This window comes from Sturnus vulgaris, chromosome 11 (assembly GCF_052056855.1).
Source record: "Sturnus vulgaris isolate bStuVul1 chromosome 11, bStuVul1.hap1, whole genome shotgun sequence".
Classification (NCBI taxonomy): Eukaryota; Metazoa; Chordata; class Aves; order Passeriformes; family Sturnidae; genus Sturnus; species Sturnus vulgaris.
Window position 1 is genome coordinate 10,593,312 of NC_142253.1, and position 243,793 is coordinate 10,837,104.

General features: G+C 49.2%; 1 protein-coding gene and 1 non-coding gene across 2 annotated transcripts; both read right to left on the reverse strand.

Annotated features, from left to right (window-relative positions):
- Positions 1–61,056: 61,056 nt before the first annotated feature.
- On the reverse strand, positions 61,057–61,139 carry TRNAL-UAA (transfer RNA leucine (anticodon UAA)). Its single transcript has one exon. It is a non-coding gene; the product is annotated as a tRNA-Leu (tRNA).
- A 66,883-nt stretch (positions 61,140–128,022) lies between these two features.
- Positions 128,023–243,366, reverse strand: PLXNA1 (plexin A1). The gene is made up of 32 exons (XM_014871995.2): positions 243,251–243,366; positions 228,152–229,498; positions 221,929–222,111; positions 194,024–194,164; positions 191,871–191,971; positions 191,289–191,412; positions 189,039–189,192; positions 188,270–188,369; positions 179,192–179,306; positions 174,510–174,710; positions 166,284–166,380; positions 165,806–165,996; positions 162,142–162,293; positions 161,707–161,827; positions 161,228–161,364; positions 160,518–160,685; positions 159,555–159,648; positions 158,816–159,055; positions 158,518–158,661; positions 157,318–157,552; positions 155,833–155,975; positions 153,103–153,359; positions 149,221–149,287; positions 144,576–144,722; positions 143,574–143,733; positions 142,920–143,023; positions 142,390–142,486; positions 141,535–141,725; positions 140,701–140,870; positions 138,832–139,044; positions 135,687–135,837; positions 128,023–132,351 (listed from the first exon to the last, which is right to left on the reverse strand). The coding sequence occupies exons 2-32, from the start codon at positions 229,352–229,354 to the stop codon at positions 132,256–132,258; spliced, it is 5,697 nt and encodes a 1,898-aa protein (XP_014727481.1). The 5' UTR covers positions 229,355–229,498; positions 243,251–243,366; the 3' UTR covers positions 128,023–132,255.
- Positions 243,367–243,793: the final 427 nt, after the last annotated feature.

Below are 243,793 nucleotides of genomic sequence, written 5' to 3' on the forward strand. Positions count from 1 at the left end.
AACAAACCATATCCCAGCTAACAGAAGAGAGAAACACACTTTTCTCCCACCAGCCAATGACTTAAATTGATCTAATGTAGGAAGTCATCCTGACTAATCCTAATTTTATAGAGTCTAATGGCTATCACTTAGCTGTGATCACACTTTACCCAGTGTGTGAAAAGGATACAGGTCAGTTAGGGTGGATGTGAAGGCAAGTGAGAGATTATCTGCTTTACAGCTGTTGAAAATGAGGCAGGAAAGGAAGGTGGAGAGGAATAAAGCACCCTGATTGAGCAAGGCAGTTCCTTAGCACGTCACAAACTGCATGAACAGATCCTGAGCAACTGCAGAGATCTCCACTCTGCATTGGCTTTTAAAGATTATCCTCTGTAATCTGCCTTTTGGGATCTAAATGGGCTATGACAAAAGACCTCTGATTAAACACTTATTTTGCTTTGTTACACTTCTGGGTGAAATTGGTGTTCCTGAAAATAAAATAACTGAATTAAAATGAAAAGAGAGAGGAGTGATTGCTGGCTCTCAGTGCTGGAGGCTTTTCGCTGTCTGGTCCAAAGTTGTTGGAATTTTGGCCATAACTCATTCTGGGTCAAAGGCAACATTTTACTCAACTAGAAACAAATCATTTAATTTTAGGTTTTGGGAAACTTATTGTAGGTCTATGAAACATTCATATTGAAAAAATAAAAAACTTCGGTTTGTTTTTTTTCTACTTTGAAGAAAACTTTTTAAGTATTTTAAAACAGAACCCATTCACCAAAACAGACAAAGCTGCAAAATTATTTGGCTATTCCATGCCTGTAATTCAATAAAACGATTATGAGCTAGTCCATCTAGCTTTACTATCAAAGGAAAGTAAGCTTCTCATTTAAGTTTCTTTTTCCAGAGCTTAGAAGAGACTTTTTTTCTAATTTTCTTTAAAAATTATCCAAGAATTAGCTTTATAAGGACCATGGTGGCTGCAGGGGGAACAAGCAAATTAAACTAACTAAAACCAAAACCAACAAACACAGCAACATTTCCCCAATGTTTTCCCTGTGCTTGGGGAAAGGAAAGATAAAATTGAACACCACAGTGCACAGTGAGCCCATCTCCTCTCCCTTCAGCAATCCAAGAGCTCGTTGTTCAGCAGTGCTTCCCAGCCATCACAGCTTGTACCAACCCACAGCCATTTAGCAATCCAGGGCACACACACGATTTCACCTCAAAGCTCTGGTTTTTTGCTTTCCCTCAGGACAAGTGAAATGTTGCATTACACAAATGTAGTACAAGCAAGTGGCACCTCTGCTGAACAGTGCAGATGATGCTTGCAGGACACATGCATGGCTGGAAGTTCTGAAGTGACAAAGTGAGGAAGGATGGGGAGAGGAGCCCCTCTTTCCTCTGTGATGTCCATTGTGCCCTGGTAGGGAGGAGAGGCATATTTTTACTCATGGAATCCAAACTGCATACAAAATAGCATACTAAAGGGTGGGAGATAACACATCTGAACACATCTCAGAATTCTGCTCTTAGGAAGGATTGTTGGCATGTCAGCAGTGGAGGGGGAGGAGCAGAGGGAGTTCAGTCCCAGAAACCACATCTGCAGTGCCAGGCACAAACACCTGAGCCAGTAAGGGGGTAAATGTCCCCAGGGCTTGCCAAGATAAAATCCTCAGGTTGGTAAGTAAGGCAGTGCCTGTCACATACTGCAGAATGAGTTAGTCTTTTGAACTCTTTCCCTCTGAAAAAGTGATTCCATAACTCCCAGGTCACCAAGCAGAGAGAACCTGGACTGCAGAGCGTTGCTGGTACAGCTGAGGTAAATCCTCTTTAGAGGTCTTTCACTGCCTGGGAGAATTGGCTCTCCTTCATCTCAGAGGGAATTTTTCACAAATCCTGGATCCCCTAGTCCAAACACACATCTATTTTTTATGGATCCATCCAGTTCTCATCCAGAAAACTGAACAAAAATTCTGGTTAATGAAGAGTTCAAAGTCTGTTTGTTCCAACTGGTTCCTGAATTAAACAGCCAGACTGGGAGTCAGAAGCATCTCTGAGCAACTGGCCAAGCCCCTGTACCTGCAGATCTGATGGGCTGAATTCTGCTCTTCTTTGCCCTCCTGCACACACAACTGAAAAGGTCAGGGAAATCACTCCATCCTGAAAACTCTGGAGTAGGAGGCAAAAGCAGAGGAATATCTGAAAGATATATATACCCTGTGTTTTTCAGGTTTATACACTACTGTTCCAAGGGAGAAAAGAAGTGAATTTCCTCTCAGCCCCAGAGACCTGAAGATTCAACAATGTCCATACAGATGTCAGAACAACTCTTTCCTTCATCTCTCTTTGAGATCTCAAGCACCTGCTACAATATTCGTTTAAATGAAAGGGAAGTTGGTATTCCAGATGTTTTACTTTGCAACTGAATGATTTTTTTTGTCCTTTTAGCATCCATCTCCATGTTTCTTTTTGCAATTCTGTTTCCTAATTTGCAAGAGCAAACTGTATGACAGCACAATCTTTTGCCTTTCACCTCTGCCCCATTACTCATTCGGTGTACAATTTTCAAAGTAAATATTCCAGAGACAGAAGTAGGAGGTAGCTGAAGATTTTGGTTTTGGGGGTGGGCTCTGCAGATAATTCTTGAATGGGGGAGATTAGTAAAGTTGTAGGAGACCTGAAGTTTTAGTGATTCAGCTCATTTCCTATCAAACCTCAAAAAAACAGTGAAAGAGAACCATTATTTGCCCAGAGAAGAAGGTAATTAGATAAAGCAGCATGCATGTGTGTTTGATAAACTCTTCCCTCAAACCCTCAGTGGTTGCTCCAAAATGTGCATAGAAGCTTGGTGTTCCCAAAACAAAGAAGCATTTCCAAAGCTCCCCATCAGGACAGGGGGAAGGAAGGTGGGAGGCAAGAACAAGGAGCTGAGTTGTCCAGACGGAGCCTGCAGAGCCACAGGTCACGGGTTGCCCCCTCCGAGATGTCCAAGTCCTGCTTGCCCTGGGCAGATGAAGCTTGCCCTTCAGATGTAGCTGTCACCAGAGCCCTGGAGCATCACAGCCCCTTGATCCCAGCTCCGCTGCAGCAAACGTTTGGCAAGGGCTGATTCCACACTCCTTCCAATGCACAAATATCCACGACCACACCTCTGGGGAGAGAAGAAATTGTCAGCCAAGCAAATTGCTTTTTGGATTGCTTTTTGTCCCCTTGTGAGAGCTTAACTTTAGGAGCTATCATGGGAAGGGGTGACATGATCAGGTGAAAACCCCACATCCCAGAGGCTGCTGCAGGGCCACAATATATGTTAATAAACTAATTCACTGCAGCTGAGGAAGAAGCACAGCGCAGCTACTGCTTCTTCAGAAGACTATAGATTTTTGATGAAGCAGTGTGGAGAAAAAGACCTATTTTATACCTAAATAATAAAAATAATAAAGGGAGACAAATAAATAAATAAGTAAATTCTGCTTGATAAATGCATTATTAGCTGTAGTAGGAGCAATTACAAGAAGAATGGGAAGTGACAGCTGCAGGTCCCAGATAGCCAAAGCACAAAAGGGGAATTTTAGACAAATGTCCTTCAGATAATGGGTTTGTTTCTCATCTAGTTTGGGGAGGGAGGTGGGAGGTATGGGAAGCATTAACAGGCTGTGCTTCACATAGGGAGCAGAGATGCTGCAGGAATAATTTAGCTTTTCTTTTCTTCCCTGGTGCATCCGACTTCATATTTGTTTAAAGCAATGTGAGTTTCTCTGTCCTCACCCTCCTTGCTCAGAGCTATTCCCATAAAGAGAAAGAAAAGAGGGTCCTGGGATTACCTTCTCCATATGTACGTCTGTTGCAGGACTGGAAGCTCAGATTAATAAGGGAGTGAGGTGACCTCTGGCAATGGGATCACTGGCTTTGGGAGTGCCCATGCTGGGGGGGCAATGGAAACCTGATGGCAGCATCCCAACACAAACAATCCAGAGGCTGTTCTTAGGGGGCCACTTCCTCCAGATGCCTCAGGGGCTTGCAGAAGTAAGGTCTGCCCATGGGTGTCTCATTCACCAGACTCTTTGCTTTGCCTGATCAGCCTCCCCAGTACATGAAATCCTCTCTCCCCTTAGCATAGCCCAAGTCCATTGCCCAGAGCAATGCTTTTCAACACAGCAGCCCTACAGCCCTGGTGGACCAAACCAGCATCTTTTCCACTGTGATGCCTTCTCTATTTGTGAGCCTGTGTCACCTGAACTCAAGTCTGTGTAATCCCCTCTGCTGACTGATGCTTGGTGGGACATGGAGGAGTAGCAGCTTGATGGAGCCATAGGAGATCATTCTGCTCCAGACCTTCTGCCAAATATCCAAGGTAAAGTTACTGGGATCTTGCTGTAAGATCTTGCCTCAATGCTTTTCCCAATAAAGACGAGCAGTGAAAAAAGTGAAACAAATTCCTCCATTTTTTTCTACTGACCACTTCTGTCCATGCCCCCGCCTGGACATACCTGTTGTCCTTTTCGTGTGGAGCACACACCTTTTGCTGCCTTAACCCACAGCACTTTTTCAGCCACACAGTAATGAAAGCTTTCAGCCTTTTCAGGAGCAGGGGAAGGCATAGGTAATGGAAGGTGAGGGAGAATGACTCCCCTGGATTGCAGTGCATTCCATAATAACAGTGTGAGAACCAGTTGCAATTTTCTGGGGATGATGACACTGAGGTCAGACAAGTTGTATTATAATTTACATCCAGAAAAATGTAACCAGACATGACCAGACAATGAAGGACCACTCTTTCAGTTATTATGAACAAAGAACATGCAGTAGAAAATCATAGAGGCCTCTCTACAAGACCCCTTTGCCTTCAGCTTAGCTCCATCCCAGCATAATTGCACTCCCTGGTTTGCATTAGCATTTTCTCCTGCGTCTCCCATGTCCTCTTCTCCCTGTGTCATTCAGAGCCATTAGCAAAGATTGCACATCCCTACAAGGGATCCCCCGAAGGCATATATAAACTTTCCTCACAAAATATGATCAGTCCAGCCTGAGGCAACACCCAGGAGGGAAGATTTCAGCCTGAGTGGTTACAATTTGGGAAAGGTGCAACAGAAAGTGGCATGTAATAATAGGAAATGTGAGGCAGGCCTAATAGAAAGCGCATTACAGTCCTGTGCTCTGCATATAATGTCTTGTCTCCAAGTTAATTGCTCATCAGTTCAGTGCATAAACAAAGACTGATGCTGTGACTGTGCAAGAGGCCGGGCTCATTCCACCATGAGCTTCTTGCTGCTAAAAAAAGGCTCTCCTTGTGTGCTGTCCCCTGCCCGCTCAGGATGGAAAAGTGTCTGGGAGAACAGCTCCCCACAAAACCAGATGGCCCCCCCGGACCCGAGGAGCTGAGGGTCTGTCCCTGCAGTGGCTGCACTCGCTCCTGTCAATGGATGTGTCGAGCTGGAGCAGGGTTACTGCAGTATGTGCTCATCTCAAATGCAATCCTTTCTCCAGCCCCAGGAAGGCTTACAGGCACATCTTTGGTAATTGCAGCTCATGGTTGGTGTTTTGAAACTCTGCCAGCGGTGCTTTTGTAAAAACAGGCACTTACAGGCACTGGGACAGCAGCACTGGCACTGCTGATGCAAAGTTATTAAAACAAAGTCTGAGACTGGGATCAGGGAGCATCCTGTGGTTAGGATATGCCAGAGGACTGGAGCAGTGCCTCTGCTGAGGTGTAGGAGTATGCATAGGTCTGAAGCTGGAGGTCTGAAGGAATCTGAGGGAAGGGAATTTATCAGGTGACATGGGTAAGGGTTGGAGGACAATAAAACAGGATTGTGGAGGGGTTACAGAAATGACAGGTTAACCACAGATAAACTTGGTTATTCTTTTCTTACAGGGATCTAGATTCAGTCCCCATGAAGACGGGTAGGACAAGCTCATCCTACCCAATCCTCTGAAGGTATCACCTGGAAATACATTGGCACGAACAGCTGAGAACTCAGATGACATTTATAGACCACTGAAAGGAGGAGAGGAATCCTGTACATGACATCATGATTTGTTTTGGTGGATTTTGCTTCTCCATGCCATTTGCCACTCCTGTGTGCACAGGACTCTGCTTATTGCTCTTGAAATGTTACCACAGTTCCTGCTCTGGCTCCTCGCTGCCATCATTCCCCTCTGAGCCTAGAAAGGGAAGGGGAGAAAAGGGGAAGCAGTATTGTGAAATGGACTCTGTGGTCCTTCACATCCAGGAGAGGTCAGTCCACACCACCAAGTGAAGCATCACTTCTTAAACATCGCTTACTCTCTCAGGAGTGGTTGTTCCTATGGTGGCAGCTGAAACTCCTGGATGGTTGTGGCACAGATGGAAATGAGATCACTTCTCTCCCAGGCAGTGCAGAATTTAGCCTATTTCCACTCCTGTGCACAAACAACAGGAGAGGGCAGCTCAGTCCCAGGGCTCAGTGCTCACCTGCAGGGATAGAGGCACGAAGGAGAGAATGTTGCAGGGAGATGCCCAGCGACGAGAATTAATCCCTACATCACCCATAAAGTTATAGATCCAGAGATCCAAACCATCCTATCCATGATCCACGGGTACCCTTGGGAGCCATGGTATCTCACAGGGGACTGTTTCGAGAGCTATTTTCTCCTTTACCACAAAGATATACTTTTCCTGTGCTGAGTGTAAAGACAACAACCTGGGAGCCCAGAAAGGCTGTCTCTATCACATGGAAGACTGCACAGCCATCCCAGGCAGGACAAACATCCCTTCTGCAACAGTTTCTGCTTTGTCCCTGGGGCTGCCCAGAATATTTCTGCTGCTTAGAAGGGTGTACACACACATCTAAATATGTGTGCACAGACTGAGGTGGGCATGAGCAGGAGCTCCATGTTCACTATTCAATAAAGTCAGCACCTCACAACTAATCTGATGGGTCTTTAAGTCTGCACCAAGCCTGTGGCCACCACATGGCATTGAAGACTGAATCTGCATGACTTCCTAAGAATTGCATTAGCATCCCTGTCTGACCCTGCTGGGACAGAGCTCCTTGGCACCTGGCTTGGCAAGGCTTTCTAAGTAGACCTAAGGGCTATCTATCACAAAAGCCAAAAATCAGGTATTCCTGATTGCATAAACAACTGGTCTCACCTGGAATCATACAACAGATTCACAGGAGGTGAAGTGTTGGTGTTTGAGAGCAAATAGGTCTAGACAGATCACCAGGCTGTTTCTAAATGGCAGAGAATGAATGGCCAGAGGTGAAAATTGTCTCTTCTCAGGAGTGTGCTGTTTGCAATAGTCTCACTGCCCACGAGGATACTGTAACTTATCCCATGGCAAAAGATATTCTAATTTGTCTTCAGCTCAGCCTACAAGTGTGTAATCAGAGCTGCTAATCTTTAATAAAAGGGGTTCACAGGAGCCTTTGTTTTTAATGACATGGTGGGTGATAGCTCTTTCTTGTTATAATCCCCTCTCAGAAGGCATCTGATGGGGAAAATGTCTCCCTTGACAGTTTGCTTAAATTTTCATTTGCCAAAACACTGAATAAACTTCTTGTTTGTCTAATGGAACTAGAAGGAATTGTGACACTTTTATTGTTTGTTTACTTCCTCAGTGGGGCACCAGCTAAATTGAAGATGTCATCACACAGCAATGAGAATCAAGCTTCTTAATTTAACTGACTGGTTTGCAAACAAGGGTCTCCAATGCACTGCTGAGCCACACAGACTTTACAGTGACCACGGGCTGAAACACATCAGTGAACTACAAGCAGAAGAAGCAATGCAATGGGGACATAATCCCAGAAAAGCTGCTTCTTTTGCAGGGTATCTCACAGAGGCACTGGTCAGATCATATCTGTAAAACCAGCAACGGGAAGACAAAGAGAGCAAATTTTCCTACAAATCCTACATAATTAGCAGCTGCTGCTGGATTAATGCTAGCTCTAATTCTGAATGGGTAGAGGGGGGTCTGCATTTCTTGCATGAATTCCCTCTATTATTCACTCTTTTTATACCCTTAAAACCAGGAGTAGAAATACTCTCATTTTACACAGCACTAAGCAAGGAGAGAAGGCAGCAGTTGAGATGCAGACAGAGGAGCAGTCCCCCACGGATCTGTGAGATTTTCAGACAGATCAAATGTTGAGCTTCAGGTAATTGGCAGAGATCCTTTAATGTCTGAGTTTAACACTCACCTACTAGAAGAGAACGCAATTAGGCAATGAGATTTGGAAGAGTCTGAAGTGCCAGGTATAATAATTCAGCTGTAGTGAGCTGTTCAGAGGAAAGCTGAAGGCTGAGAGCTGTCAATTACACCAGAGGTGAATTAATACAACCAAATTCATGCACTGAAGCGTCTTATTATTGCTATGATCACATTTTATTATGAAGCAGTTTGGGTGAGGTTATTTTTTTTTAATTTATTTATCTATGTTAATTTTGTATAGAGGAAAATAAGTTATGAGTTGGGAATTGTATTAATTTCACTGCTTGGAAATATTTTAATAGCCGATTAGGTTGTTTGTTAGTTGATGCTTTTTCCCTCTCTTCTTTGTGCTCATTAGAAAATTAGTCTTTTTTACAAGAAACACCACAGGCTAGCAAACCGTAACCCATCCTTGTTTTCATCACCTACAAAATTTACTGGTTGCCCCAAAACTCAGCTTCCTTATCATACATTTCCTTGCCTTCCCTGTGTGCATTTTAAGGGCTTACCTCTCCAGTGCAAACAGAAGGAGATTTTACTGTCTGGAGGGAAGTCTCCCCATCCTCCCCAAGGCAAAATACTGCATTTCACTCATACAGCAAGCATAAGGGGCTCAGCAATCAGAATCCACAATCAAGGAAAATCATCATAGAATCATAGAATGGTTAGGGCTGGAAGGGACTTCAAACATTATTTAGTTTCAACTCCCCCTCCATAGTCAAGATCACTTTCCACTAGACCAGGTGGCTCAGGGCCCCACTCAGCCTGGCCTTGAACACTTCCAGGGATGGAGAGTCACCATTCAGCCACATCCAGCAAATAATGTCACATTTTGAGGGCAAGGTTGCACTGCACCCTCCCAGCCTGCCATGAGCAGCACTGCTCTTCACAGACCAGGCAGGCTGGGGGGGACCCACACAGTTCAGGGAAGATGCTCAGGTGCCTTCTGGTTCTAGGTCATCATATATCACCCAGACAAAATCACGGGTGCGTGGTGCACATTTGGGATTGTCAGGAAGCTGTCTCTTTACAGGACATGGCACAGAGGTCACCAGTGATGCCAAGGACATGTACACAGACTGGACACAGCACAGGAGACTGCAGGCTGGAGGCTGATGTTGCATTCTTGCTGTGAACAATGCTCCTGGGGTCTCCAGCCAGCACCTTGTAACTGCACAGACCTGATTTTCTGGGAAGAAGAAAGGAAAAAGCAGAGTTGGGAGAAGAATAAATAAATTCTGTGATCTCTCTTGTTTCCTTAAAAAACTATGTGACATAGAATCAACAATGTTTGAAAACCCTGAGATGATGCTGGGAGTATTGCCCATCCCATTCAAAGAAACAGAGATGTCTGAATATTTGACACTTGTACACTCTAGACCTCTCAAGCAGTTTAGAGAAGTTAATTAGTTTTTCACCTTGAAAGGACAGAGTTCCAGGATTTTCCTCCTCCACACGTGTGGCACAGGTGACGTGAGGTTTGTGGTCTGCTAGCATTTGTCTATGGTGGAGAGGAGTTTCTGCAGGTGCCAACCACAGCTCCTACCTCTGGCAGGTCACTCAGTCCCTGGGCTGTCTCTGCCTTTCCATGACCTGCTCTGAATGGGAAGAGTCTTTAAGTACCTCAGAGTGAGGGAAGAGACCACTTCATTGCCTTGGCTGCAGATATATCAGCACAGCCTCAACAACTCTAGCTGCTGGAAGCTGAGAAAGTTAGAGGAATCCTACAGTAACATTTTTCTTTGCCTTAATTACCGAAATAGACAAATGGGAAATTGGCCCATCATGAAGATAAATAGCAATAAAAAAATGCAGTTGAGAAAAGTGTTCCTGCTAAATTATAATTAACCACCCACCAGCAGCTACCTGACAGAGGTGAGAGGGGAGGCTGTGAGCAGCCCCTCTCATTGGCCATCAGCACTCCTGCAATGCTCCTGTTACTGCACCTCTGGGGCACTTAAAAGCACCATTTTGCTTTCAGTGCAATTATAAAAGGCCACTTACATTTGCCACCCCCCCTCTTTGTCTCCCCACCCCAAGATCTCTAATAGTCTAAATTATCAGCAAATTGCCTATTTGATAAGGGCAAGCCATTTTGCGTTGAGAGCTGAACTATTTCCCACTTCTGGGGGATAATATTAGGCAAATAACAAGCATCATTCTTTTGACATGTACAATTATTTGGCAAGTGTATGTTTGAATAGCCTGCTCCTTTGTGTGACAGGGTCCGTTCCCCATTAGCATACTTGACAGATGAATATGCTTGGTCCTTGTGGAAAAACCTGGCAGTAACCATGGTGATTGGGAGACAATGTTTTGAGTGAGGGATGTATTATCAATTTCAACTGGAAGTGGAAAAAAAAGAAGTGTACCACTAACGAGCTGATCAGCAATACAGGAGATATACATTGTTCCCAAGTAATTAAACCAATCTTGGTACTACTTTTAAACTCACATAAATTAGAGTCAGAGGTGTCTACCTGTTTTGCTGTTTTGCTGGTTCCCGATGGAGGTTTTTCTTCTTGAGTTTTAATTAACTTTCCATTTGAAGGAACTGAAATATGGTTTTCTATATCCTCCAAAGTTTTGGGGACCACAGGGCAAAGTGGATCACAAGGACTCAGCCTGTCCCTGAGTGCATCAGGGCTAAGGTGAGTACCCAGCCTTAGTAGTCCCCACCACCTTTTGGGTTACTCTGTCTGTATTTGGAGCTGTCCCTTTAGAGATGTGGGGGAGATGTTGCCCTCATGTCACCCATCAGAGCAAGTAGCTCAGCAGGGGCTGTAGAGATCCTTCCTGACCTGGCTGAACCAAAGCCAAAATGCAGAAACTAATTCCCACCTTGTGGATCTGATTTCATGTCAGGGTAGCTCTGATATTTGTACTGGGTCCCAGTTTGATCAGAGTGGCTGTTCTTGTGCCTTTCTTCCTTGGGAAAGAGACCAAACAACCCATGCTTAGCAATGCTTTGCATTGAATCTTGTCCATTTAAATCTTTACAGAACAGATATAAAAGCATCTCCATTTTGTCCTGGTAGTTATTTTGCATTAGCTTTGCTGGGAATAGATTGACAAAACACCCAGGCAAGGGGGATCAGGACCAGGTTTTCCTTCGTGTTATGTTAATAATAAAACAAGCAAACTGAAAGCATTGCCTAGTCCCTCTCCAAAGTCCCTAAATCTCTGTCACACATAACCCCACTTGACAGAAAAAAGGCAAATTATAGAAACAAGGTTATTATTAGCAGTTTGATTAGGAACATATTCTCTAAAGTCCTTCATTAGAAGAAATGTCCCTGCCTTTTTAGACACAAATTTGCCACCATTTCCCACACACCTGGTGCCCTCTCCCTTTTATTACTGTAAAATATCGACTTAGAAAATGCTGAGTCAGGTGCCTGAGGTCAGAGAAGGCAATTTTTTTACTGGCGTAATGAAGCCCTCTGCCTTTTTTTTTTCCTTTCCTTTTCCTTGTTACTGAGTCTAATTTAGGCAAATGTTTGATTTTATTTCCCCCCCCTCCACACACACCCCCAGCTCTGTCCCCCATTACTCTCCCTGTTTTGCACTTTGGCAGGTTGAGAGCTACAATTAGAGCCCGTGTTTATGGTGTTGGCCATATGGCTCACAATGCACAACACCAGCTGCATGGGAATCTCAGCACGAGCCCTGTCCAAGGCAGGGTGGGACACGCAGCCTGTCCCCCGTGGGCTGTGACCCCACCACTGCCTTGCCATGCCTCTGCTGCAAAGTGACCCCGGGGCAGCCAGAGCTTGGAATGGCTGAGGTTTCTGGCCCCTCTTTGGGAAACCAGCTGCAAATTCCTTCAAGACTGCAGCAGCACAGAGCAATTTCTTTCATTGCAGCACCTGTGTGGCTCCCAAAGCTTCCAGCCAGCCTTGGTGAACGTGGCTCTTGGGAGTTGCATGTGCTCGTATTTTTTTTTTTCCATGGGGGAAAAAAGGGAAAATAAGGTAGGAGACAGACTGAATACACCCTTATTCAGGAGTGTATAGTGCCTTAATTGTAAGGTCTAGGCCAGCAAGGGGACAGAGGTTTCCCTTTCATCAGAGGGTCTTTTGGAGGGATTTTGGCTCTCTGGAAGATCAGAGAGCCTGAGTGGAGAACCACTGGTAGACAGCCACACAGACAGGGGCTCTCAGGGCACAAAGCACCTCACTCTCCTGAATCATGCAGATTTCTGCCCGTTTTATTGCAGCAGTGAGCCTCTACTTCCCACCCCAAAGATAACTGACAAGGTGGCAAGAACTGTGATTCTTTATTTGATCCATAGTCTCAACTGTGCCAGTGACAAAAATATGGCAAAAAATCCATTGCTGCAGTCACAAATGCATTACACCCGTGTCTAAAGAGCAGAGCTTTGTCCCAGATGGTGCAGTTTTGGGGTTTTTTTTTTAGTGGAGAAGGCTGTTTAAGTCGCTTATTTTCTGTACAAATAGTCCTGTAAACCTGAGCATCTTTTGCATCCAGCTGCTTTTCAGGAAACTTAGCTCCAAGCTGAGCAAGCTGGGATTTCCTCTGGGTCTCTCGTGACATTAGCAGATATGCCTTTAAAGATGCCACATTCATAAAAGAGCAAGGATGTGCCCTGACTGAGGCAGGCATTTCCCATGCTGTTTATCACCCTCCAATAAATGAATGAGAGCATTTGATGCTCACAGGCTCTAACTAGACCAGAAAGGCACTCCCTGGGACTGCAGCAGCTGCCCTGCTCTTCTCAGAGACCACAAAATTACATGTCCCAGGGACTAACACAGGCCACTGAGCAGCTCTTCATCCTGAAGGAAGCTGGGGAGCTTTTCATACCCCATGGTGTGGCCTGACTCTGAAATGTGTCCACTGCTGCATTTCCAGTGTGCTGCTCTTTAACACTATGTGGCAACACCATGCAGCAATTCAACACAGGGAGGGAGGAAGGCTGCCACAGATACCTCCAACTGCCTGAAGGAATTAGCCCAACACTAACCTTTCCACAGCCCACCCAGCCCTCACCAGTCTGAATGTCATGGTTGATTTAGGACCTAAGGCTCTAATACTCACCTAAAAACCAGCAAGCAAGATCTTGTCTGCCTGTGTTAAAGATTGCCATCCTGCCCCAAACTAAATCTGTATGAGAAGGGATCCGAGAGGCTTCCCAGCTAAGCACTTAATTCCCAGTGCTGTTATCTGCAGTAACAAGTTCAGTCCTCATAAGGTGCCCACAAAAAGTAACAGAAAGGAAAAGAAGATGGAACATATAAAATTTCTCAGAACATGTAAAAAGTTTTATCAATAGGTGTTCAGATTTCTAAAAGAGAAGAGCCTGAAACTAGAACAGTTTAAGTATTTAATAGAAGGGTTAAGTGAGTGTCCTAGGGTGATGTTATGGTGTTTCTATCTCCAATCGTGTGTCCTGATTATGTTTGGTATTATGTCCTGTGCTTCCAGGACTGAGTCTGAGAGTGAAGCTTTGTTTTGTCTTGTTATCAGCCGGCTCACCTCCCCCATGGTCTATGTTTAGGAGAGGTTTTAGCTCGGCTTGCTTGCTTGCTTGCTTGCCTGCTTGCTTGCCTGCTTGCTCGCTTCTGCCTTTTTCTTTCCTTCGCTTTGCCCTTGCTTTCTGCTTATTAGTTAGTTCAGCTAGGCAGTCCAACTTTTTCCCTGGACTGTTTTCTCTTCCACCCCGTCCCCTCCCTCTCCTGGATACCATCTGAACGGACGGGGACCTGGGAACCCCAAGAAACACCGGGAGGCTACACTTTGTCACCTGCAGCAGTCATCCCCAGCGCCAGAGACTGATAACTGAGCGACCACTCGCCAGAGAGACTGAGTTTGTCATCCCTTCAGAACGGTGAAAGAGTTTTTTTTGTCAGCTGGTGTTGTCTTTTTTCCCTGTGCTGGGGAGTGTCTTGCTTGTTAAATAAACAGGTTTTTTCTCCCACTCTTCTCCAAGGAAATTCTTCCCGAACCCGGTGGGGTGGGGGGGGAGGAGTCGTGGGGTTTGCTGTCTGGGGGCTCCTTCTGGAGGTTTTCCCCCAAATTTGCCCAAACCCAGGACAGTGAGAGAACAAGAAGAATGAAAATAACTTAACTCCCATTACCTTGTGACAGCCCAAAGCCCAGTCACACAAAAGAGGCACTGGGTGGCAGTGAAAGGGCAAAGGACACGAGGTGATGGGGCAGAAGTTTTTTCTGGGATCAGACCATGTTCCCTCTCATATAGATAGAATGTTTAAAGCATGGACATCTTCCTGTGAGTCTTTCACACTGCCTAATTTAGGTTTTACACAATTCATTGCTATGCACGTGGCTACAGAGAGCAATTGAAAACATCTTAATGAGGTGCTTGGGCTCCTTACACAGTCCATGAAGAGAGTTGGTGACTGACAAACAGCTGAGGATGCCTGGGAGCGATCAGAGCTGCTCTGCTCTGTAGAAAACACAAAGCATAGCACAGTATGAACTTTCTCCCTTCAGGCAGGAAATAATTGCCTGCCTTCTCAAACCAGGGCGCTTCTGTGCCTACTTGCCACTGAATGAAGTTTTCAGCTGAGCAAGGCACAAAATAGGAATTAGCCACCTTCAGGGTTTATCAGTGTGGGATGGAGGGCTTCTGGGTTGCAATTTGGGATTCAAATACAAGTACTCCCTTGCACTTTGCTGAACCGGCTTCACCACGTCAGGCTCTGAGAAACTGCTTGTTAGAGAGAAAATCCAAATCTGGTGGTAAACTCAAGTTTTGGCAGCCAGGGCTGATAGGGACCTTGCTGTTGCCTGCAAACCTGTGCTCCAAGGTGGACAAACTGGGTGGTGAGGGGAAGAAATGAACAACATAATCTCCTCCTGTGAGCCCCACAGCTGGCTGATGTACTGACCTGGACTGTCTCCAGCAGTGGACACCCATTCTGGGATTCCTGGAGTTCCCCACCATGAGGCAGGGGCCACTGGTGTGGTGCTGAGCCAGAGTCATACCCCACGTGCAGGCTTTTCTGGGCTTCAACAGCCTGCTAATTCCAGGGAGATCCAGAATGAGCATTACTGTTAGACATAGGCCTAAAGACACATTAAAACATAATGAAGTGTCTTAATCACCCTTTACAAGCTAAATTTATCACAGGGAACCCTGCAAAATGAAAGTGAAAGAACAATTCCACAATGACGCTTACCCAAGACGGATTGAGAGATATTATTTGTTGTTAATGAATGGCAAATTCATTGCTGTCTCATCTGCAGGAATGAAATTTGTGGGCACGTGGAGCAAGGGCCCTGGGCTGCTTTGAGAACATTCTGTAATCAGCTCACGGCACCTGTTAAAACTGCCTGGGAGCTTGGTTACACTGATGCTCTAAAGCCCAGGCACGGGCACGTCTGCCTCAAAATCCTCTGCTAACCTGGGGCTCAACAGCTCTGTGGCCCCTCAAGATTCAATTGACTCCATCAGCAGGATTTTCCTTCACAGAGCCCAGGGGGAGAGCACAATGATTTCTGCAGCTTCTTTAATGAAGCCAAGACATCTCTGCCTAAGTGGTAAGTTTCCCTGCATAATTAAATATTTGGCAGTGGATAAATATTCCAGGCAAATACCCCAGGTTCCCAGTGTCTGCTGGGCACCTGCAAAGTTGCTGTCCCTGTGCCTGTGCATCCCCACCAGATGATGCAAAGCACTGGGAAGTGCTGGTCTTTCCCTTCCCTGTCTCCCTGTGTCCCACACAGAGCTCCCACCCCCCAAAGCATGCACAGTTCACTGCAGGCAAAGGGCACTGCAGGCAGACATCCCTCAGGATCAGTCTCTCCCACGGGCTGCCACTTGGGCAAAGCCCCAGCCAGCCTTCAGTGCTGCCCTGAAGAGCAAGGGTTTGATGAACATGCTGAGAGGCCAGATGGACCACATCCCACTGGGCTTCATTACAGACCTTTGCTCTGTTCAGCACAAGTGGTCAACACTCTCTGTCCTCTAGATGTGCCCTGATGTGCTGTTTTCCTGTAGCCTTAATGACAGCCTCACTGTGTGTTGTGAATGCAGAAAAATGCAGAGACATGGCAGAAAGGCTCTTTGCTCACATCTGCTTGAAGCCTCCAAGGACCTTGGGGCCAGGGGAGCACCCAGCTGCCTCTCCAGCTGAGCAGGAGCCCCTGTCACCAAGGGCATATCCACTGGGCAAGACAATGCAACCTCCTCTAAACACTGCAGGAGGGAATTTGAATAAGTGGCTTTCCATCACAGATGCACCAGACATCTCATGCTCCCCTTTGCCATTTCATGAGTGCCCTTTCTATGTCTTTTCTACCTTTTTGACCATGAGTTTACATCTATATGTTTTAAGACACCAGAACTCTCTCTGCTGTTTTCCTGCTCTAGCCCAGGCCACTGTAAAGCTGAACTTTTCTTCACAGAGCTGATTTCTGCACAAAGCAGCAGGGGCAAGATGCACTCATGAAGGATAAATGCTTTAGGACATTATAGGAAGCCTCAAAGCACAGCTGGAGAGGTCCAGCTCACTGCTTTACCACCAATTCACTGCATGAATGTGGATAAATAAATCATTTCACCTCTTTCTGCCCCCACATAAAAAGAAGTGATGGTGCCTTTCCTTTGTCAAGCACTGAGAGATCTAGGGATAAAACACACTCAGAGTTTTATTAATTCTTCTTTTGGGCTCTTGTTATTAAAGTGATCTGTGTGGTCATGCACCTTTGAAGTAAATATCAGCAGGAAATAGAAAAAGAGAGCTCCCCAGCATCCAGGGATCAGACAGTCCCATCGATTGCAAACACACATCCTCATTTAAACGAGTGGGTGCCGTGCACACACAGCAACCAGGACTGTCTGCTCCCAGCCAGTTCCAGCTAGATGTCCTGAGTAGCCTCCTGGACACACATCCAATCAAACTGATGGTGCAGGGAAAAAATCCTTCTTTATACATTTGCAGTTCTGCCATTGTCAGAAGCCAGTGGCGTCGCATGACCTTCCTGCCAGCAGACGATGGCTGAGCTGTGTATTTTCCTTGAGGGTCTCATATATCGTCCTCCTGAAACGTGGCTGAGGCAGGTAACTGTTTGTTAGGCTGTGTGCTGGAGGATTGTACAAATACAGCTTCTTCTTGTCCTTGAAGAGCCTATAAATAAATGGGCTCTTACCTTGACTGCAGGCTGCAGCATTAGTCAACACTCAAGCAGTTCATTTGGAAATTTGTACACAATAGAATCTAAGACACTTGAAAAAGCAGTAGAATGTTCCCTTTTTGTGTGGAACTGGATTTAGTGCTTAAGCAAACTGCTGGACTAATAAGCAGAGAGACCAAAGGTTTGTGTCTGTCCACAGCAATGTGGCTCAGACAGCCATGGTGCTCACGCTCCCTCCTTTGCTGCCCCAGCAACGGCTCCAGAGCCTTCCAGGGGGAATAAAGAATCCAAACCAGCCCTCTGCCTTCAAAGGTGGATATATTGCACAGTGACTACCTATCCCTGGAACACGGTTTTTACCTGGCCTTGCAACCTGAGAAATACCAGGATCAATTCTCCTCCCACCATGTATTCCCTTCCTACTTACCTGATCTGAGTTTAAAAAAAAATTACTGTCTGTGTTGTCCAGGTCTGGATATGCAGCATACCTGAAAGGCAGGTCCAAAGCAGTGCACAGGAGCTGGATGTCAGAGCACAATATTTCTCTGCTGGTCATTTATTAAAATACATAATGGTTATAGTAATTTTTTTCTAGTTCTTATGAGCCTTATAGCTGAATGGCTTAAATTATTACTCATTACCACACTACCACTTCCATAATTCATATTGTTTATGGTCTTGCCACTTTAATTATTTAATTTTGCAAAGTATTTTGGAGGCTTGTTTGTCCAGTGCAACACACCGTGTCAGTCTGCCACGTCTTGTACTGCTGTGATTTCTGGCAGTCCCACTGCACAGGAAAGCAAAGGGAAAAACAAAGAGAGTCCTCAGCCTTGTCACCTGCATGAAACGAGCCCAGACTGATGGGTCTCGTTTCATGAGTTATCATCTCTCACCTCAGTTGCATTGGTGGGATCCTGTGTTATTACTGAGGACCAAGAACAGGCTCCACACAAATGCCTCTGAAGGAAGAATTAAAAACCACCACACGCTTAGTGAGGCTAAATGAGTATTCAAATTGGCTAATAAAAAAGTAATGAGGAATGCCTGCAGCCCTGAGCCACCTAAAGAAAATCAACAAATGCCAGCTACAATGCAAACACTTTCCATGGTCGGAAGTGGGGATTTCAAAACAAGGCACAGAGGGTTGGGGGGATGACAGGGGAAAGCAACACAGGAATTGCATCTGCTGGAAGATGTACAAGGGAAAATCATAGGAGAATTTCTCACTGAAGGCAAAGACAGAGCTAATCCACAGAGCTCCCATCTGAAACAGGGCACATAGGCAGACTCCTGTTCCATCCTCCCAAGGTATTGTATGATCCACCCTCTCCTGGGTATTGTATGATCTCCTTTAGAGCTGGGCAGGGGACTGACAGGCTTCAGTCCCTTCTTCAGCTTTGAAGCTCAAGGAGTATCTCTCAAGGACATCTTCATGTTTGGGTTCAGGTTCCTCTGAGCCATCCCCAGGTTGCTGGAGGGATGTTCTTCCACCACACATGATTTCATAAAGCAAAAGGCCATGCTCCTATTGCATCAAAGTGGTTCCATAGCATGGTCCAACTTGAGATGCTTATCCCTGGGCTCACCCCCAATAAACACATGGGAATTTACCCACTTGAGGATCCCTGCCTTCAAATGAGCATAATTGACCTCTGGTGCTTTCTACCTCCTTCCATCAATGGTGGGGTCTTAAATTCCATGTCCTAAGCTGGGCTAGATAAAGTTGGTGAGATGAGTCCTGTTCCAGGGGAAGCACTACAGTGCACAGAATTGGAATGGGCTGCCAACCACCACATCCTTCAGTCATCCCAGAGGGGATGAAGGAGAGGAGGAGGTGGTGGTGGAGACGTGTCTCTCAGAAGCATGTGAAGAGAACTATATAAAAGATTGTGAAATGCTCAGGTACCCTGGAGACCATATAAGACCAAGGCAGTGAGAATAATTAGCTCAACAGCTGTGGGTACTGATCAGGAGCATTTTTAACAATATCCTGTCATGTTTGGGTCTATTACTACTGTCCAATGAGGTGTGATGACATTTTTCCTGGTGATGGCTTTCTTTCTAGGGAAGCATTGAGGTGAGCTTACATTTCAGTAGGTATCTTGAGGGTCTTTGGCATATTTTGTCCCTCATTTAAAACTCAAAGCACCTTTTAAAAATGACAAGCCAGAAAACTTGATTCTAACAGACCTGTGGGAATAAAGGCTGGGTCTGCAGGTCCACGGTGTTAGAGTGCAAATGAGCTCAGAAGCAGTTCAAGCAAGATTTAGAACATATCCTTAAATGGATAACAGGATTTCCTGGCCTTCCAGGCTCAAAATATTTCCCTCAGCAGGAGAGTTGTTACTATATCTCCAGCGTTATTTATCTCTTCTGCTCAAGAATAGTGACTTTGCAGAGCAGCCAAACTTCAAAATGTGAAGGAGCAAGGATGGAGAAGTTGCACCAAGTGTCATCCTCAGAATGCCCCGAGTCCAAGCTGGGGTGACAGCCTGTGGTGTCTTCACAGCAGGCATCCCTCACACTCTCCAGAATGACACCTTCTCCATGAAGTAGGCCACCAGAGGAGGGACAAGCAACATAGACTTCCATACCACAGCTAGAAATGACAGGAGTATGAAATAAGAAAATCCTGGAAGACAGCCAGGGAATGTGTTTTCCAGAAGCATATAATCTGCAATTGGGCTAATTCTGATGTATTTGTGTCTCCAATTCTTTGTTTCCTTGTTGCCTGTATAACTCTTGATTGGAACATTTGACGTCGCTTTTGTGAGTTCCTAAATCCAATCCTCTCTGATGATGTACATGAATGTGCATCTGATGGATGTTTTCCAGCACCTTTTTGTTGCCTCAATTAAGGGATAATGAACAAGAATTGTTCCTATTTGTAAAACATCTCCTGCTATTTCCTGCTTCCCAATTGGTTGGACAATATGTCTTAATTAAACACAAAGCCTTGCAACTTCTTTCAGGGGAGAGAGACCGGAACTGGGAAGGGAGGAAGAAAAGGAGGAGGAAGGGAGAGGTGGGAGCCTGTTGTGCTTCCAGTGACTTGCTTGCAGAGGCATTTTTGATTGTTTCACTAATGGTCACACCTTGCAGTTTTCTCTGAGTCTGCTACTGGGGGAATGGATAAGGACATCAGAGCAATCTCCACTCAAATCCGTAACTTTATAGAATACCAAAATCAATGCCTCAGGGAATAAGAAATGAGATGTAGAGCCTTTCATTTTTAGTTATCAGATAAAATCTAGTTCATCTCCCAAGGTGCAAAGAGAAATAGCCATCACCCGCTAGGTCCTGTGTAACATAAGCTTATAGATAAAATAAAATAAAATAAAATAAAATAAAATAAAATAAAATAAAATAAAATAAAATAAAATAAAATAAAATAAAATAAAATAAAATAAAATAAAATAAAATAAAATAAAATAAAACCAGAAGACATTGCACTGTATCTGCATCAACAGAGATCACAGGGAAGATGAAGTAATGAATTTTTAGCAAGCTCATAAGTGTGGGTTGATAGCTACCAGGGTGGAGGGTGGAGGTCCCTTTGCACTGCCTCTGCTGCTGTGTGAATGGAGAGCAGGCATGTTATGCCATATTTCACCAACACACTGTGCATTTGATTACATGATTCTAAATCACATCCCTCCAGATGTGAACATGAGCATATAACATGCAATTTCATGTTGTAGTCCAATTAAAGGTATTACAGAGTGTCATCTACTCTACCCATGAAAAAGCAGCTTTAGCCTGATCTTTGGCCTCTAAGATCTCTGACTCCTGACTAAACGTCTGTTTTGTCATCTTTGGATAAAGCCCAGAATGGGTGATGGTGTCAGCCCTGGGTCTGCTGGATCGGCTGCTCCCCCTGCCTCTGCCTCCCTCCCAGCCAGCGCAGGGTGTGACATTAGTGGGGAGGATGGGATTAGGCGCTCCGGTGCCATCGCTGAGTAATGGAATTCCATCCTCCCTCCCTGCTCCTGTCTGTGCCAAAAGTCCCCATCCGCAGAGGACGAGGGGCGAGCGCAGCCCCTCGCAGGGAGCCTGGCCCCTGGTTTAAGTGGAGCCATATGTTTAATGCATAACACACAACGCTGGCAAGGGAGGGAGGCGATAGAAGTCTTTGGAGCCTGTGTTACACATGCAAATATCGCCTGTGAAAGGCAAGCCTGTCTCCTTTGACACTGCTTGTAATCCTGATGTCATCCTCTTCACTCCCTCTCGCACACACAGTGTTTATTTTGTCACGGTGCATCTGAACACAAGACTAAAACCCTGTGGGGCAGCAGAATTTTGCACATTTTCCGAAGCCAAGTCTTCATCCCCACAGAATATGTACATTTAAATATAGAAAAGGAGAGGCATGGCAGAGGGATGAGGGAATTGCATCTGGTGTTTGTCATCGTAACGTAGCTCTGTAGTGGCATCTGTGAGCCTCGAGTAGCTCCAGCTGAAATAACTGGACAACCCTTTCTGTCTGCTGGGATATCCCAAGCAAACCCACGCCCTGAGCTATGCTTTTTCTTTATATTTGCTCCAAGAAATCTGGAAGCAAATATTGGATCTGTGCAGCAAAAATACTCCATTTTCTCTAGTGTATCTAACCCATCTGTAGCTGAAAATGAGGAGATATTGATAGATGTTACACTCCATGACTTTGTGTGGACAAAAGGGGCTTCAACCTATCTGAATCCTGGCATCATCTTCTGCTTCACAAAATCAAGAGCAGCAGCACTGCTCTGCCTCACAGTCCCAATCTGAAAGCACCTTGCCAGATAAGGAAGAAGACGTGAACCTCCACGGTCCCCTCAAACCCGAGCTTCTCTGAAGCTGCCAGGGAAAGGACGAGCTACTTTGTTCTCTGTGTTGATACCATGCAAAATGTGCTTAGGTACTCTAGAGATGGAGGCTCCTGTAACAAAGAGATAAGCTGGAGGTAGCGGTGGCTCTGGTGTAGGGACAGGGATGTTTGAGTGCTGGACACAATGCTGAAACTCTCAGGAAGACATCAAATGGGCTGATAAGAATATTCCCCATCCAGGCAGAGCAGAGACCCGGTGGCCAGGCCTTTATCTTTCCCCCCACATGGGCTCCCTCCTCTCCTTTGTGATAAAAAGCCTTGTGCTTGGACCAAGGGAAATAAAAAGCACCAAACATCCCTGGGGCTCTCCTTCCTCAGGAGGGGACTGTGCCAGCTTGGCACTCTTTTCTCTAATCCTTTCCTTCTGAACACCTCATCTTTTCCTGGCTCCTCCAGTCTCATCCCTGTCCCTCCTGCCTGTGCCTTGCCCCAAGAGCTGGCAAAGCCAAGGACACCCCAGTGGGAGAATTGCTGCTCTGTGCACAGGAGATACCATAAGGTTTATTCTTTTTTCCACTACAACTTAAAAAAAAATTATTCTGCTAGCCACTCAATAATTAATGCTTCTGAGCACTGATTCAGCATGTCAGGAAGAGAATTTTGCACTCTTATTGTAGTCTTTTGTAATTGAATCTTATGCTGTTATATTAGTGTGGCCCCAGGTGAGTATGCAATAGCTGAGGGGGAAAAAAGGTAAGATAAAGGAATTACAATAGAGCCAAGCTAATGTGAGAACAAGGCAATGTCTTCTGTGCCTCAAGGTGTTAAGTTAATCTCTGATAAGTTATTAACTTATTAATGGGCTGAGAAGGGATGAACTACTTTTCATCCAAAGTCCCAAGTGCTCCTTGTTTTCTTTCACATGCTTCTCCTTGTCAACTAATTCTCCTTGGGCGCTGCTCCCCCATTGCCCTGCCTCCCTTTCTCCACATATCCAGTTTCAGCCGAAATGAAATCTGCTCAGAGAGCCGCTCTGTGCAGTGATCACATCGTGCTCAATGCCGGGGATGTGGGGACTTCAGGAGAGATTCAGGGACAGAAATCTGAAAGGATGAAAGATAAAGAAGTCATTACAGAAGTTTCTAATTAATCTCTCCTCTTGTTGTTGACTAATCACTGATGTGGAAAAACAAAAAGAGGGTACAGGGGTCTTCAGATAAGAAAAAAGCACTTGGAGCTATGCACCTCCATCCCAGCTCTCAGTTCAGCACTAGGTTCACAAGTGAATGTTTTCATCCACCTAGTGTATGGTGCATCATCTGAAGTCATGGCCTTTGATCCCAGTTTCTCCAAACGCAGAGCAGAAATTTCAAACTGATGAAATGGGGTGAAATTCTGAAAAACTTTAGTTGAGGGAAGAGGGAAATCACATCCCTCCTTCTTGTGGGATGTGATTTCTCCTCTTAGCCTGGATTGCCTTTGCCACAGAACTGTCTCATTAATCCTTCCTTTTGAAGCCACTGCTGTGCTCGAGGGAGGATTTTCCCTCACTGTCCCTGTCGCAAGTCTCAGAGCACAAATTGGAAACCACAGCTTGTACCCTCCTCCAGGTCTCTTCTGCCAAGGAGGGGCATCTCCCAGTGGTGCAATGAGGATGCATTAAGCTGGTGATCACAAGGTTCAAAGCTCCCCTTTCAGTGTGGTTCAACAAGGGATGGGTCCAAAGTTTCCGCTCAGAGCTGTTCCTTTCATCAAAATGAAGAAATGAAAAGGGAAATGGTTTAAGCGTGCTGGGTTGACCAGCCATTCCCTTGGCCCAGAGAAGCAGAGTTAGAGAGGGTCAGCACATCAACACAACCGATTTCTGACTTCTGTACCAGACCAGAGACCTCCCTGCAACACCTCACCAGAGCATGACACTGTTTCTCCAGTGTTAAAAACAAACTGTGTTTTTAAGCTTCTCTTCCAAGCTCAGACACCAGTGCTGAGATTTCAGGAAGCAGAAAAAGGATACTGTTCATTATAATCTGCAGAAGACGATGAACCTGATAATTCCTCCATGTGAAAAATCAATGACCTTTTAGCTGGAGAAAGGCACAGGCCATCACATACCTTAGCACAAAGTAGGGGGGGAATAAAAAATAGCCAGCAGCCAACTCTGGAAAAACACACAAGGGGTCTTCTTTGAATTAGGTAAGGATTCAGCCCAAGTCTTTCTGTTTGCTCAGAGACAGGTTGGCATCTCTGTCTGTGCTGCTGCTGCTGCTCTTGCACGGGGTAGAGAGCTCATCAGAGCATGAAAGAGATTGTGATAAAGATACACTGACTGCCAGCCTCCTTCCATTGGAAGCAGGCTCAACTTCATATCCGAGTGACATCTCAAACACCAGCACCAGAGAGGGGGAGGGAGCTGCTCTTTCTTTGCCCTTTCTGGTTTTGATATTATGATTATTATTTGCAATTATTCATTGCTAGGGTAGCTTCTCAGGTATATAAATAGAGGCAAAAGAAGTCCCCTTTCCCCTCCCTGCTTCAGTGCACACAGCTCTTTCATGCTGCACCCAAGCTGATTGAATTGTTTGATAGATAAAAGCCTTAGTTGAAGATTCCCCTGCATGCCCACTTTGTGAGCTATTCCCATGCCAGTTCTGCTTTCCAGCAATATCAGCTGTGCATATAAATTTTCAGACTCATCTGGATGAATTCTCTTCTGCCAGCCAGCTGTTTGAAAGCATTCCCTGACACCACATGCCATTTGCTCTGCGGAGGTTGGCTGGCACTGGGATGTTGCTGTTCTGCCAGGATGTGATGCACTTCTCACTATGATGGGGAAGGGGGAAAAACTGCATTCATCTCCAGGGCTTGCCCACAGTGAGTGGGCTAGTCCATATAAAGGCTTTTCTAAGCTTTGCCAGCTGAAAGCAGCCTTAAAATTATTTTCTGTCAGCTGAAGCTCATAATTCATGCCAGGTCCATGGTAGGATACCAAGGAACCATCACCAAAACACTTTGTTGTGTCATAGAACCAGTTATACTCTGGAAAGTGAGATGCCTTGCAGGCATCTAGCCAGCAAAATACATTGACCTACAGGTAACCAGGTTAAATCTTCACTGCCCCAAGTGCCTCATGAAACCATTGGTGTGCTGTCCTCCCTCTGTAAATAGGGGGAAATAATAGCATTGCACCACCTCACAAAGGCACTGTCAGAATGAATACCCCAGTGACTAAGATTCTCACATCCTCCAGCATCAAAGGCCACCAAAACTTAAGAGAAACAGTCTTGCTTCAACAAGGCAGTATAAATATAGCCAGGGATGGAAAAAAGGGTTTTCATGTCTCAAAGAGTAACATTGGGGAAGGACAAGGGAGGCATTGCACATCCTTACCAACCCAAATAATCCAAATTGTCATTCCCATTCATGTTTATGAAGTGTCAAGATCTGTAAGCATTTTCACTAAGACCTAACACTTGGCCAAATATTAAGGAGTCAAAAAGAAATTGTGAAAAATTTCATGGTTATGACCATAGTGTAAATACAGGGAAGCAATCCCAGACCACAGCCAATATCTCATTGTCAGGAGATAATCATCCAAGCAGACTCCCAAGTGGTGAATTCGAGTGACAAATGGGAAGCAGACCTCCTCACAGACATGGGAATGCAGGCATTCTGTGTGTTTTTCTGCATGAAACCATAAATCATCCACAGCATTAAAATGGCTGGAGAACAGATAAAGGGTGTCTGTGTAGCTGAGCAGGAAACTGAGGCCTCCTTTAAATGCAGGAGTTGGCATCAAGCAGTTCACACTCAGCTGATGCCCATGATCACACTGACTCCTTGTGTGAAGAGTTGTTGTTTGAGGAATACCAACCACAGCACTGGTTTATCATCTTCCTCAACCCTAAGGGTATTCATAGTCCCCCAGCCAAAGAAAGCAGTGAAAGGACTCCAAACGAAGCCAGCACAAACTTACATGTGAAAGCAAACCTGATCACACAGCTTTCAGTCTGAAGCTTGATCATGTCTGGCTGGTTCCTCTGAGCAGACCAGCTCCCAGAGGTGTTAAGCTGGTGCAATGAATGGAGCCCAGCACATGGGAGCAATTCAAACACAGGTTTGACTTCCCTTGGTTATCAATAGCTGTTGCTAGGCAGGGGAATGTCACTTATCTCCTCCATGCCCTACCTGCCTTTGGACATGTACAAAACAGAGAGGATGACTAATATGTGACTCTCCCAAGGGAGAAGCGAAAGTCACTGCACTTGCACTGTTTTCTATGTCCCTTAACCTGCACTTACAACACCTTTTGTGTCCCCAGAATTATTGCCCTCTGATGCAGCATTATCCCATGTTTGCTTGTTGTCATATTCATGGCAGCATTGCATTCCCTGGGGAAAAAGGGCTCCTGGCAGTACTGCTTTGAGAGACCCTTTATTATATTGATGCCAACAGAGATTGCCTCTTTGATAAATGAGCATGTACCTATGAATAAATACAGGAGTACATTTTATATGTATTGAATGTCTGCAGTGACAAGGGTAGAGGTTTGTGCAGGCGTGTGCTTTAAATATGCATGGAGGACACAAGGCAGCAGGAACTGGCAACCGTGGGCTGCTGCCTGTATATTCCAATGCCAAACAGAGGATCCCCGACTGTCATCTAGACAAGATGTTTCCATTGCATCCCTCACTTGGAGCAGCTGGGAGATACCCACTCTGCACACTGGGTAGGATATTCTCTGGATGCAACAGGACCTCTCTGTGAACCAGCAAATTCAGCAATGCTGGGCCTGTCTTCTGGTCCCTCCTGAGGCAAGGAAGTGAAGGGAGCTGGAGTTACACATGTATTCCCAGACTGACACAACAAAGTAATCACACATGAAAATTATTGTCCTCCTGGGAGGTCTTCCTGGAGGTGTTGAGTGCGGGATTGTGCTGCAATGCTTTGGTGCACAGCAACAACTGGGAATAAACTGATCCAAAGTGTTTCAAGGAGCAGTGCCAGACTTCAAAGGCTATTTTGGTTTCCCAAGCTTCCCAATGAATGGCACCACTTCTCCCACAATGCCAGGGCTGGGAGCCCACCCTAGTGTGTGTGTGTGTGTGTGTGCTGCCCTGAGTGGAGAGCAGGGGAGTGACGCCACGAGGAATGAGCCCCAGCAAGAAGCCACTGCAGAGACAGAGAACATCACTCAAAGGGTAAAGCTTTCCCCAGAGTGCTCAACTGAGAGATGCCAGGGAGCTGACCCAAACCAGATTTCATCCTCTCAGCCAGGTCTGCAAGAGGGGTATCGAGAGGGAAAGCAGAAAGCACCCTAGCTGGTCTCATACCTCTCCAAAATCAGCTCACAGTCGCTGGAGGAGGGAATAGCAGCCTGCCCCTTACCAGTCACATCCCTGCCTGACACCTTGCCTCTTGCCAGGGAGCAAAGGAAACACATTTCCCAGTTCCTGCTGACCCTGCCTGAACAGCTCCTTGTTATATTCTCTGAAAAGTTAAGAAGTTGTCTTTGAATACCACAACGTCAAGGTGATGGTTACCAAGGGAACTGAAAGGAACTGGCCAGAAGAAGGTCAGACTTTTCTGGGTATTTTTTTGTGCTTTATCTTGGCTGAATGCTTTTCCAGACAAATCAGATGGGTGTCTTTCTATCCTGCCGAAATAAAGCCATCATATACTTGAAACAGGACTGATAAAAGCCAAAAGGTGTAGCAAAGATTTTCCACAACTGCACACCATGTTCTGGGGGAGTTACCCTCCAAATCACCTATGATGGGTAAACCCTGTAGCACCATCAGCAATTGTGGTTTCAATCAAGGGACATAACTAGGGGAGTCCTGCAGTGAGGAGTTTAAAACCGGATTTGCTTGGAGGCCGCAGTAAAGTAGAGTAAAAATATCTCCAGAGCATAAAATATAAAACTGAACCAGCAACTTGCCTGAAGTAAATCAGCACAGCCCTTGGAGCATTTGCATTTCCATGGAGCTATGGCACTTTCACCAAGAGGAAATTCAGCTCTCCAGGAAAGACAGCGAAGCTGAGATCTAAACATAAGATCCCACACACCAAATCATCATCTGACCATGCAGTGACAGAGATGTGGAATGATTTCTGCTACAATAAGAATCCCCAGCTGTGAAATTAAAATTAGTTAGCTAAACAAAAAACAGAGCCTGCTGCTGGCCCTCATATGCCAGTTGCTCAGCATGGTTCCCCCGGCCACAGAGGACAGGATTTCTGCTCCTTTAGGAGATTGGTTATCCAATGAGCAGGTTCATTTTTCATGCTGCACATGGCAACTATTGTGCTACAGCTGCCAGTCATATCCTTGATTTGCAGCACTCCTGGTATCCCCAACAGCTGCCTGAATTAAATGAGATACCAAGGAATTAAATGAGGAACCAAGGAATGGCCAGTTTAAGCTCTTGGTGTGTGTTGAATACCAGCTGCTGCCAGTTTTTCTCCTCTAAGAGCCCTGCCAAGTATCCTTACCTTCTGCACTTCAGTTTGGATCTCTATCAAAGTCCTTCATTAACACTCTTGCTAATGAAAACCTATAACTTTGCTGGCCCCAATTGTGAGTACTGCTAATGGCAGGGGGGCCTCAGGAGACCCCATTCTGTACAGCAGAGCCACTTGACATTAGTCAATATTAGTTGCCCTTCCAATCCCTGATAGGGTCAGACAAACAAGCTCTCTCTACTGTAAACAAAGAGTTGGCTCTACTAAACAACTAAATGTCAAGGCAGGTCAGCCAAGGTGTAATCAGCTCTCATGGCATAGCTGTGAGCTGCAAGGCTTTGTACAGGTGGCCAAGCAGACTACTGCTGGGAAAGAAACTCTTCTCCAGCTCAAAAAGGCAATCAAAACTCTTACCTCCAGCTTGGTCTTCACAAAAGAAACCCCAGCAAATCAGGCTGATCAGTCAACGACACATGGTTCTGAAAGGTTTTGATTTTGCAGACAAATATGTGTTCCCAGCACCGAGGTGCTTGTGGTTTGTGCTGAAAGAGATGTTTTAGTGTTAAATTTCTGGAACTGAGGGCTTTTCTCTACTCTTTCTCAAAGAAAATGTCAGTGTAAGTAGCCTTCATGATCTGTTCCTGTGCCTCCTTCATGCTGCGTGTGTGTGAGTGGCAGGGGAGGCTGAGCTGCCAGTGCAGGTGGCCCTGAGCACAGCTCTCACCAGCACACATTCATCAGGCCTGGGATGGGCACACTTCCAGATGATTTATTGGTATTTACTATTTAAATGCCAGCAGAATGTTTAGTCCTGGTGAGTAGCTGTCCAGTAACAGCAGAGGAGCCATCTCCTGCCAGCTCACCCTGCCTCCTCCATCATTTAATGCCAAGCATGGAGCCCTCTCCTTGCTCCCTGGGCTTACTGTGGGAGCTGTGTCACACACAGCTCAGCTCCCCCAGTCCTTGCTGCCCTTCCCACCCATCCATCACACTTTGCTGGTGTCAGAGGCCTCTTAGGATTCACAGCATCAGGACCCAGCAAGGAGATGCACTCGAGGTATCTCCTAAATGGGACAGACAAAGCTCTGCTCCCCTCTCATCACCCTGTGGGGATAACAACCTCTGCACTGCTGGTGTCCAGATCTGTTTCTCAGTGTCAGTTTTTGCACAGCTCTTTAGCCTCTGGCTTAAAACTGCCCTTTCTTAGCAAGCAAGGACCCTGCCCAGCATATAACAAAGTGCATGAGTGACCTTGCAATAATAATTCGCTGTCCTGACACAGGCAGCTGGAGCACAGGGGACCTTGGCCACTTAAAAACCACCACCACACTTCTGGGACTCTGCATCCAGCAGTACCTGAGATGACTGAAACAGGAAGAGTTTTTGAAAACCAATTTGCTCTCCACTCTTTCTACCTCTTTGTTTGCATTTTCCATTTCTCTCAGCGTGGGGGATGAGGCTCAGTACCAGGCTCATGTTTATCAGTGTTTGACTCTTCAATTGTCACTTTACAGCCCTGTCTGCAGGCCCTGCAGGTGGCACTTGCTTTCCCCTAAAGAAATAGCACCCCCACAATTTTTCTTCCAACTTCTGTCCAAAAAATAAGTAGTACAAGAATGTTTCTGATGGTGTCAGGCTTTGTAATAGTTCATTCATTTCAACCCTAAATTTGAGACTAAATTTGAGTTGGCAGTAGCTCTTTAATATACAGGACCTGTCTTATTACATCTCTGTCTAATGCATATTTGGGAGCTTTCCCTGAAAGCTCTTGTATAAAGGAGTATTATGACATCAGGAAGTCTAAAAGTACCTGAACTGCAGATGTGATAAATTCAGCAGGATGATACGTGCCTGGAATTAGTAGTTACCTTTTTCCATTGGCAAATGGTCGCCTGGGCTCCATCCCCTGGGATAGCTGTAGAGAACAGCCAGTTTGATGAGCCTAACCAGCCATTGGATGTCACTTTGGCTCCACACTAATTCAAGGGAAACAGCATTTATCTGGCAGCCAGGCAGCCAGCTCTTCGGCAGCTGAGAATTTAATTATCAAAGGTTCAGGCGAATCTTGCTATCTCCAACCAGCTGCTGCAGAAAAAGAGACCTTCTGGCCCCATCCAGAAGTTTGTGAATCTCTTGCAAGTTCCCTTTTGCTGTTAAAATGAGTCCCAGCCCATTTGCCCTTTCCTGTGAAAGCTCTGGGCTTGATGCCACTAGAAAAAGGAGAGTGTGAAAATAATACAGTGGGGAAGGGCTCAGGGTGGATGGGGCTGAGCGAGTCAGGAATGGGAGCACTGGGCAGGCTCCAGCTGGTGCTTTGATCCAGCCGTGGAGGCTTGCACTGATAGATGGATGTGGGCACAGCTTCCTCAAACTGCAGGATGTTGTTCTTTCACAGCTTCATTCTGCAGGGCTGGAGCAGAGCTGCTGTCTGGCCTCTGTTCAGGCCAGGAGAGCTGTTTCTGCTGGTGGACCTCAGCCTGAGTGGTCTCAAGGCAAAACACAAGGGCTACACCCACCACACCCCATCCTGCTCTTCAGCAATCCAGTGGGAAGGGTGGGGATTGGGGCAGGCTGAAGGCAAAACAAGAAGAGAACAGTCTCTGCAAAGGCAGCTGTTTGCTCAGTATTTCTGCAGGAGTAAAGGCCAGAAGATGCACCAGGAAAATAAGTGGAGTAAAAGGTGACACCAAATGAAGCCAACTTGCCCTCCAAGAAAACAAGAGACCAGTGAGTGAAGAATGTGGCAGAGGTGTTGGGCTCATAGGGACTGTCCTGCTCTTCGCTCACTGTGCCCCAGTGCCTCAGACATTTGACAGGATTCCCCCACATCTGGGTCCAGGGATCCCTCCATTCCTCTCTCAGCCTTGCTATCAACCACAGTCAGTCCAAAACCAAAGGCTGTTGGTACTCTCCCATATTCTGCTCAATATCCAACTCTAAGTGGGACACTCTAAACCTGAATGAGGTGCCATTTCCTATAGATCCTTTGCACTTCTGTGTCAGGGATGTCCCTGCCCTTCCAGCCCTGCAGTGGCTGGTTAATAATGGGGCCACTTAAGTGCCTATCAGGGAAGTTGGTAACTAATGTGCAAGTGATGCACCTGCTTTTCGTTATTCTCAGGCTCTCTGCAGACACAATCAGACACAATTGGCCATTCTCAAGGCACATTTATCTTTTCAATATGAAGGCAAGAGACTCAATTATCTTGTTCAAAGGCTAAGATTCTGGTGAGCAAATTAGTTATCCTCCCCATTCTTCTTCAAAGTGCCATCAGGAGCCATCATAAGCAAATACTATCAATCATTATCTGTTTTGCCCAGTCTGCCTGAGCTATCAGTAGGGATCCACATAGGGAAATACAGTGTCTCCTCTCCTCTCCCAAGAAAAGTCCCTCCAAAGCTTGGGCATGACTTTTGTAGTTGAGACTCCAATAGAAGGGCTAGACATAATAGAACAAGAGAGCTCAGGGCATATATGAACCTGAAAGAGTTGGAAGGAGCAGAAACCCATAAATACCTATTTTACTCTTTGGAAACATAGTGCCCTCCCTGCCTCTTTCCCATCAACTCAAATAAACTTGGAACCCACTCAGCCAAATGCTTCAGATGGAAGAGAAACATGCCCTGGTAGCAAGTTCCTGCTAGAAATTTAATCTTGGGCTCCTCCTTGTAGTCCAGGAGCACTGTCACTAAGGGCAGGTTGCCTTGGGTGTCTCATTTTTCCATCCTGCATGAACAAAAGTATTTATTTAGCACCACCTCTCCAGGGTTCCCTCAGTTCCCTGGTCTCCAGACCTTTTAGTTTACTTACAGCACTGCTAACTGCAAACTGATTAGTCCAGTCCCCCTTCCCTTCTCCCCCATGGTTATCACTTTTATTAACAGCAAGGGAGTGATAATGGGGAAAGATGATCAAAGCTGCTGGTATTAACGCAGAGGATTAGCAGTATTTATATTCCTGATCAGTGCAGTCTCAGTGTGAAGAGGGAGCTGCCACAAATCAGCTTTTTCCAACTGAGAGTTGCTGCAGTGCCACTGCCTAAATAGCTCCTGGCTAATGAGTCCTTTGCAGCTGGCTGGGGGAAGAGCTGTCTCACTTGGCTACTGCCCTTGGGATATATAATGTGCCCAGGCTGGCACCCACAGCGACATGAGGGTCCCTGACCTCAGGTTCCAAAGTGTTCTTGAGGTCTCAGGGAAAAGGACCCCCACTGCTGAGATCAAAACAACTAAAGCTGAGCAAACAACTAAACTGGTGTGGCCAGTTCATGGTGGGATTGCATCATTATCACAGGAAGGGAAAACACAATTTCCAGCCCAGTCTGGGAACTGTGGGAAGTTCAATGAGCACCATGCTGGGGGAGGGAGGGGAGCAAAAAAAATCTGTGCCAGGTTTTACACATAGGGCAGGAGACTGAAATCCTCTGCAACCATCCAAGGAGAAGAGATGTGGTTTTGCATATTGATTCCAGTGAGATTCCAGCAGCAGTGGCAGGCAGGGATGCAGGGACAGGTAGGTTGGCAGCCACCACCAGCAAATCAAGGGAAGAGGCTTCACCTGGCAGGGCTGGAGATCAATGCAATGAGCAAAAAACAAACAGAGGATGCTGAGAACAGGGACACAGGAGATGCAGAATTTCACTTCACATGGAAGAATGAGAACCCACTTCTCTTCTGCATCCCCTGAGGACATTTTCAGGGACTCCATGACCTCATCCCCAGAATGTCACAGAAAGGCCCCATTGCAGCAATTCCTTCCAACCACAGAGCAATATATAAATGTTCAGAGATAAACTGAGGAACAAAGACAACTCCTTCCCACACCACCCAGTCTGTGTAAGGTGATCAATACTGAGCCAAAGACACTCATCCAAACCCAGGGCATTCTATAAACAAATTTTCACAAAAGGCGGGAGAAGAGACATCTTGTCCACCAGCTTCAGGCAGATTTTGCTGTTAGCCCATTAAGAAAAGAGAAAACTGGGTTTGATGTCCAAGTTTGAGCACTGTTATTTGGGCCATAACGGGCTTCCTCAGGAGAGCTAACTGGAGATTGAATGGGAGCTTTTCTTAATTATTGCTAGTAAGAAACAAGGATCTTGAAAATGCCATTTTTTTGCATGTAATTTAGGGTCATTAGTACCTTCATGACCAGCTAGAGTTATCTTTTACTATCTACAAAACTATTTCTTCCCCCCAGCTCCAACCTGTTGTTCACCATTTTCCATCTCTCTTCAATGCAGTGCAATAATATTGTAGAGGGTTTATTTATATCATCATAATTGGTTGCTGTGGAGACAATCATTATGTCACAAGTGTAGGCCAGGGAGCTCTGGCTGCAGAATGAATTGCAAAGGGGCCATGAAGGTGAGCCCTGTGGTTTTCGTGCACACTCCCATCCTCCCACTCACACCGTGGACCATCTGCATTGGGACAAAAGCCCAGCTCCACCTGCAGATGTTGGTCCCACATGTGGCCATGAGCAAACATAAGCTGATGTGCTCTGGCAAAATCTCAAAGCAGTTTTTATTCACAGAACAGGCAGTGACAACTGAGGGGACAGGAGACACAGTGGTGAACTATAGGAGAAGGTTGGAATAAGGGCAAGACTGAGGCCAACAGTGATGCTCCTAAGCCTCTTCCACTCCCACCCCACCAATTCTTGAGCCCCTCTCCACATATGTGCCAGTAAAAATGACTCTGAAGGTGTTGCAAAACCATGTCTGACCCATGGGGACTAATGAACATTTTATACAACCCCATTACTGTTTCTCACTCATCAAAGCTGTTGTGGATTACCCTGCTGTCTCAGCATCACAGCACAGTTCAACCAAGATAGAATTTTCTGTAGAAAACCGTTTTTTCCCCACTGGCTGCTTCCAAGCTCTTGATACCTAGTCCAGTGTAACAGCAGACTGTCATATAGGATGATGTGGACTTCTTATATTCTCTATCTCCAGGATGTGTTTGTCAGCAGGTCATGCTCTGCTTGGGTTGTGTGTATAAACAGAAGGACCAAGAGATGGAGGCAAGAATTTACTCCATGTGCTGCATCCATCCAAGATCAACAAAACCACTCACAGATTGCCCTCCTCATCAGATCCAATTGAAGGTGAATGTAGAAAAGCTGATTGGCAGTAGTGGGCTCTGGATAAATGGAGCTGTTCACCTTGGGATCAGGAGTTCAGAGGAAGGTCAGTTCACTGTTGACCACCATTCATTAGCCTCTGGCAGCAGCTCAGCCTCAGTGAAATAAGGGGCCAGTATTGGCTTGGGTCCCAGTGGAGAGAAAGTCTGTGTCACTGCAGTTGCTGTGCTTGCTGGACTCTTGGCTGGCCCCACAGGGAAATAACAAAGCAGTTCAGGGAGCCCATCTTCATGGCTTAGCACCTTCCTGGGGGATCAGCTGGAATAACACAACAGTTTCTGCAGTGTCCCAGTGTTGGTCGGTGCAGACACAACTGCTGAGCTCCAGCTCTGGCTCACAGCTGAAGACCAGGTGCTGCCACCAGAGAATTACAGCCAGGAAAAGCTCAGACTCAGATGGGGGAGGTAGGAGAAAGGTTGAAACTGCCTGTGGAAGAAGCCCAGAGAAATGCAAATCAAATGACTGCAGAGCAGCTCACAGGGGAGGACAGGAGGCAGAAGGTGAGGTCAGAGCCTCATGTGAGGACCCTGCTCTCACCCATCACTGTTGCACAGCTTTGGTGTTGTGGGGAGAAGGAGAAAAACCTTCCCCCACCCTCCTATCCCCCTTTGCCCTATGCCCAAAGCAGATGTGGGTTCTACAGCCCTACAGCCCACTCCTGTGGACTTCTCCATTGCAGGGCCACAGGAGACCCTGGGGAGGGAGGGAAATACTGGCCAAATGAACCATCCAGGTGGCCTGTGGGCCTTAAATTCTGGTACATACTAAAATAAATGCAATAAACCAGGTCAGTATCACTTGCATGAAATTCACTTATTGTTTTAAATCATCATTATCACCATCATAATTAAAATCAAGCAACAGCTTAAAGAAATTAATGAATATTTTTATACGTGAACTTATCATGGGAAGGGGGGAAAAAACACAACGTGAAAATGTGCCTGTATTGCTAATAAATATTATTGGAGGGACTCCCAGCTTTTCACATTACCACAGTGTGATATGACAGCCTATAATGGATTACTCAACTGCCCGAAGCCATTGTAGGAATAAATCCCTTTTAATATTCATGTGCGGTCTTTGAGAAAATAGATGTAAGCAGTTAATACTTTTCTATAGACAAAACAATGCAGTTTATCAAAACAAAATGTGTGCTTGAAAACGAAAATCACAAAGCTCCTGGACTCATTCTATTTTTTTTGCTAATCAGAAAAAATAGGACCCAAAGAAAAAGACAATTTGGGGAGCAACAGTGCATAGAAAGCAAGATGGGGAGAGACAGGATATTAGCAGATGGGCAGGGACAGGGTCAGTAGAAAGGAGAAGAAGGCATAAGAAAAATGAGTATTTTGTGAATCTATGGTTGTAAAGAGAGCACCAAAGGAGCTGTGTGAGGAAGGTGTTATTTGCCAGTGGGGCTGGTTGGTGCCCTATAAAGCTCTCAGTGGGACAGGACATAGTATATGGGTGGCAGAGGAAGATCTGGAGCTTCCCAGGAAGGAGGCACAGGGCTCTGTGAGGTGTAAGGATGCTGCTGAGTGATGCTAGGGCTTAGCCATGTTTATAGGACAGTAAAGGATGTAGTAAAAGAGGTGAACAGCAAAGCCTATGTAGTGCCAGCTGAGGGCTGCTCCCTCCCAGCCCCTCTGCTCTATCTTTCTGCTTTTCCTTTTGCAGCTGGTCTATAAAACCTACCTGGTTTTTAATCTCTGGTTTGTTTGGGTTGGTTTTTTTTCTCCCTTTACACTGCAGATCAAGAGCAGCAGCAGCGTAGAGGATTTGTAACTTTTGTGTGGTCAGGAGTGAGGGAATTGGAGGTTAACCCTTCCTGCCCCAGCTGTTTGTGGGCAGTCGATGCTTGGAGGGAAAAGCAGATAGCAAAACAGTCTCAGGGACTGGAGGGAATGGCTGCAGCCTCTCAGAGGTGAGGGGGCAAAAATGAGAGATTCGATCTTACAGCACTGGATGCTGCTGTGATGTGACCCCAACTTTTATTTGGCTGGTATTGTCTGTGGCTAAAAATGGCTGTAGATGTGTCTGAAACTGTGAGGGAGAGAGAGGCAGAAGCTCTTCAGTTCTTCTTCTTCTGTGAGATCTAGGCTTCAAAGACAAGCTCAAACTAAAGCATCAGGAATAAATAAGGCTCCCCTGGGACTCTTGTGGCTTTGATATCCGAGGCTGCCTGGTGGGTGGAAGAGTTGAGTCACAGATTCCTTCTGCTTGCCCATGTTCTGAGAGAGCCTCTGATGACACCCTTTTGTCCCTGGCACAACCACAGCAAAGGCAGCTGAGGGTCTGCCTTGGGTTGGGGTAGGTGCCATCCAGGCTGAAGGAGACACCATGTTCTTGAACCAAATTCAGCTCAAAATGTAGCTCAAGAGACTGACAGTGCTCTGAATGCTGCAGCCTTGGTAAAAGCTGTGATTCTGCAAAGACCCACACGGTGCTTAACTGGACCTTCTTCCAAGTGCCACTGCCTCCCAGGGACCTGCTTGAAGGAATCCAGGACAACACATGTTGAGCTAACTTCAGCACCCTGGGATCCTCCCTACAAAATCCTGGGGGAGAGGACACTACCCTTTAAGATATCCAGTTTTGTTAGTAGCAATTGCAATCATTAGGACATGAAAAAAAATCCATTAATTACTGTATTAGTGTGTCATACCAATCCACTCAACTTTCTCACATTTTATTCACACGTAATTCCCATGGAACAGGGCGGTTCTCTGTCTGGACAAAGCTTCAGCTGTGTAACCATTTATGTAGCCAGCAGTGTTGGAAAGATTCTATAATTAGAAGTACTCTAGGAATGCTTGTAGAGGCAACATTTTTCCTACATATCTTCATTAATTTATTGCAACATTAATCTTGTCACTGTAAACACCGTGAGAGTCTCTTTAAATGCCAGATAGTTTTATAGACTGTTTTGGGTGATATGAAAGTGGGCCAGTTTTATAGGTCATATATTTCTTTGAAATGGAATAGGTCCAGGAGACAATTGGGAACCAGAATGGGGAGAATTCCTCCCACCCACCTCCTTCCAGCAGAGCAGAGGTGTTTCTTGCTACGACAGGGAAAGAAAAAGTTTCACCTTCTAATTGTTGTATTGAGTAGCTCATTGACTGCACTTTCTGTTCAATACCTTTTTTACCACTCAGATTGTCTAATCAAAGGCTTTTTCCTTCCTTGGTTTAGCTTTGCAGCCTCTAGCATTGATCCAAAATCAGAAACGAAAGAGAGAAACAGGCTCTGGGAAAAGAGAACACAATTAACACCCAAGCAGCTTCATTTTTTGGGGTGCCTTTAAACATCTTGCACTTCTCAGTCTATTCTCCCATTCTTTTATTTTCCCTTTTGTGTTCCGGAGGTTTCTTTAAGGAAAGCCTTTATCAGCTGCTCAGGGAGAAGATTAAAGGACCAGGCACCGAGAAACAGGTTACTTTTTGTGTCCAAGTTCTTAATTCACTTTATTAAAATGTTCCAAATCTTCCTTCAAGAGGAGAGATCAGAAGGACATTTCCCTGTCACCCCTGGCATGCCTTCCTTCCGGATACTTGTGCTTCATTAGAGGCTAAAAAAAAACCAAAGTCGAGGCAAGGAAAAGAAGAGAGAACAAGACTGCAGTGACTGGTTAATATGGGATGTGGAGCCTTCTACTTCATGGTCACTGGTACTGCTCTGGCCCCGGGCTGGAAGCAATTGAAAGCTTTTCCCATCTCAAAGACACTTGTGTGAACCGAGTCAGAGATCTCTGGCTATTTTTACCTTTGAGGTTCAAAGAAGAGAGCTTTGCAGTGAACAAAGCCAAGCATCCATCCAGCCTGCTGCCCTGCTGCTGAAAGCACCAAGGAAAGGGCACAGAAAGGGTGAGGATATTGAGTCTGATTTTCTGGGTACGTTACCTGCTCCCCCAGACCTCAGGTCAGGTATTGCCCATCTGAAAAAATGGCTCTCTGTGGTTAATAAACTATGATGGATTTTCTTTCAGGGCATCATCTGATCTTTTTTTCTGCATATCCACAATACTTGTTTGGTCTATCACGACCCTTCCAGAGCAAGGCTGAAGGATACCAACACAAGCTGCTTGCCTGGGCACTTCTGATCTCTAGGAGTGCCTAAAAAACACCTTTTTTTATATTTAGTTTGAAGGCTTACATATTAAGGCCCTTGGAAACAGAAACAAAGCATATGATTCTTCTGGGAAGCACTGGGAGATGTCTTGGGGGGAAAAAGCCTTGATCAGGTCTAAGTCCCACTTTGGATCTGGCATCAATTCCTCATGCAAAGATGTTCACCCTCACTCTCCTTTCCCTTCCTTTCTCTTTCCTTCCCCTCAGGATTCTCACATTGGATTTTCACAATCTGTCTGCCCTGACCCAGGATTATGGACACAACACAGTGCAGGCAAGCAGGGAGACACACCACCTCCCACAGTGGAAAAGTGAAATAAGGATTGGACAGAAACTGCTCCAGATAGCCATGATAGAGGTCTAATGAGGCATCTGCCATGACGGCTTTTCCATGTACCCTGTCTTGGTTTTAAAAGGCCACTTGCTTTGCATAAGTAGCTGCTGTTTTGTAAAGCAAGTGTACACGATGCAGACACTCCTCGTGCTTCCTCAGGGTACAATTACTTTCTTATCTGTCTTGTACTGCTGTTTCTCTGCAGCTGAAGTAAGTTCTCCAATGTGAGACTGTAGGGTTAATCCTTTGAGTAGGGAAAGTTTAAAAGGCTGGAGAAAAGCATGGCAGCCTAAGAGAGCAAAGAGCAAGGAGGTGACATCATGGCAGGCAGAGACGAGGAGTAAGGTGTTCCTGAAAGACAACCTTCGCATTTCCCATCAGTGCTGACTCATAAAATGTCAGGTTCATTAAAGGTGAAATACACACAAACTAGAACATGAGCAGTTTCATACTCAGCAAAGCATCTATGCAATTGGCTTTTCCCCTGCATCTTGACACTTCTAAGCCTTCTGAGTCAAGAGTATCAAAGTAATTTGATATTAAAATGTGTCATCAAGTTAATAAAAGCATAGTTGAAGGCTACATTTTTATTTATTATTCAAATTACTCAATAGCTCTTTGAGGCCTTGGCTGCAACACAACCCTGCTTGGAACTCAAGAGGTAAGACCCTTCTGCTCCTACCCCAGTGAGTGCCACATCGCAGGGGGGAAGCTCAGAGGGCACAGAGTTCCAGGTGTGGGATCCTGTTGATTCCTTTGCCTTCCTGAACACCTTTGACCTGCCTTTGCAGAGCCTCCTCTCACTGCAGGAGAGGGAGCCCAGAGCTCAGATCGCTTGCAGCAGTCTCCAGCCACTCAGTGTCACTGCTGTGCCTTAATCACAAATCACCTCTTTTCTGCTTTTACAGCAGGCACAGTGCCGTGTTCCCTGCCCACCACCACTCCTGTTCCAGGTGTGGCACAGTTCAGCACTCTGCCTGCGGCTATCCCGGTGTCCCGTGTTTATCTAGTCTCTCCTGATGGCTTCCACAACATATTTGTTCTATTTTCAAAGCCCTTTTTTAAGCTGCTTTGAATTCCCTTTGTGTTTAAAGATCCGCTTTGCTCTTGGAGCTCCGTGCACCCTCACCAGCCAGGTTTTAAAAGCAAGGCCGTCGCTGGAAGTTGTCATTGATACGTGATGCAGAACAAAATCCAGCTCGCTCGAATGCAGCTAGATTGGCTCAGCAGGGCTGACAATGGATGAACTGGGTCTTATCAGCGGAGGGAGCAGATAGAACACGGGAGCAGCATGCAGGGAGCAGATAGCAGCTCTGCGAGAGCAGACAGACAGGCTGCTGATAGAGCAGGGCGGGGGAAAGGTATCACTTTTATTCCCTGGCTGGTTTTGAGGCCGTTGTTTCAAAGCTGGCACCTTTCTGACCACAGCCACTGCATTAATGGGGAAAAGAAGCAGAAGTGACGGACAACTCAATGGAGCAGGGCTGTGATGAAAGGTCTCAGCGGGGCGCGTTTGTCCAAATGAGCCACTGCCTCCCCACGAGATTTATTCCCTGCTCCAAATGCATTTGTTGGATTTAACGACAAGTTGGTGGCATTTCTGCAATTAATCCTATCAAAGGGAGGTGATTTTACACAGAGCTGGTCCCATATTTCCTAGGCTGTGTTTTTGTTTATGAGGAGAGGGGCTGCCACCTGTCTCCCAAGTCTGGGCACTAGAGTTCATGGAAAGGAACTGTGGGCTATTAACCAAGTGTCTCCTGCTGACATCTGAAAGCAGCACAGCTAAAAAATACAACCTCAGATTGTCCTAACAAGCAATCTCCAAACTGTAAATATGCAACAGTGAGAGAAAGTATTTCTTTACCAGTGAAACACTTTAATGAGTGGATGGCTCAGCAAATCTTTTATGCAGCTGCTTTCCCTGCTGCAGATACTGAGATTTATGGTAGGAAAGGAGGGGAGTTAACAACCACCCAGGGAACTGCAGCTCCTGTATAATGGGGTTCCACCTCATGTTCCCATTTGACTGGTCTGATCCTTCTGCAACTCTCCTTGGATAAACCATTAATGGTCCCATTTACTGGGGTCTTTGGGACACGTATGGAATAGCTCCCAGTGCCAGAAATCATGACTTGGCTAAGCAAGAAGGAACAATCCATCCTTCCAATGAGGGTACTGATGACACATACTCAAAGATTTTAAATATGGAGTGCTCTTTGAATACTGATGATCTCATTTGGAGAGAGAGAGAGAGAATCAATGGAGATTGTGTATTTTTGCAGTTCTGAGCTTTTCCATGTTCTCCTCCAATGGAGACGTTCCTAAGCTCTTTATCCTTCTGTCCAGTTAATGACGTTTCTAATGAATACTTAGAACCAAAACCAAAATCACAATACCTGGTGGAATGGAATCCAAAAGAAACAATCTTCTTCCATGACAGTGGTCGACTAAGAGGCAAAAGAATTAGCATTTTCAGAGGGTCCTTCCTGAAGATCACAAACTCCAACAACAAAGCCTGTTTGCAGATCAGGATCCTCAGACATGCAATTACACAGCAATACAAACAAACAAACTACAAAAAAAACCAACAAAAATAAGCTCTAAAACCCAGCACATTCTCAGCTGACATCTGAGCTGGTCCTGGAGGCGCTCTTGCTGTCATGGTGAAATTTTCACTTCCCTTGGACCTGATTTCCCAGCTGGAGGAGAAAGCTCACACCCTGACTTGGCCTTTGGCAGCAATGCATTCATCTGGGAAATTTGCTGTATCAGTGACAGTGTAGAACAATTTTTGTTATGACACCACATCTTATTTTGAGCAATTTAATAGTCATAAACCCAGAAACAGTCATCTTCTGATTTGAAAATAAAATGTCTCTAGAAACTGTTGCTGTTACCACACTTTGGTGTTGCAGACTGAACCATTCAGTCTGTTAGTCATTGGGAAAAGACTTACCTAAGATAATCTCTAAAAGCATTTTCTGATTGATACCTATTTGCAAAGGCTCTGAAGACAAACCAGCCAGACACAGAGACTCAATGAAAGCTCCTGGAGAATGTGAAGGTCTTGCTGCTGAGGACACACAGATGAACACATCAGCAGAATATATAAGATGCTTTGCACTTTTCTTATTTATCTAAAAAGCTATTTTTGTTTATTAAAACCTAGTTACTAGCTGCATCTTGCCAATAACCTGGAGTGCTTGCTTGGTTAATTTAAGCAAGCAGAGCTTTGACAAAGTAATTTTACCATCCTCGGGGATCTGCCAGCTTATGCCGGTCTTCACTATTTCAGATGAAATTGAGTTAATTTTCACTGAAATTGCTTCTTAGCATACAAACACATTCCCCATCATTGCGAGCTTATGCCTCTGCAGTTCTATTATTCTTTAATTTACACAAGCCGGCAGCGAGGGATTAATGCCTGAGACATACAAAAGGCTACAGTGTGGAGAGGAGAAGGCAAGGAGAGAAGGAGAGATGGAGCTCTGCAGGGAATAGGTAATGGTGTTTCAGTTTTACAGTCAAAACATTCAAAGTCCGGCATTAATACGGAGTCAACTCTTGTTGTCCTTTCGCTCTGGAAACACATCATGCAAAGTCTCAAGGCAGAAAACCTCTCAGATGCTCAGTCAAGCCAGAGGTGATGGCAGGTCCCTGCAGGATTGCCAGGCTGAGAGGGCATTCACTGGGATATTACAAACAGCTCCACAGCAGGAACTGACTGCAGGCAGCCGAGGTGATGTGGAGCAGAGCTGCGGGGGAAGGCCAGGCTTTGCATCTTCCACAACACTCTTCCCTCCAAGAGGAGTTCTCCCCTTCCACCCTCCCCGTGCCCTGCCATGAAAATGCTGCTGCCAAGGCTCTGGGGATGCCTTCAAATACTCAGAAATTAAAATCACAGATTCTCATAAGCATCCAGACAAAAAATACAACTAGTGCCAAAGCACCTGCAAATGGGTGGAAAAGGGGGATTCCACTATCTGGCTTTTCCAGAGAGAACTGGCAGAAGTGCCAAGTTCAGCAGTCCTTGTAAAGTCTCAAGTGAGATTTTAAAGTAGCTGCATTTTAAGCTAGTCCCAGCTGATGATTGATCAGAATAGCAATTATGCTCCTTTTTTATGTTATCACTTCAATTTTGCTTCCTTAATTAAATAGCTAACTATTTCCTCTTTTAATACATGCACCTCTGAGGTATATGCAGGTTATTGGATAAAATATGGCAGTCCTGTATAATCTATTGGTATGCACATAGCAATGTCATAATGGGATGTTTAAATTCCTTATCTTCCTTTGAAGGGCTGCTTTCTTTTTCCTTCCCCAACTAGTACCAGTGCCACATCAGTGCCCAGTGCATACTAAGATCCCATTCCACTGCCCACACGTCGTACATCCATGCCAGTTTGCCTTTTAGGGCTCCCCAGGGAGCATTTTACCCTTCTGCCAATGTCACAGATGTTTGGCTCTGAGTCCAGTAGAAGAAATATTGCTCTTTTTCCCCAGTTTGCAGCCAGCACTAAACAGCACTGGCCAACACTTCCTACCAGCAGCATGATGACACTTGACTCTGCCTAACACTAACACCTTAAGCTTCCTTTATCTCATAACATTCCCTCCTAAAAGCTGTCCTGGTTAACTGTGAATAGAATAGCAATGGGGAAGGAAATCCTCAATGTAACTCATGTTGAAGAAAATGAAAGGAAGTCTGGTTCCCTCCAGAAACAACCTCACCATTTTGCAGGGCTAGCACTGCTGGAAAATCCCAGCCTCCTGAGCAAGTCCTGGTTGAATCCAGGTGTAGATCATGGTAAGCAAGGCTTTGCACTAAAGATAGACTCATGAGAAACTCCTGTGCAGCTAGAGCAAGATCAAAGATAAGTGCTCCTCCAATTTGCAGAAAACAGAGGAAAAAGCAGAAAAACATTAATGGACAAACAATTCCATTGAGGTGAGTAGTAAATACTTAAAACTGGCACTTTCAGCCACATGCATTTGGGGTGCAGCGATTATCAGCTGGTGGAAATTCCCTCTGTTGGATCTGCATGACTGTTTCTCGAAAAACAGCCCAAAAAGTTTTATTATACCAGTGATCTAAGGCAGGGTAGCACCAGCAACACAAGCACAGTAAGGATGACTGGGACCAGTGGCTCAGGCAAGTGTTCTTTTCCCTCCCTCTGCCATCCATGAGCAACTTCTGCCATTTTCCCAGCAAAGTTATTGCAGAAATCAACTCCTTTCAGCTCAGCTGAGTTTTAGCTTCATGCATTTTTATACACTCTCTGCAAGAATGAGAAGGATATTTACATTTTTTAATAAGCCTGACAGTTTGAAAGTAATTGGGGATTTATAATGGGTTTGTTTAGGTCTTTTTTCCACTTGAATTCCAACTGCTAGTCTTAGGCCTAACAAGCAATATTATCTCTATGGTGATGAGGGAACCTCAACAGGAGGCCCTGAAGCCAAAGAGGAAAGCACTGGCATGTTTTGTTTTGTCATGTTTTTTTTTTTTCCCTTTGAACCTGCATTTTAAAGCAAAAACAGCATAACAAAATTTGAAACAAGATCAAAATTCCTCCAGCCATTCAGTGCTCATAACTCTGGCTTCTTCCGCTGGTTCTCCAAGGAGCCCACAAGCCAGTGTCTGATCTCCATCATGATGGGGTTTTTTATTCTTGGCAAAGATTTGCATTTATTTGCTCTATTAACCCTATAAAATTATCTTAATCTGATTTTTCTTTTGGGGGAGTCAGGTGTTTGGTGGTAAGGATGGAATTCACCTGCAAAGCTCAAGGTTTGGAATCATGTTCCTGCAGGTAAATCTCAAGGACTCAGTTCTGCATGTTCCTAAAATGAAAAGGCACCTGCTCCCAGTGGAAGAGATAAAGGAGTGAAAGCCAAGCAGGGGTCTCATCCAGTTGTGATAGGGGGTTTGCTGTGGGGACATCAAAACCTCGGACTCCTGTGGGTCTGTCTGGCTTCCTTGACACTGCTGAGACTGCAGTGCTGATGTGTCCAAGGGCCCTCTAGGCAAGGGGCTGACATTTCACAGGTGATATGCTCTGAGCCTAAATGTTAAATCCTATCCTTGCTTCTTTGTGACTCAGTTCCACACCTAATTAAGAGAAGAGAGAACAGTCCTCTTCTGCAAAAGTAAGGACATAAATGCAATAGAGAACAGCAGGGCTTAGTGTTTAAGTAAGAATTGTCCAACAAAACCCACAACAGTCATAATGAGGAAAAAAAAACAGGACTAGCACTGTCACCCTGCTCAGCAGACATCAGCACATGCCTTCCTTTCAGTGAAAGTGAGCACCAAGCAATGGTGATGCCAGGGGACATTCCCAACTTTGGTAAGGACAGAGCCTCTCAGCTCACATCTCTGTGCCTCAGACCTCCAGGGCATGCAGGACATACCAGATAATCCCTTCCTGCACCCCACAGTGCTGTTCTTTCCTCAGAGCAGCTAAAACTGTGCAAAGACTCACCTTCATGAGCAAAGCAGAGCCGGGATGTGGTCACTGCTCTTGCTTGCTCCTCACTGAGTGCTTTGGGTTGACACCCTCTGGCATGGGACTGTGCACTCTTAGTTCCTTCCCCTGTGGAGAGCAAGGATAGACAAAAAGGACGATGTCTATTCCAAGTGTTTCCTAACTCCCACAACCCCAGGAGAGGCTTCTCCAGCACCCTTGCAGCAGACAGAGCTGTTGTGCCTCTCCTTGCCCTGGCATCTGTGGCAATGCTGCCTTATCCCTGCTGCAGCCTCCCAGGACATACATCCTACATCTGCAATGATGCTCAGGTCTCATCTCCATCTGGGAGGGCAGCAGGCAGCAAGGAGGCTGCAGGCAGGCTGGTGAGACACATGGAGGGAGAAGTGGGAGAAGAGTCAAAGTCAGGGAGAGGAGATAAAGAGAGGTGGGATGGGAATGGGAGAAAGGCAGCAGGGATGAGAGGGGAAAGTGGGAAATGAATTGAAATGAGTTAGAAAATTCCAGGCAGATGAGCTTGAGCATTCAGCAGCTGAGATGTGGGGCCTCATTAGTACAGACCGACTGAAGATAGAGACATTAAGGAAGGAAATGTGTGACTCACGGGGGAAAATGGGAAAAACAGCACACACCATAGCAGCTGCTCCGTTTACTTCAATTAAAGAACAGCTCAAAGGGTATGTTAAAGGGAAAGGAGGGGGAAGCAAACAAAGGCACAAACAGCAGAAAAAAAAAATCCAACCAGATGAAGCAACTGTTACACTCAAGCATCTAAATGAACTGAGTCAGGTATTTGAACGAGGGGCCAGAATTCCTCACCCTGTCCCTCCAAATTGGTTGGGCTGCCCAGGGAGCCTGGAGCCAGGTACAAGGCAGTGAATGCTCACAAAAATACTGTCCCAGCTATCAGGTGGGGAAGGGGAAGGCATTTTTCCTTAGCATAGCTCCATGGCACCTGGGGAATGGGCAGGCAGGGTCCTGGCTGCACCTGACCCACCAGCCACAGCATCTGAGGGAGGGAGGACAGCAGCAGCAGATGTTTTAATCACAGCTACAACTCACAGCAGAGCTGGGGTGCCTAAAGGGAAGCAAATTGCACTTGGCTTCAGGGTAGTGGGGAACACTGTGGCAGTCCCTCCATCCTCTAGTGCCACCCCACAGCCATCCCAGCTCACCTGTCCCAGGTTTGCTCAGCATCAGCCAGAGCCAGGCAGCCTCTCACACCTACCTCACGAGTCACCATACCTGCCTAGGATGAAAACACTTCTCTTACCTCCTTCTGTGGTGTTTGGGGATGTAAAGAGCTCACTGAGATGGGTTGTGCTGCTTTTTCAGGAAAAAAAAAAAAAGATTGACATTAATTCTAGCCGGAGACTGTAATTATTTCAGCCACACTGGTGTGAACATCCTGGCACCGGGAAAAGAGAAGAATAAGCAAGGTGACACCCATCTCTTCCTTCCTCCAAAATTTGTCAACCCTAATTTCTCAGACCTCGTGGGCATTGAGAAATGTTATACTAAAAAGGTCCTGGATTGCAGTGAATCCTGTTTTCAGCTTCCAGGTGATAAATACTGAAGAAAAAAAGTGGACCCAGGAGAAAAAGCAAGACGCAGGAGAAGGAAGGGACAGAAGAAATTTTCGTGCCTCTAGATATTTTCTCCTTGCACTTTCTACCGGACAAAATATGTTAAGGATTTCTAGGGGAAGAAAGTTTTCTGTTTGGAGCCCCCTGACTGCCATAGATCTCTGCTTTCTTTACGGGTGCCCTCTTGTAGGAGGTTTATCACTCTGCTCCAGCCGTGACACCAGCCTGCAAGGGTTAGTTGCTTTGCTTGGTTGACTGAAGCCTCAAATCTGGAGGCTACTGGGTCAATCCTAACTTGTGGCCTTCCAAGATGATCAAGACAGACAACTGCACAATGTCAGAAAACGCCTACTTTCATCTTTGGTTGGGGTAAATCTTTGCTCAGATTCTATGCTTCTCTCCTTAACTTTGTGGATGTTTCCCAATTCCTGGATACACCAAATCCATGACCCCTGGCTGACTCATTCCCTATATGAGCATGGCAGTGTATTTCATGACAAAGTCCCATGGTCTCGGGATAATTACCTGCCCAAAGTCTCAGATGGAGAGCCTAGATACAAGCCAACTCCCAAACTCCTGACATTTATCACTCTAAAAAGCAGCCAGTGGAAAAGCAGCCCCCATCAGATAAGAAATGTCAGTCAAGATTTCAGTGCAGTCGGCTGCAGCTTGTAAAGGACACATCACAGTATATCTGCAGGACAAAGTGTGGTGAATGTTAAATCTCCACAGCGTGGGAACCAGCACAATGGATCACATCTCCATACGTGATAATGGGAAACTCATCATTCTCTCACACAAACTTTAATGCCAAAAAGTTGCCACAGAGAAGCACCGAGGACACAAGGGCTTCTTCTTCAAAGCCTCTGAGATTGGCAGCATTAAAGGCATTTGCTTTGAGCTGGCTCTGTGTTAAGCTTCCTCTCCGTCCCTTCATCTCTCCCCAATCAAGCTGTGCCTCAGCCAGCACCCAGTTGTTAAATTCTGGATGGATTAAAGAGCTTGAAAAAGTGCTTTTTTAGGAAAGTGATGTTTATCCATCACTCATCTACGTGAGTGTTAAATTTCAGATCTTCGGCTCCTCTAATGATTGTTACATGGTGGTGCATTCAGAGCCTTTGCTTTGCACAGTAGTGGGGATGTTTGATCTAAAGACTTCTCTTTGCCCAAGATTAAATCTGAATTTGAATCATCCTTTGGGGTCTAATTGCATAGGATTTTGGTGACAGTGCAGCAGGGCCACAGAGTGTATTGGCAGGAAGAAGAGGACAGGAATTCCTCAAATGATGGAGCCCAGGAGATTTCAATAACATTTTGGGCGGAGAAGAAAATGAAATTCAAAGACAGAAAAAAAAAAATAATTTTCCTTTGCAGTGCTAAAAATTGAAAAAGGGGAAGGATAATCTCTCTAATTAAATTCTTAGAATTCCTGCAGGCTTCCAACTATTGCCAACTTAGAAGAAGTATTGACCATTTTCAGACCCTCTCTGATGGAACTGTGGGTGGACAGGGTTCAGACTGACAGTAAGTTCTTGAAAACTGCAAAATTTTGACACTGCATTAGGCATAATTATACCTGTCAAAGATAACATACTCCTGGAGATTTCTGTTGCAGAGCTAATGGCAGAGGGACTCTTGCAAAACCCTCCACAATAATTTCTGGATGCCTCAGGCCTTCAGGAATTATCTTGACAGGATGATGGCATCTTGCTGTGCAACAGGAGGCTCTGCTTCAACTACAGGTGGTGTGGGACCAAGCAATTTGAAGCATCTTTGCTTTTCTTCACCTGGAAAAGTCCACCCTTTGCACTTCAGCAGTGCCACCACTTAGAGAAGCACAAGAAATATGAAGTCATAGAATGGGAATTGCCAGTCAGCTCCTCTAGCCTGTCACCTCCACTAAAGGGTAAACACTTCAACACAGCAAGGAAACACAAGATGGTACTGAGCTTCATGGTAAGACAAGCCCTTTTTTCACCCCTTCTCAGTCCTAAAAATTACGTTAAAAAAATAATAATATGTTCTCCCCCCACTAAAAAAAAAAAAATAATCTGTTCCAGGGCCAAGCACAGCACTGATGGTAGCCAAGAAACACAAGCAATAACTGCAGTATCCCTCCCTGGTCCAATTTCTTGCAAAGCCAGCAGTGTAAAGGTTGATGTGAAGTTTCCCCCAGAACAACAGCTTTCCTCCCCACTACAGAGAGCTCAACCAGACTAAGTAGGAAGGAAAGATCTGTGTTAGAGTAGGACAGAAACCACAGAACTTGCTACAGCTTTTCCTCAGCTCCTACTCTAGACTATCCCAGTGCCTGCCCTGCCCAGGTGGATCTGGAAAACTGCCTTAGAGATCTCAGACAAAGACAGTCCATGCCTTATACACGTGGGCATGAGCCAAGGAACCCACAAAGATGTGTCAGGACTGCCTCAGAGCCTGCTAACCAGCTCACCTGAGGCTTTTTCCTCCTTCCCAGTGGCACTTCTTTCACTACCACACCACCACACCCTCCCAGCTCCAAATTTGCATGCCCTGTGGAGCAGGAAGGTCAGCACTCAGTGCCAAAGGATGAAACATTGAAATCCTCTTCCAGTTGAGATTAAATTAAGGGAGAAAGGATGGAGCATGCCAAAGGCAGTGAGGCTTAAATAAAAGCTCATTGTCTTCACCAGGAGCTGGGTTTGAATGAGAAGTTCAGGATTTGGCAGACTCTGTGTACAGCATTGCAGAATGACTGCTATGTGCATGCAGCTAGTTTTCATGCATAATATATATAGAGAGGAGCATACCATATGTTTAAAGCATCAGACAATCAGGCCAATCTTGGAGGATATTATAAAGTGTTCCTTCAGTGTTGCATTTGTTCTAAATAGATGCATTTCTCCTTCTCCCCCTCCTCCTCCCCAAGCTTCTCAGCGTGCCAACACTCATTTATAAGGAAATCAGGTGTCCATCTTTAAAAAATGAAATAAATCAGTATACAAAAGCATCTGTCCAGTAAGAAAGCAAGTGCCCATCTCTTCTATTTTTGTTTCAAACAGGAAATACATTCATAAACAAACTAACAAATGGACAAGCAAATAATCAAAACAAGGAAAAAGAAGACATGAAAACTCATAGGAATTAGGTTCTGATTTCTACAAAACCAAATGCTAATTATGCCAGTCCCCAAATGTACAGAACAGATAAATTCAAGAACAGAAAGTGCACCAGTGATAGCAGATACGCTCTGGATGAAACATGTCCTGCATCAGTTATGAGAAGGGCTGGATGCTCTTGTCTTTAAAGTGTATGGTTTGATTTTATATTAATTCATCATCAGCATCACCGGTCTCAGGGGCTCATCTCTGCTCATTATAGGTGCTTTGCATACGTGGTTAGAAAAGCACCACCATCTGCTTTGCCTGGTTGCTGCTCTCTGCTGTCACCGTGTCACCCTGTTAGGGAGCTGCTGGCAGCCCCTGCCTCACACAGGAGCTCTGCTGGGCCCTGGCTCAGCCCAAGGGGGTGCTGGGTGTCCTGGCACCAGAGCAGCTCTGACACAGCCCAGCATCTCCAGCACGCTGGGTGCTGCCAGCACAGGGAAGGGATCTGAGACAATCCAAGACCGACCCACCTTGTGCACATCACCCACGAGCAAGAGCAGCTCTGTCCTCCTGCAGTGCTTCAAGAAACGTTGCCTCCATCAGTCCTTGGTGAACAGCAAAAACACCTTGCAGACAAAAGCCAGCAGGCTCAGCAGCAGAGCAGCTGGGAATCCCCTGCAGCTGGTTCCCTGTCCTTCACATGGAGTTCCCTCCACTCGTGCGAGCTCTTAAGGCCATGTTTTATATCCTAATTAAACTGAAACAAAAGGAATTGGATAACAGTCTAAAAGATTTGCAAGCTACATGTATTTCACAAAATTACTCCTGTTCCCACTAGTGTAGCTCATCAGGTCCAGCACATGCTCTAATATGTGGGACTAATAGATTTGTAACAGTGATAGTTAATATGAGTCTGTTCCGGTTACATACTTATCATGGGTCCTTGCAGGCTTTCCATCAAAGCTGCTGAATGAAAGCACTTTTTATTAAAGAAAGAAGGGAAAAAAAAACCTCTTTGCCCATAAATCTCTCAGCACATTAGCCTTCAAAACAATTCACTGAGGCAAGGTCGTATTTCCTTTGCATTAATTTAGATCCTTGGAAAGTTCAGTGAGATGAGAAGACAAGACAAAACACAAAAGGCTGCGTTTTCAGCTGCCATGAATCAGCTGCCATCCCATCAGCTGAGAATCCAACCATACATCTACAGAGAGCCATAGGAAATATGCAACTATTTCTTTAAAGTCTTGGGTTCTGGTACTGATAACCCATATGTTGTATTATTATTTCAAGAGAAAGGTAGAGACTAAAAGGACATGATATTTGACAGGTGAGAGCAGCTTTAACAGCCCAATAGAGAAAGATTTTTTTTATTTCAGCAGGATGAGGTTTGCCCCATGGTGTTGGGGGTCACTAGGTTTAAGAGGGGAAAATATTCTGTTGCTTTGTTTTGTGTCCAGGCAGTATTTCTGTGGGACATGATGCCAGTCACAGGGCTGGAGCAGAATGTGACAAATGAAGTCACAGAGGGACAGGCTGAAGTGAAGTATCTGATGATGATGCTCTGCCTCTCAGTTATCTCCCATCCGCTGCTCTGAGCAGCAAGGAAAGCTGCCAGCACTGTCCCTTTGATACCACAGCTCTCTCAGTCATGTTTACACCCTTCAGATATTTTTAGGCCTTTTTTTTCCACATGCAGAACTACACGTTGTCATCTCATAGCCTCGTTTAGTGGTTTGAGCCTACCCACATAAATCATTTTTCTCAAACATCTGATCATTTAGTGATCAGAAGGCAGAAAGGTGGTCTGGTTGCTCTTCTTTTATCTTCCTCCCAGGTCCTGTTATCTAATCACGTCATGGTGGCCAGGACCAAGAATGTGATTTGTTTCAAGGACAGATCCGAAATAAATAGGGAAGAGCTGTTTCTTTCCCAAGGCAGAATTTGCCTCTGTGGAAGCAGACTATTTTATTTGCAATAATATACTAATTCAAATTGATCTCAAATTTTTCATCCACTGGCATTTCAAGGACCTCCATGCCTTACCTGGAACTGGTGGACAATAACTTGTCAAAACTCTTAATTGCTGATATAGTTGGAGGAGAAAGGGGCCCCTGGAAAACAGTTTATGGTTTAGAATGAATAATTTCTAGTAGAAGGAACTTGATTTTTAAAAATTATTTTAACAATAAATCCACTCTTCTCCCCAAGAAAATTAGATTTTAATCTTCTTCACCATGAAATCTCTTGCAAAGAGAGATATTTTTCTTCACTTCCAAATCTCTTCTTTTTGTGAGTTGTTTCAACTCTTTTGGGTAGCGCTCTTGCACATACATATATTTGGTAGGTCTATCAGAAAGCAAATATCACATTACAGTAATGGATTTGTGGGCACGATCTGGTCCAACTAGACAGACAGCTAAGCACTGTAAAGAGTTCTGTCAAATAATTATTCTCATCAAATTTCACTCTCCATCATGGTCACATTACCCAGATCAGATCCTTGGTTCTTCCGTAAAAGTATCTTAGAATATCCCACACAAACAAGCTATGCCAGATCATGAAATAGCAATGCATTCAACCCATTATTCTGTGAAGAAAAAGCTTTTACAGGCCAAATCCAATTACATGCCATGCTGGTAACTTCATTCCAGAAAACCTTTGTGGCCAAAAAGGTCCATGTTACCCATTATGGGGCATTTCTTAGCAAAAAATCTCCCACTGCTGCAACCACTCCTCCCCATCCCACCCTTGCAATGACCTCCAGCAGGTGCCAGATCCCAGCAGGTTGTTGGCACAAAGGTGAGGAGTTGGGTGGTTGGGAGCAGCATGGCAATTACCCAAGGCTTGACAAGGTGCCCTCCCTTTGCCCACCCCTGACTCTGAATCCTGGCACTTCCCAGCACAAGGACTCCCAAGGCAGCAGGGATGTCCTCACAACCAGGACCTGCCTATGGGTTAGCACTCCATCAGGTATTACACCCATCACTGTACATGACAGGTCTTGCTGCTGTGGAATGTCATCCTGCCTCTTTTTGGGCTCCCTGGGTTCTGGAGGGTGGTGGGTAGCCATAGAAACAAAGCTGTAAAACAGCGTGGGAGCTGGAATAAAGTGGAACAGCCCTGCAACACCTGAGCACATCCCCCCCAGGAGGAGCCTTGTGGGATGGGCTCCAGCAGGGATGTCCTGTGTGCAAAGCCAAGAGTTGGCCAAGGACAGAGTTAGCATGGAAAGGCTGGCATCAACCATCAATGCAACTTAAAGTCCTTAATTTAAAGCAGAGAAACCCATCATCCTTGCACACTTTTTCATTCCGTTTCTGAAGGGAGCAGGTGATGCTGGGCTCTGCTCCATATCCCCACACAGCTTTAAGGCTGTGTTCACCAAAATCTCCTACGAGCACATGTAGGACACTGGAAATCTTGTCAGATTTTTCTGAAGGAAATTCAGTCTCTTCTTGGCTTGTTCTAAAGCTTGTTCCTGTACGGAGAACACTCTTCCAATTATACAGAAGTACTTAAATATGAGATATCCTAGAAAGAGTGGTATTCAATAACGTCCAGTAACCTTCAGGAGCAGGTTCCCAGATTACCATCATTAAAATATCAGCTTCTATTCCGTCAAACAGAAGCTGAATGCCTGTGGTGCTCAGATTTGCCATACCAAGGAGGTTTCCATTTTAACACTGAGCTTCCTGGCTTTCTCTCAAGACATTCCCATGAATCTCAGTATTCCATCGGGTCTGTAGATGGTACAACTGTAAAAGCCATGGTTTTAGGAGGAGAGAAAAAACAAATGCTCTTTCTCCACCTTCATTATTCATCTGCACTGGGAACAGTCACCACTTGGACCTGAGATTTCAGCCCAACATTAATCCTTCTCTTATATCTACACCTTCAGCTGTAGAAAACAGTAATGCAAGTGCAGCATTGTCTTACACTGACACTGGTATCTGGCTGTGAATTCTTCTACACACAGGACATGATAATAAATCATACACAGAGCATGCTGATCGATTCTGCCCGAGCAGTATGTTGGTCTCCAGGGCCAACAAACCAGCACTTAAATAAAGTTTCCTTGCTCAGTGTGCCATGCTGCAATAAAAAAAAAGTTGTTGTGCATCCCAGGCAGGTCATTTAGCCTCCTGTGCAAGGAGAATGACAAAAAGATACACATGTAGGCATTAGAAAATGCTCCCACCTGATGTTCCTAAAGTGAGGTATCCAACAGCTAAACGTTTCCCCTGTAGTCTTCCTAATAATTAAGGAAAAAACAGAGTCTTCTGGGAAAATTGTCACTGGGTAATTAATAAAAAATGAAAGTGAGAAAGCAAGAACTACAGGGACTTTGCAGAAAGCCTGCAAGTTGAAAGAGGGACTTAGAGTTGTGATACCTTCCCAGTCTCAGAGGGAACTTAACCTGTTCCACAATGGCTCATTCCAGACTCTCCACCCCTTCCATTCACACTTCTGAAACAAGAGACATTGTGATGGAAATGTTCACGCCCTGCCGAATTTCTCAATGACCCAGCATGAACAGACCTGCTCAAACAGATGGGGAATGGCTGCCAAGGACAAATCTCCAGAGTCCATCGGTGATCTATTACCAGGTGATCACTTGCAAATAAAGGTCACAGTTTGTTTTCTACCTGTGGTTTCAATCTGTTTATCATTTTGATGTGGAGGGTTCATTAAAACCCAGGAAAGGGGTCCTTTCTCTATCAAAGCAGTGATGCAACGTCCTTTTGCTTTAGAATCTCTGAAATTCTTGCCCAAAGAGCAAACACTCAAGCACATTTATCTCACAGTTCCCAAAGCAGACTAGAGTTTAAAAAAACCCTAAGCTTTCAAGGTCAAAATTGATGCTCTGTTGGGATATGGGGTTGAGAAACTATTGCTGGAAATGTCCATCTCCCAGCTCTGTCTCCACCTGCAGTTTGCCAACACGAGTGCCTAAGCTGTCACAGATGCTGGGGAATCCTGAGAGGAGGGAGGATGAAGATGGATGGTCTTATGATTAAGCCAGAGGACAGGGATTCGAGGGACCTGGTGTCACTTATAGACCTCCTGTGCTGACTTTGGGCAAGTCAATTAACCTCTCTGTGCCTCTGCTTGCCATCTGCACAATGGAGATAAGAGACTTCCCTATAGCACAGGAGTGCTCGAAGGACACTTGTGTGGTTGACAGATGCTCTCATCCGATGCCAACAGGAGCCATGAGATTTCATTGACAGGAGAGTGATGGAGTGGAGAAGACCCAGTGCCATTTGGGGTTATGTAGCTTTGTGAAAACTCAATAGGTATCTGTTCTGCTTCCCTTGCACACCTGTCTGTCTCACAAGGCACAAATGCTCTCCTGGCCAAGCCCTGGCTGTGGGACCCCCTGTGTCTCATAGGATGATCCCACAAGAGCAAATGTACCAGTGAGGATTTTTGGCATTAAAAAAGTTATGTGAGTCTCAGAAATAGCTATGGAGAGGCCAGCCCTGTCTTACTTGTGGAAGTGCCTGAGATGAAATGTTCTGCTTCCCTGGCCTGCTGCCCTTGTGCCCATAGGGCACCCAGATAATTCCCCTCTTGGGGAGGGGTGTCCTGCCCATCACAGCCATGCAAGAGGCATCACAGCTGGCCCCACCTGTCCTTCTCTCCCACCAGGCTAGAGGAGCTCACTAATATCACCAAGGCTTCTAGAGCTCTGTAAACAAGGGAACATTATTTGCAATTAGGTTTTTTGTTTTCTGGTTGTTGTTTTTGAATTTTTTTTTTAAGACACAAGAAAAGAAAAGCATTCCTGTGCTTTCAGGAAACACTATATTTCCCCTTCCAGTTTCACAGAACAAGTTAAAGCATCTAATCCTGACCCTGGCAAAGCCTGCCTGACCCTTTCCTGCAAGGCTCAGGGGAAGGATTTCTTTCCCTCTCCTGTTGGGTTTGTGGGTGGTTTGTTTTGGTTTTTTCTTCTATTAAAATCCCATAGTATTATTAAAAGGAATTGTTCAATTCCTTTAATTGGCTCAGAAGAGAAATTCTTCCCTCAGCCCAGGGGGTCATGGCCATCAGCAGCTATTTATTAGCAGCATTGATTGAGAAGAACAGCCTTTAAATGGAAATAAATTGAATTCTATGGCAAAGAGTATCCCATACAGGCTATTAATATAAGACAAGGAGCTTAACAGTTTTATTTCGTATTTATTTTTTCCCTCCTCAGCTCATAGCTATCTTCACTACTCCCAGTTACCTCCCATGTTTCCCACCAACCATCCCCCCTCATCATGGGAATTCCCTTACCTACATGGGTGAGAGCAGGCACAAGGGTGATAATGATGATAGAGACTTGAATGAGCTCAGGGAGGCTCCAAATCAGGTCCCTGGGAACCAGTGGAGGAAGGAGGGGTGATGGGGAGCAAGATGAGACTTCCACATGCATGCACAATAGAAATGAGAGGGGGAGAAGAGCTCTCCTATGCTCCCGGGGGAATCTTTTGTTGTATTTTTGCCTTCTCTACTGCTCAAAAACTGTCTTTTCCACCCCCTTATCGACTCCAGAATACATTCATAGTGCACACCTTCATTCCAGTGTTTAATTGCTTGAGATTGTTACTTGTAGGCTGCTAATTTATTAAAACCAGATCTCTCATATTACTCTGGAGCCCACAAGAATCATTGCCTTCTATTAAAGGCAGTGGTGCGTGCCTGCTTGTCTTTTTTCTCTGGCCACCTCTGTAATTGCAGCCCATTGCTAAGATGTGAAAGTCTGCCCTACCAGCTCAGCATCCTCCACTGGGAGTGTTTGGATGAGGAACAAATGCAGGAGACAAATTCATTCAGTATATAATCAGAAATAACTGCTCTGATGTTCACAGAGATTGCATTGAGGATGCACAAAGCCTCTAAGCATTTCAGGTCACATTCCACAGATGGGGCAAAAAGTGAAGCCAGAGACTCCTGACACAGATGGTCACTGGAAGAGTCATGCAGACCAGACATTGACAAAATATGATGATGGATCCCTACAGCATCCAATGGAGCCAGCACTGTCCTTGCCCAGGTAAGCACAGAAAGATCTTCCCTGGTCATATGGGCCATCTTTCGAGTCAAACACGTCCCTCAAAGCTGACACTTGCACCATATACTGGTTCCACAAGCACAGATGGGACTCCCATACCAGGAGATCAAGAGAGATACACATAAACACACACATCTCCATATACCAGTTGGCTGACACAGGCCAGAAGCTCCTTATTTCCTCTCAGCCATCACCTCTCCAACAGGTCTGTCCATCTCCAAAAGGCTTCCCAGCTGCCTTCGTCATCTCTTGACTCTGCTTTCCCTTTGAAGAGCTTCCTGGTAGCCCCATGCATACTCCTGACCCTACTGAACTACTCTAACATGAAGAAGTAGCATCCCTTAAAGCAGTGCCTGAGCCTGCTTTCAAACTCCTAAAGAAAATAAATCAACAGAAAATTCAGTGATGGAAAATCACTGTATACTTGAGATACTGCTGAGCAGCAGTGTCCATCCCTCTCAGATTGTTTTCTGAGATCCTGTAATCACAAAAGGCAGATACCTCTCAATATATAAGGACAACACCACAGTCCTCCTGTTGTCATGGCACAGCTCATGTTTTAGACAGTGTTTCCCTCAAATCTGGGTTTCTATGATTCGTGTCCTCATCTGGATTTGGGACTTAGCTCCACTGATGGACAAGTGCAAGTTCAAACATCAGATCAAACCACCATCACATGTTGGGATGGGGCACTGGATCCAGACCAGCTGGGAGATACTTTGTGGAGTTCCCAGCCAGCTGTTGGAAGGATTCAGGAATCTAAATCCTCCTGTGGTCCAAAGGCCACCAACACTCCACAAAGCACCCAGACAGCCCATGGCACTTTTTACAGTCAGTGTGTGCCTGGGGCAGAGCTAACAGCACCTAGAGGCAGAGGGGGCAGAGGCACAGGCACAGGTACCAGCTCTCAACACTCAGCAGCCAGCAATTAGAACAGCAGCAATACAAGACTAAAACAATAACGTTTTGTTTATCTCCCACACAGTTAGCTCATTTTAGCACTCTGCCTCCAAGTGCTAGGTAATAACAGGATGCAAGGCAGGCAGCAGCTTTCAGTATCCAAGACAGTGTGGGTGCATCTGTGGTTGTAAAGTGGGGAGTTCCTGCTCCAGAGCCCCAGTCCTGGAAATGGTGTGGTTGCAGGTAGTGGTATGAGCTATAGGTTAGACTGAATATGGGGATTTCTCAGGGATATGGAGTGGAGACAAGCTAGAGTAGCTGCTCTGGTGTCTGTGGACTGGCTTTAACCTACATTTTTGGAAGATCTGGCTCCCTATTCCTGAAACAGCCTGCCTTATTCTAGGAGTGTTTTGCTTTTACCTAAGTATTTGATTTATTTGATGTCCAAATGTCCCATATTGATGTGCCCAATCTGAGACCTGCAAGCAGGACCACACAGCAAAAGACAGACTTACGAAGACCAAAAAAAACCCATTGCATTTAAATTAAACAAGGCCATTATTGTGGTTTAATATAGGAATTGATTATTGTAAGTATGCATATTGAGCTTAACAGCTTAGATTTGTATCTGTTTCATCACTGTTAATCTTTGATAAATATGTTTTTAATAATCTCTGGGTATTTATTGAACATAAAACTGTCATATGAAATTGAGAATAAGATTGCTAAAGATACTTATTATCCACTACTTCAACACAAATTCATTATTAAAAACCTTTCACTGAGGCTTACTTTTAACCACAACATAACTGATGTGGATACTGCATAGTTAATCTATAATAAATATATTTGCAATAAACTATTGATATTTAACCTGCAGTAACTGTCTTAATAAATATGATACATGGAAATGGCTTTTGAACAAGCTACTCTTTTTTTAACTCTGTCAGCCCCTTTGAGGATGTGGGGTGAGAAAGGGGAAAGCTATGGCCTCATGTAAGGCAGTTCACTTATCAGTCCCCACAGCCTTTCCCTACCCTGGCCACTGGACAATCCCTCAGTCTCCAGCCCCAGACTCTTACAGGAGTCTGTCATTTGGTCTCAGTCCTGACTCATTAATATTTGGCCCCAGCCACCCCTACAACTCTGGTGGGCTGTGCCATACAAAGCTGTTAATTGAGCTCCTGGTGCCCTCAGATGATGCTCTGTCTATCCAATAGTTTTGCAAAGTGGATAAGCACCCTCGAGGGATCTGAAACACACAGAACCCATACCCCTTGGGCAGTAAAAACACAAGCTTTGTGAGAATATGGATCAACAGAGAAGCTCAAATGAGGAGATTTCAGTTTTGAACTCAGCAGAGGCCACCAAATGCCTTTGACACGTGAACTAGACAGGAGTCTGACTCCAAGCCATCAGAGGCAAAGGACTTGACCCACAGTGCTGCTGACACCCCCTGGGATATCTCAGAGATGTGTTTGTCATTCTTTGCGTCACTTAATGACTGAGGTTAGTTGCAACAAGTCAACTATAGCAGATATGCACAAAATTTCCCTCCCAGCACTAATCTAATGGGAGAGGAGCAGAGTAATTCCTCCCCTGTCCTCTCCTCTGGGTCTTGCCCCATTTGTTATATGGCCACTCATAAGGCCCTTTAAGACTTCCTGGAGGCCACCATCTGATTCCCACGTATCAGACAGAGCCAAAGATCTCAACGTGCAACTTTTAATTGAGCTGTATCATCTGCCACAAACATGAAATTAATGGTCCTACATCATAATCATAAATTCATACATAACCCCATGCACCAGCAAATAACTCTTTGCAGTGATACTGCAATGGTAAGCTGATTTGCAAGAAGCGCACGCTTCCCAGGAATCCTAATTAACCAAATTAACACCATCACTTCAAATCATGTCCCAGCAGCAGGACATTTCCGATTGGCCTCGGGCTGGAGCAAAGCAGCCAAATGAAAACCTGACAGCATCTCTGTGAGTCCAGCAGCCTAACCCTCTACTGGGGAAATATCTGTTCCCGTCCACGCACACAAGGAAGGGAGCAAAAGTCTCGTGGGCATTTGGAGGCACTGACCCAAAATAGACCATGGCACAGTGACACTGTGCAACAGAGGAGCAGCTCTCAGCTCCTCATGCAGTTCCCAAATCTAACCAGCAGCATGAGGAACTCCTTCCTGCCATGCTGGTTTCCTCCAGGGGTTGTGAGTCTGCCAAATCCCCTCAGAGAGTGCCAAATGTTGCTTTGGGTGAGCCTGCAGTGGGTCTGGGGTCATAGGGCGGGACTGGTAAAAGAAACAAACTTCACAAATTCCGAATCTGTTTCCCTAAATCCACTTTTTCGCACTGGTTTCCCCCTGTGACTTGCCCAAAATATTTAGTGCTCAACACCTTTTTATTTCCCCCTTCTGGGTAATCAGGTTTTTCTATTTCTGCCATGGGAAAAACAAGTTGCTATTTTGGGACCATGTGGGATTCAAGCCTATGACTGTGTCAGCTCTCCCTGCAGGGAAAAGGAGATCCACAGCCTGTGTGCCAGAGAGGCTGGCTTGTGTCTCTGAACACATTCAGCCTGGATGGCAGGGAGGTTCAGTCCCACCAGGGTCCTCACGCTGGAGCATGGAATGGCCTCAGCTCCTCAGGCACGGGGCCAGAGATCCCATTCCTGCTCTGAAGTGATGCCCCAAAAGCTGGGCTGGGAATTTTGGACATGCAGGAAAAGGAGGCTCCTACCAGAAGTGGGGTTCGAACCCACGCGGGCATGTGCCCATTGGATCTTAAGTCCAACGCCTTCACCACTCGGCCATCCTGGTGGGCTCTGGGCTCTCCCCTGGCCCACCAGCTCCTCCCTGAGCTCACACCTCACCAACTCCTCAGGGTCCCAACCCAGGACGCTTCCCAAGCCCAGTGACACCATTCCATCCTAACTGCTTTCTTTATCGTCCCCAGCAACTGATGGAACATCTCACTAGGAGAGAGCAGGCCTCATGGGCCGTGAAGAAAGGCACAGCCCCCGTGTGCCACCCTGGATCCTTGTGCAAGGAGCACAGTCACTGGTGGTGGTGCCAACAGAGACCCTGGAGCAGGACTCTGGGTCCTCGGGGGAAGGGAGCAGCTCTGACAGCCGGGCAGCTCTCAGTCAGACACAGCACACAGTTAAAGCCCTGGCTCTGCACCCCAGGTTCCACTCCTTACCCCCTCCTGTCTGCATAAGGTGTCTGCTGGAGCATTTAGCTGGGACAGATAGAGGGTACAGGAAGATCTTTATTTTCTCTTTGGGGTGAGGTAAAGCTCTGTTTCCATCATCAGGGGAGAAGAAAAAAACCAAACACCACTACTGAGCCTCATGGGATTCAAACCCACAACCCCCAGGTGCTCACGTGCAGGAAGTCTTAAGCCCTTATGCCACAGGAGCCTGATAATTTCTGTTTCTGAATTCAGCCATGATCAATCTTCTCCGGCCAGCACCTTCACACAGGGACATTATGACACAGAGAAGCTCTGCCAGGCCCTTTCACTAGAGGATTCTGTCTGCTGGACATACTCTCAGCCAGGCTGTCCTGGTCCTGTCCTGCTTCAGGGTGAGAGCAATTTCCTCTTTTCTTCCACAGGGACTGCTCACTGCTTCGCCCTGGGGTAGCTGACCACTTGGAGGGCTTCTGACTGGCTGATGGAAAGGTGAGAGGCACTGAAAAGGGACATCTCCAGACCTCAAAAAAGGGTGACTCAGAGCTCCTCAGTCCGGGGTGGGGGTCACCCTGGCCTCCAGAGATAATTCACAGGTAGTAGGAAGAAAGGTAGAAATATTCCAGACATCCCACGAGAGAATGCTGCACGTCCTCAGCTCAGTGGAGGACTGGGTTAACCTATTCATATGCTGCCAGGAGGAAAACTCACAAGAGGGGACAGAAACTTTCCCTTTTTACCCTGCTCATTACAGCCACAGCAATCTGCCGTGCTGGTCTGTGTGTGCACAATCACAGCACAGCATCCCTGGATGCCTCCAGCTGCAGCACCCACATTAATATCAAATGAAATCATGCTCACAAAGGGTGTTGTGCTCGCCAGCTCCCGAGGAATCTGCTCCTAATGAGCGACTTCAAAGCATTAATGAGCTTGCAAAGCTCTCCTCTTCGTTTACAGAGCTGGATCTCACACGCTTGGCATTAAGACAAGGGTCACCCGTCAGCAGAGGAGAATGCGTGTGCATGTCAGCGAATATAATATATTTGTCATCCTCTAAGAAGCAAAGATTAATCATGCCCTCCCCAAAAATAAGTTTTTATGCCACATCTGCTCTTCACAGCATGGAGAGAAGGGACCTGCCCGCAAGGATGTCCATGACCCACACTGCTCAGATCCCCAAAGAGCCCAACTTTGAAGTTAACAACCCACCTTAACCCCTTGGGTCCAGGCTGGGAAATGCTTCTTGAATTGGCAGCCCGAGGGATGAATAAAGCGATGGAATTCTGTTCCAGTGAAGGTTTAATGCGTGCATGGAAGGAGGGAGTGCTATGTATGTGTGAGAGAGCAGGTTTGACTGATGTTTCCTGCTCTGTGGCATCCATCCTGCACAGGCAAGGAGGGGAGATGCTGGCCCAGAACAGCAGTGCTGCACAATACATCTGCTGCTCTCTCCAGGGGCCACTCTCTCCCAGCCACAACCCCCTCCAAGCCTCCCAGAGCTCACCATAAATCCTTGTGTTGAAACAGCCTCCAGTGCCTGGCCAGCAGCCCATGTGCACGCTGAGCTGGGAGACAGCCACACAATCAAACTGTGGGAAGGGACCAGCCTGAGCACTGACCTGCTGCTAGGCACTGATTGCTCTTCCTCCCAAAGCCCCTGAGCCTTTCCAGCCTTTCCAGAGCCCTCTTTTTGGCTGGTGTTTATGCTGATGAAGGGAGGGTTGGATGAGATACAGAACAATAAGATGTGAGCTTGTTCTTGCACCACTGCCACCCAACCTCAAGACAATCTCCATGTACAGCCTCCAGAGGCACAGGAGTGGGGACAGCTCAGCTTCCCCGGCCTGGTTCAAACTTTCCATGACACATATCCAAGGGGGTCACGGGCACAGCCTGTCCGTATTTAAAAATTCAGCTGCTTCCCAGGGTCTGCCCTGGCTGTGCATCATCCACAAGGCTGGTTGGCTTCACCTACAAACCTGCACAGAGCCTTGGCTGGGTCTGGAGTCAGCCTTGCCTCTGGCAGGGTTGTAATATCAGCTGAATTACATGTGCTGTCTTGGATGTCTCCTGTGCAATCCCAAGCCAGGCTGGCTGTACCTTGCTTGTAGTATCCCCGCGAAATGTCAGCTTGAAGATGACACAGCTATAGGCTTTCAGAACACATGTTCTGCCAGAGAAAGACAATAATGTCCTGAAGTCAGAAAGGTGTCATCCTTTGGTTCAGAAACACATTGGCAGTGTGAACTGGAAAGCTGTTTCTCCCCTCTTCTCCCTCCAAAAGAGATCTTCTGGCACTTGGTGTCTATTTAGTAGGTCTGTGTTTAATTTAAATAGACTCTGGAGGCAACTCTGTCCTACGTGGTAGTACTGCAGCTGGAGAGTGGTTGATTAGTAATTAATAAAAAAATCCAAACCCTTAAAGTTAAGAGCAAAGTAGAGTAAAAATGACACTTTGAGGGATTTCAGGCCAAAACTGCTCCATTTTATTAATGTGGGAGCAAAAACATTCTCAACATCATCACTTTAGAAACTAATTGGAAAAGGGTAAAAGCGGGACAGGGTCCTCCTCTTGTGCCCTTCCCCTGCTATGAAAGCAGTTCAGCACGTGGGCTGTGCTCCCTTTGGAGCTCTGTGACCAGAAGGTTTGGCAGCCCTACCAGGGTCATCTTAGGTCAAGTGTGAGATGACAGCTTGGCTCCACCTTGTGCCATAGACTTGGGGGGAAATTTCATGCTGCTTATAGCTGTGTTCATGTAGAAATTAATGGGGAAGCTCTTAGGACTTTGTCAGACTGAAAACACACTACTGGTGTCCCTCGTGTCTGGAAACTACCACATTTTGAGAGTAGCTGGAGTTCATTGACAAAAAGAAGAGTTGAACAGCATTACTATTTAACTGGGCCTCAGTAGGTTTAAGAACAAACAGGCAAGCAAGCACAGAAGATCACTCTTGCTCCCTGTCTTCCCTCCCTCTTGAGAGGCAATTCAGGAAACCAAGCCAGCTTTTCTTTGTATTCAGGAGGTTTTTGTTATAGGATGGCTAGAAAATGCATGTTGTATTGCTATGGGGGAAAGCTTATACTCTGCAGAATTTGACATGATGCCCTGCTGCATGTTAGCACAAATCAGCCCCTGTGGAACTACAAACCTTATGGTGCTGTGTAGCTCCAGAGGAAAGGTTTTCCATGTAGCTTGCAAATACTGGTGTTTGGCCAGAAAACGAAAGACCACTTACTGTGGGCACACAGACTTGATTAAAAACCAGTGGAGTTGTGCAATTATGGGAGGTTATTTATCCCAGAGGGAAAATATGTCTTCTTTGTTAAGTAAATTCTTTCAAAAAAACCAACAAAACCCTCATCAAACCAAAAGCAGCTACCAGAGCTAAAGTAAGTCACAGACAATAACAGATTTGCCTACTTTCTCCTTCTCAGGAATGGTGTCCCAGATGTCACCAATTTTCCACAAGGTATCACTAGTCTAAATTATTCTCCCAGTTATTTTCTGCAAATATTTCTTGGACAACAGACAGTTTCTCAAAAAATCAATCCAGAGAGTGCAAAGTAGCCTGGCTTTGCATCATTGTTTCTGCTTTAATTCTGAGTGGGCTCCTAAGGAGATGTCAGGAATGAATGCTAATGGTTAAGCATTTCAAAGTCATCAACCCCCCATATTCAATTCTTCCTAAAGATGTTCTGGACAGGATGCACAAGTAGTTCATCAAGCCTTTACCTTTTTTCAGTCTGAATTAGATTTTGTGAAAGATACCATCATGGGCACATCGCTGTTCCACTTGTCTTGCAAACAGAGAAAATGAGTCACAGCTTTACAGAAGAGAAGGCTCAAGAACACGCCAAGGATCACAGTGCTGTGGTGCTGATGCCTCAGATGCTGAGTGCCCAAACCATGAAGTCATAAAGGGACTGGATGTAAATAAGACATTCGCTGTATGTTCATCTGTTCTTGCCCGATGCAGTCAGCTTTTCTACAGTCACTGCAGAGAAACTTGGCCAATCCTGACTTGAGGCACGTGTTCCCTTCCAGCCCCACTCCTCATACCTGCATTTCAGCATGTATTGATCACCAGATGTGTGTAAACCAGGCTCTATTAAGGTCATTCCAAAATCACACAATAAAAACTTTTGTGTTACTTACTTTTGGCTGCCTTTTCACATGACAGAGGAGTTAGCTCAGGTAAACAAGAGCTCGGTGGAGAACTCCATCTCTTCTGGGACCATAACAGGAAATACTGCAGCAGCTCTCCTCTGAATCAACCCAGAAGGGAAAATGAGGTGACTGAGTTACACGTGGACAAATACCAGTAGAAGAGGTGTACATTTGTCAAAAAAGTCTACTGCAATTATTTACATACCTTGGACAAAAGTGCTGGAATGAGTGGGAAAAACCTTTTTCACTCCACCTGCAGCATCAGCAGTGCCCACTCCTGCTTGTTAGCTCAGAAGGGAAGTGTGCAGGCGACAGATCACATCCCGGATGTCAAGGTGCATCTGCATGAATTCCTAAAATGACATGTGTTCTTTAGCCCAGAGCTTGGCTCCAGGCTAAGAGCTAAATTTGATGTTCTCTGAGGCTAAAACTTCTTCAAAAACCATTCCAGGTTAATTAGGGAAGGGAAATTTTGGCTGCAGTCTGTTCAAGAAGATTGACTTGGGAAATGGTATGAAAGTCGTGGCTTTTGCAAGAGCACAGAGAAAGAACAGACTCATTTCTAAAAGCCCTGCACCAAAGAACTTCAGAAAAAGTGCAGAACTTCACTGAAGTACAATAAAAGGGATTGCCTAAAAGAAGAACATCTCCTTTGGCTCCACGTACCATCTCCCAGAGGCACCACATCATTCCTGCTGCTCACAAAACAGCTTCTGCCTCCTTTTAATAGTTTTATTTTTAGGCTTCTCATATTTAATTCTCCCTTTTTCCTTATGTAAGGTGCTTGGAAAGGCTGCAGTGTCAAACAATAATTGCATCAGAGAAAATTTAGAATCCACAGTGTTAAAATGAGCCTGTTCTTGACAAGTGAATGGATGTAGGAAGTGAGGGGATACAGTTTTGTCGAGGAGAGCACCCAGCTGGCAGTGTAACAGCATCTCTCGTGGGCTGGGGGCACCCGCCTTCGGGTGTGGGCAGGCTCAGCCTGGAGCACATCAGCTCATGCTGCATTAGGGTGGGATGAGCTGCAGGTGCATGTTCAGGCAGTGCTGTCAGTGCCTGTCCCCAGGAGCAGCCTTGAACTAGGCTTAAAATGCAGTTTTGCCATCCACTTACCACCCCTGGGTAGACTGAAGTGTGTGTGCCTATAGCTGTAGCTTCACCTCGGCTAAGGAGCAGGCATTCCTGGGGCCAGGATGCAGCCCCATGACCAACATTAATCTGCTTATACTGGAACTGAAAGAAGGAAAAGATCTGTCTGCTTCACCCAATCTGTGTTTCTGAGGATATGGGTACCTACCTCAGGCAGCATTCCAATACCTTTATAACTTATTCCCCACCATCTGTGCTGAAGTAACTGGACATATATCTGCTGTGCTAAATTAAATTGTTTTAAAGTTAGAACTCAAACTGACACAATGCTGAATCTTGGAATATGCCCAAGTATTTCCACTGCCAGGGTGTTAAAGGAACTCACTGGTGTTAATCTCCAAGCACCTGCACTGTGGTTTCCAGAAAATAATCAGATTAGGGTGAATTTGATCTTCTACTCATCAAAGCCATGTGGAAATTAGTGATTACTGAGACTGCTGTGGATGACTAAAAACTTATGGGAAGACCAGGAAAATATTTTCCTCTCTAAAAGAGAGCATCACCTGCCTTACAGTGGATTCCAAGTAGAAATATTAAAATGCTGAGAGGTATCAGCTATCTGTCATGCAATGTCTAAAATCAGGTTATGGAGAAGAGTAGGTGTATAGAGTGAGCTCACATATAGTACATACAAGAAGTTTTCTAGGGATAACAAGTTTATGGAATATATATATTTTTCTCCATATGGGTTCCCAGCTGGACTTCTTTGCCGCCTTGGAAGAGACTAACTTGCTAAAAACATCAATAATGTCAAAATCCAGGATCATCCTAATTAGATGTGACCTTTGAAGGGAACTGCTGAGGGCTGAGAACTCACCTGCTTCTGTGAGCTTACTCCTGCTAGGGGACACCAGGACCACAGGCTTTCTATTTCCATTTGGTGCCTTGTAACTCATGTTCATGTTACCAAGGTAAAGGGAAAAGAGGCTTTTGAAAGAGAAGGATGGGGGTGAAGGAGGGCAAACCTGTGAAGTTCCACAGCTTCAGATCCACAGTCAGTCTTGTGTCTGGCATTTCACACCCTTCATTTTGCTTTTCCTGATCCACTTCATTCCCATCAGTTGGCTCCTGTCCTTTCCATCCTTTGCTCCTCCCATGGAACAGAGGCCTTTGAGGGGCAAGGCCATCTCCAAGTGGAACTGGCCACCAGGAGAGGGTACAGCACAAGCCAGCTATCCCAAACCACTTGGCTGGTAACTTCCTGGGAAACTGGAAAAGAAACTTCTTAAGTTAAAAAGATAGAAAAAAATTAGTTCTTCAAATTTATGCTAATTTGCTGCAACTATGATTTTTTTTACACTCAGTTTTCAGAAGAGCCACAGTGAAATGAATACTAAGCCCCTCTAAAGTCCTCTGGACACCAAGCACTTCTCTCCAATGTCTTCTTTCAGAACTTCGGATCATAAATGATATTCAGACAAACTCTAACATATTTCATTCTTCATTTGCTTCCTTTTGGTTGGACTTTTTTGTATGTTTAGGGGTTTTTTTAAGTAAGATATATTCTTTCTTCTGGGATTTACAGCCTGAGTTTGTAATCATTAGGCAAAGTAAACCATGTGGAGATTTTTTTATGATCTGCTTTAAACATAAAGTTTTGGAAAGTAGACAATGAAATTATTATTATTTTGCTAAACAGCTGTGTTAAAGCGCAGGGGAAAGACTGAAAAGACACTATTATTTGTTTATTTGGCTTTCTATAGCTATGACAAAGCAAATAACAGCTTTGGTCTTGGTCCACAATTGAGTTAATTGGTAATACCTCCAATTGTATGTCCTTAAAAACTCCTAATTAGCAGCTAAGCACAGGATAAAGTAGGTAATAAGTGTTCATTTGTGTTCCAAGAGGACCAGCCAATACATAACAGTTATCTGAAGATCCAAAAGCATCTGATATAATGTGTACACATGCAAGAAGGATGTGTGTATGTGTATGCACATTCTGTCCTGTCCTGTGTCCCTAAAGCACCCAGCACAAGGGACTGGGCTCCCTCATGGATTCTCTACACAACTGGGACCCAATCTGTGAACTACAGAGAGTCTTTTCTGGGAGACTTTTGCTACATCCAGCAGTCTCTGGGTCAAGGTCCACTGTGGAATGATTGCCACTGCCTTCCCTGGTTAATCTTAGAGAGGACATTTCCTCTCTTTGCTCTTTCATTTACTATTCAGGCCCCTCACACTGCAGGAAAGTGCTCACAGCACTGGGGGAAGAAATGGTCCAGATATGAGCAGTGAAGGCATAGGGAAAGTAAATTCAGATGTGCAAATACCTGTTCTGTAAAAAGCATGTTTTTGGGGACAGTGCTAGAAATCATAGACCTAGGCCAGCAATTCAGACATCCAAAGAACACACTGAAACGGGCAGCAGAGGCACGGGGATGAGAAAAGAGTTTACTTCAGAGTGAGCAAGTGCAGTCAGAGTCCTTTAACATATGCCTGCAATACAAGCCCAGGATCAGGGGTCAATCTCTTGCCTGCCTGATGATCCCCTAAAACGAGTTCCTGCATCTCAGTCCATCTTCAGTTTACTAAAAGCCTGCAGCACCAGTCCTTGGCAAGACAGCTGGTGATGCTGGGGAACAACCTCACCAACACCAAAGGGCAAGATTGGTAACTCAAGAAAGCAACAGCTGTGTTTCAGTCCTTAGCAGCATCTGGGACACTTAAAGTTGATGGATAAAAGCAGAAGGCAATAAGACTGACACTCAAAAACTCAGAAAGGACTGCTGGGTGCAGAAACAGAGGACAAGACAGTGGCAGAGCATTTTCCTGAAATGCAACATTAGTCCTCCTGTGGAGATGGATGAGGGAGAATTTTTGCAGCAGCTGTCCATGCTGCCTTCCTTCTCTTTTCTTTCTCTAAAGCACTAATATGGAGAGGAGAGTCTGGTCATTTCCTCCTGTCTGCCTCTTGAGGGACAGACACCCAAAATTTTGGCAACTCCTGTACAGCTACCTCAAGCTAGATGTGAGAAGCAGGGAGATGGTGACACACTGCCCAGTCTCTCACTAGTGACTAAGCCCAGCACAGGGATGGGAACACAGCAGTCTTGTACCCAAACTGATGGAGAAAGACAGGACATGCCCCACCAGGGGAAGATCTGTTAGGTGCAAAAATCTCCCTCCAGCTCTCTTGCCTAGCAGGTGAAACACAACTGGTGCCATAAGGCCAGCAAGTGTTTAACAAAAGCTCTTCTTTTGGTGGTCTCTGCTCTGCTGTTTGCATGGCTCTGTGAGGCAGATTGCTATCTCTTATTAACTAAATAAACAGCAGCAAAAGTTGAGCAAAAACGGAAACACATACACAGCTTGTCTGCAAATAGAGACAAACGCCTGCATCGCATGGCTGCACCCAGCTGTCTGCCTGTTACCTGCTTAAACTGCTCTAATTTCACATTAAGGTCAATGCAATCAGAGCCTCTCCTCCCAGCTGGAAAACCTGCCTAATGAAACACTCAGGATTGTGCTGAGTCCACTTCAGTGCATCAGCAGAGCATTTTGAGGAGCTGAGGTGGGTATCCTGGCACTTCTTCCACAAGGGCAAGTCCCCAGCCCAGACTGTGGGAGAAGGGCTGAGCAGGGGCTGCTCTGCGATCACCTGCTGAAATGATGGGGCACTTCCAGCTTTCAATCAGGGCATTCTCCTGCCTCAACAATCCCATACTGGAGAGACAGTGCAGAGAGCAGAGCTCTGCCCAGGTCTATGCTCTTTTCTCCTGAATACCCAGACTGGCTCCAATTCTAGAAAACAGTATTTATCCAGCTTATGCATCCCTTCCCTCTGTCATTCGCACAGCACTTTTGCTTTACCATGAAAACATACATAGGCTGAGTAAACTGTCTTTATATATAGTCTGAAGGGTTTGACTTTTGAGCTTCCTTTTTTACTCCTCAGTTTCTTTTAGCTTCTCCTTTCCAAATACTAGAGCTCCTGACCAGGTTTTGATGAAGTCCATGAGGGTGACAAACTGCCAGACAATGACCACTTGTATGTAGGAAGCTGTTTGACCTGATCTACATTGTCCATGTTGCTCAAGGCGAAATTAAAAAAAAAAAGAAAAAAAAACACCCTTAGTCTTTCATGCCTTCAAAGTAACTGTTCTGAGGATAATTTAAAGTATTGAGACATTGATTCACTTAACATTGTTCGCCTGCTTATATGTGGGCAGGCAAAGTCACCCATTATTGGTGATTTATTAGCTGTAGCTGCTTCTTTGATCTTCTCCAACACTGTGCACTCAATATCCTGCTCCCATGAGGCAGCAGGGACAGCAGCCCTTTCAAGACTTTCACATAATTGTGACTTACAGTTCCCATCCGTGGAATCACCTCCACTTAAGACACTGCTTTTTACTGGATTCAGGGGAATCTTCCAGAGCCCTACAATATATGCAAAACCAGAAGTTACTCTTGGATTGAGAAATTATGATACCAGCACCTCTAAATTGCTTTTAGCGGCTTTCTGTGCTGCCTTGGGCTCAGAAGTGCTTAGTTTGCTGACAAAAATCATAGACTCGTACACATTGGAGATGGAAAAGCCCTGCTAGCTTCAGCTAGTCCATTTCTCCTACCAGGGAGGGAATACTCCCAGCAATCTGTTTTCCCCACTACTTTGTCTTGTCTATTTTTAAACATCCCATGTAGCAAAAATACATTTAGATTGTCAGGATTTCAGAGCCAAGTTAGCTGTGGAAGTACCAGCTGTAGCCTAACCTGCTTTGTCTGGTGGCAGCAGCTAAATTGCTCTCTGCTGCCTTTGAAGTCAATGGTAAAAGTCTTATTGGCTTCTGTGGGAGCATTCTCAGGCCTTTGGTACGGATGATTGGAGCAAATAGCTATGGAGCACTGATAAGCCATTCTTACACTATCGCTTCCCAGGCCCTAACTGCATTTTAATAGGCAAGAAATTGTCTCAGCAGCAGTCAGGGTGCAATAACAGCAAAGCCATGTGGAGCATGCAACAGACTGGATCTGCACAGAAGTGATTCCTGCCATGACCACACAAAGTCATATCCACGGGCCCAAACAGATCTGGTGAAATAAGTGATCCAGGGCAAACAGAGGCAGCCTCTTTTGTACCTCCTTGAGCTCTAAAATCCACCAGAGGTCAGTTCTGTTCCTAGATAGCTCCAATGTGTTTTCTTTTTTCCCTTTGGCTGTCTCATTTAACATAAGGAATGAAGGGGGCTGGTCACATTAGTGCCCCCTTTACCTATCTATCATGCCTTGACTAGAATATAGCACTGCCCTATTGTTTTAACCAAAGAATACAAAAAAGACCAGTTGTTGAATCACAAAATTTAAGATGTTACCATATAAAACTTGACTCACCTTCTCCAGGATAAAACTGCCAGCAGCCACCCCGTGAGATGGAGCACTCAGCAGTGGCAGTGACACAGCCCCAGTGCAGCTCTGTCCTTTTGCTTTCTCTTTTAATTTCAGTAACAACAGCAGTTAGTGAGAGCCAGGGTTGGATTTAATCTAACCGGTGCTGTGTTCTACTGGGACAACTTCCTCTGCCTCCACATTTCCTGTCTGGAAGTTCTCCCAAAAGGATGGATTAACCAATATATGACCTGTATGGGAAATACACTTTATTGAAGCTATTTTTCTAGGGTGGAGCTGAACAGCTGTTTAACAGTACATAGCTGCACAAAGTGAGAGATGGTAAAAAAACCACAAAAAATTAACTGTATTCAGGTATAAACAGGATGAAAGGAGGCAGAGATAATGATATTTTGCTGTAATTTTTGCCTGCATGCAGAGGGTACTGTCCTTGTGTGACAAAGCATGGGGTACCATAGCATAACAGTCAGCACAAGGGAAGGGACTTTCTTGTGCCATAAATACAGACTGATTAATACCACTATTAATGCCACCAGGCCCCAGCATCCTGGCAAGGACAACCCACATGCTAAAGCTCTGTGGGCATAGACCCCTATCCAAAAACTGCTTTTTTCACATGGTGGAAGCAGCAAGTGACATGGCCTGTGGGGACAGCTGTGATGGAGACCAAGCACAGTTCAATCCTCTCTTTTATATAAGATTACAGCAATCAATAGGGGCCATAAGTGTCCCAGAAACAGTCCCACATTAACTTCATGGCAACCCCATGTAAGCATCCCAGGTCAGACTCAGCTCTTCGCCTGTACACAGGGAGCTGTTGGTGCTGTGAGCTGCCACTGCCATCCGTGGAGCACAGTCCCACTGGTGATGGCTCCTGTCTCAGGCCATGAAGGTCCTTCTCTGGGTGGCAGCACGAGGTTGCACAGCCCAGGCAGCCTCAGCATGGGAGATGGAAGCATCCAGAACTTCTTGCAGAAGGCTCAGTAAAGCCCCTCCTTCTCTTCCTCCCCACCATAGCAGGTTAGCAGTGAAATTCAGTTATTGCAAATTTACATTAGGGCTGGAGACATGAGAAACTGAACAGAGGCTTTAAAAGCCACTTTTTTTTTTTTTTTTTTTTTAAATATAAAGCCTGACATAAACCACTGGCCAGATTTACCACGAGTTTCCTGTGTGTGCACATGAGTTATATGCACAGTAAGTGTCCCATCATCATGAATTCTGCTGATGTGCCTCTTTAACAGCACTGATCATAGGGAATTCATTTGGTCTCCATATAGCTGTCACCTGTATTACCAGAGTGATTTCATTCTAATTTAGCATTACTTAATGGTGAAGATAAAGTTAAGTGTTAGTCGTGTGGGTCTTTTCTTGGCTTCTCTCTCTCTCTGACACAGCAAGAGTGTGACTGCAGGGTGTTTTATGACCAATAATTCAATAGAGCAGGGAAAAGAAGGAGCAGCAAATATCAACTGCTTGTCAATCATCCACAGTCTTTCAGCTCAAATGGTTATACCTGGACCTCTGACCTTTTCTTCTGCCATCTCTGATCCCCATGTTTGTTTGGAGTTCTTTAGGTATTGCAACCACCAAAATATATTTTTTAAAGGTTCAGGCTTAGGAAACCTGCAGTGGCTACCCACAGTGATAGGAAACTGTGGTATAGAAAGCCATACCTAATGGCTGCAGTATAGCAGCCAAATTACAACCAGCCCTACAAGCTGGCTGAACACAAGAAAATGCTGTGGGGAAATGAGTGGGTTTATGACATCAGCTACACAGCAACAAGTGATTTGTCTCCCAAGCCCCTGTGCCCCCCCTCTTTTCCTCTGGCTCAGAAAGGTAATCATTCTGTATATATCATGAGCTTGTTTAAACTGGAGATGAAAAGCTACAAAAGTGCAACTTAATTGAACTCTGCATTGTGTTATTACAAATGCTGCCGACCTCACTTGCAGTCCATTATCAGAGGGTTCTGCTGAATGCTTTAATTAAAGACAATAAGGCTAATAAAAAGGCATCATTTTCTTGTCTTCAGCACTGCTGGAGAGTTGGGGCTGATGAGATTATTTCCTGTTAATGCTCTTCTGTTGTTGTTTTTAAATCTTTTTCTCCCCGTGGTTTGCAAATACTGTCTGAGCTTGAGTTGTACTAGAATCATTAAGCACAAGAAAAAAAACAGTTTTGCCTCTAAGATGCTCACTAATATTTGACAAGCAGAGCTCCTCTTTCTGATGGTTTCCAGCGCCTTACCCAAAGTATCTCTGCCTTTTTCTGTCAGATCCAGTCCCAGGGAAGGACAAAGCTTCCCCACACAGGCACAGGTGCACATATGGACCGGCGGGAGGATGCGCTCTGCCCGCGGCACCCGTTTGCAGGGAGGACAGAGTGATGACAGTGCCACTTGCCAGAGGGCAGGATCTAGCCCACAGTGAGTAATGCAGCACCTCTCCATAATTAACATGCTTACTAACAGCCCATATGTGCCATCTCTACTTTCATACTGGTGATAGTATTGATGATACCAAGCCAGCAGAGTTTCCAAAGCCAATTAAGGCAGCCTGGCTGGGCTGCTTTGTCTTTCCAGCTCTGGGCCAACAAAGCAGAAGAAAAGGAGGACAACACAAGAAGGCATCAGTGAGCATTACACAAGGAAGGGGAAGTTTGTAGCCTCAGTGGGCAGAGCCAAAATGCTGTTGGGGAGGGCTTTACACAAGAGAGATGGAAAAGTTTGCAGTAGGGCAGCTCTGCTCATCTGGCCACAGGGGAATGTGCAGAGGGATAAGTGCACCCGGATGCTCTTTTGCTTTTTTGCTCTTCTTCCTCTGAATGCACAGGGAGGACACACCAGTCCCTGTCTGCATCCCTCAGCTTCAAGGACATCTGTAAGGGCTTGACCTTGTCCACCCAATTCATTCCTTGGTCAAACAGCACAAACTCAGAGTGGGGGGGTACAAAAAGGGTCATGGGAAATGCCCTCGTGCTCCTTGCATGGATGTGTTTCCTGAACAGGCACATCCACCCACCAGCACACAGGCTGAACCCAGCAACTCCTCATCACTGGTCACAAAACAGTTAAAACTTTGCTAGCAATCCAGGCCATATTTGAACAAGAGACCTAATGGCAATTGGCATTGTAGCCCTGCTGTGAATAAGCCAAACCATCCAGTCCTACTGTGATTAAAAACTCCTTCTTGGATTAAGGAACAAGCAGCCAGATGCTAAGTAACTGAACTTTGCCCCTGCAAGGAGGAGAGCAAAGAACTAACCACTGAGCCAGCCCAGTTTGCCAAGACTTTTATAGGGAAGGAACTTTTACAATTAAATACAGCAAAAGGTTTCTTCCACTGTGAGCCTCTGAACACAGGTTGAAAGAAGCAAAGTCGAACGTGAAAGCCAAGTTAAGGAAGGGAAAAAAAAGAAAAGTCTTGATCTGAAGGTTGCAGGCTCAAAGTAGCTGGAAACCCCATCAAGTGACTGAATGGGAGCAGCGAGGGGCGGGCAAAGACTACAACTCCTCCCTGGGTAAATGATAAAGCTGTAATGTGAAGCAGACTGACCTAGTTACATATTTCTTCTCCATTCCCCATTTCTCTCACTACAGTTGCCAGGCTGGCATGTTGCAAAGCAAATTGTACATGAAGTTTCTACCATCAAAGCCAAGACAAGGAAAAGCAGGAGCTCTGTAGATGGGAGCATCTTGAGCAGAATCATCTCAGGTCTCCTTGGAGGAAAGGCACTTGACTGTGCCACATTACCTCATCCAAGGGGACTGTCTCCATCATGTCCTTCCAATCCATCTTTTCTTCACGTGTCAACAGCTGCCTGGCATTTTTGGCACAGTAGGGAAATGATCCACAACCTGGTGGCATTTGCAGCTTCATCCTCCTGAGCACGTGAGGAACATGCTCATTAAACAAACTCTCTCCATCCTTCTGGCCTGCAGTTGTAGAGAGGGTTAGGGTTAGGAAGGTCCTGCAGCCCATGCTGCTGGACAGGTGCTGCACAGAACAGACCTGCCCTGGATACACAGGGACAGCAAGTATAGGGGTGACATGGTGCTGCCATTTACAATTAATTCTGATGGAGCTGGGAATCAACTCCATCTCCATTGGGAGGAGACACGGTGATGTCTTTCACTCACTGTGTGTTTTGACAGAATCAGGAGCCCTCTGACAGCTTTAACTCATTCCCAGATACACCCATGTGCTGCTGGGGAGGAGCATCAAGCACAGCTTTATGGCCATGGTGAGGCCCTGTTCCTCTCTGCATTTGGACACAGCATCCTTGCAAAGCCAGCCCCCAAATTTTACCTGGATTTTCCCAACATATGGCAGAGCTGCTCTGGCTATGGCACACGGTGGCACACAGGGCACACATCAGGCTGGGCTGGCACAACTCACACCATGCTCCTGCAGCAGGCCCTGGACATCAGCAGGCTGGCATGGATCCCAGGTGAGATTATGACCTTTGGCCCTTTGGTACCCAAGGTTACCTGAGCACGCTGAACTTGTGAGTGTCTGGAGGCCAGGGATTTGGAGAAGCACACAAGATCTGGATCCACTGACTGCAGTTCTCCAAAATATCCACTATTACTGCAGACTCACAAGCCTGACAATCTTAAACCATAACCCACCAAGATGAGATGGGGTGCAGGGAAAGCTCTGCTCTTGATGAGCAATTACATAAAGGAACAGCTTCCAGGAGAGGCAAGAGAAACTACCAAGGGAAGCATTTCCAAAAGATGAACAGACCCTTTGGGGAAGACAGCATTTTGGAAGAATCGATGCTAAATGTAGGAGCTTTAATGACTTGTGGGGAGTCTCCAGTCTATAAGTTCTAACTGGAAATGAGGGAAAAAGAACACTGAAACCTTCTGAACTTTTCACCATTCAAAACCACCAATGGTGCTTTTTTTGGCTCAGTAGTATTTTTGATATGTGCATGTCTCATTTTCAATGAAAAAAGTGCCTTGACAGGGAGAACTGGTGGCAATATGAGGAGATTCATGCCCTCAGTCATAGCTACTTCCTCCAACTCAAGCAAGGGATGTCCAGAAAAGGAGTGGTGCAGATGCTGAAGCAGATGCTAAAGAAATATGAAGCCAGATAGAGCTCATTTGGTAAACAGTTGCTGTGACCTCACTTTTCAGCATCACATATTCACTTAAAGCCTTGCTCCTGCACCATCATCACTTTCAGAATAGGGTAAAAGAATGGGTTTGCCTGTATGTGGGTTTGTCTCTCCCAAGTAGCTGAGGTGATCCAAGGTCCTGTGGACAACTGGGCAGAGCAATTTTCCAGTACACCAAGTAAACATTTCTGTTGTGGATGTATTTTTCCATGCCTCAGCAGTTCTGAGGATTCAACACTACAAAGGGTTTTCCCAAAACAAAACCACTCTCCCTTCCCTTGCACATCTCAGATGTGTTTCAAAACCCAAAACACATCACAGGTACAGTGTCACACCTAACCTACAGCAAGGTCTGTACTCAGGCTCTGTCAGCTGGGGCTGCTGGAGGGGAGCAGTGCCCTGAAGGAGGGAGAAGGAGATGCCAGAGCCTGCATCCCACTGCCCAGTGCAGCTGCCAAGGGGTGATGGGGAACCTGCAGCCACACAACTGGGACTGGCACAAAGGACTGTCACTCTCATCAATCAGGAGGGTAATTAAGGAGCACTTCTTCAAACAGAGCTGCCTGTGCCATTTGAAAGCTGCCCCGTGCTTGCACCCAACAGGGAATACCATGTCCCAAAAGCACAGGAGCAAACCTATTCCCTTCCCTTGCCACTGCCCCAAACAAAAGCTTCGGAGCCAGCAATCATTTCAGAGGGGTCAGTGGCTGGTCACCATTTTCCAGCATTCCCAATCCACAATTTGCTCTACGAGCATCCTGAAGAGAGAGAAAAGGGTAGGTCATTATAGATGTGCTCTCAGGAAGAGATAAACCCATTCCATGTATTAGTAAGCTCCACAATCATCACTGCTGGAAGCTGGGTGTTTATGAGAACTGACTCCTTTGTAAGAGCTGCACAAACACAATGTGGGGTGAATACCAACTTCAATAGGGGAAACCAAAAGATTTGGACCAAAGAAAACAGTATGATGCATAAAATGAGTATGATTTGCCTCAAATCTCAGCTTTAGGGGGAAGTAAAACAAAACAATATTCAATGTGGGACAACTACAAATGACTCATTCAATCCTGACAGGAATTTTGTTTAAACTGAGTTATTATTTGACCTTTCTATTTTTTCTAGAAAAGGGGCCCTCTTTCATTTTAATATCAAAATGTAAGTTTAACATGTAAAGGTTTTGTCTCAGAAAGTTTCACCTGGTAAAGAAAAGACATGTCCTATTCTAAAACCTGCAAACCAACTCTTCCAGCCTTTATGATCTCCCTCCCTCCCTCCATCCCTCACCAGAGACATGCAGTGACTCCAATTCATGAGCAGTTTCCATTCTCCTGTAATTTTCCACTAATTGTCAAATTTACTGTGCACTGCACATATTTTACCCATGTCTGCAAGAACTAGATTTTCTGTTGTCCCCATTCACTTCTCTGCCCCTTCTGCTCTCCAGGCCCCACATCTGCCTTTCTGCTTAGAACTCACACACACACAAACATGCCTTTATTTCATCTGCAACATCTGTACAGCTTGACCAGTTTCCTCAGAATTTTTTAGTACATACAAACTCAACGCATAATGCAAATGAGCCACCACTTAATTATTTCCTCAACTTGTCACACAAGGAGCAATTTGGAGTGAGGGCCGGAGGTGGTGAGAGAGGCAGCACTGCTGCTCTCCCTGGTCCCACCGACCCACCCTCCAGCTTTCCAGCAAAAACTCACTTCACAAAATTTAATTACTCTGCTAACATGTCCCATATGCTCTGTGGCAGGCAGGGAAGGCTTTAATTACATCTGCTCTAGGCATGCTGGGGAGCCCTGATTCCCCATCTCCCAGGGACTCAATACAGCACCCATGGGGTTGAGGGTGCTGCCAGAACCAAAATGGTGGCTCAGTGTCAGGCCCTGGGTACCAAAATACCCTATTTTTCCTCCTTCTGCCCCTACACACACACACACATCCAGAGATAATGATAGGGCCACGGTAGAGAGGGCTCTACTCTCTGGAGGAAAACAATTCGTCCCTCTTAAAAAATGCCGACCATCACTGTTAATGAACTGATTAACAATCACTGATGATTAGAAAGCCCTTCCACACCATTGCTCATTTGTATGGCACTTGAGAGACATCATCTCTCATTGGAAAGTGGAGGACAAAAACCTAGCCCCAGCTGGCCTTCCTCTTCCTGCCATCCTCCCAACACTTCAGCACACCACGGAGCTGGCTTTTCCCCTCCTTCCTCCACCCCATTTTACTTTTCATTTTCACAGCTGCCTCTGCAATTGCTACTTTCATAGCCAGCGGGTGTTGCTGAGGTGGCAGGTAGTCAAAACCGTTTTGGGGCACAATACATCAGGTGGTAGACAAGGAGCAGGCAGGAATTTGTTTGACGTGACATTGTTATGCAAAGATGCTCACGATTCCCAAGGCTCTTCATGCAACTGGATGGCATTTTCCGGAGACAGAAATCCTGCTTTAGGGGAAGAAGGGCTGGAGGCAGGGGAAATCCTTTCATTCAGGATCATGTTTAAGTGTGAGAGCAGAATATCTATTGTTGTCCCTATGCTTTTAATGTGGTTTGTGGCTTATATGATCCGGCCTGTAATCTGTTCCACATCTTATACTGCCTTGAATTTGATCGAGCCACATCTGAATTGTGATAGACTGCTCTGCTGACTGCCTTGTGGTGAGCCATCTCCCACCAGCTACAGCTAGTGTTTTGAACAAGGGCCAGTCATTATTGTTTGCAAACTCTTCAGGCAGAGGGGCAATTTCCAAGAATATTGTGGGTAGGAGAAATCCCACAGAAGATGCCTTTGATCTGAACTTTCCAAGTATGGGGTATGAGTATACACGTCCATACAATTTGTTTAGCAAACTCTCTGTGCATCCTCCATCAAAGAAACAGCTGCAGGGTCATGATTTCAAGCAGGAGTAGCACTGCTTTCTCAGGGATCAAGGATTGCACCAGGGACATTCACAGCTGTGGCTTTCCAGGCCCCATTGCAGCCATCTGCAGCATCCATCAGTTTTCCTGCTGCATCAGGGCATCCCTGACCCATCCATACTCCATCCACATTTGGCAGCCACAGAGAGGTCCAGGCAATGATGTGCTGAGCAGTGGGAGAAAGCAGGGTAGGAAGCCTTTCCTGAGCCACATTCTTTGCCTTCTTGCATGAACTGCTCTGCTTGAAGAACAGTCCTTAGTCCACATTTCCCAATTGTTTTGTTCCTATGGAGACACGGCAAGTTTCATGGGAGCTTGCTTTTCCCCTGGCACTAAGTGGAGTCTTGTCCCATGAGCAAGCTCTGGAGTTATGAGAGCAAGGCTCGTGGCTTGTGGCATCAACTTCCATCCTCCCTGTCCCTCTCCACTCCAGAGCTGCTCCACAGAGCATGAAATGAGCACCTGCTCGAGCTCCACATCACTGATTTCTCCTGTGAAAGGGAGATAATCCACAAAACACTTGGTGGAAGGGTGGCACAAAGCATTCTCTTTCAGGAGATGTTCATCTCAATCCTGTTCTTTCTCCACCTGAGGTCCCAGTGAGGTCTTACACATGGAATATTCCTTCAGGAGAACACTGGTATGCTCCTTCCCTTTCCCAAGAGTTCCTAAACTGTGTTAAGGTAATCCAGGTTCCATGTTGAGGAATGGATATGTGGCTGGTCCAGCTCCACTCTAAGCTTTGTATAGAAACAAGTTCCCTTTTCAGGACCATCATTATTTCTTTTTAACCTAGAGCCTAAAAATACCACTTCTCAAGCTCAGGGAAGGGAAGAGGAGGGGAGGAAAAGAAAAGGGAAAAAAGGGAACAGACAGAGAGTGAAGCCCACACTTGGGACATCACAGCTAGAAAAGGTCAGGCTGTACTTTTGAATGGCTCATCCCCTTATTTAGGTAATGGGAGATCCTGCCCTTTTCTGTTTTATGCATTTGAGTAGCATCACTGTCCTTAGGGTGAATCAAATTGATTTAGTCCTGTCCCCCAGTTCAATTTCTAGGGCTGCTCGGCCAGGACTCCCTAATCTGTGAACAGGATTTCTTTGTGGCTGGGTACTCCTGATCCTTCAATTTATGGCTTGGCATTAAATTGGGCTCCAGTGATGCAAGTCCACTTAGATTATGTGTCTGAAAGATCAGGCAACTGTAGCTCAAGCAGTCGGGATATGAAGGAATTCTTGTGGAAGTGAGTCTCCCTCCCTGAGTGAAATAATCCTGTGACACCCTGTCTGTGTGATCTAAAGATCCAAAACCAAAGAGGTGCGGTTTTGAGGTCAGTATGAAATCTCATTCAGGAGGAAAAAGAAGTAAATTATCATGGGAAGCTGGTTTGCAATTAAAAGAAGCATTTCTTTCTAAAGTGCCTGTTCCTCACTTGCAACAATGAAATGAGCTGAGCAGCTGGAGTTGTTTCAGCCTCCAAGTCTGTTTTTCCATTTTGAAGGGCAGGAACTTGTGCAAAAATATCTCACAGGTTTGTTGGTTTTGTTTTTGTTTTTTTTTCCATTCCTGGGGGGGGAGGCACACAATACAAACCCACCTAATTATAGAAGCAACGTTTGGAAATAGAAATTTCAAATCCACTATTTTGGCCTTAAACCAGAGCTTATCACTTCCAGGCATAAAGAGATGCTGCAGCCATTACTTAGACATACTGGACTTATCCTGATTGATGCTGGGAGCTGGGTGGCCAGGTCTGAGCAATGATAAAATAATTTGTCTCCTTTCTGTCTCAGAGCAGAGCATGTCTCCCAAGCATATATTTTAAGAGCAACAAGGACTGCACAAGTTCAGCTTTTGTCAGGAATCAATCTGCCAGTCCTTCAGTAGTGCATTTTATCCATGACCTTAAAGCACTGAGCAAGACACTCCAGCCAAATAGGGCTGGTAAACTTTTCAATCCTAAATATCTGAGACGACTGGGGGGCTGCCCAGCAGCCTGCCAGAGCAGTATCATCAGCTGCTCTGTGTGCCCTGAGGTACAGCAAGAAAGCACGTGGAGATGCTCAGGAGTGTAGAGCCAGCTGGGGCATTCTGCTTGGGAATGTGCAGCCTGATCCCTGCTGCCATTTGGGCACGGCTCCTAGGCTGAGCCAGCTTCCAGAAGGTGTCCAGGGACACCCTGGAGACAACCCAAGACAAAGCCTGGAAGTAACTTCACAAAGGATCTGCCTGGACAATGGGGCCCCTTCCTAGGGCAGTCCAGCAGAGCTGCCTGCCCACCCTCCCTCTCCTTGGAGCTGACCCACAGCACAGCTGTGCCCAGGCAACATCCCCTCCTCGTGGGTAATTTCCTAGGCCCTGTATTGTTTCAGGGAAACACGTACTTGGCAGCTCATGTTTTCCAAACCACCAGCCAGCAAGGATGGAAACAGCATTTTTCCCAAAGAGTCTTTCTCCACTATGTCATGAGGTAAATATCCAGGGTGTGTTTCCTCATCCTTAATATGCACACAGAAGGGGTAGGAGGGTTTGGCAACAGACCTCAAGGATCCAGTATATTGGGATAGCAGAGGCAAACCAGCCTCAGGGTGACTGTAAAGAGCACAGGGCTCCCCTGAGCACCAGGTCAGCTCAGGCAGAACTGCACAAACCCAAGGAAACACATCCCCACCCTGCACCTCCTGCTCCGCTTATGGAATCAAGGGAGGGCTCTGGGAAGGAGGGCTCTGTGGGGCTCAAAGTCCCTCACAGACTGGAGATGAGCACCCCCAGTGCTCCCCCCAGCCCCCTTGGCAGTGGAGCAAGGGGCAGGCTGTGCCTTGTGCCCCCTTCTCGTGCCCTATCGACTGCACACCACTGCGCTGCCTTCTGGACACAATCAATAAGCAAAGACAGGCACTACTGTTAAATTATCCCACCAGCCTCCTGGTGATCTAATAGACTCTCCAGTAAGGTCTTATTAAATTCCAAGCCAAACTGCATCCAGTTACAGTAATTACTGAATATTTAGGAAACAGCAATTGGCTATTTAGAGCACACTAAAAAATACCATGGAAAATTTCATGCTCTTTAATTACTGTGCAACCTATCTTTTTGGTGACACCCTCCAACCTGGATTTATGCGTTAATTTGCATCTGCTCTTCTATGTTTCAGCACTTTAGAAAAGAAGATAAATTAAAAATTAAAATAAAAAAATACATTGAGAGCATTTCTCCTGTTGAGGGTTGGGACTTGCAGGTAGAGAAAAGCCTAATGAAAGCAGGTGCTGTGCCAGCTTTCCCTATCCCTATGTGGAAAGTCCAAATGCTGCAGTCCATCACTGCAGCTTTCCACAACATGCCAGCTCCAAACCCAGCCGTGTCCCTCTGCACGCTCAGCCGTGACCTCCACAACCCCCATCACTCCCACCCTAGGGCTCAAATGCTAAAAAAAAAAATCTAAGTCAAGCAAACCATGCCTTTGCTGACCGATGTGCATCCTCAGGAAGTAGGGCAACACCTGCCTGGAGCTCATTTCCCTGCACGCAGCCAGAGCCGCGGCCAAACCCGAGCGCGGGTCCTCTGTGCTCTCCCAGAGCCGTAACCCCAGCTGTGCTCTCCAGCTCACTCCCTGCCTTATTAGCACTGAACAGCATCCTTATTTAACACACTTCAATTTAGAGTGGAATGGATATTTCTTACTTCAGAAAGTCTCACCTGCCTCTCAAATGGCTCTTGGCACGCTGCCCGTTCTCACTCGCGCTCTGCCTTTAACAAGGCAAGCCTCATTCCTCTCGAATGGAAAAGAGCTGGCAGGGCTTGATTGAAAGTTTGGATTCCTTCCCCCTCCCCATCCACTTAGATGCCACAAGAGCCCCCAAATCTGTATAGCCTTCTTATTGCCAGGAAAGCAAAGCTTTTGCCAACACATCTCCCAGGCTCCTCATCACAGAAAGTGAAGTTAAAACATCTAATGCAGGCACCAACAAAGATTGGCACGAAAGAGAAAGAGGGGGAAGATGAGCACTGTTTGCAGAGCTTGCCTGGCCTCCTGCTACCCCTGCTCCCATCTTTTCTTTCTTCACTGTTGTATCCTCAGAACATCCAAGCCCAAGGTAGAAATATCTAACAAGTAATTTTTTTCTTTCCCATCCCCAACTGCACTTTTTCCGCAGGCAGCTTGAAATGCAGAGATCCAAGAGAAAGGAGCATATCTCACTGCTCCCACTTTCTTAACAAGACCTCATTATGGTGCAGGAAAAACTTGACCCCATCAGAAGTGTCAGGCAGAGGCACTGTGTTTATTTCTCACATAGTCCCCTTCACCTGAAACTTGGCGGGTGCTGCAGGGAGGTTATTCTTTCTTCCTTTGATTGTGATGGGGAGTAAGCTTTTCTTTTTTTAACAAAGCTATTTTAAAATAGATGTTTAACTCTGTGCTATTTTAAATGATGCATAGAAAAAAGCCCACGGCAGAGCTGCAGTAGTTCTGCACAAAGACTGGACGAATAGAAGCCCATGTGCTCCTAACTGTGTGCAGAGGTGAAAGGAATACACAGATGACTGTTTTGAAGAAAATGGCCCTGTTTGGGCCAGATGATGATCATTCAGCTGGGAACAGCTACGCTGCTGGGTGCTGTGGACACCATAGCTTCTGGCCATCCTTTGTGCTGGCGGTCATGCTGCAGGTTGAGTGAAAGCCCATCCACATCCACAGGAGAGAAGAATTAAAAAGACACAGTGCATCCAGGAAACAGACTTTCATCTACATCCCCAGTGGAAGCAAGGTAGGAGCCACTAGATATCAACAGTTCCAGGGACTCAGCTTGGATCTGCAATGTGATATAGAGGCAAAAGAGTTTATTCCACTGGTATTTATTATTTTGGTACACTGGAGATTATAATCCTCTGAAGTTACAAAACCATATAGTCAGTGTTTATCTCTGGTGTTCGATTACTACAAAGTTGTTCATGCTCAGCAAATACGTTTTCTGATAATCAGCTGGCATTTACTTTATAGACATCTGTGTTATTAAACACACAGAGAGGGGAGATTTAGGGATTGTGACAGCAAAAAGACTTGTTCAGTCTATAAAGCATCACGTGCATTTTTCTAGCTGCTCCATCACGATGTGTTACTGTGGGTCAAACCTTCACCCAGCCCAGAGAGAGCTCTGCATCTCCCAAAATTTCCTCCCCTCAAGTACACAAGGCCAGTCTTCTGCATGGTAAAGGCATCCCATACCTCCAGCTGCATTGATGCTGCTGTCTGGCACTGAATTATTTAGTTTCCTTTCACTGTGAATGGAAATGATCTGCAGTTTAAATGGGATAAAGAGAAGTTTGAATCAAAGGCACCTTAACTCAGTCAAACACACATTGGAGACTTCTTTGCCTGTGACTGTCAGGGGTAATAACCACAGCTCTGATCAAACAAAAGGCCCTTCAGACCCACTTAGTCCCTGGAATCAGCAGGTTCACATCTCCTCTTCCAGCTGTCGGGAAGAAAGTATTTAAAGGAGTCAGAGGTAAATGAGGATGTTGGGCTGTGGATCATGAACAACTTTCCTGTAGATTGGAGGCTGATTTAATGCTGGTCTTTCTCAACACCCAAACATTTTGTCATGCAGGCTGGCAACACTCGCCATTTCCTCCTGACCTGGCAGGAGAGGAGGGTCAGTGTTAGCAGCACTCACTTGGCTAATTCATACATAAGTGTAGAGCTATTACTGCTGTCACTGCCACTCAGATGCCAGCTTTCTCCTTTCCTAAGGCTCTTCTGCTCAAACCTACCATCTCTGATCACTCCTCCCCTGCACACCTGAACCCAGCAGCAGCTCTGCACTCTACCCATAGCCAAAGCCTCCCACCTGTCTCCCCATCCAGGACTTCTTTCCCCATCTCTGCTGCCAGCACCTGGGCCTCTGCAGACATCAGACCTCCTTGGATGGCAGCATCCCTCTCCAGATCACAAGGTGACAGAGAGCACTGATTAAGTGTCCTCATGGTATGGCAAGAAGGATGGCACAGAGCTGGAGGCAAATAAGGGATCTCCTAATGGTCATTGCAGAGATCTGATCAGTGGAGATCCTGAGGTTAAACTGAAATCTGTCAGCATCTGGAGAATAAGGGATTCTGCTGTCTGCCCTGTCCCTGCTTCGTTGACCCCAACCCTGTTCTCCCTACAGGAAAATTCTCCCCTCCTATGCTGCCCTGTGAGCTGCCCCAAGTTTGGGATGCTTCCCTCAGGGGATGCCATTGGAGGGAAGCAGAGGGATGGTCTGGCATCACAAAGTCAGGCTCTGCCAGCACCAGCACCAGCACCAGCACCACACCACAGCTCAGGCTTCCCCCTGCTGCCCCTGTCACTCCCCACCCCCCAAGTTGCTAGCATTAAAAGGATTATGGAACAAAAAGATGAGAGAGAAGGGATTAGAGGGAATTATCAGCCTTGATCCTCTCCTAATTAATTGCTGGTCAGACATATGAAAGGCTGGCTGCAGCATACCCCACAACAATGAAGAAGGAATGACACGTGCAACTGGAAAGGCTTTGGTAAATACCAACTCTTATTTGCTGATGCAACTTTCTTCCCAGAAAAGGCTCATTTAGAGAGCAGTACCTGGACATGGCTGCTATCATCTGTACAGTTTGTGTTCCTCTTCATACTCACCTTTTTCCTCTTTCTAATGCTTGCACTGTCTTGGGTGATTTGCAGCCAAGCCTGCTCTGCCCCAAACCCTGGGACTGGCTCCACAGGGCATCCTCCTCCCTCAGCAGGCTTGGAAAGCTGATGCTTACCTGCCTGACTGGGGATGCCTGGTTTTCTTGTGCTAGGCTGGGCTGACTAATCAAAAGGTATTTTTCTTAAAATTCTTATGGATTGAGGCAATCATCACAACAATCAGAGCAATCCTGCAAAGAGGGGAAAGAGGAGGCATGTCATTTCAGCTCTGATCTCTAGAGGAAGAGATAATAGAACACCTATTTTTCTGTGTTTCCTGGTCTGAAAGGATAGGATGTTCTCATCCCTCCCTTCCACTGTTTGCTGGGAACTGGCCAACTTCTATGTTATTTTTTTAATTCTCAGAGTTACACCCCAGTAAATAAGAACTAAACTAATGGCTAGCCTTTGCATATTGTGCTTTGCATGTTTTCCAGGATCCAGCCTCTGTAGCGAGAAAGAGACACCCTATGCTGAAAGATTTGTTTCACCAGTCACAGTCATTTTTCCTGAGAACCAAAGTCCATCTAGTCCTTTAGGTTTGCTGGGCCTGTTCCCACCTCCTTCTCTGAGTCCAGCTCTTTGACAGGGTCATGGTGCAGAGCTGGAGCCTGAGCAGAGCTACCCCCAACTGATTCATGATTCCTGACTAGGCTCACATGCTTCCTTAATGAACTCCACACCTTGCATAAGGGTGCCCATGATTTTGGGATGCCCAATTTTCCTCAGACAAACCCATGCTACAACCATTCTACAACTAACACTAACCCAAAAAACCATAACCCTAACCCTAACACTAGCCCAAATAACCCTAACCCAAATCCAAATAACCCTAACCCTAACGCAAATAAACCTTACCCTAACCATAAGGCAACTAACCATAACCCTAACAGGAATAGCCCTAACACTAACCCAAATAACCATAACCCTAACCCTAACCGAACTAACTATGACCCTAACCCTAACCCTAAACCTAACCCTAACCCTAACTCTAACCCTAACCCTAGCCCAAATAACCCTAACCCTAACCCAAATAACCCTAACCCTAACGCAAATAAACCTAACCCTAACCATAAGACAACTAACCATAACCCTAACAGGATTAGCCCTAACAATAACCCAAATAACCATAACCCTAACCCTAACCGAACTAACTCTAACCCTAACAAAAACCCTAACCCGAAACCTAACCCTAAACCTAGCTCAAATAACCCTAACCCTAACGCAAATAAACCCAACCCTAACCATAACGCAACTAACCATAACCCTAACAGAAATAGCACTTACACTAACCCAAATAACCATAACCCTAATCCTAACCCTAGCCCAAATAACCCTAAACCTAACCCAAATCCAAATAACCCTAACCCTAACGCAAATAAACCCAACCTGAAAAAAACGCAACTAACCATAACCCTAACAGGAATAGCCCTAAAACTACGCCAAATAACCATAACCCTAACCCCAACCGAACTAACTCAAACCCTAACACAAACCCTAACACTAACCTTAACCGTAACCCTAACCCTAACCCAAATAACCCTAACCGTAACCCAAATAACCCTAACCCTAATGCAAATAAACCCAACCCTAACCAAAACGCAACTAACCATAACCCTAACAGAAATAGCACTAACACTAACCCAAATAACCATAACCCAAACCCTAACCCTAGCCCAAATAACCCTAACCCTAAGGCAAATATACCCAAACCTAACCATAACGCAACTAACCATAACACTAACAGAAATAGCACTAACACTAACCCAAATATCCATAACCCTAACCCTAACCCTAGCACAAGTAACCCTAACCCTAACCCAAATAACCCTAAACCTAACCCTAACCCTATCCCAAATAACCCTAACCCTATCCCAAATAACCCTAACACAAATCGAAATAACCCTAACCCTAACACAAATATACCTAACCCTAACCATAACGCAACTAACCATAACCCTAACAGGAATAGCCCTAACACTAACCCAAATAACCATAACCCTAACCCAAACCGAATTAACTCTAACCATAACCCTAACACCAACACTAACCCTAACCCTAACTCTAACCCTAGCCCAAATAACCCTAACCCTCACCCTATCCCTAACCCTAACCCTAGCCCAAATAACCCTAACCCTAACCCAAATAACCCTAACCCTAACGCAAATAAACCCAACCCTAACCATAACGCAACTAACCATAACACTAACAGAAATAGCACTAACACTAACCCAAATATCCATAACCCTAACCCTAACCCTAGCACAAATAACCCTAACCCTAACCCAAATAACCCTAACCCAAACCCTAACCCTAGTCCAAATAACCCTAACCCTAACCCAAATAACCCTAACCCTAACCCTAACACTAACCCTAACCCAAATCCAAATAACTCTAACCCTAACGCAAATAAACCTAACCCTAACCATAATGCAACTAACCATAACACTAACAGGAATAGCCCTAACACTAACCCAAATAACCATAACCCTAACCCTAACCGAACTAACTCTAACCCTAACACAAACCCTAACCCTAACACAAACCCTAACCCTAACCCAAATAACCCTAACCCTAACCCTAACCCTGGCCCAAATAACCCTAACCCTAACCATAACCCAAATAACCCTAACCCTAACGCAAATAAACCCAACCCTAACCATAACGCAACTAACCATAACCCTAACAGGAATAGCCCTAACACTAACCCAAATAACCATAACCCTAACCCTAGCCCAAGTAACCCTAACCCTAACCCAAATAACCCTAACCCAAACCCTAACCCTAGCCCAAATAACCCTAACCCTAACCCAAATAACCCTAACCCTAACGCAAATAAATCCAACCCTAACCAAAACGCAACTAAGCATAACCCTAACAGAAATAGCACTAACACTAACCCAAATAACCATAACCCTAACCCTAGCCCAAATACCCTAACCCTAACCCAAATCCAAATACCCCTAACCCTAACGCAAATAAACCTAACCCTAACCATAACACAACTAACCATAACCCTAACAGAAATATCACTAACACTAACCCAAATAACCATAACCCTAACCCTAACCGAACTAACTCTAACCCTAACACAAACCCTAATCCTAACCCTAACCCTAGCCCAAATAACCCTGACCCTAACGCAAATAAACCTAACCCTAACCATAACGCAACTAACCATAACCCTAACAGAAATAGCACTAACACTGACCCAAATAACCATAACCCTAACCCTAACCGAACTAACTCTAACCCTAACACAAACCCTAACCCTAACCCTAACCCTAACCCTAACCCTAACCCTAACCCTAACCCTAACCCTAACCCTAACCCTAACCCTAACCCTAACCCTAACCCTAACCCTCATCCCACTGAAGCTCTCTGATGGAGCACCCAGACTCCCAACCTAAGTCATATGTTTCCAAGTTACCTGTAAGTGAAGTGGTTGTTTCCAGCCCTTAGTCCCAGCTACGCCATCACCATCTGTCAGCTTCCTCACGTTCTGGTCAGGAAGACCTTCTGGTATTGCTTCCTCACCCAGCTGAATATTGCCAGCCTGATGGGTGATTTAGGTCTGGCTTGGGAAGTGCAAGTTCTCTGTTTGCAAGAACCACACAGCTCAGCAGCCCTGGACTGGTCACTGGTCTGCCTTTAGGCTCAAAGAGGGTGTGCAGACACAGCAGGCTTCAAAGTGGAAGGTACTTGCAGGATGTGGCTGAAGATCATCTCTTTTTGCATCACATCTTTCCCATGGACTTTCCCTAACTGCAGGATCATTCCTAAAAGAGTCACAGTCAGAATACTACATCAAGTTTCCTTTCATGACTCACAAAGCCTTTCAGTGGAGAACTCAGACAAGACTTTTGCACCAGCTCCAAGACCCCCGGGTCTGTCCTCATTGCCTGCGTTTTTTTCCTGTCTCTCTTAACCTGAACAACTCTGCAGCAACCTCAAATCAATAAAACAAAGAAAGGCAAGGCAAGCTGCCACTAAAAACCAGCTGCTTTAAAAAGATCAGTTAGAATTATTTGCTGCTACACAACAGATTTCTGCCTGCTCAGTTCCCTGGTTGCTGCGCTGTAGATGCCCAAGATGGAGCAGGATGCAGAGGTGGAGGGACCAGACAGCATCCCCTTCCTCGGTGCACAGTGCACAGTGCAATTCGCACCATATGTTCGTGTAAGTGATGAAGCAGGGATGGCCACAGCCCTTCCCTTGCTTGTGGAGCTGAGAAACCCCAGTGGGGGAGCCCAGAGACCATCCTTCTGCATCCAGCTGAGAGTTTATCAAAGGGCATCCCCCCGGCTGCTGGGACAGGCAGGCGGCTCCTGCACGTGAGCTCCGCTTTTGCCTGGGGGACAGAGGCTCTTCTCTGCTCTGCACAGAAAAGGTTAAGGGAAAGCAAAATTTCTGAGAAATACCAGCATGCTGGTTGTGACAAATGCACAAATTGGAGGCGATATGGAATGCAGATGTATGTAAACACTCATGAAATTATCCAATCCCTCCTGCATAATGTGGCCTCGCAGCCACAGAGGCTCTGAGCATTCAGTGAGGCCAAGCCAGTTTAGATCCATGCAAATCAGGGAAAAGATGCTGTACAGGTAAGGTAAGAGTGGGAAAACAATGAGGGAAGAAGACACCTTGTCATTAAATTAAAGATGGTCCTGCTTGGCAGCAGGACACCCTGGCTTTGGGATTGAAGTCAGTGGGAGTTTCAAGAGCTGCTTCCCTGCTCTTCCTACAAACACCTTCAACCATCAATCTTTGACCACTTTACAGGGGCTGGGATGGTAAATGCCACGTTACACATATTGAACCAATTGTCCTAAGATCACACCATGAACCCTGGAAACAGAAACCAGGAGTCCTGACTCCCACATCCTTGTCCTAACCACTTCATCTGTGCCCTCCATAGCTGTTGCCATGGAGATCATTTCAGTGCCACCCATTCTTTACCAGGACATCACTGAAATGGTCCAGCAAAAAACATCCTTCCGTGTTCCTGCTTCCATGGTGAGCTGCAGCAGGGCTGGGGCAGAGGTGAACAGCTTTCAAGGCTTTCTCCACATGAGAGCCCCTTTTTAATATCAAGCTCACATATTTTCTATTTACCTACTGCCAGCTGCACCTGCCCTGATCCCAGCCATAAGCCTCTGCAGAAGTTAATCTCCCATCCCCACACTGCACCTGCAAAGCCTCAACTCCACTTTTCATAATGGTCTGTATGAACAGATCTCTTTCATTAATCCCCCACCTTGCTCTGGCCCCCAGAGAGCTTCTCGGCACCAGCCATCTCCACTGTTCCAGCACTTCAAGCTGGATTTTGAGATGAGAGAAGCCTCTTGAGCACAGGATTTTCTGATTAAAATAGAGAGGGTGAGGGACACATAAAAAAATGAAGAGCAGAGAAGACGTCCCTTATTCTTCCAGGAAACTTAAAAAATTTAAACTCTTGGGAATAAAGGAATAGAAGTGAAAGCATTAGGTGCTGAACTGCCAAAGATATCTCACTCCCCTACCCCTCAGTGGGAGCATTGGGACTCACCAACCATCCTACTGAGGATCAAAAAACCCTTTTCCAAGAACAACTAAATCTGTAGGCTTCAGGGAAAGGTAAACAAGCACCCACACATATAAATAAAGTATGGTAATAAATGTCTTAATAATTAGCAGTGATACAGATGCAGCTGAGCAAACAGCCCTGGATCCAAAAAAACAAACAAGCCTTCTGCTTTCTGTCCTAGCTCCAGTGATAATTGCTTGCACGCTTCATCACAGGGGATCCCAAAGCTCTTAGTAAATAGAGATAGGGATGTCTATGGAGTGAAAGCTGGGAGAGGAAATGGAGAGGTGCAAACTGACTGCATGGGCTCCCAAAAGGCACCTTTGGATCCAGCACAGTCACTGCCCACTGGTGCCACAAGGTGGGTGCATGGCCACACAGAGCATCTCCAGCAAATCCCTCTGCTCTCCAGGAACCCCACTTTCAGATTGCTGAGGGGGAAGAAAAGAGACTGAGGAAAACTGGGCATGTTTCCCTGCCTTGCAGAGCAGATCCAGCCCACATCTGTGTTCATATGGCTGCTCCAAAGCTGCCATTGGGCTCAGTGGGACAGCCCTGAGCAGAACTTGGCATCTGTGCTCGTCCAGGCTGTCTAGGACAAGACTATCACTCGGGAAGGAACAAATCTACAAGACTTTACTCTCAGTTATTTTTCGCTCAATTATACCAGAGGGAAATCATATTACGAGAGGGATCAATAAGGAAAACAGAGCTGGAGGAAGGAAGAGAGCAGTACAGAAACACACACGCTCACACAAACCCCTCTCTTCTGAACTCCAGCTGCAAAAAATCCCAACCCTTTGAACTTTCCCTTTGAGTCCTGAGCTTTTCTAGCTTTTTTCCTTCTTTTTTTTTTATTTCCCCTCCAGACTCAAGGATGCATTTCTAACCTTAGAAAGAAAATCTGCCTTCTGTAACAGTCATTAATTGGCTTTGGGGAATCTGGGCCACCAGATATGCCCCTAATCCTATACACAGTTCCAGTTCCATGTTCAGAGTGGGGTTGGCTGGCACTTCTCTCTGCAAGAGACTTGTTAGGGGAATTAACTGCTTTCTTCAGCCACTGCAGCTGTCTGGCTCAATATATATTTTTTAATATGGGGGGGGGAAGGAGAGGAAAAAGCAGTCAGCAGATCATGTTGAGGAGACACTGATGTGAATTTTTCTCTTTCTAAATAGCACATTTCTGCATTATCAAGACACACAAAGCATTGTCAATCACCTTGTCCTAATACAAAAGCAAAGAGCTTGCCAAAAGGTTGGCAGCAATCAGCACATCCTTGTGGGTGGCAGGGTGTTGAGAGTGAGTGCCAGTTTGATAGGAGCTGTTTCGACTGGGAGGGTGTTTGTCATGATTTAAAATGTTAAACCGTGGAAGTGGTACATAAAGGATGACACAAAAAATGTCTGAAGAACACATCCACGTGGCTTCTTCTCAAAGATCCTGGGAGCTAAACACAGCTCAGGGTTGTGAATTCCCAGCTGCCCTTAGGAAAACTTTAGTCCAAACCTCTTCCAGTGTCGGGGGGATTTACGAAGCAGTCACCAATTGTAATTCACCGTTTCCCCAGGTGGTCCTGCCTCCAGACACTGCTCACACATGCAGGGCATCTCCAGGCAGCAGGTGGGAGATCTGCCTCCACAACATGGGGGAAGTGATTCCTGCAGAAGATAATTCAGGCAGGGGTCAAACTTAGGTGCCCTAAGCCTCTTCCCAGAGATCCCACTCTCATATCCTTTCCAGTACATACCAACAAGAATCAAAATTAAATCAAAATTGAATTGAATTACTGTCTTGAACAAAAAGAAGCCTATTCACCAATCCAAACACATATGAGAATCCTCACTAGAAGGAAAAAAAACCCCACCTATTGTTTATTAAATTATTCTTTTTCTTATTACTGTCACTCCTGGTTCAGACTGAGGCATTGAAAAGCTACGAGACACATTGATCTTGTGCTATTTCCCATTTAATACTGAAGTACTTGAAGCTCATGGGAAAGGTCATTCTGTTCACATCTCTACCTGAGGAGATTTGGATTGCACAAACGAACACCCAGACACTCAAGTCTCCCACCTATCACACATGGCTATCCTTTTTGGATCAAATCCTGCCAGGATCCTGCTACATTTAGCATCCTGTTCGTGGTTTTTTTTGAGATATGTAGAGTGTCCTTTAAAAGGAGAAAAGCCAGCACAGGATGGAGTCGAGAGGCACTCCAGCTGGAATGCTATCCTGGAAACCGCCATAAACTGTAGAGGTGAACTCCAAATGAAAGATCACACAGCAGGGACCTGGAGGTAAGCAGATGGCTTTGAGGACTGGGAGTCTCACACCAGCTACAAGCAAGTAATTACCAGTAAGTCACAGCTGGGCTGGACGACACGAGCAGGTGAAAATGTGACTATGCTAGGGTGACATGCTAGTGTGATCACACTGCCAGCATCCTCTGACACTTCTCTTCTTCCCTTGCTGGCCCTAATGCTACTGAATGTAGGGATTATTTCCTTTAGATAAATCAGAGACATTTCGCCTTAGGAAGCCTCTAAAAACAGGGGTGGGAAGGAAGTTGACAAGATGCTCTGAAGTGGTGGATGAGTGCAGCTATCACTGCAAGAGGTGAGGAGCACATCCAGACAAATGTAGAGTTTGCCAAAGTGGCTTTTGAGACCTGGTGAGGCACAAGCTAAGGTTGGGAGGGAGATTTCTTCAGCCAGAGCTTGGGAGAGCAGCCTGGGGCCACAATGTGGGAGTGACATTTCCGCTAGGCTTGGCCATGAGGATAGGAAAAACTGCCTTCCTCACTGCCTGCTGTCCACGTGGGTCTGCACTTGAACAAATACAGACAGGCTGTTCTGAAATCTTGGAATTTGCCCCCCTCCTGAGTTTCTGGCTGTAAGCAGGAACTTCCAGTTGAGAGGGAGCAGCTAACACCAAATTTCTGATCCAAAACTGTGGGCTGGTCTGTAAAAGCCAAACTAATTTCAGCAGCCAGTCTGCTCCCTGTGTCTGGCTTTTTTTTTCTCCTTCTTCTTTGTCCAATATGTCTAGAGTATAGATACATAGACAAAGTCAAGGGAAGGACCATGCATTTGTTTTTGCGCATCTCTAGAAATGAGAGCAAGGAAAGGGATGATGCTAAAATGTCTTTTCCAGTCCCTGCAAGTTACTGTCAAATAAGTTTACAATTCTTCATATCTATCATTGTGAAACTCTTGGGCAACAAGCTGATTTCTGCCTTTGCTGAAACCTGGAAGCTCCTGGCCATTTCCTCATTGCTGGCCCTGGCAGCAGGAAGAGGTTCTGAGCCCCCCAGTGCTGAGCCAGCTGCAAACACACAAAAGCTTTTTTGCTAGAAATTACTACAAACATCATTCAAGCAAGGTAAATCAGACCCCACACCTCCCTCAGACACCCTCCTCTTCTGCATTAGCTTTCTAGCAGTGCTGTAGAGGTCTCCTGCAAAGGACCACCTGATGCTTTCGGACAAAGGAGAGAAAAAGCATCTCATCAATGAAGGCAAACATACTCTTCCTCCCCGCTGCCTCACCTCTTCTCCCTCCTTGCCCCTATCATGCTGTCCCTTTTTTCTTTTTTTGGCACACCAGGAAATTCTGACAGATTTGGGCAAAGGCAGGCAGCTCTATCACAGCCGGTGTGCCGGGGATGTCAGAGTCACATCCTCTGCTTTTCCCCTTTTTTCAGCGGTGCTGGGAGCCAGCCCCTTGGATCGACTGGCGGATGACATGCCTGGCTGGGCTGAGGCACTCACATCGACGTTTCCCCAGGGTGCTGCTCCTGATGGAGGTTGCAGCAGGAGCTAAAAGCTGCATACAGATAACTCTTCCTTCCCCTTGCTTCCTCTCCTTCTTCCCTTTCAGCAATTCAGAGAGAAGAGGGTGAAGAAAATGGCACTTGGATTAAATAAACTAACAATCAGCACGCAGGGCTTTTAGCTGTAAGTGAGCCAAGTGTCCTGTAACATTAAATAAATGCAAGATTAACCTTCAAGGCTTCCACACTAAATTATTTATCTTGAGAGGCAAAGAGGTCGAGATTGAAACAAAGGGTAAATATTTGAGGAGCGCAGTGCGTGTGCTGGCTCTGTGGCTGTTTGCCCACGGTGCCACTGCTGCCAGCACTTCCCTGCTTGGGGACAGCCCTGGGCTGGCTCTGTCCCCAGCCCATCCTGGGATTCAGCTGTGAGGACATCAGAGGGGACAGCCCTTGTGCCACCAGCCATGGCATCCTGCCTGGCAGAGGTTGTGAGCTTGGGGGAGAGCCCGAGTGACCTGACAGAGGCTGATAAGTTGTTGTGATTTCACTGAGCATCCCAGGCTCCGCAATTAGCAGTTGCATCTGCCTTCTGTACTGGAGTATTATTAACTGCATGATTTACATCCAACCATTTCTGCTGCCACTGTAGGCAGGGAATTACCTGATAACAAAATATCCTGCTGTTCATGCTAAGTGACAGACTCAGAAATATTAGTCTGTTTAATCAAAGCACTAACAACAGCAAATAGATGAAAATATTTTGCCATTCCCTAGCTGATCTCCCCTGTTAAGATCTTTAAGAATTATTCTGTCAAAGATATGCCAATTATTTTCCTTTCAGTAAAAAAATTTAAAATGTATCCACTACTGGGAAAGCATACAGCATCTGTTTAACAGTGAATTGCAACTTTACAGTGCATTTTAACGTAAGAAACACAAAAAGCACCTATGGCCAGGACCGATGTAATTAGTCAGGATGCACAACACCTTAAATCCCCATCTCTGTACTTTCTAGAACTTCCAGACTTCAGAGGGAGAAGCAGCCAGGATCTCAGTGTTAACTCACCCGAAAAAACCTCCCCTAAAACACATTTCCCTAGAAAGAGCATCACCAAATCACTAATCAATGACTGCTTGCAGTGTCCATTTCTTCACCCACACTTCTGTCTCAATCTGGTACAGAGGCAGAGCACTGCAGGTGCCACAGACCTCACAAGATCTGCCCAACACGTGCCACAGATTTAGTGCTAGATGCAAAAAAAATGGAGGGGATGATAAAGCTGCAACCCATCAAATAAAAACATTTCAGCCACTTGTCAATACACCAAATTCACATCATCATATTGGAAGTGTGTGCAAGAGGGAGCAAGACCAGGCTGCCCTCTGTCCCAAGCTCAGCAGGATAGATGGAACTTCTCTGGCAGCTTCTCAGTCTGTCCCATCCGTGTACACTGCATTAAACCCCTTGAAAGGTGTAAGGTCAGGGATGGATTTTCTCTGAGTGAAGGGAATCACTGGAGTAAGATTTTGCCATCCTTCAGAGCAGGATGTGTGCTTTTGACTGTTGGATCATCTGCTTATGTCCATGTAGCAAAGCCTACTAAAGTTGCTATTTCAGAAATCAAAGGCACTGGCACTGCTCTTGATCCCTCAGTGCCTCTGAGGAGTGTTTTAGAGGGTAGGTTTCAGCCTCTAGAACAGGATGTGGGTGTGCCACAGGCTCCCCTATAAAACACGGTATGCTCTCCCTCCTGCCCCTCTTCCCCTTGCACCAAAGCCTCACTCACCACACACAGAGCTGCTTGCCAAAATAACCCTTCACTCCCAGCACTCCTGTGAGACCCCAAGACATATCCAGAAGTGGTGTAGATCACAGAATCATAGACTAGATTGGGTTGGAGAAACCTTAAAACTATCCAGTTCCAACCCCCCCTGCCATGGGCAGGGACACCTTCCACTTGACCAAATTGTTCAAAACGCTGTTCAACCTGGCCTTGAACACTTTCAGGGATGGGACATCCATAGCCTGTCTGGGCAACTTGTGCTGGACCTCACCAACCTCAAAGCCATGAATTTATTCCTAATATTGAACATAAGTCTACCGTTTTTCAGTTTGAAGCCATCACTCCTTGTCCTATCACTTCCAGGAGACAGCAGGAATAAAGCTGGAGATGAGATGCACAAAGGGAGGAGGCACCTGCCCCTCCTGCCATGGGATGTGCAATGCCTTCACTCATCAGTAGATGAAGGCTTTCCCTCTGCTGCCAAAGAGCAGGAATTTTAGGGTAGGGTAAGTGAGGTGAGCAAGCTGTGAAACCCAAGTGGCACTGAGATACATTGCTTTCTACCAATTATGAGTATGACAATAGGTAAAGAAGCCATAGCAACAAAAACTTGACCTGTTCCACTCCAGAGGTACAGCTGAAGCCTATTCTAGCTGTAATGTAGTCTCTTAACACCTACTGCTATTAATGGTTCCTGCATAATAAGGGGGATTACAGATCTATTACTGTTCTGTCACCTCCTAAAGAATATGCCATTAATCATGATCATTTATTTGCAAATTGGTTTATAATTTTGCAAATCTTTTGCAAATTACTTTAAATAGCAGAGTGGGGGGCAAGGGACTTTCAAAGCAGACTTACATGCTATTTCCCTCCTTGGCTAATGACCCATTTTGAGCCAAATCACTGTTTGTGCACGTCTGCATATGTATATAGGTATTTATGTATGGGAGCAAACTGGACGAGCACAACCAAACACCTGAGTGACAGCTGGCAGAGAACACATAGGACAGTGTATCTGTTTCTGCACAGATACCTTTCTACAGGCTGATTTTCACCCGGATAGCTTTTACAGATGACAAGCAGCTGAGTATTTGTGTGTGCCTGCCCACAGGTGACACCCCTGCCTGGGACACAGTGAATATCCCTGTGTGTATTTCCTTGGCCTTTCACCAACTGGTGTGCATGACATTTGGAGGTTGGGCCCAAAATTCACATCCTCCTCACCTCAGATGTGCAAAACCTTGCTGTTACACCTCACTCCTGAGCCAGCAGCTGATTCTCTCTGAGCAACTAACAACCCCTTCAGCTGCTTGGGAAGTCCTTCAGGGCAGAGCACAGGACAGGAACACACTGAACCCTTCCCACATCAGTCCAGTGCTGGGTGAGCACAGATTAACCCCCTACCCTGCCACCTTCACCCCCAGTTTCTGTGAGGCTCTGCCCTTCTTTCCAGCTTTCCTTTAAACTCACCCCCAAATCCCCTCACCTACTGGAGCTTCCCCTCCACTCTCCTCATCTCCAGCCTTTTGCATCCATCCCTGCTTCCCACCCCCGCGGATTAAGTAGACTTTGCCTGGATTACAGCTGCCAATCAAGTTCAAGTGCATTTTTAATAGTTTAATTTGTGGCACAAGGTTTCAAATAAAATCATCAAGTGCAGTCGATTAAACTCATTAAGTCCTTACGGACTCGTCTGTGTACTGTGCTGTTATCAGATTCAGAGACATGAGAATTAATTAGGCTGCTGTTATCCTTTGTCTGGATTACTGTGCCAGGCCCAGCAGCCGGGTGTTTTCCTGTGAAAGCATGAGGTCCATAATCTCCTTACGAGCACAACCAGGGAGACAGTGGCCTAAGAGATTTCTTCAGCAGTCCTCAAAGATCAAACAACACGGAACACACTGTTCTTTGATTTGTTTTTTCCCTTCCCCTGTCTTTCCTTCTCTTTTTTTTCCTCCTTACCTGCACAGCACAGCTCATGACTAAAGGCAGTTCAGTGGTAAAAGGGCAGGTGAGTAGCAATGGGCTGCTGGTAGCAGGGCTCCACACACTCATCACCCCTTCCAGACTACACCAGGGATGTCCTGCAAGGTTGCTTCTGCTTCAAAGGGGTGCCCAACAGCCCTAAAACTTCTCTGTTGGGGCTATTTCTCCACTGCCACATCCTCTGGGTCACTGCCCACATCTGGGGAGAGAGACTAAGGGTACCCAAAGGGACTAAGACTACCCACTGCACAGACCCAGAGTAATGTGAAATCACAGCTGATGCACTGCACAGCACACCAGGATGCCCCAGATGCCATCCTTTCTGCAGTGAGTGTCACATCTCCAGCACATGCTTTACCTGCCCCTGGGAGCCAATGCAGGTGGTGACCTGCTTGGAGATGCAGATGTGCAGGTGGAAGGACAGTGCAAGCTGCTGCCAGGTCTGTACAGATCTAAAGGTGAGGGTGTACTGAGGTGAGCACCCATGGGTGTGCTGCAATCACAGTGGGCAGATGGGCCAAGGTGAAGATAAACAGGATAAATGCAAACACCCTGCACCTGACTGTACTTCCACTTGCAGTATTGTGGCCCCTACCCGCAGAGCAGGATCCCACTACACAAACACCAACACTACAGAAACTATATATTCTCTATATAGTTTGCCCCCTACTCTGCTTTATGGAGCAGAAATACATATTATACATGTATCTCAACAGTGCTTTTAACAAGTAAATTCTCACATTTGTTACACCAACACAGGAAAGCAGTGCCTGTACCATGCAAAGGCCAATATAGGGAGCTGGACCACTGGACCTTTGCAGCACAGGGGAGGCTTATGGACTGCCTTCCCACCCCAGCAAGATCCAGCCACAGGCCTGAGTAAGGGAAGATGATACCAGAGATTAATTTAAGTACCACAGGCAGATAAGCATCTCTGACTCTCTAATGCCATGAGGAACTTCACTGAGATCAGGGATCTGAAAATCTCTCCCCTCATAGTAAGACTGCATCTCATTTATCGAAGTCAGCTATTACAGAGGAGGACAGGAGGTGTGAGATGCACAGCAAGTGATGACAAGTGGGTGCCCATGTGTGAGGGTTGCTGCCTCAGTCAGACCTTTGATAGTGAAGTTAGCTGGTCCTTGACAAAGCAGTTATTTCCCAGAGCAACCTGTGTGCAGGAGGGCCTTAAAAAGGCATATTGCAACAAAGGGGTTTATCCAAAAGGCTTTTCTGGTGGACACAAATCCTTTCCAATGGGTCAGCAGCTGGCAAATACTCTGCAACCAATTTATGAGAACATAACCATGCTGTAAAGAGACAAACTTAAGGGACAAAGAAAAGTAATCCATATTTAGGCTGGCAAGGGTTTTGTGCTTGCTAACAGTCCTGCTGAATTGCATTTGAGGGGAGCTGAACTATAGCAATTTCTAAACTAAATCACTTGGGCCTGCCAGTACTTTTACCAGTTTATTACAGAAATTTACTCACAAGGGTCAGTGACCCCTCAGTCAATGACTCCCCCAGGTGACTTTCTGAGCCACATTAAGCTACGAGCATTTGCTCTCATTCCCTCTGATGTTCTCTTTCTCTGCTCCTCCTCTCCCACTTCCCATTTCATTCGTGTCCACTGAATCCCTTCTTTTTTTCTCTCCATTGTCAAATCAAGGGAGTAGGGTACAATGTGACAAGACAGTGTCAGTGGAACAATAAGGGATGTAGACAAAAAGGAGCAACAGAGAGGCAAAAGGGCTGGGAAGGAATGCCGAGAAGCCTGAATGTGATGGAGGGCAAAGGGAGCTGTGAGGAATGGCAGTAAGGCATCTGCACATTGCGGAAAGATGAGGATTTTCATACCTGCTTCCCTATGAAGACAAGGATATGGAAGAGAGCAAAGATGCAGCCTCCAAGATGGAAAAGGTGTCCAGAACCATTTTAGCTACTAAGGTACAGAGAAAACAATGGCAGCTGCAGGGCAGAAGGGGAGGAAGAGGCATTGGGATTTGGTGCAGAGGAGGAGGACTAAAGGGCAGAACAGTGGTATGGGCAAGAGGGAGAAATTAGAAAGTCTGATGGCACTGAAGGAGATAAAAGAGAGAGCTGTCTTTTTAATGGAGAGGAGTGCACTCCCTCCAATTGTGGGCAGCCAAGAGTGTCAGGTGAATTCTGCTCCCCTTTCCTAAAAGTGAGTGTAGACAGTCATGCATTTCCTGAGCCCAGAACATCTGCACTTGGACAAGATGAATCCTGCTGAAACCTTGTGTCACTTTAACCAAATTTATGCAGGTTCAGAGCACTTTTCTGTGACTGGGCAAGGTCTCCAGGCCTGGCAAAAATCTAAAATTCAGTATTTCCCCAGCAGAAATGTAAGCTAAAAAAATTCTTCTGGAAATACTTAATACACATCCCTGGAATATAAATTGCTGAAAGTATTAAGGCAATCCAGTCTACAACAGGATTTCTGCTGCTGCCCCAGCCCAGCCAACCTCCCCCTGCTTCTGCAGTTCTCCACAGATTATTAATCACATGTGAAAACATACAGAGTGAGCAGGCTTCCTTTTTCCTTTCCAAGTCCAAAAGAGTCTCCTTGCAGTGTCTCCTTCTCACTCATTTGTTTTTTCTTTCTTCTCCCCCATCCACGCTTAAGAAATTGATAAATGTCTCTTTAAGGACGCGTCTGCCGCCTTGCCGCGCACCCTTATAAATCAGATAAATATCTCAAGGATCCTTATCCTGGGAAAATTGAGATAATTGCACTAAATTGAAGAGCCTCTTTTTTTTTTTTTTTTCCTCACCCCCTCCCATCCTTCTTCTCTTTTCAGCTGGAGTCTCTTGTAGTAACAGGTGTGCTGACTGCTAATTCCTGCACAGGAATTACCCCCTCCATCTGAAGGGATGGCCCTCAATAGCTCCAGGCTACCTCCTGAAGTGAATTTTAACTGCATCAGTCGGGAACATCTTTATAGCTCCATCTGAGTCTCTCCTGGAGCAGTTCACCCTTGCTGGTGCACTTGTGACACCTACCTGCCCAGGGAGCATCTCTGCAGTGTGATTGGAGTAAGGAGTCGAGCAAGTTCGGCTCCAACACTCCCCTTCTGCCAGGAACTGGTACTGTAGCTGGAAAAAGGAAAACAGAAAAAAAGAAAATAAAATGGAAGGCTGGAGATGAATAGGATTCAGAAGAAAGTAGATGAGGCATTAAGAATCAGCAGAAAAACTAGCATGGTAGTCAAGTCAAATTAAGTCAAGTAAAATCCAGTCAAGAAGGCCCTCAGTGATCCTGTGCTCCAAGCAGGTCCTGAGATACCTCTTTCAACCCATACTCTTGGTCCCATGGCAGGGGAGAAGAACACCATTGCTATGTGGGGGAGGCAAAGACCCCAAAATCGGTCCCCATTTCTCATTGTAATCACCATGTGCTTCTTCCCCACCTACAGAAGTGAGAACACCTCCCACCAGCAGCACCAGTTACACTCAGGTATTATCCCTCCCCTCCACCAAAGGAAGGTGTCAAAGCCACTAGAAGAGCAGGGAACAGGGTAGCAGGTGAAGAGATCAAGGAACAAACTGTCACCCTGCTGGTTTTCTCCCAGGTGAAGAGAACTCTACAAACCTGAAGCCTACAACTGTGTCTGACTTTTGGTGCTCTACAGCTAAAAAAAATTTAAAAATTGGGACTGTCAGATGGACTGAAGCTGACTGATGCTGCAATCCAAAGGGGATGATTACTTCTCCAAGAGAATTCCAAGGAGCACCTGGGGTCACCAGGGGTGCCAGCAAAAAGGATTTTTAGGTGACTTTGCATAAGACAAGGAGATAAACTCAGAAGGTTCTCAGTGAGCAGAGATGACTACATGCAGAAAACTCAGGAGGTGGCAGGCAGCAGAATGTGACATGATGGTGCTAAAGATGGCCCTCAAAACCACAGGCCTCCTCCAAGTACAAATTAGACCTTCCAGCCCAGCCAGCTCCTCTAAAGCCTGCATTGCTGGGGGAAAGCAGAGCAGACTGGCTCCAAGCCCCAGGAGATAATTGCTGAGCTTGGGCAAGTGGCCTTGAGCCTGCAGGTGGGTTGAGAGGGAGGAGGACAACAGCTGTTTCTACTTCACCCAGGTCCTCCATGCCAGGAAAACCTTTCTTCATTCCCAGCAAAGCACTACTCTCTGCAAATTCATCAGGGCCCATTCTGTGGAAAATGCTCTTGTGTACACCAAAAATAGCCCAAGAGCCCATGCAGGGCTGAAACAAGATGAGTGTGGTGGTGGAGGAACAAAGTGGTTCAGAGCTGTGAGTCCAACCAGGGCTCTGCCAGCACATCTCTAGAGAAATCAGTTTTAAAGTGAAGGACAGCCCATTCAAATCTGATATAAAGATTAAGTTTTCTACTTAAGGTAAATAAGGGTGGTAAAACACTACCAAAAGCTGCCCAGAGAGGTGGTAGATGATCCATCCCTGGAAACATTTGAGGTCAGATTGGACAGGGCTCTTTGTAATCTGATCTAGTTGAAGATGTCCCTACTCACTGCAGGGGGTGGGACTAGATGGCCTTTAAAGGTCCTGTCCAACACAAGCTATCTTACATTTCCATGATCTCCACCCATTCCAGGTTTGGGGTGGAAAGAAACAAATTTTGGGAAGAAGGGAAACAGCATCTCTGAAGTCCTCTGATGAAGAGGAGATGGAAGAGAGACTCATAAATCAAGTCCCTCTTTTCAGTTGCAGCCCAGATTTTCTCACATTTCCTTGCCAAAAATACCAGAAACAGCCACCCCGGGGTACCATGCCCTGTACCTAGAACAGGTGCAGTAAAAGGTGACCCCTCTGCTTGCTCCATGTCATCCACATAGACCCATTGTGAATTTAAAAGTGGCATCACCAATCCAGAAAAGGGGGGTTGGTTCTCCATAGCTCCCCTCAACCCTTGCCCTGGCTCTGCAAAGAGGCTGAGAGCATCTTTCAGTGACTGTGGGACAGGATGACCCCCACCCAGCCTTCAGAGTCTCTCCTGGCCTCAGCAGACTCCACACTACATCTCCATTCCTCTCAGGAAGAATAGGCTTGATGGTGTTTTGACTCCTTTCTCAGAGACTCCCACATGGCACTTTACAACCCAACTTTGCTCTTAAATACACATCCTGGGCTGCATCCCAGAGATATGTGTCAGGCACGAAGTGCTGTCAGTCAGCCCCAGTCACAACACATCAAGGTTTAGGAGAATTCTGACTGATCAGGGTGAGGGGGGAGGGAGCACAGGAATGAGAAGAAAAGGCTGAACAGCAAAAAAAAAAAAATAAGAAAAGAGAAAAGAAAGACAAATCAAGTGGGAAAATGGCAAGAACTATTCCATACAGCAAAGGATGTTTTTCATCTGCGATACAACAGCACTGTCAGGCACCAAAAAGGACAAAGATGTCCAGATACAGGGTCCCAGGGAGGAGGGTGGAAGAAGCTCCTGGGAGGGCTCCTGGGCTGAAGTCTGGTGTCTCTTGTCCATGTGGCTTCAGGCAGCAGGGGCTGAAATCCACTGCCACATCAGCAGCATGGCAATTAATGTAAAGTGGGCTGTAGGGACAAAGCCACCAGATAAAATGTGTGCCTGGCTAAATGCTGCTCTGGAGCTGGCTCTGATATCAGCACCCTCAGCCAAGAACGACCAAATGGCCATGGCACTGTGGCTGCCTGTCCTGTGCAGGGAGGAGTTCATGGAGCACAGGGAATGTTCACTGCAGGAATGACTCCGGGTAGCTCTCCTGACACCATCCCAATGACTTCCTACATAGAAAGGTACCTGCAATCCTAACAGTCAAAAAAGACAAAGCTGAACAAAATAGGAACAACAAAAGAGCAATCAGCTAAAGCTGTGCTCAGTTGAAGGCAAAGGTAAATAAATGTGGATTCAGAGGAATGCCCATGGGAGGGCACTGCAGTGGAAAGGGAGGAGGTCCCTCCCCATTCTGGGAGATGAAGGACTTGGAGAAGAGATGTGGAACACTGCACAAAAGTTTGAGATTACTCAAGTATGCTCATTCTACGAATTTCAGTATCTTCCACCATGCATGAAATGAGTAAATATTCATTGGGCTGAAGAGAAAGAGAGGAGAGTGGTGAGGAGAGACGACTCCATAGCATAATTTATACAAGTATTCCCTGGACCTTGAACAGGCACCCACATCTCCCCTACTCCAAGGTGAGTACCTGAGCTTCTAGGCTGAAAGTCCTGCTTCTTTTCACTACCTCACTGCAACACAAGGTTTAAAAAATATTTAATTACTCCTTCCAATGTTGAAAAGTTCAAATAGGAGGACTGATCAAATTCTCCTGCCACCTCAAAACCAGAATTACCTGACAATCAGGAGGGTCTTTCCAGGTGGGTTCAAGTCTCTTCCAAAGGGAGAAAAGATGGAGCAGGGAGGGCTCTAGCCACTACACTATTTTGTGAGTGGCCAAAGTTTCAAACTCCATGCAGACCCTGATCTCTGATTCATGCCCAGAAGATGCTTCATTGATTGGACTTTGCCAGTAAGCCAGACATGCTCAGAGTAACATGGTGTTGCAATGGCACCGAGTGGTTCAGCACACAAAACAGAGGTGGGTGTGGCTGAGAGAAGAAGCAGATCCTCCGGGAGGATGGGAAACACAAAATAAAACAATGATATTGCAAGGCAGCTGAGCAGGGGCTCTAAGGATCCAAACTACACCTCTAAAGGTAGATTTTAAAGGTTTTTATGTTTGGGGCACAGCATTTCTGGGGCTTGTTTCTTCACAAATCCATTAAGAGGACAACAGACCTGTCCTCACCTGTATCGTGAAGCTGATACAAGGGAAGGAGCTGCACAAGGAACCTGCTGCTCAGGCAAACCATTCCCATGCAAACTGCAGTGCCTCTCATCACTCTCTTGTCTACAAGGAGGCACTGTAAAGGAGGTGAGGGGCACAAAATATGAACATGAACAATTTCAAATTACTCATCACTGAGGCTCAGACCTCCTTGCATAAGCACTGTCTGCATTTCTGGTTTCATGGGCTGAGTTTAGCCAGCTCACAGCATTGCGTTGGATTTTTCTTTCAGCTGCATGAAAGACAAAGGGAATGAAGTGGGTGGTGTACACTCTGACTTCATGAGGCATTTGCTAATCTCTGAGGAGGAATCTCATTAGAGAAATTGAAGAGGTCATTAGGGGTAGGGATGGGAAGCTCTAGAAATTACACATCACCTAGAAAAATGACCAGAAGAAATGGGAGTCTCTGTGCAAGCTGGCTCAGGGGGAAAAGTGAGTCCATCACTCTTGCTTCCTTATATTCACCATATTCAGAATCATTGATGTGGTGAACTGACCCGACTGGATTTCAGGTGCCTACCAAAGCTGCTCTACCACTCCCCTTCTCAGCTGGAGAGGGGAGAGAAAATATAATGAAGACTCAAGGGTCAAGATAAGGACAGGGGGAGATCACTCACAACTACCATCATGGGTAAAACAGACTCGTCTTGGGGAAATTAATTTAATTTAATCCTTTAAACCTTGGGATCCTGTGCTCAATCACTTACTCTCACCTTGGAAGAGAGCTTATGAGTCAGACCAGTAGGCCCTATAGCTGAGGTAAGGAGCCAGCATGCTTGCAATCACTCTTTTGATCCAACAAAGGAAGAAGAAATGGCTATAGAGCAGAGGATATGGAGAGCCTTGCCTTTCACTGGCTCATCTGAATCACAATTAGAAAGTGCTGCAAAACATCTCTGCAAACCCAAGAGGAAAGGAGCCTGCCCTCAACCTGCCGGGAGATCATTCCAACAGCACGTGCTTGCAAGCCCCAGCCCGGCTCTGGCTGGGTTAATGTGACAATCCATTTCTGACAGCGTGTCAATACAAAGCAATTTAGGAGTGCATGAAGAATCGACCCGAGGTAACAGGCAATTTCTGCGCTCTGCTGGCCAGACGGGAGCAGGGACCAGCGAGGCCACAGGCTCAGAGCACGCTGAGCTTGGCCAGCATGTGCTGGCAGCACTCACCAGAGAGAGGGATGGGACAAGGCAGGGGCAGGTCACCTGCTGTGGGACACAGTCTCGGGATGGCGACAAAAAAGAGCTGAGGGTGGCATCCCATCAAGATTTCGTTAATTGGGGAGTATTTGAATATGTAAAGTAACAAACTGGCTGAAACAGAGTAAATAGACTTAAATATGCAGGTGGTTTTAAGGCAAAACCTCAGCCTTGGGTCCATGCTACCTGCCCTGTGGGCAGGGAACCACTGGCTGAAGCTTGCCAAGCTGGAGAGGGGCAAGCAGGTGGTGCAGACAACCCGACAACCTGATTCCAAAAAGTCATTTCTTCTTTTAAGCCAGACTCAGAGCATGCCTGGATGGGACCCCAAGCACTAGCACCATGCTGCTGCCCTTCTATCATGTATTCAAGGAGCACATTTCACACTGGTGCATCTCCCCATGCAGGGACTGAGAGGCCATGGGAATTATCAGGGAGGTGCAGGGGGTGCTATGGGACAGGAATTTGAAGGCACTGTCACAGCACAGATTGCAGGGAGGACACACTCATTTGCCTCTTGCCCACATGGTAGCCACCAGCAGCCATCTCAGAGTGCTGCCTGCATGCCATGAAAGCATATTGGCACAAACACCAGGGCTGGCTTAGAAAAGCACAGGGTGAGCCCAATCCAAGCAAATCTGTTTGCAAATGCAGAGCACAGCAGCAACGTGCTGGCAGTGCTTATCCAGCATGATGGGCTGAGGGACACTCCCACCACACTAAAAGCATCTCAGTCTGTCATTATTAAAGCAGAAAACACAACAGATGCAGCATGTGTCTCCAAGTCCAAGCTTTTTCTCCCTTGCAACCCAGGATGTTGCACTCTGAAGAGTTGATTCAGATCATTCACTCACCTAGAGAGGCCAGAAGTGCTGCCTCCTCCAAAAGAGTCAGGAGAAATCACACTTGCTGCCTATTTTTTGGATGGAAAAACTTTAAACCAGGCTGAGCTTCCCACCCATGCCACACACAGAAACTCTGGAAGGTGCCAAGAATGGTAATGCAGAAGTCAAAAAAAGGGAAGAATGGATAGAGAGAGGAAATAAAACATTGTTGTAACTCTGCCAGAATAACATGCTGGTTTAAACCTATCCTTGGACATATTTTTATCTGGGACATCATGGGATACAACCAGGGAGGCAGGGTTTGAGGTTGGATCCTTTTTGTGTGGTTGCATTAAGACTAAGATTCCCACTTTATTTTGATTTAATAAGCTAGTTAAAGCATGTTAACAAAATTAAAAGCCATTATTAAAGGCAGATGTACTGGTGTACAAACAGCTAAGCATCAGCATTGACTTTAGATGATCCACAGCTTCAGTGTATGCTTCTAATAACCAGCTGTCACTTACCAGAGATGTGGTAACTCTTATTAAATCCTAAATGGGCATATGGATGTTACATTTAAAGTAGTATTTTCCCCTCCTCACTTCTATCTTTTCCCACAGGCAACTGAGCCAACTCGCAAATTTCCTGCATGATTTTTTCCCTTCGTTAATGGGATGCATGTTGAGATCAGAAGGGCCAAATGATGACCTGTATTTTTGTTTTTTACATCCCTTTGGAAAAATCCATATGACACTCTGTGTGTCAAAAGAGTCATAACACATCCCAGATGCCTCAGCACTAGTTGCACTTTTTCTGCTTGAAGCCACCAAGGTCCCCTGAGAAGCCATTCAGCCACAAGCCCAGTTTGTCCAGCACTGCCATTTTCCTGAAAAGCTTTGCAGTAACAGGCTGGTGAGCCCAGCACCAACACCAACTGCATGTTCAGGGGAACATGCTTTGTTGGGGCCTTGTTGGGCTTGTGAGAAGCAAAATCTGTTTCTAGGATGGAAATAGGGGAGAAGGGTTAAGAGAGAAAATCAATCTCATTTGCAAGGTTCCAGTAGGACTATAGTTGAAGTGCCAACAAATTGAAACAGTGCTTGAAATCAGTACAACACTTCTACTATCCATTGTTTTGCACATCTTTTGCTTTTTAACTGAGGTAAATGCACTCAAGTGCAGGAGTCAGTACCTTCCAGCATTGTGGTCTCTACAGGATGCCATCAGGGAGCTGCCCCTGCCCAGGGGTCAGCCACATGCCCTAGGTAGAGGGTGATGGCAGTGGGCCCCACCACACTGGAAAGCTTTGCCTTGGTCCATTTTCCATGAGAAGGATCTGGCACCCTCCTTTGACTCTGCTTTTCCTGGTGTCAGCAGAGGAAGACAAGGCTTTGGACACACCACAGAAGAGCATCTATGAATATGTTGCTGTAACAGAAACAGACTTTGCTTGCCCACACAGAGATGAACAGCTGGACTGCCTGCTCCAGGCAATGGTCACTGCTGCCCTGGGAATCAGAGGAGAGCATCAGGGCACTTGCTCTCCTCTAGGTGCTGCTATCAGCCATAACACAGGATATTTGTGGTCTAAACCTTTCCATCCTTATGTCTGAAGGTCCTGTACATCGTGCTATCAATCATTCAGAGAAATATTAAAGTGCTGGAGAGCTGACGATATCATTTGCCATGTTCATTCCCTTGAGGATCAAGTGTCTCGGCGAGAGCAGGAGCAGAGTCCAAATGTGGAGCCTCCCCTCTCCCTGATCTCATTACAGCCCTGCTGCTTCCACAAACCCCTTTTCCCTTCAGGTCTCTCTTCCCACAACATTGACCACAGCTCATAAATTAATAAGAGCGTGTATTTTTTAAAATCAGGTTTGCGGCGAGCAGATGTTGAAGATGAAGTGGAGGGGAGAAAGGGGAAGAAAACAAAAACCAACACAAACAAACAATTCAAACACTGTGAAATGTTTAACAACATGTAAGTCGTTCAAAGCCACAAAACCCTTGGTCCCTATCCCTGGCTGGATTCACTAATAGGTTTGCTGCCAGTGCCAGTGTGGAAGGCAGGGGTGCAAAAGGACCCAGAACCCTCGGTTTTGTCTCCAATTATGTGCCAAGTTAAAACTCAGGGGAAGAAATAAAACTACCAACCTAATCCACAGTCATTCTTTTATCCTGTGCATCTTATTAAAAGCAAAAGGACAAGATAATCCACCCAGACTGGCAAATTGGAGGCTGCTCATTCCCTCTCCAGAAGAAATCAGCTCATGTTTTCTCCTGAAGATCCCAAGAGGCTCAAGACCAGAAGATACTGATAATATGTTATAGAAAGAAAAAAAAAATAAAAATGGAAAGAATTTGTGGAAAATGTTCAGAGGAAACCATTTCTGTAGTGCTGCTGAGGCTGAGCAGGAGCTGTCCATGCAGCAGGAGCTGCTGGCTCCCCACTCCTGGTCACCAGAGGATCACACTGGAGAGGCAGAGCTGGGACCAGAGCTGTTGGAGGGATGGGCAGCTCCAGGGATTGGGCACCAACAGCCTGAGCCACAGAAAAGGTTGAAGGAGACAAAAGATACTGTCTCCTGCTAGGCAGCCAAAGAATCAAGGCTGGCCAGGTCACACAGAGGGGAAGAAATGGGTGGGGGGACCTCGGTGTAGGGAACTCACTCAGCACTTCCTTTCTCATCCCTCACTCTGTCAGGTTCCCTTAGGCAAAGGATGGGGGCAGTTCAGAGGGACAAACACTCTCAGGGGTACACAAAAACTCTGCACAGCATGACCCCAGGTGCTGGAGAGGTGTCAAAAGCCAGGAGGAGCAACAAACCTGGTGGAGCAGAAGTACCAATGTCACTGTTTCCCTCAGGAAAGGTGGGAAAGAGGAGATGCAAAGCCAGCAATGCCTTCATGAATGTGATGATGAAGACACATGACAGGATGGAAGAAGATCATTTTGGGCCACTACCACTTGGACAAAAAAATAGAAGTAGCTCCATTAGGAGAGTGCTGAAAATTTGGATGGACACAGATTTCTGTTAACATTATTCATAAAAAGACAGAAACTATAAAAATGCTCCTTCTAGGAGACTAACTACCAAAATAAACCTAAAAATGCAACAGTAAAAGCTCGCACATCCTAGCTGCAACAGTTAAAGACTTGAACATCAACTGTAGGTGCATCACCAAGACATGATTGTGATTTAGACTCAATATTGGTGAATGATAAAAAGAGAGTGGAAGAGATGGAGCTGGAAAACAGCCTTAGACAGACTGATTTATTTAAAACTCATGCCTCATTTTGACTTATTCTAAACAGAACAGACAGACAACAGCAGAGTGCTGCCTAAAAGTTCCTGGTTTCAGAAACCTAGTTTTGCCTATAAACCTACATACCTTTTATGGTAGGTTCAAATGTCTTTGAACCAAAGGCAAAACTCCCTGGGGACTTCACCTCAAACACAGAGAAATAGTGAAGGAGTAAAGTCTGGGTGGCTCCTAAATTGATGGAATGAGTAGAGCAATGCAGGTAAAAGGAATAAGAAAACAGTAAAGAAAAGAAAATGATTAATCAGCAAAGAGCAGAATGTTAGGGGCTGAAAATAGAAGAGATGCAGTGGGATATGCCAAACGTCAAAGGAAGGATATTAAATTGTGAAAGGTTCTCTGGTCATGCAAACACAAAGGTAATAAAGACAGAACAAGCAGTCTCTGAGAAGAGAGTTCACAGGAAATCCAGCTGAGGTCCCAAGGCTAAGGGAATTCTTCTCAGCAGCTCTGGACAGTGACTATTATTACCAGCATATGAACTTAGCTGGGTGACTGATACAGAAAATCTACTTACCACAGCTGGGAGAGAAGGGAAGATCCAAAATCTTCCTGTGATCAAGTCACAAGGCCAAGTATCTTACAACCCAAATTCCTGGAGGAACTATTTCATGAAACAGACAGATTGGGAACAAGGGCTTCAATAAATTCACCAGTAAGGAGGTGAGGAACATAAAATGCAGTACCTGTAAGTAAAAAGGATGAAAAAGCAATCTGAGCAGCTGTCACCCATGGCCGTGAGCAAAGGAGGGAGCAAAAACTGGACAGGGCTGTGGAGGGTGCTGGACATTTGGGATTGTTTTTATTTTTATCTCACTTTTTCATGTTACTGACTGATCTTCTAGATAAAGGAAAATACACATTTTAGTGAATCATTTAATGCAGGGTCACGATGGGAAGAGATTTGTTGTGATAAACAGGAAGAGGCTTATCTCAGGCACTGTAGAGGCAGAGTAGGATTTGATGGAGGTGTAGCTGTGGACAAGGAGGGAAGAGTACAGCTTGCAGGGAGTTTGACAGTGGAGTTCCCAGCAGAGTGGTCTCAGGACTTGCCCTGGTCAATAATTTCACTAATGAGTTCCTCTTAATTAAACTAGCCTATGAGAAGCAGGAGAAACCAGGGAAGACAATATGGATATCACTGGAAGCACAGCGTGAGCATGGCTCAATCCCTGAAGCAAACCATGTCGTTTTCAAGAATTTCTGCTGCAATGGGGAATTCACAAGTTGAAAATGACTGAAGAGGAAAATACTTTGATTGTAGGAGTCAATTACAGGCTGATTAGTGAGATAAAGCCACCAAGGAGGTAAATTTGATCCTAACATGTATGCAAGGGAGGATTTCCAGCAGAGGACAGCATCTCCCAATTCACAAATTAAACTGGTCAGCCACACTCAAAAACAGCAATAGACACAAAGAAAGGCTGTCAGCATAACCAGTGGATGGGAAATGGCCCAAAAAGACTGGATACATGAATTTTTTATTTATCAGGCTGAAGGAGATGTGATTTCTATCTCCATTCCAACTGTAGTCAGTAAACATGAGAAAAAGCAATGGTGGTAGAAGGATGACATCAGTACTAAAAATATGTCAGCTAGAAACATGTCTGAGCTCAAAATTATGCCTCACCAGAGTAGGGAGGCAGCTGGGGCAAACAATGAAAAAGCGAGGAGGAAGTATTTTTAAGATGGCTCCTGCTAAGAGTATGAAAGAGATTTTATGAGGTGGTTCCCAGCTGGGAATTTGGCCAAGGTACTGGGGTTAACACACCCACTACTCTGAAAACTACCAAGGGATTTGCAGCAGCCAGAAATTGCCAAGACCTTGGTTTTAAATCTCCACTGCTGAAATGCAACTATTTATTCAGCACAGTTCCACTTGAGCAACTATGTGAAATGCTGCTCTGAGACTCTCAAAAGTCTCCCAGGGAGCAGGCAAAAAATATATATATATTCTGTCTGGAGCTGATTCTCTTTCCACACTTCTGTCCCTCTCATCCTGCTTCACCACTAACCGGATTTGCATCAGAGCAGCCCAGCTCTCAGAGCCAGGCAGCTCCCAGCCCCTCTCCCTGAGCCTGTCACACCGTGGAGACATCACCTTTGGACATTTGAGCACGAGGAGCAGGGTCCTGGGCAGCCAAGGGGGACATTGGCCACACAACAAACACCTCTGTGCCCCTCCTGGCAAGCAGAGAAGGAGTTCAGGCATAGCAGGGTAATGTACAGTTTAGACATGTCCAAGCAATTCCAGCTAGGAGCAGATGCTTTCAGAGCCACTCAAGACTTTCTTAATAACACAGACTTACCTGGGCTGAAAGAAAGCTGAGCCATCTCTATCCTAAGCCAAATGAGAAGATACCAGCAGCCTCCAAGGTCCCCAGGTAGCAAAGAGCTCATTTTAACAGGCACCATGCACAGAGGAACAGCCATTGTTTGGGACATCCAGGTGTTCCAATGTCTGTGTATAATTTTTTATGAGCTCAGTGCACTGTGTTTTCTTGCAACAACCATCAGACTCTGCAAAAAAAGACTGCTCAGCCAGGGCTCCCTGATTTGGGGCGAGTAATTTTGGGTTTTTAAAACTTTGTCTCTTCTTTTACTCCCATTATTTGTTCTGAATGATACAGGTGAAAGACTCCACACTTGGACATGAACCAGGGAGCACTACAAGTGCCTGCCCTGCCAGCAGTGACCAGCATGCACAGCACAGTGTGGAAATGCCAAAGCACCACAAAAGAGCAAACCTGAGCAGACTAAATCCTCCTCCAGCTGCTTGTCCTTCATCCTTTGCTGCTCAGTTTGGCAGCAGGGCTGAGCCAAGAGGGAACCCAGACGCTGGGAATGGGGCAGCAGGCAGAAGGGTGCTCTGCAGTGGGCTCTTCTTCTCTTCCCACAGGTATTTCCATGCCTCTGGGCAGAGAGGTGGATGGAAGCAGATGGAGTTGTTGACACACAGAGGTTTAGCACTGAAAGCTCCCACTCCTCTGAGCCCATAGCCCGGCACAAGAGTGGCAGGTCAGTCCCCAGCACAGGGACTTCAAAGGTTGCCAGAAAGATGAGGAACAGCTGACACTTACCCATCCTGCTCTTTGTCCCAAGGAAGCACCTTTCACCTTCCCTAGCTTTGGGAGGATTTCTGGAGCCTAAATCACAACAGAGAAGGGCCAAGCAAACTGCATGGGATGCTGGGAGAGATGTGCCCAGTGCTGATCTGTGCCACCCCACAGCCAGCCCTGCCTTTGCATTTCATATCCACTGGTGAAACCGGTGCCACTGCCACCCCACACACCCCACACACTGCCTGGCACCCTCAGAAAGGGGCCAGGAGGGGCCCAGGCTGCCCATCCCCAGTGGTCCCCTCCCTCCCTCCTTGCTGCTCCCCTCTCTCCTCCTCTCCCCTTCTCTGCTTGTTGCACGAAGGGCGCGTTTGACCTCAATCTGTCTGCTCGGATTAGAGTCCAGAGCTGTTCCCCTCTGCTGAGCACAGAGCCCCAGCAGGGCTGCGAGGCCACATCTGCCATGGTGGGTTATTCCAGAGGGGCTCAGCCAGGGCTGCCCAGCACAGGGCATGGGGACACAGAGGTGACAAGGGGCAGTGCTGGCTGCACCCTGACACAGCCACTGCTCCCAGCTGCTGTGGGGCACAGGCACCATCCCACCAAGCTCAGCTCGCCCTCAGAGGTCGAGATGAAGCACAAAGGGTTAATTGGTGAAGGAGAAATGGGGATTTATTATTATAATGGAGTGGAGATGGTTGCATAGGCTGAGCTCCAGCTGTAGGGATATGGATCCTTTGGGTTGGCAGTGGTGTTTCTTTGGAGTATTCCAGAGACACTCACAAGCAAAAGTAAATAAAGATAAGTATAGAAAATGCAGCAGGGCACAGTCTTTGGCCCAAGGCAAGTGACTCAGCATGGCTCAAAACAGCTGCACTCTACAACTTGTTCCCAAAATCAGAGTGACCTCACTCAAACTGCTCTCTGGGAGGCATTGTTGCCCATGACATCCCGAAACAGTGCCTGGTCAGGAGACAGGCTCCCACAGGAATCCTCTTTAACTTCACTGCATCCTGTCCCATGCCACAAGCACCTTCTGTTCTGGCTGAAGTCCAGCACCACACCAAAGATGCATCCAAAGAAAGGACTGGAGAGAGGCAGCAGAGTGCAGGAAGGACCAGAGGGATGAAGGAAGGTGCTTTCCACCACCAAATGGATAAAAAGGACAGAGACATTTGCACAAGAAGCTGACTGGTCAGTTTGGGAAGAAGCAGGAGTGTGACAGCTACTGTAACAGTCCTCAGTGCACACAGCCCAGCAAACTGGTCAGGAGGGAGGGCAGCAAGCCCTGGAGGCTTCCACTGTGTTGGTTGAGGATGACAGGCCAAGTCTGACAGCTCTATGTGCTGTGACCATCTATTGTGTTGCTGAAGGACAGCAGGGCCAGCACAATCCCAGAGCCCCAGCTCTGTGCACTAGCAGACAGCCTGGCACAGCCAAGAACTGTCCCCAGCTGCACACGCCTCGCCACGCCAAGCCTCCCTCCTCTCTCTCTTAGGAACACCAACAGAAGGATTTCCCTCTGTTCAGAGGACAGGTTTGCTGGCAGCACCCAACCCACCACAGCCACTTCTGACTGCATCAAAACCAGTCCTTCAGGAGGGACCATCGTGTCCAGTGCCAGGGTGGTCAATGCTCTGGAGACACAAAATTTCACCACAGAGTGAAGGTTGCAGCCCATTGTACTGCACCAGTGTCCTGCACCACAGTAGCAGATTAACACAGTGCTGGGACTGAGCAGCAGCCTTGGACCCCTGACCAAGTCCAGAACTGCTGGCTGTGGGGTTCATTCTGCTAACTCTGCAGAGCAGGGTCAGCTGAGAAATGTAGATTCAGCTTCTGAAATGTCTCAAAACTTCAGGTACTGAAGTTAGATATTTTCAGCCCAGTTCTCCCCAGTGAGCAGAAGAGGTATCAGTGCTGAAGGAGAAGCTCTGCTAAGTCTTAGTTGTTTTGTCTATGCCCAGAACTTCCAAGACTTTGTCCCATCCAGTGACAAGGACGTATCACAAACAAACGAGCTGTGGCTAAGAGGCACATATCTCACACAGGATGCCTTTCAGCATTCCTCCTTCATTTTATCCTGCTCTGTACATCAGCCAGTTTGAAGTCACTGCCCATCAGACACATTGCTGATAAGTCCATAGGTGGAAATCCAAGGGAAATCCTAGCTGAAGAAATGATGGGTCCAAAAGGGTTGGGACAATCCACACTCCACCTGTTCTCTGCCCATCACCAAGGGGAGAAGCCACCAAATGCTCTGGAGTTACAGCTCTGCAGGCAGAAAGCCCAGCATTGCCACCCTGGGACTGCACAGCTCTGCTGCTGCCTGGCCTGTCTGCTCTGTCCCTGCAGCCACTGAAGCTCAGCCAGCAGCTGGGGTGCGTGGTGACACAACAGTGACATGACAGGGGCCTGGCTGCAGCTTTGTGCTGGAGGCCAGCCTGGCTGCTGTGTCCTGGGGCATCAGCAGCAAGGAGACTGGCACATGCCTGCAGCTGCCCTGATGGCCGGTCTGGCTGTGCCTTCCTTCCTCTGCTCCCTTGACCCTGCCTAGCCCCAGTCCACAACCTAAAAGTTTCCCCTTGTTTCAGCCCAGTGACACAGAAAAACAGCCGTCAGGAGAGGGGGAAGGAGTCAGATGCCAGCGTGGAGAAATCCTCCAGTCAGACACACAAACAAACCCAAATCACCGCTTCTCATGGATGTCACAATAAGTAGCACAAACTGTAGCTGCAGGGAAAAAATCCAATAGACACCAATTAAATGCATGACTTGACTGCCTCTGCCGTGGCAGCCAGTGGTGGCTTGCTGGTGGCAGCAAAGTATCACTGGTCACTGCTGACACTGCTGAGCTGCTGCCTCTCCCATGGGATGCCAAGGAAAGTCAATCTCACCAGTGTGACACATCCCTGTGTACCAGCTGGCTTATTGCCAGCTAAACCATAAAGTCACTTATGTCCTGCCTTAAAAACAAGGGATTGTTACTCTGCCATGACCCTAAATCTCCCTGGAGTATTAGCAGTGCATGAACCCAATGGTAAAAAAAATCTCTTTTAGATTGTCCAAAATCTGGGGTAGCACAGACAAGGGCATGTCTGCTGTTGATAAGCAGGATGCTACAGAGAGGGCCAGCCCAGCAAAGGTCCTGCCACACCCTTGGACTTGACAGAGAATGGGATCACCCCATGACAGAAATATCCAGAGCAGCTGATGGGTAGCAAAGTGGGACAGCCAAGAGAAAACCCACAGCCCATCCGTGAGTTACAGTTTTCCCCTGCCTACCCACAGTGATGCTGCCATCTGCCTTAGACATCCCAAAGACAACTCTGGTGTGATAGCCACAACAGCACAGTGCTGTGCCAGGCAGCCTGGCCACAGCATTCCCAGCCACAGGCACTTCCAAAAACCAGCCCTCCTGGAGCTGGCAATCAGGAATGGGGTATTGTACTGCAGTTACCCTGGGCATCTGCATCACACTGCAACAGCTGCTCTTCCTGGGGGATGGGGCCCAGTATTCCCCATGGCAGCGCTGCCTGCTCCCCTAACCTCTACTTGCCCTCTACACTGCACCCCTGGACAGGGGCATTCAGTAAATCAGAGCCACGTCTGCAAGAAACACACACAACATCCCTCCTTTATTTAATCTGCAGCCACTAGAGGGTAATCCAGTCCTCCAAGTTAGATCAGCTCTTGCTTTGATACACTGGGCAGCAGGTAAGTGCCTGAACCCCAGCAACTAATTACCAGGTGCCTTCCAGCAGCTCCTGCCTCAATTAGCATCTGTGCCCCCATGGCTAGTAAGAGAGGCCTTCTGGCTACCCCTGAGCCACACAGTCTGGAGAAGGCACCCTGAGCCAGTGGCACACACTCGGGTGCAATTGAGACTGTTTATTCCAGCTGGCTGCTGCCCCTCCTCCAAGCTGATTAAGAAGAGTACAAGATAATAACACAAATAAAGAAATAACATTTTTAAAACCCACCATAACCCTGAAATCTTCATTAATTATGAATTTTGCATGGCAACTGTTACTAAGAGAGTCTCCTCTGAAACTGATGTTCAAAGAACTTCATATCAAATCTTCAAACAGTTGAGAAGGTTCAAGCTACAAAGTCGAAACATCTGTTGCTTTCCATGCATTTTTCAATGGGGAGATCAGAGAGGAGGAAAAAAGTGAACAAAATAATCCTGGTTCTGCTCTATTATTTAAATACAATGACAGTCTATGATATATACTCTGTGCAGAGAGAGAGAAAGAAAAAATTAAGTCAGAGTGTTATACAGTTCTACCTACTGGAGCCAAAAATATAATATACTTCAATTTGCCTTAACTTTAGCCCTTCTGGGAAATGCTGTATTAACAGCCCTTGGGGATGAAATCTAAAACAAGAAGAGCAACTTCTGCAGCAGAAACAATCAACTGGCAGTCCCATCCCTTCTCCCAGTGCCACGCAAAGCCTGGCTGGAATGAGAAAGTTTAGTCAAGACTGTGGGGTGCACCTCCCAATGCCACCTCACTTCATCCCTGCAGCCAGCAGGGAACAAGCAGAAAGGATTGTCCTCTCTGCCTGTGGGAAGCACCAAGCAGGCAGCACCATCTCCTAAATCTACTTTCAGAACATACTCTCTGCACTCAGCTTTTTGCCCTAAGGGCAGGCAGAAATCAAGAAACTGGTGCCTCTTCACACCTGATCGGTTCCATCTAGTGAAGGTCTTCACTAGACCTAACTGTGGCATTTTTCAAACTTTTCAGCTGAGAAAAAATAGCATCATTTTAGCCCAAACCAAACCTTTCAAGCAATAAAAAAACCAACTTCCCCAATTTTTTTCCAAGGCTTTGCAAAATATTTGGTGTCACACAGGATGGATGTTGCTTTCAGTATAACATTGACATTTTTTTGTTGAACAGTGAGAGGAAATTTCTAACAACATTTGGATTGAAGACCTCGATCCAGCACTCAGCAGAGCAGCCTCTCACCACAGTACCCTCAGAACATGGCCCAGAGGTCCCCACACTTGTGGTGTTTCCACAGCTTTCCCTGGAGCCCCAAGCATTGCTGCATCATAGGACTGATCCCTGAGGAGAGAGCCTTTCTTTAAATGGGAAAACTGATGTCAGCTTTCAAACCATGTGCTTTTGGGGAGTGCTGCTCCTCTGAGAGTTAATGCTGGAAGAAACCTGGTCTGTAATGGGTAGGTTCATCTGATGCCAGGAGCCAGGACCAATTAACAAACTTCAACAAGTGAAGAGCTGGACATCAAGGACATCTGAAACATGAGGCTGGGAATGGCTCCTGGCTCACTGCACCAAGTCTCTGTTGCCACAGACACCATGATATATTATTCTTTAATAAACATAAAGTTAAAAGCTTTGGTGCAAATCCCCACAAATGAAGGTGGAATGGAGCGTGAGAGAGAAACTGAGTGGCTTCCAAAAGTCTCGTGAACCAGAAATTCATGTCCAAACCCCTCTCCTGCCTCACACTCACCAAAACTTTCCTCAAGACTCAGTCTTCTCCTACAACCATGGCAAAGGTGAGAGTTTCCCACACTCATGCCTTCCACTAGAAAGGTGTCAAACCCCTTCAAAGAGGCTTTTTCTGCCCCCAGAACCTTCTTTCAGCCTCTGATCATTTGGAGGCAGCTGAGAAATTCATCTGCTGCTGGCTCAGTGTGGGCAGGGATGAATTATCAAATGCTGCTCCTGAAGGCATGTAAAACGTCCTAGTGGCAGCCACACTGAGCTCCTGGCCATCCTCTTGCTTTCTGTGTAATTTGTCATTTCAATTTGGGCCTCAACAGTTCAACAGCCCTTGAGGCTTGGATGGGTCAGAAAGATCAGAACAAGAGGAGGAACATGGAATTAACATTTTCAGAGAGCTCTGTCCCAGCAGCTTTCCCAGCTCCCATCTCATCCAGACTCACCTGGGCCCCCAGGCAGCTCCTGCCCTGTGAATCCCATCAGGTTCTGCTGGGTCCTGCCCGTGCAGCCAGCAGTGGTCAGAAGCAAAGGCTGAAGCCAGTGCAGAAATTCCCTCCTCCCCAGGCAGTGCAATTCAATTACCACAGCATGGGCTTCCAAGTGGATTGATCAAACTGGGCCTATAAAGAAAATTGAATAATCCCATGCTTCAGACCTATAAAATTTAAGTATTATACTTGAAAGTACTTTGACAAAGTAATAAAAATGGAGAGTGAAGGAAAGGAGTGAGGAGATCCCCTCCATCATGGGAGGCTTCAGGGCACATCCAGCCTGTGAGACTGCATGATCTGGATGGAAAGCTGATAAACTCTAAGATATAAAGGTGTTTGATCACCCATTTTGTCCAACACTATTTCCCTCACAGTTGAAACTTCAGACATCTCCAAAAACTAAAGAGTGCAGGGGAAAATTGGAGATAACTGAGACCTTGGAGTTAGATGTCCTTCCAAAAACAGCATCTGTGAGCAATCTGGTCTTCACCTGTTTGCTGAGCAGGACCAGTAGAAAGGGGATTATATTGCAACAAGTAAGATTTAGGCTGGTCAGGAGGAAAAACATACTGAGTGGAGGAAGTGCTGTTGCACATTGCCGTTGATGAGTGCAAACATAGAGTTGTTCCTGAAAAAGGAGTTAGGGGAATATCATACCACAGTTTAGGATGAGAACACTGATGTTTTGGGCAGGTCCAACATGAGGTCTTTCATGATATTAAATCACGTGAAAATTGGGATGCCAGGCAACACGAAACACAGCAACAGTCCTGGCTCTTTGGGAATTCTTCTGCTCCACCCAGTTCTTCACACCAAAGGTCCTCCTTTTTAACTCCATCCCTTACTGTAACACCAACTCTCAACCAGGGTTCCCATACATCCTGATAATAAAAATGAACACAGGTTTCCCCACAATGGTGTCTTGTCTTCTTCTGTTTCATTCAAAGGGACCTCACAAATCTTGGCCACTGCAACAATATAGTACTGGGATTAGCTGCAAACACCTTCTCCCTCTAGCAGAAAAAACACCCTTACCCTGACAGCATTGTTTTCATTGTTTGGTAGGAACAATGGTGGGAACAGTGCTCCAAGTTTTGCTTTCCCAGTTCAGTCCCTACCCTTCATCAACCCCTTGCAAACTACACTAGCTCTGGAAACAACCTGCAGTGATCACCCAGACAGGATCTGTAACCCCAAAGTAGCAGCAAACTACAGAAAGGACTGAAATTCTTGGCTCTGCCTCCATCCTACCTCTCCAACACTTACGTGATCCAAGAACATTAATCCCAGAAATGTATCCATAAATCCTTCTCTCTGCCTCCTCCCTAACACAAACACAAGGGAGTCCACCTCTCCACATGATGTATTTCTAGCTGGTAATTCTGGAGTAGCATGCTCAGATTCCCAAACTGATAACACGTGTTGAGCCAGCCCACTGCACATGCAGTTCTTCCACTCCAGCAAGTTCCATTTTGGCCTGAAGCCCTACCCCTTGACAGGACACCAGCTGAGGGCCACCTTTCCACCCAGGTGGGACATGTGCCCAACCTTCCACTTCACAGCATGGGATGTTTCCCTTGCTAAATCAGCACCCAGATCTGGGAGATGGTGCAGAGTGGTAAAATCATACAACCAGCCCTTCAGAAAATTAAAAATAATTATCCAGCCTATTAATTTACCCCTGTGATTTCCCATCACAGTTAAACCCCTCTGGCCATTGGCTGGAGCTCAAGCAGACATCAGATCCCTCTTCCTTGCTTATTATTTACTCTCCACTCACTGCTTTTCTTCTGCCCCAGTGGCTCCACTGTTCACACTTCCCTGCTCTGCCTTTAACCCCATTTTCGTTTAGGGTCTGATTAACTCTTGATGCTGAAGGTTTTCACCATCAAAAGGCTTCGTTTCCATGGTAACTCCTAGGGGGGATTATTCAAACCAACAGGTCCAGCTAGCACAGGGTCAACAGGATGGAGGAACCCCCAGGGATGCTCAAGTCCTGCTCCACAGTGGTGACTGTGCCTCCTCCCACCACCAATTACTGCAGATGAGAGTCGAAATCCTGCTGCCCTCTTTAACTCTCTCTGCATTAGCACTGGCTCACGGACATTTTTTTCTTCCTTTTTTTTTTTTTTTTTGCACCATGTGTCACTAATTTTACTCATTTTCTGAGTTTGTCTAGAATAGTAAAAGATTTGATTAGAGTGTTCCCGGTTTTAATTGTAATTAGGACAGTCATTGTACGAGCTATAAAAGGAAATTGGGCTACCGCTGAGTGGAAGAGCCCCTGAGAGAATAGGAGCTGCGAAGGGAGAATTTCGTTCATAAAAAAGGAAAAAAAAAAAAAAAAAACAGTTTGAGGAAGAAATAAAACTCCAGCTCAGGATAGTGTGACAGCCAAAGTGGCCCAGGCATCTGGGACCATAATCAAAACACATTTCCTGGGGATTTCAGTGTTGTTGTGAGCAGTTCCTTCCCCACTGCAACCTTCTGTACGACCTTGGGCCAAGCAGCTCTGCCTTCATGCCTCAGTTTCCCCCACAGGGACTCATCTGAGTGGTGTGTGAGCTATTGGCTGATTTTACAATGTGCATTGTGATCCCTTGTGAAATGGGAGAGGTGACCATGGAAATAACCCATCCAGTCCCCATCCCTTACCAGCAGACACCTTGCTAGAGGACCACAGCTGCTGAGGGACAGCACCTGCAGCAAGGGGACAGGAGATGCCACTGGCTGCCATCCAGGTCCCAAGGATGGTCACTGGAAATATCTGCTTTTTTCCAGCAGAGGGAGGGAAAGGCCCATTGAAGCCCATCAAAGCAGGGTTACTGCTGGGAAGAGCACCCAGAAATAGCTCATGCAGTGTCACATCAGTCACCACCTGAAAAGCATCCAGAGAAGTGCAACTCCCCCACACATAGATAGCATCACCCCAGGTTTGCCAGGCCAGGGTGACCTTGCTGGCCACCTGTGCCAGAACTTGGCTGCTGAACCACCAAACCATCGAGGAGCAGAGGAGCAGGCAAAATGCCAGCAGCATTGTTTCTCAGCTGACTTCATTGTATGGAAAAATTGTTCCTGACAGTCATGGCCAAGATTCCCAGTGGTCATGGTCTCCAGACTGGTCACTGCACCCCACTGTCACCCTCTCTGGAAAGGGGCAGCTGGCAGTGCCATGTCACCTGCCCTCTGCCCCACCGCTCGGCAGAGGGGGAGTTTGCTGAGCCTGAGCTGTCAATCTGCTGCAGTAAAACTTGAGACAAATCAATTTTCCCCCTTCCCCCTGCTCTAATTCCACCAGGGAGACAGTCTTTTTCCTGAAGCAATAATTTGCCTCAGTTAAAAAAACCCACACAGTAGAGCTCTGCTCATGGCCCATTAATGTGTATCAGCCATCGCCTGCCACCTCCTAATGATCCCACCTCCGATCCGTGCCCAAAACTGTGGGCTTTTTACCACTACATTTAAAGCAAAGAACAAACATAAACCAGTTGCCTCCCAGCATGGCTGCGATTTTCATTAGTCCAGGCAGGGAGAGGAAGGGGCTGTTGCTCTGCTCAGCCCTTACTGCCTTCAAAATTTATGGATTTTCTTTTTTTTTTTTTCCCTTCTTCCTAGCAGCTCAGAAGAAACTTAATCATCACCTCTGAGGGGGAAGAAACCCCCCATCGTATCCTTCAACTTGCAGGGTCACATGATGCTGCTCTGGCCTTTCCTGTGCAATGTCTGAAGACAGCACATGGCCTGGCACTGCAGCCCATGCTAACGTTCTAGCTGGGTTTTAATTTCTATTCTATTTTGTTCTATTCTATTCTATTCTATTCTATTCTATTCTATTCTATTCTATTCTATTCTATTCATATACATAGTTATCAATTTTATATATACATTTAGATTATAGACTATGGATTATATATATATAAGCTTCTCTCCCATGGAAAGTGGCTGCTTGAGGACCCCCCCATATTCCCCCGAAGATGTGGCAGATCCCTTTCCTGCAGGATTACAGAGCTCAGGGAGCAGTGAGGGACAGCCCAATCAGCCCAGCTGCTCTCTTCATTTGTGTGTCTCTGGGCCATGGGCAGCAGCATAAGGACCAGGACTGCCCAGGGTGATGGTGCAGAAGAGGAAGGGAAAGTGTAGGTGGCCATTGCTGGGATTTGGGGATGGTGGGCAAGGGAAATGTTCCTGCTGACCTTTAGGCTAAACCTGAAGAAGAGGATGACTCTAAAGTCATTTTTAATGACTGGATTTCTAAGCGTACCAGTGGTGACACCAGAAACAAGCACACACTGGGGGACATCAGTGGCTGGTTAAAGAGATGTTGAACCCCCAAGCCAAGCACTCATTTCTTTCTGGAGCAAAGCTCATCAGAGGCAGGAGGAGCTTTACTGCTGACTGACACTTGCACCACCAGCACGACGATGTCCATGACTGTGCCAAGGGAGATGAGTGTGTCCCTGTACTGGAGGCCTTAGTCCCCATGTGCCACACCCAGCACAAACCGAGGTGACACATGGCACTGAGCACACAGTTCTGCAGGGACAGAGCTGCATCTGCATGTCCTAGCCCTCACTGCATGTGTAAGACAAGCAAGGGATTATACAGAGACCCAAAGGCAGGACAGAATCCTCTCCCAGGGCAGGAGGACCAGGAGGTGCACAGGCAAAGTACAAAACCACGGTGATGGTGAGGGGATAGAGATTTTCTAAGAGCCCAGGATGAGACCTTCAGACCCCACACAGGTGCCCTGGGATGTGCCACTCACCTGGAGCCCGAGTTTGGATGAGATGATGGCAAAGGGGTTTCCAAGAGCCCCAGGTCTGCCAGGGAGAACACAGGGAGGGCTGCCTCCACCTCCAAACCCCGGGCAGCCCCAGAGCCCTGGAGGCTGCTGCAGATTTGCTGGATTAGCGTCTCAGGCGGCAGCGGCGTACGTTATCGCTGGAAGGTTCACATTTTATCATTTAATCAAATAAAGTGCATTTGTGGATTACACAATCATTTGCAGGCCTTAATAATCTTTCTCTGGTTAGCTCTGCACTAGGACTGAGGAGGCAAACAAAGACATTTGTAGCTGTCGTTGGAGGCCCTGGCTTCCTGCCAGAAGCTCTTACTCCTTGGGAAAACTGGTGCAATTTATTTATTTATTTATTTATTTGGTCACCCAGGAGGTTTTAAAGTTTTCCCCTGATTCCCTGATAAAATAATAGAACAAATTTTAAAATAAAAATTCTGCTTGCAAAGGGCTGAGAGTAAAGCACCCAGGTTCAGCAAGGTCTCTTCAGGGAGAGACCTTTATCTCCATGCCTTGAAAAAAGCAATGAAAGCCCCACTATATGTTGGACTGACAACTTATTTAAATACAGTTTCTGTACCTACCACAGTGCTCACCTGTTTGATGCTCAGTTGCCACTTGCTCTCACGTGGCCATGAGATGCTGTTTGCAGCACAAAACTGGGAAAGATGAGGGTGTTTTTCCTACTGTCCTCCATTAAATCCTCCCAGAAACCTGACCAAAATTCGGTTCAAATGTGATTTTCTTAAGCATTTGAAAGTTTGGTAAAAGAAAGCTTTATTTTTCAAGATAGAAAAACAAGATCAAAACAATCTTTGTTTTATTGATGCTATGGCAAAAATAGTGAATGTTTAATACCTGCTGATGGTGTTCTTGTTGGAGAGTAGGAAAACTGCAAGAGAAAACATTAAAAATATCCAGTTTATATACACACTAAATGCAGAGAAAATATGTATTCAGCATCCACAGTACAATCAGCCCTGCCAGCCCAATCCCTCAGAAGACGGCCCCAGGGCAGGAAGAGGCAAAGGAAACAATAAAAAACGAAAAAGTGGCCTAATTTGTGTGATGTGGGTCTGTGTGCTGGGCTCCTGCTGAGGAGTTCTGGCTCTGACCCCACACCCCAGGGATTCACCCCCTCCTCTCCAGGAATGTCTCCCCAAGCCTGCCATGGCCATCCAATGTCACTGAGGAAGGTCCCCACAGTGAGGAGGGTGCTGAGGTGACACTGCTGCCCTGGGCTTCCTCTCCTGGGGCTTCACTTTGCGACTTTGGGACCCTGCAGAAACTACAGTGCTGATCAGAGGCACCCACAGTTACAGGAGGACCTATCTTTAAAGACAAGGATCAGGAGCTAAAAAAGATCAGGAATGGGAAAAAAAGCTGCCCCTGCAGCGTGCAGAGCCTGCAGAGATGATGCAGCATCATCTCACCACTGTGTGCTTCCTCCCAAGCACTTGTGCTGTCACCCCGTTATGTCCCCATGGGAGGAAGGGCCAGGATGCTCGAGATGTGGAAGTGAAGCTGCCCCAGCCCTGGTGGTTCCTGTGGATCCCAGTGAGTGGCAGAGCAGTCAGGCAGGTATCAACCCCTCTGTGCTTGCGTGGCAGGTTCAGCTCCTCTGTGTCTGACCAGCAGCTCTGAGCAGTTTGAAAGGCAATGAGTAAAATCAAATGGTTTAAAGCAATTTAACCCAGGAAAGGGGCTGATGGGGAAGCCACCTAAATCCCCCTATGAGCATCTGGAGCTCTTTTGGTGGGTGTTAACAGCCACAGTTCAGGACCTCCACACCCACACATGCACTCTATTGCTGGCACATGGTAATGTTATTTTGTACCACATCCCCCTGGCACAGCCACGGATTTGTCCACTGCTCCCAAAGCTACCTGCTCCATGTACCCCCAAAAACACAGGCCAAACACCAGCTTTAGCAAAAATGTTTAATCTCTCCTTGATGCATGTGTTTATTTACAAGTACTAAATCTGAAGAACATTAAAATAGGAAATAGCAGGATATTTACACGATCAAAGGGCGCTTGACCAGCCACGCTGGCCTGTTGCTTCAAGTCTGAAACAATCACAGAAAGGGAATCAGGACTCCGGAGTGTGATTCTTTTTTTCCCCATTTAATTTTCTAAAACTATCAGAATTCTCTGCCTCTCGCCGGGTCCGCCTCAGGTTTCCCCCTGCTTCCTTAAAGGACAGCTCGTTGTGCGCTTTGGTCGGGAGCGAGTGAGCCTGGGGAGTCCCCCCAGCTGTCCCCCTGCTCCCTGTCCCCAGGCTGGGGCCAGCTCTGGCTGTGACACGGGGCTCCTGCTAAGGGGGACTGGCTGGACTGCACATTTTTTAACGCCAAATTGAAGCGAAAGGCAATGAGAGCAGGGAGGGACCCCTTTGTTTGCAGTGGTGGGGGATCAGCCTGCACTGTCCAGCTGCCTCTGGTGGGGAGCCAGAGCAGGAGTGCCCAGAAATGCAGGCTCACAACAAGGGATGCTTCTCCACCTCATCCCATTCCGGGGCACAGGCTACACCAGCAGTAAGAGGAGTCTTGTGGATACTTCCCAGATCCTCCACACCTTTCCCCCTTCTGAGGCAGGGTCTGACAGGGCCAGTTCTGACCCCACCAGGCCAGTCAAGAGAGGGTGGGCAGCTGCCTGGCACAATTAAGGACGCTGGGCATGATGCAAAAGGCAAAGGTAGCACCAAGAAGCGCCAGAGGCTGCGGGCAGCACTGCAGTGCCCACCTCACTGACCACCACCCTCCCTGCTGGAGGCAGCAAGGGGATGCCCAGGCAGTGGGGAGCTGCTGGGGCATCCTTTGGTGGAACAAACCACAGACACCCCAAAGCTCTGCAGGAGGAAGCCAACGGGAACCCATCCCTCGGATCACACCATGGGCAGTCAGCATCCCCAGGAGGCTGGAAGAGCCAGGTCACAGCACAAGGGAAGCCCAGAAAGGAGAGCCACACCATGGCACTGCCAACCTGCTCAGCATGACCTCCTCAGGAGCCTCTCTGCTGCCCAAACCCACCTTAGATCCACCATGGCCAAAATACTCATCTAGCCCTCTAGCCTGGCTGAGGGAGCACCCATGGCTTTGGTTCTGGGACAGCAACAGGCTAATAGACCTCAGCAATTAATGGTGCTTCCAGCCCTCTTTGTCAAAAGGGAAATTTTCAGGGAGATGTTCTTAGAAACACACCTCCATCCCCTCTCAACCACCACAAAGCCCATGTGCTTGGCTCCCTCAACAGCAACCAAAGCTCTCCAAGAGACACTCTCACCACTGCAACAGGCAGAACCCACACCAGTCCTGGGCAGAGACCTCAAAGCCATCACTCTCCTTCCATCACACTGCAGTGACCACCAATGCATTGCTGCCATCCTCCAGGCGATTTCCAGGACCTCCACCAGCACCACGCAGCCAGCAATGCCACAAGGAAGAAGTTTTGCACCAAAGGGAGCTGCAGGCACCCTTCCAGCCCATCACAGCAGCAGTGAATTCTACAAAGGGACCCCCGGAGGGTTCTGTCCCACCAGAGCACCCAGGGAGATGCTGGCAGCCAGCAGTGGCCCCAGCACAGGGCACACAGCTGTCCTTTAAGGCTCTCCAAGTACCACATTTGAGATGTGAACCTCTAAAGTCTTTCTTTTTTTCTTTTGGACGAGAAAGTGGCAAATTAATTTCAAATTAAAAAATAAAATAGGTAACAGGTCTAAACAAACCTCTAATATTCAATACTCGCAGTTTCTTTGTTTTATGGGTTTTTTCTTCTGTTTCTTAAAAAGATCAACTCAGACTAAAATCTAGCACAGTCATGCAACAGCCCACAGCTCTCAGAAATCCAGCGACAGCTCAGGGTTCGTAGGTTTGGGAAACAATTATAAATTCTTTTTCAAACATAGTTTTGCTGTTGTGGTTGGATTCTTTTGTCATCTTTTTTTTTTTTCCTTTTTTTTTTTTAATCAGCATCTTCTCTCCTTTCCCTCCTTATTAAAACAAAACAAAACCAAACAAAATTACAACATAATGAGTGATGTGCAGGCTTCAAACGATTGTTCTGCATGGTGAGAAAGGCTTGGAAGTTTCTTCCAGACCATTTGGTATCCTTTTTAATTTTTTCTTTTTTTTTTTGCAGTGGTTGTTTGTTTTGTTTTAACTGGCTGCGTAAATTCATCTCATTTTTATATTGGTTCAATTCTCCTTCAGTTAACTATACAGCACCCCACTGGGGCACGAGAATTAGATTGTAACCACATATATATATATACACACTTTTATTATTTTTTTTTAATTAAAAACTTCATTATTTCTCCCTCTCCCCCCCTTAACTTGCAATTTAAGGGAATGGACAGAAATCAGTTGGGCCTCTCTCCACTTGGATTTTCACAGCCATCCGCTCCTGGCAGAGTGTGGCCCCATGTGCCATGGCCTGGGCAGTGACAGGAGTTCTCAGTAAAGAAAAGGAAAGGGTTTTGCTCTCTTGTTTTGGAAGTTTTTGGTCACCTGCTGCCATTCAGGGCAGCATTCAGCACCTTTTCATCTCTGGAAAGCACAAACCCACAAGGAACTGACATTTCCAAGGGGGAAGCTGAGGAAGAGACCTCAAGGTCTCCAGTGAAGCCCTGTCAGGGCAGAGGCAGCAGAGGGGAGACAGGGTGACAGCAAGGAGAGAAAGGGGGAGAAAGAAGGAAAAGACAGAGAAAGAAAGGTCAGTCTTGGGTGGGAGGTCCTGCACACGTTTGGGCTCCCTAAGTGGAAGAGCAGGTGACAGCCCCACGGCAGCCAGGGTCCCAGTCCCTCCATGGGCTGGGGGGATCCCATCAGGAGTGCAGAGGAGCTGCCTTCCCTTTCCCTGGGGATCTGATCTCTTCCCCTGCATCAGCACAAAAAGATGCTGGGGAAAAATAAACGTAAAGGGGCTTTGTTAAGGCAGCTCCAGTGCCATAGAATCTGCCACAAAAAGCCAGGCTGGCTCTCCATCAACCCTCCTGACAGCCCACAAGGCCCCACAAGCATCCTCCACCCCACATCATCCCAGGACAGGCAGGAGCAGGCAGCACTGCCCAGACCACCCCACGGCCACCGAACCAGGAAAACAAGGACAAGCTCAACAAAACACCAACCATCCCTCAGCAATCGCCCAGGAAAAGAAAAACCAGCCTTGGGATCTCCCTTCCTCTCTGATTTTGACCTCCAGAACCACTCAGCAGCATTGAAATAACAGCATCTATCCAGCTAACAAAACTCCCAACTTTTTTTTTCTTCAATTTTTTTTTCGCACTAAACAACATTCAAATAAAACATGGCACAGGACGTATTTTAGAAATATCAAAGCTCAAGAATTTCTCCCTTTCCTGCCCACCCCTAAAGCCCCAATCCCAAATCTCCCCAGCATCAGTCCTTTAGCTTATCTCTTAAAATCGTTTTTGTTAGTTCATTGCAAAAAATTCAGAATATTTTTTCCCCTCCCATTTTTTGTTATAATTTTTTTTTCCTTTAAATTAAAAATTTTGTTTGTCTCGTGTAAATTGTGCAAATATAGCAGTTAACACTAGTGGCAGAAGGCCAGAGAAAGAGAGAGAGAAGGGGGGAGAGACAGAAAAAGAGAGAGGAGGAGGAGGAGAGGGGGTGGACAGCTGGGGGGAAGGAAGGGAGAGCAAGTCAAGTACAGTAAAAATAGGAGCCCACCCACCCTCCCTTCACCAAAGTAACAACAACATCCAAACGCCTTCCGAGGAAGCCCCGCGGTCCCGACCCTCCTGCCCTGCGGGCTCAGGGCTCTGCCCAGGCAGGGGATGCCCAGCAGGTCCATGGGGCAGGCGACCCCTGCTCCTCCGCCTCTCTGCAAGGTCCCTGCTGCATCCCGCTGGGACTGGGGGGTTTGTCTGTGGGTCAGGGAGTTCTATCGACGCTGCTGCTGTCGCCGGGATTTGTGTGTTTGTTTTTTTTTTTATTCCGCTAAAGCGCGAGGTTTCCGTGTGTGTCCGTGGGGAGCGAGCGCAGCCGCGGCGCTCCCAGCCCCAAAGTCTTTTGTGCCCGCGGCTGCCGCTGGCCGCTCCTTCCTCCATCCCTCCCTCCCTCTGTCCGTCCGTCCGTCCGTCCGTCTGTCCGTCCTGCCGCCCCCGCTGCCGGACGCTGGCGCCTCCGCCGCCTTCTCAGCTGCTTAAGGCCATTGTGTCGATCGCCTGCTCCAGCTTGCTCCGCAGCCGCTGCCTCCGCGCCTGCTCATCCTTCTCCAACGCAGCCAAAATCTGGGGAGAGAGGGCGGGAGAGAGCGTGAGGAGGTGCCCTGCTACCCAAAGCGGCTCCTTGTGGACTGCTGGCTCTTTGATGGCATCAGGACATGGGGATGTGGCCCCAAGGGAAGTATTCTTGTGTCCCAACAGGGCCAAAGGAAGGGCAAGGTGAGAGACACCACTGTGAGTGGGGCCATCCACAAACCGAGCCACTGGGACCCCCAAAGGGTCTGCAGTAACACCAGGGACCTGCCTGACACTAACGAGGAGCCAGCTTGCACATGGGGAAATGAAGAAAATACAGTCAGACAGAGGGTGAACCCCAAATCCAAGCCAACACCACCTTCCCACCACATCTGTGACTCCAACAATCCTGTAACACTTTAGGGAAGCAGGGCTGTGTTTCAAGACACCACAATCAAACTATGAACTGGTTCCACATGCACAAAAACACCAAATCACAAGGCTTCAGCTGCCACCAGTGTTAAAACCTGTCTCATTTCATCACAACTGGGGGGCAGTGGGATGTTGGAAGGGGACATCAGATAGATGCACCAGCAAAGCCTGGGCGCCCCCAATCCTGTTTAAGGGTGCGCCCACAGGCACCAGAGAATGACTTTCCTCCCTTGAAATCCTTTCTCTAAACAAGCTGCTGATAAGGATGACAGACTGCAGGCTGGAGGGAGAGTTCTCTGCCCTGGGCTAGATGTGACTGTGACCCCAGGGCTGGGAAGGACTGGCAGTGGCAGGAAAGTAGAGGATGAGACTCAGAGTGGGGAAAAGGGAGTAACAAAGTAAAACAAAGGGGCAATTGCCCTCCCAGCAGCCAGGAGTCTCGTCTCACTAACATCATGCCAGCAGAGCAGAAAAGCTGATTTAAAAAAACAAACCTGACAGAAATCTCATCTCCTCGGGTGAGCTAGTTGAGAGAGCAAATTTTTTGCAATTATATATCAGGGCATCCGTCAAAGGGGACTTGATTAACCATTTCATTGGCTGCATAATTGGAAACCAACTGTTGTATAATTAATAGACTTACTAGGAGGCAGGCAAAGTCCATCAGGAGCCCTACAGGTAACTTCTTAATGGGGAATCAGCTCCCTTTGATTAAGAGCTGCTGCAGCACTGGCAAGTTGTTGAGAGGCAGGCAGAGCGTGCTGAGGAGCATCCACCACACTGCCACAAGCAGCCTCTGATGGGGCAGGACCAGGCTGGCTCCTGACTCCTGGGGCAGTAAGAGATGCCTGATAGGGAGCCTCCTCCCAAAAAAGAAGGGAAAGCTACATCTGGGCACTGGTGTCAGCTCCCAAGGAGGGGAAAAATCACCAGCAAGAGCTGGACACATCTGATTTACCTCCCCTAGCAGCAACAACCCAGGGCCGCAGCTGGACTGGCAAGAAGTCTTAGATTCTGCCACAAACCTGCTACTGGGGACATTCCCCCCCCACCCCATCCATCTCCACAGATGCTCTCAGCCCTCATGCTACACACAGAGTAAAATACCAGTAGTGACACTCAGAAATCAAAACTCCACATGCCTGAAAGGTGTCTGAGCTGGAACCAAATGAGATTGATCAGAGAAGTGTAAAGGAAACCTATTCCCCCTACCTGCCTCCTCTGCCTCCCAACCAGACAGCTGTATATCCTGGAATGCTGAGTTACCAAATGATTCCCAAATTGCCCATGCATTTATTTACTCCTCTCTTATCTCAGCTTTATGGAAACAGTGCAGTCAAAGGAAACCTGTGCTGAGTGTAGAGAGACCCAGGTTTGTCACCTGCTGTAAGGAGCAAGGACCACTGATTACCAAGATGCAAGTACCCAAATGAAAATTAATTATGATTTTCATTCACAGCCAATGACAGCATATTATTGCACTGAACAACAGGAAAAATTATTCTCTCCCATTTTGCATCAAAGAGGGTGCAATCGGGCTGCATATAATTGTGCTTAATGAATGAAAACAAACAAAGGGAACAGCTGCGATTTATTAATCCCATTACAAATAATAAAAAGTTCCTGAGAGCTGTGAACACACTTGTGATGCTCAGAGAGCAGGCAACAGCAAGACACTCAACAGATGTCAGGCTGCTGTTAGTAGGCAAGAAGAGGCCCTGTGCCCCTAAAGAGCAGCTTATTAATGCTATGGGTTCATCCAGGGCTTGGAGGATTTATTTAAGGTTTGTGGGACTCTTAGCCTGGATGATGGCTCAGGGATGATAGCTGGACCACAGCAAATCTAGGTCTTCCAGACTGCTCCACTTTCACTCTCATGGTAGCCACAGAACTGTGCACAAACTGTAAAACCCCAAAACCCCTTCATGGCCAGCCCATTACCTAGAGGAACAGGGGCCTCTGGGATATGCCATCCAAAATTGTCTAAGGACTGGCATAGAGATCCCACCAGCATGGTCATCAATACATGGCCACCAGCTGCATGGTGACCACCACACAGCATCTTCCCAAGAACTAGGAAAGCCAGGATCTCCTCCTCCCTCCTGTAAAGCACCGAGTTCCATAGGATATTGGAACCACCACAATCCCAGTGCTGACTTTATACCCAGGAGCTAGGTCTGTCCATGGACCCCTTAAATTCACACCTCAAAGAGGCACTGTGAGAAGACTCCTGGGATTGCTGCATGATACAACAGGAACCCCATTTCCTCTCCTGACTCTGAGAGGGAAGATGCTCTGGCACTCTGTCACCTAAATTAGCCACCATTCCAATATAGTCATCAAACCCCTTTATTGGGACAATAAAATCTGTACTATCATGCTATGTGTATAGACTTATATTTTACTGTAGTTACGTATTTTATTGCTTTAATAAGATGTAGGCTGTGGATCTGAGGAGAGTTTTGAGAAATTAATTTGTATAAATTACAACAGAGGAGTTCTTAACCATCCTTACTGACATCTACAAAACAAGCACTGGAGGGACCACCACATCCTCTAACATCCCTGGGGAGAGGAGCCAAGCACTACCTGTACAGCTCCACAGCATTGGTACCACCATGGTGTAGGATTGGTGGCAGTGGATAAGGGAAGCATGCTGAGATAATGCTGGGAACTCTGCAGCCTCATGGAGCTCATGTGCCAAATATGTAGCAAAATAGGTGTTTCCCACATTACTCACTGCAGAAAATATGAGGAATGAGCACTGCCCACTCCAGCTCCTGGCTTCATGCCTCCCAATCCTTTCCTTCTCCACCAGCCCAAGAACAGACATGGAATATGTTACTATTCCACACTTCACTGTGTGTTTTTCTATAGGAAAAAGGAGGGAACTGCAGAAACAAGGACAAAAGGACACAAGAGGCAGCTCAGGCCTGACTCTCACCACATCTTACCTCATCCTTGTACTTGGTGATGTAGGAGTAGATCTCGTGCAGGGCACTCATGCTGTTGAACTGGCTGAGGTGTAACCGCGACTGCTCCGCCAGGTACGCGCTCATGTCCTGGTCACTGATCGCTGGCATTTTAGCTATATCTGCATAATATCTGCCAGGGAGGAACAGAAGAGAGGGTCACACATAGGGACAGGCAGGAAGGGATGGGTCCCTGCCACCATGCTCACAGACAACAGCCACTGAAAAGGCAAGTGAAGAGCATCTGTCCTCCAAGCAGTGACATACAATTAACCATTCTAACACTGCTCACCAAGAGTCTCTGAGCACTCCACAGAGCAGTCAGCACCATTAGGAATGTGGTCCTGATGGGACAGCACCCAGCTCAGTGCAATTCTGCTCACCATGCTGGGAAGCCAAGCAATGTTGCTCTAAGGGATTTTCTCCCCTCTCCTAAACGACACATTTTTTGTCCCTCCCATCCCATTGGCATGTTTTGCCACCAAACCAGGTGGCACCAGGACCCTCCACACCTGCAGCAACACACAAGGTTTTGGCACCACTCTCCTAAGGTCACCATGTCCCTAAAGCCAACAAGGCCCCTTTGCATTCAATATAATACTTGGGATGTGAACACATGACAAGGTGACAACCTGCCCCTGCAGCAATACACATACTGTGGTAGTGGAAAATCAGAATATCCAACAGGATGTTCATCACAACCCTGAGAGGACAAAGCTGCAGCATCCCATTACAGCAGGAGAGTTACACCAAGCAGACACACCATTGGACAGGCTACTGAGGACTTTTTGGAAACCAGGGTGGTGTCCATATGCCTCATTTTAAAAGAAACCCTGCCCACTGCAAGCAAGCTCTGGTTGCTCCCAGGGAGCAGTACTGCCAGCATTTCCACCTGGAAATACAGAGTACCAGCCTCTCTCAGGTTTACTCTGCTCCTCATGACTCCTCACTCAGTAAAGTTTCTGGTACAGTGATTAGCATCATTAGTGTCATCAGCTGAACGCTGAGATGGAACACTGCTGAAGCACTTGGATAGGAGCAGATGGCAGCAAGACCACTTGAGAAGATGAATATGAAGATGCACTCCATCCCACTGCACTGAACTCAGCTAGTGATAAACTACTTTATCACTAAAAACTGGGCAGTTTTTACAAAGAGGCTCATTCATACCCAGAAAATGATCCAAGAAAAATTCTAGATGCTGCCGGGAGAGCAGTGGTCTAAGGTGAGGACCTCTGACTAAACCAGACATCTTCTACACCCCTAGAGAGATCACCCCAGAGTGACATTTCCTAAAGCAGCAGTTTCACGTTCCAGGTGTTATCATGACACATAGGATGGGAAGAAACCATTACTTTTCAATACAAGTGTGCAATGGCTCATATGGACCAAGATTCCAGGCACACCATCCATTTCCAGAGGACACCTGTGACCCCAGCAGTAGTTCCCTTGGGTTTCCCCAGATTTCCCACTTCCTAAGCCCTTCCCTGTGCTATTCCTGCCTCAGACTGGCAGGATGCCCCTTTTTCAGCTGGTGCCTGAGCCACAGCAGCAGACAGACCTGCTGTTGGGACTGGCAGTCCCACTCAGCCACCCCCGCACCACTCCCATCCCTCCTCTGCAAAGCTTTGCAACTATAACTGTGCCAAAAGCCAGAAATGCTGATTATGCCATAAATCCCTGCAGTAGAGGAACAGTAGTAGACATAGTCACCCCCTGCACAGGACATCTCTGCCCCCTGCTCATCTGCCTCTGGGACCATAATGGAGGTAAGCAATGGCAGGAATATCTGTCACCACTGAGACCTCCCACCTCGTCCCCAAGGATGCAGAATGTCTAGACCAATGTTTAACTCTGAAATGATTTTAAACCTTTTTTCTTCCAGGCACATACACAAAGCTGAATATTTTTGTCATAGAAATGGCAAGGTCAGAGAAATTCACCTTATGAAGCTCGTGATGTTCCTACGGGACCCCACTCCAAAGCCCCATCCAGCCCCACACAAAGAACTTCCTCCTATTACCATGCAGCTCATCTCTCATTTCAGACATCATATTTCAGGGGCACCTTTCCTTCTGATCCAAGCCCTACCTTCCTCGAGGGAAGACACTTGCCTTTGTACTTGCCTGCAGAACAGCAGGCATGCCAATGGTGCAACAAAAATACCTGTGTACAAGCGAGTACCCAAGGATGATTTAGGCTACAAAGTTCCATCCTTACAAACTAGGGAATATGACATTTCCTGTTGTCTGGACATACTACATTTAGTTCTGTCTGTATTTGGTCAAGATGATGAAAAATGACCCTCAGTTAAGACAAAGCATCATCTTTAGCCCAGCATATCATCACAAAGAAAAAGTTGCATCAGCTACCTGAAATCTGCCATTTTTTAAGTTTTATGGAGTTCCACTTCTCAAGATGGCAACATTTTAACCATAGCTCTATTTGGAGGGCTTTGGAGGACATCTCCTAGTTTTCTCTCCTAAAAGGATAAAGCTAAACACAGCATTATGCCTGAGTGCATCAATTTGCAATCAGTCTCATTCAAACCTTGAACCTTTAACACTACATTAATTCAGTGGGACAGAGGGACATCTCTCCTGAGCTAACAGGGAAGGTGGAGGGTGTTGGAAGGTCTCGGGGACCTGCTCCTCTCCCTGCCCCTCAGCACAGAGACAGCAGCCTGAGCACTGGGAAATGATAATTTTCAAGCATTTCAGCAAAACCTGCATGTATTGTTGTGGTACGAAAAGGGCACTTCTCTAGTCCAAGGCTGAGTTCTTGATGCTCTTCAAAAGCAATCAAGTGAGGTGTTAGCAATTCCCTAGTACAGACCAAGTTTTTACAACAGAAAACATCAGACAACCTAAGAGTGGAGGTTGCTTTTAGCACCCCTTAAGCAAGTCATAAACAGCTCTTCAAAACAGTGTTGCAAACTCATTCCAGGAGACAGTCATGAGAAAGCATCATCTCCCAAACAAGAGCATCACTTTCTTCGAGCTTTAATACAGTCCTGCTTCAATCAGCTACCACGAGGAGCCCTCCCAACAACCCACATCCCCACATCCATGAGCATCCACTGCAAGTCCCCCAGGCAAAACAAGGAGCTGTTGCCAAGTCTACTCACCTTTCTACCCAGCTCTTGTAGTTGGGGATGTCCTTGGCATACAGTAGTTTGTTGGAGGGAGAGTCCTTTCCTAGCTTGTGCTCAGAAGTTGAGCAGGAGTCCATGAATGTCTGAGCCACCACGGATAGGCAGGCATCAGTAATACTGTTCTTGTGAATGTCGAACACAAACTGGGGGTTCTTAATCACATTCACCCAAAAACGTAGAGGTAGACTGAGGGATGAAGGAAATAGGAGTCAGCACCTGAACCACACCCTGCAGGGCAGCTGGCACATACATGCACCTCCAGTTGTGGAGGAGCTTCCCATGACCCAGAATTGAGTAGGCTGCTTTTCCCAGCATACCAGGGATGCAAACATCCTGGGAAAATGGTCATTTCCCCCTGCCCACCCCAAAAAGCAACTCTCAGTGAAGAAATTCCTCAGCACTGCCAACATCTCCAAAGGCAAACCAGGGCAGTGCAGATCTGTGGTTGCTCCAAGGATCCACTCACACTGAAGAGACCTTGCTGAGCCCGTGGGTCAAACCAGACATGGTCCCTTTCCCTTACATTAATAATCCTTTTGAAGTGTGGCATTTCACACATCTCTCTGTCAGAGGAGGGAGTTAGCTGGATTCCTCAAGGGACTCATTAGTGCATTTAACAGCAGAAGAAAATTTAGGTGGCCTCAGATGCTGGAAATAAAACTCTCAGCTGTAGAAACAGCAGGTCTCCTGGCGAGCCATTGACTGGTTGTTTGCTGCATAGTGACACACGTGCCACCCTCCCTGGCTCCACTTCCCAATCCTGCTGCCCCTCTCCTCTCCCAGGAGCGCCTCAGAGCCTCCCCCATCAGAAATCCTCCTCCCCCTGTCATCCCCCAGCACCTACACTCAGTGAATGCTTTTATCTTAAACAAAACACACTTTGTTCCCCAGGACTTTCCTAATGAGGGTACTGGGTGCATGTACATATTTCATTTGTGAAGGGAATGGCCTGGAGAAATTAGCTCCACACGTCGAATTAGCGCCCAGAGATAAGCACAGGCATTAGTATGCAAGAGCCTGCGTGCCCAGCCCCTGAAGAGTGGGGCTTTTTTACTTCCTTGCCTTTCACTCCTTCTTTTAATATAGGAAGCTGAGTTATAAATCAGTTCCAAGCACTTCTGCGCTCTCACATCTCCATTTAAAAATGTTTCTTTTCCTGCCCTGCTAATTGCAAACAGTTACTGAACTACACAAAAGTGATTTGGCTGCCATTTAACAAATGCCAGACACGGGGAACATACGTACCCATCTCCAGTCACAGCAAAATCAGAGAGATGAAATCAGCGAGGCAGCAGAAATGAAAAATGCCAAAGGGGGCTCAGGAGCCAACACCTGCCCCAGCACAGCACCACGGAGGTGTCAGGAGCTGCCCCACCCCAGTGTTCAGCCAGCATTAGCAGAGCAGGGCTGGCTCTGCAAGGGCAGGGAGGATGTGCACACAGATCTGTGCTGACTGTGTTAGGGCATGGCTGGGTGACAGCAAGGAGTGTGGAAACACCTTCAGGACAGCAGAGATGAGAATTGGGGCTGGCATTGGAGGAGCCCGAGGGATGCAGAGGCCAAGGTGAGATGGGAACAGAACCGCTGTGGCTGTCAGTGACTGCAGCCATCAGGGGGAGCGTGGTGCTTGGGATCTGGGGAAGGGCTGAGGGAGCACTGCATTCCTGGGATTTTTTTCTGCGAAGGAAGGCATGCAAGGGATTTACCCACACCCGAAATACAGAGATATGGGCCTCTCTTGCCCTGGATCATTTCCAGGTACATATTTCTGCTCCCTGTGGGAGGGCTTGGAAGCTGTGATACTGTTAGCCCACCCCCGAGCCCGCTGTCCTTCTCCATTACCAGTTACTCTTCCAGGTGTGCCTGACATCATAATCATTGATCTGATGCTTATCAGCTTGTTCATCCAGGAAATCAAACATGTATTTGATGGCGAGGGGCAGTGCACTCCCACGGTGAGCTGTGCTAAAGATGGTCTCAAACAGGTCATCCACAAATTTCTGCAGGGTGCCCTGGGGAGGACAGAGAGAAAAGGGCTGCTCAGCAACACTCTGGGACAGCAGAGAGGAGAGTCTTTAACTAATGGTCAGCCTCTAAGCAAATTTCACTTCTATCCCTATATCTGAAAGAGCAGCACAGTACAGTCTGTGTAACCCTACTGGTTCTCAGTGGTTTATACTGGGAAACAGACACTGCAGTGATGAGGTATCTCCCTTCACTGTATGATCTGGCATGCTAAAAGCATACAAAGAAAAACACAAAGCAAAAAAGTGTTGTATGTGCTGAGGGAAGTGGAACATGCTGCAATGCCAAATGTCTAGGGTAATCACCCTTCCCACATCACCAGTTCTGCATTTTATCCCAAGCACCAAAGAGGCACCTATCCCAGGGCATCTCTGCTTTGCAGACCAGCAGCTGCCCAAGGATACAGAGAACAGTACAAACACCAAAAGGTACAAAAAGCAAATAGGAAAATCCACTCAGGGGATATTCACCAATGGTTTCAACACACAAACCCTCCAGCTCAGAAAAGAGACCAAATGAGGACCTCTTCCTGTGCTAGAGCAGGAAGCTAACAAAAAAGCAGTGCTTACCACTTTTGGACAACCCAAATCACTACCCTTCCCCACTCAGATCTCAGAAGCCAGGCACCATCTCTGGGTCCTTGGGCCATACCTTGGTGGCTAACAGACGGGTCAGGTAGATCTCAGAGACCATCTTGCTGCCCCGGTCGCCCTCTCGTTGGTCCATGTGGTCGTGGTTTTTCACCAGGTGCCAGAGCTTTGTGCCGCTCTCCAGGTCAGGGGTGATCATGGGGGTCCGTGAGCGCAGGCTGTCGGGGCTGCTGGCTGTCCTCAGCATGCTCTCTGCAACACAGGGGGATGCTCTCACCCTGCCACCTCTGCCCCACCACCAGCCCCATCATTCCCCTTCCCTCCACAGCAGCTTTGGGACTCAGCCTCTGCAGCCACCGTGAATTGGGAGCTCTGCTGTGACCATCCTCACAGCCTGCTGGGCCACATGCAAGCCTGGCTGATGTACAGGGGCCAGGACAACCATGGAAGGAATTCTGCAGAGCCTGTCCCGCTCCCAGCACGCAAGTGCCAGGATCACAGATGCTTTCTGTGCCAATCTGAGCTGATCACACTATTCCCTTCCAAACCAAGGCTGAAGTACACCTGCCAGCACATTTGTGGGAGTCTTCAACTCTGCTCTTTTAAGTGCTAAGTGCCTCTGTGCTTATTTTAATGAGGTTTCAGGGGAATAAAAGGGAAAGCATCCCTTAACAGCAGCCATCTAACATTTGCCTTTTTCCCCTGAGTCCAACACACTGCAAAGAAAGATGGCTCTGAGGGCACCTGCTCCCTCTCCAACACTAGAATAAATAGCATTGTGCAGGAGAGCTGGGAGTTTGGAGGACTTTGTTCACGTGAGTTACAGTTACAGTCACTTGCCCTGTGCCTTGGTCTCCATGCCCAGCCCAGTGCATCTCCCCTGCCAGCCCAGAGGAGGATGCCCATGTGCACTCACCATATCTGCTGAGGGACTTGGTGAAGGTGGAGGAGTTGGAGATGTTATATGCTGAGTTCTGCTTGGGCACCAGGGCTACCGAGGAGCCATCTGTCACCTGTGGGCACAAATGGGCTGAGCAGGCTGCCACATCAGAGAGGCACAGGGGAAACAGCCCCAGCACGGGGAGAAACCAGCCCCAGAAGGATGCAATGACACTGCCACCACCCCAGAGACATCATCTCCAGCAAAGGAGCCTGACATATCTCTGTGACAGCTGGGGGAAGGGGTAGAACAGGAACACACCAGAAAGCTCAGCATGAAAATGGCAGAGTAAGATCAGAGTGGGAAACAGCCTCTATGAACCTGAAAATACCCCATTTAAAAGGACCATAAACATGAGGTGCAGGCAGGAAAGCGACTGCAGACCTCCTGGCCATGGCCCTGCAGAGCTGAGCCCAGGCCCTGACCGAGCTTAGGAGGGAGGAAAGATGCTCAAGCTCAAAGCAGCTGGTAGATTGCTCACTGTTCTCCATTATGGACTGCCTTACCTGGTAGTGGGCCAGGGTGTTCAGCCTCTTCCAGTCATTGTCAATCTTTGTGGTGACATCTTCATCCTGCAGTATGATGCGGGCCATCCTGCCCTGCCGCCACTCTGTCCCCATGAGGGAGAAGGGCTCGTGGTTAGCAGATAACAGGAGCACAAAGCTAAGGCAAGGGTACAAGCACAGTCCCAAGGCATCAACTTAATAGGCCTCCCACCCCTCTCTGAGCCTCAGGGCTGATGACTATCAATGTGTTGGACAAATCCAAGAACTCAGGGAAAGACAGCATCAGTTTGACCCTGGTGACTGTTACCTTTGCTCCTCTCCATTCCCCTGTCCCCGCTTTAAGAACAGGACTATTAACACTGCTCTCAACTATTGCTGGCCTCCCTGGATCTCAAGACACCTCAAGCCTGCAATTCAGACCCCAGAAGAGCCAAGGGAACTCTTCTCCCCATCCTCTCTACTGGGAGGATCCACACTTGTGGAGCAGGGCTCCCCACATACAGTCAGTGCCACCAGCATGGCAAAAGTGGACTGAGCAAGCACAAATGTGCTTCTGTAGGATATGTTGGTTTTCCTGCCCCACACAGATTTATTGGCACTTCTGGTCTTAGTCACATCCCTGTTCCCCACAGGGAAGTGCTTGGCCTCTCTTACCCAGGTCCATGTCTCCAGCTTTGGGTCGCTGGGAATAGGGCACACCCTTGTAGACAGCATCCAGCAGCTTCTCCTTCACCTGCGTAATGGTGTCGCAGTTCAGCACCTTGACAGGGATCTCTGGGGCATTCTCATTCTCAGGGTTCACGCAGTTGAGGGTCTGCACAGGGTCAGAAAGGGTCGAGTGAGAGGCTGTGACACACTGGCTGCAAGGGCAGATCCAAGAACACAAGGCTGTCTACAGGCCGTGTCTTCTCACCTTCTGAACTGCTGTGGGGTTGTAGCCACATGGCACATTCCCGCTCCCCTTCCCCCACCTCTCCCTGCCATTCTCAAACCTCCAATCCCCAGAAAGGGAGCACAGTGTTAGCAAAGGAATCCTGCACAGCAAACCATGCCCAGTGCACCAAAGCCTGTTGAGAACGAGCAATGCCCAGGCACACTCCACTCCCCTCCCAAACCAACCCTGTGGAGACTGAGCTGCAGGTGAAGAACCAGCTGCAGGCTCAGCCAGGGGAAGGGTCTGGCTTATCATTCAGCTGGACAGAGGACATGGCTCAGAAGGAAGAGAAGTATCTCTCCATCTCCTGCAGTAACCTCGAAGCTCAAACTTTGATTCCCACCGAACATGAGCTATGGACTGCTCATATTATATTATTATTATGATTATTACCTATATTAGCACAAGCTCAACATCATCTCTCACCCAAACCTGCCATTAACAGGGGTTTGATTGAAAAGATATGGAGCAGGAATCAGTTAATGTTTGGCTTCCTTGGGCCCTTGGCAAGAGCAAACCTTGCCAAGGAAAGGCCCTGTTTCTGACCTTGTCTGAGATGGGCCCCACTCAGACAGGGTAATAGGCACCCCAAGAATGCTGAAGAACAACAGACAAAACTCTCTGCCTAGAAGTATTTTGTGTGCTTCCAAGATCTTGTTAAATAGCTGGACCTGGCAGTCGTGGCAAGCACCAGTACCACTGAGGCTTCTGCTTGCACTAACCAGCATTTTGTAGTCAATCTGCTGCCGGATGAGCTTGTCCTCACTGAGGGAGTAGCGAGCCTCTCCTGTGATGGCATCAATGGGTCCCTTCTCCATCTGCTGCTTGATGGCACAGTAGAGCATGAAGAGTGGCTCCCCAGCACATTCCTGTGGGACAGGGGGATGGAGGAGAGGAGTTAGAAGGTGCCAGGCACCAGCATTGCCTTTCAAGAATCACCACCATGTCAGAAGTCTCCTGCAGCATCAATCCCCACACACTGCATTATAAAGAGTCTCCATCCCTTGCTCAAGACAGTAAGGAAGGGGATCCCTGGTAAAATTCATCCTGTGAAGGAACTCACTCTTTCCTTCCAAGCCCACTGGAAGTTGTTTGTCTATCAAACTGCAAACTGTAGGCTCAGGTTCCCAGAGCTTCCAGACACTTCTGGGTGAATTCTACTAATTCTTCAAGCCAAATATGAGCTTAAAAGGATAAATTCAGGTCTACTGAAGAGCAGATTGAGTCTGGGGACCTTGAGTATGGGATACAGCCTGTCTTTTGAGCTGCTCCAGACAAGAGAAGCACCTGAGGACTGGATAGGGCACACTGCAGTGGGACAGCCTGGGGACTCTTGTCCAGATATCATGATGCAGTTCTGACATCTGCCAGGAGCTCAGTCTCACATGAGAGAAGGTCAAAAGTTTCTCCAAATGACAGCTAGGCACAGCCAGCCAGACTCACTGGAAAGGAAAAGCAAGGGAGCAACCCACAGACAACCCTACCCTGAGCCTCCAGGTGATGAAGGGGACCTGATGAGGTTTCCTGCAGTTAAACCATTTGCCACCTATGCATCTCCACTGCCAAAGCCTTGTAGTCAGATCCAGCTTTAGCTACCAAACAGAGCCACATCAGCATCTCTCTCATGTGAGGAAGGCAAAGGGAAACTGGACCAGACATTTCCCCTAAAACATGCTGGATGCTGGATTCAGAAACAATAAAGGGCCTGCCAAGGTTGGAAGCACCAACCAGCCTGGAGCCAGGATTTGGCATAGCAGGACTGGGAGTGGACACCCATTCATAACCCAAACATGTTCCCTGAGCTGCATCCCAATGAGCCCTTCCAGATACAGGCATTAGCCCTAAGAGAGAAAAAAGAGTACAATGGGAACAGAGAGGATGGAGAGAAGTCCCAGCAGATTTTACCCCACTAGCCCTCATCCCTCCCTCCCGGCCGCCTCACAAATAAATTGTACTTTGGTGCAAAGTGTGGCTGCTCTCCCTGTCACCATATGCTGTTAGCATCTCGTTAGCATCTGCGGTAATTAAAGAGACAGCTGCTAACGAGCGGGAACAGGCATACATCATCCCCAGACCTTCCGACAACATGCCTGTCTTTGAAATTATGTTTCATTTGCAAACTTGGCTTCATTAAGTCAGCTTGGAAAAGTGAGAGACCCAAGTGGGTGCTAGGCTGCACATCACCGGCTGCCTGGCAAGGCAAGGCTGGCTGCAGAGTGCTGAGAGCCCGGGGCACCCCAACCCTACCCCTCTGGTTCTGGTGGAAAGACATAAGTTGCCTTTTTTGGTTGCTTGCAAAAACTCCTTGTGAAACTTCCAAGTCTGTGGAAGTGGTATGGATGGAGGATAGCTTGGAGCAGGACTCTTGCTTCCATCTGCCATGGTTAATACAGTCTCAGTCCACAGCTTTCACCTCTCCAGTAAGGCATGGAGGGTGCCCCCACATCTGCAGCTCTGCACCTCCTCTAGGGATTCACACCAAGAGACGTGGGCTCAGTCTTTCCTACAATGACTTCTCTGCCTGTTCCTAGTGTGGATCCTAGCCTTAAAATGCAACACCTCATTCCCAGCCTCACTGTCCCCACCAGCTCTTGAAGCCCAGGGCCAAGGTGCTGCTGTGGGTCACAAGCTCACTGAGACAATACAGATGAGGATGGTTTAGGCAGAGATCAATAAAATGAACAGGGACCAAAGAAATCAGTGCTGGGCAGTTGACTTGAGACGAACTCCATCAGGTGAAACACAGAAGGAGACCTCTGAGATGTGGCCAGGTGGTCCCTCAGGTTGATGAAAGGCACCCTTGTCCCCCAAATGTGACTGTGCTCACCCTGCCAGCCCTTATGCAGTTTGATCACTGCTGGGGACCTCACTGAGAGAGCTTTGGGGATCTCCTTGAGAGCTGAGCTGGAGGAGGGCAGCTGCAGGCACCCTGTGCGTGCCTGTGTTGATATGTTGGGAGCAGGCTGAGACAAGCCAGCTAATTCCCAAACTGTCTTACTTACTAGATCTAGCTCATCAGGCACCTAATATTGTGCATTTTTCAGCACTTGTCTCGATTTATCCATCTCCCTTTCCCTGAGGTGTCTCATTAAGGGTCTGACAAATACTACTACAGAGTCCTCCTCAAAGTGCCAGCCCTCGCTGGCTGCCCACGCTGCTGGCCCTGGACATGAGGGGCTGTCCTGTGCCTGTCCCCATCAGCTGAGAGCTGATCCAGAAGCCAGGCACCTGGCTGTCTGCCTCATTTAAATGTACAATTACTGCAGTTTGGGACACTTTCCCTGCTGCCAAGCTGTATGCTGTGATACTCTCCATCTCCCCCACGGCCTTCTCCAGCTTTTGCTGCCACCTGTGACCCTCACTGTCCAGAGACAGGTGAGAACAATCTCGTGGGTCTCCTCTGGTGGCACCAACCCAGAAGAGGGCATGAGCACATCCTCAAGTCTCTTCCAGTTTAACTCAAGTGACTCAAGCAGTGGAGCTTCAACCACTTCACAAGGAGATGAATCCCAGCATAACAAATTTCACAGCCAGCAAGTTCATCCAGGCCCTCTGTATGTTTCTCTTGTAATGGTGCACTCAGATCAGAGCTTTTTCCTGCTGCTACCACCCAGAGACTGGAGGTATTTTCCCATGCCTAAGTCATGGTGTAGCCAAGGACATTTTTACAAAGAGGCATTGCCCTGGTTCCACCATCCTCACACCTTTCAGTTGCTACTCCTTATCCTCAGACCTGCTCCACAACTGGTAATGTGCCCAGAAGCCTCTCTGAAGGGGAACAAGGACACATGCAGGACATTGATGAGCTAATCTAAAGTAGCTTCTGAACATGGTCCAGTCCAGCCAGGGACAGGTCAAGGATGTCAGGTCACACACAGAAAACAGTGTCCCCAAACGCTGCTGTGGGTGTTTGTAGGCTGTGTACTGCACTTTGCTCAACCAAAGCATAACCTTGTTCACTTCACAGTCTTGGAGGAGTTTATCCACAAGGAGAGCTACTCCTACCTGTCCCACCAAGTTCACAGAGCCCAAAGAGCCTTCTGCCAGTGTTTTACCTGATCCCACTGGGCATTGCTGATGCAAAAGGGCCCTGCTGGACAAAGCCCTGGCACAAAGGAGGTTTGATATCTCCCTATGACCAGCACAGCTCTTCTCCTCTCCCACCACTGGCAAGCAATCCCCAGCATGCTAGATAGATTTTTATAGATACAGACTATTCCTCGACAGAGGCAAAAAGCCAAGTGCATGTAAGTGATATTATAAATCACCTCTCGTTGACGATCACTTGAGTTCTGCTGAGACTCCTGCTCACTCTCATGTCTTGGCTGGAAATAATTCAAACCCTCTTTGTCTTAATGAGGGATGAAATCTCACAAAAACAGCTGTGTGCCACCCAGTCTCACTGCACTGACACCAGGCAGGATTCCAAGAAACAGCCCTGCTGCCTGACAAACCAGCAGCAGGACTGCAGGCATCGTTCACCCATCGCAGTCATCCCAAAGTTGCAGCAGGACTGAGCCTGGGGTCAACATGTTGTAGTTGCTGCTGTGTAATCTGCATGGAAAGTGGTGCAGCTCTAGCAGGTGGAAGCAGTGGTGCTGATAGACTAAATGTTCTCAATATGGGTAGATGCACCAGTGGTAAAAACAGAGTTTACACTGTGGCATCTTCTTCTGCTACCCCAATGAAATTGGAAACATGAATTCAAGCTAAAAGGCTCTGCAGCCTCATGCAGGTGCAGTGGAGAGCTCTGTCCCTGGCTGTCAACAAGCCCCTCAAGGCATCCATGCCCACCAGGGCATCTTTGGCAGGGGAAGCAGCAGCAGAAGTGGGGATGCCTGCAGGAAAAAATTCCCCTAGCACAGAACCTCAGTGTTGGAGAGATGAAGGAAAAGCAGTGGCATTACATGAAGAGTGCAGCCCATCAAACTACAACTCAAAGAGGCAGAAACAGCTCCAATCACAGCCATGACTACAGAAGAATCAGCTCTCAGGGCTTTTTCTTCCTGAGTTACACAAGCAAAGGCAAGAAGAGAGGAATGGGGACCACTCCAAGACTCAGCTGAGTTGCTTCAGATTTATCTTTCCTCAGGGTACCATTGTTAAAATCTCAAACCCAGTACGCATTACGCAATCCCGATCTGGAGTTCATTTCCCAATCTCAGCTATTTCCCAAAAAGGAGACCAGAATTACATCTCAGAAAACCAGGATGGAAACAGAGATCTGGGAAGAAATCTCTGCTCTGGGAGGGAGCAGCAATGCTCAGGAGCATGTCAGCCTGGGTTTTGGGTAGCATGCTACCTGGCCCAGCAAGGCAGGAACCACCTCCCTGTCCACATGGGGTTGCCATCCCTTCCCAAACTCACCTTCAGAAACTTGTATAGCAGAAATGTGAACCAATTTGTCAGCATCTTCTCTGCCACTGACTCCGTTCTGTAGGGAAGGTAGAGAGCAAAGCCATCAGCAGAAAATATTAAAGGTCTCTGATCTCACCCGTTGCCACCTCACCCTTAGACTGTAGCTAAATTATTTTTGGCTTTAAAAGGCTTCATCTGGAAAGGAGGCTCAAAGCAATGAGGACAAGGGGACACACAAGCTCTGATGGAAGCCTGCTCATCAGCAGAACCCCAGGAGAGAAATGCAAATTGGTCTCCAGCGTATTTGGAGAAGTGCAACAAGTTAAGCTCAACCTTTTCCCATTGGGAGTGTCACCAGGGAATGAGAAGCTTTCTGCTTCTCCCTGGTACCTTCTGCTTCTATGAACTTTGTTTCTTCTGTGATGTCCCATTGGAACCAGGCAGCTCTCTCCACAGGAGGACTGTATGAGGCACCTAAGCCAAGTACAATGTCCCCAAACCTACCTCAAACTCCCCAGTTAAAGTACAGCCTGAAGGAAGGGCTGAGGATGCAAGGCAAAGACAGATCTAGCTGGAAGCCCCTTTCCCCACCTGGGAGCTGTTGTTGCCTTCTGGTCTTGCAGTGCACTCAGTACTGACATTGCCACGATGCAGGCCACCACTGCTGGTGACATGGGAACCTGCAAGCCCTGCATCAGCCCTTGATCTCTAAAGCATCAAAGTCCAGGGCCCATAGTAAAAAAAGAGGACATTTACCACCAGTTCACTGGTACATAGCCTTGGTTAAAGCCACAATCAGATTTTAGTCTGGAAACTTTGACCCAAATATGTTTTTGATCAAACTTATCCTCACTACTAATTCAGCTGAAAACAAGAGGATTAAAGAAGGAGGGAGTAAAAGCAGTGGTTGGAAACTTAACCTGTTTTCCATGTACTTTTGGATAACAGACACTGTGCCAGGCTTGGAATTTAACCCTTCCATGCCTGCATGATGAAGTTTAGGGTTGCTGTGTGTCTCCTTGGAGTGGGGTGGTGATGTAGGACTTTGCAAGTGTACAATGCAGCAGCCACTTGCTCCAAAAGAAATTAAAAATGGAGCCATGCTCTCAGCTTTTGGATATGCAGTTAAAGGAAGTAGTCAAAGCTGACTTGAGAAAATCTATATATTACCCCTAGTTTCCTAAAGCACAGCTCAAATCCAAATTGTGCTCCAAAGCAGCTTAGCAGGGAAGATCTAGGGAGTTTCCTGTCTGCTGGGGACCACGCACAAAAGGGAGAGCAGGATCCTTCAGGATGGGTGTGAAACATGGTGGGTCTGAATAGAATGAGGGATCTTGGGGTGCTGGTAATGCAGCCAGGATGTGCCACACCAGCAGAGAGAGAGGGACATGGAGGGAGCTGGGGGTGACACCAGCCCCTGGTGAACCCTGCAGCCATACAGGTCCAACTTAACATGCCTGTCTTTGCACCACATCTTATCTCTCTGTCAGAATATTAAAACTCCCCTCAACATGTCCATTATTTTTAACATGGTCTTCACTTCTTCTAAAATCTTCAGCTTATCCACCCATTAATTATCAGATCAGCCACTTGAAAATGCAGATGGTCCTGAAAGCACAGGCAGTAGTAATAACCTCAGGAACGTGGCTGCATCCCTCTTGCACCAGGGAAACAAATACAAATGGTTGACTCAAGAAACAAAATCCAGAAGGAACCAAAATGTTAGAGCCACTAGAAGGAGTCCCACTGCCCAATTCCATGCACTGCCCAACTGCAAAGCCATGCCCAGCAGATGGGCCAAGAGCAAAGACCAGATGGCTGGGACAGGAAATCCACTTTCCCAGAGTTTATTCAAGCTGACTCAATGTCATATGGCCCCTTCCAAGTGACCAAGGACTTTTCTCTTGTGCTAATGGGGCTTAGCATTTTGTCCTCCCTGGAATAGCACAGCCCTCCTTAAACCATTTGAGGACAGCACTACCTGACAGGGCCCCCACCAGGAAAGAATAGTGTCCACTACAGGGGCAAAAAAAAGGAGAAGGAAAGGAACATGGAGAGAAAGCCAAGGGAGAAGTGGACTGCAGCTCTTCAGCAGACATCCTCCCTGGCCCTAGAAAGGCCTGACAAACCCATAATGCTTATCTGAAGTGACACCACTCAGGCTCTGGTGGATGTTTGTCTTTATCCAGGATAGAGCCAGATGCCACAGCAATGGGGAGATTATCCAACAACCAAATAAATAAGTAACAGCTCTCCCCAGTTAGATCAATGCTAATCCAGTTGCCCTGGGCAGTAAGCACACTCTCACACCCAACAGCAAGGCTAATCAAACAGATAGAGAAGCACAGCTCTCGGCACCACATGCTCTGCACCGTGGCTTCAAGAACAGTGTCTCTTTGTTAAATATCACTCAGGGAGGCACAAGAAAGGTGTTGGCCAGGGGACTTATCCCTATCCTAACTGCAATGGCCCTCCAGCACTGTGGCTGGGGACTGGCAGTCTTTGGGCACTGGTGTATGCTGGATTCTGCCCCTGTACTGCTGCCACGGCTCAATCACTGCTGCTGCCGGCCTCCTCATGATGCCTTTTATTTATATTTTATTGATTTACTTCAGGAGCTGGAAATGCATTCTAAATATTTCAGTGAAACCTGGTGTTATGGAGGAAGGATTGGAAGAGAAGAGCATAAGAATGCAGTGAGGGGAGAGGGATGGGGAACAGCAGTTGGCATCTCCAAGACCCAGCCCACTCCCAGCCAGCCATCATCTGCACAACACACCCCCTCTGACACACTGCTAATGAGATGCTTTGAGACATTAAGGCCACCCTTGCAATGTGAGAGAGAGAGAGAGTAGAAAAGCAATGTGCCTAACGAGATGGGCAACATAGATGTAACTGGGACCAGCTTACATCTGGGTCTTCTCCAGGTGTTTCCCCAGGGCCAAGCATACAAAACCTGACAGGCTCTGTCCAGTCTGGCCATGCCATGAACATCAGTTGATGTTTGAAAGATGCCCTGGGTTTCCTGAGCCTTTCTGGTGACATGCCAATCCTGTGCCTCTCAGCCACCCTTGCATCTCTGCCAAAGGCTGGTGGCACCAGGCTGCTGGATGTGGGGATGGGGAGGAACCACATGGCATGCAAAGGGAGAAGATGGCACAGAGGGCCTCGAGCTGAACCAGTGGAGCTTATTAATAGTTTTTGTTCAGGACTTGGTGTATCTTTCAATATTCATCAGCCCGTGATGAAGGAGAGCTCAGAGCTATCGTTAAATATTGATGGGGCAGGCAGACTCACGGCAGGGCTTGGCAGGCTGCCTCCTGCTTGCACTTCCCCCGGCCCCGGCGAGATCCCAGCTTGCAGAGATGTGAGTGACTTCCCCAGGAAAACCCCCGTGTGACTGGCAGGGCGGGTAAGCCCAGAGGAGACAGCACAGAAAAGAGGACTCCTGCCTGCTGCCAGCCCACGGAGGCACCCACGCAGCCACGAGGCAAGGCAAGAGCTGTCCCACATGCCAAGAAATGTCACCTTCCCTTCTCCAGGTGACCTACAGCAACACACCACAGTGCCTGACACTAGCATGGACCCTACCTGCACTAGACTGAAGAGCTGGCAAGCACTTTGCTCTCTCCTTCCCAAGCAGCATGAGCCCACACAGCCAAACTGGAGTGAGAACATCCCACGAGTGCTCCTGAGTTGGCTGGGATCAGTTAGTCCCACATCCCTCTCATACTTGCACACAGACAAGCAAGGAAATGCCTGACCACAGATTCAGTGCCCTCACTGCCACAGCCAACACCAAAGCCATCGCTGGTGGCATCCCCAAAGGACACCAGCTCGGAAGTGCCTGGGCACTGTCCCACAGCTCCAGCCTCTCAGAGGGACACTCACCTCCGCAAAAGCAGCTTGGGGTGGTTCTTGCTCTCCAAGTTCTTCTCAATGAGGTCGGACAGGAGCTGTTTCAGCACCCCTGTGGCGTACTCCATCTCGCCCTGCAGCGCTGTCATGATGAGCGAGGCCACGTTGCCGCGGTCCCGCATGGAGAAGCTCCGCTGGGCCTCCAGAGTACGGATGAAGGTCAGCAAGAAGTGCTTCTTGTTCAGGAGCTGGCCAAAGAGGGTCAAGGATTTCTCCACATTAGCCTGGACCTGCAAGGATAGAGCAAAGCTGAGAGACAGGCATGATAGGGAGGGTGACGAGAAGGTGGTTGGACTGAATCACACACTGAATTCACCCTCAATCCCACAGAAGGAAATGAAGAAAAAGGGTCAAAAAGCAGCTGGACTAGGTCTCTCACTACTACCAAGCTTCCCCGTTGGTGATCAGCCTCAGTTCCCCCAGTAGAGCTATCTAGTTTGTAAAATCCCAGCATCAGTCTCAGGGCATCTATATATATATACATGTATATCTATATAGACACCATACAAAGACTCTCTCCCACTTGTGAGCAGACACATAAACACACTTCCCTCCCATAAACAAATACTCTTTCTCTCCCAAGCACACATAGAGATTATAATTTTCAATTTCAGCTAACAAGCAGCTCAATTCCCACCCAAGTCACTGTAACATGCACTTTGGGTATTACATAGAAAGCAAATAAAGCCACAACCCTGAGCTCCACCAGCAGCAAACCTGCCTGGTTTGGGGGGATGGATTTCAGATAAGGAAATAATAGCAGAAATTGAGCTCTGTCTCACTGCGGACACACCCTAAAACAGTCTCTTTACTCAGACATTTGAAGTTGTATTTCTGGCCATATTTGGCCACGTAGAACCCAGCAGGGATTGGGCTCAGATGCCTTCACACCTGCATTGCCATCAGCAGCCCAGCTCTGGCCAGCTCTGACCACATTTGTTATCAGAAATTAATATTTCTACAATATTCCATTTTCCCATTAGAAAAGATGGTTTCCTCTGAATAAAAGCCTTCCTGTGGTAAAACATATTTTTTCTTTCATTCCCCCCCTTGTCTTCATGACTGGGAGAATGAGCATTAAATTTCGCTTCATGACGGTATTTGGAGACAAAACAACACTTTTCATTTCAAAACATCAACTCAAAACGAAGAACAGAGTTTTGACACATCAAATCATTTCATTTCAATCAAAACTTTGGATTGGTGCTCTTCAGTTCAGTGAAATTCCTCACAGTTGTAACTTCCCTCTCCCAAAATACTCCTTCCTGCTGGACAAAAACCCTGTTTCCCACCAAGTCCTTGGCAATTCCAAGCCCCCGTGTTCAAATTGCTGATCATTAGCAGAAATAAATGAACAATACTGAATTAAATATTTAATCAGGCTTAAATTCTCACAAAGCAACCAGCCTCCCCCTAAACCCTGCAGAGGAAGGGAGCTGGTACCAGTGCTCACTGTGGATTAGCATGTGTGTGAGCAAGCACCGCTTCATTCCGTCACTTGCAATAGCTAATGTTACACTCTGAGTAAAGAGACAAATAAAAGCAAACCTGATTAAATTATATGAAGCTTACACAACTCTAGTTGCTTTATTTAATCTCTTTTGGGGATTTTTTTTTTTTTTCCCCTTCGCAAATTTAACCCCTTGCTTCCCAGGCCAGGCTGAGCTGGTGTACTCTCTCAAGCAGGATGTTTTGGGTTAGGAGCTGGAAGTGTCCAGAGTCCACCCAGCCTGCCACAGCAAATGCAAAATTCCTCCTCTGATACCCTTTTTGATATCCTTTCCACTTTCCCTCTTTAGGGAAAATCTTTAAGAGCAACAGCAGAGGTGAGAGGAGAGCCAGGCATCTGCACAGACAGGAAGGGCTGCGCCCCGGGGAGACCTACACGCCTGCTTTGGCTCTGAGCATCCGGAAACCTGAGCTGCAAGGGGAAATCCATGGAAACAGGGTCCCCACCACCCTCCAGAGCTGGGATTAGGGGCTGGGGAAACAGAGCAGGCAGAAGGCCAGGGCCCACGCCATAGCCAGGCTGGTGTACAACACCAGCACGTGCACTTGCAGTTGGTAAGAGCTTGTTGTGTTGTAATTAGTGACCGTGCATCTTGCACCAGAGCCAATTACTTCTCCTAAATACATTGTGAAGCCCACGTCGACATTAATTACTGTGCTGGGTCAGCAGTGAGGGGAAGCGAAGGTCACCCCCCTCCTTCCTCTAATCAAGAGTGGCCTCAGCAGCCCAGCACACGAAAAGCAATTGCTGTGCAATTGCATGCACTAAATTATACAGAGGTGGGGCGGCCAGGAGAAGAGAAGGAGCTGGTTTGGGGAGCAGAGGAAGAATGCCAAGGATGGGTTCTGCATGGGGAAATGGAGCCAAGCAAACAGGCGATGTTAGACAACCCTGCTAAAAGCAAGCAAGCGGTCAGGCATCAAACAAACCCAATTGAATAAAGCAAGTGCTGTAGAAAATGACAGCAGCAATGATATTAATATAAATATTGATATTAATGTCAGAGAGCACAGTAACCATTTGGCAGCCAGTCCACATCCGCGCCGGCTGCCACGTGGAGAGATGCGCCACGCCGGGCTAGCATCCAACCAAAGCATCTCTCCAGCCCGGGGGCACAGGGGCTCGTGCAGGGGACTGTGCAGGGGCACATCCCCAATGTGAAGCACTACAGAGACAGACAGACAGACCCACACCTCCATCTCTTTCAGCACAGGGTGGTCTTCTATCCCCGGGAAGAGAACCCGCATGGCGTAGGTGCGGTAATCCAGAAAGGGGATGCCAGCCCCATCCAGGTCGTTGGTCAGCTCGTTGATGTCTGTCTGCAGCTCAGCAAAGGCTAGGGTGGGAAAACCAGAATTAAACAACACATCCTGAAGTCTCAGCACACAGCATTGGCACTCAGCCCCTCATCACACCCCCAGCACCCCACGGGTGGACCCTCCCCAAGGCATGAATATTCTCAGCATTCCTCTTCTTGGCAGGCTGTGACTGCTGTCCCCACACAGATGGAGAAATTGAGCTGCAGAGTGTGGGGATGACATCCTCAGAATAAATGAAGTGGCAGATTTGGGAACAGAACTGCCAGGTCCCAGGGGGGCCAAATCCCCCCTGCCCAGCATTTGCAGCCTCCCAGGGATGCTGGGGGCAGGGGGGAACAGCAAGGTTTGAATAAAAACAGAGCTTCTGGGGGAAAACGTTAGCCTAAACCACAAGATTGCCCTCATTTCTTTTTGACCTAAATACTACTTGAGAGAAGAGCTTGAACACACCCACCCCAGAACCTCCCGATCCCAGCAGAGGCAGCTGTGACTGCCAGGGGAACATGATCCAGGGGGGTCCTGAACCTTTAATTGCACCTACAGGGAAAAGCTGATGGGAGAAGAGTCCTGGAAATGCACCAGGGAAGGGGGTTGGGGTGGGGGGAGAAAACCCTCAGAAAAATCAAATTAACAGCACTTTAAAGGGAGCTGAAAGCCAGGCAGAGGACTGCAGGCTCGTCAGCCTGATGAGAAAAAACAAACCGTCAGCTTGAAAGGCGTGCTATCTTATCTGTAACTAGCGGGACTAGAAAAGAGAAAAGGCAGGGAAGAGATTGTGCCTTTTAATTAAAAGCAGATCCTTTTATCTGCCAGCTGTGGAAGACAAGACACCATCCCCTTCACCAGCTCCCTCCCCTCTCCCTGTCACCAGTGCCATCCACAGGCATGTGGAGGGATGGGGACTTGGGGGAGCAAAGGTTTGTCTTTCTTTCCCCTTTTTATTATCTTGTTTTTGGTGCCTGCTTCATTCACAGCGTCCGGGCTGGTTGTGGCTGTGGCTGGCAGGGTCGGGGCCTCTGGAGCCAGCTCAGGGGGATAATGGGCAATTAGGTTTTATCAGCAGTATCATACAAGGAATTCTGTCCAATTTCACAGCATCTGTCTGTCACATAATGAGAGATCCACTGCTCACAGGAAGCCTTCGCTACCCTGCTTGCTCTCTTTTTTCCCACTTGGAGAAATGGAGAAGAACTTCTTAACTGGAAATATCCCCAAATCCCACCTAAAATGACTTCACTTCCACTGACAAAGCAGCTTTGCCTATTCCCATTCCCTCTCTGAAAGGCAGTAAAGAAAGGAGCCTTGGAGCAGTAAGAAACACCCAAAGACCCCCGTGCTGATAGCAAAGGGATCCCTCACCCTCTTTGCACTCCAGGGCCACCCGGGACTCCAGGTTGTCCATCTGCAGCTGGAGACGTTTCAGGGTGCGGTCAGCATCCCGGGACTTGCGCTTGTAGGCGATGAGGACGATGATGATGATGAGGAGGAGCAGGCCTCCGCCGCCCCCGATGCCGATGATGGCGGGCAGGGTGAGCAGGCTGTCTGAGTAGATCTGCAGTGTCCCTGGTGAGAACTCGAACCCTCCAGCCTTGATCTGCACCATGGCAGGGGAAAAAATGGCCCTGCTGTCAGGGGATATGTGCCACAGGTAGCCCTCCCTGCTGTGCCCACCATGCTGGGAACTGAGGCATGAGTCCCAGACCATGGCGTGAATGACCCCACAAGTCAGACTACCTCAAACCCACCAAAACAAACACTACACGTTAACCATAATAAAAACCACTACCAAATAATTAAAAACCTACCCTGTACCTCACACCACTACCCAAAACACCATCCTCAACCTAAAGAAACAAATCCTTTAAAAACATAATACCCCCAAAAAAATTAAATCAAACAACAAAACTCATTTCAAAAATAACCTTATCAACACCTAAACTAAAAAACACAACATTAAATAAATATATCCCCTACTATACACCATACAAACGCAGCAATGGCAAGGGCTGGTCCGGAGCAGAGGGAGGCACTTTAATGGCATGCAGCACACATGCTGCCAGTGCACGTGGAGCAGGCAGAGAGTTTGATGTCTCATTCAGACAACATTACAGTAACAGATGGGATGTAAAGCAAGTTTCCCCACGGATGGGGAGACTGGGGAGGACTGTGCTGGGTCCCTTTTAACACGGCAGAGTCCTGGAGCGTGAGCACTGCTGCACTACAACCCCACAAACAAAGGAGCCTGCCTTGCAGCATGTGCCACACTCGGGGGGAGAGGTAGGAATCCCTCCTGCCTTGCACCCAGTGCCAGCCAGGGCACAGTAACACTAAGCTGAGTGTGCAGCAGGGTGACAAAGTATTTGGTCCCACCAAACATTTTATTAGGAAGAGGGATGCCTAGGGAGCAGGAAGATGACTCCTGAGGACGCTCCTGCACATACGTCTACTATCTGATCCTCATTCAAGGACGAGCACACAGCAGGGCTGGTGCTGGGATAAAGACCGAAATTCTGAGACACATGAGACACAAGGAGCAAAGGCACCAGTGTCAGCACTTACTGTGACTTTGTGTTGGCCAGTGAGGTTGGGGGACTCGCAGAGGAGTTGTGTCTCAGACACTGTGAGGGTGCAGGGAGTGTCTCCAATCAGCACCGTGTAGTTGAGGCGGGAGTTACCAGCAGCCGGGGGGAGCAGGTTCCTGCCCTTTGAGAGAACAAAGAATGAGACTGTCAGTTCTCGTGCAATGGGGAATGCCTAAAAAACCCCACACGGCAAAATCTTTGCTCCAGGATAGATAAAATGCCACCTCCACAGAGGGACATGTCCCTACCTCTGCCCCCAGGTGCAGAGTCTTTACCTTGAGGATGAGGGGAGAGCTGGGCTTCAGCTCCAGCATCCCTGTGGGGCTGAGTGGCTCAAAGACAGGATCTGGGTAGTAGACGAAATTGGTGGTGTTGATGATCAGCAGGGCCTGCACGTTATCCATGACAAAGCCGATCTCATCCGGGCGGTCGCCAAGCTCCGGAGGGCTCCGCACAGGGTTGTCAATGGAGGGAGCGTAGCACACCATGGTGGTGTCATTGTACACAGTGCAGTTCTGCAGGAGGCACACAACGAGGTCAGACCCACTCCCAACAAGGTGGTCAGGATCAGACCCCACAAGGATCTCATGAAAGCAGCGGTTCTGGACACGGGGTTTAGATTTGGAATCTCCTGTTCTGTTCTAACAACAGGCATCACAACCCACCTCAGGGCAGAGACAGACTCCTGTCTGCAATGGATGTGCAAGGGATAGCAGGCAAGATGGATACTTGAGAGCCACTGGAGATGGGCTCTTTCTGTCAATATAGATGTCCCACAAACCTCCCACCAGTTTTAAATGCTGAGATCTCAACCCTCTCCTGAAAGCACCTGGCTGGAGGCTCTGCAGAGAGGTTGGTGCCTTTCTTTGGGACAGCAGTCCCCAGATCTCAGCTTCCCACACACAGCCTCTCACACCTGAAGGGCAAAGGGTGCAATGTCTGCCCTACATTGCACAGACAGACAACATCCCTCCTCTTCGTGCTCTGCCCCCACTCCCAGCCAGCACCACTTACATTCTCCCTTTCAGAGCTGCAGTACTTGGCCCGGATCCTGGGCTCTTTGATGGTGGCCAGGTTGGTGCCAGTCACAGTCAGCAATGTCCCACCACTAGAGACATGGAGACAGTGGGTTAGGAAAGGCAGCTTGGGACTGGATCCCCAGTTCTAGGATGGAAGCAGCCATCATCTCCAGCCAGATGCCCATCTGCCCCAGCCTGGGTGAGCCACCACGCCCCAGGGACCTCTTATCCCACCCAGATGTTGCATGGCTGACAGGAACTCACATGCACTTATGTCAAATCATTTTAGCTGACCCAAGGGCCAACTAGAGATATAAAACCTTATTATTAACACTGACATCCCACCCTCTGTGCAGGTTTAGGGTCTGAAGATGGCTCCAAGTCAACTAAGCATTCACAACAAGAAAGCATCCCAAGAAGTACAAGCTCCTTTTTGCCACCCTTTCTCCACCACAGAGGCAGTGGGCGACAGGAGAGGCTGAACTCTGCCAGGTTTTCTCCATGACTTGGTGTTAAAAGCCCCATGGTCCCAGAGACCTTGGCCATGCCTCTGGGAAGCTTGCTCCTCATCAACAGCCTGGGGAAGGTTTCCCTTGGCACTAGCTCTTAATGGATTCCTTCGCCTTCTCTCCAGCCAATTCAAACCTTTTAGAAAAATATGTAAACATTTCAAAAAATCCCCCGATGGGAAATATTTTAATTTTATTTGCTGCCGCCAAATGTCAAGCTGAAATTAAGCAGAATCCAAAGCACTCTCTGCTCTTGCCCCCTGCCAGGCTGAGCACTGTAGGCCAGGAGTTAGCAGGGCTCTGCTGCCAAGCCATTGCTCACACTCCTCTTGCCACATCTCTGGAGTGCAGCCTGGCAGTTATCACAGCACTGAGATGTGCCCATCAGGAGTGGGAAATCCATATGGAAAACAGTCCCCCATGCATCCCACAAGCTCCTTGCAATTCACCTGTTGATGCTCCATTCAGGATCAATCTTCTGGATGGTGGGGTCCTCTGTGTAGTTGTACTTCACCTCTGGGTTGCTCAGCTCTGCCCGGTTGATGTTGATAAGGATGGGGGAGCCGCCGGGGGTGTGCCCCGGGGGAGTCCTGCACCGAATCTCACGGGCGCTTCTCCTGGGGCAGAAACACACAACTTGTCAGTGCCTGGGCAGAAGGGGGCCGGGGCAGCCCGGGAGCCCCCTGCCCCAGCCCCTCTCCCCTTCTGAAACAGCTAGGGGGTGAAGAGAGAAAGGAGGCAAAAAAGAAAAAACAAAAATCCAAGAAATGAAACAAAAGGCAGCCGGGAAAGACTGAGTAGCTCCTGAGCGTTCCCATCGTGCGGCGGCTGCAAACAGCAGCGATTAGGGCTGATAACCAGTAATTACCGCAGGAAAATATTTAAAGAGCCGCTCCATTATCATCCCTAATCTAAAAATTATCCACTTCATGCCTCAGGGCTTTGTGCTTTTAGAGAAAAATCTCTGTTCTTAGGGCTCTTCCTGCAGCCTCTGACACAGAGGTTTCAAGAGGAGACACCTTTGGCCAGCCAAGGGGTTTGGCTCCCATGGTCCCTCCCAGCTTCCTAGCCCAGGCTTCTGGCTGCTGCTCTGTCTGGGGGTCCTACTGCCTTTGAAGGTGCCTGCTGCCCATCCTCCACCACCCTCTGTGCCCCTCACCATGAAAAAGCACAGGGCCGTCCCCCGATGGTCACGGACACGTTGCTGCCAGCGTTGAGGTGGGTGCCTTCGATGGCAATCCAGGTGCCACCAGAGAGGGGACCCCGGGCTGGGACAACACGGGAGAAAGTGGGCGTCTGTCAAAGGAAAAGGGCATCCCTGGAGTCAGACAGGCTGGGAATTAAAACCCACATCCCCAAGCAGCTTCAACCAGACAGGGCTACAGAGGAGAGGGAGCTATGAGACAACAGCCAGGCACAGTACTAAAGCCTGGTAGTGCCAGCAGGACAGTGGGGAGGCAGAGCAGTGGCAGCCTTGGAGAAATTCAGTCATCATGACTTAATGCCTGACCAGAGAATCCCTGCCTGCCCCTCAGGAAAAGGATGGCAAATTTTCTGACTCAGCCAGGAAACCACCCAAAACCACCCAGCATCACTTCCCTTTCGAGGTGACAGACCTGTCCCCAGCATGGGGCTTACCACAAAGGTGAAGGTCTTGGGGGATATGGCCCGGTAGCTGGGCGAGCAGTCACGGATGCACACTTCTACCCGTGCTTCATGCACCTTGCTCAGGCTGGCATCTCCGATTTCACACACAATCCTAAGAGATGAGAGTAAGAAACTCTCAGTGTCCTGGCACCAAGACACTCCCTGTGTGAAGCAAAGGTCTCAGGTGCCAGCAGATCCACGAGAAACCAAGGTGGTGGCAGTTGACACTGCCAGCCCTCAGAGAAGCTTCCCCAAAGCCTTTGAGCTCTTCACAGAGCAACCATAACCAGCAGGTACTTCCCTCCCAGTTCAGCCCAATCAGCTCTATGTCTTTTGCAGCCACGGGCAGCATTTGAACATCATCACTGCTGTCCCTGACCCTCCTGAGGGGGTTTGGAGCACACCCACCCCTCGCCAGGCACTTACTGCTCAGCACTGATGTACTCGCTCTCGATGGGGATGCACACCACTTTGCCCACTCGGACACCCCAGCGAACATCTTCAAACTTCAGGCCCAGGTTCTCACCAGTGATGGTCAGACGGGTCCCCCCTTGTCTGGGGCCAGTTTCAGGGAACAACTAGGAGAGAGTATGGTCTGTCACAAGGATGCAGAGCTGTAGGGACACTTCACTCGGGCAGGCTGCAGCCCAAGCAGCTGCAGGATGTATGTTACAAGCAGCAAGGAGCAGACAGGTGATGAGAAATGCCAGCACATCTTTAACTTGCCCACAGAGCAGGAAAGACCTCCTAAGTAACAGCTGTATCCACAAAATCCCCCCAGAGAAAAGCCAGGAGATACGTGTCCAAGCAAAGGGCTAGGATGTGGACACCCTGCTGCAGGCACAGCCATCTCCTAGGTGACAAGGACACAAGAGTCAAAGAAGAAAGCCTTGGCTCCAGCTGAACCAGCAAGGAAGCCGCTAGATGTGCCTGGCTTTTGGCTAGGTCCTAGGTGCCCAGGAATGAGATTTTCATGTCCAAGATGTTCTCAAAGGAGAAAGCATGTCCAACAGGTCCCTGCAGAAGTGAAATGGCAGGCAGGGGGGAAATTAGTTTCTTTTCACCAGCAAAACCTTTGCTGAGGCCAGTTGGGAAGGGAGGGGACCTCACCATAGCATCACACCTCATTTACCAGGATGATGCCCAATAAAGCAGATAGGTGTGGCCTGACAGACAGTGGCAGAATGAGGGATGAACAGAGGTGTGGGCCCTGTTCCAAGGTACGTGGGGACGCTGCCTCCAACCAGGCAATTTCAGGCAGTTTTACATCAGTGATTGCTGGCCCCGAGGTCAAGCACCCACCTGCAGCACTAACTGGGATGAATGGCAGAGCTGCATGCCCTGAGTGGGCCTGGGGACACAGTTGGGTTCCCAGGGCCATGAAGACACAGCAGAAGAAAAGGCAGCTGCAGGCAGCAGGAGAGGAAAGGGGAATGCAGGCTGGGTCAGTCCAGGAAGAAATCACACCCTAACGCAGGGGAAGGGATGGTTCTGTTGCAGGTGATGGCCTCCTCTGCTCTCCTGCCTGAGATCCCCTCTGGCACTGACAGGCACCTCTGCCTGCACTAAGCCCAGCTCCTGGACAGGTTCAAGCCACGACCAAGCACGTGTAAGCTCTTTCCATTCCTGGCAAATCTGAGCAGCTGCAGCCCTGGGGCCTGAGCCAGATGGATCCTCCTCTTCCTCCTCCTTGTGAAGGCTCATTCCTGAACATCATCTTCACAGCAAGGAAAAGCGGATGGGCTTAGGGTGGGAAACATGCAGCAGTGGACGCTGTTCTCATCATCAACCCTGATGGGCTGCATGGAGCCAGGGGCTGCTTCTGCACAGCCCCACTACAGCCATTGCCACTGGGATTAACTTCCATCCTCTGGATTCACACTGGGCTGGTGACCTGCACACACAAACTCAGACAGGAGCACCCAGGCCCCTTCCACACAGGCATCCTGCAGGACATGTCCCAGGCCAGCATCAGAGATAGGACTGGTGCCTGAGCCCTGGGTCATGCTGGGTAGTCACAGCTCAATATTTACACAGCAACAAAACCCTCCGGGGCTGTGGGGAACCACTGTTTGCCTGTTCAGCCCCTGCACAAGTCTGGGATTGGAGCTCGCTCTAGCAGCTGCAGCCAGCATCAGGTTGGGTCTCTTCCCCTTTAAAAAAGCTCTGGTGGGGCAGCTGGCAAGGAGTGGCTGTTTGTTTGGTGTTTCTAAATGAGTGTTAAAAGCTGCTCCGGCTTGTTTGATTCCTCCTCCGCAGCAAAGCTGACAAGGGCCACGCGCTCGGGGACGAAGGAGCCCAGGAATGAAATGACATCGTTGGCCACCCAGCACAGGGAGGTCACAGCTAAACAAGGTGTGTGGGAGGGGGGAACTACCAAGAAGAGCAATAGCTGCTCAACCCCCCCTTTTCCCCCTCCACCTCCGGACCCCTGGCCCCAACAAACAATGCTGCTTTTCTCCTAATTGGTTTCATAGGGTCCTTTTACATCAACAAGCAAACAGCTCCAGCGGGTACCAGCAGTTGGCTTTCTCTCAGCTCTGGTGGCCACAGCACGGCCAGGAAGTGCAGAGGCCAAGGGGTACCCCCTTCCCAAGAGAAAGGATGTCACTCTGAGGGTCACAGTGAGCACTAGGCAAGACACCACAGAGGTTTGGAAGAGGCTTGTCCCCACCACTGAACAATGATTCTTCACCCCAAGGCTGAAGAATCATGGTCATCTCCCAGGCCAGCCCCACCACCCATGAAGACACCTGCACTCTGGTGAGCTGGGCAGGAAGAAAGGGAACCTCCTCACGAAACCACTGTAGGAGACTTCTCCCCCATCAGCCTATGCTGCCCTCTCTGCACTAGGCTATTCTCTGGACCATCTGCAAGCATGCCCACAGCCCAGATGTGGGAGTAGGGTAGTGGGAGGCAGCAGGCAACAGGCAGGCTACAGGAGCAACATCACACCAACAGCTACTGCACATCCACACCGACTGCCACCTCCCAGGGCATTAACACACAGCAGCACCAAGGTCAAGCCCACCTGCTAATAGACCTGTTCCTGCTGCACCTGCAATTACTGTAACATTTCATAATGATTCAGGGTGGGAGAGCTGTTAGGACCAACTGCTGTTACCAATGCTGGGCAGAATCAGCTGCTGGGAACTGTGTGTAAATGCCTGCAGCCCCGGTCACCTGAACACAAGAGGACAAGGGCACAGCCTATAGCGAGGCCACCCTGACCATGACCTGCCCCACAGCATTCTCCACTCCCATCATCCCTAGGGGTCCAAATTTGGGAAGTTCAGCCTGAGCACGGTGGGAAGCTGACAGGGAGCCCTGCAGCTCTGCACACAACAGCAGACCTCCATGTAGGGATTCAGGATCTGAAGCTCAATCCCACTTCCTGAGGAATGGATCCCTTCTCCTGCCAGCACTCCACCAGCCCCAGGCAACTCTGCAGGCAGTACTTCTTGCAGGCAGGGACATGCCCAGCAGAGCTGTTCCCCCCTCTCTCCACATGGCTGCCACCCAGCACACTGCAGGGCCTATCCATGTGAGAGGCAGGCAGCACGCACTGAGAAAAGCCAAGACTCTCATTTCCAGCCTCCATCAGATAAGGGACTGAAACCCAAACAGATCAGATCCTGTGCTAAGACTCCAGTAATTAACACCATCAAGGCCTGGCCAGCTGTGGGTTAGCAGAAGGTATCCAGCTGAAATACCCACCAGTCTCTCCTTGTGAACCTGGATCCCAGCCCAACAGGCATGTGAATATTAATATATGCAATCTTATAAGCAAAGGTCATAAAATCTGTCAGGGAAATGGGATGATGATGATGAGCTACATGGCAACACAAGAAGCAGCCTAGAGCTTTCCTGGATCCCTCAGTCTTGTGCAGGAGGGATTGGAATTTTGGAAATGAACCAGAAAGTGCAGTGCATGGAGGTGGTGGAGAGAGGACTTTAGCCTTGGAAGTGAAAGTGATGACAAAAACCACTCAAGTACTAAACATTGAGTAGATCTGGCTGCTGCGAGCTGCCACTGGAGAGCCCCATCCACATCCCCACCACATCACATCACCCACCTGTCCCCACGTACCTTGGTGATTTTGGGGTCTGTGCAGCGGCTGTTGCCACTGCTGGCGTGCATCCAGCTGCTGTCGTAGGCCAGGCAGTGCTGGCGCAGGGAGCAGCGCCGCTCCGACACGCACCAGCCGCACTCGAAGCGCGGGTCAGCCTTGAGGCACAGCCCGCAGCTCTCCCGCAGCGCCGAGCACTTGTACAGGTGGGCTGCAATGGCAGGGGAGGGCAGGGTCAGCACGGGCGCCCCAGCCATAGGCAAAGGTTTCGGGGAGAAAAGGCACCTGCTCTCGGCCCTTCCCACCAACTCCCAGTGGGACAAACCCCCACAGGCAGCACCCTGACTCAACACCAAGGCAGAGTGCCTCCCAAAGCTTCTTGGGAAAAGCTTCTTGTTTAGAAAACCACCAAAGCACTGGTGGAAACTACGGTCAGAGCCAGGGTGGGCTGGAGGCTGAGGGGGCACTGGGCCAGGTCCCGTCCCATCCCTCACTCACCCTGGATGTTCTGGGGGTTGTCAATGACAAAGTTCCCATTCCAGACCACAGACAAGTTGACAGGCAGGTCACTGATGTCATTCCCTTCGTAGAAATACTGCAGGAGGAAACAGAAGGAAGCAGAGCCTGTTAATTATTGAGGCAAAGTCTCCCAGAGGTGAGTGGCATAGGGAGACATACAATCCCATTACATGGATGTCTCCCATCAGCCCAGAGGAGAGGAATGGGGTCCTGGCTGGGACTTGCTGGCTAGGAACAAACAGTTCTGACAGCCACTCGTCAAAGTGTCAGTCACAGCACAGGAAACCAGTGGGCTGGACTGACAAAAAATGATAAAGCAGCAAAACAGAGGGTTTGTAAACAGACCCAAAGCCCATCAACTCAAAGATCCGAAGCTACTGCTGATGGAAGAGGAAGAAACAGACGGTGCCTCTGCAGCACAGATGTACTTCTCCCCACAAGGCTCCCAAGGCCTTCCCCACTCCAGGGATGCTCCGTTGGATATTTGGGATTATGGTCATCACTAGTGAAGCTTGGAGAGGACAAGCTGGGCACCTAACAGGAGTGGATTCAGTAGAGTCACCCCTGATAGCCAGTGGAGGATGTCCCTCACAGTCCCCTCCAGCCCCATCACCCATAACAAAATGACATGAAGCTTTGGCCACATGGCTGTATGTGGGAGAGAGCCAACGACCACTCCAGTGCCACACCAGCCCTCAGAAAGATCTCAGGAGAGAGTACTCCTCCCCTCCACACCACAGCCCCAGATGCCCCAGTCCCAGCTCCACACTGTGCTTGGACATTAGCTGCACTCCATTTCAGGACTGGAACCATCAGTTTGAGTTTCCATGTAGGAAGGTGATACCAGGGAATCATACCCCCCAGCTTTAGGGGACCCAAAATTCAGGCCCTTGGACCTGCTGCTGTCCAGACATATCCACCTCCATTTCTCTTTCTAGCCTGGCCAGCACCTTCTTCCCACCCAGACCCTTGCCTCAACATCTGAGTCCCAGCCCCAGCAGCACCCAGCACCATCAGTATTCCCTGCAAAGCCCCTGCATGCAGACAGAGAGGTTTAATCGATACAGAGGCAGGAAGGCATTTGGAACCATCCCTGACAGCTAATGACCTCCTTCGGCAAGAGATTCCCCGCTCCTCGCCTGAGAAAATGACAGGCGTGTCAGGAGAGATTAAATGAATGATTCATGGGTTGCTGGAGTTTGTTAGAGAGCAGCAGATGCACCAGCAGTGCTTCACCCGGCCATGGGCTGGCCACAGCCCTGCCACCACCTCCAGCCAGTCCCAGCATCACCTTTCACAACCCCAGGCTGTACCAAGGAGAAGTGGCCTCAGCATCTCCTGCAGCACTGCCTCAACTGCTGCCCCACACAGGAGCCTCTGCTGTGGGTCTGTTCTACTCAACCCCTCCACAGGGCTCAGGTATGTGACCCATGAAGGAGGCCAGTGTGTCCTGGAAGACAGCACTTCAGCCTTCTCACCTGACCATCAAAGCTGGTCCCTTCTGTGCTGAGTCTCTCCCAGTCCAGCCTCAGACACGGCACCAAAATGGGGCACACGAGACCTGGCTAAGGCAACACACCCCTCCCTCAGCACTACAGGGTGCCAGTGAGAGCCAAGTCTGGTCCTCCATTACAGCTTTTTGTTGGTGATCCTTTGCCCACAAGCCACCCCACCCAAAGGCAGGGTGGAGGACCCCAAAACGCAGCCCTCCCCAAGGAGGAAGGCTGCTGTTGGTCAGCTGTACACAGCAGTTGTCAGACATAACACACCCAGCTGCAGATCCAACAGCTCCACCACCATCTCCTCTCTACAGGCAGAGCCCCATCATCCCCCAACCAACCCCCCAGACATGGCACCTCTCGTTGTGTTTGCTCAGACAACCTTCACCACATCTCCACCATGCACCATCTACCACCAGAGCCTCTCAGCAACATTCCTGTTACCAGGCCTGGGAAGATGAAGCCAGAAGTTGGCTAGGAGTCCAGACTTGTTCACTTTGCCCTATCCTACTCCCACCCAAGGATATCTTCAACAGAACCACAATGAGGAGCTGGCCAGACCCATAACTGAGCAGAGACCATTCCCTGGCAGCAGGAGGGAGCACATGCTGGGGAGGGTGGTGGCAGCGCCGGAACAGAATTTAGCTGTGACGAGCCACGTGGCAGCATAAGTGAAATTGGCATTTTCAATTTGTACTCTGACATGTCTCATTTGGGGCCCTGGCATCTTGGGAAGGCATCCAGCCTGCAGCTGTCCAAAACACTTATTTGCATCTCTCTGCCCCGGCTGCTTTTGGAAATTAGTTCTTCTGGGAGGTGGGTTGGAGAAAGAAGAATAGGGGAAAAGGGAGGGAGAATATTAACTCTTCATGCACCGGTTCTGAGACAGCAAGAGGCCAATTGCACGAGAGACTGTCTCCCTCTGGGAAAGGACACAGTACTGAGGATGCTGACTTTGCTGTGGCAGGGAGCTGGAGCAGACAGCGGGGAGCAGCAGGAGCACAGGACTGTGTGGAGGGAAGTGGCAGAGCAAGAGTCGTTGCCTCAGCTGGTGTTCAAAGCATGGGATCACCAAGGGAACATGGATATCAATGAAAAATGTGTCCTCTGCATCTGCGTGTCTGTCAGCAGCCTCTAACCTGCCCTGCAGAGACAGCAGTGGGTCTGTGGCTTGGATACTGTACTTGGATACTGGTCCCTGTAGAATGCTGGAGTTGGAGTCAGGACTTGGCTGCGCACAGGCAGGAGCCACAGCTGCAAAGGCTCCAGGCTGGGCCTCCTGGGACTTGGAGATCCATCAGATCCCTCTCTAATTTCCAAAGCATCTCATATTTTGAAAGGTGTTTCCTAAAGGTCTCCTCACAACAGCTCTTGCCATAGTGTAAGCACAAAAGTGGCCTCTCCACCCAAGGGCACAGCCACAGCCAGGGAGGTGGCAGCATCCAAGGAATGCAGCAGCCACCTTCCAGCCCTGAAGGCCCCACAACTGGTGGGGATCAGGCAGGGGGTGCTTACCAATCTGTCCATCCTATGGGATCCAAAAAAGAGCTCCCAGACAGCCAACAGGTTCCATCACGCTGGCTCCTCCCCGTTCAGAGCTAACATGGTGTTAAACATCATTAAACACTTAACTGTTATTAACCTCCCAGTTAATCAATCCCAGTGGCTGGCAGCAGACTGGGATGAGCAGCAGGAGAGTAGGCCAGGATGGGTGTGAGTGGGGGGATGCACCTACCCAGGCAGTCCTGCTGTCAGACCATCTTTCACTCTACAAAGGTGCCCACGACCCCCAGCTGTGCCAAAGGATGGTTTGGCCTGGCAACTGCTATGAGGACAAGCTATGGGAAAGGGATGTTTGCTCTGGGAGCAAAACACAACAGGCACAGCCTGAGAGCAAACCGACAGTGCCCAAAAGTGATGTGTTCTGATGCAGCACAGCCCACAGAAGGGGATGGGAGAAAAGATGCCATCAAGTGAGTCAGCAACTGAGATGAAAACTGCCTGACTCCTTACTTAACCCAGCCAGCCTCCCTGTCCCTCCCTGAAGAGCTTAGAATGTGGAAGAGAGGACAGAGGATGTTTCAGCCCCACCCACCTAGATACTGGTCTTCCCAGCAAGGTCTCCTGCAGAGATGCAGTTCAGGCAAGAGAACATCTTGCTAGGCCTTTCTCAGGGCTCTTAACCCAAAACTTATCTCAGGCATCTTCCCAAGTAACAACCATTGACCTCATGCTCTTTTCACATCTCTGATTCTCACATCCACCCTGCCCCCATGCAGGGACGCCACCAGCCCTGCACACAACAAGGGCTATGGCTGTCACCTGCCCTGAAAGTACCACTTTTGATCCTAGGAAGCCCACTGCTCACACATCCACCAGCTAGCAGCAACAGGCACTGAGAGCTACCCAGCTTCCCTTGGGATGAGAGATTCCACTCTGAGAAGGTGCCTCTAGGGAACCATGCAGGGGACACAGCTGCAGCTAGCAGGAAACACCCCACATCTGTGGGCAGATCTCACTGAGATGCAATTTGAGATGCTCCTGCAAGTGCCATGACAACTGGACAAGGCACTAGTCCTTCCCATCCCAGAGGAGGTAGGGCAGCCCCACAGCCACCACACCCCTTTCCACAGGGCATCCATCCCACACTTCAGCCACAAGCTGCCCAGCCCATCCCTGGGGAAGGCAGCAGAGGGGCTGCTCCTCTGCAAGCAAACCCACACATCCAAATTTCCTGTGCAATCCCCCTCACTCCCACATGCACCATCCCCCTGGGCTGCATTTCTGGAGGAGAGCTTGGGCTGCAGCTGTGTCCTATTTTTCTGTAGTTGATGACCTCAACTCCTTCCCCGCACTACGGGGACGGCAGTAATGTACATCGCGTCTCGCCAGGGCTCAACTGCAATTCATCATTATTTTATCTGCTGGAATTTAATTGGATCCTATCAAACTCTCCTGATACTCCCTTTTCACTTTAAACACTGCTGCAGGAAAGATAAATGTAGGCACCGCTAGGACAGAGAGCGCAGCTTTGTTGGCGAACGGAGCTGGGGCTGTGGGCTCCAATCCTGCTTCCCTCTCCATGGCTGGTTAATTAGAGATACATATACTGGAGGTGTGCAGTGCTCAGAACAGGGCATGTGTGTATGATTTATGTCCCTCTATAAATATACCCTGGGCCGAGTAAAATACCGTCATCCGCACAACGGCACAACTTGACAGTAACGCTCAGCCTCTGATTCTGCAGCTCCTTTTCCTCTTTTCACATGGATCTCCTCCTTTCCTCCCCCATCACACACAACCTTCTTCACCTGGATTCCTCTCGCCTCAAATCCAGCATGGTATGAGAACCTGAGACCCTGGGAATATGTCAGAGCAACACCCAGGTTCTACAGCAACAAAGAAATACCCAGAAAACATAAATCTGAGAGATCTTACTTCACTCCCTGGCATCCACACTTGGGGCTGAGCTTCAGCATCCATGCTGGGGTACCCCACATGTACCCACCCTGCCAGCCCAGCTTGCTCTGCACCCACATCACTTTTTCCCAGCAATAATGCTCACTCTGGGGTGAACATCTCAACCCAAGCCTAGCCAGAGGGCAGGAATCTCCACAGCAGAAACAGAGGGCAAGATGGGCTCTCCATGCCAGGGGCACTGGTGAGAAAGGAACCAAAAGGGAGCCAGGGAGGTAACACAGCTGCTCCTCACCACGTGGGACTTTAGAAAGGGAAATAACTGAGGCATTATGCTTAATTTAAAGTGCTGAGACAACAAGCTCATGAAAAGGAGATCAGGAGTTCTTCCTATTTATACATGTAAAGGGAAAGAGCAGCTCTGGGGCTATTTCAGCCTTAAGAGGAACATTTTAGAGAGAAAAAGCCAAGCACTTGACAGCAAGAGGCACCTATATCCATTTTGCAAAGGCCAGGACCAAATCAGATCAAGTCCAACGTTACAAGCATTAGTGCAGATTTGGGACTGTGGCACTTTTCAACTGCAAACTGTTTCATTTCTGCAGCAATCAGGAGGATGAACTCTGTTGAGGGATGTCAGATGGGAAAGTATAGGCAAAGGCAAGGATATTTGGAAAATGAATCTCAGTGACATCAACCTTATGCATTAAGACAGGTGATCATTTCTCCATCCTCTGCTGCAAAAAGGAAGCCTGGAAAAGTCTGCCTCCAAAAGATTAAAAGCATTCAATTTGCAAAAATTAGTTTATTGGCAAAGATCTTCGTTTTCTTAGTTAGGCTTGTCTTTCCTTCTTGCATCTTTACAATACATGTGGAAAACCATTAGGATTGCTTTCCTCTTGAAGAGCAGAAAGAGACCAAAGTGACGAAGCAGAAAAAGTTCTTTCAGTTTGGTTTATGGCCTGAGATGCTGGGGAATACCAGAGCTGGTCTCCCTTGAGTTTGCCAAAGATCTATTGGGTGTTTCAAACTATGTTTATAGTCAACACTCAGACCTTAATGAATGGACTGCTGAATATTTAACCAAGATGTCTTTTCTTCAAAGTGCTAACAAGTCATTGGAGTTTGACAAGCACTAAAACAAAAGACAAAGAGTTTTAAGGGGCTTGACTTATTATGCCTTTCATTCACCAGTGATTCAGGAAAGCATCTGTAATTCCACAAAGTATTTAACCTCTTGTTTAGACCCCACTGAACTCCTGGAAACGCTGCATGCTTAAATGCCTTTTGGCATCCATCCTTCACTTGTTGGCTGGGAAGATGTCATCCTTTCCCTACTTCTCCACTTGCCAGGGTTCTCCACACCAAAATCCTAAACCAAAGGATGAAGTGCAATGGAAGAAGCCATTGGGCAATGGCTGGGAGAGCCTGAAGCACTATCAAGCAGCCAGATGGACTGCAAAAAGGCACGAAGGAGACAAACATCACACAAGTGTGAATCTGAATCCCCCACACCATAATGCAGCCTGGCTCAATGCCCTCAAACATTAAAGCAGGCAAGCAGACCCTGAAAGCAAAGCAGCTTCTTTCAAGTCAAAACTCTCTTTTTCTCTTTGTGAAGCCACCCTGCACTCAAAAGCCACATCCTCTGCCCCAGACTGCAGCCTCATGGAGCTGCTGCTACCTGTTCCCCATGCACCTCACAACACCACACACATGCCCTTCTGACAACAAACAATTTGTGCTATTTTCACAGCATTCCTGACAATTTCCAGGTCAAACATCTACCACTGTCAGCCCAGGATAAGGTGCTGGTTATAGCTGTCCTATCCCTTTGGAGAAGAGCTGCAGAGGTCGTGCAGCTCATGGCACAAATCCTGGCAGCCACAGCATCCCTTGGGACACCTAGGGAATGCATTATGCTTTAGACTCTCCCTCCTGCTTGACAAGTTGAAACATACTAGGGAGAAATGAGTCCACATCGTTCAGAGCCTCTCTGCAAGCTCCACTCCTGTTATGTAAAGGCTCCCCTCTGGCACAGGCACCTCTCCCCAGCACCCTACAGGAGCCATCAGGCTGCTGCTGTCAGCACTGTGCAGCCACAGCACTGCCCTTGCAGGGAGCATCCTGCAGCACACACGTCCCACACTGCTTTGGAATAAACTCAGCCAAACCCCACAGTCCAGACCTGGGCAGGTGACAGCTGCCAGCTCCAGGCAGAGGAGACCTGGCAGGAGGCTGGATTGGCTGCACAGCATCCCCCCAGGACTGCTGCCCAGGGCAGGAGGCAATGGCTCAGGATGCTCCTCCTGTCCAAAGGCTCTGCAGCCCTGGGATCACTGGAGGAGGGAGGGAGCCAGTGCTCGTCTTCAATGGCTTCTAAATGTCACTTGTGCCACCAAAGGGAGCAGGGATCAGCACTGGTGTTAGGCTGCAAATGAGCTTTCACAGTATGAGAGATGAAAAACAAATTTTAAAAGGATTAAATGGGAGAGCAAAGGGAGGGGCTGGCTCCATTCAGAGGAGGGCAGGTCGGTGTAGAGCACAGAGAGCAGCTGAGGAGCTGAGACACTGCAGCTCCCAGTGGGGCTATTAGCACCCAGAGTGGCTTTGCTCGTGGGCCTTGTGCACAGTGAGAGGCACACACACAGCTCTCCCAGGGCTGCCTAACCCCTTCCCACTTAGGGGATAAGGTGCCTGGAGAGGGCAGAGAAGGCTGCAGGAGAGAGCTGAAGCGACAGGGCTGCAGGGGGCAAGGACACAGAGGCAGGAAGCAATGCAGGGAGCATGGGATGGAAGGCAGGTAGGCAGGGAAGGAGGCAGCTGCTGGTCAGATCAGGGATGGAGTCAGGGATGGACAGAGGCTGCAGGGGAGGCGGGGAAGCGCTTGCAGGGCTGGCAGGCACAGCTGCATGTGGAGGGCTCCATGTGCACAATGGGACACAGAGGTGTTACCTCATTCCTGCCTGTAAAATGGGATATCTTGGTGTCAGGGGGGCTCCAGCACATCTGGGCCCAGCTGGCTCTAGTCCAGGCAACTTTCTTCAGCTTTGCAAACCAATTTTCTTGGAACTGCTCCTAAAGCCCGGTGGCTTCAGCATTGATCCTATCTAGAACAACCCCCAACAGCCTCCCAATGCAGGTGGGGGTGGTGGCAGGGAGCCCACCTCACACCCCACAGGCAGCAGAAACCCCCATTACCTGCCCAGGAGAGAGCAGAACTGCCCATGCACTGAGCTGGGGCGGTGCTGGGGCAGGCAGGGAGGAACAGAGAAGGGCCCACACTCACCGAGGTGTTCTGGCACTGGATGCTGGTGCTGTTGAAGCGCAGGGCTGTGACTCGGGTGGTGCTGCCGGGGATGTGGAAGATGCACTCGTAGTTGCGCTGGCCTGACTGTGGCTGGGGCAGGTTCTTGGCCGTCAGGGTGATGGGTTTCACCACGCCCACGGGGATGTAGATCTGGGTGGAAGGCAGGATCTGGGGGCAGTCCTGCAAGGGGAACAAGAAGCGGATGATGAGACAGAAACACTGTACAGCCTCCCCCAGCACCCCTGTGATCCTTTCCTGGCTGGCAGGCTTGGCAAAAACACCACCCTGAGCACATGCTTGAGAAAATCCTCATGTGCAGCAGCCCCAAACCAGCATCCTATGCCTGCTCTGCTCAAAACCCTGAAGACGGGGAAGAAGAGCACAAATTAATCTGGTTGCAGGGCAGTAGAGTGTTTTCTACAACTCAGATTGATTTAGGTGGGAGATGGGGAGAGGATCCATCTCAGGAATCTGTAACCTGCCACTGCAACAGCAACATGTGTTTGGGCCGACTGGTAACAATATGGACTTGGATGCCATCATTGCAGGCAGTAGGTTTCAGAGTAAATGCCCCCTGGACTGTGCATTGTCAAGCTACCTGCTCAGCCCCCCTGCTCCCTTACAGCCTCCATCCCCCTTCCTTCGTAAGTAGACAAAAAAGCCTTTTCCCTCTTTGATACAGCAATGTGCTCCTGCAGTGTGGCAGAGAACCTGCTCTGCAGCAAATTTTGCTGCTGCTGCTTCTATCTGCACCAGCTCGAAGCAGTGTCACCCCACTCAGCCCAGCTGCAGGCTGCCCAGCAGACAATGAGTGACTCCAGCCAGGGGATGCTGCTGAGTCTGAGCTGGAGAGGAAAGCACCTCCCTGCCAGCCCCTGGGGAAAGAGACATTGGGAGGGCAAAGCACTCCACTTTTAATAGCCACGGGCTCCCAGCTGCTCCAGGGGAGCTGGTGACTCTTGTGTGCAAAGCACAGGGGAGCAAAAATAAATGAGCTCAGGCAGCAAAACAGCTCTGCAGCCCCAGTGTGTAACACTTCAGCAACAACAGCCTGATGCAATCCCACCCTGGCTTTGCTGAGCTGGGCAGAGGTCTCACACCTATGGCAGCTACTCCTGGGAGTGTTGGCTTGAAATATCATCAAGAGGGAATAACATGTGAGCTGCTTTAAAAACACAAATGCAGTGGACACAGCTGCTCCACTGCCCTCACAAAGCTTCTGACGGCCACAGTGCAGCTGCAGGGGCAGCTCTGGCCCCAAGGCCACCAGCAGCCATGTGTGACCAAGGCTGCCCAGCTGCCTCCTGCCATCCTGCAGCAAGCCAGGCTGAACCTTGCAAAGTTCCAGGCTTTATCTCAGCCGGTATGATTAATTAACTTTCAAACAATGCAGAGAAAAGAAAAAGAAATTGTTTCATCTAGCAAATCTTGACAGAAAAACCCAACTACTTTTACTCTTTGAGTTTTCCGTTCTTCACAAGTCTGTATTCCCCAAAAGCACAGTTTTCAAGGGAAGAAACTATTTATCTCCAAAACATACTAAACAAAATAAAAGCTGAGAGGAGCAGTAGTATTAGCCCCAAACTGGAGATGGTAACAGCGCTGGGGCAGTTTGGGGACACTGCTCTGCCCTGCTCTGTATCACGGCTGCCACTCTGCAAAGTGGGGCTTCAGTTTTCCCCCACTTCCAGAATCAGTTCAGTTCACAGTGGGGAGACACCTCTCACCAGTTTCCATTTCCATGGAGTATCCCCACGGGCATGGTGGTTGTTCCCCACCAGCTCCCAGCTTGGAAATGCTGTCAGAGGAAGCAGCCCCTGCCTGCCTGATCTCCTCCACATTGCAGGGGGACCCCGTGGGTGGCACAAGCCTTCCCCACAGGGAACACACACACACTTGGCATCCAACACTTCCATCTCCTCTTTTTTCAGTAATTATTGCTGCAGCCCAGCCAGGGTGGTGGGTAAGTCCTTGCCCCCAGGCTGGGCTCACCATGGCTGTTTGCATGTGCCCAGGGAGCACAGCAGGCACGTGTGTCCCTCTCCCCACACAGCCAGGTGGGCTCATTCTGCTGATTCGCAGTTTGAGCCCAATCCCCCCCATGATGTCACACGCTCCACATCTGCCAGCAGAAGTGTCTCATCCAGCAAAAATGTCAGGCTGTGCCCAAACAGGAAACACCTGGTGCTGGTGGGCGCCCAGGGTGCCCGGAGGGGTGGGGGTACAAGGACAACTCATTTCCCCTACGAGCAATTCCAACTGCTGACACAACTTGCTCTGGCATTGCCCAGCACTTCCATCCCTTGGGAACACTCTGCACAGCCCACAGAGCTCTGTATCCTGCCAAAAAGAGCCCCTCCCAGCAAAGCCCCAGGGCCCAGGAGGAGGCAGCTATGAAGGCATGGGATAAGCAGAAAAGCAAGGCCCCAACTCACACAAATTCCCAAACATCACACAACTCAGATTTTCTCCATTAAAACAATTTTTCTAGCTGGATGAGAACATGACATGGGTGTCCAGGTTTGTCTGGAGAGGTAAGAGCTTCAGAATCACATTGCAAATGCTGCCATTTGGGTTTCTCTGGCAGCTCCCAGCTCCAGCTGCAAGGCTGTGCATCAGCAGAGATAAGATGAAGGCAGTCTGGGACTGGGCCTGACCCCACAAAGTCCTCAGCCATTGCCACTGACGGGAAATGGAGAACAAACAAAGCAGAACCTACCTAATTTGAACAAAAACACTTGTTCCCCACAGTCCAGGAGCCTTTCACCCTCCACAGCAGCTCTGCATCAGCAGAGGCTGTCTCAGAAGAGCAGCCTTCTGGGACGGGATGCTCCCATGTCCATCACTGACCACCTTTGGTCACCACTGCACACCATGAGTGAAAAAAAATGAACAGCAGCCTGTGCTGCTTCATCACCTCTTCTCCAGAGCCCAGGCTTTAAAGCTATCACAGCCAATGGACAGGGACATCCTGACTGCTGTCACTGTTTCAGGCACATTTATGTGAGTGGTGGCTCCTACCCCTGCCCCATTCCAGCCCTGCTACCCCCAGAAATCCAGACAAACATTCCTAGCATGCCCAGGACAGAATGCCATGGGTCACTCTGTTTTCCTACAAAACAACCACTTTCCCACCCAGGAAATTGTGGTGAACTACCCATGGGAAGGAGAAGAGACAGAATTACCCTCTGCCCCTGCATTTCCTGACCAGTGCCCACCACACTCCAGCCAACACAGACAGACCAAATCCTGCTTAAAATAACCTTCCTGCAGAGAGGATGGGGCTGGATGTCTACTATTAACATGTCTGGTGGTGCCATGGGACTGGCACTGAGCCCCCCCACCCTCCACACCACCCTGCTGGGGACAGGATGGCCAGGGATGGGGACAGGATGTATCATCCCAGTTGGTCACAGAGCCCACAGTTGCAGCTGCTCTGAGGGTGCCTCACCATTCCTGCTGGGAACTGCTGAAGCCACACCAATGTGCAAGGCAATCCAAACCTCAAACCAGGCACTGGGCCATTTCCCAGTGTGGCCAAAAGGTCTGCTGGGGGACACCCTGTTCACACTGAGGAGTGACACAAGCTCCTGAGCAGCCAGTCCATGGGAGAGCTGCACACATCCCAAGGGCACTACCACTGTAGAGTACAGCCAGAGGCTTTGGGGTTCACTTGGCAGGGAGGGGGACAGATCCCATGGCCTTGGTGAGGGGAATGGGCAGACCAGAACTGCTGGATTCCAGTGGTCTGGACACCATGTGTCACATTTGCAGAAGCAATGCCAGGGCTGGCTGGAAGCATGACCTCAGGAGCAGGCTTCTGGAATGCCTGAGATAGGCAGATTGCTCACTGGACTTCTTCACAGCACAAGCTAGGAGAAAACAGCTTTTCCCAGCTTTCTCAGGTTAGTATATTCCCCTGAAGGCAACAGGATCCTTCCCACTGGGGCCATGTACAGTCAATGGAAAACCCAGACAAGTTACCTGGAGCCCCCTTCCAGAATAGGGACAGAGTTTCCTTCCCGTAACTTTCCCTTCAGGATCCAAATCAGCGTTTACTGTAGAGCCAGCAGTGGCTTGCCAGACCTCCATAGCCAAGCCAAGCAGCCAGCAATGCCACCACAGGCTGGGGACAGCAGGATGTCCTGCAAACACCCTGCTGATGGCAGGTTTCCCCAGTGGGTGGCACGGATGCTGCACAGGATGAACCCCCACAAAAGAACATGTTCCTTAGCAAAGCAGTTGAGATGAAGAAGGTATGAGGTGCAGCAAAACAGTTTGTTTTACAGATTTCAACCTTCTCCTCTCCAAAAACAAGTTGTTCTGCAATGACAGTTCAAGCTTGCTCCCCTCACAAACATCAAAGGAAAATGCTTCAGCGTCTCTGCCTTTGTTTTTCCTTTCACTCAGCCTAAAGTGCTCCAGGCTTCAGCCAACTTCCCAAGCCGCCTCTCCACAGCCACACAGCCTCTCCCCATCAGCACATAGTTCCATCAGCATTTCCCTTTCCTCCCTCACTGCTCCTCAGGCAGTCTCAGCACCCCAGGAGAGGCAGTAGGAATGGTTTCTGAAGGAGTTTGCCTTCTTCCAATACCTTCCCCAGAGGGCAGGGGGCCATGACAGGACCAGAACAGGCAAGGGGAGCAGTTTCATTGTCTTACCTCAGAGAGCTTGACACGTCCCTCCAGGAAAGAGCAGTCAGCAGCGTTGTGGGTGCAGATGTGGCGATACTTACACCAGTGGCAGGGGAAGGAGCCATTCACACAGGACAGGCAGCTGCACAGGGAGAGAAGGGGGCAGTGTTAGGGCAGCATCAAGGCAGAGTCCACGGGGACATTTCTTGGGATGCTCCAGCAGGACAGCATCTGTAGGTGATGCTCCTCAGGGTGGAAAGGATCCTTTATCCATGGGGCATGGGTCACGCACTGGGAGGGAGATGCCTGCACAACCTGAACCCCCAGGCTTTGCCCATAGCAGGGTGGGGGGGATACAGTCTTTAGGCACTGCAGGATTTGTATCCCAGCTGAAGAAGCCACGTTCCCTGTTCCTCTTGGCAGGCTGACCCTGACTGCCCCACTCCAGCAGGGGCCGAGCTCCAGACTTTGGGAGCTTTATTTGGGTTCACTGAAAGGCGATTTTAGCAAGAGGCAGCAGAACAAGGGCTCTGCACCACAGGGGAACAGGGGAGAAAGGGCCAGATTAATGCATGCTCATTGAGAGGAAAATTATAACTGGCAAAAGGTTGGGTCAGATTAACATTTCGGGACTGTAGGGCCTTTCAGCTGCTCACAATAGGGTGTGTGTGACCCCCTCCCTCCCTCCCTCAGCCCCAGCCCTGCACAGTGCTCATGCGTTGTGTCTGTGGCTGCCACCCCTCCTCAGCCCCAGACGCTCCCACCTCCCCCCCCAGCCTCCTCTCGGGGCTCTTTGTGCACAGGGATCACTCCTGCTCCCCTCTCCCCATCTTTTCTGGGGCTATGTTCAGCACCCAGGAGCCCCATGCTCTGCTTTCCATTCGTCTTAGCAATGAAACCAGCCCCAGGGACCTGGTGGCTCTCCCCAAAGCAGGAGGGGACACAGAGAGTCCCACAGCCATTCACACGAGCAGCACCTCGACAACCTGGTTAGCTTCCCTTGCTAACCCCCTCCCAGGCATCCCTGTTTGCAGGCACAGGGTATCCCCCAGCTGCAGGGAGCCTTTTGTGGGTTCCACTCCTGTGGGGAGGGAAGAGGCTGGGCCCTCCCTGCCATGCTGTCTGGGGGGACAGGACATGGCAGACAGGTCCCATATTTAATACACGAGCCTTAATAGGGCAGGTCTGCACCAGGCATATCTGTGCAGCCCAAGCTGGTCTCCCAAGGAGGAGATGGGAGATCTGCTGAGGCATAAGCTAAAAGGCAGTAAAAATAATCAGCCTGGCTTAAAAAAAAATAAAAGAAAGAAAGAGAAAAAGAAAGAGAAAAAAGAAAAAGAAAAAGAAAAAGAAAAAGAAAAAGAAAAAGAAAAAGAAAAAGAAAAAGAAAAAGAAAAAGAAAAAGAAAAAGAAAAAGAAAAAGAAAAAGAAAAAGAAAAAGAAAAAATAGAAAAGTAGCAGCACTGGTTTTCTCCCTAGAAGGCTCATACCTGCTCCTCACTGATCCAAGCATCAAAAGGATCAGGCCCAAAGCAATTATATTTAAACAAAGACAGGCTCTTTCCCTGAACACAGCTCTGGCAGGAGGCAGGCAGCCCTGCCCAGCCCAATCCTCCTCCTAATCACAGCTACCTCTCTGCCTCTATCCCTGGGAAACGACAGGAAAACACAGCATCACCCTGTGAGGCGGCAGAAAGACAATCCTCCCAGAGAAGATATCCTCGGTGGCAGAGGCTGGTATGCCAAAACCCTCACCCTCCAGCAGAATTGTCACTTTGGAGGTGTGGGGACCTGAGAGAGCCACACGGTGAGGGCAGCCCAGGGTGCAAAGACACGCCCAAGGCTTTGCAGGACCAGGTCTCCCAGCCTGCCCTGGGGTTTCACACACCATTACATATACAGCAAGAGCTTCCCAAATCCATGCTCACACACTAAGGAAATATTTAATTAAGCTGCTTGCAAAGGGGGCTGGAAGTCATTTCCATGTTTCGCTCACATTTTCACTTCCAAATGAACAGCCCTTTTAGCTTTACCCACAAATATGCTAATTGAGATGCTCCTTATGCAAATATATGCAATTTTATTTCAGCTGCAGAGATTCAACTTAAAAGCAGAGCCCCAGCCTCCTATCTCTGGTTGCTTTGGTGGAGGGAGGTGCAGAGGGTGGGGGAAATAGGGAACACAAACAAAGGCAAAGGATAGCTCCTGCCCTCATGCTAAGGGCTCAGGCACGACCAGTGGACAGATAAATCCAGGATATGGAGGGGTGAGACATTAATTAATCCTCATGGGAGTAGTTCAGCCCCAGAGAGGTCACATAAGAGAGAGGCACAGGCAGCCACAAGCCACATGCTGGGGCCCAGCTACCAAGCTGCAGCAAAACCTCCCATGAATCGCCCTCCCCATCCTCCAAAGAAGAGATTTTCCAGTCCCGTTTCCTTCACTTCACAAGGCATCTCAAAGCAGCTGGGTGAAGTTCCTGATGCAGCCCTGCCCTGGGCACTCCAGCCCCAACAGCTACAGCTCCACTTTGCAGTTCTTCAGGGTCAAAGCCAAATCTTGGCTATTTCAAGATCCTCCTCACCTGAGGATCTCCTTTGTCATTTAATTATTGCAAGTCTCAGCTGGTCTCCTGGTCTCCACTTGTCAAAGGATCTCAGGCTGTCCTCCATGCACACACTGAGGTGCAGAGTTTCCCCTCCCTACTTGAGCCCTCCCAGTTGCTTCAATTTAACTGAGCCATTGCTAAAGCCCCATCTTCAGTGATAGCTTCCACACTCTCCCTTCTGCCAAGATTCTCTTTCAGCTATAAGGACAAATGCCACTGTGAGAGCACTCACCACACACACCTTGCTCTGCAGCATTTCTGCTGCGTTTAGAGCCAGTCCAGGTCAAAGTGGTGAGTAAGTCAGCACCTGGGTGCCAGTAACATGGTGAAACGCTGTTCACAGCCTGCCTCAGTCCTGCTGGCCCCAGCACGGCTGTTTGACCACCACAGCACCCTGCAAGGCTGCCCAAAGCCCAGGACAGGAGCTGAGGCAGGGATCCCTGGCTGCTGGGCAGGCTGGGCTGTGTGGCTGGGGCTGTGTCCCAGTGTGTCCATACCCCGGTGTGTCCGTGTGCCACTGCTGTCTGCTCCTGGAGCAGGAGCAGGTTGCTTGGCAGCATGATGCCATCTGTGCCGTCTCTCTCCTTCCCACGGTCAGGCACTCTTCCCTCATCACTTCTTGCCTAAGAGGCTTTCATCACTCCTGGTAATTAGAGGGAGGCTCTCCTTCATGTGTTGAAGTGTTCCGCCTCCCCGAAGCGTGCCAGGAGAGCAAGAAGCCCAGTGAGGCAGAAAACCGATGGTGGGGGTGCAGCACTGATATGGACCCACAGCTTGCTCCCCATCTGCCTCCTCCCCAGCCCTGCCAGGTGCTGGTGGAGATGAAGCCCAGACAAGGCAGGGAAAGGGGGCCAGACCCACTGGCAGTGCCCTCCTTGCCTCCTGATGAACTTGTGAGAGAGGCGTGGCACCAGCCTCAGAGCAGCATTTCAGGGTCACTCCGTGCCAAGTGCCCCATGCCAAAACAAATCTAGGCTCACTGCTGACCTGAAACCTTCCCCAGCCAGGGCAGGCATTCTTGCAGGCAATAGAGCAGCTCTGCCCAACTTTGAGTGCCTCAGGGTCAAAGCCAGAGCCTCCCCACAGCCACCATGCTTGCTCACATCTCACCCCACAGCTGGGCCAAAAACTCCCAGCACTGCTCCCCTCCACTTCCATAAGCAATCCCAAACTTGGTAATGCCATGGAGGGAAACACCTGGGGGGCTGCAGAGAAGCAGAGGTGTGGATGGGACAGGACAGCAAAGATGCCTCTCCAGGGTGGGTACAGAACCAAAAGTATCACTGCAGGATGAGCCCAGACCCAAGGGTATCTTCAGGGACTGACTCCTCTCTGAGTGTGCAGGCACCTCCAGTGACCATGGAGAGGTTCCAGCTGTCTCCACACATGACCCAAAGCAAAGCTGTAGCTGATGGGAAGTGTGGAGGGCCAGCAGTGCTGGATCCAGACTCCTCACTCACTCTTCTTCCTGCATTGCCAGCCCCAGGCATGCCACGTGCCCAAAGGAGCCCAAAGTTCTTCATCACACTGAACAGCAGGGGCAGAAAACAAAACAGCATCCACAGGAGTGAGATAAGCCTGAGCAGCAAGCACGAGGGGGACAGGAGGTGTGAGCACTGCACACACACACAGACTATTTCTATGGCACAGCACATCCCCGAAGGAAGGAAGGACATGGAGTGAAGGGCAGGGAGGAGGAACAGGGGGAAGTTGAATGGCACCAAGAGCAGAGCAGGGGAGGTCCATTAAGAAGGGAAATTATAAACACAGTGTCGATGAAAACAGCATCTGTACAGGCACAGCACAGCCGCCTGCGAGCCCCCCGACTGCTCCTCAGATCTCCTCTTGGCAGGAGGATGCATCCTTAGTGAATACTCAGCTCCAGCACAGCCTGCATCTGGAGCAGCAGCTGTCAGGGCTGAGGGGCTGAACTGCAATGCTTTGGGCTTTATATCCATCTTTCTACCCTAGGGAGAATGGGAAATTCTGAAGAGCAGTGGAACCAGACAGTCAGTGACTCCCTAGCCCCTACAAAGACTCACTGTGCCCAGGAAAGGCTCCCAGTGGGATGGGAGTCAGCTCTCACCTCTCTCCATCCCTGCCCATCTCAATCCATTTCTGCCCTTCCTTTCACACCAACACAATTCTTTCCCATCCCTGCCAGGTTTAGCCAAGGTCCTTATTCACAGGGTGGTCCAGAGCATCCACCATCACATGGAGTATGCAGAATCATGCCCTGGGTTTTAAGATAATTCTCTTGAAAGACACTCAGTTGCCTCCCCTTACTGAAGTGTAAGACAGGCTGTACCAGCCCTTCTCATTCACAACATACATGACATAAACCAGGTTATCCTGAGCTGTCTCTGGGGCCATCCTACAGGATTTTCCACCTGCCTCAGCCCAGGAACACACAGGGATCTGTTACCACCACGCAGCTCAGCCATGAAAACTCAGATACACTCACTCAACTGCTTGCAGCCATCTGTCCATTCCTTTGAAAAGAAAGCATCTGTAAGCATCTGGAAACGAGCAGCAGTGGGACAATAGGGAAGCAGCCATGCTATGTGCAGGCAGAAGGAGAGGCTGCAGAGAGGAGCCCAGTGCCACAAGGGCTGGCATTGTCCCATGGGTGCCTCGGCCACCAGAACAGCCCAGCCCTGCCCTACCAGCACAACTCTGCTGCTCCCAGCCCTTGGGACATGCATTAAAATCCCATTTACTTAATGGAGGCTTACAGGGAAAGCCTGACCTGTGGGATGGAGACAGCAGAGTCACATCTCTCCAGCCTGGAGGAATCATTTGGCATGTCTGCCCTTGCTCTATTTCAGAGAAATTCAGCACCCTGCAGCTGATGGGACATGGGTGTCACAGCTGTCACTACATTGAGGCACAACTACAAGGCTGATAGCATCATGACCACCTCCTGGACTGGAGACAGGTTTCCAGGATGCTCAGATTCCCTCTTGGAATCAGACTTGCTGATTTTCCCCCTTTCCCTGTGCAAGCACCTGGATTTTTGCTTCCACATTACAGTGCCAGGACATGCTGGTGATACACTGAGCACACTGGTGCTCGAAAAACCAGCAGCTCTGCAAAACCTGCCCACAGAATTAAAGGAAGCACCAAAGGCTCTCATCTTCTTCCCCATCCCACTCCACTTGCCAGCTCCCTTCCCACAGCCACACACTCCAAAAAGCCAAACCACAACAGGATTTATGAAACAGAGTTTCCAAAGGAGAAATCCAGCAAAGAAACATGAAAACAGCAGGAAGAAATAAATACATCTTACTATTCCCTGGAATTGCTCACTAGCCTTCTGTGAGGATTCCCTACTCCCCCAGCTCACCAGCAAGCTCAGCCAGAGGCAGGCAGGGAGCCTGGTGTTACATCTTTATCTTAAAAGGGGACTCATTTCCCCACAAATGCTTTGAAGAAGGCATTTAACTCTGACAAAGACGACCTCAACATCTGCCTGTGCACGCGCTGGACTCGGGCTGATTCATTACACAATCAAAGGTGCTGAGCAGCCTTTAAATGCCTGCACTTGATCGGTGTCCCATGGGAAACCCCCAAGGGAATCCACCCAGGCCCAGCCACGGGGGTTTTCATCTCATTCTCCACTGCAGGAACCAGAGCCTGTCCCCAGGAGCTGCAGACAAGGCTGTGGGCAGCCCTGCTCCCCTGCTGTGGGCTAGCAGTGACCCTCAGCCACACACATCCCCCTTTGCAAGGGCTCAGTTCCTTGCATCAAACTCTTAGTTTCCACTTCGCTGTTCAATGCATATCCCACACCTCAGCCAGAGGCTCCCTTGCCTAATGCCCAAGCCTTTAGGAGCAGGATGCTCAAAAGATGCCACTGCCTGAAAATACATGCCTGAGCCCCTCAGGAGCCACGAGTACACAAAGCTGGGACCTCCAGAAGTTTCCCAGGTGACTCCTGGAAAGGAACGAAGCCCCAGAGAGGATGCAAATTCCAGACCAGGGCTCCCAGGGACCCTGCACGAAGTAGCTTAATAGCCACTGATGTTGGTCTGTGATGGGGACAGTTCCACCACACAGGCATAAAGCCCTGCATTAACAGATGGAACAGTTTTGGAGCTCTCCCTGGAAGGTATCCCCTCTCCTCAGAACATCATAGCCAAACATACAGGCAGCACAACGCCCTCTGTACCCTCCTCTCGTGCAGAAGCAATCAGATACAGTTTCCCTTCTGCAACCCTTCCCTTGAGCAGGCAGGTTCCAGCAGCCCTTCAAAATGCATGGGAAGAAGACCTGCCAAGGTGGTGGGAAATAAGAAAGCCAGGATGCTCATGCAGCAGCAGGACCAGCCCCACAGCCCACATTTTGCTGATGCCTTTCCAGATATCTGCTGAAAATAAGAAGGGTCAGACTCTCCCTGGTGCACTTGGTGGAGCTGCATTGGCTTCCCTTGGAGCCACCCCAGCTGACATCAGCAAAGAGCTGCCTCACTAGCCTCCCATCTCTCCACAACCATCTGAAAAATCTCACTCAAACACTTTGTCCTCAGCTGAGAAATGATTCGACATGCAGAACTCTGCCTTCAAACCTAAGCAAAGCCGTCCAAATATAAAAAGAAAACATAAAGCACAGTGATCAGAGATCTCCACAGGAAAAACATTAGCCTCATGGAAAAGCATATTGTTCCTAATACAGAATTTATCAGGCTGACGTATAGATTTTCCTCCACAAAATATGAAACCTGGATCTGAAAGGCTATTAACTCCAGAGAGATCCATTAAAGACGCCTGTCTACAAATGGTATTTTAAAGTATTGCATCATCCCAGGAGGTATTGTCATGCTCTTTGGCTATAATTCGACTGCAGGTCACATAGTTAAAACTACCTCCAAACCCTAAAACTCTTGATTTAAAAAAAATAATAATGTTCACCAGCTTAGAACATGGACTTTTCTATCAGCTTCAACTGGAGCCCATAAATATTAATGCATCCATAATTAGCCTTTTTAAATAATGCATCCAAAATTAAACATCAACGCAGTAATAAATCAGTCAGCTCTTTGTTGTAGGTTTGTTTCGGGGGGGTAGGGGTTTTTTCCCCTCCTGTGTCAGGCACATAAAATAAAATGCCAATTCCCTCATCACCTCTTCCCACTGGACTGCTGATTGGACCAAATCTGGTGCCATTTGTACTTAAAAGTCATCTTTCTTTCATTTAGAAAAATAAAAGTCATATCTGCTTCTTGATTTGCAAAATACTGACATGCAGCCAGCCCAAGCCAAAGCTGAGCTAATGTTATTGAAACCACAGGACGTGAAGGGAGACAAAGCTCATCTCAGAGTCAAGGTGAGGGAGGAAGTCAAGTTTGCAAAGTCTCTCATCCCTCACCAGCACAGCACTCCCAGGAGGAGCCCTGCTCCCTGTGCAAAGAGCAGGAGGGAAGGAATCCCTGTGATGCAGAAACTTTGCAGGGGCCCTGTGCTGACACATCCCTCCTGGAGCTCACTGTGGGTGGGTTCCCAGCCAGGGCACCTGCATCTCACCTGCTTTTCCCTGATCAAAGTGGAAACTCTGAACAGCCTTTGGAGAAGTGAATTCCAGCACAGCCCCCAAGCCAGGCTCAAAAGTTTGCAAAAAGACATCCAAAAGAGATCACTTGGCATTTGCTTGTCTATAATTCCTGATCAGCCAGAGCACCACCATCCACGGGAGGTTTCTGGCAGAGTAATTAAATCTCTTAAATTCTTTAGCTCCAAATTCTTTGCCCAAACACACCCCAGCATCAGCTCTGACGGTCCTACAGCACAGCTATCCCCCACTGCTCAAGAACACTGTCTGCAGCTCCTCATCAGAAGTTGTGGTTTGAGACTTTAGACACCTTGCTTAGACAGCACATCAATAATCCACACCTCCTCTATTTTATCAAATGCATATCTCAAGCTGTCTAAAAACCCTTACAGGAGTAGATTTCACAGCAGCCTGACAAGAAAGCAAATTCACAATTACTTCCAGTTAGGAAATTCTTGGGTAAACGCCCCAGGACATGTGGCATGTTCCATCCCATGTTGCTGTAACTTTCCAGCTCCCTCTCCAGCAAGCCTGGGAAGCAGGTACCGTGGCAGGAAAGCACAGGCTTCTCCTTTTGCACTGCCAAGTCACTCCTATTAACTGTTTCCAGGAATAACAAGACATTCGCCGTTTTCAGTCACATGGATTGATTTCTACAGTCTGCAGTGCAGTAAACTATCTTTTTCATTCAAAGTTTTGCCAAACCCAAAGCCCTGTTTTTATGTGAGGTTCTGCCCTGACGCTACATGTTCCCACACCCCCAAACCAACTGTGGGTGCTCTGGTCACCATCCCAGTTCACATGGGCAAAAGGAGGAGGTTTCTCATTGTAAACAACACTGTACTCAACTGCCCTTTCCTCTTGCAACATCAGCACCCACAAAGCTGAGAACTCTTTCTCCCAGTCCCAATCTGTTCCTGGAGCCCTCCCACAAAGTCCAGGCCACTTACGACTGATGGACACTGCAGTTGTAGAAAACAAAATCCACTGAGGCAAATTTCTTCCCCGTCTCCTTGGATTTCAGGTAGAGCTTCACCACTCGCTTGTCCCCTGCAAGAGACCCAGGCAAAAAAAAGACATCAGAAAGGACACAGTGCATGGTCCAGCATTCAGTCCAAGGCTTGTGATGGGCTGGAGGGAGCTGGGCATCACCACTCAGTCCAGTTAATTAACAAAATCCTCCAAGTGTGGCAATAAAAAGAGAGTGTTCATTGATCCCCCCATTCACACATCTAAGAGCCCAAGTACAGCTCTGAGCCCCTACAGCTAAGCACAACCTGCTGGCAGGGAGACTGGGGCCTCAGGTTATACTGGGCACAATGAAGGAGGGTTTAATAGTTTTGGGGTCAGGTGAATGTCTTAGACTCCATGGCTACATCTGCCCAGGAATGGTTCACAGAAGGGCCAGGGTGCCCAGAAGTGGTTAGCAAGTAAAATCTCAAAATGGTTTGGGTTGGAAGTGACCTTAAGGATTATCTAGTTCCAACCACTGCCAGAGGCTGTGTCCCAGCAGCTGTGTCCATGGTTTGGAGACTAAAGAACCAGCCTCCCACGAGCAGCAATTCCTTCTCCTGTATCCTGAGAACCCAAGTGGGGTTCAGATCCCAAGACTGGGATCACTGTCACAGGAGGACTGTCCTCCTCCATATCTGCCTGTGGGGTAATACATGGGTCAACATTTGTCTCAGGCTTTTTTGCCACTCTGGGGCACAATCTCACCGCGGCCCCTGGTGATGGGGATGACATCCTTGGCAGAGGGAGAGCTGCAGTAGATCTTCCCATCCTCAATGCGACTCTCTGACTCCGTGAAGTCTTCAAAGGAGCAGTTGACTCCTGCTGAGAGGTCTGGGACGTTCCAGGCCTGCAGGACCAGCTGGGGAGGAGAGGCAAGAGCATCAACACAGAGAACGAGGAGAATAGGCTCCCCTGTGGCTGCTGTGTGTAAGTCTAGCCAACAGAAAAGACCAGGGGGTGCAATCCCTCCTCTGCCACCCACACATGGCAAGGGAGCCCCATCCATGTGCTTCCCTGCTCAAGCAAGGAGCACAGGTTTAAATGGGTTTAAGAGCTGGAATGACTCACAGCCTTTGTCCTCTGCCCTTAACACACCACAAGCCATTATACCTCAGCTCTCTACTGAGAACAAGAACAGCAACAGGGTTGAAGTACGTTGCATAGAAAGACAGAAAGGCACCCACTTCAGCAGAGGCAAGGAGGGGAAGAATCCACCTCTTCCTTCACAAAGTCATCCCCAGGGTCAGCAGTTCTCACTTTGCAAAACGCTTGCCTTATTTCTAATTTGAATTTTTCACAGCTTCCAGCCATTAGTTCTTGTTATGCTTTTCCTTGATAGATTAAAAAGCCCTTTAGTCCCTGATATTTGCTCCTTGTAAAGGCACTTATACTCTGTAATCAAGTCACCTCTTAATCTTCTTTTTGATAAGCTAAGCAGATTGAGCTCTGGAAGTCTCTCACTGCAAGGCATTTTCTCCAGCCTTCAACTCATTTACATGATGTTTACGGGAGTTTTTCAGTCCCTCCCTTTGAAAGTTGCACTCCAGCCCAAGCAGAGCATCCCCATGTCATCCACCCCAGACCTCTGTGCAGCATCCTGTCATCGGTATGGAGATAATTACTCCAAGAGTGAAAACACTGCCCAGCTCCTGGCTTCATCCCAGGAGCATCAAGAGCTCACAGCAAGGGCTCAGCCCCAGCACCACTTTCCAGGACACCAGGTGAACCTCCATCCATGTTTAACTTTAGACTTGGCAATACCAAACCCCAATTTCTCTGCTATACAGCCCCACTCAAACCCAACTGCTCTGGAGGAACTTCACCTGTACCACCCTCCGGTCCCAGCACCCCAGTAGGTCCCATCTGCAGCCATATCACATTTATCTCCATGTTACCGAAGAATATTAACCCCTGCAGAAGTGCTTTCCAAATTATTTCCATCCAGTGACAATTCCCCTCTGATGAGAACTTTCTGAGATCTGTCACAGAGCCAGTTCTTAATCCACTTAACACATACTTTATCAATATTGTATAATGCTAATTTTTAATCAGAACGTTGTGTTGTACCAAGTCAAAAGCCTTGTACGAGCCTAAAGACATCACATCCCCACAGTCCCTCTTCTAATTCAAGTCATAAATTCACTAAAGAGCAAAATGGGGTTTGTCAAACACAAACCCACGTTGACTGGCATAAATTATATTCCCATCCTTAAATCATTATCAGGTGTATTCTGCACCTGTTCTTTTTCTTTTCTTCTTGTAATTCTTAAGTAAAACTAAGCAGTCTCTGGGTATTCGGTCCTTTATGCATCTGAGAAAGAAAATGAGCACCTTTTCCGTTTCTGGGGCTTTTCTCAACATTCAGTTATTTATTACAAAGTCATATTATTACATACATCCCCAGGCCACAGAACTCCCTGGGCAACTTTTTCAGGATTCCTGAGTGCCAGATATCTCGACCTGGAAGTTTATTGCTAGTATATGCAGTTTCTTATTCTCTTCATGGTGCTAATGGCCTGAAAAATACTTCAGGGAAGTGCCTCATCCTTTCTGCCTGCACAGAGAGAGAGCAGCGAGTTGAACATCAAAGTCTCATCCCAAAATATCTACTGCAGGCTGGAGTCAGAGACAGGCTATTGAACTAGAGCTAGATCGCTGGCCTGTGAATGGCATTTCTGATGGTCGTGCTGTCATTATGGAGAAATATTTATTGCTCAGTTATGTCATTTCTGAATAATCATCAACTGGTTTACTATCTCCATCAATATGGAGCTAATGGCCCGCCCTCATCAATGCCTTGCACTTTGCTCTGTTTTGTCTCAGACCTCTCTTCCCCTTTTCCCCTATCCACCGTACACTCATCAGTTATTTTTAATTGCCTCCTCCCAGCCGTTGCCTGCAGAGGGTCAGGAGGTGTCTGTGGAGGATGTGAGGGAGCAGGCAGGGGTGTCTTACCGGCACCTCGGACATGGTGACCGAGATGTTCTTGGGCTGCACGGTGAGCTGCACGCACTGCTGCAGGTCGGAGGCGAAGCGCTGGGGCTCGTCCGCCCGCTCGCACCGGTCCTTGCGGGAGCAGCTGCGGGGGGGGGGGAAAGCACCGTGTGAGGAGGAGAATCTCCTGAGGTCCCTGCAGGCCTTTGGGCTGGCACCATGGCAAACAGACCCTTTGGCACAGAAATGATGCCCAGCTAGGGACCTCGGATGACCAAGGCCTGTACCAGAGTTCTGCTCTCCCCTGAGAATTCAGGAGTATTTTATATTCAGATTTTCTTATTGGCACAAGAATCCTAAACCCAGCAGCCCACGGGCCGGATGAGCAGGCCCTGGCAGCAGCTTCACCATGCATGGAGGCTCCTAAGCACAGCCTGGGCACCACAGGAGGGGATGACTGACCCCTTGGACCATTCCATCTCTCAGCATTTTGGGGCCAAAGTCCAGAAGGGATGCCCTCAAGGAGAACAGCAGTGGGGACGGGCACATTTTGTCAGCTGTAGGTCCCTGGCACAGCTCCAGGGACAATCCTGCTGTACTCACATGTTGTGCAGGACACACCAGCCACAGTGGGGGTCCCGGGAGCCCAGGCACAGCTCACAGCTCTCGTACTGCTCACAGCTCTCCACTGGCACACGTGTCACCTGAAGGGAACAGGCACGGGGTGAATGGGGTCAGGCTGCTGTGCCCACACCCTGACATGGCAGAGAGACCCAGCACAGACTCACCCTGGCCTCTTAGTGGGAAGGCAGGAGAGGGAGCAGGCTGAGCCCCTCGCCATCACCCACTCCTCTCCCAGGCCCAGGCAGTGCATTTGCAGGCAGCACTTCCACCCCAGAGAGACTTTTCCTCCAAACAAGCTCCTTTCATTGTTGCACCTTTGCAGTATTTGAGAGTGGGCTGGGCCAACTCAGCTCCACGTCAGCTCCCAGTGCTGCCAGGCACCCCATGGCTGCCACAGCCCTGCTCTGAAAGGGTTACCAGTCCTTTATTAATTGCTCCTCCAGATTTGATTAAAATCCCCTCATTCTCCAAGCCCTTCGAGCTCTGTTACAACTGTTCATTTAATTACTTTCCACCAGCACTCTGATAACACCAAGCGTACTAGGGAAGAGAGTGGGCTTTATTAAGGAGAGGGGAGGAGAAGAGGGGGGACAGGGAGGGGGTTCCTGCTTGCCTACCACAAGGAAACTGCAGCACCAAGCAGCTGCTCATTCCTGCTGTGCTTGTGCCTCAGTTTCCCCGCTGCTCCCATGGGGCAGCACTCATTCATTAAGTAAAATTTGCTAACTTCTCTACTGAAAGCTAAACCTGGGGGGTTCTCCTTCCAAACAGCACAGCACAGCACAGGCTCAGCATGATGTCTAGAGGGCTGGAATACACTGGCCAACCAATCCCCCCAGAGTGGTGAGGACATCTGTAATGTTCCCATTTGTTTGTCCCTGACATTGCTTTAGACAGGTGGTGGAGGAGAGTACCCCGAGGCAGATCCTGCACAGACAAGTGTCAGGTCCCAGCAACTGTGGTGGTTCCCGGAGGAGATCCCCAGTCCAGGTCAATGCAACTGCCCCCTTGGCATCCACTTCTCCAACATCTGCCCCGCAGAGGGAAAGTTTAGCTGAGCAAGCTCCAGGACAGAAACAGCCAGGGATGGAAACACAGCCCAAGACAGCTGCATGGAGGGGCCCAAATGCACATTCTGTCCCCCTGGAAAGCTGCATGTTTCCTGCAGCAGAGCAGAAACCAGAAACAGCCACTGGGAGGAGGGAGAAAAGAGCTCTGCTGTCCCCTCAGAACTGTCTAGACAAACCTACATTCCTGCTCCAGCGTCCTTTCCCCTCCCAAGCCCTCGGGCTGGTGGCCAGGAGACTGTGAGGCTCCCAGCTCTGCCTGCAGCCCTGCTCTCACACACACACCTCTGGCAGGACAGAGGAGCAGAGGTGCTGGGAGACACAGGCACAGCACACCCCAGCACGGCCACCCTGTGTCACCTGCCAGGCATGGCACGCTGGCACCAGATCCAGAAATTGTCACCACCATAACAGGAACTCACTTCACTCCCTCCAATTCAGCCCACGGATGGATGAACTCACACCAGCAGCCCTCCCACAGGTCATGGATCAAGCAAATGCTCACTAAAACAACCAAAACTTCCTATCATGTGCCTGGACCACACTGCCAGGATGACAGCACCAGATCCAGATTGGATTGTACCTCCAGTTAGTTCAGCACAAGCAGAGGCAGGGACCAAAGGGTGAACATCAGGAGCATCAGCCCTATGGCCCCTCTGCCCTGTCATGCAAAAGCAACCGCTGCAGAGGACAAAAAGTTGTTTAGAGGAAGGAGCTCCTGCTGATCTGCAAAACCCTTGCTCAGGAGGGGATGGCCAAAACAGGGAGGAGGTTTATGGCCAGCCACTCACAGCAAGGAAGGGTCAGGAAGCCCTTGGTCCCCAGGGACCATGGGAATTTCAAGCAGCTGCTGCTAACAATTAAAGCCTCAGGACAGTGTTTCTGCAGGGAGAAACAGGGAGGAGCTGCCCCAGGATCCCTAGACAGCTCCAATCCCAGGAAGCAAAGGGCAGACCCTCCTAAAGAGTTGCCCAAAAGGCTGCCCAGCACACAGAACTGTAGACTAGGGCTGCAGTGTGGGCTGCCAAGTCAGGAGAGCAGAGGACCACTGACCCCTCCCCTTACCTGTTTCTCAGTCATGGCATAGATGTGCTGACGGTCAGGGCTCAGCACCAGGTCTCGCAGGATGGAACTGCCTTCGTGGGCCACTACATTCTCGTACTGCAGAGCTTGGTGCTTCCTCTCAGCTGGCAAATCCACAAGGATCTGTGGGGAGAGCAAGGGGGGATGAGCATGACCTCAGTATCAGCTGCTCTGCAAGCATCCCAGTCCTTTCCAGAAGACCTAACTGCAACGCCTCCCTCACTTTATTACATTTGTCTGGTGTATTTGCACCACATTCATGCTGATGGATTTGTCTCTCTCCAGGGAGGGAGGACACATCCCTGGCTCTCACATTGCATGCTGCTATGTGCTGCTGCTCAGCCCCAAAGCCCCTCCAAGTTGTAGCAGGGAGCAGATGAGTCCCCAGCTTGCAGCAAAGCATCAAACTCCACCTTGCCCCATCAGTGTTGAGAGCAGCTCACACATCACACTGCTCTGAGCGCTGCCAGGCAGGACATTGCTGCACACACAGGCTCGGCTCTCACCAGCCCATCCATCAGAGGAAACACTTGGACTCGTGACCGGGGAAGTCAAGAGGGTCTCAAGGAAGTTGGAGGTCAACAGAGGTTCAGAAAGTGCCTTTGTTCCCTGAGCAGGAACATGGCGAAGGCTTTAATCTCCTTATTGCTCACAATTACGTTAAAGCTCTTCCTAAGCACGCTGGTTCCTGGCTGTCCTGGTGATCAGCACATCAGGAGACACCGTGAGGCTGCAGGCACTCACCACACTGAGGCTAAACTCAGCTCTGCCACTTGGCAGACCCTGACTGGCACCTCCATGAGCCAGAAATACTTTGTGCTCATGTCATTACTTGTGACACCCCCAGATTCAGGCTGACCCTGGCATGGGACAACCTCAAGGCAGACAGTGCCAGAGAAATGCTCAGAGGATGGGATGGGATGGGATGGGATGGGATGGGATGGGATGGGATGGGATGGGATGGGAGCCACACCAGCCATACATTCTGCAAAAATCCCAGTGGCAGGCAGTGAAGCATCATGCCCAGCAAGATGGAGCAAACTCTGCCTGTGATCATCTCCACACTGGTGCTGGCACACACAGAGACCTGGTCCAGCATCCCCATCTGCAGGACTCAGGATCCCCACACAGGAGAGGGGCAAATTGGCTGCTTGGAAGCATCTCCCCAAATGCATCCCACAGCCCTGCCCCAATTATCACTCCCACAGCCCAGCACATCCACGACCACCCCTTGTGCCCCCACAGCAGCCACCTCAGCATCCCAGCCACATCACCCCTCCTGCAGTAAACTGCTGCCAGCATTTGCAGTTCCCAATCAGGAGGATAGGGGCCGGGAAAGCAGGATCCCGGTGTGCAGCTGATTAGCATGGAAATGTATGCGGCTCACAAACAAACCGGGGCCCGTTTAATTAGAGCGGCGCCTTTGATTCACTGCCAGCCTCCTGCATGCACCAGCCCTGGATTATTTTTAGGCAGTTTTACAAAACAAATGTATTTAATTAAGAAAGAGACCCCTGAGCAACCAGAGAGAGATGAGTCCTGCATAGCAGTGAGCAAAGGAGTTGCCCTCTCCCCAGGGATGTGACAACTGGGCTTGCAGGGCCAGGCTAACTCTTGGGAGCTCATGACACAGCCAAAAACCCCCTCTACCTCCCTCCACAAGGCTGAAGAACCTTCACCATACCCCAAAATGGTCCCGGTATTCACCCACCTTCTCAGCATCCTTTGCTAGACCCCTACATAGACTCTGCTCCCCATCAACCCTGCACTTGGTACCGTTGTATGCTGGGGAACCCAGAGGTGCTAAAGCCTCTGCCTGCCTTTCTTGCAGGGGTATCTTTCTGCCCAGCCCAGGACCATGTTTGTTCCTACTCCTAATAGATCAAAGGAGGTACCAGGCACCTGTAGTACAGGGCCATGTGGCAGCCCTGCCCAGCAGTGCCCCTTATTCAGTGGCACCCAGCATCACCCCCAGAGCACAACCCTGCCTCCCCACATCTCCTCACAAGTTGTTCCCCTCTCAGCTCTCAGTGTCTCCCCTACAAAGTCCTTCCCAAGGCAGCTCTCTGCAGGAGAGTAACTGGGAGCACTCCTTCCACTCCCCAGCAAGGCACCATCTCCCCACCTCACCATGGCAAAGTGACAAACGCACCTTTCCAACCCTTTTATGGGCCGCAGTTGCGGCACAGAATAATCGATACAGTTTTACCCAGGTTCTAAAATAGATCTATGGCTGGATGTCGCGCTGGCAGTAATTTTTAACTAGCGGGGTAATTTCCCCATTACATTATTGCACTGCATAGTGCTGGGAAAGAGAAAGAGATGTATTAAAAAAACAACAGACATGAAGCACTTCCAGTTAATTTGAGGCTCCAGGAAGAACCTAAAAATACTCTTAGTAGTCAAACAGGGCTGGAACCCAGCCTGACACACGTCAGGATGTTCTGGTGGGGCCATGCACACACAAGAACCCTTCTCTCTAGCACTACTCCCCCTGTTAAGGATAACCTGTAGGTGTGTTTGGGAATCAGGAAAAAGAAATTTGGAAGACTTGGTAATCAAGATGTTTTCTGGTTGGCCAAAGTGCAGCGCACAGAGGGAAATTGTGAGTTAGCTCATGGTGAGAAAATGCATCCTAACACTCTTCTCCAGCATGAGGAGATCACAGAACCATAGAAAGGTTCAGGTAGAGAGAAGCTTATCAAACATCTAGTTCTAAGACCTCTGTTCTAACCCTCTGGTTCCATTATACCAGCTGCTCAAAGCCCCATACAACCTGGCTTGAACACTCCTGGGGATGGGGCATCCACAACTTCCATGAGCAAGACTCCCCCCACACCAAGCAGGACCCAACTGCCCAGAGCACCCACTACAGACAGAGGTGGGGACCCAGCATCAGGGCCTTTCCAGCAGGATTAGCCCAACATGAACCTACCCATACTGGCCAGCAGGATAAGGATGGGTTATTTGAACTATAGCATGGTGGAGCAGCACAAGGAATGCACAAGGAGCCTCCCATCTCTTACAGACACTGGAAGGGCCAATTTCTTCCCCTTCCCTGCACCCGCAGGGTAGCTGGGAACAGGGAAAGAGGGAAAGGATGCAGTTTAATCAGAGCAGACCCCCTCAGAAACACACTCCTTCCTGCCCACCCTGGCTGCCTTCCCACTCAGGGGAAAAGACATTTACCATAAATAAATAAATAAATAAACATATTAACCTTTCTCCTCATCCTGACGCTGATATAATTACCCAATACTAATAATTACTCACACTAATTTCTTGCTCAGGATTCCTGCCCTCACTCCTGTCTGCCTCAGGCTGGCTTCAGGCAGCAACTCAGCAGTGGTTCCTCCTCCCAGGAGCTGCAGGAACCCCAAGGGGCAACCAGCTCCCAGGGCTGTGCTGAGGCACAGGAGCAGGAGTGAGGGTCGGCTTGAAGGGCTGCTGCCTTGCTAAGTACATGGGGAAGACCAGAGGCGTGAAATTATAAACTCCCTGCTTGGCTGAATCATCTCAAAGCAAGCTTAGGGGCTGCTCTGCCAGAAGCCCATGTGCACATACCTCCCCCCACCCCGACTCAAATAACGAGCCCACCCCCACGGGGCCAGCACCCAGCATAACTTCACTCTCAGAGGGGTTTAAGACCCTGTCAAAGGAAGGATGAGGGAAAGGACGGGGTGCTACTCTTCAACTGCTGGTGACCCCAGTGCAATGAGTGACTGCACACTGCACACCCCAGCTGGGCATCTGTAAAGTCCTCTCCCAAGAGACCCAGAGAGGATTCCTGGGGATGGCTTTGTCTTGGCTGGAGAAAGGAGCTGCCATCCCATACAAGGCTTTGGGGGAGGCATGAGTGTCGCCGTGCTAAGAAACAGCTCCTTCCATGGCAGCACGCTTTTCCCCTGGGCAAGGTGCCCTTCAGTCTTGTCCAGGTGAGGAGGCACTTCCCCACTGCCATAACCACTGCTGATCAGCCAACAGCCAGGAGAAAAATCTCCTAACATCCTTATGGCAGCAGCAAAGGGCACGAGGCAGAGAGGAGCATCTCCCCAGAGCCGACTTTTGGAAAGACAGGCAGTGAGAGGAAGGTGGGGCAGAAGCCATGACCTGGCACCCAGCCAGCGCTGGCAGCAGGTCCAGAGGAGGATGGCACTGGAGGACAGGGCTTTACAGCTCAGTCTGGGCCAGGGACACCAGGTGGAGAGGGAGGAAGCACAGCTGGAGAGGGAAGGCAGCTGCAGACATGCCAAGGCTGCTTTTGGATTTAACACATGCCAGCAGAGATCTGTGCGGGCTCTAGGAGGTGTTTGGGTGGGCTATTGGCTCCTCACAGGACCACAACCACATTTTTGGGGGCCCAGGGAGACCTGGTCTCACAGGGGACACCCCTAAGCCCAGCAGCAGGAAGAGGGGGCTCTTCACTGCCCCACAGTCAGTCTTCCCACGGGCTCTCCCACCCCAGCCTTCCATCTCCCCACCTCCAGGCTCTCCATCCCGGGTCCCAGTCGGTCCCCCGCAGACCCCTCCTCCGGGCAGCAGAAGTGCTCAGCCAGGCTTTGTACTCTTATCTGTGCAGGGCTGTGATTAATTCGCAGCGGCTGGCAGCAGCTACAAGAGGAGGGCGCTTTTGCCCGCCTGCCACACTTCAAAGGCAGGGACTTATCTGCCTGAAACACACTCGGCAGCCTTTTCACGGGGACCCTTTCCAGTTCCACGGGGCTCGCACGGCACTGACAGCAACGTGCAAGAAAGGCTTATTTATGGGAGTGCATTTCAAAGCCTCCCCTCTTCCCTCTCAACACACGCTGAGGGAAGCAGAGAGTTCCCCAGCCCCAAGGATCTCCATAGGGGACAGGGATTAAACAGGCAGGACAAGACACGGCTGTGAGGAGAGGATGCTGGAAAGAGGAGCCTGCCCTTCCTGTGCCCATGTGCTGGTCCCCTCCTGCCCTGTCTTCTTACCAGTGAGCAGCTCTGTAGCCCATTGCTGAGCTGGGAGGAGGAAGATGCTTTGTCATGGGTGCAGGGCAGAGTGCAGTCCCAGGAGCGAAATCTTCCCCTCCCAAGGCCATTAGTGCTCACAGCTCAGGCACCATGGAAGCCCCAGGCTCCTACACTCAAATCAGCAGCACATATCCCCTCCCAGAGAGCAGGGCTGTGTGAACACCCCCAGCATTCTGCTTTGATTTTGGCAGCATCCACCCAAAAGGCATAGGATAGGCCAAACTTAACCAGAAGAGGAGTGGGTCCCGGCAGAGCTGCCCCTGCAAGCCATGGGGCCACCTCCCAGAGGCAACAGAGGGCCTATGCAGCCTGGCCACACAGGGCAGAGGTGACAGCTGCTGCATAGTGTCACACAACACCACGCTGACAAGCCTACAGCTGGAAAAGGCACATCCCATGTCCAGCCAGAGGGGCTCACAGGGAAAGGGATGGCTTTGGGGGGGTCAGCCTGCACAGCCCCGCTTTGCACATGGCCTGGGATCACCCCAAGGCAGTAAAACAGTGTGGGGACAGGGACACCAGCTGCCCCTCCACATGCCTTTCCCCAGGACAAGCAGCTGTCATGCACATGCCCCTCTCCAGTTTCCAAAGCAAGGGAAAGGGTTTAAATCAAATTTCTGGATCAGCTGCTCTAAGGAGACACACTCTCTTCTTCCCTTCACCCAGAAAGGTGCAGCAAAAGGCAGGGACAGGGGGCAGCTGCAGGGCCATGGCATCATCTGTCCCATGGGCACAGCCTTGGGAGCTGGGTACTGCTGGAGAGGGGAATATACTGGGGACAAAGAGCAGGGAGGTCAAGGCAGTGGCTCCTGCTCCTTCCCACTGTATTTTCAGTTACCAAACTTTGGTGTCAGTGGTGAGGATTTGTCTCTGGCTTTGCTCAGATAACCAGGAAATTGCCATTAGGAGTTCCTCAGTCATGCTTTACCAGGACTAACCCTAAGGGTTATGTCACGGGGCAGGAGCTGGACACCCAGTGGAAGGGTAGGGACAGCCAGCAGCAGGGCCACAGGCAGGGCTGCAGGGATGCATCTTGCAGGGGCTTGTCCCAAGCCTGATGACAGGATGGGCCCCACAGAAACATCCCAGCTATGCAGGGCAGGCTGGCAGCCGACACCCCGGCTCCCAGTGCCCCCCCAGCAGGCTGGCCAGCCACCTTCCCCTCCCTTCCCTGCCATCCCACCAGCTGCCTGCACAGGAATGCACCAGGATCACACACACAGGATCCCAACAGACCCCCAGGCAGCTGCAGGCTGCTCAAATCTGGCAGGGCTGGATTCTGTCCTCTCCACCTCCTCTGCAAGAGAAGGTTTCACTGATGGTTCACACAGGGCTGGGATGCTCCTGCCTCATTACTAACCTGCCAAGGAGCAAGGTAAGCTGTTCCTGATTTTGATTCCATTCAGTGAAACCCGTTCACTTGATAAAGATGAGTACAAGCCAGGCTTTTGTCCCGGGCCCAACATCACCCCGAGTTGGAGAATATTGGGATTTTAATCATATTGGTACAATAAAGCAAAAAACAACGAGATACTTAATCTAAATCAATGTTCAACTGCTCAGAAACAAATCCAGCACCGCACCAGCACTGGCAGATGTGACACAGGTTCACCCTGCTGGTTTCAAAGCACGTGTTACTGCCAGTGTGTCATCTCCAGGCAGGATCCTGAGTTCAGCCATGTGGGCTGAGGACAGACAAACTCACTCTGGGAGGTAGAGTAGGAGCTGGGTGAAGCACTCGGGTTTGCCATAGGAAAGAAAAGAGAGAAGGAGGCAGGGCAGCAACTCTGCTCAGAAGGCCCCCAAAACGCAGCAACACCTTGCCCAAAACTTCTCAACCACATTTCCTTTCATTTAAACTCATTTCCATCTTTTCCTCTTGTTCAGCCACCCACACAAGTGGTGATGCTCCACCATGCTAAGTGGGCTCAGCAGAGCCAGTTACACCAGCACCAGCCCACGTGGCACAGCATAGGACTGACCAGCTCCATGCTCACCATCTGCAAACCTTCCCAAAATCTCCCCTGACCAGCTCTGCCAGCATTGCTCCATCTGCAGGATGGGAAGTACAGCCCAACACACTGCTCCAGCAATTTTGACAGAATTAAGACGCTGTCAGAAAAATCCTCCCCATATTTCTGTACCAAAACTGAGCTGCTGGAAAGAGTGAGCAAGTGCCAGGATAATGAATAGGAGAAGCACAGGAGAAACCTCTGGCAGAGTCAAACCCCGGTGCAGGAAGAACTGATGGATGGTGAAGTCACTATGAAGTGGTAGGAGAAATTACAGGCTCCCAGTGGGAGCCACACAATGCGTGATGGGTTAAGGCAGTTGCCCCACTTTCATCCCAAATAAAGCCCTAAGTCCCATCCCTGCCAGCCCCCAGCCCCACACCCCACAACAGCTCAGCAGTCTTGAGCCATTGATTTCTCAGCTTTGCCCTTCAAAACCCTCTTGGCTCAGAGCCCAGTTCATATCATCTAGTCACTCAGGAGCAAAATATCTCTATTATTATTGCAATTATTTCCCAATCAGCATCGCTCAGGGCTGAGGCGGTCAGAGGGGGCCCCCAACAAGCAAATCAATGGGCAGGCACTGCCCTGGGGCTGCCAGGGACCAGGCAGGAGGCACTGGCAGCTGTAGAGTGGCACAAGGGAAAGGAGATGGGGGACCCCAGGGACCCCTCCACGTGATGCTGTGACCTGGCAAGGTGGCAGTCTTTGCTGACACTTAGCCAAGCAACAGTGATGCAACTAAACCTCTGCACAGAGCGTGCATGCAGCCACCAACCCTGCAGGATCTGGATGCTGCACAAGGGCTCTGCCTCCCAGGCTAAAGACAACTGGCAGGAATTCCAGGGTGTCCCCGGGGGCAGCACGGCAGCTGCCAGGGCATCAGTTCCCTGGGGAGGGCGTGACAGAGAGTTTCAAAACTATGCTTCCAGCAACACAGTGCCTGTGCCCATTCCAGCAAAATTATCCAGTGAAACTCCAGCACCACATCCTACCAAAGAAATGTCCCTTGCAAGGGAGAGGAGCACAGGCAGGTAAGACAATCCTGCTTTTTTCAAGCCTTGGGAAGAAAGGAGGGAGCTCTGGAGGTAGGAAAGCCCAGTAACAGATGGAGAAGGAATTTTAGCCTTGCAAAATGGAAGGTAAGGGCAGGAAGAGCACAAAGCAAAATGCATCAGGGATCTCCTCTCTGCATCCCACCTTTCTTCTCCATGTAAAAATAAAGCCCTGGGTGACAGCAGTGAAGGGCAGAGCACATCACAGAAATACTGGATTATTTTTCCTCCTGTTCATTAATTACTGTAGGCATCCCAAGAGTCCCAGCAGGCCCCAGGCATGAAAGGCATGAATGAAGCCATGGCAATGTGTCACCCTCCCAGCTCCCACAGGACTCAGACTGCACGTGACCAGCCTGGGGTGAGTTAATACCTAAACCTTCCAGAGAGGGCCTTGGGGAGAAAGCTCTCACCTGAAGGACTCAATACTGAGTTTTCAAAGCAAAAGCCATCTCTTCCACTGCCAAGGCACTGGCTTCTCCAGAGATCACATGGGGACCAGCCCAAACCCTTGGCTGCTGGTCCCCCCTGACACACAGCCCATCATAGCAAGCAGAGCAGATTCAGAGCCACCATCCCCAGCTTCTCCATAGCTTAGAATTCGCCGTTAATTCTGAGCATCCAAATTATTTACCTCTTAATGACATTGCTCAGCTCAACAGGGCAGCATAAATCTTTCCTGGGCTTCCCTCAGCTTCTGCCCAGATATGCAATCAGACGAAGATAGCCCCAACATGAATGCCAAAGGCTTGTCCCACCACTCCCACCACCCTGCCCAGTTGGGACATGGAGCAATGATCAGGCAAAGTCTCTGCCTGTGGCCAGGAGCTCAAAGCCTTGCTGCCTGACAACAGGAATGGGGACCGCCCCATTTCCAGGGAAAAAAGGCAGGGAGGGGGTAACAGGGCTTCACCAGGGACATGTCGGGGAGGAAGTATGAGCTCCCAGGGCTGCAGCACAGCTGGAGATCAGCTGGATCCCTCCTCCCCTCTCGGCTCCAGGAAAATAGCTGTTTCCTTCCTGGTCCCTAAACAACACAGCAGCGAGAGAGGAGCTGCCTGAGGACTAGGCAGGGGCTGTTGGCCTTGCAAACAGAGGAGCCAGTGGCAGGAAAAGCCCAGGGAATGGAGGCTGCAGAGGGACACACTCCAAGGGGGGATCTGTTTCAGCGTACTCCCCTGGTGAGCTCCCCTCCCACCCCAGTGCCCACCCCAGCAGCCCCACACACAGATTCAGCACCAGTCAACCCCTGGTCCAGTGGGGCTGCCTGTGCAGGCACAACGATTCATGTCTGGATTTACCCATCCATCATACTCCAACAACTTCTGCATCCCCATCTCAGCCCCCCCACTCATTCAGCTCCAACCACATAAGTGCACCAGCCTCTATTTTCCACAGCATGAGAGCCAAAAGCCATTTCCTGCAGCGAGGTGACTATAAAAGGAACAGAATCCACTGCACATTCACCTCCACACAGGGAGAAGGACAACACTGATGGTATAGGGGGTTCAGCTTCACCCATTTAACACCAGCTTTGATCCCTTCCTACCCATCAGTCCTCTTTTTACTGCAGCTCTGGGCTGTCCTGGTGTTTTATCTCCATGGACAAATCACACCAGACTGCCCGGGAGAAGCTGATAAGCAATAAACAATCAGGGTCTAAATATCGCAGGGCACAGTGACATTAAATATTGAGAGCCAGCAAGGAAGCAGGACTGGGCATACAGAATCTCCAACAGATTCAATTATAAAATCATACATTACATGACGGACTCTATGAGAATGCAACCCATGTCATCAGAAGACAGAAAGTTACAGGCACACTTTTTTTAAATCTTTTCTGATCAACAGCTCCACTATCAGCATGCCACGATCAAAACTCCAGGTCCTGCCTTTCTTCATAAAACAGTCCCTGCTACAAACACAAACACTTCCAAGATTAGAGAAGAAATCCTCCAACATTCCATGGCCAGTGATCCTGGTGATAACAGCCAGCTAAGCCTGGCTTCACAGCAGAGTGCCTGCAAATATTTTGCTTGCAGTAGACTTAGACCCTCACTCACTCCAGCTTGAGCTCTTGATGCTAAATTTCCTGATCTTCCTTTTTGTTAATAATTTAAAATTTCATTTCCATACTCTAAACTTCTGGCAGTCCTACACCATTTCAAATGCAGAGAGCCACATCCATCCCTGGCTACACTAGACCCTTCTATACATTTCCAAAAAGCCAAGGGAAAGCTATGGGGCCATGGCTCCCCACCATGCAGAACTCTGAGCAAAGTAAAACACTTGTCTGCAGTGGGCTCCCTATTCAAAACTGGGATGGAAATTAGGCCCTTCAGTCTGTGCATCAGAGCAATTTCGAAGGAGAGATTGAGAAGATTTAAATATAGATATTGCCTTCCCTAAGGACGCTGCTCAAGATATTTAAGAGCTCAGGTTTTACACAGCATGGATTTCCTTTGGAACCGATGCAGGCAGCAATCCCTTCTGCAGGCAGCAATCTCTTCTGCAGGCTCTCAGGGAGCACAGGCTGCTGCCGGCCAACACAGAGCCCATCACAGACCACAGGGTGGTGTGGCCACATTTTACCCAGAGGGGTAAAATTAGGGCACAGAGGGGCTGGAGCCCACCCTGAGCTTTCCAGGTGTGATAGCACTCAGCCACAAATCATTGTGTCCTCATCTCTGGCAGATCCGTGCAATGGGAAATGAAGAGCCTGGTTGTCTCCTTAACAAATTCCTCCCGGGAATGCAGGGCTGCTCTCGGAAAAGCTGGCTCTTGCTAAGACCAGACCACACGCCACATTCAAAACTAAGTTCTCAGAAGATCTCCAAGGAACACCTACCACCCTCTCCACCATTCCCAGCACTTACAGTGGAGCTGCTACACACCAGGACTTGCCAACACCTTGCCCATGGAGCATTCCCACACAGGAATGCAATTGACACTCGGCAGCCTGGAGAGAGCTAAGCCAGGGTCAAGAATAGCTGGACCTTACCAGCCTGGTGCTGGAGGGAGCAGAGATGGGGACGGGCAGACAGCGCCCGGATAAACAGCTTTATCCCGAGATGCAACCCTGGCAGACACCCATCACATGCCTGAATATCTGTAAAGGGAGGCCAAGGGGTGGGAAATGATGTTAATTAAAGTTTTAATTACTGTAACCAAACGAGTAGTATAATTACTTTATTCTCACAGAGACTTCAAACTGATTAAGGACCACGTGCACAATCTTCGGGTTGATGCGGTTTTTAATTAAACGTGCCATCGAAGATGGTGAGGGGTGGGCAGGACGATGGCTCAGCCCTCCCTGGACCTCCAGGGACCTCATGTGAGGCTGGCAGAGACACATGGGTCAGCAGCAGCCAGTGTCAAAGGCAAGTGTCTGGGAAGACTGAAGCTGTGGGGTGCACACTGGTATCTTGCAGGAATAGCTCCTCTCCTATACATCAGCCCTCAGCTTCACATTCCCCCAAAACATCTACCTTTACAAACATTTCCAAAACAGCCCCACATGGCCACTGAAAATATTAATAAACTGGTGCTGCCAACTGGAGGGAATGATTAAAAAACAATTTTGCAAAGGTATCCTTTTCAAATAATAATAATACTAAAAGACAAAGCAATAGAAATTAAATTCCCAGTCCCCTACCTCAAATAAATAGTATCAGAATTTGAAATGAGACATAATTACCCCGGCAAGGTTAAAGCCGCTAATGCACACGGAATACAGAATCACCATCCATCATAATCATATCTCATATCGCAGCCATTATTTATAATTAGGAGGCACAGTTTAAAAAACACATAAAGACGCCCATGCAATGCAGTAATTCTTCTGTTATTGCTCCTGGAGGGCCAATCCTGCTCCGATTTGTGGAGTCCAGGATCAGGCAAAAGTAATTCCCTAAAAGTCATTTCCAAAGATCTCCTCTCATGGAAGGGGAACACACCTCAGCCCACTCACAAGCCGTGCTGGCAGCAGTAGGGCACACCCAGGCTGCACTAGGTTCCTCCCAGCCATATCAAACCCAAGTGGTTTCACAAGGCATCCAGACATGAATTTACAATTTTTTCCCCAAATGTCAGTGCAGGAAGAGTGGAGCTGAGCAGACAGCAGAGCCAGAGCCTGGCTCAGCAAGGCAGGGACACGCAGGCCTGGTGGGCTTTGCCTGGGCTTTATCCTCAGCTGGATTGTTGGGGTTTTTTTACCTATTTTCAAAACCACAGAACGAGTTATAGCAAGAGCTGGAAAAACCAAAAGCTAACCCCAGAGCTGCTGAAAGCTGCCCTCCTTTGAAGCGTGGGCTTTGCAGTCTGCCCCCGTGCCCCAGTGAAATATTAACAAGCTTCCGGGGAAGCAGGAGGAAATTACGCTTAATATATTCTGGGGAAGTCCGCAGACAGCAGTGCCTAAGCAGCAGAGCCTGGCTCTAGGAGGGACCTGCCTCCAAATCCCCTCTCCTGCAGCAACGAGGAGCAGCCAGTCTGCAGCCCTGCAGGGATATGCAGCAGCTCCACTGCACACACAGGCACTGAGCAAAGTCTTACATAGAAAAGCACAAAGCCCTTGCTCAGAAAAGCACAAACCCATGGACATGATGGGGTATAGGGCTGGTTCTGAGCCCCAGGAGTCTGGAAGAAGTGGATTTACACCTTTTGATGACAAAACAGAAAGCAACAGTGGTTGGAGATGGTGTCCTGGGGACATAGAGCCATGATGGCAGAAGTGACAGCAAAAGCCTAGGAATGAAATATGCATGAACATATGTGTGTAAATCCAAGGTACGCTGTTTTTGTGGATGGAAAAGCAAGCTGGGATAAGGACAGGGAAGAGCTGAGGCACAAGTCTCAGGCTCAAGCAGCCCCAAGAAGGAGCTCAATCCTCAGCAAGCCAAAGCCAGCTCTCCCCAGAAGTCTCATGACTCTTACTCACAGCAGAGCTGCACTTTCTCAGAAGTTTCATTAAGCTGTAAAACAAGAAAAAAATAAAAAGGAAGGAAAAAAAAAAGCCAGCTTGCAGATGCACATACAAACACACACCCGCACATACAAACACACACCCCCTAGAACCCAGGAAACACTTCTCAAATTAAAGTTGCCATAAAGAGAGCAAAACCTCAGCAAAGTGTTCAGCCCAGGTCCCATTACTGGGGGTGCTGCACTCCTGCAGCACAAGAGGATAACAGGCACATGGAGTAGTTGGAAGAAGGGCACAGCCAGAAAGAGGGGCTCTGTACAGACCAGCACCGCTCCACAGCCACCATGAGATGGGGGAATAAGCCTTTTTGGGGTTCAGACACTGTGCCCACCTGGCAATCAGCTCTCTGGGGCAGGCTGTCTTCTTGCATGGGGAGCACCAGCCCATGCACCTCATCATGAGTGAGGACTGACCTCCAGGGCTGCACGAAGGGCACCTCTTGGGCCTGCCCTGAGCATTTTCCAGCCAGCATATGCCCAGCATGCCAAGGACCTGCAGGCTTGCAGGAATCAGTAAGTTTGGGGAAGGCCACTTTGGGAATGCCAGAGAGGGGACACTCCCCACAAGACTGTGGAGGAGGAATACTGCAAAACCAAAGGGGAGTGGGTAATCATCCTGCAGCCAGTGCTTCCCCAAGCCCTGAAATGGTCATCAGCAGATTACCAGGCTCTGTCTGACATCCTTGAGCCATTTCAGCCCTGACAGCACACGCCAGAAGGACTTTTAACATCAGTGGAGGCTGAGTTTACTGCAAGCAAAAGAAGCAGAGAGGAGGAGGTGCTTTGCAGGCTTGGGCAGAGGATCACTATTTGCCCATCCAAGTGCTGAAAACTAATCCCCCCTTCCCCCTTTTTATCCCATTGAAAACTTGACACAACCTCCTAGCGCTTTGCAGTTGAAATTGGCAGGTCTTAAATTAATTGACTGCAATTTTACACAACAACATGTTTAGCTGTGAGCTGGCCCGCGGCCCGCTTGGCTCGCCACTGCTCCCCAGACACTTTTCAAGCAACCTCCAAAACTTCATAACACATGGAAGGCGAGGTGAGCAGGCTGCCAACGTGACCCTCTCCCTGCCAAAAGCCAGCCCTGCCTCCTCTCGCCCCCACCCCGACCTTGCTCCAGTCCTCTGGTGTTTTCCCTCACTCTCGTTAATGGCTCGTTAAATTATTCTTGTCATCTCCGAGGATTTTTGCTCCTCCAAACGCTGAGGAGCACGGGGCGGGCTGGGTTACAGGCCCACTGCTTTACCATGGAAACGGCAGCCATGGGACCAATGCACGCAACAGGAGTGAGAAAAGTCAGGGTGTTTTTTTTATTTCAATCCACCCTGACGCATTCCTGTTCTCCTTCTGCTTAATACTCCGAAGGACAAAACCCAAAGCAAAAGATGATGATGCAGTGGCAGGTTTGTGATGTGCCCATCCAGAACTGAATATCTGGGGTAACACAAAAATACACAATCCCAGTGCCCAGGAACAAGAGGACGCCTTCAACTCACCTCCCACCCACCCAAAAATAAACCTCTTGGGAGAGGGTCTGGGGGGGCACCATGCCTCATGTGTAGCCTGCCTGCAACCGAGCCCCCAGAATTCAGGGCTGGCCCCAGCTCGAGGTCTCCCAGCCTTTCTGCAGCTCCTGCGAGATGCTGCTGCTGCCTTGGCCAAGCATCCCAGTGATGATGAGTCAGCCCCAGCTCCCAGCCCTAATGTAATCCCGTCCCCAGTGCTTTCCAGGCCATGTCCACAACATGAAAGGCGCTGCTCTGGCCGCACTGCTGGCTCGAGAGCTGGAGGAGGAGAGGGGAGGATTGCTCGGGCTCTGCCGAGGACTTGGGTCGAGCAGCTGATGCTCTGCGAAAGCCAAACTGGGGGTGGGTTGTTTGTGTGATTTCATTGCTTGAACAAACAGAAACATCCTGTATGTGATTAAGAGCCTTTATGAAAAACACACCAGCACTGAAGCCCGCAGCTGGGACCAAAGGTATGGCTGTGGCTGGAAGGCAGCAGGGCTCGGCCGCTCGGGGTGAGCAGAGCTCCCTGGCAGGTTCACGCAGCCACAGCACCCCAGGGATGCTTCAGACCATGCACAGAAACAGACATCCCCACTAGGAAATCACCTCCCCCATAAAATGTCCGTTTTTCCACGCCAAGCTCCCCAAGCTCTAGGGAGCAAGAGGCACAGCGGGGTTACCGACAGCCCACAAGCCGCAGGCGATGGCTGCTCCGGGAGAGGCAGCCAAGGCTCTAACATCACTCTGAAGCTTTAATTCTTTCCTTTATCACCTTCTGCCCCAGGATATCAAAGCACTCCACACGTCTCAGGATTGCTCCTCCTTTTGGCTGCAGGCTTCACCACCCACGGCTGGCACAAGAGAAAAACTGGGCAATGTAGGAAGGAGAAGGGAACTGACCACAATCCACCACCACCTCCCTTCCCCCTGCCCCAAAAAAGGGAGAACTTCAGCTACTGCCAAAAACCAGGACTTGCCTGGACTTGTGCAGCCATCACCTCCACAGCCCCTGCCCTCCACTCCAACAGAGCTGCCTCGAGGGAGCCACGCCAGGAAAACACATGCTTTTGTTTAAGGAGCACAGGCTGAGCAGGGGAAAAAAGCACTTAAATGTTACACACTGATACACCAAAAAAAAAAAAAAAAAAAAAGAAAAAGCGAGAAAGAAAATTGAAGTTCTGTAGTTGTTTCTCTTTGGCAAGGGTCAAAATAGGATAAGGCTTTTGTTTTGCTGGGAGGCTTTAAAAAAAAGTGTATTTTATCCAAGCCATCCTTGAAACATTCTTGACATTTATTACCAGAAACTTTTCCTCCAATTAATTGCCTCTATACAACTATCATTTTCCTGATGAAAAACAACACCAGAAACTCGCAAGCTATTTGAAAAACGTTTGCTCTCTCTCTACTTCTCCCTGGTCTCGAGCATAAACAGAATTAGGGAGGTTAGAGGGGTCAAAAACAACAGTTTTAATTCAACAGCTTTGACCAGTGTGAGCTGCCACCCATGGCAGGGACGCTGAGGGCAAGACTTGGAGCTCAGTAGACACTATAAAAATACCTCTGGTCCTCAGGTATGAGATGTCATCTCTGGCTCCAACTCAGAAATGCACAGTGAGCCAAGTCTCAGCCCATGAAACATCACGTATTTGGAGATTTGGGCTGGGTTTCTAGCCAAGGCTTTCGCAGCACAGGGGTGAGGATGCTCACACAAGTGTGACAGCACGTGAAAGGAGGAACCAAAGCCTAAGAGAGGTGAGTGGAGATTCTTCCATCCCAGGAGGGAGGGTAGATAAGGTCTCAGAGAGTATCAGAGCTTTTTGGATCCTCTTTATCACTTCCATTTCGAAAATAAAGCCCAGTCTCATTTCAGTATCCCAGGTGAACAATCTCAGCTGCATGAGGTCTGGAAGGATGAGGCTGCAGAAGGCAAGTTGTGATGCTGGACTCCGTGAAGGGTGGGACACAGACACACTCCATCTCTGGGGTAAGTGGCTAAAGAGCAGGGGGACATGCTCAAGGCATGCCAAGCAGCACATCCAGCAGGAACCACAGGTGCCAACCCAGGCTGTGCCAGCCCTGCCACAGCCTCCAGCCAGAAATGCTGATGCTGCCATACAACTGAGTTACCACAATTTAAGGAGCACACCTGCAGATGGGCAGCAGCATCACACGGCTACATGGTGTGCCCTCAGCCCCCAAGGTGAACCACACCTTGAATATCGAGCAAGTACATTTACCCCTCCCCATTTCCTGCTCCTCCATCTCCACGCCAAAGGCAGCAATTATTTGCCCTCTTTTAAAATAAGAAGCCACTGGAGGAAGAAGCCAAAGCTCACACATCCTGCATTGAAGCTGACTCATCCCCCTGGGAGAGCCCAGGAATCTCATTCCCAGGTTATGTGCTCCAGCCACAGGCTCACAGTTTCCCACCAGCATATTCGAGGAGGGAAGGAGAGGCAGGAAGGAAACCCCCAGCTGAGACAGGGAGTGTTTATCTCACCTACTGGAAACACATCTTTAATTTTAAACGTTGAGTGTAAAAACAAGATCCCTTGAGGCTCATAAACATACCAGAAACACAGAGAGCAGAGAGCAACACAGAGTAACCCTGGAGAAATAAAGGGTGAATTCAGTTTGGGAAGTTCCCATCCCTCACACAGGGTGGGGATCTGCTGGCACGAGCCATGCATGCAAGGTGCAGTTTTCATGGGCTTGGGTCTTTCTAAAGGACTTTGCTTAGCTCTCAAATAAACCATCACAAGCATCACCCTCCCCCAGGAAACCAGGGGTGGTGGCAGTAAGACAAATCTGACCCAGTGTTTCCATCCAGGGAGCAGAGGCTGCTCCTCTCCCTCTGCCAAGGAAGCTGCCAGTACTGGATACCTCCAAGGTCCCCCATCCCCACAGCCTCACCAGGGATGCTGAGCATTTCTGTGTGGCTGTCACCAAGACACCCACTTTCCTTAACTAATTACAGATGCAATCACCCTGGCCAAGACACAGACCTATTTCTGGAAACTTTCAAAGAAAAATAAATACATATGTACAAAGAGAGAGACACACATGCGTGCACACACCAAACTGCATCATATTTTCCTCCATTATTTTTTTCAGTTGCATTCTGCTCAACAACTACAAATTAATTTTTGACCACTGTTAACAGAAAGCAAAAAGTCAGGGGAACCAGAGAACAGCCAGGCACTGACTCAGCCTCCAAGATCAGCAGGACTGCAAACTGTTCTACAGACCTCAAGCTTGCCCACAAGTACCTCCACTGAGCCCAAAATCCAAACTCAGAAGGATTTGGCTGTATTTCCATAAATATTCAGCTTTAAGTCCTGCTTGGGAGGAGCACCAGCAGTGACATGAGTTTGGTGGAGCTCAGGTTTTGATTTGGGTTGCTGCTGGAGAGTTGGGAGAATGCAAGAGAGAAAAGGAGGAGTGCAGGTGAGAAAAGCCCTGCTGGATACACATGGATATTGTGTCCTTCGAGGTGGGAAACATGACATGGGGGTCTCCAAGGAAGTGACATCGGTGTGTCTCCAGCTCCGTCCTCCTTGAGCTCCACTGAAGAACAGCCACATCAAAATCTCATGAACATTTAACATCGTTCCTTCACCTGTCACCAGTCCAGCTCTCACTCCCACAGCTCCAGAGGTCCATCATATCCAGCAAGGACTACAAGTTGTCCCTAGAAAGGCAAGGAAACTCCTTGCCTTGGGAACTGCCTGCCCAGGGAGGAGCATTACCAGCACTATAAAAGCCCCCAGCTATAGTGGCGCCAGGTTTGCTCTGTGGATGCTGGCACATAATTAAGATGTACAGGGCTCTGTCAATCAAGGGGAGAAAGAAACGGCAGGGAATCCTCTCCTGGGACACAGCAGAAGCCCACGCACTGCTGGTGCCAGGATGCCCAAGGGATGCTGGTGGAATGGCACAAATCCAATCCACCCCTGGAGCAAGCAGCCAGCCTCTCCACCCTTCAAACTGCCTCTTCTCACCTGTTTTTATGAACTGTAAACCCCTCAAAGCCAAGCCTGTGCTCTCCCAGTGCAGCATAATTCCTAATTCTTGCTCCAAAGGGAACAGCCTCTTAACAGCCCATGGGATACTGCAACCCAGGGTGGCCCTGGAGGGAAGAGCCAGCACTGCATGCATGGGAGATGGGGTACAGGGTTTGAGGCTTCGATCTGGCCCACTAAGGAGGTGGAGTGGGGCAAAGAACCTTTCCAGGGCTCCAGACACAGCGAGGAAAAGTCCAAAGAAAGCAGAGGCTGCAGAGGACAAGTCCCCTCCTGCTCCAAAACATTATCATCAACACTTCCCTTCGGGCCAAACCACGGAGCTTGGACCCACCGGCTCCCAGCCCACGCTGCAGCAGCATCAGGGAGCAGCATGGGAAAGCTGCAGCACCAGAGCACACACAGCCTGCAGGGCAGCGGGACAACCCCCTCTTTTACCCTGGAGCACCAACCTTTCCCAGCCTGCTCCCAAACAGGGACTGCCCAGCAGGGTGGAGCGGCATCCCCACTACTCCAGAGCCACGCACAGCCACGCTAGTGCACAAATTGCTTCATTAAATGTCATCGCATTAAGCCAGTTTCATGAATTTAACATTGTCCCCGGACTATTGTTTGCCTGAAAATTAAATTATGGCAACATTTGTTGTTTCAATGAGTCTGTCTGTCAGGGACAGGGCTGGAGGAGGAGATGCAGGCACAGGCAGGGGATTCAACTTCAGCAGTTGGGCTCCTGTGGACATGTAGCTTCAGTGAAGATGGACAACAGAGTTTCCTTCAAGGGGGTGGAAAAAGGGAAGAATCAAGCCCACATGTTGTTTCAACAAAAGCAAACCGTGCCAGAAGTGGAGATATAAGCCAAGCTGCCTGGAAAGGGAAACCATCTCTATTTTGGTGCAAATAAAGGCTCTGATCAGCCCCAGCAGCCACTGGCCAGCACAGAAAAGCATCACTCCGTATCTCTCAAGGCACCATGGACCCTGGTTACCTCCACACAAGGGGCTCAGGTTGGCAGTCCAGGGCTTTTTGATCTTTCCAGATTACAAAGCTTTGCCGCATACAGGAACACTCCGAGAAATTTCTCATTTATTCTTCCTTTTCCCTAGAGCAGTTCCTCTCTGCAGTATCAGAAACAAAGGTGACAACCTTTCGCTTTGTAAAGAAAACCACCAAACGAAGCGGACTATAAATAGCACCCAAAACTGACCTGCATCCCCAGCCAAGGGGAATGAAATGAAGACAAGTGAACGAACAGCTTCAAGGTCAGAGAGACTTTTTTATTTCCCCTTCATTCAAGGACTGGTAATTTTTATCCACGCAGGAGAGCAATCCAAAATACATCATTAGGTTGTAGCTAATAAAAACCACGCTGGCTTTTTTCAGCCCAGCGTTATTTCCTTTGCCCATACAGGGATTATGATGGGAAGGAGGTGCTTCCCCCAGCACCTGCTCTACCAGCAGAACCCCTCCTTGCATTCCAGGGCTGAGCACCCCGGTCATGCCAGATCTGTCCCTGCACAAAGCTACCAAAAGATGTGATGCTGCCCTTAAGAGCACAAAGCGTGGGCAAATTAAAGCACTATCACATTATCCTGCCTTTCTCTACCAGACTGTAGGGATGCTCCCCACTACTTCAGCCCATTCTCTGTCTGCAGACAGCCGGCTTGTCACACAGCACTGGCTCTCTTCCTTCTCTCCAGCTGCTAAATGGCATTAAAAGAACTAAGCATCCATTAAATAAAACTTTCCCACTTGCTTCCCATGTAGACAATTGCTCTCACTGCCACAGGGAGGTTTCGTGCTGGCAGCTGATCCATGGGTACACAAAGAGCAGGGAGGTGCCAGGATCAGTTCTGGTAGCACAGGTCATCCAGGGAAAGCACCAGAGAAAAACAGGGATGTTGCCCGAGGGGTCTGCACCCTCACCACCACCGAGCACCCACCTCAGCTCCTCTATTCCTATTTCACCCCACAATGCCGACCCCATGGGGCACCTTTCTGCTGCCTTCCCCATCGGTATCAGCCTGCCATTAGCATCCTTTCTCCTGTTCCACTTCAGAAAAGCCTGTAATTAACAAGGCTAGGGAACAACAAGAGGCCAAACAGCAGCTCTTCCAAGCAGCCTGGGACTGATACCATCCCCACCTGGACTTGGAGACAAATGACCACCCATGTATCAAAGTCTCAGAGATGGATTACAGGATCTAGCAGCCACTAAGGGGCAGCTGGAGTCCACATCCTGCATCCCCAAGTGCCATACCACACCTGCACCTTGCTCTTGATCTGTGATGGATTTTCTTCCCAGCCCAGAAGGGAAAAGCAGGGAGGTCAGCTCATAGGGATGTCTGACCTTCCCCTCTACCTGAGGCAGGGCTGGAGCACGCAGAGACCCAGACAACACTGAACTGCCTGAGTTCCTGCTTAGCACACATCCTCCCTCCTCCAGCAGGCCAGGGGCTGAGGGCAAATTCCTCAGGCACCATTAAATCTGGGTTAATGGGGCTGCACAAAGGCAAGGCAGGACACCAGCACTGCCCCTTCACACCAGGCATACCGACAGTCCCTGCCTCCCAAACTGCTGCCTTCCTGATGAGCCAAGCCATCATCCCTTGCTGCCTTGGGTGGGAGGTAGGGGCCATTCTCCCACCTGAAAAGACAAAATTAGTCAGTGTTTGTGAAAGTTAGCCAGTGAATAGGCACAATGGCTCCGACAGGAGAGATCCAACAGAGCTGGGCCCTCCCAGCTCATTTCCATTTTAATGGGGTGGCTTTTCCCCCTGCCCTGTCCCCTTGGGGCCACCACAGAGGTCCCCAGCAGGAGGCACAGTCCAAAGCCAGAGTCGTGCTCCCGCCCTTCCCAGCAGAATAGAGGTCACAGACAGAGGCCACAGCCCTGCATTCAGCAGGAGAGAGATGCAGAAGAAAATGCTCAGCAGCTTCACGCTTCAGCAGCCAAACCAACCCCACCAGCTAGGAGGGAAAACCCACTGCTCACTGCTGGCACTGCACAATCCCAGCCAGCCCACACACCCCTTTTCCTATCAACAGCCCCCAGTAAGTGTGACCCAAACATTTGTGGGGGCTCAGCATCCCCATCAACGACCCCAAAGATCGTTCATCTGCCTTGTTCTCCCAGCACTGCAAACCCATGGGCACCAATGCCTTACACAGCCCTGCAACAACAGCAGCAGGGACCTGTAAGGCACACAGTCACAAACCCCCGCAGGCTCTTGCTTTTTCCTTTCCTAGCCTTATTTCCACAATATTTCCAGGGTGGCAGCCCCTGCCAGGGCACAGGATGCTCTGCAGGGAGCAGCTGTGAAGGTGATGCTGGCACAGACCCACCAGCTCCTGAGCATTCCCTGCAGGGCAGCACCGATCTGTCCCAAGGGGCTGCCAAGTGGCACTTTGCCCTCAAACCCCTTCACAGAGAGATCACAGAAGCCAGGTTTGCACCCAGTAGCCCTTTTGAAGACACAAGGTCTTCGGGATCCACCATCCCCGAGCCTCCTCCAGCTTTCACAAGTCTCTGCTGCCCAAAAGTCACCTTGCCCGACACCGGTGAGGTCCAGCAGCCGCGGTGCCGTGCGGGGCGGCTCCGGAGCCGGAGCGGGCTGGTGGATGGGGGCGAGGCTCACGGCTGTCTGCGGGCTCCCGGCGCCAGGGAGAGGCCAGACCTGCACCGTCAGCGCTTTCGGCAGCGAAGGTTGGAGCAGGGCTGGCTGCTGCTGCCTCCCGGCTGGCCGGGCGCCAGGCTCCCAGGCCTGCTCACCTGCCCGCTTTGTGCGGAGAGCAGAGCAGATGGGGGGAAAGAAGAAAGAGACTTGAGCTTGTGAGTCAAAAAGCCTGGGGGCACAGAGGGTGGAAGAAGCGGACTTTGAGGGCAGTGAGTCCCCTGACACGTCCTCTCCTTCCCCAAGGCTGTATGAGCATGCTGGAGCATCCTTTGGAGTGTCAGGAGCCTGGAAATGTTCGTCCCCATCCATCCTGCACGAGGCAAGAGCAGGAATCCCAGTGGCATTCCCCTCCAGGAGTCACCCCAGGACGAAGCTGGCAGCTGCCTGGAGCCACGGCCTCGCCGCCCCAGCAGATCCCAGAGGCCAGCGGTTCACGATGAATTTCTAATTGTTTCCTCCAACAATGAGACATCCTGTTCACAGCCGGGCGGCGCAACAAAGCCCAACGCCGGCGAGCGGGGCCCCTTCCTGCTGAGCTGCAATGGGGCGATGCCGAGCGCTCCCTGCCACGAGCAAGAAGGGACGGGAAGGCTCCGCCACCCCCTCCCCACCACCCCATCCACTTAACACGCCTGCTCTCCAGCCTCCACCTTGATTAAAACAGCTTAACGACTCCAGCGAGAGCTCTCGAGGGGGCGGGGAGCCGCCAAGAGGTATTTGATGGATTCACTTTGGCAACCGTCGGCTACCTTGTCATGCCAATAAAATTATTGCCATTGATTGGGGAGAGGCGCGGGCTCATGCTCCGAGGAGCGCATCTCCCTCGCGGGGCTGAGCACAGGGCCCACAGGGGATGTCAGGGTGTGGGGAGGGGGCTGGGGGTCTCCAGAGGATGGGATGGGGACGGAGCAGGAGGAACAAAAGGCCCTTGTGCCAGGCAGCCAGCTGGGAAGAGAGAGCAGCACGGGCAGGAGAGCATTTCCAGGGGCTGCACAGGGGTCGGTGCCTGGGGACTCCTCAAGGGTCACCGGCTGACACCGCCAGGGCCAGGGCAGGGTTCATGCCCCAAATCTGTCCTGTGTCCCCCTACACACACCCCAAAAGAAAAGCCAGCCAAGGCACAGGCAGTAAGTAGGGTAGCCAGCAGCAGGGTCACGAGGCGGGCCAAGCCTTCCCGCGCACTCCGGGAGCCGGATTTCACCGACGAGACACAAAGGGCCCCTTTTCAGCCAGAGCTGCTTACCCTGAGCACTCGGCAGAGGCTGATGCGAAAGGATCCGTGGGGACATGGACTGCCAGGGCAGGCAAGGAGCCTGATGGCTTCTTCTCCCAGCTCACGTGGACCACGATCAGGTCTTGCATCATACCCAGCAGGCCAACACATGGGGGCTTTTGTGATAGAAGGGAGGCAGCAGGCAAGAGGGAAATCCCAAAAAGGCCCTGGTCAGCAACTCCCTCTCCCCACGGCACCTATTTTCTGTCCAGACACACCAAGGGTTGTGAACACACTGAAGCATCCTTAATCCAGAGCTTTTAGAGAACTCAAGGCGGGGGTGACTCCATAGGCTGCCAAATCTGCTCCCCCTTAGCACCATCACCTCCCTGTCCACAGGACAGGGAGCTGCAGGGGATCTCCTCAAACCTCTCAAGGCCAGGAGAGGAGCACCATGTCCTGCTGTTAGGGATGGGGATAACCCACTTAGTGCGAAGAATTTGTTATTAATATTATTAGTATTATTATTATCAAAGAAGTGAAATCAAAGCAGCCAGACACAGGCCCAGTTCAGCTGTGCTTTCTGTGGGAGAGAATAAACAAGCCGTGGCAAGCGCAAGCCCCGGGGGGGGAGCAGATTCCCAATGGAGACACGATGCGTTCACGCCCAGGGCTAGCCAGTTCCAGGACAGAACAGGGAGTTACAAGGATTGCGGTGGTGATGGGGGAGACAGATAATCCTCAAAAAATGAGAGCTCAGCTGGCTGCGAGGGCTGTGTAGTCCAATGCTATCCTGGCTGGGATGCACTGGCTGCACTGTCCTGTAACCATGACTGCCTTAGGGATCTCCAGTGCCTGGATCTCCTCTGGTGCTGGTATCGCCTGCAGGGCTGTGACAGGAGGGACAGCTCACAGCCTCCCTCTTCTGCAGCAGCCAGGGACAGCTGTGGGCAGGGAACCACCGAGAGGAACTCAGCTCATTCCCCCAAAAATAACCAGACAGCACCCAAAACTGGGTCAACCCACAAGGGCTACACTGAGCTTAGCAGAGCCCCAAGGCAGTGCCATGTTTGCATAACAAGGAGCAGATGGCAGTGAAGGAGGGCAGACGGGTTGGTGCTGCACCTCCCAGAATGTCCCACTGCTGCGGCTTCCAGCTGCCAGCCCAGCACGGGGCACCATCAGCACATTCCCTTCAGTGTTACCCTTCTTCCCTCTCTCCGTACAACACTTCAAGCACACCCAAAACCAAGTTCTTGGCATACACAGCTCAAGAGCTGACATTGGTGCAGTGTCAAACGTGCTTTTCCAGCACATGACTGAACACTCCCATTGCAATCATACATACACACAGCTTCCTATCCACCCGAACAATAGAAAAGACAGCCTGGGAAAATGATAACTGCCCAATAAAAACATTGCAAATTGAGGACAGGTGGTTTCCAGGAAAAACTCGAGCTTTAGGATGCAAGCTTCACTTCCCTTTCAAAAACATCCCCTGACATTCCTGCTGCAGCATGGTCATGGTTCACGTCCCCATGTCACTTCCCCATCCAGATTCTCAGACTATAGGGTGCAAGGCCAGGTCCCTGTCATGCCAGCTCAGGAGTACGGAGGAAGTGGTTCAGTGCCAGCTCCAGCAGTGTTGGAACCCATCCCTGCATTGTTCACCTGGGCATGGCTGGAATTCCCCGAGTGCCCCAGTCCCATGACTGCTGGCACAGAGCACAGCGAGCACGCGGGACCAAGGGCTTTCCAAGCCTGGCCTCTCCACATAACTCGGGATCAGCCAAAGATAACTGCCTGCCTGGTAATGCTGCAGGACAAGCACAGACTGGGCTGCCACGGGTTCTGCTGCTGCAACCCACTCAGCATCCCAGGGGTTGTGATCTCCATCCCCCTGCTGCCTCCACATCCCAGCCCACAGAGCCCCTGTCCTGCACACAGTTTTGCAAATCTGACATTGCCTGCAAGATCCTTCCACCCCCCCAAAGTTGGGGTCTCCCTGCAGCTGTGGTGGCAGCAGGTGCTGCCCAGCACCCTGCCCTCCTGACAGCAACTGTTGGTAGCAGGGCTGGGGAGAGCTGCAGGGCAGCCACAGGCTTGTGTGGTTTTTTGGGGGGGACAAAGGGAGGCTCTGTCTACACATAACAGTCTGGACAAATGCTGGGCATGTGAGCTGCCATCCAAGGAAAAGACAGACACAGCAGTGACTCTGGCCTGACCTTACCCCGGCCCAGATGGCGAGATTGGTGCCCCTCAGCAGAGCAGCATCCATTACGGGGCTCCTGGGGGTGGGGAGGGGGGCACCCAGCTGTCACTGCAGCCCTTCCCCTCCCAGAGGAGATGCCAGGACTTCTGGAAAGGGCAGGGAGGATGGCAGGCTGCACCAAGCCTAGTGTGGGTGTTTGCCAAGGAGACAGTGGGAAACACCAACAGTTTAAAAGCAGGGGATTGCAACCACCACTGAATGTTGCATCCTCTCACTCCCCCACATACATCCTCTCTGCCGGCAGGAGCCACCTTGGCTACACTCTGCTGAACCCCTGCCAGGTATTGCATCCCCTGGCTGGGGACACATTGGTTCCACTCAAAGCCAGGTCAGCAGCCCCTCCTCGCCCTCCCCTGCCTCCGGCCCTGGCAGCCAGGCAGCAGGATCAGGTAGCTGCTGAGGCAGCGCTTTGCCGGGCAGCCAGGCAGCCCCTGCCGCAGGAGGGCTGGGCTGCCCACCTCAAGGTCACTGCAGGGACAAGGAGAGGACCTCGTGGCACAGGACTTGGAGCCTCCAAAGTGCTCCCATGCTGCCATTAGAGAGCTCTGCAATACCAGGGGATCTGGGGGCTCCAGGCAGGATAAACCTGTAAAACCTACACAGCATTCCAGCACCGAGACACATCTCTTGAGTGTCATCAGCTCCATGTCCTCATGGCCTGCAGGGCTAGAGAGCCCCACCAGCTCTTTGGGGCACCAAGTTCAAAACTAGGAAAAACAAACTTGAGAAAGCTCTGCAGGGAAGGAGGATGCTCAAACCACACCTGGGCATCAAGTTCTGGCTGAGTCATGGCTGCAGCATGCAGCCTACACACTAACCAGGCACCCACACTAGCTGACCCCTTCCAAACGGCTCTGACGGTGCAGAGACCAAGGAAAAACTGAAAAAAGCAATTAGAAGAAAAATCCAATTTGCCATCAAAAACCATCCACCAGCCCCTCTAGGTAACCGAGGAACTAGAGGTATAACACTGTAGTGGCTTTTTGAACTCTTCTCCCACATGCTCCTCCCTTCCCATCACCACCTAAAAGCTCCCATCTGGAGCCCAGCAGCAGGAGAAGCCGGCAGCAACATGACACCAGTCCCTCTGGGTCCCTCATCGATCCGGAAGGGAGAACGAGCTGCCTCCAGTCCGACAGCCCTGCTGTCACTGTGCACCCCTCCAAGGACTGCAGAAAGACAAGTAGAAGGTGTGGGGCTAGAGAGAATCCCTCCATCCTGCCCCCCACCCCAACATGTGCTGCCCATGCCCCAAAAACGCTGCTAATAGGCAGGGGGACAGGCAGGTCTGTCAGGGGTCGTGGGGGAACAGGGGCAGAGTGAGTAGGACATATGGGGACTACACAATGGCATCCTGCTTCACATTCCTGCCAGGGAAACCACCCTGCCTCCTGCAGCGCACCCTGGCCAGCACAGATCAGGAGACGCAGCAAAAATGCAGAATGCTGTGCCCAAAACAGTACTGAAGCACCTTCTCTGAAGTCACTCCCAGCCAAGCTCTGGTCCATAGCAGGGACCCTACCAGGACCTTCACATGGCCTCTCTCTGGCTGAGGATGTGTTAATGGAAGCTATGTTTATACAGGGCATGTACAGCTATAATTATAGGCATGATGTTATGATAACAGGAAATCCGTGCCCTGTGGAGATGCAAGCAGAGAAAGGCACGCATGGAGCTATTTGCTAATTGCCACCTACAAACAGCCTTTTGTGCCCTGGCGGGGTACAGGAAGTGAAGTCTCCCCCTCTGGGCTGAAACCATCATCACCCACCTCTGCCCACCCTGCTCAGGTCAATGACAAGGCCAGATGGACAGAAGATCCAGATGCACAGAGCCTGCCTCGTGGCAGCTCCAGGGCAAGCCCATCTGCCCCCGAGACATGATGGGATGGGCTCTGAGCAGCCATCAGCAAGGACTCAACTTCCTTATGTCACAACCCTCCAAAAGGCAGAAGTTTTGTAAATTTGGTTGGCAGAGAGAAGCAAGGGGAAATTGCCCCTCACTGGCCCTTTGCACATTACCCCAAATACATCAAGTCACTCTGTTATGGAGGCCCAGCCCAACCAGTACCCCATAAAAGGCCAGTGAGGCAAGTGGTCACCTCTCCCCATCAGCATCACTGAGGGCTTTCCTACCTTTTTGATCTTCCCACTCCGTGTGCCTGCAAAGACGACAGTTTGTCCTCTGTAGTCGTAGGCAGCCACCGAGGTCATCCCGTCCTCCTTATCCACAAAGAGCGGGGTCCCCTCGATGGTGACAGTCCCGCCCAGAGGCTGGTTAAAATCCTGGCCACAGAAATTGTCGTCAATCTGCAGCGGCTGTTGGAAGAAAGCAGAGGAGAGATGAGGCTTTTGCCAATGCCTCAACGTGCTGGACCTCACAGATAGCAATCAGCCATCTCCCACCTTCACCCCACAACTACAGCACCTTTGGCAGCCTCCTACTACAGCCATCCCACCTCACCAGCCAGGGAAGGCATGAGCTGTCATTTCTCTAACATTTCCTACACAGAGATGTAAGGCACTTGGGACAGATGCACTGCATGCAGGCCCTCTCTACACATGAGCAGGCTCTCTGTCCTCTGCATCCTACTGAGCAGCACTTGCAAACACAGCAGGAGCCAGTGGAGCACCTCTGCTCCCCCCTCCATCCCTGCCAATGTCATCTCAGACACGTGGGATGCCAGTATAAGCTCCCCAGCACACACACATCCCTCTCCTCCTCATCCCAGCACTAGCTGCAAAAAAAAAAAAAAAAAAAAAAAAAAAAAAAAAAAAACAGCTTGGCAGCGAGGCAGGAGGGGCTGAATCCTGCACCCCAGCCTTTCCCCAAAGACAAAACACTTCCCAGACAAGGCCATGCCAAGGCAAACAAGCCAGGGCTCCTGGAAGAGCCTCACTTCACACAGCAAAGCCTCCAGCAAACACACTACCCACCTGCCAGCCCTGCTCCTCCTCCCGCAGGAACGTCTTTGGGAAATCCCCACATTTTTTCCATGCTGCCTTGCCCCAGACAAGGCGCCTGGCTCAGCCGGCTGCCTCCTCAGTTCAGAGCGAGCCCACAGATCTGGAAAAAGCTTTTGCAAGCTTTCCCTCTGCCCAAAGAAAGGCAGAAGCAGGGCTGCACTGCTGTCCACTCTCATGACCATGACCACAGGGACCTCCATCAAGGATGATCTGATGACAGGCAAGACAAAGGCAAAGGCATGCTCCCTGTGAAAGCTGAGATGCAGGCAGGGGATCCACAGATCCACAGCATTCACCCCTACCTGAAGCATCCTCGCCTCTGAGCAGAACAACAGACCCTGGCCACAGCTGTCTGGCCTGAGGGGCACATGGGCCTCCCAGTGCTCCCACATGAGGCAACAGCCTCACATGGTCACACAGCACCAGCAAAATCCCCGTTCTGTCCCAGGCAGTGAAGGGCTTTACCAAATCCCCAAGGGTGGCAGTGAGCCTGGGTGCAGGAGGCAGGCATGGCTGACAGGGAGACAGCCTGCTCCAGTCACGGGATCCTTCCGCTTCACAAGGTTCCTTATATAATTTTGAATTTAAAGGGGAGAGAGGTTTTTTGGCAAGCAGCAGGCTCCAAATGCATGCCAGTCCCCAAGGGGTTTTAAATCCATACCGCATGTGTACAGAGCATATGGGAAAATGCCGAGCTCCCAAGCTCCACGTACGCAAGGGCAGTACAGAGCTCTGTAATTCCCACTCATCACTGCCTGGGAAGGGAGGATCAGCCCAGACTGGCTCCCACCAACAGTCACCCATGTGGAGGGGAGAAAACACAGCATTTCTCTGTGCCCCAGCACAATGCACTTGCAGCTACAATGGCATTGGGTTCCCACAGCCATGGCAAGGCTGCTCACCCTCCTCACCGTGCCATCAATTCAGCTCCAGGGCCAGTGGTCCCACTCTCTGAGGCAGCAGGAACTCAGTGCTGTCCCAGCCTTCCAAAAGGGAAGGACCAGTCATACTCAGCCCACCAGGCACTCTGGAGATGCTGGGCTGTTCCCTCAGTTACTCTAACTTCTGGTTTTGGGTATTGAGTTCAAGTACAAAGATCAACTCCCTTCCCCGCCTGACTGTTGCTCATCCTTTCTCAAACCAGGGGAACTCTTACAGCCAGTTATGAAAGACATGGGGATCCCCAAAACAGGAACATGAGGCACTGCATGTCTCTGCAGCCACAAGAAAAAGAGGGAAGGAAGAATCACAACCTCTCTACTCATCCTCTGAATACCAGTCTTGCCCTCTTCTATCCATTGGCCAACACACATCCTCCCTCTGCATTACGAGACTAGGAATTTTAAAACAGCAGATCCTAGAAAATTATCTTCCAAATCACAGAGTGAGATGAAAGTGATGCTCCAGCTGATATACAGCTCCCATCCAAATACTTGGAATTTCTCAGGTGCTTTGCTGGGGAAAAGATTTCCCAAATGAAGCCCAGAACTTTCCACCCAGCCACCTGCAGTAGCAGAAGGGTTCGGGGCAATGCCACAAAGGCATTCAAGCCCTGGCACCCCTGGGTGCAGGTTCTGCTCTCTCTGAGCTCAATCTGCAGCTTCCCCAACCCCACGGCTGCTGAATATGCAAGAGGAGATATGTTTATGGTGTTTACTGCTCTCTGCTTTGTCTCAACATACTCTCTGGGAAATGACAAATACAGCTGCGCTCTGGGACTGAGGAACTCCCGCCGCCGCCATGCCGACACCACCTCGATAAATAATTACGGCGACAATTAGCTCATTAACAGCAAACTGCCTCGTTAGGGAAGTGCAGGCGGCACAGAGGTCGGGCCAAGGGCGGCAGTGCCGGGGTTATGGAACCCACTGACACCTCTGGCAGATGGGGGCTGCGGGGAGAGGCAAGGCAGAGGGACGGAGGGAAGGATGGACAGAGGGAAGGATGGACAGAGGGGACAGCTGTCCCCCAGCCGGTGCACCAGGGCACGTCAGGGCCACTGACCTTGCAGTGCTTCAGCCTGCAGATGCTGGGATCTGCGAGAGCCACTGGGATCTGCAGGAGGTGTCAGTATCTGCCCACTCTCGCATTTGCCTGGGTTTTTGCAGGGATCACAGCCTTCAGCCTATTGCAAGGGGTGGTGCAGTGTTTCTTTTGTTTTTTTTTTTTAATTATTTCTATATTTTTCTTTTATTTCCATGCTTATCTTTGGCACCCCTCTCAGTTGCCCCTGGCTCAGACATCCCAGGGCTGCTATCTGCACAGCAGAGCAGTCCTCTCTCCCAGAACCACTTTTTCCTCCCCATAATAGGGTCAGGAAATTCGGATTTCCTGGGGAAAGGGACCTGAAGGAGGGGGAAAGCAGGCCCACAGCACCAAGTGAGCAGGAGCGGGTGTCTCCTGATATGCCTTGTCTCATTGCCTCCCTTCAAGCCCACTTACGAAAGCAATGAGGGAGCAGACAGCACGACAAGGCTCGCATCACTCAGCATTATTAATTAGCTAGTAATTCGCCAGTTAACACCATTATAGGCTCGCCCCATCCCCCTGTGCACCTCCAGGGGCTATGATGGAGGATGTGGAAGGATGCAAAAAGCCAGGGAGGAGGTTACAGGAGGTTGGTACTAAATGCCAGGCTGGGGTGCCAGGCTTTTTGTGCATTAATCGCTGCTCAGGAATAATCCGAGTGTGGTACAGTTTGTTACCACCTGCATTTCTCTGGCTGCCCCGGAAAGGATTTGGCTTATCCTGGCCCACTTTCAGCCGGTTTGTCACCAGCCATTGTCCTGTGCCAGCAAGCTGGGCAGCAAGCCTTACTGAGGAGTCAAAACTCATTTTCTCCCTGGGGTAGCCCAGGGAAAGCTGATGCCCACATCCTGCTGGCTTCAGGCACTGGCTCTGCCCATACTGCCAACCCAGGAGTCAAGGGCTCCAGGAGCTCTAACTCCCTGCTGCAACATCTGCATTCCAGCTCCATCCTACTGCCCTTTCCCAGCCCTGCTACACCAGTCCTTGTTCCCCCAGTTTGGGGACAAGGAAACTGGGCAGTTGTGCTGAGCACATCTGGCCACAGGCACAAAGACCTCCCAGCCCTGCACTGCACAGGGGAAGAGCCTGGCTACACAACACCAAAGCCCTCTCAGTGAAACACTGGGAGCAGCAAAGCTCTGGAGAGGTTCAGGGGTGGTTAAGGCAGTGGGGCTGGCACAGGGAACTGCCTGGGTGCTTCTGGAAGTCCATGCTTAGGTCTGACTGCCCCAGTGTGAGGAGTCTCCCTACAGAGCCAGCTCCTTTCCTCTTCCCACTTCCAGATCACTGGATCCCAGAAGGAGGGAGAGAGAAATGGGAAGCAGGAATTCACTCCACTCACCAGCACTGGAGAGGAATCACTAACATCTCCTGAGCTATCTGCCACGCCTGGTAGCCTCTCCTCCCAGCTCCAGCACCAGCTCTGGAGAATCAGAGCTACCCTGCAGCACTGGGAATGAGTTTCCATTGGCCTTGCACTGCTTGAGGTCTGGGAGTGCAGTGCTGACAAAACTTCCTCCAGCATGGACCAGCCTCAGCCCCTTACTGCCATGAAGGAGCAGAGCAAGAGAGCTCCTTGCACATTTCCATATGGATAGGGTGTAAATCTGACTTGAGTAATTACATTTTGCCTCCTTAAAAAAAAAAAAAAAAAAAAAATCAGCATGTCCTTCATTTTCTAGCCCGTCCTCACCACCGAGAGATCCATCACTGTCATGACCCACCTCAGAGGTGGCTTTATTTTAGTAGGGGCACAGAAATTCCTGCCAGAAAGAGGCTACATACTTGCAGTGGTCTGGTTTGGCCTGTGCTCAACACAGCAAGGAGCTGAGGGCTAGACTTATGATCCAGTCATGCCTTGCCCCACTCTGCCTGGCAGCTGGAGGACTGGGGCAGAAAACACCACCTGGTTCTCCTGGGGGAGGGTGTCAAAAGCAGGAGCCTCCCCATCACAGGGCACATCTTTCCACCCCACAGGAGCCATATCTGCAGGACCCAGAGGGTACCTTGAGATTCACTTACTGCCAGAGGCTGGCCACCAGGCAGCAATCCTAGGACCATCAGAGTTTAAACCATCCCTCGAGTGCAGGGGGGCAGAGCACCCTCCCCAAACCCAGGGGACACGGCATTAGTGGGGCACTGGGAGAGGTGAGCTGGGAGTGTGGGAGGCAGCACTGAGCAGCTCCAGCGCCGGAGCCAGCAGCTGCACGACCCAACAGGCAGCCGTGTAACGATTTCATCATTTTCCAGCAAAATTGAATTAGTTCAAAGCCAAAATCTGATTTGCGAGCCCAGCGCTCTTGACAGCAAACCCTTTACTTTGTCAGGCAGCTGTTAGCTGTCTCCTTCAGAGTGGCAGTGAGGATGGTGGGACAGAGGGCAGGGCTGCTCCACAGGGACACCCCTGCCCACCTGCCTGCACCCAAAGCCCGGATTGAGCAGGGCTGGGTGTCTGCTGATGGGTGCTGAACATCAACAAGCTGGACTTGGGGGAGGTGGGTTATAGTAGGTGGGTCAGGACGTCCACCAGACCCTCCCAAACACACACACCAGCAGCCCAAGCCTGCCTCAGCCCCATATCTGACCCTACTTGGGGACTATCCACCCTGTGACCCCTCCATCACCTGGAGATGTAGCCTCCAGCAACTACTGCTAGTTTGCAACATTGACCAGAAAGGAATGCAGTAACAATAACAGTTCAATGAGAAGACAACCCCCAAGAGCCAAGATGGAGGTCCCCTGCCCACCACCACTCAGAGGTCCCACACTGAGCAGCTGAGACCCCAGCAGGGAGCAGAAGCACCCAGGTGAGAGCCAGGTGGGAAAACACGTCTCTGGGGACAGAAGGGAGTGCTCCCTCAGTTGGGAACCACTGTTCCAGGATAGCATCACTCACCTCCCGTACCTCTGGATAACACTTTGCACTGGTCACTCCCAAAAGCCACCTCACTGACAGTGCCTTGTGCCCTCCCAGCACCCCATGGAGAGGATGTGGTCCCTCCATGCTGAACATCTGACCAACTTCTGCTGGGACCACCAGCCTCCCCACCTCTCTCCAGCAGGTCTGTGCTCCCTGTCCTGCACGTCCTGCTTCTTCTAACACCTTCTGTTTGGCTTCTGCCAAGCCCCAGGTGACACAACACCCACGAACCCACACATGCCATCTGCAAGGGACTCCACAGCAGAGCTGCAGCAGATGCCCTGAGATCTGAGCATCCCACCCTCCCAGCCCAACACACTGACACTGCCCAAATCCACAGGGAAAACACAGCTCAAAATGTCCAGCTAGAGACAAGGTCCAGCTAGAGAACACCACCAGAGACCAGAAACAGTCTGGCTTGAGTAAAGACAGGTGGGAACTTACCGAGTTGATGCAGCCCAGCTCCTTATTCAAGAGCCAGGGCAATGAGAGTTTCCCTTCCCCTCTGTAGCATGACTGGATACGCTCCTTGATTTTATCCTTGATCTTCTTCAACGTGAAGAGGCAGAGCACAGACTCCTTGGGAGGCTTAACCCTATTTTTCTGGCCCTGGGAGAAGATGGTGAAGAGGATATCCTCCTGCTCTGAGATGCCCAGGTACTTGGCCAAAGCCTTGCCAGGCTTGGTCAGGTAGGCATCCTGGATCAGGCGGTACTCGATGCCGTCCTGCACGCAGCCAATGGGGAATTCCACATAGGAGTAGAACTTGGGGTCATCCACACAGAGGCGGACGATCTTGGAGGTGAAAAACTGCTCCCCAGTGGAGTCAGGAGAGGTCAGCTGGGTGTCCAGCTGCAGGGTCAGGTAGTAAACAAACTGCTCGCTGCTGAAGCTGTAGATGTAGTAGATGTCAAAGGTGGGGAACTTGGAGAGTGTATCCGAGGGGATTTTGAGCTGCGAGGAGACAAACTCATCCTGGTAGACAAAGCCAAACATCTCCGCGTTCTCCTCGTTGGCCATCAGCTTGCGGCTGGAGAGCGTGGGGAAGTACTCTGACTTCCCATCAATGGGCGTCCCAATGAAGAGCTTGTTCTGCCCGTTCAGCACCTCGATGATGACACCAGACATGGTGCCTGACTCGTTGACACTGGAGAGGTAGTGCTCCTTGCGGTGGTGGGGCTCACCCAACTTGAAGAGGTCGTCCAGCCGCAGGAACTGGCAAATCCCCTGGGAGGCACTGCCGCAGGCAATCAGCCGATTCCCCGAGTAGTCCACCAGCAGCAGTTTGTTCACGTTGTTGGTGGTGACCAGCCCGTGTGGGCAGGACTGGACACTGGGCGGAGGATAACATTTCTCATTGTCCTCCACGGGCCCCGTCACGTGGGTCCGCAGCAGTGTGAGGTTATTGGAGAGCTTGTAGATCCGATTGACAGCCCCCACGTAGACCTCCCCGGTTTTGTTATGGACCACCAAGTGTGTCAAGCTCCAGTCTGTAACCGGGAAAGTCCTAAAGGGAGATTTGGGGCTGCCTTCCGCCAGCGGTAGCCAGGTGCTCCCCAAGAGCAGCAAGGTCCAAATGTGGATGGACAGGTGGTGCTTGAGCCAAAGGAGCCACATTGCAGCAGCCTCACATCCAGCCAAGGCCATGCCCAAACCCAGCCACAAAATAAATAGAAACAAACCCAAACTAAAGGGATGGGGGAGGGAGGAGGAGCTAATGGGATACACTCTCCTCTGCTTCCGCTGCACTCAGCATTCAGGGCATCGTGGGCACGGCCAGTCCAGTCAACCCTAGAGGGAGAAAGACAAGAAAAGTGAGGTTAGGAGGCTTTCCTGCAGTCTCAAGCATGTTCCACGCCCCCCGAGAAGACTCCGCTGCTTCACATTTTTCTAGCAGGCAGAAGAGACCCTGACCTGCTGCCCCAGTCTCACTCCATGGCAGTGCTGGGAATGGATGTAAAATCCCAGTTAGCAGCATGCACAGTCCAAGCCCCTGCACATAGGAGGATCTCAAAAGCACCTTTTAGAGGAGTTGAGAGCCAAGTGCCCTGGCATATTGCCCACCATCCTGCCACCTGCCTGCCAGCAGGGTCCTGGGCAGGAGGGGTTGGAGGGAGCACACGGGCAAGGCAAGGACAAGCGTGTCCTTCTGGCATTTCTATGCTTTAGAAAACACAGGGCCAGACATGAGGCGGTTGGTTTGAGAGGCTCCAGAGGGACAAGGGGGCACACACAAGGAGGATGGAATGTTCTGTCTGCTGCTGTGCCACAGCTGGGGCTCACCAACATGGAGTGGCAAAGCAGCGGGGAGCCAACCAAATACCCCACACCAGGGTGACCTTTGCATCCTGGCAGTGGGGTGGAGATGGCCACAGGAAATCAATGCACAGCTCTGCTCTCTGCATCAGATCAGCAGCCCCTCCCATACACCACATCCCTGTCTTCTCCATCCACTCTCCCCACAAGGCACAAGCACCCCTAGACTAACCTGGGATTTGTGCAAACCCCCTGCCTGCACACAGCCCATCCTACCATCACAGTCCATCTGCCCCAGGTGGGACCAAGATCCATGGCTGGGGCACCTGCTCAGTTTCCCAGCCCATGCAGATAAGCAGCTCCAAAAGGGAGTGGAGGAGTAGGAGAGCCTCTCTCTCTCCTTCCTCTCCTTATCACCCATCTGTGACTCAGCCCAGGATAACCTCCAAGAGGATCCCCAGAAGGGAGTGGCACAGGTAGGAAATATGGCCTGCAGTGACTGGCAGCTCTGCCAGATCCCAGCCCTGGAAATGCAGGGTGTCAGAGGGCAGCCAGTTGCTGTATCAGCAGGGCTGTATGGGGCTGAACGCTGCCCCAGCCCCAGCATCCTGCTCCTGGCAGGGCTGTGGAACCTACCAGCTAGGCCACAGGCAAACCTTGGGGGCTGCATCATCATGAGTCAGCAGTGAGCCACACAAGTACCCCAACATTCCATACAGCATCCTTCACTTCTGCTGCTCGCCTCCCAAGCCACAGAGCCAGACTGTGAAAGATCTAAGGAAAGGGAGAAATTTGTTTTCCCCTTTTCCAACTCCCAACATACACAAGACTCCCCTCTCCTTTTTTAGGGCAAGCCCAGCCCTGCCCACCCCTGCAGCTTTGCCAGCTCCCCTGAACCCCAGATACATTGGGCAAAGATTCTGCACCACTTCCAAACCCTCTCTGCAGATCTGCCTCTGCCCACAATGCTCCTCACCCCACTGTCTTTGACTTCCCAACACATCCACCTCCAAGGTAGCAGTCTCAAGGGACATTTGGACAACAGCACATGAGCAGCATTGAGACCAAATCCAGGTGTCACAAAGCCAATGGCTGTGGAGACAACCAAAGCAACACCCTGGAAATCATCCTCGTGTTCCTAATCACCCATTCCTACCACCTTTTCTAACACTGGCAGCCTCCCAGCAAAGAGTAGGTTGTCACAGCACTGTCAGGGCAAGGACATTCCCAGAAGACACTCACACTTCTCAGAATCTGCATTTTTCTGAGCTTGTTGGTAAGAGAATAACAACAAGCACCCCAGATCAGAGCTACTTAGCCCCAAAACACATTGATGTGGGACCGAGTGGCACTGTCAGCACAAACCCACTGATTAGCCCAGAAAGCCACAGCCCAGCAGCTGCAGGCATTGGGGTTTCCTGAAGGAAACCGGCGAGTGGTTTTCCACCCCAAGAAACTGGCACAGCTGTCACCAAACCACTGTTCTCATGACGCTGAGCCCCTCAGGAACAGCACAGCAGCTGCCTGGCAAGGAGACCAGGACCAACACCAAATTCCTGTTTCAGTGACGTGCCAAGGAGAGAAGGAACGGGGAAGATGGGGAAGGTGAGAGTGGGAGATTGGTGCAGTGTGGGGATGCCAACGGAGCGTCTCCTGCCAGGATGAGAGAGCATGACAGGGAACTTGCTTTCTTGGTGCATTTCTATGATTCACTGCTTCTATTTCAGGAAGTGGGAGAGAGAACTAGAGGTCGAGCTGCAGCCACAAACCAGGGCTAGAAAGCCCAACAGGAGATTCCCAAATTAACGTAGGGAACTGCAAATCAGAAGTTGGAACGAGAGCAAAGTGAGGCAGAGCTGGGGCGAGCTGAGAGATGACACTGTGCAGAGCTCCTCTGAGATTTCTGCTCCTAAATATACTACAGCAGCAACATCTCGTCCTAGTGACCTGACACCAGTGGTGGCTTTGTCCAGTCCTGCTTAAAACCATCAGCAATGATTAATAAAAATAAAACAGCACAAATGGTTAGTTTGTCTGTTTTCTTCGGGGTTCAGTGATATGCGTTCCTGAACTTTGGATTAAACTAAAGCAGGGCTCAAGCCCATCACAGTGCAGGCAGCCCTGCACTGGAGCATGGGTGCCAGCACAGTCCTGGTCCCTGTCTGTGGGAGCAGCAGCCAAAGGGCATTTTCCTGCTGTCACAGAGTCTCCAAGTGCCATGGAGAGGTCACAGCGCAGCTAAGGCAGGGCAGCTCCTCCACTGGCACACTCCTTACACAACAGGGCATCCAAACCCCCTGGGGCTGCATTCAAGTAGCACGTCGCCCTGGGGGCACCCAGTCCAGGGCCACAATATGACTGCCACCACCAGGAAGAGAGACCTGCACCACAAACACATCCAGTGCAGTCCAAAGGCATGGAAAACCCCGGGCACATACCCTGGAGCCGTGCCCTGCCCTGAAACAGGCAGCAATAAAATAATTCACCCCAGCCCAGTTGCATGCATGCCAGCTGGGAGAGTAGCTCCACAAATACAGTGGGCTGTGCTGCTGGGCAGGGAGAGATGCAGCACAGAGCATCTGCAGCACTGAGCATCCCCAGGGCTCACCCCACAGCGGGGCCACACCGCCGGCCAGACGGCACCACAGGCTTGTGTTTTGATTTCCACGCACACACAAACATATATACATATATATATACACACACATATATTTATAGAAGGAAATCCTCCATCAGAAGAAAAGTCAGCACAAGAGCCAAATCCACCCCAGTCCCTTTCATTCCCCACTGTAAAAGACATTTGCTCACGGCTGCATCTCAAAGTGGCTACACTGAGATGGCTGCAGCCACTGCAAGACTTGGGTGGGGGTTACCCATCTCAGCACAGCCAACACTCACACATGCCAGCTTCCAACGAACCTTTCAGCAACAAGCCATGGACATGCCCCAGAGATGCCAGTGCCCCACTTCCTGGCTACTGGAGAGGTGGCAAGGGGCAGCAGCACTCATCCCCTGAGGCTGAGAGCTCCCTGCTCCTGCAGTATGCCCAAAAACCTGTGTTTGGGAAGGGAGATCACACTTTGGGAAAACAATCATCACTTTTGATAGCACAAAGTAGGAGTACTGGGATGGAAAAACTAACCTTAAAAGGCAAAGACTGGACAGAGTGTTAAGGACCGGCTCTCCACTCATTTGGGCAGCAAGTCCAAAAGTCAGCACTAGCCTACAATGCAGCAGCCCTCATGGGAACACCCACAGACAGGGTTTAAAACATGCAGACAAGCACAGAGGTGCATATCTGGCACTCACAGACCTGCCTGCAACCCCTGCTCCTCCATCAACAAGACCCCAGCAGGTTCACTCCCAGCAAAACACCTCAAGAGCTTTATAGCCTTGCACTTTTGCAAGGGAGGTTGGAGGACAGAAGCCATGGGATTGAAAACCCCCAAATAGCTGACCCACAAAAGGGGAAATTGCATCTAAAGGGCCTTTACCTGTAATCTCTCCAAGTGACTTGCTGCTCTCAGCAATAAGAAACAGTCAAAGAGACCAGCTACAAGCTGCCAGTAATTAGCAAAGGGGAGAGAGGGGAGATTATCCAGGGGAGAGAAAAGCCTTTGGGCCACAAGAGAGGCAGCCTCACTGTAGAGCTGGTGTATTTTTAGGTTCGTCTGCCTGGGAAAAGCCTTGCAACAATGAGGAAAGCCTGGTGGCGGTACAAATTTGAGCTGCACTACATATGCAAGTGCTGCAACAGGGCTAAACTTTAACTCCTTCCTGCAATGCATAGTCATTGAAAACTATTTGGCTGGGGTCCCTCCCTAGCCAGTGAGTTAAATCATTAAAAACCTTATCCCTGGCTCAAACCACATCCTGATGAAATCAGTGGCAGGCTCTGAAGCTGCCCCAATCTCCATTCCTATCACCCAATCAAGAATACCTTCAGTTTCCTCACAGACTCCTGCCACCACTCCCAAGCAGGGACAGAGAACCCCATCCAGCCATCCACCCCAACTTCCACTCCTGCCCTACAAGGATCTTCTGGGCAAAGAATTCAGCCTCTTTTGTCCTGAGAAATGTGACAAGGAGAAGCAGCCATCTACTGCCCCAGGGCTCATGAAGCTTGACCCTCAGCAAAAAGGAGCATAAAAGAACAAGCAGTGAGGAAATTAAATAGCATTTCTCAAGTGCGCAATTCCCCTTCTCTGGTCCTCTGCAAGAAGTCATGTCATGCCAAGAACAGCTTGAACTCCAGAACAGCTCTGGAGCCATTACATGCACTCACCACCAAGACACTGCGGGCTGCTCTGCAGAGAGCCCTTCCAGAAAGGGCTCACAAGCATTTCCTATATGGAAACCCAAGCTCCCCACAACCACAATGTTCCAAGGCAAGGAGGCACACAAGGACAGCCTCAGCAGGTCCTGCCAGGAAACCGGGCATGGACTGAGACCTTACACATGTTCTCAATTCCATCTGGCTACACCAGAGGTGAGAGTCAGTGGCTGTCTTTTGCCTTATTCCCACAACTCACCTGGGTATCACAGTCCATACAGGGACCCTAGAAGGGCTGCCAAGGGCTTTTCTGTTTGCAGCCCATATGCTGGAACTGGACTTCCTGGGAGGAAAGTGAGCCCCACCTTCCCTTGTGCTCCCTGCGGCCAAGAGAGGAGTACATAGACCTGGATTGACTGATGCCTAGAATGGAGACCAGTGCACAGCCCATGGGTAATCATCCACACAGGACACAGCCTGCTGCTTCCCATCCTACTTCAGGAAATTTGTCCATCAGCATACACAGAGCACAATACCTCCAACCCCTCTGTGCCTCTCCTCATCCACAGACCTCAACCCAAGGCACCAGCCATGGGACTGTGGCTTCCTACTATCACACTCAGGTCAACTCAAGGCTTCAAACACCAGACTGATGTGAATTTTGTCACCTCAATCAGGATCAATTAGTAACATCTTGCCTCATTTTATGACCAAAGAAGTACAGACCAAATTCCCTGAATGCCACCTCCTCCTTTGGCTTTGGTCCACACACTCCCAGACTCTTATTGTCACAACCCATCAGTCCACTGCCCTATATAAATGTCCCAAAAAAACAGTCCTGCTGGCAGAGTTCACCTTGGTCCAGCTGGACCTGCAGAGACCCAGAAGGTCACCCACAAGCAAGGTCTCTCAACAGAAGAGAAGTCCAACAAGAGATCCTCTGGCCATCAGCATCCTTCTCTTGTCTAATCTCATTCCCTGGGGCACAACGCATCACTCCTCAGCCTGCTGCTCCACATCCCTCACTGGGCCAGGGCAGCCACAGACACAAGCCGTGATCTTACCCTCCCCAGATCAATGCCCCTCTTCCAGCCCAGCTGCAAGCTTCCAAGCTGCATTTTCACCTCTGTGTCACAAGCACTAGTCCCCCAAATCCCAGAGGCAATCTGGAGAGCTTGCTCTTTGCAATGGAACACTGCCACAGGAGGATTCCTGGTTGCTGGATCCCCTCTACTCCAGCAAAGGGAGGTCATTCTGGGGTTGGTTTAATCCCAGCTAAGCTGAAATTCCCATGTTTCCGCCTGGCCCCTTGCTGACACCAGAACTTGTGCTGTCCTGTGGCGAGCCAAGCACAACTGCCATCACATTAGTTCTGATTAAAACAACCACAAGACTTCTCCAAACGAGCTTTCCCGAGCCACATGTGCTTTTCCTTCCCTATCAACCTCCATTCTTCCCCCTCTGCTGTTTCAGTTATGCTGTCCCAAGAACCACAGCTGGAAATGGCTCAGTCCTGGCTCTGCTTCCCCTGCGGAGTTTCCAGCTCAACATAGCCCCATGTTTTATCTACCTAATGTGCAACTGACCCAGGAGAAGTGAGACAGCCAGAGAGATAGCAGAGCCTCACCTGGCAATGGACAAGCAGAGACAGGAAAAGCCCAAAAGTCACCCCAACAGCAACACTACCACAGGAGAAACTGTTCTGAGAGTCCAAAAGAGGCTTCATTCACAGCACCACGGGCAAAGAGCATCTGATATCAACAGGGAGGTGCCATGGCAGCAGCTGTGCCCACACTCTGCTTTCCTACAGGCAGTGCCAACATAGCACACCCCCTCCCAGTTTTCCACAGCAAGGGGGGTCTCATCCACCAGACCTGGGCAGAGCACACTTCAAAGCATGGCTGCAGCCTAAGACCTGTTGGCTGGGAGGGAGATCACAGCAAGGCTTCTCCTCTTCCTGCAGATCCCAGCTGCAGCCCCAAGCCATGCTAGACACAGGCATCACCTTGCTACTATGGCCTGCATGGGGCTGAGATTCCAACAGGCATCAGGCACGGATTGACTCCTTCAGTGAAAAACTGAGAAGAGGCGGCTGCTGGCCTGTGCTGGGAGGGCTGTCCAAGCACCTCTGCCAAAAAACCACTTTCTGATAATGAAGGTGGTTGGATGGGAGCTCCAGCAAGTGTCAACACCCGCAGTGAAGGCCAGGGAGCCATTCAAGGCACAGCCAGTGGACCAAGAGATGCTGCTCTGCTGGGAGCTGACACGCTCCCCTGGCACATCGCATCCCTCCCTCCCAGCTCTCCCCCACGCAGGCATGAGGCCATGCAGAGCAGGACCCCTTCTGCATGTGCCAGCAGCCTGGGGCACCTCGGCCGTGCTGATAAGGAAGAGCAGTGGGAGCCGCGCAAGCCGGGGCTGCTGTCAGCGTCATGGGGCTCGTCATGGGGCTCGGCAGCGGCTCTCCTTCGGAAACTGCGCTGCCTTCCTGCCTTCCTCCTCCCCCATTTCTTCCCGATGACATCAGCCTGAAAAACAGGTTCTTGACTTCAGCAGAGCTCATCGAGCCGATTCTGGTCCCGCCAGAGAGGGGAGAGCCCCCCCTTGACTCCAGAAAGGAAGCAGCCATCCAGGAGCCGGACACGGAGATAAGCAGCAGCGGGCAGGCACGGACCCTGCCAGCATGCCAACGCTTGCAGGAATAAAACCCATGGAGGAGCAGATGGGGGTGGAGGGAATGCAACGCTGGGGAGCAGATACAAATGTTTTACAGAGACCTTGGCAGCCGTAAGCTGGGGCTCACGCCCCGGCTCTGACACTGCTCTGCTACAGGGCAGCCAGATCTACTCAGTGCAAAAGTCAAATGCCAGGGCAGACTCCCATCTCACTCCAGCTCCCAGAGCCCAACAGCAAGCCCTCGGGCTGGCCAAAATGACAATGCAGGACTTAACACTATCCAGCAAAGCCTTCCGAGGGCCACAAAGCTGGACACGGACCAGCAGGGAACACGATCCTGCGAAACATCCTGCCCACCAGCCAAGCTCCAAGATTATTTTTAAACTCCTCCTAAAATATTTTTGGGTTTTCCTCTTCCCCTGTTGAAACTAACAGTCTGCACAGGAAGAGCGAAGCAACCGCCCGTACACAAAGCCTGGCCGCATGCACAAAGCAAACAACTTATTGCCATTACAATTACCTGCGATGTTATCGGCAGCTCTGACTGGGTCGGCATTCGCAGAAGGAAATGTGGTTTTCGCATTGTGCCACTTAAAAAGAGTGTGACCATCCTTCCTCTCCCCCTGCCCCCCAGCAGCACCCGCTCATGCCAACACCGCGGTAAAGTGAAGGAGCCCTTGCATGTGGGGCTACACACACAGGAAATTTCTCCCCCTTTACAGGAATCTGCCTCTTCTCTTGCCAGGAATTTACTTCTGTCAGAGAGCCTGATTATTTTGACACACAAATAGTTGTTTAACTAAACACATAAAGCAAAGGGACTCACAGGACTTCTACAATGACACCAAGACTTGCCTGAATGGAGGTAGCATCAGATGTGGACCTGCAAAGGATCGGGCCCCCGACACTGACACTACCCCAGAAGTGCTCACAGCATCCAAGCTTCCCAATAATTTTGGGAAACCATCCCTGCTTCCAACCCCTCACATGGCAGACTGCATCTCTGCTCCTCTAAACTCCCAAGAAAACATGAAGAATCACTCAACATTTATCAGTTCAAAACACATGTGCAATTAGCAGGATTTTTTTTTCCTCCCTCCAGTATAATTATATATGTTTTAATGCAATTACCACCCCTGTATTTTGTACATTAAACAGTAGGCAACCCAAGGAAGAGAGAGGCTTTTATTTTTCTTGGCTTTGCCTTTCTGAAAATAATACTATGTTGCAAAATAACTCCGGAAGAAGGGCTTATCTTTACCAGAAAAAGAGGGAGAGAAGATGAAAAACGGGAAGAGGGAAGGAGAAATCTCCCAAGGAGAAAGCAGGGATTGCAGTGTCCCCTCAAGTGAGCTGCCCTCACCCTCCAGTCCCTACACATACCTACACCTGGAAACCGTCCTTGATACCATGGACAGGACTCAGAAACAGCCTCAGCCCGTTCGCCATCGCCGACAGAAAGGAAAACTGAATCAAGCAAATGGTTGTGGTTACTCAAGCTGGGGTCATTAGCCGGATTAAAGCTCCCAAGCTCCGGCCAGCAGCACAGAGAGCAAAGAGCAGCTAAACTGCCCAAATTGGATTACCAGTGCTCCCAGGTCTCTGTGCCAATTTGGCTGGCAGATCACGGGATGCTCAGGATGGGGAGGTGGGCAGCGAGCCCCAGGGCTGATCTGCAGGCTGCTGGTGAGGAGGAGGAGAGATGAGGAAGAGATGGTCCCTGCATAGCATGCAGCCTGTCTCTGGCACCCCTGGCATGTTCTCACCTCGGGCACTTTCTCTAGCAAAATCCCTCACAATCTCAGCTCAAGGAGCAAAGAGGATATCACACCGGGCCCTGAGCTGAACCCAGCAATAAAAAATCTCCTCTGCGCTTCAGGCAGCTCACAAGGGTCTCTGACCCCAGGCACAGACCAGCACACAGCAGCCCATAGGGCAGGGGTGGATTTGGCCCTCATTACACCAAGACACCATGTGGAAGAAGAATCACCCAAAACAGTCCATCGTGCACCATGCAAGGCAACTTCAGAGGAGAAAGGAGCAAAAGTGTTTGTGGAGTGTGAGCCTGACGATCTGGATGTGGAGTTTTCTTCCAGACTCAAACATCTCAGCACACCAGCAACAAAGAGGAGGAGTGCCAAGCCTCGGCTAAAGGGAAAATAAACTTTGAGATGTTTTTCATTCAGGTTTTTAAATGGTGGCTTCCACCTGGAACAAGGGCTGGAGGCAGTCGCAGAGTGCTCAGGGAAGCAAGGCAAACAAGGACACCTTCCTGTGTCTGGCCACGCTCTGACAAACCCATGGGAAGGTGTGGGTTTGACTACACCACATGCTGAGTGCAGGGCAGAAGAGCCAGGACTGCCCATGCCCGGTATTGAAACCATCAGAACTTATTTATTGTCTGCAGCTTTTCTCCTCCATGATGCACAAGACGTTTGCTCAAATGTGACTTCCAGGCGTAGCAGGCAGACTGTGTTGTGGTGCCTACACGGCGTCCATGCTGCACCCTGGGGAAGACTAAGAGGAGCATGGATGAGGCTGTAGGTCAGGGACAGCGTCAGAGCACACATGTTCTCACCAAGTACCCCATATCTGTAGTGGGATGCTCCCCATAGCACTAGATGGAACGCCTCCCAGGCTACAGACAGAGAAGACTGGTTGTATCCAGTCTAAAGCCAAACCAGCCACCTCACCCGTGGATGGTGGCAAACACTTGCTCCTCCTCATTTTGCATGAAGCCATGGCACTCAGCACCTTGATGGGAAAAGGGGCCCCAGTACAAACTCAGAAAAGGTAAGGAGTCATGGTCCATACTGAACCAAGCTCCACATCACTCATAATTCCCAGCCTTTGTGCCTTCCTCTACACACATGGTACATCACCAAGCCATTCACTGGTCAAATCCTGGCCAGGAACCCCCCTACTCGCTAGTTTCTTCCACACAGCACACAGACTCAAAAGAGACATTTGTGGATTAGAGACAACACCACCCCAAGTTCTCAATACATACATTCCACCAGTTCAGATCAATGAAAAATCCAAGCTTGCAGACAGTGAGAATGGCATTATGGGTACTGGGGCGACCCATGACCACCCTCCTGTCGCTGCACAGGTACATGGGACCACCTCTGCCCTCCTGGCTCTTTCAAGGCTCCCCTTCCATTGAGCCAGAGGTGCCAAAAACCAAGACCGACTCCTCATTGAAAACACAAACGACCAAGGCACCAGAACACAGAAAAGCAATTATAACAAAGCCCAGGGGGACTCGGCAGAAGCCAAATACAGGTAATGCTCCCCGGTTTGCAGGAGCCCGAGTTGCCAGCACGGCAGCACCAGCCTTTGCTGCTCGGAAATTGCCAGTTCAGGGCCGGGTCCGGCTCTCGGCGGCATTGAGCGCTGCAGCCAGCAGCAAGGCAGGCAGCAACAAAGGCCCTGACCCACACTGAGCCTAGAGAATAAACACACCCGAGCTCCCTTCATTAAGCCCGATCCCAGGGCCAGATCCTTCGCTTTGCTCAGCAGAAGTCAAAGGCAGCGAACCCACGGAAATAAGCGGCCTGGCGTGACACTCGCAGGCAGGGAGCAGGGCAGGGGCCAGCCCCGGCTGCCGCCGCCATGGAGGAGGGGAGGCAGCCCTGCCAGCACGCAGCAGCGCCGCTTTATTACCCTTTTCCATTTCGGCTGCGCAAAGCCCCGGTGAAACACACTCCCCGGGAGCCGCCGACACGGCCCTCGGCCCCGTCTCCAGCGGAGTTCAGAGGAGTTTGTTTATCTCTCGCAGGGCACTGCCTCGCTCGGGGAAAGGGCTTTGTGTGACGGAGCACAAGGGCTCTGCTCCGCAGCTCCGTGCACAGCCCGAGCGTGCACGACGGCAGATGCCTGCGCTCTGCTTCAAATCCGATGCTCCTATTAAAAAAAAAAAAAACAAGCCACAAGCCAAGAGGGGAAAACTCTCCCCGACGCCGCTATCACCATGCTAACAAAAGCAACGTCGCCAAAACTTTAATCTTCAGGGTAGCAGCTGCAGAAAGCCCAGCCACCCAAAGGAGCAGGAGCCAGCCAGCCCCCGGCGCTGCCTCTCCGCAGCCCCTGGAGAGCAGCGAGCGCATCCAGGCTTGCCTCTCTCGGAGGAGCGGCACCGGCAGCCAAAGCCACGGGCGGATGGGGAGCACCAGATCACACGCATGATCGGGTATTTTGAATCCAAACTTCCTTACCAGCCTTCCTTATAGCCCTGTGTCGCCACGCCGCTGCCGGCACCGGCATCCACTGGCACCAGCAGATCACTCGGCGGCGAGCGGGAAGCAGAGAAAAACCTTCCCTCCTTTCAGCCACTTAAGAAATTATCCATGCATCCTCCCAGAGGCATCTGCCCCACTGCTTTTCCTTGGCTTCTCCACCTTTCCGCCCTGTTCGGTCACCAGTGTCTTGAGAGAAGACATCGAGTCACTCATTTTACCCACTGAGTATATACAAAAGACCCTGGGATTGTTCAGGAAGCAATTAGCCGCTGTTCAGAGGAAAATGGTGTTTTCAAATGGATAACCTTTGATGTAGTCAATAGCCTCAGCTCCTCTTTTTTTTTTTTTTCTTTTTTTTTTCCAATTCTTTCAGCCGCACACAAAAGAAAATAAAAAATAAAAAATTGAAAAAATAAATCCAGCAAAAGGCTGGTAATTCCCCCCGACACAGCTCTCGCTCAGCAAAAAAGGATTTTCTCGCAAGCCGGAGGAAAAGCAGCTTCGGGAGGCGGCTCATCTGCCCAACTTTTCTCCCCTCCGTGTCCCGGAGCATACGAGAAGGTTCATGAATATTCATCCCCCCCGTTAGCAGGTTCTGCTTTTGTTTTGTCCTCCCCAAAGCAGGAGCCAGGGGGGAGCTAACAAGTGAGGTTAATGCCTGTCTTTTCTCTCCCATCCGTCTCCTCTTTAACCAGTGACCTTCATGTTAAGCCCTGTTTACACACCAGCCCCCCTCCCCTGGCTCCCCCTACCCCGGCGCTCGGCCAGAGGCAGAAGGAAGAATTTTCCCGCAAGGAAGACAAGGGAGGAGAAGGCGATTGCGGGATTCCTGGATTTATTTCAGCATGCCACAGAGATTTTGCAAATCCCTCCCCGATCGCACGCCGGAGCTGCCGCGTGTGTTCGCTGGGCAGGAATGGGAAGGGGCTAAGGGACACGGAGCGCGCAGCCGGCTTTATTCGCCACCTTCCACGTTCACCCCGGCGGCGGGAGGCGCGCACCGGCGCAGCCCCGCACACAGGTACCGCAGCCTCCCACGCCTCGCTCGGAGGTGCCCAGCGCTGCGCTGCCGAACTACAGCGCGATCACAATAGTAACAATCATAACGAGGGCGACGGCAGCCATCTCGCCCTATCCCATCCCACCCTATCCCGTTCCATCCCATCCCGCAGGGCGCCCACGGCACCTCCCCGGCGGCGGCCGGGGAACGGGGAGCGCGGAGGGAACGGCGGCGCTGTGGGCTTCAGGACGAGCCCAGCCCGGATGCCACTCGCCGCGCCCCGGCGGGATGCGGGGATGTAAAGCAGCGAGAATGGACATGGGATAGCACAATGCGGGGATACGAGGCAGTGCGGACACAGGGATGACAGCGAGGATGTGGGGCAGAACGATGCGGGGATGGCAGCGGGGATGCAGGGCAGGGCAGATGGGTGATGATCCAAGGCGGCGAGCACGAGAAAGGCTGAGCCCGGTTCACGTTCCCAGCAGTGCCGGACCCGGGTGGGCAGCGGGGCGGCGGGGCTGGGGCAGCGAACGCCGCCGAGAGCCGGGGCGGAAGGGTGCAGCGGAGAGGGAGGGAAGGGGAGGAGGGAGGCGGCCAAGCTCCGCCGCTACACCGGTCAGGGAGGCACCGCTGGCACCGGCTCCCCGCGGGAGCGCCCCGGCCCAAGCAGCTCCAAGCGGGGAGGCGGCCCTCCGCCCGTCCAGCCCGCACCTGCCCGGTCCCCGGCACACGCCGCTACGAGATCCACGCGGGGCGTGCGGCGGATAAAGAAAGAGGCTCGGTCCCGGCGCGGTTTTGTCCCCCCGCGGGAGGCGGCTCCCGGAGCCGCGGGGCGCAATGCGGGCTGGTCCCGGCGGCAGCGGCGCGGCGCCGGCCCAGCCCTGCCCGGCCCAGCCCTGCCCGGCTGCCGCGGCCCCTCCGCGCCCCCCGACGGGGCCGCGGTGCCCTGCCCGGGCCGGCCCCGAGCCGTCGCCGCGGTAGCAATAAAGCCAAATTTTTTAGCGGAGCGATAAATCCAAATCCGCGTTATTTTTAACGAACCGACCGATCGGGCACATCGCGCCGCGCCCGAAAGTTGCAGCCGGGTTACTCACGGCTCCGGTCCCCGCTCGCCTCCGCCGTGCCAGCCATAATTGCATTCCACACCAAGCCGCCCGCCGGGCCGCCGCCGCCTTCTCCGCCGCCACTGCCTCCTTCTCCTCCGTCCCCTCCTCCTCCGCGCCCGCCTCCCCCCGCCGCCGCCGCCGCCCGGGGCTCCGCGCCCGCCTCGCTCTCGCCGCCGCCGCTGCCCCGCATGAATGGGACGGGGCGCGGGGCCCCGACGGAACGCCGCCCGCCGCGCGCGCCCCCGCCGCCGCCGCGCGCACGCGCTCACGCCCCGCACCGGCGGCGCGAGGCAAGAGCGGGGAGGCGGGGGCGCGCCCGCGCGCGCCGCCGCCTCCAGGGGGCGCCCAAGGTGGGGAAGGGGCGTGGGCAGCCCCGCCCCCTGCCCCGCCCCCCGCCCGCCCTTAAAGGGGCGATGCTGCGGAGGGGGCAGGGGGTGGGGCCTCGCAAAAGCGGCCACCGAGCGGAGGCGACCGCGAGCGGCTGCGGGGCGAGCAGGGGTCCGCACCCACCTGAGCGTGCTCGCCCGCCGC

Excerpts from the sequence above, each read along its gene's own strand:
- PLXNA1 (XM_014871995.2), bottom strand. The coding sequence starts at position 229,354 with ATGGCCTTGGCTGGATGTGAGGCTGCTGCAATGTGGCTCCTTTGGCTC. Across the intron at positions 161,828-162,141 it reads GAGTACATCAGTGCTGAGCA|GATTGTGTGTGAAATCGGAG; the intron begins GTAAGTGCCTGG and ends CTCATCTCTTAG. Across the intron at positions 142,487-142,919 it reads ACACCCTGGCCCACTACCAG|GTGACAGATGGCTCCTCGGT; the intron begins GTAAGGCAGTCC and ends TTGTGCCCACAG.